We start from the raw sequence: 288,358 nt of genomic DNA on the forward strand, positions 1-288,358 counted from the left end.
AATGTAGGAATGCTGTTCTGTGAAAAAAATAAATAAATGTGTGTATTGCCAAATTACTCCATCGTTGTTGTGAGTACTCAAATCCAAGTACTCATGAACAACTCATTTTGGATCAGTGCATCCCCAAATAAAATGCATTGTGATTGTCAGTTTTCTTGTTGTTTTTTTAGTGTTGTAGATTTAAACAGAAAAGTTTTTCCACAGTCTTGATGGGATCTAACCTTTGTGAAGCAGAATCTCACCACAGCAGCCAGGCTGACAGCAAACATGCTTGATATAAACTAAATCTATTGCGTGAATGTAAAGTCAAACACACAGGATTCAGGATGTGATTACAACTTTCTCACGCCTCGTTTCTGAACTGCTAAACATTTTCTCTGGGTGCTGCAATGAAATTCACTTCTGAATCAAACATTGTTTCTATTCTGTTACCTTTGTCTTTAGTTTCTGAGTGTCGTCAAACACAACTCCTGTGGGCATGGTAGCACTGGCAGCCGAGAGTCATTTTGTGTGAGATTCATCTTTTCAACTTTTTGTTTTAAGTCATCACTTGTGTTTTTGCAAATGTCTCACAACTGCACTATTGTTCGGTTTGACACGAAAGAGACGGACGGAAACTCGGGAACATCCCAGACAAACGCTGCAATAAAAAAAAGTAGCTTTTTAACCTCATTTGTGTTTCTTTAATCTGAGGCCTTGTTTACATGGCAACATTTAAACTGAAAATGCTTTGTTGTTACGTTGCATCATAATGATTTCTAAACCGTGTTTGTTCCAATATGGAAATGACAGAAATGCTGAAAACGATGTAGATAACAAGCCAGGCCACAAGTTGGTGCTGTTTGTTTTTGTAATTAAACCACACACACACACACACACACACACACACACACACACACACACACACACACACACACACACACACACACACACACACACACACACACACACACACACACACACACACACACACACACACACACACACACAACAGGGAACAATTGGCTGTCAACATCAACAATGGAAGAACACCGACATTCTAGTGGACCCAGTTGGATTGTTATTACGGTGACTTTCAAAATAAACCTACCAAGTCCCAGGACAATATGGACTAAGAGTCATGACATTCTCACCATCTACTGAGCATGTGCAGAATAACTAGCTCTTCAGCTGGGTTTGTAGAGATGGAGATGTAGTGTTTTCGAAAACTTGTGTGGCACCTTTGTTGTGTCAACGGAATCCCAAACCACGATGAAAGTATTGCGTTTTCACGGAACCTCAACTCATAGCAGCTTCAAACGAAAATGGTCCAGAGGCCCGAAGCAGCTCTAGGAAATAGAAAAGTCTTCAGCCTGGACTGTGTCAGCCTCCCTCACCGCCTGATGGCAGTCGCAGTGTTTCCGTCTGTTTCCACGGAGACGGAGTCAGAGCACTTTCAGAAAGTTCCACCTCGGGAACCGTTTTCATAGAGGTGCATGTTCAGTTTTTTTCTGAGCACCGTCGTCATGTCAGTGTAAGGGCAATTTGTGTTTTCACTTGAAAACTGTGCTGCTTATGCACAGTGAGGTAACGATCAGCCTAAACAGCTGAGGTAAGCACTCTGAATATCACCCGAAGTGCTCTGGGGCGAAGCATTTAAATGTGGTGTTTGGTTTGTTTTATTGAGGTGAAAGAACGACACAGAAGAGGACAAGCTGAATCGATTCAAAGGCTACAAGAAATACTGTAAGTGCTTTCTTTTTTTTTTTTTTTTCTCAAGCAATTCTCTCATTGGGCAACAAAAATGTCTCACTGCTCCTCGTCTCTATTCGCCCAAAGCTGCTTCGCCACGGACTGGAGCATAGACAAGATATCAGAAGGGTTAATGGGGTTCAGGGAGGCCTGGCATCGTGGATCTGCTGGACAGCGGGTCTTCTTTAACAGGAGCAGAATAAACAGACCCCCGAGAGGGGGAGCGGGCAGGCTGTTACACGATCCTGCAGTGTTTTTCAATATCACTTTTGCTTCTAGAGTTTATGATCAATTGTTATTGCTGCAGCGTGCTTATAAATTTACAAATTTTTCCATGTTGAATCAATCATCAATTCATCTTTGTGGAAACAGGGGAAAAATAACACTTTGTGGAAATGCTCTCATTCTGTCTTATTGGAGAACCTCTGCTACTGCACATGCATGAACATCGTATCAACAATCCAACTGGGTGGTCTTGTCCTCTAGAATGTCCAAGTTCTCCCATTGTTAATGTTTAAAGTGGATTGTTCTCTGCTGCATGTGTGTGTGTGGTTTCATTACATAATCAACCAACAGCGTCAACTAGTGGCCTGGGTGATAACTTGATCATTTTTAGGGTTTCTGCCGTTTCCCTGGAAACGGGCATCATTTTCGTTAAAACATGAAAAAGTTTCTGAAACAAAACGCAAAAGCAATGGAATGACTCAACAGTGCCACCTGATGTACAACCCAAGAACGACTCAACAGATCTTACACGATACTCTTTAAGAAAAAAGTCTCACTATTTTCTGGCTTCATTTCGAAAGCAATTTTTTTTTCCCCGAACTCTTTTAAAAAAAGCCCAGATGAGCTTTGAGGTTCGTCCTCTGGATGTAAATGAGTCGGGACAGAAACGGGGCGGCGAGGCAGCTCATTTGTACCTTCAAAGTTTGTTGATCTGAAATAATCGAATGAGCTTTTTGGGAATTCTCAGAGGTGCAAATGCGGGAGGATTTCCGGAGAGAAAAACACAACATGGAAAAATAACAAACAACACCTTTTTGTTTAGGACGTAAATCTGATTCTTTATCGAATTTCACCTGAAGGCACCTGAAACTAATCCTGCGCTGTGAGAGATACACATCCTCCGTCAGCGAGCTCCTTTCACCACCTCTCATGCTGGATGTTATGCATCACTGGAGGGCCACAAATAATTCACTTGTATTATAATACAATAGATTGTATTTTGCTCGTAGTTCGACCGATATCAGTAGGAAGAATTTGGTCTCAGCCGGTGTGGGGGGGGGGGGGGAGGGGGACTCAGCAATCCGCTAACATCGACCTCCGAGCAAGGCGGCTTATCAGCCATGAGATTATTTCAAGATTAACAGCAACAACAGCAAAGCTGATGGAAAAGTTTCACACCAGGTTTTGTTCTCCGTTTGTTGAGACAAAAGGATGGTAAGTGGTGCAAAGAGGAATCTAAACAGTACCTGCAATATGCGGGAGCGACTATCAGCATGGTATTTATTACCTTCGCCAACGAGTGTTGGGGACGAAATTTAAGTATTTGTCTGTGTGTATTGGTTTCTATGCATGTATGTATGTATTTTTACCAACTTTTCGCAAAAACGACTCATGCGAATTGCATGAAATCTTCAGGGATGATTTGTCTTCATCCCAGGACCGATCGATGAGATGTTGTGGAGTTAACGACTAAACGTTTCAGAATAAATCCCAAACAACTGAGAAAAAAAAAATCCCATCCGAAGCGAATGAGAGGAGAGCAAAGGAGATAAGTGTTTGTTGCCATGAGCGGGTTTTTTTGCAAAAACTATTCACTGGAATTGCATGACATTTTCCGGGATGATTTTTCTTTATCCAAGGATGGCCCCATTAAAGATTATGGGCGATTGGGTCAAAGGTCAAGGCCGAGGTCACAAATAGGTAGAAAACACATTTTCGTCAGTTTTATTCCGATTGATGTCAAACTAATGAACCTATTCTCTGACATGCCACATGATGCTGTTAGGGCCTCACCTTGGTTAGCAGTTGGGGGTCAAAGGTCAGGGGGAGTCACATAGAAACCGTAAAGTGTGTGGATGTGTGTCAAACAGTGACAAAATGGAGAAATTCAAATGACTACAAAGAATGATGGAAGGAGTGGTGTGGAGGATCAAATAACCTTATAATCCATTGGTTTCCATGGTGACAAATGTGGCGTTGGCGAGGGTGTGCTCTCTGCTGAGTGCCTGTTCTCGTTAAGGACTTGCATTGGTACTCAGTATTGTCAAGTTGCGAGAGGTTAGCTCTCACACTCATTCTGGAGGCACATTATGAGATTGTCCCCATTGACAATCTCATAATGTGCGTTTCAGCAGTGAAAAAGAATGTTACAGACAGACTTAATTTCAGATTGCATTGTTGCATTAAAAACCTTCAGGTGGGTTCATTTTCATCAATTCACAAATATTCAGAAATGTTTTTAAAAAAATGTTGTAGAAAGTTGTAGTTCTTGGTATTTTACAGGCTTTATAAAATGAATTTAATTTGGTTTTCACAAACTAAATTCTATTTTAAACTACTTTATGTCATGATACATAATTTGTTATGAGTGTGTGACTGTCTTCACCCGGTGGCGACATTTTTCTGCGTTTGGTTGGCGGCAAGGATGATTCCTGAAAACTCATAGTGAAGCTCTGGATAATCTCTGTGCCTCCGTTTGCATCTAAAGTGGGGTTGGAGGATGTCTACGTCACAATTCATGATGTCATGTTTTTTCCAATGATTCCGACTGGCTATCATGGCTTCATGCTTCTCGTTATGCTGCCCCCTACAGGTTCGGCATGCTCATAGTAGCTCTGAACCAGGTGAATGAATGTCAAGGAAGATACTTTTGTAAACATAGAGGGGGGGGAAAGGAGTTCAGATGAGCTCCTGCAATTTTACACAAACTGCTCCCAAGGTAGAACTTTTGGAAAATGCCCCAAGTCCAGAAATGTGGAAGAATGCAACTTTGCAGTGGTTTGCATTCTCACCTTACAGAGAGAAGGTTGTGGTTCGAATACCTGGTTCTAAGGCCAACCGTCTAGAATCACTGCACCGCATGACTTCTTGGGTGAGGCTGCGTTTCCTCTTCATCAAAACCTGATGTGGCCTTTTCCAGGTATGATATTATGTATAAAAACTTAAACTCTTTTCATTGCATCAACAGGAAAAAAGCCTTGATGATACCCAGCGGATTTACAACTCCAGCCACTGGCGCACCAGGAGGCTGGCGGAGAGCAGCTTGGGCGGCACCTTGGTGAATATTTGGACGGCCACAAATAATTCACTTTCTGCTTGTTGAAGACATTCTCGCAGCCGCCACGGGGACTTATAGCCCGTCAGGAGAAAGTCCTCAGAAAAGGTCTGATGAAGAGAGGTGGAGGTGGAATCTAGAAATCACTGTTGGGGCAGTGATTTCTTCGTTCATTCAGTTGTTGAACACGCCTAACTTTATTAAGTTGGGATTTGTGAACGAAGGTGCTCTATGTGTGTGTGTGTGTGTGTGTGTGTGTGTGTGTGTGTGTGTGTGTGTGTGTGTGTGTGTGTGTGTGTGTGTGTGTGTGTGTGTGTGTGTGTGTGTGTGTGTGTGTGTGTGTGTGTGTGTGTGTGTGTGTGTGTGTGTGAGGGATGAGCTGATGACCGGTCAGGTGGGTTCAGCTGCTCTGTGACTTTACATCAGATGAAGGTGGATGTTTCGTGAGTTTGACTTCAGACGACAGTGAAGCTTTCAAACAGTTGATGGCGATCGGTTCTGTTCTGCTTATTATTGGCTGAAATAATCAACCCAAACATTTATTTATAAGTTTGTTCTGCAAGTGTTTGTCCTTGTTTCACCCTCCTGAGAAATGGTAGACTTCCTTCGACAGGTCGTCTGATCTGAATCTTGATTTAGATTTTCTGTATTGTGATAAAGTTGTTTTTTTTTTCTTTCTTCTTTCTATTCCTCTGCGAACTAAGTTTGATGTATTGATCTTCTGATGGAGCGTTCACTTTTACTCGGCCTGTACGTGATTTGAATTCCACTGATTCAGTTTCCACGTCCACTGGAGCTCTGCTCAAACCTTCAAGTCTAGACGAGATGTGACGCCAGCTGAAAAATGAATTAAAAAATAGATGTTTCTCTTTGCTGAGAGTAAGAATTTGACTTTTGACACGCTGCCTTGATGCTTGAGCCCTTCACAAGGTGATTTAATAAGCGCTGCTCTGCGGAGGACACGAGGAGTGTTTAGTGATGAACTGTTCTGATTCACACAGGAGATAAACTTAATTTAACCATTCGACTGCTTGTTCTTGCAATATTGATGTAGTTAATGTCTTTTATTATAATTTGCCCTCTCTGTTCATATTTGAAATGTGTGTGTGTGTGTGTTTTTTTAGCAGGCTTTGAATTTTCTGAGCGTCTTTCTATTTTATACAAAGTGATTTTGAACATTTATCAAGTCAAATCCATCTTTATATGTACTTTTTGTACAATAAGATGCAGCACAAACTGCAGTAGAGGTTAAAAACAACTTTTTAAATATTTAACAAAGAAAAATAGATGGAGATAGACCTTAAATGGTGAATTCTAATGCATTCTGAACTATTAAATATTACATTGTGACATGTAGATTTAGCTTCTTAGCAGCAATATACTTCCTTTTCTCCTTTTTCTCCTTTCTCCATTTTTGCTGATGCATCCAATAAACTTTCTTACTTTGTTGAAAAGTTATCTTTTTTTCTTTTATGGTAATGTACCTGTACCTGTCTCATCTCACTCCAAACTTCACTACATGTACTTGTTTATTCCCCCTGTAGTTTTACACGACGCCGTTGCTCAGAGCAACTGAAAATATGACGACTTCACCTTCGTATAAACGGAAGAAAACACCACTTTGGAAAATTCTCTGTCTCCGTGGAAACGCACAACTTTTCTGAAGTGGTGCGACTGTGCATGGAGACCACGCCCGGGAGTAATTAGTTCTGCACATGCTCAGTAGATACAATGGGAACAATGCTGGAGAGTCATGACTCCCAGTCCATGTTCTCCTGGGACTTGGTAGTTTTATAACCAGTAAGTTAACAAAGACACTCTGATTTGTTCTTAGTTTTAGAATTGTCTGTTAATTAGAATGAAAGGACTCAGATACTAATAAGCAATCTACCGTCTCATCGAGAGACGTTGTGAGTCACGGTTTTTAGGTTTTTGTCCATAAAAACTCTTCATTAAACTGTTTCACAGTGCTTAATGAGGGGGAGCCTCTGCTCCTTCCTCTCACATTTCTTGGCTGTGAGCAAAGTAAAGGGCAAACTTCTCTCTGGTACATGGATCCACCGCCTACTACAGTATTTGCACAGCAGTTCGAGTAAAATTGATCTCTCCTCTGGATGCTTAAGGCTGTTTCTCTTTTAAAATGTAATTAAAACCGAATGTTTACACATCGAGTCTTATTGTTAAATTGATTTCCTGCTGTTTCGACAGAAATCATGTATGTTATTGATGGCGGATCTTCAAGCAGGAGTCATTGTTGTGTACATTAATTCATCACATTTGTTTAATCAAGGACAATCCCCTTGTGAGGGACCTTGGCTTGAATCCTGGCTGTGACAGAACATGTAGATCTTTAACACACACACACACACACACACACACACACACACACACACACACACACACACACACACACACACACACACACACACACACACACACACACACACACACACACACACACACACACACACACACCAGGCATGTCAAACGCCATCATTGACAACGATTCGATACGAATCTGGATACGCTGCCAGTGATAGGATACATTAGTGAATCATTGAATCCTCTGGTGATACAATATGATACGATACTTCCCTGTTCTCGATTCGATACAATTTGATATTCATTTGATGGCGATTCAAGTCTACACAATGTGATACAATGTGATTTGGTGCGATTTGATACGATTCAACATGACGAAAAGAAATTATACAAAAAATGGAAAAAGAAAAAAAGAAGCTGTAATTCCATATTGTACGAGAGACACAGTATTTATTCTTTATTCCAATCCTCTTAAGCAGCAAATTAAACCAAAAAGTTCACATTTTGCTTATAATCTACAAGAACTATGCATCCCTTTCTGCTTCTTCTTTTTGTCCTCTTAAAAAGCACGACACAAAAAACAGGCCTTTTCACAGCGCTGGGATTTGGAACCAGATTCAACATAAGGAACTGGAATCAGAAATGAACAGTTTGAGTAAAGCCGGTTTGAATACTTTTGCAGGTACGATGAAATCAAGAGAAGTGAGTTTTAGAATGGTGACCCAAATGTGTGGTCCACAGAGCACCCCTGGAAGTTAGGATTCTACAGTTCTACAAATTGAAGCCAGACAAGACATCAAAGGTATAAAGGTAAAATGTGTTTTCAATGCTCTGAAGTCCTATCATGTTTGCCAGCCTGGTCTCCCACCTTGTTCACCCCATGACACATTTGAAGGTGTCTTATATGATGTGGTACTATACTTGAAGTATTTAGAAAAAGAAATGGTTTACATATTCAAGGTTGAACCGACGCATCAGTTAAAGTACAAAGGGGCTGATGCCCTCACAAAGCCATGTGCTGTCAGCCCTGAGGGGTCTAAGATTTCAGGTCAAATCATCCAGAACTGGAATTTCTTAAGGTTACTTTAAGGTTTCTGCCTGTGTTCATTGGTAACAAAGTGGAAAACCCAGAAGAGGATGTGTGGCAGTTAATTCTGCAGCTTAAAGATATTGTAGATATGTGCCCAAAAGATTTTACTCTCCCAAGTATCATTATCCAGCACTCATTTTGAAATTTGGCCCCTTTATCAGAGTATAGACTGTGCATTTCGAAAGTAAACATACATTTTTGAAAACATGTGCAAGACACTTAAAAAACTTCAAAAACATCAGTGTGACTTTATCTGAGAGACATCAGATGTTTCAGTTCTATCTTTCAGCTCAGTCATGCTACAGTCGGCTTCTGCAAGTCAAAGACAGTTGTACATTTTACTGCAGCCTTTGCAGTGATGCAGTTAAATATGCAGAGGAAGAGTTTGGCTTTTCAGAACACAACTCTAGTGTTTTCACAAAGAGACAGTATAAAGGTGCATCAAACAAAAAGGGACATTTCCTTATGTCAAACAATTGCAGGTCCGTGGAGTTTGGAGATTATTCTAATTGTGAAAGTATGAAGCTGTGTATTTTGTGATGGATACACATAAAGCTAGCTATCATCCTGAATACCATCTGTACTCAGCGACAAAACAGGGTACAAGTCTGCAGTGCCTTATCATTGGTGACTTGGTTGGTTTTTACAAGTGTAGGGATTTCTTACTTTATAAGGATCACTTGGTACCATTTATGTTGTGTTTGGCTATCTGTAATGAATTACAATTATCGAGGATAGTTTGTATTTCAAATTTTTATTTGATCTGTATCAGATACCTTGGAGCACCACCTGTCTTTACAGGAAATGATAGCCAATGCAGTTATATCAGTCTCATAAGATATACTAAACAGTTAACCGGAAATTTTAATTAATAGTTTAATTTATTACAATCGCCACAATAAACAGTAAAGCTTGAAGGATTTTGGAGTTCTTCACACAGAAGAGGTCGACATTTCATTCATCTTTGGGCTCATTAATAAAGGCCGCAAATATGGTTCCAAAAATTATATTTGTTTGCAATGAGAACAAATAAAACACAGATTCAAACTACTTGTGTGTCCAGCCCCTATGATGCTGTCCCCCGTGAATTTGTCATCACCCTATCCCTCTCCCCAGGTTCTAGCCCCATGAGTCCCAGTCCTGTAAGTCCCCTGAGTTCTGTAAGTCCCCTGAGTCCTGTCGTTCACCTGGGCCCCAGTCCTGTCAGTCCCCTGAGTCCTGTAAGTCCCCTGAGACCCGTCCTCCCCCTGGGTCCCAGTCCTGTCAGTCCCCTGAGTCCTGTAAGTCCCCTGAGTCCTGTCCTCCCCCTGGGTCCCAGTCCTGTCAGTCCCCCGAGTCCTGTAAGTCCCCTGAGTCCCGTCCTCCCCCTGGGCCCCAGTCCTGTAAGTCCCCTGAGTCCCGTCCTCCCCCTGGGCCCCAGTCCTGTCAGTCCACCCTGCAGTGACGAGGACTAATCCGAAGACGACGACTACCTCTGCTCTTTTCTCTTTCCCTCCCCTCCGGACCCGGAGGTGTCAGGGCCACCCTGGTGTCCTACCCTGCTAGCCACCTTGGTGTCAGGATCCCACCCCACATCTGCAACACATCTTCGGCCACCAGGTGCCAGCACCGGGGGGGGGGGGTATGGGGGGAGTACTGGAAGGGTCTGTGTCTTTGTGTGTGTTTGTCAAGTGCGCGTCTCGCACTCTGTGTTCACTTCCTATTTTATTGTGTATCCTCGTCTGTCTGCGTCTGTCACTTGCCCTTCATGTGCACTTTTCGTGTTTTGGATTTCACCTATGTACTGACCTCTGCCTGGACCTGGACTCTCCTTGTGAACGCAGATGGAAAACCTGTTTTCCCTGATTATTCAATAAAACCTGCAAATGCCAGTTTTGTGTTTGAGTCTGCTTCTGGGTTGTCCTCGGACCCTGACAGGAGGCAATTACACAGAAAATTTTAAACGTGATGCATAGAAGTTTTGTTTTAATCCCCCTACTTTTTTTTTGGCTAACTTTGCTACACTGCAAGAGGGTACATGCTGCGTTAACGTGCAAATTTACAGTGTAGTTGTCACGGCTGGGGGCCGGTGCATGGAGCTAGAACCCAGAAGCAGACCTCAAAACAGAGAATTGTTTGCAAACGTCAAAGTTTTATTGTGCAGGGAGGGAAAGGGGAGCTGGAACGGTGACGGGACCCGGGGGAACTCTCGGGGGCTTCTTGGAACCGGGACGGGACCCGGGGAATCTCTGGGGGGCCTCTTGGAACCGGGACGGGACCCGGGGAATCTCTGGGGGGCCTCTTGGAACCGGGACGGGACCCGGGGAATCTCTGGGGGGCCTCTTGGAACCGGGATGGGACCCGGACGGGGACTTCTTGGACCCGGGACGGAACCCGGGGGGACTTCTTGGATCACTGGCGTCGGAACAGGAACGGGAACGGGAACCTCCCCGGGGAGGACACTCACTCCCCGGGGAGGACAACACCGACTCACCTGCGGCAGCAGCCAACAGGAGACTAACCACACGAACTGAAGGCCAAGACAATCCTCTCGCCCCGGACCCTCCTCACTGCAGGGCTTAAGAATGCAAGGCAATCATTCAGCTGATTGCCTGCAGGAGTGTCAGAGAGGATCCGGTGCTGGAGCGAGGTGTGTGACTCCTAACAGTACCCCCCCCCTCAATGGTCGCCACCTGGCGACCTACCCGGCTTGTCCGGTTGCTCGGCGTAGATCCCCGAGAGCATCCGGGGGGGCTGGAGGAGACTGGGACCGGGGGATCTGGGGCTTAGAGCGTGGTGCTTGAGGTCCGCTGGGTTCATCCTTGGCCAGAGGATTCTGTCACGGCTGGGGGCCGGTGCGTGGAGCTAGAACCCAGAAGCAGACCTCAAAACAGAGAATTGTTTGCAAACGTCAAAGTTTTACTGTGCAGGGAGGGAAAGGGGAGCTGGAACCGGGACGGGACCCGGGGGAACTCTCAGGGGCTTCTTGGAACCGGGACGGGACCCGGGGAATCTCTGGGGGGCCTCTTGGAACCGGGACGGGACCCGGGGAATCTCTGGGGGGCCTCTTGGAACCGGGACGGGACCCGGGGAATCTCTGGGGGGCCTCTTGGAACCGGGACGGGACCCGGGGAATCTCTGGGGGGCCTCTTGGAACCGGGACGGGACCCGGACGGGGACTTCTTGGATCACTGGCGTCGGAACAGGAATGGGAACGGGAACGGGAACCTCCCCGGGGAGGACACTCACTCCCCGGGGAGGACAACACCGACTCACCTGCGGCAGCAGCCAACAGGAGACTAACCACACGAACTGAAGACCAAGACAATCCTCTCGCCCCGGACCCTCCTCACTGCAGGGTTTAAGAATGCAAGGCAATCATTCAGCTGATTGCCTGCAGGAGTGTCAGAGAGGATCCGGTGCTGGAGCGAGGTGTGTGACTCCTAACAGTACCCCCCCCCTCAATGGTCGCCACCTGGCGACCTACCCGGCTTGTCCGGTTGCTCGGCGTAGATCCCCGAGAGCATCCGGGGGGGCTGGAGGAGACTGGGACCGGGGGATCTGGGGCTTAGAGCGTGGTGCTTGAGGTCCGCTGGGTTCATCCTTGGCCAGAGGATTCTGTCACGGCTGGGGGCCGGTGCGTGGAGCTAGAACCCAGAAGCAGACCTCAAAACAGAGAATTGTTTGCAAACGTCAAAGTTTTACTGTGCAGGGAGGGAAAGGGGAGCTGGAACCGGGACGGGACCCGGGGGAACTCTCAGGGGCTTCTTGGAACCGGGACGGGACCCGGGGAATCTCTGGGGGGCCTCTTGGAACCGGGACGGGACCCGGGGAATCTCTGGGGGGCCTCTTGGAACCGGGACGGGACCCGGGGAATCTCTGGGGGGCCTCTTGGAACCGGGACGGGACCCGGGGAATCTCTGGGGGGCCTCTTGGATCCGGGACGGGACCCGGGGGGGAACTTCTTGGAACCGGGACGGGACCCGGGGGGGAACTTCTTGGAACCGGGACGGAACCCGGACGGGGGCTTCTTGGACCCGGTACGGAACCCGGGGGGACTTCTTGGATCTCTGGCGTCGGAGCAGGAACGGGAACGGGAACCACCCCGGGGAGGACACTCACTCCCCGGGGAGGACAACACCGACTCACCTGCGGCAGCAGCCAACAGGAGACTAACCACACGAACTGAAGACCAAGACAATCCTCTGGCACCGGACCCACCTCACTGCAGGGCTTAAGAATGCAAGGCAATCAATCAGCTGATTGCCTGCAGGAGTGTCAGAGAGGATCCGGTGCTGGAGCGAGGTGTGTGACTCCTAACAGTAGTTTTCTTTTCTCCTTCAATTAGAACTTAAATTTTTTCCCTGTCCGCCTTCTGTTGAGTGAGGGACTTTTTTCTTGGGGAACAGCCATTGGAAGCATCTTTTGTTTTTTGTGACCTTGATTTCCTCCGAAACATCATTGGCCTCCTCTAGCCTCGTTTTCTCAGCATGGAGAGTCTCAATCTTAGCATGGGCGTTGTCTATCTGAACCTGGAGAGCCTCCTTCTCCTCCTGGAGGGCCTCCTTCTCCTAGAGGGCTTCCTTCACCTTCTGGAGGGCCTCCTTCTCTTTCTGGAGGATCCTATTCTGCTTCTGGAGGGCCTCCTTCTCCTTCTGGAGGATCCTATTCTCCTCCTGGAGGGCCTCCTTCTCCTTCTGGAGGATCCTATTCTGCTCCTGGAGGGCCTCCTACTCCTTCTGGAGGGCCTCCTTCTCCTCCTGGAAGGCTTCCTTCTCCTTCTGGAGGGCTTCCTTCTCCTTCTGGAGGGCCTCCTTCTCCTCCTGGAAGGCTTCCTTCTCCTTCTGGAGGGCTTCCTTCACCTTCTGGAGGGCCTCCTTCTCCTTCTGGAGGATCCTATTCTCCTCCTGGAGGGCCTCCTTCTCCTTCTGGAGGATCCTATTCTGCTCCTGGAGGGCCTCCTACTCCTTCTGGAGGGCCTCCTTCTCCTCCTGGAAGGCTTCCTTCTCCTTCTGGAGGGCTTCCTTCTCCTTCTGGAGGGCCTCCTTCTCCTTCTGGAGGATCCTATTCTCCTTCTGGAGGGCCTCCTTCTCCTTCTGGAGGATCCTATTCTGCTCCTGGAGGGCCTCCTACTCCTTCTGGAGGGCCTCCTTCTCCTTCTGGAGGGCCTCCTTCTCCTTCTGGAGAGTCCTATTCTGCTCCTGGAGGGCCTCCTACTCCTTCTGGAGGGCCTCCTTCTCCTTCTGGAGAGTCCTATTCTGTTCCTGGAGGGCCTCCTTCTCCTTATGGAGAGTCCTATTCTGCTCCTGGAGGGCCTCCTTCTCCTTATGGAGAGTCCTATTCTGCTCCTGGACCGTCTCCTTCTCAGCCAGCAGGATCTTAGTTTGAGCTTTGAGAGTCTCATTCATATTGTCGACGGTCTCATAGTCATCCTGGAGGATACTATTGTCATTCATGACCAAATCATGGTCAACACGGAAGTTTTCCTTCTCAGTGAAGAGGGTCTCATTACGAGCGCAGAGGCTCTCTTTCTGAACACGGAGTGTCTCATTTTCAACACGGAGTGTCTCATTTTCAACACGGAGGGTAGCCTGAGTTTTTATCAGCCTCTTCTGCATACTCTGGTAATAACACAGTTTGGAATTTTTTATCTGCAGCTCTTTTTGAGCTTGCAGGAATTCCTGTTGTTGTTTCAGACTCTGGTCATTCGTGTTCTGAACAGCATCCTTCAGGTGGATAATGTCTTGGTCTTGAGCATGAAGTCCATTACTGAGTTCAGCCAAGTGACGGTGGAGGTCTGTAACCTCATGAGGAACCTTTTGGTGATTTCGAGCCATTTCTCAAAATGTGTTTTTTAACCCTAGAACTGTAACATAACAATTAGTAACACCATCAATATTGTTTAATATTTTACCCAATATAATATTCCCAAAAAACATTGTTTTCATCAAAATATATTCAAGTACAACTGTACATGGCAAAATGACATGCCCATCTTTAAATTTCCCATATACAACTACATTTTTTTTTTTAAATGCTTCATGGTGTCAAAATAGTTTTACAAATTTAAAAGATGTGAATTTGCTTTTAAAAAATTGAATGTTGTAAAAGTTGAATGGATTAAGTTGATTACAACACACAACGAATGTCTTGAAATCAAATCAGTTAAAGACTGTAGGATGAAAAGCCAGTCAAAAAATAAACACAAACAATTGTCAGAATTCACACAATCAAACGTCAACAATTGCCTCGGTGAAAATTGCCCGTCAGTGTTCTGGGGTTGAAAACTACTAACCTGGTCGCTTCTGTATCAGCAAGTGTCCTTCTAATTGTCACAAACAAGTTGATACCTCAGTGTGTGTGTGTAGATACCTATTTCCACATCAAAGCCATGACATCATTTTCATCTTGGTGACCTCCCTTTCATCTTGGTGACATCACTTTTTTTTTTTAAATCTTTTTTTGTACTTCTTAATTTCATTCAAAAATTAAAAAAATGTTTGTTTTTTTATAAAAATGAACTTTGTATCAAAACTTATAGTTCAGAAAAGAAGATTTACTCTTGTCTGCTCCTTAGTTGCCTCTCAATATCTTCACAATGTTCAACATTCAAACTATATACATATTTACAGATATTCTTCAAGCATTCTATTTCAAAGTATTTACAATATACACAAAAAACAATAATAATTTCACATGATCTCATATCATTCATTCATATATATATATATATATATATATATATATATATATATATATATATATATATATATATATATATATATATATATATACACAGTACAGACCAAAAGTTTGGACACGCCTTCTCATTCAATGAGTTTCCTTTCTTTTCATGACTATTAAAATTGTAGATTCACACTGAAGGCATCAAAACTATGAATTAACACATGTGGAAACATGTACTTAGCAAAAAAGTGTAAAACAACTGAAAATACGCCTTAAATTCTAGTTTCTTCAAAGTAGCCACCTTTTGCTCTGATTACTGCTTTGCACACACTCTGCATTCTCTTGATGAGCTTCAAGATTTAGTCACCTGAAATGGTTTTCACTTCACAGGTGAGCCCTGTCAGGCTTAATAAGTGGGATTTCTTACCTTATAAAAGGGGTTGGGACCATAAGTTGTGTTGTGCAGAAGTCAGGTGGACACACAGCTGATAGTCCCACTGAATAGACTGTTAGAATTTGTATAATGGCAAGAACAAAGCAGCTAACTAAAGAAAAACGAGTGGCCATCACTACTTTAAGAAATGAAGGTCAGTCAGTCCGAAAAATTGGGAAAACTGTGAAAGTGTCCCCAAGTGCAGTCGCAAAAACCATCAAGTGCTACAAACAAAGTGGCTCACATGAGGACTGGCCCAGGAAAGGAAGACCAAGAGTCACCTCTGCCTCGGAGGATACGTTCATCAGAGTCACCAGCCTCAGAAATGGCAGGTTAACAGCAGCTCAGATTAGAGAGCAGGTCAAAGCCACACACAGTTCTAGCAGCAGACACGTCTCTAGAACAACTGTTAAGAGGAGACTGTGTGAATCAGGCCTTCATGGAAGAATAGCTGCTAGGAAACCACTGCTAAGGACAGGCAACAAGCAGAAGAGACTTGTTTGGGCTAAAGAACACAAGGAATGGACATTAGACCAGTGGAAATCTGTGCTTTGGTCTGATGAGTCCAAATCTGAGATCTTTGGTTTCAACCACTGTGTCTTTGTGCGACGCAGAAAAGGTGAACGGATGGACTCTACATGCCTGGTTCCCACCGTGACGCATGGAGGAGGAGGTGTGATGGTGTGGGGGGGCTTTGCTGGTCACACTGTTGGGGACTTATTCAAAATTGAAGGAATACTGAACCAGCATGGCGCCACAGCATCTTGCAGCGGCATGCTATTCCATCCGGTTTGCATTTAGTTGGACCATCATTTATTTTTCAACAGGACAATGACCCCAAACACACCTCCAGGCTGTGTCAGGGCTATTTGACCAAGAAGGAGAGTGATGGGGTGCTGCGCCAGATGACTTGGCCTCCACAGTCACCGGACCTGAACCCAATGAGATGGTTTGGGCTGAGCTGGACCGCAGAGTGAAGGCAAAAGGGCCAACAAGTGCTCAGCATCTCTGGGAACTCCTTTAAGACTGTTGGTAGACCATTTCAGGTGACTAAATCTTGAAGCTCATCAAGAGAATGCCAAGAGTGTGCGAAGCAGTAATCAAAGCAAAAGGTGGCTACTTTGAAGAACCTAGAATATAAGACATATTTTCAGTTGTTTCACACTTTTTTGTTAAGTATATAATTCCACATGTGTTAATTCATAGTTTTGATGCCTTCAGTGTGAATCTACAATTTTCATAGTCATGAAAATAAAGAAAACTCTTTGAATGAGAAGGTGTGTCCAAACTTTTGGTCTGTACTGTATATATATATATATATATATATATATATATATATATATATATATATATATATATATATATATATATATATATATATATATATATATATATATATAAATAAAGGAAGACACTGCCTATATCACTTATGGGGAGAGTGGCAACAATTAAATGATGGTCCTGCCTAAAATAAATCAACTACATCTTCTCAACGATTCCACCAAAACCACCAAAAACCTGGTTTAACACGCTGGATTCCCATATCTCAAAATTCTTATGGAAAATCAAACCATCACGTATAAGTTTGAAAACACTACAGAACAAGGTGGTTTAGAACTTCCAAACTTGTGTAATTATTATCCAGCCAAGAAATTACTTTATGTTGTAAAATGGATTAATCAGAAACCCTTAGATGAAGGCTGGCTAGACATTGAAAAACACTCTGTGAAGATCTCCATATCAGAGATCTTCTCTTCAGTCCTGTCATCAACAAACACAGCTGCTTTAAAAGCATCAATATGAACACATCTCTGACATCTTGGTGGGAATTTCTTAAAATGAATGGAACGGTACTCATGCTGTAAAAAACTCACACCTTCTGGAACAATCCTGACATCCTGCAAAAGAAGAAACCAATAAACTTCACAAGATGGCAAAACAAAGGATGAAGAAACTTGGAACACCTTTTCTTCAAGAACTCTTTTATTCCATTCAACGATTGAATAGAAACATATGGTATCAGTCACAACAGTTCTCTGGAATATCTTCAGCTCAAGTCAATAATACAAACAAAGTTCAAACTGGAACAGATTAACCTAAATTTACCTCAGACAGTGACAAACCTCCTGAAGATCTCAGCATGAAAACCACTTTCTAAAAGAAATTCTGAATCAGAAAACACTTTATTTATTTCCGAGGGGCAATGAAGTGGGCAAAGAGCGATACATAAAAGGGATAAGAGAGAATAAATGAGAAGAGTATATGTTAATTAAATAAAATAAGAAAGCCAGTATCTAAAAGCAGGCAGATTTGTAGCCTTGCACAGGCCAGATAAGTTAATTGGTCATGAACAATATTGCACTAAAGAGAAAAAATAAATTCCATTATTGTAACCCCTTCGAATTTGGGAGGAGAACATTACTGAGGACAAATGTTGCTCTCCTTCTCTGGGTCTTGCAGGTTGGACAGCGACATGATAGGAGCAGCTCAACTGCAGAGGACAGAGCATGTGTCGTGTCACTGAGGATGCGGCGTGACAGGCCGCATGTCTGATGGTCGTACACAGCGCTCAGGTGGCAAGCATGGAGTCCGATCATTTTTGAACACACTTTCACAATGTTGTGCAGGCAGTTCCTGTCCTGTCGGGTGATGGAGTGGTACCAGCAGCACATGGAGAAAGACAAGATGCATTCAATGCACGTTTAGCAGAATGTCAGTAAGATGTTCTTGCTGACAGAAAAAGAGTTCAGTTTCCTGAGTAGGTACATCCTTTGGTTGCTCCATCTCAAGATCCCTCAGTGTTGGAGGAGAACTTGAGCTGGTTGTCAAAGATGGTACCCAGATATCTGTATTCCTCGACAGACTCAAGTGGTGAAGCGTGGATCATGGCTGTCAGTGGTGCTGCCTTATGTGTCCTGGATCCTTTCATCTTATTTTTGTTATTATTTAGTAATTTACTATGATATTCCTTTATACATACCTTCATAAGTTTTGTTAACTTATTTTTATATATTTTTTTTATATTTATCTTCTGCTTCCTTTATTTGATGAATTGTCTGTATAGTCTATTCTTTTTACATGCATTATGTAATCCAGCACAGATTATTGTGATTTTGCATTTTACTATATTGTTTAATTGAACAGTTTTTTTTTTTTTTATCAAATAATGATGTGAATATTTCCAGGAAAGTATTATATGTGTTGTTTATGTGTTTTTCTTTGTAAACATTTTCCTAGCATATTCCCATTAAGTAATTTTTTTAATGCGGTAATGGTTTCCTCTGTCCTCACTCAGCAGTGACTGTTTTGCTCCGGGGTGATTTTTTTTGGTAGTTGCTGCTGTACACTGTAAAAATGGCAGATGATCACCAATATCGGTGATCAATAGTATTGTTTTCAATGTCATTGGTGAAGATGTCAAGTAATGTGGTGCTTTGGGATGTTATTCTGCTGGTCTGGTAAACAGGGTTTTTCTTTTTTTCCAGAATGTCCCTCTTGTTGATTTTTAAAAAAAATTTCCCATATAAACTGTTGGGGAATTTTTTATTTATTTATATTTGCTTTTTTTGAGCTCCCAGTCTTTAAACTACCAGTCATATAATGTTCCTCTACCAGAATCCACATGGGAAAGAATGAAATATTTAGGGGCCAGTTGTAGTTGTTTATGTTCATCTCTAAGTTGTTGTCAAAACCTTTCTGAAAGTAATTGGTCATCACATGCAGACAAGCACATATTTTTCCAGCATTTCAATTTCACAAAACAGTCACAAAATAGGAGATCCCGAAGCAAGATCCCATTTGTACGCTGGATTTCACAAGGTCTTAATTTGCACTGGAAAACCTTTCAACGGTCATTTTCACAACATTGCAGACTTTTCTTGTGGCTTCAAGACTCTTTCTTTGAGAAAGTCTGGATTTTTTTCCGGCTGAATTGGTCAAATTATATTTTCACTGGAGCTTCTGCAACGCCATCTTTGATATCCCAGAAACCCTTGCAACAGGTTCCTGAAGATGATGTCAGTCAGCGACAGGAAAACACAGTAGTGGGGCGGCATAGCGACATGCCGAAGTGTCCTTGAGCAAGACACTGAACCCCAAACTGCTCTTATTGGAGTGACCGTGCACGGCTGCAGCCTCCATTGGTGTGTGAATGGGTCAATGTGATGTGCTGTAGTCAGCGAGAAAGCGCTATATAAGTGAGTCCATTTACTATTTAATAATGAAAAACAGTTTGATGGCTACAAGTTCCGGTTTGTTTGTAAACATGTCAACATTGGTGTGATTGATTTAAGTGTTATGACCCGGCTCTGCTAGAGAATGTGCCGGAAGTAACAATTACCTGGCGCAGGGGGAAGTGAGGGTTTTATTGGCAGTTCTTAGGTTTACAATATTCAAACAGAGACCCAAGACAAATAAAACAACGCAACAGAGGAGGGCCAAACAGAATGGCAAAACTGGGGGTGGGGGGTGGGGGGGTTGGCTAGCAGATGGCTAACTATACTTGTGTGTCCAGCCCCTATGATGCTGTCCCCCGTGAATTCGTCATCACCCTATCCCTCTACCCAGGTTCTAGCCCCATGAGTCCCAGTCCTGTAAGTCCCCTGAGTCCTGTCGTTCACCTGAGTCCCAGTTCCGTCCTCCCCCTGGGTCCCAGTCCCATTGTTCCACTGAGCCCCTGTCCCATCAGACCCAGTCCTGTAGGTCCCCTGAGTCTCAGTCCCATCAGTCCACCCTTCAGTGATGAGGACAAATCCAAAGACGACGACTACCTCTGCTCTTTTCTCTTTCCCTCCCCTCCGGACCCGGAGGTGTCAGGGCCACCCTGGTGCCCTACCCTGCTAGCCGTCTTGGTGTCAGGTCCCCGCCCCACGTCTGCAACTGATTATTCAATAAAACCTGCAAATGCCAGTTTTGTGTTTGAGTCTGCTTCTGGGTTGTCCTCGGACCCTGACAGGAGGCAATTACACAGAAAATTTTAAACATGATGCATGGAAGTTTTGTTTTAATCCCCCTACTCTTATTTTTTTGTTGAGGCTAATTTTGCTACTCTGCAAGAGGGTACATGCTGCGTTAACATGTAAACTTACAGTGTAATTTTCTTGTCTCCTTCAATTAGAACTTTATTTTTTTCCCTGTCCGTCTTCTGTTGAGTGAGGGACTTTTTTCTTGGGGAACAGCCAGTGGAAGCATCTTTTGTTTTTCGTGACCTTGATTTCCTCCGCTCCCCCTTGAACTGCAACCTAATCGTGGTGGGGGAGTTTGAGCACCCGAATGACCCTCGGAGCTATGTTGTTGGGGGGCTTGCCCCCCCAGTAGGGTCTCCCAAGGCAAACAGGTCCGAGGCGACGGGTCAGACTAAAAGCAGTTCGCAAGACCCCCTATGAACACACACACGAGGAGCACGGAGACGTCGCCCGGTTTGGCGCAGCCGGGGCCTCACCCTGGAGCCAGGCCCGGGGTGGAGGCTCGCACGCAAGCGCCTGGTGGCCGGGTTCTTGCCCGCGGGACTTGGCCGGGCTCAGCCCTCCTCCTCATCCTCCTGTGGGCCCACCACCTACAGAGGCTGCCGTAGGGATCGGGTGCATTGTGGATTGGGTGGCATTCGACGGCAGGGGCCTCCACGACCCGATCCCCGGACACAGACTCTGGCTTTTGGGACATGGAGTGTGACCTCGCTGGGGGGAAGGAGCCCGAGCTTGTGAGGGAGGCTGAGAGATACCGTCTAGATATAGTCGGGCTCACCTCCACTCACAGCTTGGACTCTGGAACCCAGCTCCTCGACAGGGGCTGGTTACTCCACTTCTCTGGAGTTGCCCGCGGTGTAAGGTGGCAGGCTGGAGTGGGCTTGCTTATTGCCCCACAGCTCAGCCGCCATGTGTTGGAGTTCACCCCGGTGAACGAGAGGGTTGCGTCCCTACGCCTTCAAGTAGGGGACAGGTCTCTGACTGTTGTCTCGGCCTATGCACCGAACAGCAGCTCAGAGTACCCAACCTTCTTGGAGTCCCTGGGAGGAGTGCTGGATAGTGGGGACTCCATTGTTCTCCTGGGGGACTTCAATGCCCACGTGGGCAATGACAGTGAGACTTGGAAATGGTAAATGGTAAATGGTCTAGATTTATATAGCGCCTTCTAACCACACTGAGGTAGTCCCAAAGCGCTTTACATATCAGCTCATTCACCCATTCACGCTCACATTCACACACCAATGGGACAGAGCTGCCATGCAAGGCAAGGCGCTAGTCGACCACTGGGAGCAATTTAGGGTTCAGTGTCTTGCCCAAGGACACTTCGACACATAGACTGGGATCGAACCTCCGACCACTCACTCCGAAGACGACCACTCTACCACCTGAGCCACGGTCGCCCATGAAGGGGGTGATTGGGAGGAACGGCCTCCCCGATCTGAACCCGAGCGGTGTTCTGTTATTGGACTTCTGTGCCAGTCACAGCTTGTCCATAACGAACACCATGTTCGAGCACAGGGGTGTCCATAAGTGCACGTGGCACCAGGACACCCTAGGCCGGAGGTCAATGATAGACTTTGTGGTCGTGTCATCTGATCTCCGGCCGCGTGTCTTGGACACTCGGGTAAAGAGAGGGGCAGAGCTGTCAACTGATCACCACCTGGTGGTGAGTTGGATGCGCTGGACTGGGAGGAGGCCGGATAGACTCGGCAGGCCCAAACGTGTTATGAGGGTCTGCTGGGAACATCTGGCCGAGCCCTCTGTCCGCGCAGTCTTCAACTCCCACCTCCGGGAGAGCTAGGTCCCAGTCCCATTGTTCCCCTGAGCCCCTGTCCCGTGAGACCCAGTCCTGTAGGTCACCTGAGTCTCAGTCCCGTCGTTCCCCTGAGTCCCAGTCCTATCAGTCCCCTGAGCCCCTGTCCCCTGGACCCCAGTCCTGTCAGTCCCCTGGGCCCCAGTCCTGTCAGTGCCCTGGGCCCCAGTCCTGTCAGTCCACCCTTCAGTGACGAGGACTAATCCGAAGACGACGACTACCCCTGCTCTTTTCTCTTTCCCTCCCCTCTGGACCCGGAGGTGTCAGGGCCACCCTGGTGTCCTACCCTGCTAGCCGTCTTGGTGTCAGGTCCCCGCCCCACATCTGCAACACATCTTGGGCCACCAGGTGCCTCCTTCAATTAGAACTTACATTTTTTCCCTGTCCGCCTTCTGTTGAGTGAGGGACTTTTTTCTTGGGGAACAGCCATTGGAAGCATCTTTTGTTTTTCGTGACCTTGATTTCCTCCATAACATCATTGGCCTCCTCTAGCCTTGTTTTCTCAGCCTGGAGGGTCTCAATCTTAGCATGGGCGTTGTTTATCTGAACCTGGAGAGCCTCCTCCTCCTGGAGGGCCTCCTTCTCCTCCTGGAGGGCCTCCTTCTTCTCCTGGAGGGCTTCCTTCTCCTTCTGGAGGATCCTATTCTGCTCCTGGAGGGCCTCCTACTCCTTCTGGAGGGCTTCCTTCTCCTTCTGGAGGATCCTATTCTGCTCCTGGAGGGCCTCCTACTCCTTCTCCTTCTGGAGAGTCCTATTCCGCTCCTGGAGGGCCTCCTTCTCCTTCTGGAGAGTCCTAATCCGCTCCTGGAGGGCCTCCTTCTCAGCCAGCAGGATCTTAGTTTGAGCTTTGAGAGTCTCATTCACATTGTCGACGGTCTCATAGTCATCCTGGAGGATACTATTGTCATTCATGACCAAATCACGGTCAACACGGAGGGTTTCCTTCTCAGTGAAGAGGGTCTCATTACGAGCGCAGAGGCTCTCTTTCTGAATATGGAGTGTCTCATTCTGAACACGGAGTGTCTCATTTTCAACACGGAGGGTCGCCAGCTCTTTTTGAGCTTGCAGCAATTCCTGTTGTTGTTTCAGACTCTGGTCATTCCCGTTCTTAATAGCATCCTTCAGGTGGATCATTTCTTGGTCTTGAGCATGAAGATTATTATTGAGTTGAGCCAAGTGACGGCGGAGGTCTGTAAGCTCATGAGGAACCTTTTGGTGATTTCGAGCCATTTCTCAAAATGTGTTTTTTAACCCTAGAACTGTAACATAATAATTAGTAACACCATCAATATTGTTTAATATTTTACCCAATATAATATTCCCAAAAAACATTATTTTCATCAAAATATATTCAAGTACTACCGTACATGGCAAAATGACATGCCCATCTTTAAATTTCCCATATACAACTAATTTTTTTTTTTTTAAATGCTTCATGGTATCAAAATATTTTTACAAGTTTAAAAGATGTGAAGTTGCTTTTAAAAAATTGAATGTTCTAAAAGTTGAATGGATTAAGTTGATTACAACACACAACGAATGTCTTGAAATCAAATCGGTTAAAGACTGTAGGATGAAAAGCCAGTCAAAAAATAAACGCAAACAATTGTCAGAATTCACACAATCAAACGTCAACAATTGCCTCGGTGAAAATTGCGCGTCAGTGTTCTGGGGTTGAAAACTACTAACCTGGTCGCTTCTGTATCAGCAAGTGTCCTTCTAATTGTCACAAACAAGTTGATACCTCAGTGTGTGTGTGTAGATACCTATTTCCACATCAAAGCCATGACATCATTTTCATCTTGGTGACCTCCCTTTCATCTTGGTGACATCATTTTCATCTTGGCAACATGACGTTCATCTTGGTGACATCACTTTTTTTTATATATATCTTTTTTTGTACTTCTTAATTTCATTCAAAAATAAAAAAACTTTTTATTTTTTATAAAAATAAACTTTGTATCAAAACTTATAGTTCAGAAAAGAAGATTTACTCTTGTCTGCTCCTTAGTTGCCTCTCAATATCTTCACAATGTTCAACATTCAAACTATATACATATTTACAGATATTCTTTAAGCATTCTATTTTAAAAGTATTTACATTATACACAAAAAATTATAATAATTTCACATTATCTCATATCATTCATTCATATATATATATATATAAATAAAGGAAGACACTGCCTATATCACTTATGGGGAGAGTGGCAACAATTAAAATGATGGTCCTGCCTAAAATAAATCAACTACATCTTCTCAACGATTCCACCAAAACCACCAAAAACCTGGTTTAACACGCTGGATTCTGTTGGAATTCGTACCTGTGCTCTCCTGAATTCCTGCATGTTCGTTTGATCCGGGAGAGTGTCCTTTTGTCTTTCACCCGCACAGAAAGAGAGGACAGATCTCTTGGTTAAGGGAAGCAGCGGCGAACTTTAAATATAGTTCAACAAACCTTGAGATTGGATTAACACAGTAATTTATTACAAAAGACAGAAATACTGGCCTAACAAAGATTAGTCTTATACTTAGCCGATAAACGCGAAGGAAAACAGCCAAGGATGAAACAGTTGAGCTCAGTACGAGGAGGAAAAAGACAGAGAGAGTGAAGCAGCCGGAGCTTCCCTATATAAAACACGCGCTGCTGTAAATCCCCTCTTCCCATTGGCCACCGCTGGAAGGAGGCGTAAGCAACGTGCTCTCCTATTGGCGGACCTTCACACAGACTGAACAAACTACGCTACCCATGATGCATTTCGGTATTTGTCCATCATCTACAGCTCAATAACAAAACAGTCCGCCGCCATTTTAACAGTTTGAATAAGTCCATGCAGGAAGCGTCACAGTTCGGAGGTCAAAGAAAACGTCATAACTCTAACAAGAGGCAGAAAGAGAGCGTTAATTTCTTCAATAATGTATTTAATAAAAACACAAACCAGAGATTACAAAAATGCATATTGCTATTCCTTTGTCTCCAAAACTGCTAAGATAAGTTTTGATAAGAGGTCAGAGGTCACTTTGGTCCCACAGAACGTCAAGCTCTGAGAAGAACCAGTTTTAAGCAGTTTTGGAGACAAAGGAATAGCAACTTCACCATAGCAACGCATACATCACGAGGAACTGACCAATGTGAGGTTGAGGTGTCATATGCAAATGCATAAATATGAACCACGCGTTGCAGCGGGGCTCTTCTTCACTGTAGATCCAGCCTATATACTTGGGTCTGCAAGGAAGAACGGTCCGAGCTCGTATAATGTAATCTCTGATATGTGGAATTTTGTAGCATTGTATAATCTGATATGCATTTTTGTAATCTCTTGTTTGTGTGATTATTAAATGCATTATTGAAGAAATTAACGCTCTCTTTCTGCCTCTCCCGGATCAAACGAACATGCAGGAATTCAGGGGACTGCTGATTGGCTCAGCTCCACCCTCAGCTGGTGGGCGGAGCTGAGCCAATCAGCAGTCATCCTCCAATCAGAGGGCTCCACATCAGGACAGCAGGAGGACGAAGTCGGTGAGGAAAACTCCTGTCAAGCAGCACACTTTAACACACACACACACACACACACACACACACACACACACACACACACACACACACACACACACACACACACACACACACACACACACTCACGAAACGCCATCATTGACAACGATTCGATATGAATCTGGATACGCTGCCAGTGATAGGATACATTAGTGAATCATTGAATCCTCTGGTGATACAATACGATACGATACTTCCCTGTTCTCGATTCGATACAATTTGATATTAATTTGATGGCGATTCAAGTCTACACAATGTGATACAATGTGATTTGGTGCGATTTGATACGATTCAACATGACGAAAAGAAAATATACAAAAAATGGAAAAGAAAATAAGAAGCTGTAATTCCGTATTGTACGAGAGAGACAGTATTTATTCTTTATTCCAATCCTCTTGAGCAGCAAATTAAACCAAAAAGTTCACATTTTGCTTGTCAGTGCTGTCAGCTCTGAGGGGTCTAAGATTTCAGGTCAAATAATCCAGAACTGGAATTTCTTAAGGTTACTTGAAGGTTACTGCCTGTTAATTGGTGACAAAGTGGAAAACCGAGAAGAGGATGTGTGGCAGTTAATTCTGCAGCTTAAAGATATTGTAGATATGTGCCCAAAAGATTTTACTCTTCCAAGTAGACTATCTAAACATTGTAATCCAAGAATATTTGGACTCAAGAAAGTATTTATTTCCAGAGACTCCTTTAAAACCAAAACACAATTACAAGTATCATTATCCAGCACTCATTTTGAAATTTAGCCCCTTTATCAGAGTATGGACTGTGCATTTCGAAAGTAAACATACATTTTTGAAAACATGTGCAAGACACTTAAAAAACTTCAAAAACATCAGTGTGACTTTATCTGAGAGACATCAGATGTTTCAGTTCTATCTTTCAGCTCAGTCATGCTACAGTCGGCTTCTGCAAGTCAAAGACAGTTGTACATTTTACTGCAGCCTTTGCAGTGATGCAGTTAAATATGCAGAGGAAGAGTTTGGCTTTTCAGAACACAACTCTAGTGTTTTCACAAAGAGACAGTATAAAGGTGCATCAAACAAAAAGGGACATTTCCTTATGTCAAACAATTACAGGTCCGTGGAGTTTGGAGGTTATTCTAATTGTGAAAGTATGTAGCTGTGTATTTTGTGATGGATACTGTGATGGACAAGTCCACACAATAAAGCCTGCAGGTGCTGCCTTCACTCACCTCACCTCACTTCCTTGTTTACAGTCAGCCACACCCCAAACATTTTTCATATGCACCGCACCCTTGATTTATTCCATTTAATTATAATTGATTTCCTAGTCTTTCACTGTTTGAATGAAGTGCACCCATTTTTACACTGGAAGACTATCATTGCCACATCTCTTTTGTATTAATCATGCTTTTCTATTTTTGAGTTTGTCTGCTAACGGGCGGAGTCATCGGGCAGTGGCAAAGGCGGGGCAACAGACGAGAGGCTGTTCCAAGCAGTTGGCCCCACCAGCTCGTGCCATAGCAGAGGGGGGTTTCTTTTAGGTTCAGTAGTTTCCCCACCATTAGTTTGTGTATTATCATTTGTTTCCCCCTTGTGTTTTAGTTGGTTTCACCCGATCCCTATATGAACCCCTGAGGAGGTAATTTGGTTACGTCAACATCACTGTACGGAAGGAGACTGGCTTCCTTGTTTTGACTATGTGCTGAATCGTTATGTAGAGCCCACAGTGGGTGATCGGTCAGAATCACGCAAGAGTCCTTCGGTGGATGATGCTTTGGCACTCAACTGTAGGATGGGGTGTTCTCATTACAGGAGTTACAGGAGGATGACGTAGTTGCGTGAGTGGACACACGTGTGTACGTATGTGTGTGTGTGGGCATGTGTGTGGTTCTGCAACAGGGAAACAGAAATAAAGACAGTTAGCAGAATGTCTGATATAACTGATAGTTGCAGTAATCCATAAACATTGCCGAAACTGGCATAAACAACAAACATGACTGCCCTGTGGGCCTTAACAGCTTCTAAACATGAAAATGGGGAAAGACATCATTTCCAATACAACAGCTCCCTCTACTGGTAACACAGACAACTACAATCAGCTGTGCCGGGAGGTCACATGATAACAAGTGGCCATGCGGGAGATCCGTGCACCGTAGCCAATCAGCTAGACTGACCGCCGAAATCACCGCGACAGACTACAAACTACACACAGAGAGCCTGTAACGGACAGCCGACGAGGCAAAGCCGACGGAAAACATCCGAATGGCAACATACAACTTTACAGACAGGAAAATCACTGCACGAGACCTAGCTCGGCAGGGAAAGCCCAAGCTAATATGTAGCAATGCTAAGCAGATGAAAACACAACTAATTCAGCCTAAACAATGATTCTAACACCCAACAGCTACTCATCCTTACTTGTAAGACGCGCACAAAAACACCGAACAGTAGGAATGCCGTATCACGTCCATCTCACGTCCGTACACCACGGGTAAACAGTCTCTGACTGAATGCTATCCGGGTACGGCAAGCCCGAGCCAACTTGTGATTGGCTAAGAGTCCAGGTAAAGTGAGGCGTCTTCCGAAGGGGAGAGAGAGAGTCACAGTAAAGCCCCGTCTCCACCGCACAAAAACTACCAGCCTAGACCGGTCTAAACCGCTCCGGTTTGCGTGTCACGACAGGAAGTCGGTCTAAACCGCTCCAAAGGCGACCGCTTTTCCGCTACCCTTCCGTTGGGGTGCCGGGGACCATGGAACGGGTCTGAGCTTGAGCTGCTGTCTGCTGATTGGTCAGTGATTTACTACACGCCCTCAATATTTTCATGTGCTTGCTGAATCCTCTGCTGTCAGTGTGGTCAGCTGTGCACTGGTTGTTTTTATTTTCATTTTCTTTTCTTTTCTTTGCTGCTCAACTTTAGTGTTTGTTGTGAAAGAGCGACTTGAGGCAGGGGGAGACCGGGGCTCGGGACTTTGCATCACGTTGGAGTTTTCTGTTTGCAGCATAGCGCTCGCCGTGGCGTGGATGCGCGTCCGGGACACGGGAGTCTGGAGCTTTCGTCTCCGGCGCTCCGGCAGCTCCGCTTTCCAGAGGCGGTCAGTGTTCTGTTCAGCCGCGGTCAGTGGCGCTTAATCGCGGGGACGGACCGCGGAAGCGATGAAAAGGAGCTCGGAGCTCGGCGCCGAGCTGCCGGACCGCGATCAGCGCCGGAGTGGAGAACCTCCTGCGTTTGAGCAGAAAGCTCAGACTCCCGTGTCTGTGCCTCAGCCAACCGGGGGGAACGCTCCGGCCACTTGCCATGCACCCGAGTGCGGGGAACGTCGCCTCAAGTCGCCGGCAAGTGGCCGAGCGACTCGCTCTCTCACAACAAACACGGAAGTTGCGGCTGCAGCTCTCCGCTGCAAAAAAATGACTGCTGCAAAAAGTAACTTTTTTTTTTCCGCTGCAAAAAATAACAGTGCAAAGTGGAGAATTTAAACAACAGAGGATTCACAAGATCTACATCTGACGACGTTCTTTTCTGCTATAGTGTCACATTTCTGCGGAGCTCATAAGCCCCGCCCACTTTTAACGTTCCTCTCTGCAGTGGAGACGCGACCCAAAATTTCGGTCGGGGTCTCTATTCCGTACTGCTCCGTACCGCTCCGCTCCGTCCCGGCACTTGTGTGCAGTGGAGACGGGGCTAAAAAGTCTTACGCCTAGCGGCCACAAGGGGGCCTTTTTTACAATCTCAGTTGTTTAGATATTTTGAGTTTGTTTTGTTGACCTAATTTTTCTGTTAAAGAAACCCTCATTGGTCCGTTGTTTTTGTTGGGTAAATAAAACCCTTTTTCAAAGAAACCTGTTTGCCTGCTGCTTGGTCCCTGACAATACACATAAAGCTAGCTATCATCCTGAATACCATCTGTACTTAGCGACAAAACAGGGTACCAGTCTGCAGTGGCTTATCATTGGTGACTTGGTTGGTCTTTACAAGTGTAGGGATTTCTTAAGCCCCGTTTCCACCGCACACAAGTGCCGGGACGGAGCGGAGCGGTACGGAATAGAGACCCCGACCGAAATTTTGGGTCGCGTTTCCACTGCAGAGAGGAGCTTTAAAGTGGGCGGGGCTTATGAGCTCCGCAGAAATGTGACATTACAACAGAAAAGAAAGTCGTCTACGGGAGGACGAGATCACGTAGTGGCCTGGTGGGGGCCTGGCTGGCGGCCTGGGGAGTGGGGGGCACCCCCCTCCCAACCAAATAAATGTATGTACGTATGTCTGTATATATGTAGATATGTATGTCTGTGTGTGTATGTGTATGCTTGGTGTGTGTATCTGTGTGGGTGTGTATGTATGTCTGTGTGTGTGTATGCGTATGCTTGGGTGTGAGTGTGTGGGTGGGCTGGGATTAGGTGATGGGGGGGGGTGGTGGCTGTCATCCGGCCGGGCCTGGCTGGGCCTTCGCTCTTCCTGGTCTGGTCTGGGGGGGGCTGGTCTGGGGCTCGGCGGCTGGGGCCTTCTCTGTCCCGCCGGGGGTTGGGGGGGTGGTGGGGGGATGGCCCCCGGGGGTGCGGCGGGCTCCGCTGTCGGGGCCGGGGGGGCTCCCTGCCCGCGTGGCCTGGGGGCGCTGCACTGGCCGGTCCCGGCTTGGCGGCTCGGTCGGGGCCCGGGGCTCTGCGCCCTTTATCCTTCTCCTGTGGGCCCCTCTGGCCTGGGGGGGGTCCTCTCTGCACGCTCCATCTGGTGCCTTCCGGGTTGGGGCGTGGCTCTCCGGGGGGGTTTGTCGGGGCCTCCCTGGATCCGGTGGGTCGCTGGGTGCCGGAGTGGCGGCGTCCGGCCCTGGTGGCCTTGGGCTCCGGGGTGGTGCTGCGGCCCCCCCCACAACAGTTCCATTCACATCCAGAGGACAAACCACACACACACACACACACACACACACACACACACACACACACACACACACACACACACACACACACACACACACACACACACACACACACACACACACACTTCCACTCCTCATTGACGAGATTGTTCTGTTAATTATCAAAACCAAGTTGTTGTTTGCTTTTGTTGTTGTTGTGTTTGTTTGTTTGCTTTATTTATTTATTTTTGTTCTATGTCCTTTTTGTTTTTGCTTTTGTTATAATTGCTGTCATTATTTAGGTCTTTTGCTCTGTTGTTGCTCAGGCTGGTCTTAATCTCATGGCAGTTGGAAAATATTTAGATCACTGTGGTTAATGTATTATCAAAAAAAAAAAAAAAAAAAATAGTATGTAGCACTAACAAGGGTATTGTATGTATTTTGTTTCACCAAGCCTTTCTCTGTCTCTCCTCTCCTCTCCTCTCCTCTATCCTCTCACCCCAACCGGTTTGCAGAATGCCGCCACCTCTGAGTCTGGTTTCTGCAAAGGTTTCTCCTTGTTGAGGGAGTTTTTCCTTTCCACAGTCGCAAACACACCTGCTTGCTCATGTGGATATGTTGGGCTTTTCTATTTTCTCTATAACAGCAAATTGGAATGACTGTAAAGTATTAAAAAAAAAAATAATAAAAAAAAAAAAAAAAAAAAATAATAAAAAAAAAAAAAACATGTAAATAAAACCCAATTTTGTTTGAAAAAAAAAAAAAAAAAAAAAAAAAAAGAAAGTCGTCAGATCTAGATCTTGTGAATCATCTGTTGTTGTTTACATCCTCTACTTTGCACTGTTTTTTGCAGCGGAAAAAAAAAACAAAACAATTTTTGCAGAGCTGCAGCCGCTTCCGTGTTTGTGAGAGAGCGAAACCTCCGGCCACTTGCCGGCGACTTGGGGCGACTTGCCGGGCAAGTTCGCCCCGGTTGGCTGAGGCACAGACACAGGAGTCTTGAGCTTTCTGCTTCAACACAGGAGGCACTCCACTCCGGCGCTGATCGCGGTCCGGCAGCTCAGCGCCGGAACACTGAGGCGCCGAGCTCCTTTTCATCGCTTCCGCGGTCCGTCCCCACGATATAGCGCCACTGACCGCGGTTGAACATAACGCTGACCGCCTCTGGGAAGCGGAGCTGTCAGAGCGCGATCAGCGCCGGAGCCAAAAGCTCCAGACTCCCGTGTCCCGGACGCGCATCCACGCCACGGCGAGCGCTATGCTTCAAACGGAAAGCTCAAAGTCCCGAGCCCCGGTCTCCCCCTGCCTCAAGTCGCTGTTTCACCACAAACACTAAAATTGAGCAGCAAAGAAAAGAAAAGGAAAATAAAAACAACCAGTGCACAGCTGACCACACTGACAGCAGAGGCTTCATCCAGCCCACACATTAAAATATTGAGGGCGTGTCGTAAATCACTGACCAATCAGCAGACAGCAGCTCAAACTCAGACCCGGTCCATGGTCCCCGGCACCCCAACGGAAGGGGAGCGGAAAAGCGGTCGCCTTTGGAGCGGTTTAGACCGACTTCCTGTCGTGACACGCGAACCAGAGCGGTTTAGACTGGTTTAGGCCGGCACTTTTTGTGCGGTGGAAATGGGGCTTTACTTCGTAAGGATCACTAGGTACCATTTATGTTGTGTTTGGCTATCTGTAATGAATTACAATTATCGAAGATAGTTTGTATTTCAAATTTTTTATTTGATCTGTATCAGATACCTTGGCGCACCACCTGTCTTTACAGGAAATGATAGCCAATGCAGTTATATCAGTCTCATAAGATATACTAAACAGTTAATCGGAAATTTGAATTAATAGTTTATTTAATTACAATCACCACAATAAACAGTAAAGCTTGAAGGATTTTGGAGTTCTTCACACAGAAGAGGTTGACATTTCATTCACCTTTGGGCTCATTAATAAATGTGATTCCAAAAATTATATTTGTTTACAATGAGAACAAATAAAACACAGATTCAAACTACTTGTGTGTCCAGCCCCTATGATGCTGTCCCCCGTGAATTTGTCATCACCCTATCCCTCTCCCCAGGTTATAGCCCCATGAGTCCCAGTCCTGTAAGTCCGCTGAGTCCTGTCATTCACCTGAGTCCCAGTCCCGTCCTCCCCCTGGGCCCCAGTCCAGTCAGTCCCCTGAGTCCTGTAAGTCCCCTGAGTCCCGTCCTCCCCCTGGGTCCCAGTCCTGTCAGTCCACCCCTCAGTGACGAGGACTAATCCGAAGACAACGACTACCTCTGCTCTTTTCTCTTTCCCTCCCCTCCGGACCCGGAGGTATCAGGGCCACCCTGGTGTCCTACCCTGCTAGCCGTCTTGGTGTCAGGTCCCCGCCCCACATCTGCAACACATGTTGGGCCACCAGGTGCCAGCACCGGGGGGTGGGGGGGGGGGGTATGGGGGGAGTACTGTAAGGCTCTGTGTCTTTGTGTGTGTTTGTCAAGTCCGCGTCTCGCACTCTGTGTTCACTTCCTATTTTATTGTGTATCCTCGTCTGTCTGCGTCTGTCACTTGCCCTTCATGTGCACTTTTCGTGTTTTGGATTTCACCTATGTACTGACCTCTGCCTGGACCTGGACTCTCCTTGTGAACGCAGATGGAAAACCTGTTTTCCCTGATTATTCAATAAAACCTGCAAATGCCAGTTTTGTGTTTGAGTCTGCTTCTGGGTTGTCCTCGGACCCTGACAGGAGGCAATTACACAGAACATTTTCAACATGATGCATAGAAGTTTTGTTTTAATCCCCCTACTCTTATTTTTTTGTTGAGGCTAATTTTGCTACTCTGCAAGAGGGTACATGCTGCGTCAACGTGCAAACTCATTCTTAGCATGGGCGTTGTCAGTCTGAACCTGGAGAGCCTCCTTCTCAACCTGGAGGGTCTCAATCTTAGCATAGGCGATGTCAAACTCGACCTGGAGGGCATCCATCTCCTGCAGGATTGCTTCCTTCTCCTCCTGGAGGGCCTCCTCCTCCTCCTGGAGGGCCTCCTTCTCCTAGAGGGCTTCCTTCTCCTGGAGGGCCTCCTTCTCCTTCTGGAGGGCCTCCTTCTCCTCCTGGAGGGCCTCCTTCTCCTTCTGGAGGGCTTCCTTCTTCTCCTGGAGGGCCTTCTTCTCCTGGAGGGCCTCCTTCTCCTTCTGGGGGGCCTCCTTCTCCTCCTGGAGGGCCTCCTTCTCCTTCTGGAGGGCTTCCTTCTCCTTATGGAGAGTCCTATTCTGCTCCTGGACCGTCTCCTTCTCAGCCAGCAGGATCTTAGTTTGAGCTTTGAGAGTCTCATTCATATTGTTGAGGGTCTCATAGTCATCCCGGAGGATACCATTGTCATTCATGACCTTCTCATGGTCAACACGGAGGTTTTCCTTCTCAGTGATGAGGGTCTCATTACGAGCGCAGAGGCTCTCTTTCTGACGACGAAGGGTCTCTTTCTGAATATGGAGGGACTCCCTCTGAACACGGAGTGTCTGATTTTCAACACGGAGGGTATCCAGGGTTTGTAGCAGCTTCTTCTGCATACTCTGGTTATCACACAGTTTGGATTTTTTTATCTGCAGCTCTTTTTGAGCTTGCAGGAATTCCTGTTGTTGTTTCAGACTCTGGTCATTCGCGTTCTTGAGAGCATCCTTCAGGTTGATAATTTCTTGGTCTTTAGCATGAAGTCTATTGCTGAGTTCAGCCAAGTGACGGCGGAGGTCTGTAACCTCATGAGGAACCTTTTGGTGTTTTCGAGCCATTTCTCAAAATGTGTTTTTTAACCCTAGAACTGTAACATGACAATTAGTAACACCATCAATGAATGTCTTGAAATCAAATCGGTTAAAGACTGTAGGATGAAAAGCCAGTCAAAAAATAAACGCAAACAATTGTCAGAATTCACACAATCAAATGTCAACAATTGCCTCGGTGAAAATTGCCCGTCATTGTTCTGGGGTTGAAAACTACTAACCTGGTCGCTTCTGTATCAGCAAGTGTCCTTCTAATTGTCACAAACAAGTTGATACCTCAGTGTGTGTGTGTAGATACCTATTTCCACATCAAAGCCATGACATCATTTTCATCTTGGTGACCTCCCTTTCATCTTGGTGACATCACTTTTTTTTTTTTATCTTTTTTTGTACTTCTTGATTTCATTCAAAAATTTAATTTTTTTGGTTTTTTTTATAAAAATGAACTTTGTATCAAAACTTGTAGTTCAGAAAGGAAGATTTACTCTTGTCTGCTCCTTAGTTGTCTCAATATCTTCACAATGTTCAACATTCAAACTACAGGTACTTCTCAAAAAATTAGCATATTGTGATAAAGTTCATTATTTTCCATAATGTAATGATAAAAATTTGACTTTCATATATTTTAGATTCATTACACACAACTGAAGTAGTTCAAGCCTTTTATTGATTTAATATAGATGATTTTGGCAAAAAAGTAAAGAAAAACCAAAAATCCCCATCTGGGTTGGCTATGAAGGAATATACAAGTTAAACATTTGATTTCTGTGGGACAACTGAACATATTGTATTCACTTGTGTTCCTACACAGCTGGGATTTCTCCCACTTCTAAAGTTGGGAATAACAAAGCTATAAATTCATGTTCAGGAACATTCCAAGTTGGTTGGCGATGTCTCCTCAATGCTCCACTCTGCACAATTCATGGTCAAGGTAAGATTGGAACAGATAAGAGGTCAGAAGTCACTTTGGTCCCACAGAACGTCAAGCTCTGAGAAGAACCAGTTTAAAGCAGTTTTGGAGACAAAGGAATAGCAACTTCACCATAGCAACGCATACATCACGAGGAACTGACCAATGTGAGGTTGAGGTGTCATATGCAAATGCATAAATATGAACCACGCGTTGCAGCGGGGCTCTTCTTCACTGTAGATCCAGCCTATGTACTTGGGTCTGCAATGAAGAACGGTCCGAGCTCGTATAATGTAAACTCTGATATATGGAATTTTGTAGCATTGTATAATCTGATATGCATTTTTGTAATCTCTTGTTTGTGTGATTATTAAATACATTATTGAAGAAATTAACACTCTCTTTCTGCCTCTCCCGGATCAAACGAACAGCAGGAATTCAGGAGAACACGGATACGAATTCCAACACTATACAATGATGGATTTAATATAACAAACAGGCAGCTTCTTCTCCAGATCTCACTTAAGTTTCAAACAACACAAGTCTTAGAATGGAGCTGAGTTTAAAAAGATCACACAAACTAGTTTAAACACACACCAAGGTTTTCTTGAGGCAGACTGAGACAAATAAACACCTTCCACATCAGCCTCCACCAGGAGTCTGCTGGAGCTGTTTAAGTGGTCTCAGCTGGTGGGCGGAGCTGAGCCAATCAGCAGTCATCCTCCAATCAGAGGGCTCCACATCAGGACAGGAGGAGGAGGAAGTCGGTGAGGGAAACTCCTGTCAAGCAGCACACTTTAACACACACACACACACACACACACACACACACACACACACACACACACACACACACACACACACACCAGGCATGTGAAACACCATCATTGACAACGATTCGATACGAATCTGGATACGCTGCCAGTGATAGGATACATTAGTGAATCATTGAATCCTCTGGTGATACAATACGATACGATACGTCCCTGTTCTTGATTCGATACAATTTGATATTAATTTGATGGCGATTCAAGTCTACACAATGTGATACAATGTGATTTGGTGCGATTTGATACGATTCAACATGACGAAAAGAAAATATACAAAAAATGGAAAAAGAAAATAAGAAGCTGTAATTCCGTATTGTACGAGAGACACAGTATTTATTCTTTATTCCAATCCTCTTAAGCAGCAAATTAAACCAAAAAGTTCACATTTTGCTTATAATCTACAAGAACTATGCATCCCTTTCTGCTTCTTCTTTTTGTCCTCTTAAAAAGCACGACACAAAAAACAGGCCTTTTCACAGCGCTGGGATTTGGAACCAGATTCAACATAAGGAACAGGAATCAGAAATGAACAGTTTGAGTAGAGCCTCAAAAAGTAAAATTGGGGAAAATATGAAAACATGATAGGAGGGTTAGCTTACTATGTGCTCCGAGTACAAATGGAAAAAAGCTGAACGAAAACTTTAGCCGGTTTGAATACTTTTGCAGATGAATGAAATCCAGAGAAGTGAGTTTTAGAATGGTGACCCAAATGTGTGGTCCACAGAGCACCCCTGGAAGTTAGGATTCTACAGTTCTACAAATTGAAGCCAGACAAGACATCAAAGGTATAAAGGTAAAATGTGTTTTCAAGCTCTGAAGTCCTATCATGTTTGCCAGCCTGGTCTCCCACCTTGTTCACCCCATGACACATTTGAAGGTGTCTTATATGATGTGGTACTATATTTGAAGTATTTAGAAAAAGAAATGGTTTACATATTCAAGGTTGAACCGACGCATCAGTTTAAGTACAAAGGGGCCGATGCCCTCACAAAGCCATGTGCTGTCAGCCCTGAGGGGTCTAAGATTTCAGGTCAAATAATCCAGAACTGGAATTTCTTAAGGTTACTTTAAGGTTACTGCCTGTGTTCATTGGTAACAAAGTGGAAAACCCAGAAGAGGATGTGTGGCAGTTAATTCTGCAGCTTAAAGACATTGTAGATATGTGCCCAAAAGATTTTACTCTCCCAAGTATCATTATCCAGCACTCATTTTGAAATGTGGCCCCTTTATCAGAGTATGGACTGTGCATTTCGAAAGTAAACATACATTTTTGAAAACATGTGCAAGACACTTAAAAAACTTCAAAAACATCAGTGTGACTTTATCTGAGAGACATCAGATGTTTCAGTTCTATCTTTCAGCTCAGTCATGCTACAGTCGGCTTCTGCAAGTCAAAGACAGTTGTACATTTTACTGCAGCCTTTGCAGTGATGCAGTTAAATATGCAGAGGAAGAGTTTGGCTTTTCAGAACACAACTCTAGTGTTTTCACAAAGAGACAGTATAAAGGTGCATCAAACAAAAAGGGACATTTCCTTATGTCAAACAATTGCAGGTCCGTGGAGTTTGGAGATTATTCTAATTGTGAAAGTATGAAGCTGTGTATTTTGTGATGGATACACATAAAGCTAGCTATCATCCTGAATACCATCTGGACTCAGCGACAAAACAGGGTACAAGTCTGCAGTGCCTTATCATTGGTGACTTGGTTGGTTTTTACAAGTGTAGGGATTTCTTACTTTATAAGGATCACTAGGTACCATTTATGTTGTGTTTGGCTATCTGTAATGAATTACAATTATCGAAGATAGTTTGTATTTCAAAATTTTATTTGATCTGTATCAGATACCTTGGAGCACCACCTGTCTTTACAGGAAATGATAGCCAATGCAGTTATATCAGTCTCATAAGATATACTAAACAGTTAATCGGAAATTTGAATTAATAGTTTATTTAATTACAATCACCACAATAAACAGTAAAGCTTGAAGGATTTTGGAGTTCTTCACACAGAAGACGTCGACATTTCATTCACCTTTGGGCTCATTAATAAAGGCCGCAAATGTGATTCCAAAAATTATATTTGTTTACAATGAGAACAAATAAAACACAGATTCAAACTACTTGTGTGTCCAGCCCCTATGATGCTGTCCCCCGTGAATTCGTCATCACCCTATCCCTCTCCCCAGGTTCTAGCCCCATGAGTCCCAGTCCTGTAAGTCCCCTGAGTCCTGTCGTTCACGTGAGTCCCAGTCCCGTCCTCCCCCTGGGCCCCAGTCCCATTGTTCCCCTGAGCCCCTGTCCCATTGTTCCCCTGAGCCCCTGTCCCATCAGACCCAGTCCTGTAGGTCCCCTGAGTCTCAGTCCCGTCGTTCCCCTGGGCCCCAGTCCTGTCAGTCCTGTCAGTCCTGTCAGTCCTGTCAGTCCACCCTTCAGTGATGAGGACTAATCCAAAGACGACGACTACCTCTGCTCTTTTCTCTTTCCCTCCCCTCCGGACCCGGAGGTGTCAGGGCCACCCTGGTGTCCTACCCTGCTAGCCGTCTTGGTGTCAGGTCCCCGCCCCACATCTGCAACTGATTATTCAATAAAACCTGCAAATGCCAGTTTTGTGTTTGAGTCTGCTTCTGGGTTGTCCTCGGACCCTGACAGGAGGCAATTACACAGAAAATTTTAAACATGATGCATAGAAGTTTTGTTTTAATCCCCCTACTCTTATTTTTTTGTTGAGGCTAATTTTGTTACTCTGCAAGAGGGTACATGCTGCGTTAATGTGTAAACTTACAGTGTAATTTTCTTGTCTCCTTCAATTAGAACATTTTTTCCCTGTCCGCCTTCTGTTGAGTGAGGGACTTTTTTCTTGGGGAACAGCCATTGGAAGCATATTTTGTTTTTCGTGACCTTGATTTCCTCTGAAACATCATTGGCCTCCTCTAGCCTCGTTTTCTCAGCCTGGAGGGTCTCAATCTTAGCCAGCAGGGTTTTCTCCTTAATCAACATGACCTCAAACTAGGCATGGAGGATCTCATTCTTAGCATGGGCGTTGTCAGTCTGAACCTGGAGAGACTCCTTCTCAGCCTGGAGGGTCTCAATCTTAGCATAGGCGTTGTCAAACTCGACCTGGAGGGCATCCATCTCCTGCAGGATTGCTTCCTTCTCCTCCTGGAGGGCCTCCTCCTCCTGGAGGGCCTCCTTCTCCTCCTGGAGGGCCTCCTTCTCCTAGAGGGCTTCCTTCTCCTTCTGGAGAGCCTCCTTCTCCTCCTGGAGGGCTTCCTTCTCCTTCTGGAGGGCTTCCTCCTCCTTCTGGAGGGCCTCCTTCTCCTCCTGGAGGGCCTCCTTCTCCTTCTGGGGGGCCTCCTTCTCCTCCTGGAGGGCTTCCTTCTCCTTCTGGGGGGCCTCCTTCTCCTCCTGGAGGGCTTCCTTCTCCTTCTGGAGAGTCCTATTCTGCTCCTGGACCGTCTCCTTCTCAGCCAGCAGGATCTTAGTTTGAGCTTTGAGAGTCTCATTCATATTGTTGAGGGTCTCACAGTCATCCCGGAGGATACTATTGTCATTCATGACCTTCTCATGGTCAACACGGAGGGTTTCCTTCTCAGTGATGAGGGTCTCATTACGAGCGCAGAGGCTCTCTTTCTGAACATGGAGGGACTCCTTCTGAACACAGAAGGACTCAATCTGAACATGGAGTGTCTCATTTTCAACACGGAGGGTAGCCAGATTTCTTTGCTGCGCATTCTCCATACTCAGTTTGGAATTTATTATCTGCAGCTCTTTTTGAACTTGCAGGAATTCCTGTTGTTGTTTCAGACTCTGGTCATTCGCGTTCTTGAGAGCATCCTTCAGGTGGATAATTTCTTGGTCTTGATCATGAAGTCTATTACTGAGTTCAGCCAAGTGACGGCGGAGGTCTGTAACCTCATGAGGAACCTTTTGGTGATTTCGAGCCATTTCTCAAAATGTGTTTTTTAATCCTAGAACTGTAACATGACAATTAGTAACACCATCAATATTGTTTAATATTTTACCCAATATAATATTCCCAAAAAACATTGTTTTCATCAAAATATATTCAAGTACAACCGTACATGGCAAAATGACATGCCCATCTTTAAATTTTCCATATATAACTAATTTTTTTTTTTTAATTCCACATGGTATCAAAATATTTGTACAAATTTAAAAGATGTGAAGTTACGTTTAAAAAATTGAATGTTCTAAAAGTGGAATGAATTAAGTTGATTACAACACACAACGAATGTCTTGAAATCAAATCGGTTAAAGACTGTAGGATGAAAAGCCAGTCAAAAAATAAACGCAAACAATTGTCAGAATTCACACAATCAAATGTCAACAATTGCCTCGGTGAAAATTGCCTGCCAGTGTTCTGGGGTTGAAAACTACTAACCTGGTCGCTTCTGTATCAGCAAGTGTCCTTCTAATTGTCACAAACAAGTTGATACCTCAGTGTGTGTGTGTGGATACCTATTTCCACATCAAAGCCATGACATCATTTTCATCTTGGTGACCTCCCTTTCATCTTGGTGACATCACTTTTTTTTAATATCTTTTTTTGTACTTCTTAATTTCATTCAAAAACTTAAAAAAATGTTTTTTTTAATAAAAATAAACTTTGTATCAAAACTTATAGTTCAGAAAGGAAGATTTACTCTTGTCTGCTCCTTAGTTGCCTCTCAATATCTTCACAATGTTCAACATTCAAACTATATACATATTTACAGATATTCTTTAAGCATTGTATTTTAAAGTATTTACATTATACACAAAAAATTATAATAATTTCACATGATCTCATATCATTCACTGATATATATATATATAAATAAAGGAAGACACTGCCTATATCACTTATGGGGAGAGTGGCAACAATTAAAATGATGGTCCTGCCTAAAATAAATCAACTACATCTTCTCAACGATTCCACCAAAACCACCAAAAACCTGGTTTAACACGCTGGATTCCCATATCTCAAAATTCTTATGGAAAATCAAACCATCACGCATAAGTTTGAAAACACTACAGAACAAGGTGGTTTAGAACTTTCAAACTTGTCTAATTATTATCCAGCCAAGAAATTACTTTATGTTGTAAAATGGATTAATCAGAAACCCTTAGATGAAGGCTGGCTAGACATTGAAAAACACTCTGTGAAGATCTCCATATCAGAGATCTTCTCTTCAGTCCTGTCATCAACAAACACAGCTGCTTTAAAAGCATCAATATGAACACATCTCTGACATCTTGGTGGGAATTTCTTAAAATGAATGGAACGGTACTCATGCTGTGCAAACTCACACCTTCTGGAACAATCCTGACATCCTGCAAAAGAAGAAACCAATAAACTTCACAAGATGGCAAAACAAAGGATGAAGAAACTTGGAACACCTTTTCTTCAAGAACTCCTTTATTCCATTCAACGATTGAATAGAAACATATGGTATCAGTCACAACAGTTCTCTGGAATATCTTCAGCTCAAGTCAATAATACAAACAAAGTTCAAACTGGAACAGATTAACCTAAATTTACCTCAGACAGTGACAAACCTCCTGAAGATCTCAGCATGAAAACCACTTTCTAAACGAAATTCAGAATCAGAAAACACTTTATTTATTTCCGAGGGGCAATTAAGCGGGCAAAGAGCGATACATGAAAGGGATAAGAGAGAATAAATAAGAGGAGTATATGTTAATTAAATAAAATAAGAAAGCCAGTATCTAAAAGCAGGCAGATTTGCAACATTGCACAGGCCAGAGAAGTTAATTGGTCATGAACAATATTGCACTAAAGTGAAAAAATAAATTAATAATGTGGGGGGGTTGGCTATGAAGGAATATACAAGTTAAACATTTGATTTCTGTGGGACAACTGAACATATTGTATTCACTTGTGTTCCTACACAGCTGGGATTTCTCCCACTGCTAAAGTTGGGAATAACAAAGCTATAAATTCATGTTCAGGAACATTCCAAGTTGGTTGGCGATGTCTCCTCAATGCTCCACTCTGCACAATTCATGGTCAAGGTAAGATTGGAACAGATAAGAGGTCAGAGGTCACTTTGGTCCCACAGAACGTCAAGCTCTGAGAAGAACCAGTTTAAAGCAGTTTTGGAGACAAAGGAATAGCAACTTCACCATAGCAACGCATACATCACGAGGAACTGACCAATGTGAGGTTGAGGTGTCATATGCAAATGCATAAATATGAACCACGCGTTGCAGCGGGGCTCTTCTTCACTGTAGATCCAGCCTATGTACTTGGGTCTGCAATGAAGAACGGTCCGAGCTCGTATAATGTAAACTCTGATATATGGAATTTTGTAGCATTGTATAATCTGATATGCATTTTTGTAATCTCTTGTTTGTGTGATTATTAAATACATTATTGAAGAAATTAACACTCTCTTTCTGCCTCTCCCGGATCAAACGAACAGCAGGAATTCAGGAGAACACGGATACGAATTCCAACACTATACAATGATGGATTTAATATAACAAACAGGCAGCTTCTTCTCCAGATCTCACTTAAGTTTCAAACAACACAAGTCTTAGAATGGAGCTGAGTTTAAAACGATCACACAAACTAGTTTAAACACACACCAAGGTTTTCTTGAGGCAGACTGAGACAAATAAACACCTTCCACATCAGCCTCCACCAGGAGTCTGCTGGAGCTGCTTAAGAGGTCTCAGCTGGTGGGCGGAGCTGAGCCAATCAGCAGTCATCCTCCAATCAGAGGGCTCCACATCAGGACAGGAGGAGGAGGAAGTCGGTGAGGGAAACTCCTGTCAAGCAGCACACTTTAACACACACACACACACACACACACACACACACACACACACACACACACACACACACACACACACACACACACACACACACACACACACCAGGCATGTGAAACACCATCATTGACAACGATTCGATACGAATCTGGATACGCTGCCAGTGATAGGATACATTAGTGAATCATTGAATCCTCTGGTGATACAATACGATACGATACTTCCCTGTTCTCGATTCGATACAATTTGATATTAATTTGATGGCGATTCAAGTCTACACAATGTGATACAATGTGATTTGGTGCGATTTGATACGATTCAACATGACGAAAAGAAAATATACAAAAAATGGAAAAGAAAATAAGAAGCTGTAATTCCGTATTGTACGAGAGAGACAGTATTTATTCTTTATTCCAATCCTCTTAAGCAGCAAATTAAACCAAAAAGTTCACATTTTGCTTATAATCTACAAGAACTATGCATCCCTTTTTGCTTCTTCTTTTTGTCCTCTTAAAAAGCACGACACAAAAAACAGGCCTTTTCACAGCGCTGGGATTTGGAACCAGATTCAACATAAGGAACTGGAATCAGAAATGAACAGTTTGAGTAAAGCCGGTTTGAATACTTTTGCAGATGAATGAAATCCAGAGAAGTGAGTTTTAGAATGGTGACCCAAATGTGTGGTCCACAGAGCACCCCTGGAAGTTAGGATTCTACAGTTCTACAAATTGAAGCCAGACAAGACATCAAAGGTATAAAGTAAAATGTGTTTTCAATGCTCTGAAGTCCTATCATGTTTGCCAGCCTGGTCTCCCACCTTGTTCACCCCATGACACATTTGAAGGTGTCTTATATGATGTGGTACGATACTTGAAGTATTTATAAAAAGAAATGTTTACATATTCAAGGTTGAACCGACGCATCAGTTTAAGTACAAAGGGGCTGATGCCCTCACAAAGCCATGTGCTGTCAGCCCTGAGGGGTCTAAGATTTCAGGTCAAATAATCCAGAACTGGAATTTCTTAAGGTTACTTTAAGGTTTCTGCCTGTGTTCATTGGTAACAAAGTGGAAAACCCAGAAGAGGATGTGTGGCAGTTAATTCTGCAGCTTAAAGACATTGTAGATATGTGCCCAAAAGATTTTACTCTCCCAAGTATCATTATCCAGCACTCATTTTGAAATTTGGCCCCTTTATCAGACTATGGACTGTGCATTTCGAAAGTAAACATACATTTTTGAAAACATGTGCAAGACACTTAAAAAACTTAAAAAACATCAGTGTGACTTTATCTGAGAGACATCAGATGTTTCAGTTCTATCTTTCAGCTCAGTCATGCTACAGTCGGCTTCTGCAAGTCAAAGACAGTTGTACATTTTACTGCAGCCTTTGCAGTGATGCAGTTAAATATGCAGAGGAAGAGTTTGGCTTTTCAGAACACAACTCTAGTGTTTTCACAAAGAGACAGTATAAAGGTGCATCAAACAAAAAGGGACATTTCCTTATGTCAAACAATTGCAGGTCCGTGGAGTTTGGAGATTATTCTAATTGTGAAAGTATGAAGCTGTGTATTTTGTGATGGATACACATAAAGCTAGCTATCATCCTGAATACCATCTGTACTCAGCGACAAAACAGGGTACAAGTCTGCAGTGCCTTATCATTGGTGACTTGGTTGGTTTTTACAAGTGTAGGGATTTCTTACTTTATAAGGATCACTAGGTACCATTTATGTTGTGTTTGGCTATCTGTAATGAATTACAATTATCGAAGATAGTTTGTATTTCAAAATTTTATTTGATCTGTATCAGATACCTTGGAGCACCACCTGTCTTTACAGGAAATGATAGCCAATGCAGTTATATCAGTCTCATAAGATATATTAAACAGTTAATCGGAAATTTGAATTAATAGTTTATTTAATTACAATCACCACAATAAACAGTAAAACTTGAAGGATTTTGGAGTTCTTCACACAGAAGAGGTCGACATTTCATTCACCTTTGGGCTCATTAACAAAGGCCGCAAATGTGATTCCAAAAATTATATTTGTTTACAATGAGAACAAATAAAACACAGATTCAAACTACTTGTGTGTCAAGCCCCTATGATGCTGTCCCCCGTGAATTCGTCATCACCCTATCCCTCTCCCCAGGTTCTAGCCCCATGAGTCCCAGTCCTGTAAGTCCCCTGAGTCCTGTCGTTCACGTGAGTCCCAGTCCCGTCCTCCCCCTGGGTCCCAGTCCCATTGTTCCCCTGAGCCCCTGTCCCATTGTTCCCCTGAGCCCCTGTCCCATCAGACCCAGTCCTGTAGGTCCCCTGAGTCTCAGTCCCGTCGTTCCCCTGGGCCCCAGTCCTGTCAGTCCTGTCAGTCCACCCTTCAGTGATGAGGACTAATCCAAAGATGACGACTACCTCTGCTCTTTTCTCTTTCCCTCCCCTCCGGACCCGGAGGTGTCAGGGCCACCCTGGTGCCCTACCCTGCTAGCCGTCTCTGTGTCAGGTCCCCGCCCCACATCTGCAACTGATTATTCAATAAAATCTGCAAATGCCAGTTTTGTGTTTGAGTCTGCTTCTGGGTTGTCCTCGGACCCTGACAGGAGGCAATTACACAGAAAATTTTCAACATGATGCATAGAAGTTTTGTTTTAATCCCCCTACTCTTGTTCTTTTGTTGAGGCTAATTTTGCTACTCTGCAAGAGGGTACATGCTGCGTTAACGTGTAAACTTACAGTGTAATTTTCTTGTCTCCTTCAATTAGAACTTTATTTTTTTCCCTGTCCGTCTTCTGTTGAGTGGGGGACTTTTTTCTTGGAGAACAGCCATTGGAAGCATCTTTTGTTTTTCGTGACCTTGATTTCCTCCGCTCCCCCTTGAACTGCAACCTTATCGTGGTGGGGGAGTTTGAGCACCCGAATGACCCTCGGAGCTATGTTGTTGAGGGGCTTGCCCCCCCAGTAGGGTCTCCCAGGGCAAACAGGTCCGAGTCGACGGGTCAGACTAAAAGCAGTTCGCAAGACCCCCTATGAACACACACACGAGGAGCACGGAGACGTCGCGCGGTTTGGCGCAGCTGGGGCCTCACCCTGGAGCCAGGCCCGGGGTGGAGGCTCGCACGCGAGCGCCTGGTGGCCGGGTTCTTGCCCGCGGGACTTGGCCGGGCTCAGCCCGAAGGGACGACGTGGGCCCCTCCTCCTCATCCTCCTGTGGGCCCACCACCTACAGAGGCTGCCATAGGGATCGGGTGCATTGTGGATTGGGTGGCAGTCGACGGCAGGGGCCTCCACGACCCGATCCCCGGACACAGACTCTGGCTTTTGGGACATGGAATGTGACCTCGCTGGGGGGGAAGGAGCCCGAGCTTGTGAGGGAGGCTGAGAGATACCGTCTAGATATAGTCGGGCTCACCTCCACTCACAGCTTGGACTCTGGAACCCAGCTCCTCAACAGGGGCTGGTTACTCCACTTCTCTGGAGTTGCCCGCGGTGTAAGGCGGCGGGCTGGAGTGGGCTTGCTTATTGCCCCACAGCTCAGCCGCCATGTGTTGGAGTTCACCCCGGTGAACGAAAGGGTTGCGTCCCTACGTCTTCAAGTAGGGGACAGGTCTCTGACTGTTGTCTCGGCCTATGCACCGAACAGCAGCTCAGAGTACCCAACCTTCTTGGAGTCCCTGGGAGGGGTGCTGGATAGTGCCCCAACTGGGGACTCCATTGTTCACCTGGGGGACTTCAATGCCCACGTGGGCAATGACAGCGAGACTTGGAAGGGGGTGATTGGGAGGAACGGCCTCCCCGATCTGAACCCGAGCGGTGTTCTGTTATTGGACTTCTGTGCCAGTCACAGTTTGACGATAACGAACACCATGTTCGAGCACAGGGGTGTCCATAAGTGCACATGGCACCAGGACACCCTAGGCCGGAGGTCAATGATAGACTTTGTGGTCGTGTCATCTGATCTCCGGCCACGTGTCTTGGACACTCGGGTAAAGAGAGGGGCAGAGCTGTCAACTGATCACCACCTGGTGGTGAGTTGGATGCGCTGGACTGGGAGGAGGCCGGATAGACTCGGCAGGCCCAAACGTGTTATGAGGGTCTGCTGGGAACATCTGGCCGAGCCCTCCATCCGCGCAGTCTTCAACTCCCACCTCCGGGAGAGCTGGGTCCCAGTCCCATTGTTCCCCTGAGCCCCTGTCCCGTGAGACCCAGTCCTGTAGGTCACCTGAGTCTCAGTCCCGTCGTTCCCCTGGGCCCCAGTCATGTCAGTCCTCTGAGCCCCTGTCCCCTGGGCCCCAGTCCTGTAAGTCCCCTGAGTCCCGTCCTCCCCCTGGGTCCCAGTCCTGTCAGTCCACCCTTCAGTGACGAGGACTAATCCGAAGACGACGACTACCTCTGCTCTTTTCTTTTTCCCTCCCCTCCGGACCCGGAGGTCTCAGGGCCACCCTGGTGTCCTACCCTGCTAGCCGTCTTGGTGTCAGGTCCCCGCCCACATGTGCAACACATCTTGGGCCACCAGGTGCCAGCACCGGGGGGGGGGGGGGGGGGGGGGGGTATGGGGGGAGCACTGTAAGGGTCTGTGTCTTTGTGTGTGTTTGTCAAGTCCGCGTCTCGCACTCTGTGTTCACTTCCTATTTTATTGTGTATCCTCGTCTGTCTGCGTCTGTCACTTGCCCTTCATGTGCACTTTTCGTGTTTTGCATTTCACCTATGTATTGACCTCTGCCTGGACCTGGACTCTCCTTGTGAACGCAGATGGAAAACCTGTTTTCCCTGATTATTCAATAAAACCTGCAAATGCCAGTTTTGTGTTTGAGTCTGCTTCTGGGTTGTCCTCGGACCCTGACAGGAGGCAATTACACAGAAAATTTTCAACATGATGCATGGAAGTTTTGTTTTAATCCCCCTACTCTTATTTTTTTGTTGAGGCTAATTTTGTTACTCTGCAAGAGGGTACATGCTGTGTTAACGTGTAAACTTACAGTGTAATTTTCTTGTCTCCTTCAATTAGAACTTACATTTTTTCCCTGTCCGCCTTCTGTTGAGTGAGGGACTTTTTTCTTGGGGAACAACCATTGGAAGCATCTTTTGTTTTTCGTGACCTTGATTTCCTCCAAAACATCATTGGCTTCCTCTAGCCTCGTTTTCTCAGCCTGGAGGGTCTCAATCTTAGCATGGGCGTTGTCTATCTAAACCTGGAGAGCCTCCTCCTCCTGGAGGGCCTCCTTCTCCTCCTGGAGGATCCTATTCTGCTCCTGGAGGGCTTCCTTCTCCTTCTGGAGGGCTTCCTCCTCCTTCTGGAGGGCCTCCTTCTCCTCCTGGAGGGCCTCCTTCTCCTTCTGGGGGGCCTCCTTCTCCTCCTGGAGGATCCTATTCTGCTCCTGGAGGGCTTCCTTCTCCTTCTGGAGGGCTTCCTCCTCCTTCTGGAGGGCCTCCTTCTCCTCCTGGAGGGCTTCCTTCTCCTTCTGGAGAGTCCTATTCTGCTCCTGGACCGTCTCCTTCTCAGCCAGCAGGATCTTAGTTTGAGCTTTGAGAGTCTCATTCATATTGTCGACGGTCTCATAGTCATCCTGGAATCCTCCAGGATGACTATTGTCATTCATGACCAAATCACGGTCAACACGGAAGTTTTCCTTCTCAGTGAAGAGGGTCTCATTACGAGCGCAGAGGCTCTCTTTCTGAATATGGAGTGTCTCATTCTGAACACGGAGTGTCTCATTCTGAACACGGAGTGTCTCATTTTCAACACGGAGGGTCGCCAGCTCTTTTTGAGCTTGCAGCAATTCCTGTTGTTGTTTCAGTCTCTGGTCATTCGTGTTCTTAATAGCATCCTGGACACGGATCATTTCTTGGTTTAGATCATGAAGACTATTATTGAGTGGAGCCAAGTGACGGCGGAGGTCTCTAGCCTCATCAGGAACCCTTTGGTGATTTCGAGCCATTTCTCAAAATGTGTTTTTTAACCCTAGAACTGTAGCATAACAATTAGTAACACCATCAATATTGTTTAATATTTTACCCAATATAATATTCCCAAAAAACATTATTTTCATCAAAATATATTCAAGTACTACCGTACATGGCAAAATGACATGCCCATCTTTAAATTTCACATATACAACTCAATTTTTTTTTTTTTTAAAAAGCCTCATGGTGTCAAAATAGTTTTAAAAATTTTAAAGATGTGAAGTTGCTTTTAAAAAATGTAACGTTCTAAAAGTTGAATGGATTAAGTTGATTACAACACACAACGAATGTCTTGAAATCAAATCGGTTAAAGACTGTAGGATGAAAAGCCAGTCAAAAAATAAACGCAAACAATTGTCAGAATTCACACAATCAAACGTCAACAATTGCCTCGGTGAAAATTGCCCGTCAGTGTTCTGGGGTTGAAAACTACTAACCTGGTCGCTTCTGTATCAGCAAGTGTCCTTCTAATTGTCACAAACAAGTTGATACCTCAGTGTGTGTGTGTGGATACCTATTTCCACATCAAAGCCATGACATCATTTTCATCTTGGTGACCTCCCTTTCATCTTGGTGACATCATTTTCATCTTGGCAACATGACGTTCATCTTGGTGACATCAATTTCATCTTGGTGACATCACTTTTTTTTTTTATATCTTTTTTTGTACTTCTTGATTTCATTCAAAAATTTTAATTTTTTTTATTTTTTTATAAAAATAAACTTTGTATCAAAACTTATAGTTCAGAAATGAAGATTTACTCTTGTCTGTTCCTTAGTTGCCTCTCAATATCTTCACAATGTTCAACATTCAAACTATATACATATTTACAGATATTCTTTAAGCATTCTATTTTAAAGTATTTACATTATACACAAAAAATAATAATAATTTCACATTATCTCATATCATTCATTCATATATATATATATATAAATAAAGGAAGACACTGCCTATATCACTTATGGGGAGAGTGGCAACAATTAAAATGATGGTCCTGCCTAAAATAAATCAACTACATCTTCTCAACGATTCCACCAAAACCACCAAAAACCTGGTTTAACACGCTGGATTCCCATATCTCAAAATTCTTATGGAAAATCAAACCATCACGCATAAGTTTGAAAACACTACAGAACAAGGTGGTTTAGAACTTCCAAACTTGTCTAATTATTATCCAGCCAAGAAATTACTTTATGTTGTAAAATGGATTAATCAGAAACCCTTAGATGAAGGCTGGCTAGACATTGAAAAACACTCTGTGAAGATCTCCATATCAGAGATCTTCTCTTCAGTCCTGTCATCAACAAACACAGCTGCTTTAAAAGCATCAATATGAACACATCTCTGACATCTTGGTGGGAATTTCTTAAAATGAATGGAACGGTACTCATGCTGTGCAAACTCACACCTTCTGGAACAATCCTGACATCCTGCAAAAGAAGAAACCAATAAACTTCACAAGATGGCAAAACAAAGGATGAAGAAACTTGGAACACCTTTTCTTCAAGAACTCTTTTATTCCATTCAACGATTGAATAGAAACATATGGTATCAGTCACAACAGTTCTCTGGAATATCTTCAGCTCAAGTCAATAATACAAACAAAGTTCAAACTGGAACAGATTAACCTAAATTTACCTCAGACAGTGACAAACCTCCTGAAGATCTCAGCATGAAAACCACTTTCTAAACGAAATTCAGAATCAGAAAACACTTTATTTCCGAGGGGCAATTAAGCGGGCAAAGAGCGATACATGAAAGGGATAAGAGAGAATAAATAAGAGGAGTATATGTTAATTAAATAAAATAAGAAAGCCAGTATCTAAAAGCAGGCAGATTTGCAACATTGCACAGGCCAGAGAAGTTAATTGGTCATGAACAATATTGCACTAAAGTGAAAAAATAAATTAATAATGTGGGGGGTTTGGCTATGAAGGAATATACAAGTTAAACATTTGATTTCTGTGGGACAACTGAACATATTGTATTCACTTGTGTTCCTACACAGCTGGGATTTCTCCCACTGCTAAAGTTGGGAATAACAAAGCTATAAATTCATGTTCAGGAACATTCCAAGTTGGTTGGCGATGTCTCCTCAATGCTCCACTCTGCACAATTCATGGTCAAGGTAAGATTGGAACAGATAAGAGGTCAGAGGTCACTTTGGTCCCACAGAACGTCAAGCTCTGAGAAGAACCAGTTTTAAGCAGTTTTGGAGACAAAGGAATAACAACTTCACCATAGCAACGCATACATCACGAGGAACTGACCAATGTGAGGTTGAGGTGTCATATGCAAATGCATAAATATGAACCACGCGTTGCAGCGGGGCTCTTCTTCACTGTAGATCCAGCCTATGTACTTGGGTCTGCAAGGAAGAACGGTCCGAGCTCGTATAATGTAAACTCTGATATATGGAATTTTGTAGCATTGTATAATCTGATATGCATTTTTGTAATCTCTTGTTTGTGTGATTATTAAATACATTATTGAAGAAATTAACACTCTCTTTCTGCCTCTCCCGGATCAAACGAACAGCAGGAATTCAGGAGAACACGGATACGAATTCCAACACTATACAATGATGGATTTAATATAACAAACAGGCAGCTTCTTCTCCAGATCTCACTTAAGTTTCAAACAACACAAGTCTTAGAATGGAGCTGAGTTTAAAAAGATCACACAAACTAGTTTAAACACACACCAAGGTTTTCTTGAGGCAGACTGAGACAAACAAACACCTTCCACATCAGCCTCCACCAGGAGTCTGCTGGAGCTGCTTAAGAGGTCTCAGCTGGTGGGCGGAGCTGAGCCAATCAGCAGTCATCCTCCAATCAGAGGGCTCCACATCAGGAGAGGAGGAGGAGGAAGTCGGTGAGGGAAACTCCTGTCAAGCAGCACGCTTTAACACACACACACACACGCACACGCACACACACACACACCCACGATTCACCGATATGAGAACAACTGCTCTTCATTAGCATATTGGCTCCTACCGTTCGGGAGCGAACGTGTGCGTTCGTTGTGCAGACTCAGCAGAAATCCTTGACGGGCGCCAGAAGTGAGAGGGAACAAAGCTTTGCAACGATGTGTTTTTAATTGGAGACACACACATAAAGTATAAGTACTAACCTTTAGGTACTTGCTGATACCAAGTACTTATTAAATGCCATGGATCCTAATTCATATTCTGTATTCAACAGATATGCAAACAAATTTCAGATTGCTCTTTGTTGATTTGTGTGTTCAAATCAGCAAGGTGGGCTCAAAAAGATGAGAGTGGAATAAAACATGCCAGAGGAAGCTTTATGACAGGAGTCCTTCTGTAGTGGCTCCATGAACTCGCAAAATTACACCTACATAAACATTTTTCAATGTTTTCATTGTATTTATACATATAATGTCGTTTTCAAAAGGACTTTTTACTCTTAGCAAAAAAGGCCTCTTAAAAGAGGCTCCATTAAAATGGGTATAACGGCTTAAACCATCAGAAATGGGGAAAAATTATTAAGATTTCTTTAAAGATAAAGGCTTAGAAATGCAAAACCCACAAAGCTGTTAAAATGTAACAATTGACTAAAAATGGTGAAAAATAAGGCTGAGTCCTTTAAAATCACGAACAAAAACAGCTGGAATGTAATGAAATGTTCAAAAACTTAAATTGCAATTGAAACGTGGTAAATGCAACGCAAGAGTTTTTGTACGTGTTTCAAAACTACATGTGAAACTTTTGAAACCTCATTCTAAAGGTTCTCATTCTAAAGGTTTTGTGGCTCCAGTTAAATTTCATTTGGTGCAAAGTGGCAAAGACGTCTCTTGTGGTCACGCAGGTTGCAGAACACTGCGCTAGGACCAGAAACTACAGCTTAATAAGCACAGTGTTGTCTGGCTTTGGAAACAATCTGGTCTATTTGTGGCCTTCACAGGCGTCTCTAAAGTTCCTTTAGTCGTAGAGGTAGGAGATTTGTTCTCGCCCGTGAATAAATGAGCCGACACGCTGCGTCGATTAGTGCACACAGCTTTGATCTGAAGCGCCCGCTGCATCTTTTACCTCTCCGCTGAATCTCAATCACATCCTGTTTTACTTTAAAGCTAACCCTGAGGCAAATGCTCAATAGATGTGATGCATTATGAATTGAAAGGAGTGCAGTCAATACTGCGATGAGCCGTCAACAGATTCCATTCAATGGAATATTCAGACGGAGGTAATCACTCGCTCAGCCGTGGACTTGACTGACAGCATCGCCTGCAGCGTCGTCGCTTTCATGCCGGCGTTTTGGAGCTCCCTCATCGGCTGCGGCTGCCTCTCTGCCTTCGTCCTTGCAGCTTCTCCACTTCCGACCAAATGCTCTGAGTCCTGGCGTTTGAAACTTTCGCCCAAGAGCGCTGCCCGCGGGCTTCAGTGGGAGAAATCCTCTTCATCAGCAACACCATGTCTAGCTCCCCTCGGACCTGTTTACCGTCCATGAACTCATCGCACACAACCCGAGGAAAAATAACACGATTTTACCACTGAATATGTTTGAAATCCCGGAGGTTATCAGGTCTAATAGTTTCAAGTCTTTCTGGCTTCAGTTAAAAGCAGCGGGGGAAGAAGAAATTGAACAGCGTTTCTCTCCGGCTCCAGTTCTGAACGGAGAGACCGCCAGAGAGCACAGGCCAGGATGACAGAGCTTTCTACTCATGGGCAAACACTGAAGTAGCAAGAATATTGTGAGAATACAGTTGTTGGTAAAAGTCAGCCATGGAGAGGATCGAGGGGAAGCATACAAACAGAAAATTGCTCGGGCATGAGGTACAGTGGTGTACATCATAGAAGAGGTATCAGGCGTCCTGCTGCTGTCCAAACACCTGATTCACGTCTGGACTCAAAGCATCTGTCCTTCCATCCAAGTTCTCTTCTGCTGCATGGAACTCAAATTGTTTATCTCAGGGTGTGAATCACCCAAACCAGGGTTTCAATGTCTGAAAACGATCTGTCTTGTCCTTTCTCTCCTTTTATTCCCAAACTCCTACGAACACAGCAGAAAGTCTCCACCTCTGAATCCGCTTCTGCAGGTTTCCTCCTGTTATTAAAAGGGAGTTTTTCCTTTCCTTTCTCTCCCTTCTACTTGACCCCGTGGAATTGTTGGCTTTTCTCTGTAAACGTCATGTTGTCTTCAGACGACTTGTATTCGGAGCTACACAAATGAAATTGAACTGAATTAAACTCTGGGTTGAAAGTTTCTGGATCTGATCCCAGCTCCATCACCCCGACAAACAGGGATGCTCACACATTCACACCCACCGGGCATTTACGTTCACAAATTGATCTCGTGTGTATGTTTTTTTTAGACCTGGAGAAGAACCAACGCACACAGAACAGCCCTGCCCACCCCAGAATAACGGTACAGAATGAATAATAACAGTTTTATGAAGGTGGTCGATGACCTGGACTCAAACACCGGACCTTCTCACTGTGAGGTGAGAGAGTCAACCACTGCTCCACTGTGTGGCCGGGACACATGTATGGACGTTTATCAGCTTAATGAAAGTGATCAAAACACAGAGCTCAGCGTCATCACACTAAACTTTCAGAAGATTTCAATGAATTAAGCTGGAAACCGCCGTGCCGCCTCTTTATATGACTGAATCAGACACCACAGATGGGGTTTCCTGTTGTTACAGAAGTGAGTTGCTTCTCCTCAAATGCCAGCTTGTATTTATTTACGATCCACCCGACACCCATGTGCTTCCCTCCGCGCCACACCGCTGGCCCCGGATCAGTAAACTGCCGCGTTTGCACGACAGAGGCTTCAGGCATCAAACGCCAGGCTGAGCTGCTTCACGTTTTGTCACGGCCGGAATGCAATTTGTCCCGTTGTGTCCGTCGGAGCTTCAAACGGGGGGAACTCGGGGAGCAGACGTGGCAGCAGAACAAAGTGTGCAGGTGAGAGTGTCTGAACATCATCCCCAGAAAATGAGATGGAAACAGAGACACGGGCTTTTTATGTATTATACATGTGAGACTTGGCCAGTCGGCACACGACTCATAAACTGTGGCCTTCCAGCACACATCCGTCCCTTTTGTTCCTGCTGTCGTCGACTTTACCTCGACACCACAGAGTGGAAGAGTGGAAGTATCCAGTTACAGCTACTCTCATTGCCATAATCACACGGCACGTGTACTTTTTCAAGTATGTACATTTTACTCATAATTAAAATTCCTCTTTTTAGGAGCCAGTTTTAGTCGTTAATGTTCATCTCTAACATGTTGTTAATGTCTTTCTGAAGGAAACTCCTCATTTCACTCACACAAACGCATATTTCCAGCATTTAAATTTTGTGGACCATCGTCTGGTTTGTTGACATCATGGCGATCGCTTATAATCCCGAACTTTCCCGACGCAAGATCCAGTTTGTACACTCGATCTCGCAGATTCTTGATTTGCACTGGAAAACCGACTAACGATCAGTTTCATATTTCACATATCTAAGACTCTTCTCATGGCTTGAAGACTCTTACTTTGAGAAAGTCCGCCTTTTTTGGGGGGCTGAATTGGTCAAATGTTTGATATCGGCCGTCTGAGACAAAAGATGGGAGAATCGTTCAGAAAATCTGCAGTCGTGGCTCAAATGTTTGTTCACAGTTTTAAGACGGTCGAGGTGTCGGTCTTAAGCCCGTGACCGCTGTCGCACTGTGTCTGATATTTGGGGAGTCATAGCGGCAGCTGCAATGTCATGTCAGCTCAAACAAACCAATAGATGTATCCGTGTGACACCGGAATGCTAACGTGGCATGCTAGTACATGCTAACAAGTTCTTACTTCAAGCTCTCTCTGCATAACTGGCATCTTCAATTCGTCTCTCTTTTCGAATCACGACTGCATCCATGTTCTCCGCCTCCCTTTTGGGGGAATTTTCTCCAAACATAAGGATACCACAGGGGCCAGAGTTCCACGTTTAGCGCCTTTATTTTTCCTGAATGGATGGCGCATGCTTCATGTATCATGTCGCCTCACGTCAACACTTTTGCATAATCATCTAGAATCAGCACAAATTCAGCTCATACAGTCTGATTACTTACATATGTATCGTCCAGTGGTGAACAGTGTGAAGGCTTTGACGACCCTGACGGCTGAAAATCACGCTGTTTGTGGAGCCTTTAGGTCTTACGTCTGAAATGTGGCTCAGTACCACAACTCAAAGGAACATTTGTCAGGTACAGAGGTTCTTCTTATGTCTGCTTCTAAAAAAAAAAGGAGATTTGCTATTATTTTCAACAAAGAACAATTAGATCTTTAACATGTTCAATTCACAAAGATGGTCAACGTGAATATATGTTGAACAAACAGTCACAGAAGTCACTAGCACCTACTCAACTCGGTTTTTATGCTTTTCCATTCCCTGTTAGTACCTGTGGGCTACTTTTGGTGTCCTTCAAAGCAGGAAACAGGAGGATCTTTCTCAAAACAATTCAGCCTTTAAGAAGGCGTTATCTGACTTCATAGTAAGACAAACTCCTGGACAATCATGTAAAGGTTGTACGGTGACTTTGTCTCTTCTTGCAAGAATAATGTAATAAAATTGTCTTAAACTTTTTCAACTGGCTCTCAGTCTGATTCCTGTGTATTCTGTCTCTCTGAGGTTTTTACTAGGAAATTCTCCTGACACACAGTCACTGAAAATTTTAGTTTCTGAAAACGCTTTATGCTCCATCTCCATATTAAAGGAGCTGAAACGTTAACAGCATACCCTTCTCTGCTTGCTTTTGTAGGTTTTATTACATTAAAAACAGCACCCACGAGTGGCTCGACACATCAGTTACATCATTTTCAGTGTTTCTGCCATTTCAGTATCAACGGAAATCGCTCTTAAAATGTCACAAAGGTTTTCTGAGACGACAATGGAAGAATTATGCATCCTCACGTGAAACAATGTTGTGTGTTTATATAGATGTTTATATAGTTTATAAACAAAATGTATATATATGTATGTTTATAGGTGTATCAGTGGGACATATGTGTTTGAAATGAATTAGTTTGTTGGGTTAAAAGCACCTGGAAATGACTGTGTTGTATGTGGTGTTATATAAATAATGTTGCATTGAATTGAATTGAACACTAAAAATAAAGGAGTCAGAGGGAGGAAGTGAGGAGAAAGTGGGTGGAGCTACCAAATTAGGCCACATCCCATCTTCACAACCTGAGGAGGAAACCTTAAGAGGTTTTAACACTTGATTACCTTCAGATGTGCATGTTTGAAGGGTTTGAAAGGAGTTTGGGAAGTGGTACCCTTTATACAGGTCACAGTGCATAATGAAAAAGTTCAAACCAAAGTGATGAAGTAAAACAGTCATGACAATAAAACCATTGAGAGGTTTGCAGTAGAATATAATTTACATGGATTCTGACAAATATATGCTCTTTATCTGTGGTTATAGTTTGTTGCCTGGACCTGTGGTGTGATCTGTTTTAAATACATGTTGAGTTCCAGTCGTGGATAATCAGATTACAATGCACTTCTGACGTTGGCTTCTGGTGGACGCTCGGAACTTCATTTAATGCAGTTTAGGTGAAGGTTTGACACAAAGTCAACTCCATCTGATATAATGTCTCCCTGCCATTGATGGACACGGACAACAACAACACAGAAATGTGAGAAACTGGTTTTCAGAGTTAAACGGGTGACGCTCGGGTAATTACATTCCCAGCCGCTGTGAGGGAGCAAAGACAGAAGGTCACGAACCCTTCAATCCTTAGAATATTATTAAAAAAACAGGACACGTGTGGGTGACAAGGTATCGACCGTCACAGCCGACATTTAATGAAGCCGTGAAAATCCAGCCTGAAAGAACTCAACCGCTTGCCAATGTGACGGATGCGCCCACTCACATGATGAAGACCCAACATGTGGATTGTAGGTTAGGGGGGGTCACAGAGCATTCAGAAGGTGAAAAAACAACAACCCCCACAGTGCAAAGGTCTGAAACTGTTGTAATCAAGGTCCTCCTCCATTTTCTTCACTGTAAAGCAAACACACTGCAATAATACACTGGCTGGATTTGTTAGTAATGGTCTCTCTCCTGCTTTTTCTTTTACTATAGTTTGCACCTAAATGTAACATTTACTGGTTGGTTTGTATTATTAGTATCATCATCATCATTATTATTATTATTATATGTTCCATCACAGACTGAAACATGCTGATTCATCACTGAAATCCAAGCAGTGAAATTCAAATTTTCTTGTAAAACAAATGAATAAAAAAGTTATTGTAACAATTTTATGCTCATTGAATCCCTTTATCTTCCCAAGACAGCCAAGTTATCTCCTTGTGACACATGTCTGTTAAAGGTGATATATATATATATATATATATATATAGAAGCCCAGATCTACCACACCAGACAAGACCCAAGGTGTAGACTGTGCAAAGAGGCACCTGAGACAATCCAGCACATAACTGCAGGGTGCAAGATGCTGGCTGGGAAAGCTTACATGGAACGCCATAACCAAGTGGCTGGCATAGTGTACCGGAACATCTGTGCGGAGTATGGTCTGGAAACCCCAAGGTCACAGTGGGAGACACCCCCAAAGGTGGTGGAGAATGACCGAGCCAAGATCCTGTGGGACTTCCAGATACAGACAGACAGGATGGTAATGGCGAACCAAGCAGACATCGTGGTGGTTGATAAAGGCCAGAGGAAAGCCGTGGTGGATGGAGCAATACCAAGTGATGGTAACATCAGAAAGAAGGAACATGAGAAACTTGAGAAGTACCAAGGGCTCAGAGAGGAGCTGGAGAGGGCTTGGAAGGTGAAGGTGACAGTAGTGCCCTCGGGGCAGTAACCCCCAAACTGGAGGAGTGGCTACAGCAGATCCCTGGAACAACCTCGGACATCTCAGTCCAGAAAAGTGCAGTACTTGGAACAGCAAAGATACTGCGCAGGACCCTCAAGCTCCCAGGCCTCTGGTAGAGGACCAGGACCCTCAAGCTCCCAGGCCTCTGGTAGAGGACCAGGACCCTCAAGCTCCCAGGCCTCTGGTAGAGGACCCGAGCTTGGAATAGAAAAACAGGTGACCGCCCGCGGAGGGCGAAAGGGGAATTTTTTATTTTTTTTTATATATACAGCATATATACTGTGTGTGTGTGTATATATATATATATATATATATATATATATATATATATATATATATATCACCTTTCACAGACATGTTATATTCTATTCTATTCTATTCTATTTGAAAAAGGTGTGTTTAGTTTACTTGCCTGACCCGAAGAAAATAGAAAACTAAAAAAAAGGCATAATAAACCTATTTGAACTACTCAAGTGATTTTTCGCTCTCCGAACTGGATAAATATCAGTGGAGTTTATTAAGTGGCTGCACTGGCACCTTGTGGTGTGGTAAGTGGTGTGTGTGTGTGTGTGTGTGTTTAAATATAGATTTGCCTTATCACTGCAAAACACACACACACACACACACACACACAGGTTAGTACTCATACTTTATAAAAGTGTGTGTCTCCAATTAAAAACACATCGTTGCAAAGCTTTGTTTCCTCTCACTTCCGGCACCCGTCAAGGATTTCTGCTGAGTCAGCACAACAAACGGACACGTTCGCTCCCGCATGGCACAGGAAGTGACAACGGTAGGAGCCAATATGCTTATGAAGAGCAGTTGTTCTCATATCGGTGAAGCGGGGAGAGTCCCCACACACACACACATGCACGCACGCACGCACACACACACACATGCACAGTTGGCTGTATTCCGGGGGGGTGACAGACTACTGTACTTTTGTGTCAACAAAGGCACATGTGATGATTGTATTCTATAGAATGTTTGAACCTGCTCACATGTTCCCAATAGATGCACACATCAAGGCTTGCACTTGCACACTGGTATTTATTTTAAGACGATGAGGCTTTTAAGCTCTCGCGGGCCACATAGAATAACATGGAGGGCCACATTTGGCCCGCAGGCCTTGAGTTTGACACATGTGCACTAGAATGTCCATGTTCTACCAATGTAAATATATAGAGCTGATTGTTCTCTGCAGCATGTGTGTGTGGTTTCATGACAAAAACAATGAACAGTGCTAACTGGTGGCCTGGCATGTTTTCAATGTTTTTGCCATTTCTAGGTAAACGGAAAATCGTTCTCAGAACGCTGCCGTGTAAACACAAAGACAAAAACGTGAAACATTGTATAGACCAGGAATAAGAGTAATTTGGCCTTTAAAGCTTCATTTTGACTCTGACACTTTATCTTGCTTTAACTAGCCTCACTAAGAACCAGTAGTTCGGCTTGTGCTCTAGTTTCGTCCCGCAGGGAGACAGAGGAGCAGACACTCTTATTACTGTGACCAATCACAAGCTGTGGACACATAAAGACAGCCCACGGGCTATTTTCTAACCAACTGCACCATTTCCCCATTAGACTGTAGAAATAATCGACCGGGCAGGACGGGTGGAAGCTCCGTCTCCAGGTGGACGGACTCATCACGTCGTGGTGTTCCGGTGACAGAATGGGCTCTGAGGCAGAGACATCCGTCCCCCTGGACCGTCTGTACTGAATCCTCTTACTAGTAAGAGATTGCAGTAGGTTGTTGTCACCCTCCAGCCATATACGGCGAAATACCTTACAGAACGGCGTCTCGTGGGATTTCTGCATAACCCTAATCCGTCTCAGTCACAATCCTGAACTTTGAGTGGACGAAAGAAGGAAAGTAAAAGAGAAATGTGTCTATACTGTCCATGTTTTACATGGCTTGGTCCAATCCAGGGTCCTGATGGCTCGGAGTCGTGTCCCACCTGACCAGAAACGAAGGCAGGTGATGCCAGCACCGCACTCACAGTCACACATGCTCTAATTCACACTTTTACATCATTATTTATGTGGCTCCATTCAAGTGACCACTATCTTCAATTTGATTTGAATTGAAGCGACGCAGCTTTATGCAATTCCTGTTGAGTCTGGGATTGGGGTGTGGAGGGGGTGGATGGACCTTCTGTGTGAAGTTTGTAGAGTGAGTTGTATTTCCTTGGATTGTTCCTTGGTTTGATCCCTCATCTCATCATAGACCAAGACACTGAAAACAAAAGGTACTTCTAAGTACTCCCAGTCCATATATTTCACACATTCACAGGTGTTGGGAGGCCTCCTGAAATAAACTCGGCTGGGAGTTCCTTATTGTTTTTTTAAAGTTATGAAAAGTTGGGTGAATATGTCATGTGCAACATTGGACGGGTGATGCAGTAAAACACAGGCACACATTTGACACATAGTGTAGAGGCAGATATTTACTCTCCACACACACACACACACACACACACACACACACACACACACACACACACACACACACACACACAGAGTGCCAGATGCATCATTATGGAGAAGACAGTAATATTGTTTTAATACAGATTTAAAGGAATCATGTTCCAAAGACAATAAAGGAAAAATAGCCTGAAAGCATGTCGTAGTACCTGGATATAAAAACAGAATAAATTGCTGTTTCATCGCACTAACTCCGCCCGGTAACAGAGCAAATGGAGCCATCTGATAGGATGTAAATAATTCAGAGCAATGGATTATCTCAGTTTTATGAGCGGAGCTGCAGAACTGACGCCAGCAGGCGGAGAAATGTTGACTGATGCAATCACATCTGCGTTTCCATTGCTTCAGAGCACAATAACTGATGCTGCTTCAATCACCTCGACTCCACTGGTCCTTCTTGCTTTGGTGCAGCCGTTGTTGAAAAGCAAAACAAAAGGGGAACACAGGTGAACTACTCGGTGGCTGAAATGTCTTTTCAGGGTCACAGTCAGGACTTGTTAAGAAAGAAGTGACCAATGGACAGTTGCACGGTGCTTTCCCACGTAATTTAGCATGGATATGGTGTTTTTATTAATCTGGTGAATGCAGCATGTCTCTCCCGCCTTGTTTGTGCTCCATGTTTTTCCTGCTGGCGAAGAGGAGAGAATAACGATCGACGCTCCAGCGACCACAGATTACTTCTCACACAGCCACGCCCTCCAAGCTCTGCTCGTTACAGCTTTCATTTCGCCAAAAGGTCAAGGTCGCTCCAAACCACACCACTGTAAAGCCTTCTGAATGTTTACAACCTCTTTATCCTTCATAGTGCGAGTAAACACATTACCAATGGCACTTTGAGACATATGAGACTGTTAGCTCGCATAGATAGATAGATAGATAGATAGATAGATAGATAGATAGATAGATAGATAGATAGATAGATAGATAGATAGATAGATAGATAGATAGATAGATAGATAGAGCAACAGTATTCTGGTTGTATTGTTTATCTGGTTGTTACAGTCATTAACACTCACTTTCAATATCGTATGTTGTAATAACAACAAAAAACAAGGGACAGTGTATCTTGTACACTTTGATCAAAGTTGATTTTTCATTCTATTTTCAGAAAACGTTCACGTTTACATGGCAGCATTTTAAAAATGACATCTGATGAACAATGTCGAGTGCACACACATTTTAGTGGACATGACGACCAAGTTGGATTGTTCTTACGGTGACTGACAAAATAAATCCAGGATGAATATAGACGAGGAGTCATGATGCCACAGAGCAAACATTGTTCTGATTGCCTCTACTGAGCATGTGCACAACAACCAGTTACTATGGCCGTGGTTTGCATGTGCAGTAGCAGCGTTTTTGAAAAGTTGCGATTTTCCTTGTTTCCAGGAAGACGGAGATGGAATCGAAGCGTTTCTTTTTTTTCGAACTTACAACTTGGAAGCCATTTTCAAAAAGCTCCTTTATCATGTAAACTGACCCTCAAAATGCTACGAAAGTTTTGAATTTTCACTTGAAAACTTTGAGTAAAAAGGGCCACAGTTACGTGAAGCTCTCACTTCGCTATGATGCAGCTGATGAAAAAAAATACAGATCGTGTGCGAGAACACATGGCCTCAACACCCCTCACAACTGATCTCACTGCAGGCTGCAGTGAAAGTGTCATCCTGTTGTTTCAACATTCATGTATTGAGTGAAGCATTTAAACTGCACTCCAGCATGAATGAGTCCAAACACAAGGTACACCGCCAGTGCTGCTGCGCTCACAATTCAGGTAGAAACTGAACAAAAACACACCGGTGTGACACCAATTTCCAAGGTGCAATAAAAACTGAAAGATAAATGTAATCAGCAGAAACCCGTGGAGTTTGTAGAGCCCCTCCAGGATCCATAATCGTTCCTCTCTGATCATTTCCCTCCAAAAGCATCGATTGTGGCGCTTATTTTCTCAATAAATTATAGTGCTTTTATTTTTTTGGTAGAAAAATGTTGGAACTGCAAAAAAAAACCCAAAAAACAATTCCAGTCACCTGGGAAATAATTGCCTATTTTTTTTAACCTCTTAAAATCCCAGTCCTCCAGGGAGAATACTGACCGTATGACTCGAACCAGATGAGAGCAGGAATAAAACCCTTTTGGAAAAAGTATGAAACAAAGCTTGAGCTCGGTTTCATTTAGGATTCTCATCACAAAGTGAGTGATCAGCGATAGATACGTTCCAATCAAACCAGTGAGACCATTTTCTACCGTGTTGTTTTGGTTCTTTTATGGTGATTTTAGTCAAACTCAAACTTTTAAATGTTCTGTTACAGCTGGAGAGGATTCTCAATCCAATTCAATTGTATTTCTACATCTCCAAGTACCGCACAGTCATCTCGAGGCACTCTTCCTGAGAAAACCAGGAGATGGCGGAAAGGAAGATACAAATATTTTAGCAGGAAGAAACCTGTAAAACCAGACTCAGATAGGAGACTTTCTGCAGAGCCAGGCACATAGGTGGAGAGTTTCTGCTGTCTCGGTTGGAGGTTAGAAGATAGGAGGAGAGAAAGTGACGGAGCAGACAGACACAACGCCAGAAGGAAACACGACCACGCCTCCCGTTGGAGGTGTTGGTCCGTCCCACTGGGTGCAGGGCTCAATGGAAGTTTCAGGCAACAGCAATCAGTGCAGAGTAAATGAGAATGGTGTGGTTCTTGTAATGAGATGATGTTGAAAGAGTTTGGCTTTACCGAGGATCGGCTTTTCTTTACTCCCCTCAGTGCAACCTGTCAGGTTCAGTGAAGCAGACAAACACAGCAGGAACACAGGAAGTCCTTTATGCACAGTGGAAAATGTTTCACACCCCCAAGAGGCAATGAAAACTAATAAGCATCAACTCCACGAATAGCTTCTCTGTTCTGTGAGGCTTCATACACTAAAATTGCTTCTTTGCATCCGTGTGCAGGACAACAGGTTTATGTTCGTGCAAAGAATTACGTGCTGACTGTTTCAAACTGCTTCCGTTTGAAGTGAAAACGGAAAACTTTCCGAGCATTTCAGATGTCCGTTTGGAGCCACTGAAAATGCAACTTTGGGAAAATGCTTCAACTCCGTGTGCTTGGAGACGGGGTGAAACTTCTGGAATACTGTTACTGCGCACCACGGTCTTAGTAAACAGTTATTCCCCACATGCTCAGTAGATAGACAATGACAACAATGTTTTAAACAAAGTAGCAGAGACATTCACCGTAATAACAATCCAACTTGGTCGTCTGTCCACTAGGATGTCCGTGTTCTCCCATTGTTATTGTTTAGAGCCGATCGTTCTCTGCTGCTTGTGTGTGTAATTTCATTATAAAAACAGCCAATAGCGCCAACGCGTGGCCCAACATGAAAACGACATTGTTTTCAGTGTTTTCGGCTGTTTCCATGAAAATGTTGCCACATGAAGTGAAACTTTTCTTAAAGATAAACAATGCATTTTACCTTTGCAACATTTGGAAACTGCACCACGGGTACTGTCGACACAGTGGTATGTATCGGCATTAACTCTCCTAAATGGTCTTCAAAGGTTGCTGACGGCTCTTAGTTAAATTTCATTGTTTACATTTGAGTGTTTATGTTTGTGAAACAAAAAGGTCTTGCAGCAGGTTGTTCCTGCAAAAGCTTTTCTAAAACCAGTTGGATACGAATAGGATTAGTTGGCACACTTTGCCCGAAGATGAACATCCGGCAAATGTCTCACAATGTGCAGTTACCAATGCAGTGGATGAATTGAGCTGCGAAAAATCTCTTGTTATGTTCATGGCACTTCATCCAATTCAGGTAGACATCCCGGACCAGTCACCAGTCTGGCACAGGACAAATACAGACAGACAGACAGACAGACAGACAGACAGACAGACAGACAGACAGACAGACAGACAGACAGACAGACAGACAGACAGGCAGACAGGCAGACAGACGTCACCACAAGCTACAAACCTGCTGGTTTTATTCCCTTAAAGATGCTGGAAGATGGATAACAACATAAATGTTCTTGTACTGAAGCTGATGCAGCCCGACTGGTGGCCTCTGCTGGATATTCACTCTTTCCACTATGGGGTCGAAGAAACATTTGATTCCAAACCTTTAAATACCTGAAATCTGTCAAAGTGAGTAGGAAGTGATTTCCTTTCAGACAAATCGCTGTGTGTATCAGAAAGGATGCCTTGGATTTCTGTTTCCACTCTGTTGTACTCTATCTTTTAATTCTCACAGAGATTGCACTGCTTTCAGACTTCTTTTTTTTTATCTGCTCAGCTCTTTGTTCTTTATCTGTCTGCTTCACTTTCCTTTCACTGGATTTTGTTCTCTCCTTCCATCTCTTTGTGAAACTTTCTAGCTTCATCCTTTCTCTCCTTCAAAGTTCAGGATAAAACAAAAAAACCTTATCAAGCTTTTTTTTTTGGTCTTGTTTTAAAAGTTTTTGCCTCTTTTCAAGCATTCCTCCGAGACTTTCTCGACGTGAAGGGACCCAGTTATACAAGGGGCACATTCAAGTTTAAATAAATTAGAGGGGAAAAAACAAAACAGACAAGGTGGAATGAAAATGGAAAATGGAAATCTAATTGTAAATAGGCAGCTGCTGTGAACACAATTTGACATCTGAGAGCTTTTACAGTTGGATTCAGCTTGTTTCTCTTATTTAGTGTCAGGAAGTTCTATAAAAAAAATATTAAATTAAATATCCTTTCACTTGGAAATGGGAACACATAGACATCTATAATGCTGAGTTGACTGTCCAGTATTGTACAGTGTATTCCCTTCTTAAAGCACATACAGACACAACCTGTGCAGTTTGAGGCTGCCATCGATGACATAGGAGCAAATTTAGTGATATTGATCATTCGGGCTTAAAAACACAGTGAGAGGAGTTCATGCTTGCAAATACAAATCGCTGGTTATCCATCTGTCTATACATATGTCTACATATAATTCTATAAGTCTGTTCACTTGTCCATCCATCATCATCCTTCTGTTTGTTTGCCTGTCCTTCTTCCTTCCATCCATCCAAAATCAATCCATCCATGATCCAACAATTCATTGTCCATCCATCCATCCATCCATCCATTCATCTAACCTCTTAACTGCTTTTTGTTAGAATTTTAGACATATCTCGAGATTAATGAAGCTCTATTATTGGATGAAATACAGAAAAATTATTTCCTCAAGGGGCTCAATCGAGTAATATAAAGTCAAATTAACATCAAAATGATTTTTTTTTGGACAATGAGAAGACACTGGAATACCAGGAGGGAAACAAAACATGCACACAAAGAAAAACACGAATCACTACCAAACTCTGAGGTCTAAACTTGGCATTAACTGAGCTAAATGCACTGTATCTGCTCAGCAGTTGACACATTTCCTGCACCAGCCCCAGCAATTGGATCTTGATTGGAGACACAAAAGTAAAGTCTCCGATGCCCATTTGAAGGTATGTATATGATTCCACGTGCAGAAATAGTGAATCTCCTCTGTTACAAACAGTCTTCCTGAACCAAGGCTCCATCGTAGCATGCTGTATCTGGCTGCATTATGAAAATATCATGTAGTCATTGTAAAACAGAGGGAGAGTCTGGTAATGCCAACGTGGGCTCGTTCCTCCTGTCAATCAATCTTTTCTGTCCAAATCATTGATTTACCGGAAGTTGCTGCTTTCCAGGAGTTGGTTGAGAGAAAGTCAAGAGGCGGCGCCTGAGAGACAGAAACCAACTCGTGTAGACCATCATGGACCAGCCAGGGTTCAACCCATGCACATGCAAGAAGAACATGCAGTCTCCACAATGAAAGACCCCAAAATCTCAACCCAAACTCAAACCTTTGAACTGTCTTGCTACGAGGCCGGGGCACTGACCACTGCACCACTGTGCTCACCAGCATGAGCTGGGAGACCCGGAAAAATAACAAAATTATCAGGACATCAAAGGACAATGGTGGTGATGGAAGAAAACAACACACACACACACACACACACACACACACACGATAGATGTTGATGCTATCGAGGCTCAGATGACCATCAGTGACCTCAGCATAAGACCAGTTTGTGTGATTCGTGTGTGCGCGTGTGTGTGTGTGTGTGTGTGTGTGTGTGTGCGAGTGCGAGACAATGCAGTGTCGTCCTCGTTAATTGATATGAATCGCGGGCACAAAATAACAGAAACAGCCCTCAGTGTCTGAAGTCACAGACCATAAAACTGAATCAATACTCCTCCAACAGATCCACAAGACCTCGGTAGAACCGTCACTATGACCTTCGCGGAGGTTGGATTTCCTGAAGTGTGTGTCTGAGTTTGGTGTTCCTAATAAAATGGCTGTGAGATACACAGTTTGAAATCAAGATGAGATACAGACAGGAAAAAAAGGGCAAAGAAAAGCCTGACTAAAGAGGAGAGAGGAACAAAAAAAAGGGAAGACATTGTGAATCCGGTGATTTATGAGGGAGAACTCAGGAGCAACACGTTTTTTTTTTGTCAGCAGGCTCATTCAGTCTAACCTCGGAAACCCAATTACACCTGAAAAGCCTTTAATGTCTCCTATTACACGGCGGGCGTCGGCGTCATTGAGCTCATTTCTCCAACACATTGTGCATATCAGCTGCAGCCCGGTAACGCTGACTATCAGTGTCCCGACGAGGTGGCAATGTTCTCTCGCCCTTCAGTTCTTAAGAAAAGCCCACGGTGTGATAAATGAGCGGCCATTATACAGTTATTCCAAATCCAGAACTACACAAGAGTGGGAAAAAAAGAGCGACAGTCAGCCGTTTGCGAGGCAGAGACGATAAGCCCGTGGCGGTCTGGACGACTGCTTTTCAGTCTGTATGAGGTCAACACCCAGGAACACTGCACCCCAAATGATTTATTAAATGTCACAGATTCATTTGAGACTGATTTCTAATGTTGAGGGGAGGAAAGGAGAATATGAACTCATATAGCTGCTTTTTTTGTGTGGGCCTGCCACAAAGTTAAATTCTGAGATCTGCTTAAAGTGTCATAAGAAAAATACTTGACTTTAGTCACACTTTACATTGAAAGTTTCAGTGAGTTTCAGGCCCCAACTATGCAATAGCTATTTCAAGTGAAAAGGCTAAACTTTCATAACATTTTGGGTCGCCGTTTACATGACAACAATCCGACTTGGTGGTCTGTCCACGAGAATGACCGCGTTCTCCCATTGTTCAGGTTTAGAGTGGGTTGTTCGCTGCTGCTTGTGTGTGTTGCGTCATCAAAAAAACAATAGCGCCCACCAGTGGCCCAACATGCCCACCACATCAGTTTTGGGATTACTCCTGTTTCTGTGGAAATGGACATTGTTTTCAGAACGTTGCCGTGTAAACGAGAAACTTTTCTGAAATGAAAACACAAAAAGCTGAATCACTGTCATGTAAATGGGGCCTTAATGGCGTCCATATTATGTCTCTGATATTATATGACATTGCTACTGTATATATTTACATATATATAAGTATATGATTTTACTATATAAAAAGAATTATAATATACAACTATTGAATATAGGTGAAAGGGTAGGATTAGATAAGTTTAACATTTCCCTGCACTTTTTCCAGGCATGTTTATTGGATATATGAAGTATGTATGTATACGCGTGCATACTCAAATATATATTATCTATTTTTTCTAAACATATGTTCATAAAATTTTACTTTAATTAATTTAATAATGGCTAAAGGGTTATGGATTTGTAAATATATGTGCGTGTGTAGGTGGAGTATATATGATTGCACACATCAGAATTAGAATACCATGTCTGAAATTAATTAATAATAAAAAATAAATTATAAAACAGATAGCCAAGTCTTTTATTACAATTATAAACAGTAAAATGTAACGAGAAATGTTCAGCTCCTGTTCCACATGGAAACAACAATGTTGGAAGGTTACAAGAACACAAATGTACGTCAAAGTGTCAAACAGTGTAAAAAGTACAGATACAAGGCAGTTTGTCTATTGAGTCTATTTTTCTAGGTTCTCGGTCAGGAGTCTCCAGCCTTGGTCTTCAAAGCCGGTGTCCTGCATGTTTTAGTTCTGTCCCAGATTCAGCATAGCTGAATCTAATGATGATGTCATCACCAAGGTTATGTAAAAGCCCGATAATGAGCTCCTCATTGCAATCAGGCGTGTTACAACTGGGAGCTAAACTCTGCAGGACAGACGCCCTCCAGGACTAAGGGTGGGCACCCTTGTTCTAGATTAACACAATATTAAGCGTCTCTGTAATTTTCTTAATTGCATTATAAGAAACTAGAGATTCAAATTAAAGTTACCAGAGATAACATGGAGGAGGCTGGAAATACTTTCAAGAAATTCTTTGAAAATGTTTAATGTGTCATTTCTTGTGCTCTTGGCGAGATTCTGACTCCAGTGTGAGGCCATGTTTACATGTACCTGGGGTTTACAAAAATGGATATTTCCCCCCTCTACCTTAAAAAAAACAAACAAATAAAAAATCTAGTTCAGAGTTACTATGAGCATGCAAAACCTGTAGGGGGCACCATGAAGCCATGATAGCCAATCAAAATCCTGGGAAAAAAACCACCACATGACGAATTGTGATGTAAATATTCCCCTACCCGCTTTTCGATGCAAACAGAGACACAGAGTTTATCCAGATCTCCATTGTGGCCGGAATTTTCATGAATCATCGTTTGTGGTGAGCCGTAGCTGCATTCATGTGTAAATGTGAGGCCAAGACGCAGCGAAATACAACAGTTTTCTTAAATACCCGGGTACGTGTAAACATGGCCTCTCACTCCCGACTTTCCTCCCTCGCCTCTGATTGCTGTCCTCATGTCTTTCACCTGAGTCTGAGTGTGTGATTGTCTTAACCTGGTGGTTTATATCGTGTTTTCTGTACGTTCTGGTTGTTGATTTGTGTTTCCTTTGTTGTTCTGCAGAGTCTCTGCTTCTGTGTCCTGCTTTTCACCGTCTCAGTAATTATCTCCTGAGATCCTGAGGACTTTGTTATTTTGGGTCATTTGTTGTTGTTTTTTTTGGTTGTTGAGTTCAGACGAGCTCCTGTTCCACCTACAGTGGTGTCTGACATCTTAATTCCTCCTCTGAGCTAAACACAACATTTCATCCACCATCCATTTCGTTGGTTTAATCTCTCACCTGGCCATAACTCAAAGTGAACCCTGTTCATTCCCAGTGGAGTTTAAACAGTTTTCATGGCAACCGTGGTCACTGCTGTGCATCAGTGGATGAACCAGGCACTCTGGCTCCTCCCACAGACAACACCAGTGTTTGGGGTTAGTTGGAGCCTCTCTATGTCTTGTAGGTGTCAATGTGAGGGAGTAATGGACTGATGACCTGTCAGGTGGGATCGGCTGCACTGCGACTCTTAAGTCAGATGGCTGTTTAGAGGGTTTGACCAACTTGACCTGTCTTTTGTCCCGAGTCCTCCTCTGAGCCAAATGCAACAATGGGCTCAGAATTATTAACAGAAATAAACAGAACAGTTGCCTAGTTTCAAGGTTGTTTTGAACCTTTTTTTTTGTTTCTGAAGAGTTCAAAAAGTGTTTCTTCTTTTCTGAAATGTCTCACAGCTTTACAGATATTAATCTGTCTCAATAGAACTTTATCTACAACATTACTCTTCCAAGTGTGAAGACTTCCTTGGTGTCAGTGACCCCCTCCAACACATTTTAATAATAATTCCCTGTCCTAAAGTTCTGCGAGTGTCTCTTGATTAACAGAATAATGAACCGTATCATTCCAAAAGGGGTCAAATCAAAGACTTTGATTTCCTGACAAAGAAATCACTGAAATATACTTTATTCACGAAGGAATCTGCAGGCTTTCTGAAACAGAAGGGCCATAAAGGAGATGACGGCGAGTGGATTTACAGTCCCTTTAGATCAGTCCTCCATAACTCTGTGCGTCACCCCCCATCCTTCCACTAGTTGTTTTGCATACAATGACTGAATATTTTAAGAGCAACACCTGTTCGCCTGTTAATTCATGCAATTATTCTGTCTGCATGAGAGCGAAAGGCTCCAATTGAGAGCAGACAGGCCAGAGTACAAGATGATGATGGCGATGATGTTGATTTGTCAGGAAGCACGACAAGAAATCTGAATATTGGGCAGAAATGGATTTTCCAGCTGGTGTGATGAATCTTTATTTCTGCTGCGGCGGAGTCAACCCGTGAAACTCTGACAGTTTATGAGGAAGGCCTGAAACAGATACAGACTTGGGGAGAGACGCTTCCTGCTTGCATTCCATGTAATGAGAGCAGGGGTATGTTTGAATTCACTTCTCAATAAAAGTAGCTTGCTTTCTAAATGTATGCACGTGGGAACACTATATCAATAAGAGTAAGTTAAAAAGAGTACCGGTAGTGATGGCCAAATGAAGCTTCAATGAAGGTTCATGAACCACTGCCTTTATCATCTGAAGCCACCAGATGGCACTGTCTGTTCAAAATATGTTTGAAAGCACACTTCATTGCCAGTCTTTCAGACTCAATCTTCAAACCAAGAGTGGCATCGAGTGGAGTCAGAAAATATAGAAAGTGGTTCATGAACCTTCATTGAAGCTTCATTTGGCCATCACTAAAAAAGAGGTTCCATATTCTTTAAAAAGTTTGGTAGGTGAGAACAAGGCTAAAACAGTGAGGCAGTAGAAGATGCAATGGTCCATAAAAATCTTCACCATCCATCCATATCGAGGTCAACCAATCCAAGACATTGTTGCTGCAATCAGCTGTTGAGCTCAGAATCTCATTGATACGTTCTGTTTTCTAACTTGAGCGAATTCGAAACAACTTCCCGCGTTGTCTCCTTCCTCAGTTGTACACTTTGCCTTAAATAGTGCAGACTGTTTTGATCCTCGGGTCCAGTGTCTATCCTCCCGGTTTCAGATTCACAATGAGGTGACCAAACCACAGGATGCTTCAGAGAAACTTCAGCAAAGTGAAATAGACTTTCAAGCTACATTAAATGTCCTCAGCTTAATACTTCTGAATATTTTCAAAACTCTTGTCTGTGTTTGGGGTAATTCTCTCCAGGCTGGTTCACCTTCTCACTGGTTGTTGTGCCCCACTGCTTTAAGAAACTCCAATCATGTAGAGCAGAGATGGAACTGAACTTTGATGATCGTGAGAACCAGAACATGTCTGATTCACTACTTTAAGGCAAACTGTGACTGAGTATTTGTCATACAAAGGCTTGTATATTTAATTAAAAAAAAAAATGTAATTACAGTGTTCAAATATGATGACTTTCTTACTCCCGCGACCCAGTGTAACTATGAGTTACAAAGAGTGAGCTGTCAGTTGCTCGTTTGTGACCTGGAGTCCATTAAAAAGCTGAACAAAGTGCAGAGCTCATTCCCACGAAGCTCACAGATTTCTCAAGAGCTGAATGAAGGATGCACACGTCCCAGGAAATGTCCTGCTAACAGTCTCTGTAGGCAGCTTACAAATGTTCTCTTTTTCAGTTTTTCCCTTTCAAGGCAAAAATACGGGTGATAAGTTTCTGAGGGGAACGCGGCTGTGACACCGAGCAGCCAGTTTCAATGTGTTTCCATCTGGGTTGTTTACAACCTTGTTTACTTGTCACAGTCTCATACTTGTGTGTCTGAACTGCCGAAAAACAGATGCCATAGTGTTAACCTGTAGATCATTGGAGGAGTGTGAAGCCGCCCTCAGAGAGACGGCCGTCTTCTATACCAGCGGCCCCCAACATTTTTTTGTGCCACGAACCGGTTTAATATCGGAGGACATTTTCAAGGGACTGGTGTTTAAGGTGTGGCGGATAAATACCTCAAAATAAAATGATACGACCGACACAAAAACTGTGGCATTTTGTAAGTATAATAGTAAAAGTGAATCTACTGTGCACTTGTGTGTTTATTAGCAGCATCCTCCTGACATGCGCCAACAACATAGCAAGACTAACATCCTCTTTGCTCTCTAACGCTCTCTGGTCGTTATGGTAACGTTTAAACATGCCTTCAAAATAAGATACACCGCAAAACATGAAAAATACAACTCACCATAATGCTGAATCAATGAGCTTGTTTCTCTGCAAGGAGACGGCCCCATTGAGGGGTAATGGGAGACAATGACACCCCAAGTGTGTTGCTTATTAACAGTCGACTCCGTAATTTTGTCTTTGGTTGCTGTGACCGCGGAAAACCGGCTTCACACAGATATGATGTTGGAAATGGCAGCAGGGTTTTCAGTGCTGTTGTGGCAATCTCACGGGTATTCTGCCATGACTTCTATCCAGAATACCGGCAGAGTTGATGTTTCGAGGCGGTTGATCTTCTTCTTGCACAGACATGCTGGATTCGCCTGGTTTATTGACAAATGGGTCGAGGATCCATGCCTTGTCAGCTCGCGGGTCTTTTGCGGTTGGGGAGTAGTGCTCAAACTCCTTTAAAAGCAAAGGGAGTTGATCGCGCACCAGCTGGGAGAAGGACTGCTCAGGCTGCGTCTCTTTCCAAAATCCCCACCAATGTGTGAAACATATCAAATATGCCACTGTTCACGCGTCGTCTCCACAAATCCAGTTTGGCGTTAAATGCAGCTACTTTATCTGCCAACTTGAAGACAGTTGTCATTTCCCCCTGAAGGGACAGATTGAGTTCATTGAGCAGGCTGAATACGTCGCACAAGTAAGCGAGTTTTGCGACCCACTCCTTGTCACCGAAAGGTGCTGCCAGCGGTGACTTGTGTTCTGGGAGAAAACTCTGCAGCGGCTCTCATAATCCAAACTCTCTGGCCAGTGATCTTCCTCGGGATAACCATCTTATTTCTGTGTATAAGAGAAGGCGTCTGTGCTCATCTCCTCACGAAGTTGCTCGAATAGGCGTGCGTTAAGGGTGAAAGTTTGATGAAGCTTCATTGAAGCCACTGATGGCCACTGATTGGCCATCACTACAATAAACCTTAACATTGCAATAAGCCCCCCTTTTTAATTAAATTCATCAATCAATCAATCAATCAATCAATCAATCAAAGACTTTATTTGTTCTGGAGAGGGGGACATAAAGTCACAGAGCAGACAGTGCAAATAAATAAATAAATACAAAGTGCAACAACAAACTATAACTCCATCTCTGGTTAAATAAACAGCAGTAATAATAAAACTGTGATAGTAAAAGCATGAGTTAGATATAAATAGAACAAAGAATGAAGGTCAAAGGTTAAATATGTATCAGCAGGTGCAGGAGGCAGGATCAGCAGAGTTTTTGGCCAAATTGGTTGTAATTTTTATGTTGAGACGCTGAAAGTGACTTGTAATCTAACTTAGTTACTTTAAAAGACAAGTAATCAGTGAAGTAACTAAGTTTTTTTAAAGGAGTAACTAGTCATCAGTAATGGGATTAGTTTTTAAAGTTACTGTGGCAACACTGGTCAAGAGTGAGTCATAGATGGATTTAACAGAGAGAATTCGGTAATTTTTCAAAATAAAACATTGTTCAGACTCGGAAAATAAATAAAATGGAAATAATGTAAGTCATTTATTTTTTCTGTGTGGCCCGGTACAAAACGACTGGTCCGTGGCCCGGGGGTTGGGGACCACGGTTCAATACCACTTACCGGTATGCTCAACAATTTCAAGTGAAAGCGATAAACATTCGGTGCAATTGATTGAGAGTCTGTTTACATGACAATGGTGCTCGGAGACACTGAAAATCCATGGTGGAACTTTTTCGAAAACGCTCTAACTCTATCGTCATGTAAACGGGCGAAAACAACACTTTTTGGAAACGCTCGCACTTGGTCTCTGTATCGATGGTGTAAACACGGCTCCTGCACATGCACGCCGTGGTCGTAGCAAATAGTTCTTCAGTCCATATTCTCCTGGGGTTTGGTAGTTTTAGTTTGACAGTCACCTTAATAACGATCCAACTTGTTCGTCTGTCCACAAGAATGCCTGCGTTCTCCCACTGCTAATGTTCAGAGTGGGTTGTTCCCTGCTGCACGTGTGTGTAGTTTCATTAAAAACAGCCGACGGCGCCACCTCGTGGCCTGGAATTTTAACTACATCCGTTTTCAGAGTTTGTCATTTCTGTTTCCACGGACAGCGTGTTCAATACGCAAAATGTTTCTTAGTAATGCGAAAACGATGTGTTTTCACTTGAAAAGTTGTCATATCAATGCAGACTTTTTCCCGCTGTCGCTTTGTCTCTAACCAAAGCCTCCGTACTGTCCGAGCTCTCTCGTCCTCTATCCCTCTCTCTCTTCCTCCCCAGGGTCCACTGCAGTGGTAACTAGTGTCTATCAGTGCCGCGTTACAGTGTCTGGATGCTGGAGATAGCTTATCTTAGGAAGTCTTACACCCCCCCAGGAGCACTGACGCCACACACACACACATGCACCCACACACACACTGGGCCGTGCACCGTGCCAAGACCTCACACATTTTGAATGAGTACACACACTTCAGAGAGACAAGCATTCCCTTGCTGCCGTATAATCATCTTCCTCCACGCCACTGCAGATTTTTGAAATATAGGCTGGATTCCACCGTTGAGGCCAAACACAACAAGTCAAGGTTTAATCAACAAGGTCTGGACCCTCAGGTCTCCACATCCCACCGTATTGACCAATGTGCAGAATGAGAGCAACGTAAGCTCTGCAAAGGAAAGGCCAGCAAGCAGAAGAAAACAAATTAAAGAAGGGTGAAGGGTGTATTTGAGATGATCCAACATGTGTGAAGGTAAACTACACTGTGGAGACACACACACTGCATGCCCGTGCACAAGAAGAACAGAAATGACTCAAATGTGGATTCTAGATAGTCTCGGTATGAGGCGATATTTCTAACTACTCCACCACCATGCAGCTCATACCTACGGAATACTAAAGTTACTGCGTACATGTAATAGCAGTACATGTTCCACACATTTCACAGGCAGAACAAAAGCTAAATGCAGTGGTTCATGCGTTCACGTCAGTATCAAACCGATAACAATACAATACAGACTGAAACACCCACAGCGGGGGTACAACAACACTGATACCGATATCAGTGGCACCAATTTAAAACACCAATCAGACAAGCCATGTCCGCGGTTTGGAGATTTTTTCATATCAATGAGAAGGACAAAAGTATGATGGACAGTCAAAATATCAATATCAAGAAGAGGAGAAAGAAAGTTCGTAGAACTCAAACAACTTGATCAGCAGAGACATGCTAATGCTACATGCTACACATGATTAAAGTCTAACTGATACACTCAGCGTGGTGCTCGGTCCCTCGGCTAACCCGAACCCTGTACATGCACACTGTCCTGCAGTGTGTAGTAGTGATGGCCAAATGAAGCTTCAATAAATCTTCATAAACCGCAGCGGCTTTATTTTTTGAAGCCACCAGATGGCGCTGTCTGTTCAATCAATGTTTGAAAACACACTTCATTGCCAGTCTTTCAGACTCGCGCTTCAAACCAAGAATGCCATCTTGTGGAGTCAGAAAATATAGAAAATGGTTCACGAAGCTTCATTTGGCCATCACTAGTGTATAGCCTTCATGTTTCCTTTGTGTATGAAGTAAGAGTTAAGCTTTATGGCATTTAAGTAGTCCTATCAGCAAGTACTTAAAGGGTAGTACTCATACTTGCACTCTTTAATGAAAACTTCAGAGTAACCCGAGTCCATTAAATAAACTGAGATTAGCGCCACTTTCTATTTCCTGTTTCACCAAAGGAATCCTCCGTGAAGCAGTTGTACACAAACTTGTCTCATGTTCATGTTTAATACCGAATCAGTGCCGTCTCTTTTGAAACCAAAAGCAATTTGTACACTTCAACAAGCATAATTTGTTTTCTCTAAAAGGGCATCCTGATCATGTTAGTGCAACTTAATTTAAATGAAAAAGATCAAACTCCAGAGCCTCAACTGATCTCTGGAGATGATGTAAAAAGCTGTTGATTGAATGAAATCGACCAAAAATAATCCTTTTTTTTTTTTTTTTAATTCTGCTGAATTTGCCGATTTCTTTTCCCCCTCTTCATGTTCCCTCTGTTCTTTCTGTCCTCCCCCTCTCTCACCCATCCACCTCTGTTTGACCTCCTTCACTCCTCTCGTCCTCTTGCATCACCTTCCCCTCTCGTCTCTTAACATTTCAGTTGCAGTAACTTCGTCTCTATCTGCTCTCCTTCATTCCCTCCCTTTTTCATCACCCTTCACTTCTTGCCCGTTATTTTTAATTTGCATCCGATCCTCCCAAATTAATTCCTACATCCATCCTCCTCTCTCTCCACACTCCCTCCTGTATTTTTATATAACCCCACCACCCCCATACCTCTCCTACCATTTTCACAAGTAATTCCAGGTTGATGTTCTTTTTCTATATACATGATGTATATTTCTACATGTGGGTATATGTCTGAATACATCTCTAAGCATGTACATTGAATATATGTACATCTAAAGTAATTTATGTATGTATATTTGGAAAAATTTATTATTTTGGCTATTGTGATGAATAAATGTATCTGTATTTACTTATCATAGTTTGAATATTATACCCCCATAATCATGTTTATACTTTACTATCTTTATTTTCTACCACATGTCATTTATTATTTAAAAATATATGTATGGGATTTATTTACCTTTTCATCAGATAATTTGTCTTAATACAATAGTTCTAACATATTTAAATTAATTGATTAATAAAAAAATTGGAAGCTAAAGAAAATGATATATCATCTTTGGAAAAGGGGTGGGATTTAATAAGTTGTACTTCTTCCTATTACTTTTTGGACATCCACCCTAATTATATTATTCACCTCCACTTATTGCGAGAAAAAACTAATTCACTCCACCTTTAGATGGACTTTCTGATGGAGGTGGAGTGAATCGGAGTGCACTGTTTAAATGCATCCCTGTAAGTTTGTGTGTTTTTTCAATGGATTTCTATGGAATGCAATCATCTTGATCCATCGTTTTATGCTTGAATCAATAGTGTGACTCATATTTTATGCAGATTTGACTTCTTGTATATTTCAAAATGTGTGTGACAATGGCAGAAAAAGGGGAAAACATTCCCAAACATATTTGAGCCACGGCATTATAAAAAGCTAAAAATAAACCTGAACCAACCCGGTCAATAAATAATGAGTCTACTTTCGTATTCTTTAAGCTTTGAGCTAAATGTGTTTTTGTCCCATGATGTTCCAACTGGAAGCTCATCAAAGGCCAATTGTCCTTCAACTCTCGATTTAGATTAAAACTCAGAAATAATTGCATTTGAATGTTATGTTGATGCTGAAAATAAAAAAGACAGAAACAGTAAAAGAGAAAAAGGCTCACTGGGACTGGGAGTCAGACTGTCAAGTCACACGTGATAATTGTGCTTGAGCTCAACACGGATATAATAAACTCTGAAGGTTGTGGCTGCTGTGATGTGTTATTCATCAAATCATCTGCTTGCTGTCGACCCAGTAACAGAGCAGAAGTAAATATCATTCATTCAAATGGAGCTGAGAAAAAAAAAACTCATATTCCTCACTGAATAGGTCATCTTTTGGACTGACTTTTATATGAAGCTATATTTAAAATTCGGGATTTTTAAATAGAAATAGAAAATCTCTGAAAGCAATCAATTAGACAGTCCGTCTACAAAAATACTTGTTATTTCACAAACATTTTGTAGTATCCAATAGAAAGTGTGAATGAATGGGATGTGGTGATTAGTATTAACCAGGAGTGTTGGAGCTGCAGCTCTGACGCCACAACAGCTCCTCTGCAGTGGCTCCATGAAGCTCTTAGATTACAGAATTAAAATAAACTATTTTTTCCCCCATTTTATTTGCTTTGCACACTTAGTTTCAAAACTGGTCTAATCTCTAAAGTTATAAACAGGTCCACAATGTAGAAGCTGGAATCGCGAGAAACAGCAACAACAAAAAAGTAGATTAAAGGATTCAAAACTATAATACAAGAGATATGTTCAAATTACTGTATATTGATTGGAATTGGTTGTATAGCCTTTTTTCAGGAAAAATTAAGGGTGAGGGTCAGAAAAATAAAAGGAAAAAAAAGACAAAAAAAGAATGCGATTATAGCCCTAACAGTTGGGAAACTCAGTGACTATAATAAGGCCAAAAAGAAGCTAATGTAGCCAAAATGCAAAAACAAATTGCCACAAATACAAATAAATCTGAGAACATATATAGAAATTGTTGCTATGGCACTTTATGAATATAACATCAGTGTTTATTTGAAAAGAAATGATTATTTTTCACATAATTAGTATGTATGAACTGAGAGGCGGAGCTGCACCAAAGAAGTCGAGGCCACGCAGAGAAAACACAGAGGAAGGTGTGAAAGTCGACAGGCTCCATATTGTTATCCTGCTGAGGGCCACATGCTGCCAATCAGCTGTTTGATTACTCTCAAATTGACTTCTGGGTTAAAAAAAAAACAAAAAAAATGGGCCAGAAGAAAATGACTGACAGCGTCTGATTGTGTTGTTTACTGGATACAGAAAGACTCAGTGGCACCAATTGAAAAGATCAATCAGAAAGAAACGACTCCTCTCACATTGAATATCAGCTGTAACAACACTTTGAGACCTTGTCAGCCAGCTTTCAGTGTATTCTTACATTCATTTCTATTCATTGTCTTGCAGGCAATATTAGAGAATTTTTTTGGTTCATTTAAAAGTATGAATTTTAGTTCCATCTTCTCTGTACCTTTTTTTTCCTAAAAGTGTTTATTACAAGGTTGTTCAACCTGCATGTCTGGAGCCACATGTGGCTCTTCAGGTACATTTACACCGAATATAATTTTCCGGCACATTCCTGACAGTCTTTACGTGAAGTCGCGCATCTGAGCAGGGTTCTTTACACCACGTGACATTCCTGATATTCGTGTTACATATATTTGACAGCCAAATAGTCTGCAATAACAAGACGAGCCTCAATACGTGAAGTTCACAACTGCGTAATGGCGTGTGACGGCATTCGTAATGTGTTCTTGATTGGTGCCTGGAGCCCATACTGACTCCACTCATTACGAGTCGACATGACAGCTGTCAGGAAGTGACCCGCAATTGCAGTGCACTTTACGTGACGTCACGCGCCACCACTAATCAGTGTTTTCTGTCGACTGCGCACTCGAGGTGCATTCACACCTCAAGAGGACAAGTCAGGAATGCAGCTGACATTAGTTTTCATTCCAGCAATATGCTCAAGTTGGTCACGCCAAGTCCCGACTCAGACCACAGCCTGCACCACAGACGCCTGCTGATGGTGATGACGATGCTCCTCAGGACCCTCCTGCAGTTGTTCTTCCTCCTGCTGCTGTTCTGGACAAACGGGTCTGAGCCAGAGGACAGCCCGGCAGCTGAGGACGCAGCCCGCTCCCTGTATTGTAACGGGCCTCACCGAGGAGCAGAAAGGACGAGGAGTTCATAGAATTCCTGAAGATCAACCCCTGCATTTATTCAAAACACCTGGCTGACTACAACCACGGGCAAAAGAAAGAGTTGTCGTGGGAGCAGAAAGCTCAGTTGATGGGAGTGGCTGCTCCGGAACTGAAAGTGTAGTACGACTCCATACGTACTCGGATGAGAAAATTAAAAAAAGGCTGTGGTAGTGTCCGGCCAGTCCACCGACATGTCCCCCCCCCCACAGAGGCCTGGATATGGACATTTTTTCAGTTTCTTGGCGAACACATCGACCACTGTGACTCACCGGAATGTGGCCAGTTTTATATCGGAGTCTGGGGTCCAATGCTGTTGTCCTTCGGAACATCTGCCAGCCCAGTATCGTTATACAGTATACCTGACCCTCTGATATGTGACATAGATTAACACTTTGGTTTCATTTTTGTTATCAGCATTTCAGAACTGGTCCAATAATGTCCATGCTGAAAAAAGTTAAAACCTTCTCTAAAAAGTAAATAATACAGGAAAAATGGTAAAAGTAAATAAAAGAAAAGAAAGAAGAAAAAGAGCAAACTTTTCTCTTACAGTTATAACAAACAACTAAAGTAGCTACAATACATAAAATAACAAAAGTGTCTCAAGCAGGAAGAAACATGAAAAGAAAATATCTAAAATATTACTGCCAAAGCTCAAAAAAATTTAAGAAATTAAAATTGTAGTTGTGATATTTCGTACATACAAACACATTCTGAGTTTTTGTTTGTATGACATTTTTGTTATTCAAAGTTCAAAGGTCTATCGGTCTATTACAAAGTAGATATGTCGGCTTGGACGACGAAATCCAAACTGTAAAAATCTAATATATACTTCTTCTTTCCAAGCAGAATGTCAATGTCACTTGTAGACTTTTAAAGTCAGGCTTTATAGATACGATGAGTACTCTCCACCAACAGAGAAATTGGTTTTCAAGATGGGGACAACAGAGTTAGTTCTGGCCTTGACATTTCATACATCACCAGAAACTTAATTTTAGAATTTCTTACCAATCACACAATAGTTGTCGTATGCCCCGAGAGAAGATATCTCTGCCCAGTCGACACGTTGAGGACGAGCTGTGAGGAGAAAAATGTCATACGTTTTTAGTCATACATCCAAGGATGTTTTATGGAAGACAGCTCGTTTGCAGGGGGGGAAAAATGAATGTGCACATCTTGAAATCACAACAAAATCGTCTATGTGCAGTAAAGTGCTGCAGGTGGAGATGGGAAGGTCATGTCAATCACTGAGACGCTCAGCAGTAAAATCCTGGCCTTTCCTCGGGGCCTTTCAGTGTGTAGCTTGCATGTTTCTTCTGGGTACTCCCACAGTACTCCCCTGAGCAAAACCCTCATCCCCAATTAGTTCCTCTCTGGGCGGTGCTCTGTCTGGCTGCTACTGATGGGTCATTCGGTCAAAATTGCCCCAAGAGCATTAATAAGGGTGTATGAAAAAATTAAACCCTACATCTGAAGGTGAGAGATTGGCTGGTTTGGGCACATGTGGATTAACGCTGAGTTGTTCATTATCAGGATTTCTGCAGGGCTTCATCATGGCACCATCATGATGAGATTCTGGGATGTTGGAGCCAGAAGATCGTCTGAAAACTGTCCTTGATGATCCACGTGGGCTCCAGGAGGCGGAGACGCTCAGACATCTCCAGACCCGCCTCGTCCCGGGGAACTCCGAGCCATTCCCAGGCTAATTAATAAACCTCTTCTCTCCGGAGGGTCCAGGTCTACCTCAGGGCCTCATCCAGGCTGGCTGTACCCAACACTCCTCTAACGTGACGGGACCAGAAGGCATCCTGATCAGATACCTCTCCAACTCTGGCCCCAATGTGGAAGAGGAGGAACAGGGATATTTTTAGATCTGGATGAGGGAAGTCACCCTGTCTGATGAAGGAATACACACTGCGACGAAAACACTGCGCAACTGACGAACAAAAGGGCTCTTGGAGAAGATATGATCCACTTGGAAAAACAAAGAAATGTTGATTAAGGAGCCTTCCACATTTGGATAGTCCGGGACGCAGTGCAATAGGAGGGGGTGGAGCCGAGAAGTTTCACACCTTCATTTGGTTCTATTTGCGTTCAAGCAGTACTTTTGGAACCAGATCAAATCTCCAGGAAAATATCACGCACTTGGACCAGCTGCTGGTTTTAAGGTGCCTGAAACCAACACTGACCAGAGAGGAAGTGAAGAAGAAACATGGTCCGGACCGAAAGTGTCAGTGCTTTAACGCATGGTGGCTTTGCTTATTAGCTCATGGCTAAATGGAAGCCACAAACAACAGAGCCATAGTCTTCATGCCAGATATCAATGAGTCTTTTCACTACTTCTCCCTCTCTGCTTCTTCCTTCTTCTCTGCTTTCATCCATCCATCTATCCATCCATCCATCGAGCCTTCCTTCCTTCCTCCCTTACTATACATTTACTATTTCTAAAGCCTTTATAATTAGAAGTGTGTTGTGTACTGATCATAATGTGGTTCCTAACCTGCCTGTCATCTATCTATCTATCTATCTATCTATCTATCTATCTATCTATCTATCTATCTAGTTCATGTCCCTGTCTCGTTGTGAGTTTGACTTTATTTTATTGGATTCAGCTGAAGTTGACTTTTGTCTGTGGGAATTCTCGCTCCTCTCATCTCTTTTGTTTATCTTTTCTGTATCCCTCCCCGCAAATTGTATTAAAATAACCAAGATATGCTCTTTTTGATTAGTGTGGTTTGGGGTTTTTGTATGTAAACAATCAATAACTAATTTGCTGGAGCATTCTGCTGTTTAAGGTGTCGATTGTGATCACAGCCGCCTCATCCCAGGTCGGCGAGACATCCGTCGGAAGTTTTCCATCTCTATTAGATAAATCTGAGATGTTAGATTGATACCGGTGACAGTCTTTCAGATTCTTGTCACACCTCCAACCCTGACCTGCAGAGCTCCGCTCCTCTTTCTGTCATTATTTCATTCCTGTATTTCCTCTCTTACACCTTCCCCAATTATCATGTCACATCTCCCACCTGGTGTGTGTGTGTGTGTGTGTGTGTGTGTGTGTGTGTGTGTGTGTGTGTGTGTGTGTGTGTGTGTGTGTGTGTGTGTGTGTGTGTTCCCTGATATCTCTACCCTTACTGATAATTGGATGTTGGGTCATGACATCAAACAGCTGCCAGGGGAGGACATGTGGAGGCAGAGATGAAGAGAGGTGCGGAATAATTGGGAATTTGATGCAATTTCATGCAGAAATTCACAACAAGATGCTGAAAACACCGACGGCAAAGGCAGTGCGTCGCCGTGAAAATTACAAGTCCAAAGAGTCAAGAACGCACTCCCGGATTCACACAAGTGTGTGATCAGAACAATGAGAGGAAATGAAAGTAACGGTGAGATGAGACACCTTCATCACCAGCCGTCTTCATCTTAGGTCCCTTTACATGACGACTGTGTCCTGAAAACTTTCACACTCCAGAGCGCTCCTACTGCACATGTGCATCTCTCCCCCCCCCCCCCCTTGCATTGTAAATAGTTCTTTCTGCTCAAGTGCCTGTAAACAAACATGGCGGACTTATAGTGGTATGACTCATGGTCCATATTCTAGTTTTATCATCCATATTGGTAGTTTATAAGTTCCCGCTGTTCCAGGAACAGCGGAAACAGTGTTTGATCAACCCAGTGCTGTGAGTGAACACCGGCTGAAAAGAAAAAGTGAACAACAGCCCTAGAGGCCCCAAACATCAGAGTGGCCCACCGGGAATTGTCCCGGTTCTCCCGATTAGCCACTCTGGGCTTTTCACTAACTCAACTTTTTAGACTCGTTCCTTCGCTCTAATGCAGCTCTGTCCTTCCAAACTTTGAAAACTACCTCAGATTGCAGCCACAGGGAAGTTCTTTGTTGTTCTTTGATGGTGACGACGCTTTTGGTTCATCTCTTTAGGTATTTGAATCACACTGAATCTATCCTCCTAAAAAAGCTCTACTTTGATTGTTGGCAGAAGTTCATGACGAACACAGATTCGCTAACCATGAGTGAAAATGTTCACAAAGCTCTTATTGGGAATGCATGTTCCTCATGAATTAGATTACATTTAAAAGAGAAATCCTCAGGATTTCCAATTAAATAATAGTTTACCACCCAGAGTCACGGCTACAACGAAGCAATACCAAGCACACATTTCCTTCATGATTGTGTGTCGTTTATTGCGTCAGAATGAAATCCATTTGGCTCGCTGACTGCTGCCTTAAATGCCAAGCTTTCTACCAACTGGAGTGACAGGAAAAATATCACATTTCCAGTTGGAATGACATTGAAGACACGTCCGACATGTCGCCCATTTCTCCGGCAATAATTCATCTGATCTTTTCAAATGTGTCGAATAAATGCATCAGTGCTCTTCTAAAGATGTCAAACCTGCCATTTTTAACATAACCGCACATTACACGGTGGAGCTACACTTTATTTGTGGCAGATAAAAAAAAAAAAATCTGTGCTTCCAGTTAAAACTGCAGCTGAAATCATGGGTGTACATGAACTACGTGCAGCAGCAGTCTAGATTCAATACGGCCAATGAGACGACGTGAGGAGGAAAGTCAAAACTGTAAATAGCCTCAATGTTGAACACGATTGCAACTGAAATATAAAAGTTTAAAAAGAGATATAGTGGGATTTTTTTAAAGCTTCACTGTCAGTTCAGGAGTGTGAGTATATGTCCTGTATATATATATATATCTTTAATGAGCCCAAGTCGAACAGGTGCTCTTACGAAGGACCTTCTCATTATGAGTGCTGTCCTCTGCACCACTGTGCGGCTCCGCATTACAAACAGGCATTAATACTTTAGCAGTCCTAAAGGTTCCATGGGCTTGACTCATCAGCCATTAATAAGTAGTTCCTGACCCTGCGTGTGCGACCTGTCCAGGTGTGACCCGCCAATCAGCTGGGATCGGCCCCAGCGCCCTGAGTGATGGACGGGAGGTTCCATGTTGCTGTAATCGTGAATAATTAATAGCGGGTGAGTTAATGTGTCACTTATGATACGATCTTTACTGGAAAAGAAAAACAATAACCTGAGCTGTGAGTGCTTCAAAGGCGTTATCAGCAAGACTCTCCGTCCAATTAGTTCACCCGACTGTGACTGCTTGATCTGAAAATCAGTTTAACAGCTGATAAAAATATGTGAATGAGTAAGATCAGACATGCGGTTTTAAGCCTGTGAAAAGCAGCAAGCCTCATAGGAACCTGGGGAGCAAAATGTTTTATAAGCAGGATCACACAGCAGTCTTAAATAGATTTGGCGCTAATAGTTTCAAACATACAGACTCATGTTGTGGCGAGAGCATCAGGGACTCGTGTTGGTAAAAAGGCCCTGAGGTCTCATAGTCTAACACGAATTTAAAGCTTTATAATTAAGACAGACAGAGCTGAGAGGTCCATCGCCGCTAATAGAACAAACACAGCGCAAGAGAGTTTCCATGGCGGCCTGTGCTGGTTTATACAAGTGAAACTGCAAGAAGTTCAATAGAAGGTTCACCAGGACGTTCTCATTATTCACCATCAGCTTACCAGAACCGCCAAAACAACCCAACTGCCATCACTTACTTCCAAGGCCTCGTTTACATGACAAGTGAAAATCCATCATTTTTGTGTCCGTAAACTTTCAAGTCTAGAAAATGTCTGTTTCCTCAGAAACAGCATAAATGACAAAAACGATGTCGTGTACGGAATGGTGTGGTGGATCAAATAATCTTGTAATACACTGGTTTCCACGGAGAAATAATGTGGCATTGGCGAAGGTATGCACTCTACCGACTGCCCGTTCGAGTTGGATTTTGTAATGAAACCACACATGAGAATGATACGCAATAAACAAATAATGGGAGAACACAGACTTTCTAGTGGACAGACGACCAAGTTGGATTGTTACTATTGTGACTGTCAAAATAAAACCACCAAGTCACCAGGAGAACATTGACTGGGAGTCATGAAGCCACAGAGGAAACATTGTTCTTCTAGAGCATGTGCACTATGGCCATAGTGTGCATGACAAGTAGAACAGTTTGCCCCGTCTACATGGAGACCAAAAACTTGTGTTTCCTTCAACATTTAAGAAAGTTGCATTTTGCCCGATTTCCACGGAGACGGAGCATTTTCAAAAGATTCCTCCTTGGGAGCCGTTTTCAAAAAGTTGCATTTTCAAGTGGTCCCGACCACCAAAAATAAATCCCATTTTCCCTTGAAAACATTGCTGTGTAAACGGAGTCTAAGTTGTGGCAAATACATTCAATTGGCTGTGAATCTGATCCGACAGCAGCATCAGTTTGCCTCCAGGTTTATGTCCAGCGTATTAAAGTGACACTCAGAACCTGAACTTCCTGTGAGAAGAATCAGGAAGAGGCCGTCGGCCTGCGGAGGACCAGATATGCTCCCTTCCTCCAGGGGAGCTGGAAAAAATGTAAAAACCGGAGGAAAGAAACTTATCAAAAGCGCTCCGGGCTTCCTCACTAAAGGCTAATCTCCCCACTGTGCAGCTCGGCGCTCTCGTGCCCCGCAGAGCACAGCGGCAATCACTCACCTCGCGATGTGTCGCACCTTAACCTCCTCCGACAAAGAGAGCGGCTTTATGTATTCCTCTGCTATGTGAAGACCCTCATCAGTCACTCCTTGTGTGGTCTGTCCCCGACTCCCCGGTCCCTGCAGTGTGCTGCGAGTTCCCCCGACTCCCCGACTCCCCGCGGCCTCGCACTGCTTCCTGCCACCGTCCTGTGCAGAAAAAAACCCTCGCATATCCACAAGCCTCACTCCTTTCTTTAACTGTTGGCAATTTCTGGCATCTCTCATCTTCTTGAGTGTGAAACTACAGTAGAGATCCCAGTGGAGGCATGAGCCTTTCCGAATCTCAAATGCGACATTTAGACAGCAGCTAAATGTTCCCCGATGGCGTGCTAAGCCTCACATGAGACTCATCTGCTCACCGTCGCACCAGAGAAGGTAAAAAAAAAAAAAAAAAAAGGGACATGCAAACAGAACTGACCGGAGAGGTGCACTGATGATATACAGCTGGAATCAAGAAATTACAGCGCTCCAAACTAGACCACATATTAACCCTTTAACAGGCAGTTAAATACTTTCTCCAGAAATCCATTTCATGGTTGAATGTCTTTGATTGTACATCAACAACTTTTTACCTTTGTTTATTTCCCAGACGATCCAATCAGTTGGAAAATGCATAAATCAACCAGCTGGTCAAATTTCATGCTTTTGACTGGAAGACAACAGAAGGCTTGAAGTCGGGTCTGGAACTTTTTATCACCTTCCACTGAATCAGATTTAACTGAAGCCGCCGAACAACGAAATGAGTTTTAAACAGCTTCTAAAGTTTCAAATATACAGTAGTATTTTATATTGCGTTTATGATGATTCAATTACAGTTCAGGATTTTCAACAGATCATTACATTTTCATGTTTTCCGTACCTGATTTTAATAGTTTAGACCATCTTTCTTTCTTTCTTTCTTTCTTTTTTTTAGCATTATTAAAATAATTTTGATGTATATAAACTGTTTTAATAAACTATAGTCTTTTTTTAAAGAGGTCATATTGTGCAAAATTCACTTTCTAATGATTTTCCAACAGTAATAATCGTCCCCATACCTGGACCGACACCCCAGAAGTGGAGAAAGTTGTGTCCTCTCTCTCTCTCTCTCTCTCTCTCTCTCTCTCTCTCTTCTTGTTTCAGTTTATAAAAAGTGTGTTGCTCCAACCAGCCAATCAGAAATTAAACCCTATATAGTGTCATGGGAGGGGGGGGGGGGGGGGGGGGGGGGGGTAGCCAATCACAATCAAGGTAGGCTCCTCCCCTTTGACTCCATCCACAATTAGGCAGCTCTGATCTGGCACATGGCACCACGAGAGGAAGTTCTTCCTCCGTCTTCCCATAGCTGAGCATGTGTGGGCGGAGCCAGTCCAGCTCACACAGACACAGCAGATTCTGAATGCAGCTCCTATCATCCAATATTCAAATGGAGGGAAATTGAGGACAAGAGGGATTTGGGACAATAAACTTTGAATCCAACATTTTTGGATGAGCGAGACCAACGTGAAAGTGTTGAAAAGCTGTATAATATGACCCCTTTTACGCAGTTTGATGTGCCCCCCTCCTATTTTTAACCTTTTTTTTTTTAAATAAAGTTTTGTCTTTTAAGCTGTGATGAATGACTGTATGTGCTTTAATACAATGGAAATAAAGTTAAATGTTTACTTAGGTATAATTTAGTGAAAGCTTCTTGGAGCGACAACAGAAGGGCTGAAGTGCCACATGTGGCTCCAGAGCTGCAGGTTGCAGACCCCTGGTTTAACCTGAAAATCTGTTTGTGCTTCAGACCAAAAATGTAGAAATACTGAAGCCAAGATTTTCTTCATAATGCCGATTAAAATGCACCTGCTGCTTTTCCCCGCCTCAGATAAGATCCATCCATGTACAACCAGATAACATGGTGAGCGGTAAAATAAGGAAATCTCATGAGCATCTCTCACTGTTTCAGGAGGAAATCTTGCAGGTTGAGCTGTTGCCTCTTTGTCATGATATTTGAATGTCTTTGTTCTCTGATGCCCACGCTCCAGCTGTGAGCTCTCGAACAGCAAATATAATGAAAAAGCTGCAGTTCACACAGTACAGATGTGTCTGGGGAGCCCTATGAATATACCCTCCCACTATAGAACATTGTTCTTGTCATGTGAAGGTCTCACTTGTACTTGTGTGAGAAAGTTTGTAGTAACATGTTCCAATACACACACCAGATGTGCTGAACACATGTGAGTTCAGAGGCTACTGTTTCACCCTGAGTGGGCCGGACCAGCAAGATACTGCCACTATACCCTTCAAATTTTATTTTATTTAAATTAATTTAAATATACATGATGAAAATGTCTATTTTATCACAAGACCTAAAGGATTTCTTCTGAAAATTACTCCAATCTCAGCATAAAGCCAATGCTGGTCTGCAAGCTTTCATGACAGAATCACAATATCTCAGCTCGGGGCTTATGCAGTGTCATCTTGTGTTCTTTATAAAACAAATCAATGTTTTCTGTGAAATTTTGACCATGTTCTTGTTGGTTTGACCCGATTGGAGCCTCTTGCAGGCTGGGCCTCACGTTTTTACACCCATGATACACACTCCAACCCTGCAGCAACACATTTTTTTAAATCTTTGCAATTGAACCAATGCTACAAGCTGAAACTGAGCTACTTTCTTCATCAACCTTGAATCCTGAAGCATATCTTCTAAATATTTCAACATATGTGTTTGATTTTTTTTTTCTTTTGCCGAAAACAACTTATTTTCCACAGCTCAACTTGACTCAACGGCGCAGCTTTGACAACTTGGTTTCCTTCCTCTTACAGAATACCAGGGGAGTAAATTCATCACAGATCTGAAGGAAGAAAGGAAACTTTTCTTTTTTCTTTCTGTTCTGCTTTCGTCTTTCGCTCTGAATATCCGTTGGGTGTCAAAATATTCAGAAAAATGTAGTGTAACTTGTGGATGTTCTTCTTATGTCCTTGCAGCCTTACATGCCCTGAAAAAACAAATGCAACTGCAGTGTGAGGTGAAATCCTTTACGGTGAGGCGGTTTAACGTATAACTTTGATCTGAGCGAATATTCGGTCACATCTTTGCTCAGAGATCATGAAAGCATTCAGGTTAGCTCTACTTTGTTGGAATGGTTTAAAATCTTTTCTCATTGTTAATAACAGTAAATACTGGCAGAGAGAGATGAGTGTGATGACTGCAGGTCCACAGTTAAAGAGCATCACGTTGGAGAAGAAACTAAGGTGACGTGGGTTTCGAAGACGATTTTTCTGTAAACGATGAGGCTGTCTTGTAATATATGTTGGGATGGGAATCGAAAACCTGATCTAAAACCAGAAAACCAGTACTTGTCGCTTGAAAAGGCTGAGATTTTCCCTCAGAGGCTCCTTGGGGAAATCTTATAAGACCTGGATCTGATTATTCTCCATCATAGATTCACTGGATATTTTTATATTTATATATTTATTCCCTGTCTTTACACTGCTTTTAACCAAGGAGTACACGATTGAATAAAACATCTTGAATCTTGAATTGTAGCCAATAAGTCAGACATCTGACTCCTCTAGATTTAGTGTGTGACCCCCCCGCCAATTAACCCACAGTGCGTTTTTAAATGTATATATTTACTTATTTTCATCCATGTATTTTTTAAGATTAATTTTGTACTTTCATTTCTAAATCTGTCTTCATTTGCTTACTCACTTGTTCAAGCAAACAAACAAACAAACAAAAAACATACTTGTTGAGAACCCAGTGTTTCAATTCCCTGGAATTTTGCACATTTTTGGATCGATACCAGTGGGCGTGTTGCGTCGCTTACACAAAGTTGATGCTTTTCAACCCATTTGTTCTCCTTCTTTCCAAAGAAGAACCAAACAGGAAAATCGATAAAGAACCGGATTATTAAGCGGAATCAAAAATGGAATTGGAATCGTAGAAAACCTTTTCAATTTCCATCCTTAGTTTGATTGCTCTTATTATTCAATTCTGTCAAACCATTAAATGCATCAGAGATTTCTCACATCTGCCAAAGGTTGACCTGGATTCAGAAAAACAACAACGTTTCCGGATCACCGCCAAAATTTCATGGAACTTCCTGGGCCTGATATCTGTGGTGAAAGTTTTGACAAAATCCGTGCAGTAGTTTTTGATGTAAACTTGCAAACAGACATGCAAGACCACTATTACTCCATCCTCAGCAGACGTCATAAAAGTTCATATATTGCATTGGGTCATAAAAAAGATTGTGCACGAGTCATGTTGAAACAAAGTGGGATGTCTTTTGCCGAGTCGGCATATGTCAGCATGTTGGCAAAACAGAACTAGTGGGTAGAAAGTGGGTCTGAATAGCTGAGAGGTTGTTTTTTTTTTTTTTTTTTAAAGGACTCTGTCCTTGTTGAGAACCGTGGGGCTCAAGTGCTGGGATAAGAGATGTCAGACATCTCACTTGGGTTTATTTGTCTGCATGAGATTAAACTCTCATACATCAAGCTTTGCCAATCTCTAGAGTTTCTGTTCATCCTCTTCACTCCACCTTGAGAAAAAATGGGAAAAATGTGGCCCAGCGTCACCATCCAGTCCAGACCAGAGCCCTCAGCATTCTGTCACAGCAAAAGTCACCAGATTGTAGCTGATGAGTTGAAGTAAAACATGACACAATGTGAACCACTGATGTTTTGCCCAGTGACGGTACTGTCAACCTCACTGGGGAGTAACCCTCCTTCACCTGCAGTCAGCTGGGTTGGCACCAGTCCTCTGCTGGAAGAAGGATAAAATACTGGAAGTTTAGAGTTAGATTTCAAATGAAATATCAGATTTGTTCATTTAAAACAATGAAAGCACTCACAGTACAGGCTGGAGGTGGTCTAAAGACAGTAGCCTGGTCAGTACCAGCGAGACCAAGGAGATCGCCCTTGATTTCAAGACTTCAGGAGAGCAGGACGTATAGTGTTGAACTTGTACACGTCACGTCCATGCGCCCCCCCCAACTCAAGTCCAGTCGGACCCTGAATTCCAGGTGATTTGGTGCTTTATTGAAACGTCGCTTAAGCCTAATGATGTCGGCAAAGAATCCCGATTCTATTTACCACCTCAGTAATAAACTGTATTCATTTCTAATTCCCAGCAAGACCAGAGGTTTAACCAGGGATTCGAGCAAAGCCTGCAGCCTGCATGCAGCCGCGTCGGGGGCTTTTTCAAGGGGAAGCTTAATGTCGCTTCACTTCAGTTGTGTGTGTGCGTGTGTGTGTGTGTGTGTGTGTGTGTCTCACTAAGCTTTCTGCCATGTAATGAGAAATTGATTTTGTCGTTGTGTTATTTATGCTTGTCGCTCTTCACTGTTTCCTGTTTGCCTGGATGTCAGCATCATGAAGCGGCCAAATGGAGAAAAGTCACCAACAATTAGTCTCATCTGACCTGTCAGAGGAATGAATTCTCTTGTTTCCTTTTACATTTTTCTCTCGATTGATGAGTGAGTCTCACACATTCTGGCGGACGAGCCTGTTTTGTCCCCTCTGATAGGATTCGGTCAGTCAAGAAGAATCAGAGACGAGCAGAGAAATTGAGCGTTGTGTCCATTTACGTGTGTCCAGAATCATTACAGTGATTCTAAGTATGACGGATCAATAACAGACAACATTTAGAAGCGTGTCACACGTTTCTAACACAACCTTCTCAGGTCAGTCAAGGTTTTCTCAGAATTGAAGCAGAAGCTTTTACCCGTTACACACCTTTTGAACATTTCACACAAAACATCTTTGCACCAATACCACTTTTTAAATAATGAGTACAAACATGAAAACTACATTTTAGCTACCAGCTGATGCCGAGTATCTATACAAGAACTTACTAAATGCCATATAGCCTAATTTATACGGAAACAGTGTGTGAAGGCTGTGCATTGCCACAAACTGCCTCTGCACAGCCTCGGTGTCGACGCTACAGGCTAACTCTGCTGCTCCAAATGTCTCTGGCGATGAAGTTGCTGGTGTCACACAAACTCTTTCATGTCCTCATCATATGTCAGCAGAAATTAATTAACAGTTTCCATAATTAGTAAAGAATCTCCAAACCGAGGCCATTGCTTTAGCCTGTCTGGTCTACCTGCTGCTGATGCTGCGGCGCATGATGTCAGGTAGTACTCACTTGGTTCGAGTGCTCGGTCGCATTACTGGTATCGGTATTGGTGCATCCCGAAAAATTCTCAACAAATCCTGTTCTGAGTCATAACAGGGTTATCAATGTTTCTTTTCCACATTTTTGACATGATAACTTGAAGAAAATCAATTCATGGCACAAACCACACAACTTTTCATCAGACCCACCTTTGAATATTTCCCTCTGGGCTGTGAAGCACATCAGGCCTTTTACACACAAGATGCCCATCAGATAAAGACGGATGCAGTCCATGATCCTATGTTGGGATTTTCGAAAGTGCGCCTCACTTCTTTTTATTGATCTGAGCCGAGCCATTCACCTCATGTGGTCACTGCTGAGAGAAGAACTGAAGGGAAAGTAAAAAGTGCTTCATCTGAAATGTGACTCAACATTCGATCTAATGTGTGAGAGAGGAGCATCGCAAGTGTTTTTGCTCAAACTATACTTCATTCTGGCACAAGAACTGCAGGATCAGTCAACTTAGAAGTGTGACCGCTTCAGATTGGAAATATTCTCACGGCATTTATGACTGGAACACGTCTGCTATCCAAGAATCTAGACTCGACATATCTAGATCGCTTTATCAAATGGAATCCTTTGTTTTCATCTGCACATAATCTAATCTACCATGTTTCATTGAAATCAATTCATAACTTCTCTATAGTTTTAATGACCAAGATTATTTTGGGGATCCAGAGTATAATCTGGAGCTTGCCAAATAATAACTTACTTCTTTCCTTGTAAGAGTATCTGGGACAATCAAACTCTGGCCACCACTTTGAGTTATCCTCTCAACCAACCAACCAAGATCAATTATAATGCATTTAGCATTTAGAGCCTTAAGTGGTTCAGTGACAATATTTGGTGACTACCAGATTTCTTCTTTATTCCTCTAAAATAGCCCTGGTGAGTCTATGACAGTTCCAGAATATATTGGAGAAAAGAGGCCTGTTTGAGAAAAGCCAGAATTCCGGAAGCTCCTATGTCAGTGTCTTAGTTGTAGAATCTGTTGAAGTTCTACAATCTGTGTGAATTTCGGAGTCATGTTAGAATTGGTAGGACTTAATAAGAAATAAATCACACACACACAAAAAAAATCCTTCAGAGTTGTTGAATGTGCTGAAGGTTCAACAATCTGTCAAAGTCCTTGATTCTGTCAGAGTTCCAGAAGGTATGACGAGAAAGTCTTGAAATAGTGCAATCGACCTTATTTAATGTGGCTTGACATACCTCAGATCAGTAGAGATGAGAATATGCACTGACAAAACTGAAGTTCTGTTGGTGTTTTCTGATTCTTTAAATCATTTATGTCCTGATGTGAACTTCACTCCCTTCCTGCATCCATGACTCTGTCGTGGATGCTTGTTACTTTTTGGACCACTATAGATAAAGAAATCCCCACAAAGATAACAGAATTCCTGAACAAATGATGGGCCAATCTGTTTAATCACTATAATTACTTCACAAAATTGGTTGTTTGGGTAGTTGGTGAACCGAGCAAATATGCATAAACAGCATATTGCATTTGCCATCATCGTTTTGTGGCTGACTTTGTTCCAGATCCTTCCTCTTGAGCTGCAGGGTTTTCTGAGCTCACCTTATTAGGAGGCTCCCTGCTGAGATGGAGGGAGACAGATTTGTACTTTGAGAGGCGAAGGAGGAAGTGAGACAAAGAGGGAGATCCAGCAGACTCAATTCAACTCAACTTTATTGATATAGAACCAAATACAACGCAGTAATTTCTGGGGGTGGGGGCAATGGCAGTGTTTTGAAACAGCCCTCACTGTGAGCTCTAGTAAATAGAAAAGTTATGAGTCTGACCTTAAAAGGAGAGACTGTTTCAGCCTCCCCAACTGAAACTAGGATCTGGTTCCACAAGACGGGAGCTTGAGAGCTGAAGACTCTGCCTCCATTCTACTTTTAGAAAACCGAGGAACCTCCAGTAAGCAGCACTCTGAGAACCAAGTGTTCTTCTTGGGAGATACGGGACTAACAGTTCTTTAAGATAAGATGAAGCCTGGTTGTTAAGAGATGTATAGGTTAGAAGAAGGATTTTAAATTATATTCTAGATTTAACAGGGAGCCAATGAAGAGAGGTGAGTATTGGGGTGATGTGATCTCTGATGCTGGTCCTTGTCAGGACTGTCGCTGCAGCATTTTGAATTAATTGAAGACTTTTTAAGTAGTTATTTGGACACCCTGATTACAGGGAGTTACAACAGTCTCCAAGTAATAAATGCGTGGATTAGTTTTGCATCGTCACTCTGAGTCAGCAAGTTTCTAATTTTGGAATATTGTGTACGTGAAATAAGGCAGTCCAGCATATTTGTTTAATGTGTGAGTTAAAGGACAAATCCTGGTCAAAAATAACTCCCAACTTCCTCACAGTGGTATTGGAGGTCAAATTAATACCTGTGACCTGCGACTATATCTTTAGATAATTTATCTCTCAGATGTTTTGGGCAAAATATAATAATTTCAGTTTTATCTGAGCTCAGGAGCAGTAAACTACGGCTCATCCAAGTCAGATGTCAGATGTCTTATGACAAATCATGTCCCTAACGGAGCAGAGATAGAGCAAAGAGAGTAACTCTGGAGAAGAGAAGTGTGAGAAACAGAGCAGAGGGAGCAGGTTTCTGAAGTCTTTAATGGACCAAATGCTGCCGAATGACACATCTTCACTACACGAGCACTCATCTTCATACTGAGTGGAAGAGAACCAGTAATGAAAGAGACGGATGGAGAAGACAACATCGTTAATGGACAACAGCCAACACTTTTTCTCAGTTCAAAGAGACTGGTGGACACCCATGGTTACTAATGGAAGATAAATATAACAGCAGCTTATATCGACAAGAAGAGTCATTTTATTGTGACAAATGAGCCATCAGTAGACGTGAGGAAGAAGATTATTCGGTATGGATCCAGTGTGAATAAACATCCTGGAGTGAAATGCTTTCACGATTTAATTCCCATACCTTTAATGAATTACAACAACACATACGCGTTTCCATTGGTACCCGCACACATGTATATTGGTGAGGAAAAATCTACATAATTTAAAACAGGGTCACACTTTAACAACACTGTTGCGTTACCACATCTTAGTTCACATTAGCCAGGCAGCTGTAGCTTGATTTATCTTGTTTCATAGGTGAATAAATAATTGAGTGAGCGGATTAAACTTAAAGCAGTGCTGTGATTCCTACCAGCTACGTGAGAAGTGTATCATTGATTTAAAAAGATTCTTTCTGAAAGTTTAAAATTCACAAAGGTCAGCCCATGAACACAAGTGTGGGTGAAAAATTGGCGCACCATCAAGCAAAGGAGAATCTGTGAAAAAGAAAGAGTTGTTTAGAATATGGCTTAAGTTTTAGTTTATTTCATTCATTCTGAAAATAAAACTAAATGATTTAATACAATACAGATCACAGGTTTTCAAATTCCCGAATGAAAGGGAACAGGAAGAAGATTAAACTTAAATCCTCTGCCCCTTTATCTCAAATAATAATTTTCCATTGAACATTAACAGCAAATAAAGAAAATGAATATAAAGTCCGAGGGACATCACTGCTCTTGCTGAAATCAGAGTTTTATTTCAGAAAAACAAAAACAGAAAAACACTTATTCTCCTTCATCATCGCTTTGTATTTCAATAATAACCGTGTTCTAAACACTTGTCCTTGAGCTTATTGTTCCATAGCTGGACCCCTTTTACCACAATACAACCTTCCTTTACTTTGGACCTAAATTTAGTTTTTTCTTTGAAGAAATTGATAAAATTCCAGCGGAATTGATCTTTTGCAGTGAAAAACTGGAAAATCAAAGTTTGAAACTTGCTGAATTTTGAGAAACGCCTCAAGACGGAGCCTAAACCCAAAGACGAAAAGAACTAATTGTTACAGAACAGAACAGAAAACAAATTTCTCACACATGAGGCGCTTCCAAATTTTTCTTGTAATTGTAAATGGGGTGGAGTCACATCAGTTCACGATGGTGATGTGGGTCCCATTAGAAAAAAGGTTGGGAATCACTGAACTTGTGTATTACGATTTTATGACAGGGAAGTCACTGTGGATTGAGTATGCTTGAGTATGCTTCATGATGAATTATGAACTGTTTAAAAAAAAAATGAAGAATGAAAGCATGCTGGGAAAATTCAAATTGATGACCTCAAACAGGCAATGGCTGCATCAGCTTTAATCCATATCTGTTCACCATGTTCTCACTGGACGTAAGTATACCTCGTCTGTTTACTGCGGGGACACCGACTGTCGGACAACGTTCATGTTGCAGCATCTTCGCCAAACACCAGAACCAAATTAATTATTAAAATACGAAGTTATGAATAAATAAAGTACAAATAAGTAAGGCTATTTGGAGACACTTCCCTTCAAAATCAGTGTTCTGGTCGAGTTGTCTGCAAGTCGTTTGTGGGGACAAATGGAGTTCTCCCGAGTCTCTGGACTTGCTCATAAAACTGTGATTTAAACGTTATGATTCTCCTGCAGCAATCAATCCAGAAAACAATAACGTGAACAGATGAAATGTGTCTGAAATAATAAGTTTACCACGGCCTCGACATATCTCCCAATGCAGAGGTGATGTACAGTAATAGAGCTTATAAAAGTCACATAATAAAAAAAAGGGTTTGAATGAAAGTGATTGTGGTTATTTTCGCTGGTTCATAAACCATAAATACGACCAATACTTTTAGACTGGTTGTTCATTTCAGCTCCGGTGTAGTCCTCAGGCGTCTGAACCTTTCATTGTTGGAGGTCTGTCTATCAGGATCAGGCTGTTATTCATCCATCCATCATGATAGACAGAAAATAAGTGTTTCTGAACCATAGCATGTCTGGGGTTGCACCCTCTATTATTATTGAACACCGTGAGTCCTCCTCCTCCTCCTCCTCCTCCTCTTCCTCCTCCTCCTCTTGTAGGAATGCTGGGGTTTGTTTTGTCCCTGTCGGCTCCTTCTGTCAGGGAGAAGTTGAACGTTGTGATTCTGTTGGGGATGCAGTCCTTCATCCGTATCTTTCTGGTCCGCCCGCTGGCTCCTGACGAGAGTCTCCGGCTCCTGCATCTCGTGTGTTGAGGATCAAATCTTCCTCGTTGTGTTTGGCTGAGGCCACCTTCCCACGTACCCAAGTATTTGAAAAAAACTGTGATATTTCTCTGCGTTTCGGCTGCGCATTTACACAGAAATGTAGCTACGACTCACCACAAATGATAATTCCTGAAAACTCTGGCCACAGTGGAGATCTGGATAAAATCCATGTCTCTGTTTGCGTCTAAAGGCAGTGGTGTTTTTTTTCCAGGACTCTGATTGGTTATCATGGCTTCATGCTTCTCGCTACACTGTCCCCTACAGGTTCTGCAAGCTCATAGCAGCTCTGAACTGTGTAAATGAAGATTTTTTTTTTTTTTTAAGGGGAAATCGTCAGGGAGGTGTAAACGTGGCCTGAAAGTCTAACAGCACCTCTCCAACCTTTTCAGCTTTCGTTTAAAAAAAAATCTGCAGCTCTAGGAGTTCGCAGCACAGCTTCCACACGGCCTTTGTGTGCCTCCCAACACCCAGTTGAAAAATAAATGTCCTATCAGCTCCATTTGGGCGGGCGAGGGGTACTTACACACACAAAAGCAATAAGAAGACATTATAAAGACAGCAGTGCAGGTTTGCTAACCTGAAGCAGGAGCATAAACCTCACCTTCTTCACCACCCTGGGAGAGTTTAGAAAACTCATATGCTTGACACCAAATACTTCTCAATATACTCTCTTTTTATTGTGAATACCAGCAACAACACAAGGCTGTTGATTCTGAAAGAACCAAGGTCATGTTGAATTACTTTTATATACCCTTTTGCTAAAGGTATTGTCAGTAGTGTGTTGCTTTACATCATATTGTTCCCAACATGTTTAAAATGTGGGTGAAAGTAAGGTTTGACAAAGGAAAATGAATGGGGGAATTTTTTTTTTAAAGCCCCCATTTAAAGTGAAAGACAAGACTTTAATTGGGTTTCGTGTCGACTCCTGAGGTGAGGAATGATCCTACGCAGAGTACTTCTCCGATCCTGCTCGGCTGTTGAGAGAATGGCATCTGTTAGGCTTCTGATTTAGCTTCAGAAGCCACACAGAGGTGAGCACAAGCCCCTCCCCTCTAACTGGTCTGATGATTCTGATTGGCTGCTGGGTACACCCAACCAGAATGCCAATGAGTGTAAAGAGAACTGCACCTGAAATAAGCTTGACTGCCCACAACATCTTTTCCACTGGCTCTTGTGTGTGTTTTAGCACTATAAACATAGTTGTACAACTATAAACAGAGTCGCAGAACTATAAACATAGCATTGTATAACGAGAAACATAGATTTTTAAGTTGATCAATTTAACTGAAAAACATGACTTTTTAACAGTCAAAAAGTCATATTTCCAGGGCTACATATGAGAACAGGATGGCATTAAAACTTTATCTCTATTAAGTGAACCAAGTTACTGAATGATTCAGGCCTCTTTCTAATGGGGTATGTAGATCACAGGAGTGGTTTGACTCCAAGCCGGGGTCAGGCAGCGGTAATCAAGACCTGGGGTAACACACCCCGAGTCTGAACAGGGGACGAACAAACACGAGTTACTAAGAATTTATCTAGAAGGGCAAAAAAGGTTTCTTTTCCAAAAGTTGAGCTGGCCGAGTATCGTACCACTTTGGTAAACGGACGATCTGGTGACGAGGGCAGAATGATCCAGAGGCTTTATGGAGGAGGTGATGATGATGGCTCTCAGGTGTGCCGCCCAGCTCCAGTGCAGGGCCTGTCGACTCCGCCCACCACACAGACACAAGGGGAGGGGAAGCACAGGAAAAGGGCGGCAGAAGACCGTGATATGTGGGTTACAATGAAATAACTGAATACAAAATGTAATAAATAAATGGTTTTGTAAGAAACATTTTTCGGGTTATTACAGCCTGGTGTGAACATGGTGAAAGTCATGACCCGTAGAGGAACACTTGTCTGGTCCAAATTGGTCAAAACTGAAGAAAATGTAGTAGTTTCGGTGCACACACTGCATCAGTGGTGAGGATAATGTGCATAGAAACACCGGCTCCAGTCACAAACCACTCATCAACTTCTGTCTCATTTGGTTTGTACGTGAAAAAAACCCCAACAGTGCTACTTTTCCTCTTCTGTCTGACTTCACGTGTTACACAGATGACCGCCTGGATAAAGCCAACCGAACCCAAGAAAACTCACAAACAGCCCATTATTTTCCACCAACGAGGCCGCGCTGACATTTTCTTATTATCCGATCTGCAGGAATCGTCTCCCGCAGTCTGTGGAAGTCCGGGAGAAAACATTTCCCCGTTTGCAGGCTGACGCCTCAGATTACTGCAGCTTCCTCATTGGTATGCTGCCGCCTCACAGCTGTGGACGTGGGGACAAACATAATGAAACTTGTGGTTGTTTGCAGACATAATGAATGAAGCCAGGAGTGGAGGAAAAGTGCGAGGGAAGAAGAAAGGATGATTAGGAGGTGGTTAAAGGAAGAGAAGAATGCATGGAAGTACAAAAAAAAGAGGAGCTTGCTTGAGAAAGAAAAGTGATGATGTGAATGTGAAGTGACAACTGTACAAGGAGGAGAAATTAGAGGTAGATTTAAGAAACGCTCCAAGAACGCTAAACTTAAAAAAGAAACTCATTGAAGAAGACAAAAAAGCAAAGGAGGAGGATGGAGAGCATGAGCAGGGGGAAAAAAGGGGAGGAAGAGCATGAGGAGGAAGAGGAGGGTGAAGAGGGTGATTAAGTGTGAAGACGAGGAAGAAATGGCCACTTCACTGGTTACACATCATAAACAAATGCATGTGCAAAGTGTAGGGAGAAGATGACGAGTAAGGGGAGGATTAAAAGGAGGAGGGAGAGGAGAAGGAGTAAGGGGATGAAGAGGAAGAGGGACAAGAGAAGGAGTAAGGTGATGAAGAGGAGGAGGAAGAGCAGGGATAAAATGACGACTGGGAGGGGTTGGCCTTGGGTTGTGTCCTTGTTGCCTTGTTCCTTTCCTGCAGTTGAATAATTAACGGCACGTTCAGATTCTTCATACCTGAAGCTGAACGCACACACAGAACAGTACTGAAACAAAACTTGAATGCTTTGTGCAAAAAGAAAACAGCTTTTATCAGCCTAAACACGTAACAGGGGGATTCTACTGGAGAATGTCTGTGAGCCTCTGATTGGCCGGAGAGTGTCTGTGAGACTCAGGCCATGTTTACATGTACCAAGTTAACATAAAGAAGATATTTCCCTTTACATTTAAAAATAAATCTTCATTTACACTGACCCACATATTCAGTTGGTTCAGAGCTACTATGAGCAGCCAAGCCTGTAGGGGGCAGTGTGGCAATAACCATGAAGCCATGATAGCCAATCAGAATCCTGGAAAAAAAAAAATTGGACGTCACGAATGATGTAAATATCCACCTCCCGGCCTTTCAATGCAAACAGAGACGCAGAGTTTATTCAGATCTCATTGTGGCCATAGTTTTCAGGAAGCATTGTTTGCGGTGAGTCGTAGCTACATTTATGTGTAAAAGTCGTGTAATGCAGAGAAATATTTTTTTTCAGAAACCCAAGCACATGTAAACGTGGCCTCAGTGTGGGCAAGAGGTGATGAGGCACACCTGAGGCTTGTCAGACGTTGATAATCTCTCTCCCAATGAAAGGGAGGAGCAAATGAGGAAAAGTCCTTGGTGTTGTCAAGAGATCAACATGACCTCACCATTAAACTAAGACACGGTCATAAACCCACTCAGGAAGACTTCCCAGCATAGAGACATTCAAAAAAGAAAACACTATCACAGATGTAATATATGAAGTTCATATGATGGATGGAAGAAGAAAATACATGCAGGGAGAAGATGCAGACTCCATGCTTGTTTGTCACACCGACTCTTCTTGCTGGGAGACGAGGGCACTAACCACTTCTCCACAGCCCAGAGGAGCCCACCTCTTCTCCCGATGGTCCAATCAGCCACTTGTGACAGAAGCGTGGTTAAAATGGATGATTTCTGCACACGTTGGCGTTGGAAATGTGAATGTGTTGTCAGTCTCTGAAGATCAGCCGAGCAGCTGCACAGAATCCGTTTGAATGCTCCGACCGACTGACTGACTGGTCGACTGATTACATGCCGGCAGGCCAGCAGATAGTCCAGCGTGATGAACGACCACCTGACACTTCACTCTGACAGCCCCGTGGATGATTGTGAACCCGTGAGTGTCACATCGAGTGGAGCGTCAACGTCTGGCAGGACCCGCACGTCCCGGTGGAAATCACCAGTGACTCCAACACGCATAAAGACCATACAGAGTCTGACACACGACTCTCCCGGTACGCATCGCGCTCATAAACGATGGCGCAGGTAAAGTTTAGTCTTAAGGAAACTTTTCCCCAACATGTAGGAGACTCCGACACTGTTTACACTGCATTTGATAATGACAGACAGACAGACAGACAGACAGACAGACATACAGACAGATAGATAGATAGATAGATAGATAGATAGATAGATAGATACATGGAGAAAAGGTAAAAATATCAAAGTATAGATAGATGAAACAAAGTACACCAACAACATAGAGATACTTCCATCCCCCATCCATTTACATGTGTTTCAGGTGAAAACACATTGTTATTTGTGTTTTCATTCCTGCAAAGTTTTACGTTTCACAGCACTGCTGCATTGATGCAAGGGCCGAGGCAGAGTTGGCGTCTGGAGCTCCGATCATACACAAATGGATGGATGTTGTTAATGACATGTACAAGATGGAAAGGGTAACTTACATGCACAATTTCCAAAATTATCAGTTCACTAACAACTGGACTAAATGGCTGAAATATATGAAAATTGTAAGACATGAAACAATATAACCTCGCTGCCGACTCAAAGTGAACCTCCAAAGCCAACTCCATACAAACAACAAACTATGTACCTCTCAGTCTGCAGAGTTAGCTTCTTCTGTTCTTGCTTTTTTTAGAATGTATCTTTGTGTGATTGTTTTTATTGTTTCTTGTCCTTTCTTTATTTCTGTTTTGTATGTTGTTATATATATTTTGTATTCAAATTATAAATCTCAACTCCTGTATTCTGTTGAATAGCAGAGGATTTAATCAGGACAATAATGAACTATCCACAGTGGACATCAGTCAATCAACTGACACATTACAAATAAAACATTATTGTGGAACTTTAACCACACTGCAAATGCAATGATCATATTTTGATAGCTTGGAATTATACAGGAATGCACTCTGTTGCACATTTTCATCTCAGAAAGGTCAAAATTGGATGAAAACCTTCGGAAGAGAAGTGAGCCAAAAACACACACAGAACACTGGAAAGTTATTCTGCAATTTCTTCCAACATTCACACACTTCTGGGTAAATATCTGTACAGAAACTGAAAAGGAGGCCAGTAGTTTCTTTTATCATTCTGTACTGAGGGGTGTAGCTCAATTTGCATATGACAATTTGCATATGTATATAAACATCTAAAAGTTGCAATTCCCATCTCTGCCATCTCTGCCTGCTTGCATACCGAAGTGTCCTTGGGCAAGACACTGAACCTCAAACTGCTCCCATTGGAGTGACATCGCCTTGCATGGCTGCAGCCTCTAATGGTGTGTGAATGTATGTGTGAATGGGTGAATGTGGTGAGCTATGTAAAGCCCTTTGGGACTGCTCACACAGCTATAAAACGCTACATAAGTGAAATCCATTTGTGCCATCACATCCATATGACATCAGTGTGTGACGTCATGCCCATATGATGTCACAGTGTGTGACGTCACATCCATATGACATCACAGTGTGTGACATCACATGACAGATCCCAAGATGAAAGGTTGGCAACATGATGTCACAACTAAACTTTGATATCAAAAGAGGTCTTTAATGTTTAAAGTGGTGGTTGATGTGAAAAGACGTTTCACATCAACAGCGTCAGATCAAGTTGACATATAGGGTAAATTATTTACCTTTGTACTGCATTAAAACATTCACCAATTACAAACAACTCTACTTTGAAAAGATTTTTAAAACCTTTTAACTTTTGAATCTTTTATACTTTAACGTTTGCAAACACCCACTGTTATTGACAGGAGAAAATGCCAAAGAGAAAAATTCAGCTGGCTTCAGAAAGGTTCATTTGTAGCATCTGTCAGGGTCTCCCGAAGGATCCGGTGATGAGCTTCTGTGGACACACCTTCTGCAGCAACTGCATTGATAGCCACTGGGATGAAGAGAATGACAGGGGAATCTACAGTTGCCCTCAGTGTGCGAAGAGGTTCAGGCTGAGGCCGAACCCAATGAAAACTGTGTTGTCAGAGGAGCATCCGAAGAAGCTTCAACTCCAAGATGCTGCAGCTGATCTCTGCTTTGCTGGACCTGAAGATGTGGCTTGCGATGTTTGTACTTGGAGGAAGATGAAAGCCATCAAGACCTGTCTGGTCTGTTTAGCCTCTTACTGTGAGAAACACCTCAAACATCACAATGAATCTTCTGCTTTTCAGAAACACGAGCTGGTGGATCCCTCCAAGAATCTCCATGAGAAGGTCTGCTCTCATCACAATGAGGTGAAGGAGAGTTTATGTCACACTGATCAGCAGTGTATCTCTCACCCCTGCAACATGGCCCAACACAGTTGCCATGAAGCAGTCCCAGCTGCAGCACAAAGGAACGACAAGCAGAGGGTGGTGGAAGTGAGTCAACAGGACATCCACCAGAGAATCCAGGAGCGAGAGAAAGACATGATGCTGCTTCAGCAGGAGATGCAGGCCATCAATGCCTCCATTGATGAAGCAGTGGACCAAATTGATGTGTGCTTCGCTAGGATGGGCCCTAACCCTTATCTCCAGAAAAGAAGGCGTGAGATGGAGCAGCAGCTCAGGTCCCAGCAGCAAACTGCACTGAGAGGAGTCAAAGAGCTTCATGAGAAAGTGGAGCAGGAGATCACCCAGCTGGAGAGGAAAGGTGAGCAGCTGGCTCACACAGAGGACCAGAGACACGGCAACACCACAGTGTCAGCTCTCATTGAGTCCACGGCCTCCATCAGCTTCGAGACTGCTGCTCTCAGATACTTAGAGGATGTGAGTGCAGCTGTGTCAGAGAACAGAGAGAATCTACAGGACATCATGAGACAGACAAGGACAAACCTCTCACTAAGTGACACTGAAGAGGAGGCGCATTTACCTCCACAACCACAGCCACAGACCAGAGAGGACTTCTTACAATATTCACAGCAGATCCACCTGGATCCAAACACTGCACACAGTCGGCTATTTCTATCTGACAGGGACAAAAGAGTAACTTATACAAGGAGAGATCAGCATTATCCTTATCATCCAGACAGATTCACAGGCAGTTTTCAGGTTCTGAGCAGAGAGAGTCTGACTGGACGTTGTTACTGGGAGGTGGACTATAGAGGAACAGTTGATGTAGCAGTCGCAAACAGCAACACCCCCAGATCAGGAAACAGTGCTGCAGGTTTATTTGGATTTAATGACAAATCCTGGAGTTTAGTTTGTGACTCTAAGCGTTTCACATTTCTTCACAACAACAACGAAACTCCAGTCTCAGTTCCTCCGTCCTCCAGAGTCGGAGTGTACCTGGATCACAGAGCAGGTATTCTGTCGTTTTACAGCATCACTGATACCATGACTCTCATCCACAAAGTCAAAACTACCTTCACTCAGCCGCTACACGCTGCAATTGCCGTTTTTGGTGAAGGACACGTTGCACAGTTGGTGAAACCTCAGTAGAGCACTTTCATCAGATTTTGTGTCTATTAAAGCCCCGTTTACCCGACAATAAATACAACAAAACTTTTTTCACTTTGGGGTAGACAGACAGACAGACAGACAGACTGATAGACTGATAGACTGATAGACAGATGGATAGATGGATAGATGATAGACAGATAGACAGATAGACAGGGAAATTTGAGTAGAGAAAATAACAAAAAACAAAAGCATGTATACAGTAGATGGTCTGGTGTCCTTGGGTACTTGGGTCCCCTCGAGTACCCTTGTCCACAGTTTTTAACTACCAACTCCCTTGGGGGAGTTAAACAGCCTCATGGCACGAGGGAGGAAATATTTCCTTAGTCTGTCTGTGAAGCAGGACAGCGACAGTCGTCTGTCACTGAAGCTGCTCCTTTGCCGGGAGATGGTGCTGTACAGTGGATGCAGTGGGTCGTCCATGATTGACAGGAGCTTGTCCGGCACCCGTTGTTCAGACACAGATGTCAGACTGTCCAGTTCAGTGTCCACCACAGAGCTTGCTTTCCTCACTATTTTGTCCAGATGTGTGGCATACTTCTTCTTGATGCTGCCCCCCCCCCCCCCCCCCCCCCATCACACAGCAGCATTGAAGAGGGAGCTCGCCACTACAGAGTGATAAAACATCTGCAAGAGTTGTTTGCAGATGTTGAAGGACGCCAGCCTTCTGAGGCAGTACATCCGGCTCTGTGATTTCTTGCACAGGGCATCTGTGTTTGCAGTCAAGTCCAGTCTGTCATCTAACTGTACTCCCAAGTATTTGTAAGTCTAAACAATGTCCACAGTGTCCCCCTTGATGGTGACAGGCACCAGTTGTGGCCTTGATCTCCTGAAGTCCACAACCAATTGTTTGGTCTTGGTTGTGTTGAGGAGCAGGTTATGAGAGTTACTCCATGTGACAAAGACTTGGATCACTTTCCTATACTCCTCCTCTCATCCACTACTCATACATCCTATGATCGCAGTGTCGTTGGTGAACTTCTGCACGTGGCACGACTCCGAGTTGTATTTGAAGTCGGATGTGTAAAGAGTGAACGGGACCGGAGAAAGCACAGTATCCTGTGACCCTCCGGTGGTACTGACCACAGTGTCGGACCTGCAGTCCCACAGTCGAACAGACTGGGGTCTGCCTCTTAGAAAGTCCGTTATCCATGCCACCAGGTGTGTGTCCACCCCATCTCTGTTAGTTTGAGCTAGGGTTAGGGTGTGTCCAAGAACATGATTCTCACAGCACCACTGCCTGTCGAGGTAGAAGAGGAGTCGATGCAGCAAGGAGACGATGGCATCCTCCACTCCCACCTTCTCCTGGTATGCAAACTGCAGGGGTCTACGGCATGGCGGACCTGTGGTCTCAGCGGCATGGCGGCATAACATGGCTGCTACATTCTAACAGGCCTAACACAGTGCTGCAGCAGTAACACCACCCTCACTCTTCACACCGTCAAACAAAGCTAATTTCTCCACATAACCAAAAAAAAATATCAACACAGGATTATCATAAAAAGGTGCAAATACAAGGCTCAGCAATTTGGAGTGTTTTAACAATAATTGGCATTTTTTGAATTTAGCATTTATTTATCGCAACGTGGCCACGATGGCAATGGGCACCGTGAGGAACAGTTTCAATTGAGGGGTCAAAATTCAGCAGAAACTGCTGAGGTTCACAAATAATAGTGTCCATGGATCAAAGATTCTGTGCGCATCCTTTTATCAATGTATTTGGTCATTTTAACATGTTCTGGCCTCAAATGCTGCTTCTTCCTCAGCTTGCAGCTCCATGCTCTCCAAGCTTCTTGCAAAAGGAAAATGTATTGTGTCTCTTTTTTGTCGGCAAGTCTCAGTTTTCATTCAAAAAAGGGGAAATCTGCTCCAGTTTGAACCGCCAGCAAAGGAAGATGATTAATTTTCAGAAATGGAGAAAAGACCCTCACTGTGAAGATATTCCGCCTTCAAGTCTGGACTTGGAGCCTGACTGTGTGGAGTTTGGAGAAGAAGACATCGAAGACAAGACAAAGAAAAATACATAGAAGATGAAAAAGGAGATGAAAGGATCAGTGGTTTGCAACATCATTCATGATCAATAGCTTTCGTCACTTTGCACCAAATCAAATTTCACTGGAGCCATGGAACACGTTGAACCTTTCTGTGTGGAGTTTGCATGTTCTGCCCATGTATATGACGGTTTCCTCAGTGGACTCAAAGTCCGAAAAAAAACAGTAGCTGCTCAGTGTACCTGCTACCAATAGGTCAATTTGGTGAAGACATGTCCCTTCGGGTGATTAATACAGTGCTATAAAATTATCTGGTTTTAATGGTTTCGTCCCTCTTTTTCAAAAAGAACATTAGAAGAAGAAAGATAATGAAGACAGAACAAAAAGACAAATAATCAAAAGAAAAAAGACAAAATGCAAGAGGTGAAGAACTAAACTATAGAATTAAAGTGTTGAGGAAGTGAGGACAGAAAAGCTAAAAAGAAAGAGGGAAAGGAAAGCCAGTTACTTTAAAACATAATTTCGAAGAGAGCACAGCAAACACTGAAGGAACATTTACATATCTGAGGAGGAAAGAGAGAAGGAAGAGAGTCTGACATTAAAATACCACTCAAGGTTTCAAAAACAATACGAAAGCTTTAAAAAAAAAAAGAAGAAAGGGAGTTTTGACATTCAGAGAACATTTACATTTCCATGCAAAGAAGTAAAACACAAAGAGGAAGAACAACAGAGATAATAAAAACCAGGAAGAGAAAAACAAATCTTTTGGATGCCAGAGCAATTTAGCATTTCAAAGGCTGAACGAAAAAAAAAAAAGAGGAGAATGTAAAATTCATTAACCAAACCCCCCCGTAAAACCAAAAGAAAAGTTGTGATTGATCTTTTTCTGTGCCGATGACTTCGTGTTGTACATATGTAACCTTCGAAGCCGGGCTCAGAGAACCTTCACGTGCTGTACTGAGCTATATGAAGCCTCTATAGATCCATTTCTACAGCACAAAAAGTGGAGGGATGGAACGGTATGGTCTGGTACGGCTCGGGTTTCCACTGCAACAATTGTGGATTTTATGGAAATAACCACTCTAAAGGTGGTCGCTATTCCGTGGCGGTTCCATTGGGGGGACTCAGGACAAGTGAATGGTCTGATTTTGAGAAGCCGTTTGCTGATTGGTCAGTGATTTACTACGTGCCCTCAATATTTTAATATGTCAGCTGTATGAATCTTCTGTTCTTAACATATTCAGCTTTGCACTGTTTTGTTTTTTTGTGGCACAACTTTCATGTTGGTCCTGAAAGAGGAGACGTGAGGCAGGGACGGAGACTGGGACTCGTGAGCAGACGCGAGGGCCGCAACCACCGAGTCCGCTCGTCGTGTCGCTCACCCCGACCGGCAGGGTCACGAAGCACCTAAGTCATCAAGCTGGCCCCCTCACCCGTCGCAAAAATGTGAAAATAGACCCAATCGTTAGTGCTGGTTTGTGCTGAAAGAAATATAGTTTGTGCTGCTTTTGTTTTTCAGATTGAACAGGTTATTATATGGGGATTACATCCAGTGAGGCCGGCAACACGTTACTCTCGTATGACCACTTTTTTTCAGTAACTAGTAATCTAACACGTTACTAATCCAAACCAGTAATCAGATTAAAGTTGCTTCTCCATGTCACTGTTCGTAACCATTGTAGCATCATGCAGGATGAGGTTCTTGTTTAGTTAATTTAGTTCATTTCAGTTTTGGAGGCTCAAACAGTCTCTACTTTTAAGGTCAGACTCAAAACTTTTCTATTTACTAAAGCTTACAGTCAGGGCTGTTTCAAAGCACTGCCATATCCCCCCCCCCTGCTTCTCTCTCTACTTCTCTCTCCACCTCCCCCTACCCAAACCAGGGTCTGTAGCCCTCCCCCAATCTGTCTCTCCTCTCCTCTCCTCTCCTCTCCTCTCCTCTCCTCTCCTCTATCCTCTCAGCCCAACCGGTCAGCAGAATGCCGCCACCTCTGACTCTGGTTTCTGCAAAGGTTTCTTCCTGTTCGAGGGAGTTTTTCCTTTCCACAGTCGCAAATAAACCTGCTGGCTCATGTGGATTTTTGGGTCTTTTATTTGTTAAAAGCACCAAGAAATGACTGTGTTGTATTTGGTGCTATATAAATAAAGTTGAATTGAATTGAATTGAATTGAATTGAGTGATCTTAGCAAAGCAATGATGAAACAGTAGGTTGCTAAAGTCTATCATTCAGTGATGCAGTGTTACTCTCATATGACTTACTTTTTTCAGTAACGAGTAATCTAACACGTTACTATTTCCAAACCAGTAATCAGATTAAAGTAACTTGTCCAAGTCACTGTGCGTTACTATTGTTGCGACCAGCAGGACGAGTTTCTTGTCTGCAGAGCCGTGTTATTGTGAAATAGAACCGATCGCCTCCAAACTGAGACAGATACAATCACCGCATGCATTCAGCCTGTACGCTCCTTTGACCCGCCCCCTTCTCCACTCTCAGCCAATCAGAGGCCAACTTGCCCTAACAGTGCGTTCAGGTAACACAAAAAATTGGAACAAACTAACATCATCAATAACTTAACTTACCATTCATCGCCCCCCCCTTTTTTCCAATAAATCAGTCAATCAATCAATCATCCAATGGGGAGCAATTAAAAGGTTGCATAGAGCAGGTAGTGCAAATTAATAATTAGATAAAGAGTGCAACAACAGACTACAATTACATCTCTGGGTAAATAAATAGCAGTAATAGTAAAAATGTGATAATAAAAGCGTGAGTCAGATATTAATACAACAAAGAATGAAGGTCAAAGGTTAAATATGTACCAGCAGGAGGCAGGGAGTTTTTGGTAAAACCATGTGTCATTTTTTGTTGAGCTGCTGAAAGTAAATAAAAAGTTACTTGTAATCTAGCTTAGTTACTTTTAAAAACAAATGCTCAGTAAAGTAACTGAGTTACTTTTTAAAGGAGTAACTAGTAACCTGTAATCAGATAACTTTTTCAAGGTAACTGTGCCACACCCTTCACTTTATGGAGAGACACGTTGAAAGTGATTAATCCATTTGATACTGCAGTGTTCTTGTTGATGCGGTTCATTTGAAGACGCGGGCATGATGAGAAGACTCAGTAGAAAGTAGAAACCGGAGGATGCGCCTGAAGTTTGAATATTTCTCATGAAGCAAAACTTAAGTTGCGACGCAGTAAAGAGCTTCACAGCTGGAGGGTTTGAGGCAGCGTGTTGCCAGGCCTGTCAGCCTGAATTCTGGTTCCCATGTGCTCCTCTGAACCCCGCCGTGGTTTGAAGCCCCATCGCAGAGCCCTTAATGCAGACGGGATGCTGGAAACAGTCTGTCGTGAGTCTAAAAGCTAGTGCAAGGCTTCCTGCTTGCCACAGTCATCCTCGAACGCCCCCCCCCCCACCCCGTTACTGTCAGGCTGCATTTATGCGTCTCAGAGACTCGTGGCGCCCACAGCTGACTCTTAAATATTTCAACAGGTCTTTCTGTCGTCTTGCTCTTTCATCCACCACGTCCCCGGTGTGCTCATGGCACGACTGAACGCTGACTCAACACAAAGAATCGCAGGTAACTCTCAGAGGAGAGAAGAAAGTTTCTTTAACCCAACAACGTGTAGAGCTGTGGTGGTCAATTGTGGAGTTTTGAGGAAACAGACAGAGCTCCAGTCCATCCGTCCATCCACCATCTTCTACACCGTTTATGCAGTTCGGGGTGGCGGGGTGCTGGAGCCCATCCCAGCCTACAGTGGGCGAGGGCAAGGTACGCTCCGGACAGGGCGCCAGTCTGTCACAGTGCTACAGTAAATATATTTATAGAACTGCCAGAGGATGTGAAGGTACATCCTGGAACGTCACAAGCATCAGAAATATTCTTACAATCGACAAGGGGACATTAGAAACATGCTGGTTCAATTTATTTTGCAGAAATCCATACAGCACATAAATACATAAGTAACCAGCAAGTCCCGGGAGAATGAGGACTGGGAGTCATCACACAACAGAGGAATCTGATTGTCCAGCTACTGAGCATCTGCATAACTACTAGTTACAATACGACCATGGTGTGCATGTGCAGTGGCAGGGTTTCAGAAAAATTGTGTTTTCCATCAGTGTTTTCAAAAAGTTCAGTTTTTAGTCACTCTGAAACCTGCTGTTGTAGAAACAACAAAGGTTTACTGTTGTGGCGTAAATGTAGAATCTCATCAAACTCCACCGGTTCTCTTCTTTATTCCTCTTAGTCTTTTAGGGCACGTTCACGTTCCACTGTTTGATCTGGACCAGAGTCTCTTCAGGGAAAAACACTTTGTTTGGGCAATGTGAACACTCCCATGAAATCTGAACCAGTGCCAACAAGCCATGTTTGGTCCACTTCAAAACCTGGGTCTCACTTTGCTAGCAAATACTTTTTTCAATAGGCAGGGTGAGAGGACATGATGTAGTGTGCAATGCACTCTGGGTAGTAAACAAACAAAGCTAAATGTGCAAATCAGAAGAAGCAGATTCAGAAAGAAAATCATTTAAAATATCTCACATTCAGACGTGAAGTAGAGAGGAAGAAGTAGTGAAGAAGACTATTATTGATATCTGGTCTGAAGACTATATATCATGGTTGTATGTGGCTACCCATTAGCCACGAACTAATTAGCCTAGCCGCAACGGCTCAAGGGTCGGGACTTCCACCGTCATTCCGGATCAATCAATGAGCCGTGTTTCTTCTTTACTTCCTCTCTGGTCAGTGTTTGTTTTAGGCGACAGTACCCTAAACCAGCAGTTGTGGTAATTATGGGACATTTTCCAGGTGGTTTGATCCGGTCTCTGAAGTGCTGCTGAATTCCACCTGAACAAGCTAAAATAAAAAATATGTCACAAGTTACATCCTTCTATTGTCTAAAGACTCATTTTAAATGATCTGTTTATTCAATGAAATACTGAAAAAACAAGAAGTCGTATTTTGAGGATCTCAATTCACTATTGGAAAATGTAAAAACGACCAAAATCAAACATATCCCAGAATTTATGGGCTTTCATTGAGATCATTAATTATTAGGTATTTACAGTTTGTCCCACTAAAACCTCTCGTCTCCTGCGTGTAATGTAAACAACCTGCACCTTTTCAGTGTTTCCGCCAGAGACATATTAAAGAGAAGACGCTGCATCGACCGCTACTACCTGTTGGCGCTAGCGAGTGGTGGCGCTGCCATCTTGGCACGATACATGTAGTTCTGTACTGGACACATGAGTTGGTGTATTCTGATGTTCATAGTGGAACAAACAATAATAGAATGTTCCAATTTGTGATCACACACACACACACACACACACACACACACACACACACACACACACACACACACACACACACACACACACACACACACACACACACACACACACACACACACACACTATATAGAGACAAGTATTTCACCTGCCCTGTGGTTGGCAATCAAATATTTCCATTCATGAATGCTAATAGTCTGTTGATGATCCACCTGTTCGTTGGATGTGAAGGTGAAGATGGATGTTCCCCGCAAACCGCAGAGAACTCACTCAGTGAATCCTTCCTCCTCGAAGCTGCCTGCCTCCCTCCTTCCTCAAATCTTTGCCTTTGGGAAATGGGAAATGAAAACGGGAGATTTGAGAGTTAAAACAAAAACCTTAACGATTAAGCTTATTATCTCCTTCTTTTCTATTTTCTTCCTTCAAATTTCCGACAGCCTTTCTTCTACAAAACTCCTATTTTGATGCATATATGTTGATAAAAAACCAAAGCTGCTGAAACTTGTGAGTGAGCTTGTTTCAATCTATTCTACAGTCACAGGTTGTCAGTGTTTCTCAGTGTGGTGGAGGAGACATGAGAGGAATCATTACTGAAGTTAAGATGAAAGAATTACATGTGAAACAATTCAGCCTGTGTCACCTGGTAAAATGTGCTGGTCCATGTTATACCTGGAATATTTGATTTATTTCTACAATGGCACCCTTGAGTCAGTTGTAATCTAAGTCTGTATTGTGGAATTGATAAATTGCTAAAGTCTCAGTTGGACTATTAGCTGGTAAACAAGCTGTAAACAAAGTCTCGCTCATGGCAGCTGCTACCAGTTCACTGGTGCACAGAAATACAGAACAAGTTAATATTCACAAAATTTAAACAATGGTAGTGTTCCATCTTAACGGTGAAAAGTAATCCCCGAGTGCGGTTTTCTACAGTACGTCGATTTGTCTTTGATTTTTAACACGGTGCCCACCGCCTGATCATTCTTACTGAGTCACGGTTCTGTTGACTTTGGTCCCTTGACTTCACATGTGAAGCCAACCATCAGTTTTACAATGGACAGTGACTTGAAACTGGACTCGCAGATTAGGGCAGTGGTTCAGTCAAGCTTCTTCCACATCAGAAGACGTGGGAAGGTGAAGACCATTTTGGAACGTCACCCCTTTGAGACAGTAATCCGTGCTTTTATTACATCTCTGCTGGATTACTGTCACGCACTTTATGTTGGACTCGGTCAGTCTTCTCTTTGCTCAGAGGGAAATTAGGTTTTTCTGTTGTGGAATGAGTTTCTGCTGCTCGTCAGGCAAGAACCTTCACTGTCCACTTTTAAAACCAATCTTAAGACCTACTTTTGACCACGTTTGAGTCTGTATGCCTGTTTTATTATTGCCTAATTAATTGTTTTATTATTTTATTGTTTATCTGTTATTTTAATTGCTTACTCTTTTTTTTATTATCTTTGTAAAGCACTTTGGTTTCAGCTGCATTTGTTTTAAAGTCCCCCATGAATAAAGTTTGAGTTGAGTTTGTGGAAGTCCTCCTCTCGCATCTTTGTCTGCAGTGACTTTGTTTGCAGTTGATCCTCGACGGTAATCGCGCTGTGGAGTTGACACTGTGGGTGATAAATGGTTAAAACGCTGCGCCCTGCCTCACAGCTGGAGACAAAACACTGTCAGCTCATCAGGAGTGATCCGTCACATCTACTGCTCGTTGTCTAATTGGTTCTGTGTTTAACGCATTTCGGGGTTTTTTTCACACAGCATGCTGTGTTATATAGCTTTCCGACTTGACTATGATCACGTTTGAAAAGCTGAAAGTGTTTGCGCACCATTTCTTTACCCACATGTCTAAATATAAAGCTCCAACATCTGCTCAAGTAATTCTCGTCAATTCTTTCCACAAACATTTATTTCTTCTTCCGTGTATAAAAAAAAAAAAGGGTATGTTTATTGAAACAAGTGAAAGTCAAAGTGTGTGTGCACAGTCGCAAAGCCACAGCTGTATGCTTTTTGTAATGACAGCGTTCGGTCTCTTTACACAGCGATTATGTTGATGGATTTGGTTATTAAAGCATATTTTGTAAAGCCCTAATGAGATTTGTAATCAAATGAGCACTGGCCTTATTTAACAGGCTCCACATCAATAATGTATCACAGCATCTGAACATCAAACAGCTCTTTGAGCTGGCGTTGGTAATTCAAACCTCACTCCTCCCGCTCTGCCTCCGTCTTCCAGCCTCGTCATGACCGGTTATTTCCCCTGGAAGAAGATGAAAAATAGTATTTTTCAAAAGCTCTGATCAGGCAGCAACCTTCTGGAAAGAGCATTGGCCTCTATGTTTTCCTTCTGCTCTCTGGCTGAAGTGTTTGTCCAGTTTTCAGCTGGTAATAAATCCATTAGGAGGCAGAGATCACAGCACTGTGACGCCTCTGATGGCTCTCGTGTCCACTTCCATTAACATCCACACGTCCAGCAGTTTGATTACTCGGAGGGAAAGTCGCAGAGATGCGCAGTGTCAGCGGTTTGTGGCCTTGTGGGGTAGCGATGTGTGAAGGAGCTCTTCGCACTGTCCCAAATAACTGAAATGAGTTCAGTGGAGAGATTTCTTCAAAAGCTTTGCTTGCTGGATAGTCGGACCAGAGCACTGAGCGTGACGTACACTCTTCACGACCCCTGCAGTCCGAGCCGTTCCCTCTGACAAACTGACTGAAGGTGCAGATAAACGTTTTACTGACCTCTGCTTATTGATGACTTCACAAGTTCCTGTTAGGTCTCAGGAACTTGTTCCAAGTATCACGATCCTCGGATTTCTGTCGGTAGTGAGAATATCTCCCTGCTCACGTCCAGCTGGGGGCCTTTCTGTGTTTGCATGGGTTATCTCTGGGCACTCTCATTCTCTCCCACAGACCTAAAGCACTCTCGAAGTTCATCGCTGACCAGGCTGGTGGTGTGGCGGCCGCTCAAGGCACCCAGAAGCCAACAAGTCCAGAATTGCCAAGATATGAAATCTGTGCGCTTTTGAGGTTAATTTACATTAATTGTTGTAGCTCAGATGAGGTCAAATTTAACATGACATTTTGGTGGCGTTTCAGAGCTTTGCAATTCTTATATATAATTACTCAGAATTCATATAATGTGACAATGTGATAGGTACCATTTTTTAGTCAATATAAAAGATATTCATTAGATATTCTAACTTTGCACACTTTCCTGCAGCCGAGATGTGATGAAGACAGAAGGGTTCAGCGATGCAGAGACTAAAATATCAGTTCTTCTCACAGAAAGCAAAATAAAGTGCACAAAGTGCATGACAATGCCAGTCCTGTGGACACTTACAAAGCTTCTCCTGCTGCAGATGTTTGATCCATTAATGTGTGAGATTCACAGGAATGAATGTCATTGATTTCTTTTTCAAGACTAAACATTGTAGGTCTATGTACTTATATCGTGTTGAAATGTCTACAAAAAACTCTTGCATTGTTTGTGGAAGCATAGAAAGAGACAGGTGTTTGTATATTTTCAATAAAACACAACATATTCATTTTTACAGTAAGTTCATAGTGATTAAAGCCCCCATATTAGTCAATGTTTCAATCAATTAGGCTTCAGCAGTCTCAAGATGTTATATTTATTTATTATTTATTGCCTAAATGCATCCTTGGTCCTGTATTTTAACTATTTTAAAGTCCATCTGGTGAGCGGTGTTGAAAGCAGGCCATTTTTTGCCTGTACGTTTAAATACTAATGAGCTGTGTGTGGCCAAGCCTTCTTAATGCTCCTCTTGGAGAGGGGAGGGGGCTTGAATTTGCAGTTCCCATGTGCTAATGTTTACATTGGATTCATACTATGGCTCATGCCAACCATACCAGTTTGAAGCAGAATCTGATCCAAAAAAAAGACCTTCAAAGCCTGTATATGCAGGAAAGGTTACAGCCTATCACACCAAGTATGCCGACACAGTAAAGCAGCAAACCTTCTCATGAACGTTCCACTGGGTTCAGCAGAACGCCTGATAACCAGGATGTTGAAGCAGGGAGACATAAAAACATACAAGGCTGCAGCACTGCAGGGCCTGAGTTTGACACCTGTGCAGTAAAGCAACATAAAAGAAAATCTCTCACATTTCCTGCTTTTGGAGACGAGTTGCACACGGTTGGTACAGATCCAAGCTTTATTCAGTTTTTCAGTAGCAAAGCCTGCTTTGCATGGGCCCATGTGATGAAAGCAGTCCTCCATGAAATGCTGCATTTGGGACAACAACAATTTGGGAAGTTTTTGTTGTTTGTTGATAAATTCCCTGCAAGAATAAAATGCATCCACTGAGTCCTCAGATGCTCAGAGGAAGGGAGTAAAACTTGACTTCTGCGAGGGAGATGACAGACTGTCTTCACTTTTGGGGCCTCCTTCACATGTATTACTGTTAGAAAACCATGAGAAAGTGATTTTTACATAATATGACTCCTTTAAATGTCGATTGCTCAGACACATCTCGTCCACTGTAGACGTTTCTTAACTTGGTGAAAAAAAAATCCTATTTTCTGAGTTTTTTCATATCCTGAGAAGAATAAAAACACTTCTGAAAATCAATTTTGATCAAGGTGACTTTATGCATCAGAGGGTTAAAAGGACTTTCAAAGATGTAGTACACAGTCGGTGTGACAAACAGTTTAATTGACAACCTTGAACTTTGTTGTGGCCATGTGATAACCTCAGACAGCGCCCCCTATGGCTCATCCTGCAGAACATCACATGCCACCTAGTGTTGGAGGTGATGGACATATTTCCATGCTTTCTCAACATTAACCAATCAAATCAGTTTAATTCAGGGAGTAGCAGCAGGGAAGGGCGGACATTGCTTCATCATCCCAGGAAAAAAATAGTAGATAATCTGTCTGGCAGATATTGATGAGTGGTGCATCATGGGAGATTTGAAAGTTGGTGTATAAAATGCTGACTGAAAAATAAACAGGTATACGCTCTATACCTGTATATACGACAGACCACACCACTGAATTTATCACACAGAAGAGGAAACAAGAAGAAATGCTGTGGTGCCCGGACCTCAGAAAATAAAGGACAAACACCTGAGATTCGGAGTCGTCCTTCAGGAGCCACGCCAACATCTTTCAACCCCACAATTCCCACTGTTGAGCCGGCACCTCTCACCAGGGGGTCAGGACTCTTTGCCCGGGGAAAGTAACATGGGAACAGATTAAAAAAAAACCCCGAGTGCTGAGCCGGAGGAGGCTCCGGTTATCTCTCCTGTCCACCTGGGGAACGTGCAGACGCCGACGACAACAGAGATCAAAAGTTGATTTTGCCTTTTAAGCTGTGATGGAAAGTGACACCAAACAAAAGTCAACCGCTGATTTGTGTGTCAGATTTGTCATTGGAGAAACAAAAACTGGAGCAAACTGCAGGAACAAAGTCACGGGCAAGGTCACAGGAATCATAATGCTGATGCTTTAGCTCCTGCCACAGACTGAGTGGAACGCAATAATTCACCCAAGAAGACTCTTTATTTCTGAAGGATTACAGCATGAGTTCAAATTATTACTGGAAAAAAAGGGGAAAAACTCCTCAAAACTACATCCTTGCATGACTCACATGATGTTACAGAAGGACACATATGAACATACAGAGGTCTGATAACATATGCACAGTTGAGATATTGAGCCTGACAATGCAGGGGCATCTGGGGATGATTTCAGTGTGGAGGGAACCCTCACAGGAGCTTTTAGACTCGTCACAGACTGTTTATAACATCCATTTTGCATTAGGAGCTCAGAGATGGGGCTTTAAAACACAGCAGGGCTCAATGGAGCACACGGGATGCAGAATTCAGGTTGACAGCCCAGGGAAGAGCCACAAACGCACTGCAGCAGTTACTCAAAACACTCCAGCTGCGATGCACTTTGCTGCAGGACGACCTTCTCCGGGACGGTTCCCTCGAACCAGTGGTGGCTGACGATGACGATAACGCCTGAAAAAAGCGGCTTCAGGAATGTAGTTCAGGGTATAAAGTGTCAGATCAAATAATGAGAATAACCTGGACAGTCAAATAATACATACATTTGAAAAATTTAAATGATTCAATGTAATGTGTAAGGTGATTCATAGAGGCATGTTTGAAATATTGTTGATATTACAACCCCCTGTACTCTTCTTGTCAATAGTGAAATGTGACAACCTGAAAGTGCAGGTTTGTGTTTCCATCGGGGACAAGGGGGGAGAAGCTTCCCACTCTTCAAGTCGATTTGGATGGGAGTCACATTAATTGGCACTTTAATTTCAGACTGACAGTCTAAAATGAAAGGGGTTTGCCATCATTAAGCTGTGACAGCAGTCTCATTAGAACGTTAGCGCACTTGTTGTGTGTGTGTGTGTGTGTGTGTGTGTGTGTGTGTGTGTGTGTGTGTGTGTGTGTGTGTGTGTGTGTGTGTGTGTGTGTGTGTGCTTCAGACATTAGGAATTCATAAATGTAAGATAAAAATATAACAATAATAAAAACATTTAAGCTGCAAGCAGCCTTGATCAGGCTCTCGCACCCTGGACTCATCAGGACACATCAGGGTCGGCTCAATCATGGCCTCGAGCCCCTTTAACTATTTAGCAAATTTACATTTGGAAGGTTTTAACAAAAAAAGGGGTTTAATTTTGCAAAATGTGGGGAGGCTTTTATTTTGAAAGTCAACTCAACTCTAATGTAACTCCAGAGATAAGGATCTACTATAGTGGGCATGGATGGTGGGGGTGGTGTTCAGCCACTTTCAGCTGGGGTTGGTCCTGTAACCCGAACCCTAGGATGGGGTCGAAAGTGCGTGGAACCCAGCTAACTAGCTGGTGATCCAGAACCCTCGCTCTACCTTGAGGCAATCTCCCAAATATCAGCTCAATTGAACAAACTTTGTTAGCATGCCAACTAATATGCTTGGCTATGCTAGACTTTTATTTTGAAAAGATTGGAGGCTTTTATCTTGCAAGCCAGGTCACCCCTAGTGAAACACTTAAAATCCAATTTGAAGGTTTACATTGTCATTATATATTTTAAAGGAGTTTTGGGCTTTGACGTGTTAGCATGTTAGCAAGTCCACAAACCTCTTGTTAGCATGCTAGCTGTTGATAGCAAATGCTGAGATAGCATTTGCAAATCTTATTTTGAGAGGCAAATTGTGGACTTCCTGTTGGATTTCGGCCAGGGGTATCAGCACATGATTTTTAGGTCTTGATGAGATGAACAATTGAGTTTTGGTAGATACAGCTGAAGTGCTTCCGCATCTTTCTTCTTCTCCTCACACGGTTCTTGCACGGTGGCCACCGCGGGGTCAATCAGGCCTTTTGGGTCCACATCTACATTGAGGAGGTTGGCCTCCTCATTAGTCCGCGGGAAAAGTTACATTTTCCGTCGCTTTAGTTGTTTACATGTAGACAGGGTCAGAGGCTGTTCCATCATGGGAGCTGTTTTCAAAAAGTTGTGTTGTCATGGAAACGGACCCCCAAAAACGCAACAAGCTGAGTGCCTTCACTCGAAGACAGTTTCCTCGTCCGTCCACAGCCACTTGCTCGCTCGCGGTCTGGGGAAGTCTCTGCGAACGCACCATTCAGCCGCGCTGCTATTATTCACACATGCCAATTTGAAATGATTACTGAGAATAGCTCTCCCTTCCCATCAGCTCCCACTCAGTCTGCGTGAATGAATGCTTTTCTCACACTGATGTGGCGAATGCTTCTGTCAGCCACAACAAAAACACTTTCGCTACACACTTCCATGTGGACATAAAGGCCATTAAAAAAAAAAAAATCTATTTTCCTGATGGATTTGCTATTTTTGCTGCTCTAAAGCTTCGCTTTTTCACTTCCAGTGTGCCTTGGCCTTGTTTAATTTGAGCAATAGAGTTGAATACATCTTCATTCATTACTGCCTACAGCTGCTTTGCCCCCACTGACACCAACACAGGCTACAGTCACATATAACGGTAGATCTTACAGTCACACTTATCTTACACGTCAACCTAAACAAAATAACAACAGAGGAGCGGGTTTTGCTTCATTCAGGGTTTACAAAGGGTGACGTGTGTCATAGAGCAACATAGCACCCCCTTTCTTTCCATTCAAAGCCTTGTTTCACACATCTGCAGTGAGTGGATCATGTTTATCCTCCACGAGCGCTTGACAGCCGCTGAAAAGAGGCAGCTCGCGCTTTAGTTGCTTAAGTGTTCACTCACTCAGCGGTGAGAGCCGTCAGATCTGCCAGAATCTCCACAAAGGGCCTGATCCGGCTGTGATGAGCTTACTTGCATGTTTATCCTGGGGTTCCACGCCAGCGAGCGCGACGTGGCGACGTTCGTGGGACTTCATGTGCGTAGTGCATGCTCGGAGAAGGAGTCAATCCTTTATGAAGACTTTACACAAGCAGCCTCCGTTTAATGAATTCACTCCACACTGCAGCTAATTTCTGCTTTCCGCGTTCAGTCGCACACAAAGTGGGCACTTTCATGTAATGAGACAGAAGCTGTTGGAGCTCTGTAATTTCATATAGGTGATGGGAGTCTGCGGCAGACCTGCTATTAAACTTCACGTTTGGATGAAGGCCAATCTTTCCATCACAGTGTTTTACTTCTAGCTCATTTCTATCCAAACTCTTCTCGGTCTCTATTCTACAAAGCTATTTCAAGACTCCGAGATGAAAACTGACTATGTCAGCCCCTCCAAACATAAACCATCTGCTGGTTCAACAACAGTGTGTGTGTAAATCAGCTCTGAATGTGATGAGGTGTTTGGTGGGATACGACTTAGGGGCAGACAGAAGTGGACTAAAGGCAATATATTGTGGACTGATTAGGTCAGTGATTGATTATGGGTGCATAGTATATGGATCAGCAGCAAACACTCTTGGACAAGATCCAGTATCAAGCTCTGAGGGCATGTTCAGGGACATTTAAAACGACTAATACCCTCCAGTAAGGTGAGATTCCCTTCTGACCGTGAACTTGATTTTTCACACATGCACCCAGTGTTTGGTGTTTCCATCTCAGAACTATGAAATGGAGAGTGCTTGTGAACATTGGGACACTGTGTTGGGGGTGGGTTGTGGCGTTGCGTCACCCACAGTGGCGTGGGGGGGAGGGGGGGGGGGGGGGGGGGGGGGCTCGGCAATGGGGTCAGAAAACCAGTCATACTGCTGATAAAGCAAAGCTGCACATTTCAGATTGGCCACCCTGAGGCGCACCTGTGCAATATTCATGCAGTCTAATCAGCATTAGGATATGCCACATCTGTGAGGTGGGATGGATTATGTCGGCAAAGGAGGAGTGCTCACTAACACAGATTTAGACAAATCTGTCAATAATATTGGAGAGGAATAGGCCTTAGATCTTTGAGTTCAGCTCATGAAAAATGGGAGCAAAAACCAAAGTGTTGCGTTTCTATTTTTGTTCAGTGTGTGAGGGTAAGTCAGGCGGTGGCAGTCCAGAAGTCCAGCAGCCAGTCGGACAGTGGATGAGGCAAGTGAAGACATGGATGATGGTGACTTCATTGACGATATTGAGGATGTTAAAAGTTTTTCATAATGGTCTGCATCTATCAGTATCCAAGAAGTTTAATAGCAAATGAATAGGAACTTAGTCAGAAATTTTTACGATAAACCAGATTTCTTATGTGTACAGAAGATATGCTTAAAATTGCACCTTGATTTTGTAATTCCAGGGTACAATTGTGTGCGAAAAGATGGGGCTGACCATTCAGGAGGGGGGTGTGCCACTTTTGTTAAGACAGGCATCCAATATAAAGTCTGTGAGTCTGAATTGCCGTTTGAGTTTCTAATTAGTGATGTGTGGACTCAGCAAGGAAAATTAAGTTGGATCAACTTTTACAACCCTGTAAACCTTTATTATTGTCTGAATTGGAAGAGCAACTGAATGAGATTTCTGTCAGTCAAAGAATGGGAATGGTGCTAGTATAGAATATTTGTTAGATAATTTGGGATTAATAGTTATGAATGATTGCAGGCCTACTAGATTTGATAGTACTTCCCTTCAAAAGGCATGTCTTGATTCAACCCTTGCCTCCCCAGACCGAGCTGGAGTAGGTGCATGGGATGTCCTGGGGAAACATTCAATGGGAAGTGACCACTTTCCTGTTTTAAGTCAATTTGAAAGATCTTTAATAGTGGTTCAGGGTGACTTGGGTAAAAACTATTATTAATAAAGAAGGTGTGTTTTGGGATATTGAAAAGGCATACGACTCAATGTGGAAGGAGAGATTATTCCTAAAACTTCATGATGCAGGTGCTAAGGGTAGGATGTTTTACTGAATTAAGGATTCCCTTAACAATAGATCCATTCCAGTTAAAGTTGGGGGTGATCTCTCAGAAGCTCCTGGCATCATTAATGGAACTCCTCAGGAGGCAGTGATTAGCCCTGTCCTCTTTAATTTTTGTTTGTGATTAATGATATATCTTTGAACGTACCTAATTTCTTTGGGAAGTCGATGTTCACAGATGCTGGAGGGATCTGGAAGAGAGGGAGAAATATGCCTGTCCTTTTCTTTCAGATGCAAATAGCTCTGGATCAGATAGTTCAGTGGGCAAATGACCGGGGATTTAGAAGTTCATCTGCCAAAAGAAAATACATGACATTTGGGTACAAGAGTTAAAATATTGAAGTTTCTTGGTCTTTGGATGGATGAAAGACTCAGATGGAAAGGGAGTTGGAAAAGTTGTTGGAAAGTGTGAAAAAGTCATAAAAATTCTCCGTAGTTTGACTGGAGGCAACTGGGCTGCTGAAAGAGACACCCTGGCTATGATTTATCATGCAATGATTAAATCCATCTCAGACTATGGTTGTGTGATTTTTGGTTCAGCTTCCAAATCTATTCTCCTAAGATCAGCCGGGTGCAGGCTGAGGCCTTGAGAATTTGTAGTGGTTCCTTTAAAACAACTATCACTGCCTTACTCATTGAAATGTGGGAAATGCCAGTAAAGATCAGGTGTAAAAAAAATCGGGGCTTCAATATTGGGCCAAGCTATGTGGCACAAGAACCAGTTCGGTTTCAAAGGGCTTTTTCGATGCTTCCTGAGAATTTTCTGGGAACACAAAGAAGTCCAGGTTTTTACATCATACAAAGCAGGCGGCAGGGGATTTCGGGTTGGAGTGTGGAAAGTGGCTGTGTCTGGTTGGTCGTCTGTTCCACCTTGGTTTCTCCCTGAACCCGAGGTTCAACTGCCTCTCCTTGAAGAAAGGAGAAATAGCCTGAGCAAAGATATGAAGATGCTTCTGGATCAGTTTAATAGGTTCATGCAAATATTCACAGACGGTTCAAAGGATCCTGTTTCTGGGAAAACTGGGATTGGAGTTTCTGTTGTTGAGGAGAATCTAACCAGCATACGTACATCAGATAATATGTCTATTGTTTCTGTTAAACTTCTGGCAATTCCAAGAGCTTTAGACTGCGTAGAGCATAACAAACCAAAGAACAGTTTCTCACGCTTGGATTCTGCTGCTGCTTTGGTGGCATCAGATGAAGGCGCTTCTCGAGCTTGCCCTGATTTAATAATGGAAATCCTACAATGCCTTTCAAGAATTGAAAGGTTCGGTTGTCATGCTTGTTTTATGTGGGTGCCAGGTCATATGGGAATTGAGGGGAAAAGGAAACTGCTGATAGATTAGCTAAAGAATCCTTGACTAAAGAAACAATTGAATTAAATGTACTAATGCGTAAAGGAGAATGGATAAGCATCCGCAATGAAAAGCTCGACGAAATGGGACAACAGCAGTGAGATCAGAAGCAGAAAGGTCGACATTTTTATTCTGTGCAACCTTCAGTAAAATGTAAAAAGTGGAGAAGTACGCTGGTGCAGAGAGATGATGTTATTTTAACCAGTCTGAGATTGGGGCACTGCAGTCTGGCAAATAGTTTCAAGGTGATAAGTAAACATCTGAATGGTTTGTGTGAGTGTGGGGAATCAGAAACGGTTTTTCATGTATTCCGCCTGATCTGGGTCTGGAGGTGTTTTCCTTGAAAACGGTTTTAGAGTTCGGGGAAAATTCTGACTATTTTGGAAGGCAGGGTTATAGTTCTTCCATTCTTCTAAATTATACAAGAGGATTTGTGTTGGTGGAGTGATATCGTCTTTAGACGGCGGAGGGCAGCATTATGTCATACAGCGTACAGCCTGCCGGAAATGAAGAAGTGTGAGAGATGACTGAGAGAGTAAGTCTGTGTCAGACAGCTTTGCTGTGAGGCTGGAGGTAAATAGTTTTTGTGAACTTTTGTAAAAAGAATGTTTAAATGAAGCCTAATTTAATTTTTGAAATGCCGACTACCACCTCACCCTTTCCTCATCCTCTCAACCACGACCAGGTCCGACACATTGAGAGTCGGGGTGACCCCCCCTCGGCCCCTCACAACCTGAAAGAACATGTGATATAACACCAATGGACAGAGTTATCTAATTTATCCACCTCCAACCCTCAGGACCTCACAAGCTGAAAGCTGAGACTGAAAAGATTTCTTCTTCATGGTTTAATGAGTTCACAAAGCTGCTACTGACTACAGACATACAACTAATTACTTTCTTCTCCAAGTGCTACATATAAAGAAGAAATGACTCCATACTCCCATTCTAATCCAATAAATCCACATTAACAGTATTGTTTTTGCTAGTTTTCTTTTACACGTTGCCATTACCCAGTTTGTTGTAGCTTTTGGCTTTCAAAGTGCTGACTCATCGAGACTGGAAACTGAAGATCAGAGTGTGATCAACTCAGCAGGAATCAAAGTGCCCGAGCTGTTACCTGAAGTCATGATCCATGAAATTAAACAGGAATAAACAGCGTCAGTGACTGGCCACAGTCTGCGAGGAGCAGTGCCGGCTAAGATTGTGCTTACTTTCTGGAAAATGACACAGCACTCACTTCGGCTACGTTTGCACCAAATGACTTGTAAGGTCACATAAAGTTCAAGTGGACTGGACGAGCAATTCACTGCCCTGATCCCCTGTTTCCTGCACCATGAAGGACAGTGAAGCAGACAGGCGGAGCTCAACCATCCCACAGTTTCAAGACAAGGCGGGTAACATCTCTGTCAATTCATAAATGAAACCAGTTGTTGAGGTAAAACCGTGTCTTGACCTAAATCACTTACGCTCGGATAGTTTTTGTCAAGGATGGTATCGAACCCAAAAGCAGACTGAACGCAAGAATCAAGATCCAAGAGTTTCTGCCCAGAACTCAGAGGCAGACGTGTTGAAAAGGGTAATCCACAATAAGTCTAGGAAACAGGCAATGATGCAAAAACATGAGACGTCCAAATGCAAGGAAAACACAGAGATAGTAACGGGATGTTTCCAAGGGAACATGCCATGGCGATCAGGTGAAGGACACAAGAGGGAAAGAGGCACTGCAGATGACACGCATAAGTACAAAATTAAACAGGAAGTGACAAAGAAGTTTACATAGACATAGAAGGAGACCTGGCCGCTTTTAGAGATTATTGTCAACACTGAAATTCTTAAACAAGCTTCTTTTAGGAGATGTTAATGTCAGGTAGGTTTGTGTGACTGTTACGCCTTATATGACATTATGTGTTATGGACTTCCTTGCAAATAAGATATTACATCTCAAGGAGGCTACGCTTTCAAAAGCCTCCAATCATATTTTAACAATCTTATGAATTCACAGACAGCCACACTGTATGACAACAATCTAATAACTTTGGGCACGACATGAAGTAAGCCGAGTGCAGACTGGACAATGCTGTGTTGATTACATGATGAGAACTCAAGATTTTACGTGAATTCTCAAAAGTAAAATGTCACGAGCTTACACCATCCATTCACGAAAAAGTAACTAGTGAAGCATGACTGGAGCCCTCGCCCTTGCAAATTTTATGTTTTTGGAGCGAAATCCCAACAGTTTTTTGTTCACATCCCCACATACTTTTTTTTTTTTTTTTTTTAAATGTATTTTGCCATTGTAGCCACAAAGCATCTATTTGGTTTTAGCTCCAGTTAATCAGTACGCCATTTCATTCTGCATTTCTGTTGGTTAGTTGACGCAGGTCACAACGGCAGTCACACCAAATTTCTGACTCGGCTTTTTATCACAGGTTGTCTTTGGTCACCGTGAGAGCTGCCGTACTTGAACCTGTATCACAGTGCAATGTAGGACCCTGATCCAGAGCCAAAACGAAAGACTTTGGCCCGATTCTCTCACTATTGTTATCTTTTATCTGGAATGGCCAAAAATTGCTTTGAGTCGCAACCTTTAACTGCTTTTAAATGCCCCTTAGGCTGTTTTTGACAATGTCCAGCCTGATGGTGGTGGAAACTCCTGGTCCTTCTGTCCTGCGTGAGTTTAGTCATCATGAAGCTTTGAAGCTTTCAATCCCATGTGTTGACTCATGTACTGAATCTACAGTGGGGTGAATGACGCTCCCACACTGTAGTAATAGATTACTGAAAGGAATAAATCACTGGAAGTAATTTATGAAAAATGTATATTATTAATGGAAGTAAACTGTCATTTACTCATGAACAACTCCTAAAGTAATTGAGTAACTACTTAAAAGTTAATGAATTAGCAAAAATAATTTATTAATGAAAAATTATTAATTTGAATTAATTGGTTATCTAGTCATTAATGATCAAATGGGCCACCATCAGCTAAACTGGAAATAGCTAATACCAAAATATCAGTCTCATTTGTAAAAAGGGTTATTAAAGTTAGTATGTCTGCGTAAAAATATAACAATCTTAAATAAAAGGGAAGGTGTGAGATCCGAGCACAGACTGTTACAAACCAGTGAATTGTCAACAATAAATACGCAATAATTACCAGGAATCAATCAATTCAGAGAACAGGCGTTTATTCACAAAAAGTGTAAGTCCATGAATAATTCTAAAATCATTTCATAAATCAACACATCCAAGTAGCAAACATCATCTAACACAGAGATCTAATCTACTAAACAGCAAACACTGTGTACAAAGGAGGTTTGTGTGTGTGTGTGTGTGTGTGTGTGTGTGTGTGTGTGTGTGTGTGTGTGTGTGTGTGTGTGTGTGTGTGTGTGTGTGTGTGTGTGTGTGTGTGTGATGAGTTCAGCTGTACAGGAGCCTGCCCCCCATCCCCTGCAAGGACAGCGCCACGCTGTGGTGGTGGAGCAAGAGAGACACGCTGCCCCCTGCTGGCAGGACTGGCTGAAAGCTTTCTGAGTGTGCAGACGTCCTCCACCTGTCCTCCACAGCTGGAGACACCACCAGTCCAGAAAGATGGCGTCTACTTCCTGATATAGCACATGTGCTTATTTGTCTGCACAAGAGCAGCTCATTCTTCATGGTTGATGGTTGCAGAATTGCACAGTGCACATCTGCATTGGACTTGATGGATTGTTTTTGTCACTGGCTGACAGAGGTTGATTCTTAGTGCTCAGCTCATACACCCTGTTAAAAAGGAGAATTTGAATTTCTATGAGAAAAATGTTGAACATGTTACTGAGCATTCTTGTGTAATTGCCACAGAAGAATTAGGGTCAGAGCACTAAAGAGCGAGGACTTTATTGAAATAGCTCCACTTATTATTATTATTGATGTCAATCCAGGGAGGAGCCCGAGGCTGTGGGCCTCTGAAGACCTCACTGTGGGCTCTGCATGTTAATTCTGAACCAGGGGTGTCCAACCCCTCAGAGACCAAGAGCCAAGAACATTATTGAGGAATTACAAATAGCCACATCATACAAACTGACAAAAAATATCTCTCACCCTGACATGAAATGACATGAATTGAAAAATGTCACTGTTGTGATCTTTGCTATTTTGGAGCTGAATTGACGCGACAGCAAACAGAAGCAGTGTCCAGTGGGAGGACAAGTCAACAGCCAAGGTCACTGGACATCAAGCCAACAAGTGAAGAGTTTGCAGAGTGAGTGAGAGTTTGGAGCTCCAGCTGGGAGATCAGTGACTCTTCATCCAGGAGAGATCAGCCTGCTTTGGAAGTTGAAGGTGAACATGGAGTGTGTCAGAGGTGGACAGTGAATTGTCCTCTGCAGCACCTTCTTCTTCTACCAAGCTTTGAGCTGTGGAGCTCCACACGGCTCTGCCACAGTCACAGGACTAAAGTCTCAGTTTCTCATGGAGATCCTCAGTGTGGATCATCTCATATCAGCCTGATGTCTGACCTTTATCTTTGCCAGTGCAGAGGTTTAAATCCAACAGCAGATAGGTGGGTCCATGGGAAAGAGGGTCAGTATTTTTTTTCTGTCATTGGACGCTGTGGGTTTCTCGCAGCGGGCTGTGTCTTGGTGCCTGGTTGGTTGTTCAACCTGAGCTCTGCTCACCCATCTGCACACATCCTCCACAAAGAAAATCATAGATTCTGACCTTTATGCAACATCCTCAACACGTCTGGGTAATAAATACATTCTTGTTGGAAACTTTTTATTGTGCTTTATTGGCTCTGTCTCCACTGAATCAGGAATTATTGACCAAAGGCCATGCAAATGTCCAGATCGATGTGGTCATTGTTGTAGATCAATAATAATAGCGGTGAACTGAGTGGAAAAGGTCAATGTTGCTCTAGCTGTGGAGGTAAACTAGAAACATCATAACAATCCAGCTGCAGCAAGAAACTCTGATTAATGTTTTACTTGTTGTTGTTGCAAACAAACAAAAAGAGTTTTTCCATCGATTCAAGACCATGAAGAGGAGATTTCTGTAGCCAGTAGCCTGTTGCCGTTCATGAAGGTGAGGTTCTGTGTTGAGCATCTGTGTTGAGTTTGCATGATATTTTTCCTCTTATTGTGTAAAATCACGTGTTTGAGGTTAATTGGTGACTAAATGTCACGAGTGAACAGTTTTTTTTTTGCTGCTTCTGTTTCAAAAATCAATTTTCACTCATTGAGGCAATTTTTTTAAAAAACAAATCGTGAAAACATTGAATGTTGAACATAGAAATTTTACATTTGAAAATGTGCAAAACATGGTGAGCCCAGAAACAAAAGGTTTGGCTGGATGAGGCAGTGCTAGAGAAAAAGGGGAAAACTTGCTGGGGCCTTGGGCAGCGTAAAGTTTAGAAAACATTTTAGTTTGACTTGAAATGTGACTCTTTCTTTCTGCAGAATATATAGTTGTGGTTTTTAAGTCGGAACCAGCATACTGACAATGTCTCCTTGTAGATTTAGAGAATTTATGGATGGGTGTTACTCATTATGTTGCTTCCTCATACATCACCAACCTGTTTTTACTAATACGCAAAAATTATGGATTTTCGTGTGAATCGTTGTCAAGTAAATGGAACGTGAAGGTCTTAAAAAAGATTAAAACACCCTCCTGTGGAGATTCTGGAGACAGCGGTTAGACTTTAATACTCAGGATAAGAATCATTTATGCGGAGCAACCGGAGGAGGTTATTAGTGAGGAGGATTCTGGGTATTTGCGCCGTTTAGTCGACGCTTTGACGCGTACCTGGATTAGTGTTTTAGAGTGAATGGAGGGATGGGTGGAGAATCCTGACTTTGACAATCTAAACATTCCCATTTTATAATCTCTGGACTCAATCAGTTTGTGTTCGTCCAAGAGGGTTTGTTTCCATGTGCCAGAAGAAGAAGAGGTCTGTCCTTCACGATCTGTTGAGCAGTCTTCCTCTCGTAGCTCATGTCTGCGTAGCTTTGTCTGATCACAATGAGAAGTGAAAATTGTATGTAATCTTCCTGCGGTTTGAGTAAAATCTGCCATCTGTCAGACTGAAACTGTGTGCATTCAGATTTCATTGTGTCGGATAATCCTCACTCTAAAGTTCTGCTGCCGTTGGAAAACTGGCAATGCTCACGTCTTTACCATCCTTTGCTTCCCTCCCAGCAGTTTCTCCTCCATTCTCCTTGCTCTTCTTTCATCTCTCTTTATGTCTTTTTCTCCACATTTCCGTTTTCTGTGCTTCGTGACGAACGTCAGCGAGTTTGTTTTTAGTGTCGTTCTGGGACGTGAAGCTCGGGCTTCAGAACACACATGCAGTCGAGTGGGAATCTCGCAGGGACCGTTTGGATGTTACAACTTCATGAACTATTAAAGGCCTCATGCCCAGATTAGTCACTCCGTACATTTCCTCTTTAGGTTTGGAGGCAGCAGAGAGGAAGGAAGAGCGCTGACATTGTCCTCAAAGGCCCACTCAGATCAACCTCATCAAATAATCAACAATTTAATCATTATGGTATTTAGACACATCGAGAATGTGAAGCTGCACAGGTGAAAGAATGGATCACCTCTACTTTTCAACCCTTCAGGTTTTTTGCAGAAGTAAGATGATATATTCAGAAATAAAAGAAAAATATTGTACCACATTTGTATCATCAGCATGTTTCAAATGGAGGTCCAAAGTCATTTTAAAAGAAAATTGTTTTATTTTTGACTTGCATATTGTAATTCTAAAGAAGAAACAAAAAAAAAAACCCAAAAGTGCAACAATAACAGCACCCCTCTTTAACATCTGGCCATATGTCCTTTGTTCCACAGATGTTTCTTGCAGCTTCCTGCTCTTCTTAGTTGGGCGTTTCTGCAATTCTTCATTGGACTTTATTCAAGCTCTAGAATGTTTGCATGTTTTTTCCCCCGTATATCAGCTCAAACCAAAGATTTCCAGTCCGACTGACATCAGAACTCCTTGTCCACGTTAAAACAGTCCTTTTTTCTTTATCAACCATTCCTTGAGGATTCTGGATGATTCTGCTTTGGGTCTTTGTCTGAAGGATCAACGATCTTCAACTGAAACAAGTTCTTTTAGACATGTTGCTGTAATATATTATCCAATTTTCTGATTTCACGATTCCTGTGATCTGGTCAAGACCTCTTGGCATGATGGTTCCTCCACCATGCTTAACTGTTCGGGTATTCTTTTCCTTGTCAGCTTCATTGTCTGTGAACAACCTGTTGCTTGATTTCTGTTTCACCTGCCCACAAAACCAGGACTGTGGTTTGTCCATGTTTTCTCTGGCAAAGATCAGTCGATCCTTATTGATTTGTATCAGTCAGCAGGGATGGTTTCCTTGGCTTTTGTCAATCATGGGAAACCAGACTGCATTAAATGTAAAATATCAAGTCACATTCACTTTGCAGGTTTAATGTTTCTAAGCTTTGTGTTTTTAAATTTCTCTCCATCTGTTGGGGAATCGTCTCTTTCTTCTTGTGTCGTCGTTGCACAGCTCCCAGCAGCCGCTCTGTGGTGTTTGTGACGAATACATGCATGTTGCAGCAAGTGGCATCATGGGGGATGAGACAATGGTGCAGGCCACACACACACACACACGCACGCACGCACACACACACGCAAGAGTCACGGCTTTGGTGCTTCGTCTCAGCCTGACGCTGAATTATTCATGTGTTTGTCTTTACAGGTAAAGTGGGAGAGGAGGGGAGGTGGGAGGATGAAAGGAGAGGAACAAGACGGAATGTGCTGAAATCAAAAGAGAGAGAGAGAAAAGAATGAATAAGTGAGAGGATTGCAAATAAAAAAAACCTGTGTGTTTTAATTGCGGCATTTGCTCCCTTGCGTGGAAACAGATACATTTATCTCTGCTCTTTTGTATTTTACACTTAATAAATACTAATTAGTAACAGAGCTGATCTTCCATGGAGACACAAGTTTTACTTAATTCCAATAATCCAGATTCTAGAGCGCCTTTCTCCAATTTACATGAAGACTTCCTCAACCAACACCCAAATTATAGATCCTCTTCCTCTTCTAACATCCAGATTATAGAGCATCTTGCTCCTCTAACATCCAGATTATAGAGCATCTTGCTCCTCTATCATCCAGGTTATAGAGCATCTTCCTCCTCTAACATCCAGATTATAGAGCATCTGCCTCTTCTAACATTCAGATAATAGAGCATCTTCCTCCTCTATCATACAGATTATAGAGCATCTTCCCCCCATTAACTGATCTCAGTGTGAGATGTCAGTTAATTCTTTCATCCCTCGCCATCTATACGATCCTGTATTAATTGAGTGTTATTGGCTCATTACTGTGGGTTTACAGATAAAGAAGAAACTTGCCAAACATGGTTAAGATTGTCACGATTCCTTTCAGGGAGCTTGAAAGTAACAGAGGAGGAAAGCTGTCAGAGTCAGTGGGGAGAAGCGGGAGGAAAAGGAAGAGGAGGTTCAGAAGCAAAGACACACTCAGATGCCTGAAGATCAAATGTTGCCTTTTGTACGTGTGCAGTCTTATATCAGCGCCGCTGTAAACAAGCAGGGCAGGAGCAGGAATCGGCGGAGGAAGAGCAGCGACTGGTGGAGACGTGTGCAGCGGCAGCGCTCACTCAAACTATTTACTCCGGTTGAAGTGCCTCTCCTGACAGAACATCCACACACAGTTTTGCAGTGCTCGTCCTGTCCTGCTCCACTTGATGTGTTTGTGAAGCGTCGAGGCTGAGAAGATCCACCTGACCTCCTGTCGAGCGCGCCGCTGTCGGGCTGAGTCACATCTTCACTGCCGAGGCAGCCGGAGGGGATTCGGCTCATCCTCGGCCCACAGAGACACAAAACAATGTGTCACACGTCCTGCTGGAGCCGCCATCAAAAAATAGACACTGTAGTTTGTAGCAGCAGTTCTGAGCCCTCTGTTAGAGGATGGACACTTTGTCCTCTCCAGGTTCAACTGCTCTTCCGTTGCTGCTTGCTGTCACTTTGCTTCTTCTTTGTGCTTGTGTCTCAATCTCCACAAAGAGCAAACAGTCAGCAGACGTCACCCAGGCATCGATGTTTTCTCTTCTTCACTGATATTTATTAAAGACAAATATATTTGGTAGTTTCTGTATCATCTTCCAGTTCAGGACCTCCACCAGAGGTCTGAGCGATTGAAGGCTCTGTACCTTAGAGCTTCCTCGGACTGGGTTCTTGTGAACTGATGCTTCAGATGTTGTTCCAAACAGCTTGATGAACAAATGAGGGAACTCCAGGACAGAGCAGCAGAAGAATAGAATGAATGAATGGATGATGGGAACATGAGTGGATGGTTTTGAATAATTTCATCTGAGTATGTGGGTTTCACATTTTGGTTTGATGAGTAAGCAAATCAACTATAAAACCTGTGAAAAGCACATGAAAAGAATACATCATGTATGTTCAGAAATAAGTCAAACTACCATTGCTTGCAGAGTCATCACTTCACATTATGAAGTGAAAACAAACACCCACGCCCGTAAGTCATCTACACGCCAGCTTGCCAACACGCTGGAAGCCGCGTCTCGCAGTGTAAAGAAGTAGAAATAGACAGCGGGATGAAAGACAGTGTGTTATCTCTTCTTTTATCTGGAGAACAAAAAGGTGATTTTTGTTGGTACATTTGTTTTCTTCGTAGGGCTGTTTTAACCACTCCCGCATGGCGAAGCTGAGGACTGAATTCAGGAGGGTTTCTGTTTCCTTGTCGCTTCCGTGCAATTTCAACATACTATAATTTATGAAAGTGACATACGTTTACAGAAAGTGGCAGTGGCTGTCTAAAAACAGATGTTTGCCAACAAAGTGACATTCCTGCATCAAGTTGCGAGGTGCAATCATGATTTATACATCAACCTCTTGGCAGAGTGTTGTGGGGATGCAGAAGGAGTTGACGCTTCTTTCTAGTGTGTAATTCAGCAGGTCTTCCGTTCTTCTGAAGACTACTTGGATTAGACAAAGTCCTTGAATGTCAGTGAAGATATAAAAAAATTGCCTTTTGTTCAGTAACCCTAACGCCATTTTAAGGAGAAAATGCAAAACTTTCATCCCCTCTTGGGTGTCCGTTTACACCGTAGCGATGAAAACACAACGGGGTGAAACTTTTTGAAAATGGTCGGGCTCCACAGTAATAAGATGTTGTGCACATGCTGCGCAATCAGAACAAAGTTTCCTCCGTGGTGTCATGTCTCCCAACTTCTTGGAAATACTCGGGCTCCATCTCCCAGGGTGTAACTTTTCAAGAATGCTCCAGCTCTGTCTTCATGGAAACAGGGGAAATGCAACCTTTCTGGAATGCTGCTGCTGGTCATGCACACCTCAATTGTAGTAACTAGTAGTTCTGCACATGCTCAGTAGAGACAATAAGAACAAAGTCCATATTCTCCTGGACTTGGTGGTTTTATTTTGACAGTAATAAGAATCTAAAGTGGTCGTCTGTCCACTAGAATGTCTGTGTTCTCCAAGTGCTATTGTTTAGAGCAGAATGTTTTCTGCTGCATGTGTGTGTGGTTTCATTACAAAAACAAACAACATCGCCAACATGCTCACTACAAGCTATCAGTGTTTTATTTTCAGAACAACAGACATCCTTTTCAAAATGTTGCATCTTTGTGAAACAATGCGTTTTCACTTGAAATGTGGCGTAAACGTGGCCTCAGTCTGAACCAGGTACCACAAGTATGAAATATCGATTGCTTTGTCAGATAGCTGGATATTTGTTGATAACTGCTTTAGTTTGTGTTTTAGCATTACTTATTTTCAGTTTGTTAGCATTTGGCCAAACTTGGTTTGACGTTGTTCCCAAGAATTGGTGGAAATTTGCATCAAACCACAGAGGGGTTGCCTCAAAGGTGTCTCTTAAAGAGAAATTCAGTGAAGTGTGGCTGTGTTGGCAGCTAAGAGTTTGGCCCAGTCTTTGATTTGATATAAATATGTTTGCGTGTCAGCCATTGCTGTCCCGTGCCGTCAAAACTGTTTTGAAGAACCGTGTCAAACCCAAACGCTGCATCGGCTGAGTTCACTCATTATCTTCAAGGCGGGAGCTTCTAATTAGTGAAGATCGGTGTCGGAATGAAAACCTGAAGGCTGCGTGAAAACCGGCCACCGGACACTGCAGACCACCTACTTCAGGCCATGTTTACAAAGAACACGGTATTTTTTTAAAAAGGTGATATTTCTCTGTTTGGGCCGTGCATTTACACATAAATGCAACTACGGTTTACTAATCAGTAATTGGATTACATTTGTAGGTAACTGTGGCAACATTGCCTCTGGAGATGTTAATGGTTTGGCCGATAAGTCAAACACGTCCATTTATCGTAAGGAATGTGAGTACTTTCAGCAACTCAGGTCATATTTGGATATGTTTGGTATCAAAGCAGAACGCATCTTTTCTGAGAACACATAGAGACACACTCAAACTAGTATATTTCATTTAAATGTCATGTGGAGGATGATTAGTACAGATTACAGTTAATCCACTTGGCAGGAGACACCTCGGAGGAAAACATTTAAAGGTCTATAATTAAAGAAGCTGTTGAAGAAACTGGTACATAATGGAGAGCAGGTAGTGATCAAACTGTCAACACAATTAGCTGTATACTCTGTCAGCTCGTGTTCTCTCCAATTAATAGTCATGCAACTGTGGCCAAAACAACGACTCTGGATTTTCTCTTTTCCAAATAACTTCAAGGATTATCCGTACAATGCTCATTAATTCCTTACCAAGATAAAACACTGTGGTAACAATAGCAATGTATAACCTGCTACCGACCAGATTATGTTCTGGATAAGAAACCAAAGCGCCGCCTCCTGACCAATCAGATCTCTTGGAAAATGACCTGCCTATTCTTAGATGATCGCAATTGGTGCACTGTTTCAATTCTATTCAATTTTATTTATATAGCACCAAACACAACACAGTCTTTGAGCAGAGCGCAGCAGAGCAGAGAGGAGAAAGAGTTTTTAGAGCGATCGTTTTGACATGATTAAATAAATCCTGGCCACTGAGGCTTTGAAGGACGTTCTTGTTCCTGACTTGTTCCAAGTCTTTTTCGCTCCACAAGGGTTCAATATGAAATAATGAGGTTAATAATAAAGGTCACGGCTGACAGTACTGCAGAAACATGAATTTATGGAGCCCACAACTACTCCTGTTGTCACGGTGAGGAAATAATGCAACACAAAATACACGGAGGAAACTCAGTCTCAAAACAACTGGATGGAAAATATAAACTAAAAGAAAAGCAGTGAGGAAATTCTAGCCGACACATTTCTGCTGTGATAAAGTAAAACTGAGGGATCACAGTGCCGTCTATTTATCTCGGCAGGGAGTAATTACTCCTCTATGGTAAAGTAAGCTGTGTCGTGTTAGTGGTTGTGATTGGTCAGATGCACCAAACTCCGCCCCGTTCATGTGAAGGCATACTGATCTTGAAGGGAAAACTCTGGGTTAACCTACAGAGTCGATAAACTGCTTCGTGGTAACACTGATCAGGATCGCTCATGGCTGGGTAAGGAAACCCAGAAAATGGACAGAGATCCTGCGTTTGTTTATTCAGAGTCGTTCCGTCGGCCCCCGGTCTTAGCAGTGAATCCAACTAACGACAATCCTGCGGTCCGCTTAATGGAGCCGCAATCCAGTGTTTGCACAGGTTGTTGTCATGATGAGCTAGAGCGCTCCTCTGTTGGAAACCGATCCATGAAGTCAAGTACAACAAGAACGACAGCTCATTTTCTAAATTGTAAATATATGACCGTTATGAAACTCTTTTTGCTGTCTGGAGCAGCTTATCTGTGCCGGTGGAAAAACCGCAGTGACTAATAGAATAAGCATTAGTCACAAGTCGGGCTGCGTGGAGATGTATACTGGCCTCCATGTGGTATGTGATGAATGCACATTTCCTCCCAGGCAGGAACATTTAGTCCTTTTAAAAAGTTTTTAGAAGAATGCTGGAGGACACACACACACACACACACACACACACACACACACACACACACACACACACACACACACACACACACACACACACACTACCTAAGTACTTTTTTACAGGTCTGTTTCACATTTTCTTCCTCGGGGGGCCGCGATAGAAAAGCATTTGTTCAAAAAAATGTGAGCCGCACTTCATTTTCCAGCCCTCCTTCGCCGCGGCACAGCGTGGTGCTTCGCGCCAAACAGCCGCCTCAAAACGCTCCCCCCCCTCAGAAACCTCAAATCAAACACATTCAAATGGGGCGAGATAAGGTGGAGGCGAAACCTCGGGATGTCGTTTTAATGCGGCGTGAGCTCGTACCCTCCGTCCCCTGCCGGCCCCAGCAGAGAGGACCTGACATGTTAACGGAGCAGTCTCCTCCTTTCATGATCAGACAAATCAGAGCTGAACGATGGGGCAGATTAACTGCTAATGAGGCCTTCTGATGATGATGGAGGGGGGACGCGTCAGAGGTGAGCCGAGGTTTTCCCTCAGCGACATCCTGCTCTGAAGTGTTGGGAGGACAATGCATCACAGGGAGATTTTGGATTAAATGTTATGTCTAATAACGTCAGACTCCTCCTCCAATTTGAAATCCTGACAAGACACACTCAGGCTTAAAGAAAAAGCGAGCTTCACAGATCTGGGGTTCGATGGGCGGGGGGTGTTTGGTTATTCAACTGCTGTGGGTTTGTCTCATGATTTCACATGCAAACGCAAAACTTCTGTTGCATTTGGATACATTTGCTTGACGACAACAAAAGTGAAACTGCTACCACGTGAATAAATAACAAATACAAACTGAATTTACTTTACTGTGTTCGTTTTACAACATCTGCATAACATTCATAGTTAATATCTGGGTTTTACATCATTAAAAGTTGTTCTTATTACATTAGTAGCTTAACATGAACTGTGTTGGGTCATTGTGAGTTTCTCTGAACACTCGGATGAGCAGGTCCCTTTAAATGTTGTCACTGCAAGGAATCCTGGGTCAGCATGATCTGGTCTCCTTTGGTAAAGGATGCAGTAGTGGTTCCTCGGCTTTACTTAGATTATTGAGAATTCAAAAGCTCCTTATCATGACCACCACTTCTGGGGTTAAGGAAAAGTGGAGAGGAAAGGAGATAGGAGGGGTGATTTGGACGCACCCACAGACAAGACAGGTGAGTCACAATAAGACAGGAAGTGACCAACAGGTAGGAGACGTAGAGACACATGAGGAGACCTGACAGTTGGTCATTGAATAGATGACAGTCACCCACAATAGCATCCAATTTGTCATCGGTCCATACGAATGTCCGCGTACTCCCACATTGTCAACGTTGTCATGTTTTGTTCCCCAACGCATCTGTGTGTATTTTCATTACAAAAACAAACAACAGCGCCAACTGGTGGCCCGACAAAACAGTGCTGTGGTAACGCAACTCTTTTCTGAAACAAAAAAAGCAAAAATGATGCGTTTTTGTTTGAGACATACATTTTGACAATGGTGAGTACAAGCCATCAAAACAAAACAACAGGACAGGACATTTTTCAAATCGCATCAGAGCATCTTCAACAAGGGCGAAGTCGGTTAAATGATTGTGTGAGAGTCTGCAGTAATTTAGCAGCGGCCACAGTTCGGCGGAACCAAGGCTTGTTGATGACAGTAAAAGACCGTCAGATATCATTGTTCTACAGTTTCCTACAATGTGAAGCAGCTGCTGCCAAGACTATGACCTTGCTCCCGTGTAGGAAGATGCTGTGCTCATGGTAAAGAACGTAAACAAAAGATATGAATAATTAACTATCTGGCTCTTTGTTTCTCTTCCCGCTCCATATCGAGGTCTGCTGGGAGAAACTCGGGGTGCTTCTGATTAATGAGCGGTGCGATGACGCCAGAGCTGCCGGCGAGCGAGCGAGTGCATTGCAGGGCTGGCACGCACGGCTGATGTATTTCAACATTTCAATGGGCTGAACACATGAATGCAAGGCTGAAATGAAAGTCTGGTCCCGAGCGCAGACAGAATAAATAGATTCGGTTCGAAAGTGCAGCTCTGACAGCGGCATTGCGGAAAGAGCCAACTTGGAAATGTTCCCACTTACCCAGGAATGGAAAGAAGTCAATACTGTGCCAGACAAAAGACGAACATCTGAGAGCTCTGGAGCAGAACTTTTCATTTCACTGTCCTCACTACGTTAAGGACCAAAACAGCTCATCAGCAGTTTTTGGAACGGAGATTAACTAAAGAAAATAACTGCCGAGACAAGATCTGAGTCTAAAGCCTCGGCTTTCTCTTCTATCTTTGGACAGTTTTTGGTTTACTGCTGATATGAAGGGTTTCATATTACAATTTAGGAAATGAGCTGTCGCTCTTACATTCACTGAGCAGTGGTTCTGTATCTAAACTCCTGTTTATTAAAAGCCACTTGGTTTCATTTGAACTAATTAAAGGATTACAGTCAGGACAAATTCGCCTTTTTTTTTTTTTCATGGATTTAGCTTTTTGACTTTATGTATAATTTTCCAACTCTCGTGAGAGTTGGAATCGTGAGAATAACTCTGGATTATGGTTAATTTGAGCATATCTCAGGTTTGTGTGATCGATTCCCTCTGAACACCAGAGCTTGGACACGGGTCCCGTTTACACGCCAATGTTCCAAGTGACAACACGTCATCCGTTAAAGGAAAGTTTTGCATTTAGCGGCAGACATGATGGTGATGTTGCTTGCTTTGGCAATGCATCCATACATACACGTGTGCAGAGAACAGTACGCTATCGACGTGAACACAGTCAAGAGAACCCGACGTTCTTATGGACAGATGATATATTGGATGCTAGCAGGGCAGGCTTCCATGTTTGTTACTCGTGCAAAACTTGTTTGTGTTTACACAACAATGGTCCTTGGACCCACTTGAAAACGTAACTTTTTGAAAATGGCTCTCATGGTTAAGCGCAGGTGTGTGTGTGTGTGTGTGTGTGTGTGTGTGTGTGTGTGTGTGTGTGTGTGTGTGTGTGTGTGTGTGTGTGTCTGTGTGTGTAAGTTCATTAGGTTCATTGCAAACTACATTGGTTTCAATGTTTCTGCCATTTACATGGAAATGGACATCATTTTTCAAAATGTTAGTTTGTAAATGCAAAATATTTCTAAATTGAAAACTAAAAAATTTTTGTCACACATCATGTAAATAGAGCCTAAATGTTGTCTTCTGTCCAAAACATTTTCCTCTTGTAAATGAGTCTGTGTCTCAATGGGATTACCAGTGTAACTATAGGAAGCAACTTCATTTATTCAGCACTTCAAAATAACCTCAGTGGACCAAAGTGCTTCACAACAGAATAAATAAGGTGAAAAAACAATTCAGACATTATACTGTAGAGAAAAAAACACTGACAATACACATTTAAAATAACGTTAAAACAAATACAAGGATAAAACATTGGTAGTATAAAAGACATTAAAAGATGATTAAATGTCGATTTAGTAAACTGCTTGTGTGATGTTGAAGCCAAAGAGAACAGGTGTGTTTTGAGATGTGTTTTAAAAACAGGCAGGTTAACAAGTAATGAAAACACAATTATAGCAGCATGTGCTGCTATTCAAAACCACAATATAGTTTAAGAAACACAGCATTGGCTCTTTTTTTTTTTCTTTCTCGAGAGTCTTTTTGTCAACTAAAAGTTTTCTGCCTGAAAAGAGATTCCAAAACAGGCTGCTTAATCCAGGATATATAACTATTGAAAATCCCTGATAATCCTCAGTTTAGTGCAATCGAGGTCATTGCAACTGTCACAACTTGAAGGAGACTGAAGAAAGAGATCAGTAAAAAGAAGAAAGATCTATTGAACACTAAGGAGCAGGATTAAAGACTAACGGAGTAACAAAAGTCACTCCTTGGTTTTCGATCGTGCTGACATGACTAATGGCTCCGTTTAACAGCAAAACACAAGTTTGAGTGGGAAGAAAAATGTGAAAAGGGGATGAATGAATCATAATGCAGAACGCTTGAGATAAACACAGACTGGATAAATGAGTCTGCTGTGGGTGAAGGGTGTCAAATTCAACATCTTCCCAGGATAAATTGTCGCTGACATTTCACTCATTTCGCTGTTGTACTGCTGCTTCTCAGATCCACTGGCTTGAGATTGAGCTCAGCTGTTAGCTGATCGGAGCCCTTGTGATTGATCAGCCAATCAGGACCAGGTGGTATAAAGAGACAATGGATACATCCAAATATTCCCTCTTATCTCCTTTCCTATCTACTTTTCCTTAACCCCAGAAGGTTTTAAACGGCGGTCATGATAAGGAATGTTCAAATTCTCAATAATCCAAGGAAATGATGCTCAATGCTTCCCTTATAACCTCCTTTAGCCGAAGAAACACCGACGCATCCTTTATCAAAGGAGACCAGCTCATGCTGCCCCACAATTCCTTGCGACGGCAACATTTAAAGGGACCCGCTCATCCAAGTGTTCAGGGAAACCTTTCAGGGAAAGGAGCAGATCATTTAAGTTACCAAAGCAATAATCTACATTGAACAACTTTAAATCATCTACAATCCAAATGTGCTTTTTTTGGGCCATTTTGGAAACTTAAACTCTTTCCCCACCACAGCAGACGTCACTAACTTGCACCACTGTCGCATTATTATGACGTCACTAAGTGAAAGTGCGGTTTGACTGCCACACTAACGTGTTCACCTTTCACTCACTACTTCAGGAAGCCTCCTAACATCTTTCCTTAACTCCTTTAGTAAGCTTCCTAACACCTTTCCTTGGCCCCGTGATGTCATCCAGGGGGTTAAGGTATAAGAAGAAAGGAGGCACGCACCCCGGGACACTCATGATGACTCACAGCAGATTATGTTAAGGTTCCAATGTAACAATATGCCTTGAACAACTTTAAATAATCTAAAAGTCATACCCCAACAATGAATGTATGCAGATGTTGTATAAGATGTTTTATGCATCCTATTTTCAGTTTGCATTGGTTATTTACTCACCTGGCAGCCTCTTTTCTTTGATTTCAATTCAAACCTTGTGATAATTGAGATTATATCAGCGGGTAGAGGCACCGAGGAAAGTGGTACAATAACGCTTTTTGTAGTGAATTTTCAGAAATTTGTCGTTTTTTCACCATGGCTGACATCACTAACCTGCACCACCGGAGGATTATTATTAAGTCACCTACTGAAAGTGCACTCTGATTGTCACAACAACATGACCACCTTTCCCTCAGTCCTTTATTAAGCCTCCTGACACCTTTCCTTAAACCTCTGACATCATCCACGGGGTCAAGTACAAGTGGATAGGAACCCAGACTCTATGGATGGAAAAAAAAAAAAAAATAACATACTCCCTGAATCAGAAAAGAAAGAACACCTAGACACCCCTAAAATTATACATGATAATGAAATAGGAGCAAAGTCACTCATGATTTCATTAATACATTCGATCACAACTTGATTATATGAGAATGAAACTATTTTTGTGTTGTTTATTCATGGAGCCTTCAAAGTGCCAGAAATGAAAGGAACGAGAGAGGAAAGAGGAGAAGAAGGAGGAGAGGGAGCCGATGCTATCAGCGAGAGGCAGCCGAGTGTTTCAGCTCAGCAGCTCCAACACAACTCAATCACTGAGGAGTGTGTGTGATTGTTTGTGTGTTTGTCAAAGCTTCTCATCAGAGGTCCGTTCAGTCGTCTCAGCATCAACTGGAGCCGATTGTTCTGATTTCTCTCTGAACTCGCCACCCTATCACAGACTTTACTGTACCTTGTATTTAATTTTTTGTGGAATATTACGCCAGAATTTTAAGTTTGTATTTCAACATTTCAATCCAAAAATGTTCTTCAAGGAAGTTGTCGTCTGTAAAGTTTGAACTTTTTCTTCCAGTATTTGATCTGATGTTTATCATCTACAATGCTGTCAGATTCTTCCTTTCACACTTCATTTCTAAAGTGTTGGAAAGTTTTGTTTAACTGGATTGTAGCCTTGTTGTCATTTTGATATTTTGAACCAGACTTGACAGATTTGAGAATATTTGTGGTTGATGGTGCAACAAACACGGAATGAACAAACAGAAAATGTGGAACAAGGCAAACGAGGCAGTTGTAGATGGACAGTTTACATTTTGCACAAATAGGATAAATAAGTTGCTGGTTTGGGATATCAACAGGAGGGAGTTGGGCCACTGGTCAGAAACTGTTCTGGTGGTGTGAGGTCCTGCTCCTGATGCTCCTCTGGCCTTTTGCCAGAGAGGAGGAGCTGGACAAGTTTCTGTGAGGCATCGGCTGGATGTCTCCGGATCCTGGGGGTGTACAACTCCTGGAGAAGTGGGAGATTGCAGCTGATCACCTTCTCAGCAAAGTGGATGATCTGCTGTCCTTGTCGTTGTCCCCGTCATTGTCCCTGGTCTTGTCACTGTCCACAGCTGAAGCTAACCACACTGTAATAAATGAGTCTTTTATATCCTCGGTGTTCTCAAAGTAAATTCCATCCACACGTGAACATGGCTCAACATGAGGCTTCAGGGCATGTTCTACATATTCCAGGCCTTTAGGGGAACTGTGCTCGCCAAACACACCAAAAACGCAGAAGAAGACAGAGCACATATACATTTAGAATTAGACTCCTGCTTATAGACTATTGAGTTCTATAGGTCTACTGCCCGGCTCCTCCTCCTGCTAGCGCCAGTAGCTTCTGCAGCTCCACTGAGCTGGCAGTCCGTGATTGTTGTGGCCATTAAGTGACATCGCGGACCACGTGGGGGTTGAGGAGGGTGGTGACATCATTTTTCCACAGATGATTGTCTTTACCATCCATACCTACCAGCCGAGCCAGTGTTTTAGAATCTCCCAACTCTCAGACCCCTTTTCATAAAAATAAATAACAACATACAATACCCTTGTTATTGCTACATATATTATTTAGTTATCACACTGATCCAAATATTTTCCAACTGTTATGAGATTAAACCAGCCTGAGCAGCTTTATCTAGACAGTAGCATGGTTTTCTAGATCGAGCCAGCCTGAGCAAGCTCTATCTAGACAGTAACATGATTTTCTAGATCAAACCAGCCTGAGCAGCTCTATCTAGACAGTAACATGATTTTCTAGATCAAACCAGCCTGAGCAGCTCCAGCTAGACATTTTCTAGATAAAACCAACCTGAGCAGTCAGGTTGGTTTTATCTCTAGAACCATTTCAAACAACGAAGGTTTAAAATAAATCAGAACGAGAAGTGATGTAAAGCTTGTTGGCCATTTAACAAAGTAATTATCCCCCATGCAGCAAGGGAATATTATCTTGTTATGCTAATTGCTCTTCATTAAATACTAATTTCTTACTCTGTCTTTTAATCAGACTTGCGTGTTTCTCCCTGTGGAGAACTCGTCTCAGTGCATACAAGCAAACAAAAGTCGCATATATTATCCGTCTTCGTGTTAAATGAATTTTTTCTCATTATTTCAGATTAAAATAGAAATTGCATGAATGACCATTCCAGACCAACCAACTTGTTTGGGACAAATGAAATACAAAGAAATGTCAGGAAATCTTTTTTGCTGTTGATCGGAATAGCTGATTATTTAACAGTTAAAAGGTGTCACTTAAAACAGACGTGCAGTTGTGGGAAGAGCCGTACGGGAGGTTTGTGGGTTCCAACCATGACATTTGCCAAATCTCTTTAATTGGTTTATTAGATATTTTATCTCTATTCTCTCTGAATTCTGCATGTTCCCTTACTGTGGCTGGACGAGGAAACAACAGATATGAGATTGTTGCAAATAAACACAATTATTTATTAAACAAAGTCATTGTCACCACATGGTACCTGCACAGGATGGCCGTGCTCTCGCCAACTGAAGGCTGGAGAGAAGGGACAAAACTAAGGGGCCGTCTACACCATGAAACCGGTTAACCAAAACGTGCTGTTTTTGGCCTGTCATCTACATGAGGTGGTGTTTTAGGAGCGTGAAAATAGTTTTTTTTTTTTAACATGGGTCCCAGGGTGCGGACATTTTAAATCCCCGGCAAGTCGACAAAGGCGATCATCTGTGGAAAACAGATGACGTTTTCGCCCACCTCTCCCCCCACCATGGTCTGTGATATTGTCAATTAACCACAACAATCAGGGACGACAAGCTCCGGTGGAGCTGCAGAAGCTCCTGACGCTAGCAGCAGGAGGAGCGGGGGTCATAGACCTATAGAACTAGAATTATATAGAGGTTTATGAGCAGGAATCTATGTCTGAATTTCTATGTGCTTTGTCTTCTTCTGCATTTTTGGTGTATTTGGTGAGTCACAGCGCCCCATAGGCCTGGCATGTGTACTACATGCCCTGAAGCTTCGTGTTGAGCCGCGTTCATAGTGAGGTAAATTGTAAAAGAAAAATAATTTAATACTGATTTAAATTTTACATGCCACTGAACCCCAAACTGCTCCCATCGGATGGATTGAGCACCCTGCATGGAAGCCACATCCATTGCTTTGGGGTAGTGGTGGGCTCGAGGCCAGAGATCAGGAGTTTGCAAGTTTGAATCCCAGAGTGGAACAGTCACCTCTGTGGGTCCATGAGCAAGACTTTTGACCCCCATCATCTCCCTGGAGAGTCCTGATGTGGCTCCTCACTACATCATAGAAGCAAGATGAATGAATGTAGAGAAAGGCATTTCCCAAATTGGATCAATAAAGTATGATTAGTTTAGTTTAATAACAAGCAGATCAATGAAACCGTTAGCACGCTAGAACGTCACGATTCAGCCGAGGGGAAGTCAGTGATGAAGGAATGTATTTTATTTGAGTGTGTCATACAGAAAACACACACACACACACACACACACACACACACACACACACACACACACACCCCTTCACGATGTCTTTGAACTAGAGAGGGGTTGTGAAGGGCAGAAACTTGAAAGCACTCCTCCAAGATGGACAGCTGGCCGGAAGGACAAAGTAACCTTTTAGTTCATGAGCCTCGAGTCGGTTTGAAGAAAACAAATCATGTTAAGACGGCACAGTAGCGTCCAGCAGGGGCTTTTTTTTTCAGAGGCTCTGAGCATCAGCTCTGAACCTTTAATGTACCTCACATCAGGATTTCTGCTTGTCACATGACAGTGTGAAGACTGGACAATGCACACACATTCATCTCTTTTCTAAAACAGTCAATAAAAACACTGCAGGTCGACGGTGAATAATCTGCAAATAGAACATCGATTTCAGATAATCCTGATAATCATGATATCGGTGACACAGATGACGATGATCCGATTGTCGATTCATGTGAAGGCCTCGGCACAAAGTCACTGTGAATTCAACATTTATTCACATGGTGACGAAACTGTGGATACGAAATATACTTTTAAACTGATCTTGTACACAACTTTTTCAAGTGAAAACGGAAGAAATATTTAGCATTTTTGGGGTCATTTAACATGATTGTTGTTCAGAGCCACTGACAGCACCATTTCTTGAAAACAGCCCAGATGTGGAACTTTTTAAAAATGCTTGGACTCCATCTCCATGTGGAAGAGTGAAAAATCAACTTTTCTGAAATGCTGCTACTGGTCCTGGTCACCACGGCCGTAGTAACTAGTAGTTCTGCACATGCTCAGTTACTGAACGATCACAACGTTTCCTCCACGGTGTCACGAGTCAGTCTATATTCTCCTGGACTTAGTAGTTTTATTTTGACAGTCACCGTATTAACAACTGCTAATTTGTAGCACGTATGTAGTTTTATTTCCAAAATAAAAACAACAGCGCAAACTCGTGGCCTGGCATGATATCTACATCTTTTTCAGAACATTAAATGTGAACATTTTCTAACATCAAATGCAAAAACGATGTTCTTTCACTTGAACCTTTACCAAATTGAACCAGATTGTTCAGTCCAAATGTTGGTGCCTTGACGTACCTGTGCCTGTCTGAGGTGGATCCTGACGGAGTGAACTTCTTCTATTGAAACATCGCTGCCATGAGTGCAGAAATAAATGTAGATGGGTAAATGTGACAAGGGCTGTGACCACTGAGGCGGTGAACAACTACTAGATAAAAGAAGTACAATCACATGTGCCTATACAACAGTGACATTATGAGCCTCACACAGTTTGGAGCATCGCCATCGCCAAGCATGCTTGACCAATCGTCATAACCACATTCCGTAGCTGCCCATTTGGCCTCAAACTCACTGTCAGAAGTGAAAGTTTCACACTATTGACCACAATGAGAGAGATGTGGCGTGATTCATTGGGTTTAATTTTCAATCGAAAATTTCTGGAGCGCCAAATACAATGCAGTCATTTCAAGGCACTTTTACAGAGAAAAAACAGGAAATTCCACATGAGCAAGCAATAAGTGACAGTGGAAAAGTAAAACACCCTTTTAATGGAAAGAAACCTACAGAACCAGATTCAGAGGAGGAGATTATCTGCTGTTCCAGTTTGGGTTAGAGGATAGAAGGAGAGAAGAAGAGAGGACAGACAGATTGTGGGGAGAAATTCAAACCCTGGTCCAGGTAGTGCTCTCAGACCGATTGGGGGGAAAGGCTCAGACCACAAATGTCCAATTCCTCTGTCAGGCCTCATGCAGATTTGTTTCCTCACAACAAGAAAAAGTATGGATTTCTTTTAAGAGATTTTCTGCCTCACGTTGGGATCAAACACAGAATATAATCTTGTTTGGGGGTGGATTAATTATGTGAACTCAAACAGCAGTTCAGACTTCAGGCAGATATTTCATTTTTAAAAGCCTTCTCTGATTGCACACTGATGTCTTCAGTCGTGTGAGCTCGAAAAACACTGCTTTTGTTTTTGCACTAAATAATTAAGGGTACTAATTAGTGCTTTGACAGTAGGAGCATCTTCGTCACACCTTTATTCAAGCAAATAAATTAACTTCCTACACCTCAAACAGAAATCTGTCTTTGTGGATAAAGGGACAATCACGTTTCTTCTTTGTTTTCAATGAAGTATTTTATTTTGTTTCATGCTTTCATTTGAAGACCAATAATAAAAAAAAAGAAAAGAAAAACATCCTTCAATAAGTCAGCTGCTGGACACAGTGAATGTTGGCAGATGAATATTAGAAGATATTTCTTACTGACTGACAGAAACGTTTCCAAAAGTCCAAAGCTGAATTTGAGTAATTTGTGGAGCAGAAGTGAACACAGCCTGTGGCTCTATTCCCAACAGACACTGTTTATCACTTCAATTCTTTTAATGGTCCAAAAAGAAAAAAAAAAAATGCTACTTTAAAAACTGGTGTGACTTTTGAGAAATCTGGCGGTTTCATTTCCACTTTTCCGAGTTTTCCACATTATAATTGCCCCCCCAAAAATGGATAGATGGTCTCCAAAAGAAAAGTGAGAGAGAAGTTGAAATGTAAGGAGAAACTGGGAGAACTTAAAACATCTGAGAGTTGGACCGGCTAATTAATTTCCCAGTAGTGCAGCACATTTGCTGGAGGCCATGTAAACACTCTCCTCCCCTCGTAGCACAGCTTTTAAGGGGATCAGCTGTCTATTTAGCTCCAGATTATCGCTCTGTGGGTTTATCTTCTACCCCGAGAGCACAGGAGGAGGAAGATGAGGACAATGCCACAGAGGCAAAAAGAAAGGTCGGGTGGAAAAAAAGCTGGAAATTAAGCAAATGTGAGGAGGAGGAGGAGGAGGAGGAAAATTAAAGGAGAAAAGTGAGAAGAAAGAGAATACAACAGATGGGGAAGGTGAGAGGAAGAGGATGTGGGACTGCGAAGAAGCAGAAATAAAACATGAGGCAAAGAGTAGTAAGTGAGGGGAAAGTTAAATAAGGTGAGACAAGAAAGGGAAAGATATAACTGGCTGGGGACTGCGATGCTAAGTCATTTAAATACACAGCACAGACACCAAGGTCAACACAACTGCAGGAAGGTTGTGGGAACATTTTACAGGCCAGAGGGCAAAACTTAATATGAAATCCTCAAGGAATAAAGGAAGCAGCTGGTTCATTGCTTTTGTTCAAAACAACAGGACTTGCCAATATTCTTTTATTCAACATCCATTTTACCTGCGAATAGCTTCAGTTTTTGGTCATCTTAACATTCTGTAACCTGCTGGGATCATTGACTCTCACCTTTACTTCACGTCTCTGCATCACTTTTTTCCACTGGCCGTCATTCCTCATAATGAACCTGCAGGTTAACTAGAGCTGAACGCACACTTGGAAAAATCAACACGCATCCAGTGAGTGTTGGTTCTAGTGCAAAGCTGTCGGACGAAAACGGAAAAGTTTGCTGCTGAGCAGTAACGGCGCTCATACTTCAGACCTCTGTTCAACACCAGGGGGCAGCAATGATGACCAGAACTACGCCACAAAGTAATGGAGGAATGAGGTCAAATTCATGAAATGTGTATAGGATCCATACCGAAAGATGATAAAAAACCATGTACACACACCTGCACTGACTTTTCCATTTATAGATCACAGTCAACCCGGAAGGTTACGCTGGGGAATTCACTTCGTGTCCCACCCTCAAAACACCTCCATTCTCCCACGGTCAATGCAAGTTTTGGCTAAAATTGAGACGTCGTGGTCAGAAATAGCCAGTTCAATTAAAGAGGCTGTTGAAAAATGAAACCTGCTGCCTCACATCCTCACGGAGCCTTGCTCCCTCTCAAAACTCTTCGCGTCGGCGAGGGGGCTGTGGATCAGGGGCCCCACGCTGTGGGAGAGTGAGGCCAGGCGGGAGAGAGCGGCATCCCTCCGGGCCACATTTTACAGAACACCACCTTTGTGGGACGATAGAGCAGTCGGCCACCCGCTGTATCTAAATCCCTCCATTGGTTTATGAGGAGGCTGGTGGCTCCATGACAGCATGAACAAACAAGGGCCACATTAAATCACACCTCTTCTGCACGTTGCTGAACGGGGTCAGAAGCCAGCGCCTCGCGGAGGAGCCACCGTCACCTGCAAGGTGTAACAGAGCAGTAATTAGAAATCAGGCTTTAGTCGTCAGACTTTCTATCAAGGTGTTTATGTATTTACCAAAGAGCCGGCCATCACATGCCACCCCTTCCTGCAGTCTTTCTCCCACAATGCTGAGTGTCGGGATTAATGAGTCATGTGTGGATTCAGGCCACTGCGCCAATAAATGTATCCAAACCATGTCTGTGTCACAAACAACTTGTATATTGATTTTGTGCACATTTTCACAGTTCATATGTATGATTACATTTTCACTTGGCGGCCTCATCGCAATGCGAGTGCGGTCAATACTGACATTGCTGCAAATTGCCTTTTAATGTCGGCTTGTTCACCCACAGTGAAAGAAAACCTGATGGATCGACTGGTCGTGCTATACAAATACCATCCAAAACGACTCAGGAATGGCTGTGATTTCCCACACCTCAAGACAGAATTTGCATCCTATCAGAACACAAAGACGCTTTTTGGAAGAACATAGAACATTCAATACCACCAGTGTTTCGGATTCACTGGTTTCTCTGTTTAATAGTTTCTTATCACAACGGATGTTCAAAACTCAACCAAAATCTGTAGCTGTCCTTTTTAGTGGTTCTTCTTCCTTCTGTTGCGTTTTATGGCAGTTTGCTACCTGTTCCAAGCAGCATTACTGCCACCTACTGGGCTGCAGTTGGAATGAGATTAAGCAGTTACAGCCTCGTTTATCCTAAATTCTTCCTATTAATTGTTCACTATCTCCTTTTCTTCTGCTCTAAGGACATTTATTCAATTAAAGACACCCCTTGTTTTCTCAATTGCAAATAATGTAATGTCATATGTTATAAATCACATAATGTTCGCAGCCAAACTTACTTCACTCAGAGGCTCTGCTGTCTATCATGTGGGAGTCAGATACTTCAGCACACCTCCGGTAGTCGAGAGGACGACGTTCCATGATGGGTCAAGGCTGTTTGGGCAGCAAATAGTTGTCCTACTTAGGTTATGTTATGCCTGATAAGTATATGTAATACATCCCACTGCATATTACACACTGAACAAAAATATACCGTATTTTCCACACTATAAGGCACACCTAAATACCTCAAATGTTCTCAAAAGCTGCCAGTGTGCCTTATATATGGAAGAATTGCTCTACTTGAGACTGCTATTTGACAGCTGAACAACCAGAAGCTTTTATTTTGACACTCTAACTTTGCAACTGGATCTTCAGAGCGGACGACACTCCACACAACACCTTCATCACTCATGGTTGCAAACCAACATTCTAACAAACCAAAATAAACTAGATGAAATAATTACTCCCTAAACTGGGGGACAAAAACACAGCATAAACACAATCAACACAACACCAAGCCCAACAACGACCCACAATAACCTCCAACAACACAAAACATGAATTCCCATCATGCCTTGCAACGACAAATTCATCCTGAGCTCCTCAGTGCAGCCGATAGCTGCAATGAATTATGGGAGTTTCTGTTTGTGGTGTTTTAAATGCAATTATTGGGGGTTCTATTTGGTTTGTGGTGTCGGTAATAATTGTGTTGTGTTGTGTTTTTGTTGCTTAGTTCATGTAGGTTAGTTTATTACCGGTAGTTGTAAGTTGTCAACCAGCAGTGAAGAAGGTTTTGTGTGTAGTGTCGTGCTGGCATAGGCTGCAGGTAGGACTATCAAAATAAAGTGTGTACACCTCTCTGGGTGTCAGAATCAGTGGAAAATGTAACTTAATGGCTTTGAGCTATAAATGTTGCTGACCACTGGTCTACTCCATGCGCCTTATAGTGCAGTACGTCTTATATATGAACAAAATTGTAAATTATGTCAATCAATGTAGTTGTGCCTTATAGTGTGGAAAATACAGTAATTGCCCCATGTTTCACAAGCCAAACTCAAAGATCTGCAACTTTTCCTTTTTCTAATCCATCTACTACACAGGTGTGCCACAATAAAAGGAAGGACACCCTAAAATGTGCAGTTTTATTTATGTATTTGGTGGAGTAAGAACGCCCATCGGTATCTGGTGTGACCGCCATTTGCCTCAATTTCAGACAGAGATTTAGTTATGATAACATATATATATATATAAATAACACACCAAAAAACGAGATGACAGAGAAAGAGGGCGATTCATGCTGGAGCAGATGTGCTGCTCTTCCATCAAAGCCTCGCCGTACAACAGGAAATGATAGACAACGAGACTAAGAAAATACATGGGAGATAAACAAACAAACAAACGGGTGCAGAAGCACATGGTGCACAGCAGGGAGCCTCTCGTTCATGCTGGGACAGCTGGCATCCCTCCACGTCTCGGTTCATCAGCCACACCGAAATATATCAACAGCAGCACCGCGGTGAGTCTCAGTCCATCTCCTGCAGTTTGTACCCGTTTATCCATTTACACACTAATGTTTATGTCGCGTAGGAAGAAGAGATGAAGAAAAAGTGCTGTATTAAGAATCTTCATGGGTTTAGCATTTTTTGAGCCCGTGCTACCGGTTAGTCCAGTATATTAAAAAAAAAAAAAAAACTCGAGTTAATATCTCTCAGGCCTTTTCTGTCAGTAATAAATGATTACATTTAACCAAATAAGAGTGGAATTGGTGAAAGTTATGATGAGCTATGAACTCTCGCCATGTAAACACAGAATGTTTCTTAAATGAAAACGCACAAACGATGGGTTTTGATTTTTGCACATTGTTGCGTATCCTTCGCTCCACAAGGTCCTCCTTCGAGGTTCGGCTTTCTTCTGTGCAGCTTTGAAAACACATTTGTGGCTTCACTCTTTCTCCTACGAAGTCGGGGCCCACCTTTAGCCTGAATGCTCTCTTTCATATTCACACAAAATACTGGACTGATGTTGCCTTTCTGTCTTCCTCCTCTTGACCAAACTCTTCATTAGGTCTTCTTTCTATGACGACTGGGACTTCACATTTTTCGGTTTCATCAGGTTTTCCAGCTCCATTGTATATAACAGTGGGTGCAGTTCTTAGGAGTCTTGGACGATGATCAGAACAAAATAAACATTTTCCTCACAACTTCCAGCTATTATTCTTCCAACCCCTATTTCTGTATTTTATTTAAGTGCTCTCTCTCTCTCTCGCTCTCTCTCTCTCTGTCTCTCTGTCTCTCTCTCATTCATCTCTGGCGATTACAAACCACAGATGCTTTTGATTTGCGACGTGTTCAGACAGCTCTTCACACAAGCATGTTGTTTCCATCATTATTTGTTTAGGTTTATTCTGTTCTTTCATTTTCTCATCTCATTTTCTTTCATACTTTTTTTTTTTGGGGGGGGGGGATTTGTTGACTTACCTTCATTGTTTTCCCCCTCAGTTGTCACACCTGTTTTCCTTTGTGTGTTAAACCTGTGTTCATTTTGCTTATCAGGTAACAAACTGTGGATTACCTGGACAACAAACACACAGAGATACACCGCTTGGTTTTCTGTCGCTCTCCAGAGAAGGAATACAAACTGCTGTTTGCCGCAGATAACAACCCCGGGAGAAGCGCGTGTGTTTTCTGTGATTGTGTGATGCTCTGCTCTCTCGTTCCTGTGAAGCCGACGGGCCACAGACGTCTTCCAGGCGGAGCTGTGATGATGCTGCAGGAAGGTGTTTAACCCCAGAACCTCTCGCCGTGATGGGATCACGGCTTCAGAGGCAGATCTGAGGCGTCGGAGTCGCTTCTCACCGGGCGAGCTGAGCTTCCACTGCCATTGAAATTCACATCACGCTCTCCTTTAGCCAACCTCACTCCGAGAGGCTTGCACCCGACGGTTTATGAAGTCACCTTTGGCAGGTGTAGCAGCAAAGAAAGCTGCAGGAAAATTTGAGATAAGATTCAGCTGCGCTGGCCGAATTGCCTTCTACTCATTAAAGAGCTCGTTCGCTAAGCTTTCATTGGTGTCATCTGTGTAACGGAGGTATCGGACGGCTCCTCGTCCCACTATTTCCATCACCACCACTGATGAATATGTCCAGGAACATCTGGTGTCTTGATCTCATGCTATTGTGAAACTGCTTGAACAACACGTGTTCAAAGCAGCAGAGTTGTGGAGCCGACTCAATCGACGGTGCAGTTTTCAGCGTGCGTGTTCGTACAGTCTGCAGACATGATTATTTACATTCGTCTCATGCCTTATGAGAGGCTGTGATTCCCGAAGATTGTTAAAATCTCACAGTGTGGGGAAGCCCTGAGACTCCGAACTGTTCCAATTAAATGTGTGTGACTGTGTGTCAAGGCAAGGTTGATAAAGTTTAAACACCTTGTATAAATAAGGAATGAATAACAAGGCATATGACAAACTTCTAATCTGTGTGTCTTCAGTCACAGAAGTTCAATGTCTTGTTCAAAATATGTTAATGAATTTTTTGTTCATTAACATATTTTGAACAAAGACAACGCTATTTTATTCCAACCTGTAACGTGGATAAGAAAAAGCCAGATGGCTCCAACTACATGCGTAATTTTAATGGAAGGTTCCGTGAAGGCTCACGATCAAACAGTCCAAAGAATCATTTGGCAAATGCTGATTGAAATATAGAATTATTATTAAATGTGTGTGGTGTGTGCCAGTTGCTGTTTGTGCGACAGAAATCAGACTCCAAAACACGGTGTCCTATTTCCACTTCAGACGGACTGGAGTAGTGTTTGTGCTCTGCAGGCTCTCAGCTGGAATATCGAATGAAAGTGTCACATGAGACACACACACACACACACACACACACACACACACACACACACACACACACACACACACACACACACACACACACACACAAGCAACAGTTAAATGTTTAAGATATCAAACATATTTTACGACATGTGAGCTCCTTTTCTTTTCCCGCTGAAGAAATCCCCACAATATGACTGTGTAGACAGATTAATCACCACAAATGAACACACACTGTACAGGCCTCCCACCTGGGAATACGTGGTTGTCTCTGCACACACACACATCAACTGGCAGCTTCCATAAGGGAACAGTCGAATGCACACAGTCTGTCCAAACATGCACACACACGCTCAGTGTGAAAGTCCCGAGAGATTCCCATGGCTCAGTGTGATGTTGTGCTTTTTTTTTTTTTTTTTTGACTCATTTGAATCAGAAATAGAGGCATAATTGTGCTCGCACTTCCATTTCTATGGTCTGCTCTCATTAAAATAAAGAAAAAAAGACTCCAAGGTTGAGTTTGGATCAGAAAGAAAGCGGCTGTCTTATCAATTATCCACAATGTATCCGTCCCTCTTAATGCAGAGTGAAAGAACGTGATTGATTGGAAAGCCTTTGCAAATGTTTGCTTCATTATTTCTGCAGTACACCAAAATAATGCTCTCGATATTTGAAACATCACATTTTGATTGATGGTGTGACTAAAAGGCAGAAAAGATGTTGACGTCTGGGAAATTCCAGAGAAAAGAGTTCCTAAATAGATGAACGAAGGAGTCCGATCACTTAAAAAAAAAATAAAAAAAATGTTGCACCAAGTTAGACGTCCTCTCTGCGTCTGCTGAGCAGTGCTCAGTGTATAGTGTTATGTTTATGTTGGATTTAACTCTGACATTGTTCAGACATATTGTTTGAGAACTCAAACAATCCACTTTACCTGAACCATCGATTGAATCCTCACCACAATCTTTCTCTCTGTTCTGTCCTTTTCTCTCCTTTTATCCCCGAACTTCAACTGAGCAGCAGGAAGTCTCCTCCTCTGACTCTGGTTCGGCAGGTTTCTCTTGTACTGACTCTGAAATGGAACAACTCCTTTTAGAGGAGCAGAAATTTGCAGAACCAATCATCTCATATAGTTGGAATTCTTTCAGATGACTGATATATTTGGCGTTACATAAATATAAATGAATTGATCTTAATTCATCAAGCAACAGTGGAGACACTGAAAACTATCTAGTCAGCATGTTAGACCACGAGTTGGCGCTGTTGTTTTTGGGCCGAAACCATACATGCCTCTGCATTTAAAAAAAAAAGTTCCATCTTGAGAGTCGTTTTTTTTAAAAAGCAGTATTTTCAGTCCCTCCGAGCATTGTGGAACAGACACTGAAAACACTTTAAAAGTTGAGTGTTTCTACTTGAAATCATTGTTGTGTGTCCTTGTGTTTTGGATTACGATCTCAACTCCTCAACAAATGACAGTCTGTGTCTTCATTGTCTGGATTATTCTGTGACGAAAGGCAAAAGATAATTATTGCAAATCCTGGAAACATTAAGCGAACGATAAAGTCACTCTCACGTCTCCTCCAATTGAAGATTAAAACATCAAATCATCTGCATAGTCATGATCACTTCCTCAAAACCATCAATTTACAAAAAAACTACGAAAGAAGAGAAGCACCGAGGTGCAAACTCAGGTCATTATCCTAGGAAATAGAAGGGAATTATCATGTGAAAATAACACAATTTACACACACACACACACACACACGCACGCACGCACGCACACGCACGCACACAGCTGCATGTATGTAAATCTTCTTCAGGGATTTGTGGTCGTCCCTGAGGAACATGGCGCGTTTGAGGAATCCACAGAGAAAAGCTCTGATTGAAAAAACAAAAAAAAAAAAAAAAAAAAAACAGTTTTTTCTGTGAAGAGAACAGAACAGTCCAATCAAAGTCTGTGCCGACTGTCTGATATTCAGATCGAGCTCCCTGCACCCCACACATTTCCCTTTTCATGTCCATGGTATTCTCGCTGTGTGATGACTGGCTGTTTTCTCTCTTTAACGTGTCTTTTTAATCTCCCCAATCTTCCTTTTCTCCTCATTTTGATGGGTTTCTTGCATTTTTTTCTCACTTGTTTTTTTTGGGTTTTTTTTCAAACCTCTCAACTCCTTTGTGTCGTTTTGTACAAATACCCTCCTACCTGCTGTCTTTTCACAGGCGCACCTTTTGTTGAGTATTGAGGAAGAAAAAAAAAAGACAAGCAGCATTGTCTTTAATCGTGTTTATTTCAGGACGTCTGAAGCGAAGCTTTTATCTCTGTGTGACTGCAGCCTGCAGCGATCTCTGACAGCACCGAGACTATTCCACTTAAACCATCTTAAATGAGCTTAAGGCCAGTTAAGCTCGGTGTTATTTGCCTCGATAAATGACCGTTTTATCCAGGAGCCTTTGTACCATTTCACTTCAATTCAAGGTTTCGAAGTTTTTTCTCACATTTAATAACAAGAAATTAAAAAAGAAACAGCCACAAAGAGAGCTGTGCTGTGTTGTGTGAAGCTGCTGCCATGAAACCAACTGCAGTTTAGAGGGTTTTCCCTCTCGAGGAGAAGAGAGACTGAATTCCCACACACGGCTGTTCTGGATAAGAGTGAGGCATTAAACAGAGCAAAGCAAAACAAAGCAATTCTTCACCCAAAACTATTAAATTCTATAAGACTGCGACCTGTTTATGCAATAAAGACGTCTGGGAGACAGTCTTCTTCTTCTCCGCTCTCTGTGGAAGTGAAAACACTTTGCATGAGTCATCAAAAACCTCCCGCAGGTTAATTCGGGCTTCCCAAACACTTTTCGGGCTGATTACCACTTGAAGGCACATTTTTAACAGGCTGGAATTAATTCATAGCAGCACATTAAGGCTACAAACAACACATAATGTGGTGGCATGTTTCCCAAAGAGGTATTATTTCAGTCTCACCGAAAGAATACATACCGGTACATAATAATTATGTCCTGCAGTTTAGTCACTACGTTTCAGGACGATTCTCTTGATTTTTCATGTTTCATGTGCATAACAGCAGTTCCATGACGCATTCAGAGCACCAAACATTTCCCCTTTTCGTCACGCTGTGCACAATCGTTAAAGCTCCTGCATGAACACCACATTACACACATCTTTTTGAAGCTCCACAAAATGTATTTTGTTGATTTACAAAAAAGGACAAATGAGGTGGCATCGTGATTTAGGTTTTTGGTGTTTGTTCACAGCAGGAATATCTGGACTCTCTGCATGCAAGTGTGAGCAGATGTGACCCCCGTCAACTGGGCTTGAAACACTCAATCAGAACAATGTAATCTCCAAGGTGTCATGACTCCCCATCTATATTCTCCTGGGACTTGGTGCATTTATTTTGGTAGTCACCATAATAACAATCCAACTTGGTCATCTGTTCACTAGAATGTCTGTGTTTTCCCATTGTTAATGTTTAGAGCTCATTGTTCTCTGATGCACATATGTGTGTGTGATTTCATTACAAAAACAACCTCCAGTGCCAATGAGTGACCCAACATGCTAACTATATCATTTTCTGTGTTTTTGCCGTTTTCTTGTAAATGGACATCTTTCTAAATATGTTGTGGCATAAATGTGAAACTTAGCAGTTGAAGCAATTGAGTTAAATTGGTCACACTAACACAAATCAGGGTCTTCAAACTTAATCTAATTGATTAAATTATATTAAGTTAAAAGCCTCATATTATGCAGCTTTTCAACACTTTCACATGGTCTTGTTGGTTCAAAAACATTGTATTCAAAGTTTATTGGTCCAAATCCAGCTTTTCAGTTTTAATTCCCTTCCATTAGAATATTGGATCACAGGAGCTGCATTCAGAATCTGCTGTGTCTGTGTGAGCAGAACATTCCATACCACACATGCCCACCTTGGGAAGAGGAGGAAGTACTTCCTCTTGTGGTGCCATGTGCCAGAGCAGAGCTGCCTAATTGTGGGAGGAGAAAAAGGGAGGAGCGTACCTTGATTGCGATTGGCTAAACCACCAATTACATTTTAAGTTAATAAAATTAATTCAGTGTCGGTCCACCAGCAGTGTAAACGTACGGCAGCTTCACTAGGAACTGGTCCAGAAACAGATGTAACTGGAAGCTTTATTAAAAGGAAAAGTATTGAGCAGAACCAATGTGGTGAGCAAAACAATATGTTTTTTTTAACCAGGGACAACTTTGCTAAATTCAGATCTTCTAAACCTCTGCATGTTGTGATGATGCATTTAATGTTGCAGCTGTCACGTTTCTCCTGACATGAGAAAACCAATCTTATCGAAGAAATTAAAAGAAGCTTTTATCATTAAATGTCTTCAGTATAGACTCCTGTTATAGTTCATCCAAAAACAGTCTGGAATGAAGGTTTGCTGAGTATTTTTTCAAAGGTATCCAGAGGTCTTTTCATGGTCCACGGGCATCAGAAGAAAAGTCCCTGAAAGGATTGTTTTTTTTATCACCGCACTATGGTGCATTTTATTCAAATCAAATGGGAAACTGTAGCGTGGAAATAAATTCGTCTTATAAACTCAGACTCTCGGCGAGCTGAACCCGCACCGTTCTGGTTGGGGAGTTTTTCTGAACCTCAATACCTACAACCTCTGTTTCGGCACTGACCTGATTTGTAAAACTAATGAACTGAAATTGCAGGAACTTCAGGTACACCGTGGTAAAGTGTGACCGATTTCTCAACATTCATGAGTTATGAGAGCACAATTCTCCCTTGGCGGGTGGATGAAAAGCCGCTGCGCCGCTCGGGAGGCCGAGACGGGAGATGTGGGAGGGGGAAAAAAGAAAAGCCTGCTTTGTGACTCGGGGACGCTGTGGCCTGGGGAGACAATCGGAGGCTGGATTTAGAAGTTCATTTGTTTTTGATTTTGGTCTTGATTCAGCCGAGCCCAGTGAGCAACAAACAGGAGGAAGAATGTCATCCAACTGAAGTGCTTCAGCACACATGCAGTCAGATGGTCAACTCCCTTCAACAGCAGGGCTTTTCTTTCCCAGCATGCATTGGTGCAAAACTCTGACACAATCCCACATTGGGACTACTTGTAATATGATAGGAATCGATACAAGGACATGTTTTTGTATCATTTTCCCATAAATGTGTAGTATTTTGCGACCTGTTGGACATTCTGCCAGCTCCCATGCTGCAAACAAGGGTGTGTTCACATTGCCCTGTTTGATCCGGACCGGGGTGCTCTTCAGGGAAAAACCATTTCTTTTGACCGACGTTCATTTCTCCCGTGAAATCTGAACCTGAATCTCCGGTCCCTTTCAAATGTTAGTCTCTGTTTGTTTGTAAACAATCTTTCTAGTGGGCACGGTGAGCGGACAGGGGAGATGAAGAATTTGAAGAAGGAGACACATAAAGATGGAAAATATCTTGCCTGCGGACATGGAGTAGTGAGGAAGAAGTAGCAAGGAAGACTCGTTCACATCTGGTCTGAAGAGTATATATTGCGGTTGTTTGTGGCTATCCATTGGCCATAAGCTAACTTGCCTAGCCGCCACGGGCTAAACTGGCGGGACTTCTAGTTTAGAAGAACAACATGAAAATGAAATCATGTTGAGTGTTTCTGACATTGCCGTGGAAACAGATATAATTTTCAAAAAGTTAGCCACGTAAACGTGAAACGTTTCTGAAGTCAAATGGAAAAAGATACGGGGCCTTGAGTGCGAAACACGGCCAATCCCACTGGGAAAATAAACCATACAAGAACAATTCCCAGTGAAAACGTGTAGCTTCAGCTGGAACCATTTCACATTCTGGCTTGATTGTTTTGTCAATTCCAATCCAATCCAATCCACCTTTATTTATATAGCACATTTTAACAACAACGTGTTCCCAAAGTGCAATTGAAACGGGATTGGAAATTAACCCAATGAACTTTTTTTGAAGATGATGCATGTGATCTTCAGCACTGTACACCACACCTTCACCAAAGTCCTAAACTCATTAGAGAGTTTCTTTGTGTAAGAAAATAAATTCAGAGGTAATATTAGACTCAGATCTATAAGAACAATCACATCTCCGATTGCTGGGCTCAGAGTTAAGTGAGCAGGAAAGGTGAGGAGACCGTCACAGTTGGACGCACCACTGTACATTAAGCTGTAATGCTGTCACCTCCGAAGACTCTCTGAGTGTCTGTAAGGGTCCCCAGACTGAAGCTCCGAAAGCTCTGCTCTGCTTAACCTGCCTCGTTAAGTCTGCCGGAAAGAAAAGAATATTTAATTTCCCAAAGACTGCAACATGTAGGAGTGTGCGTGTGTGTGTGTGTGTGTGTATACACACACACACACAGAATATCGTGATTGACTTCAGAGGTGAGAGATAAAATATTTTTTTCAAGCCAGGTTGATCTCGGGAGACGGCGTCTCTCTCTCAATCCATCCCTCCTCTCTTGTCTATGAATCTATTTTCATTCTGCTTCTACCTCTCTCGAGGTTCACTGTCTTGCTCAAGGACACTCCAGCAGCCGGAGCGGTAGCCCGCGGCGGCACACTTCAGGATGAGTGACGAATACAGAGAGTGAAACCAAACCACATCAGATCCCGGAGATCTGATTAGACTTGCAGAGAGCGCCACACAAACCAGATGCCAACTCCTTGATAATACGCCACACACTTTTGCTTTTCTACCAAACTGTAGCTCATATCTGGACATTTTAATCAATTCCAACCCACTTTAGACAGAATCTAAAGCCAGAAAATAAAGTGATCAGTGATGCTTCAGTTTGTCGTTTGGTAGCATTAAAGCTCAGTGAATAAAGTGATCCTGAAAAACCAACTTTAAATTGGGATTCCAGGCTTGGTGATAAAATAAGCAGTCGCTCAACCTTCATGTGTGTGATGTTTCAAGTGAAAACACACTATTGGTGTGTGAAACTATTTGTTTCCATGAAAACAGGAGAAACTACGCCATAAGTTGGTACGTTTTTTGTAACGAAACCACACACACATGCAGCAGAGAACAACCAGCTCTAAACATTAATGAGAGAACATGGACATTCTAGTGGACAGACACACAAGTTGGATCGTGATCACAGTGACTGTCAAACTAAAAGTACCAAGTCTCAAGATAATATGGACCGGGAGTCATGACACCGTGGAGGAAACATTGATCTGACTGTCTCTACTGAGCATGTGCAGAGCTACGAGTTACGAGTGAATTCACCTTTAATCATCGAGCACTTCAAAATAGCTGGGGCTGCAGTCAAAGTGCTTCACATATGAGACAAAATCAAAATTACAATAGAAGAGTAAAAACAGTAAAATACAGAAAAAAACAGGCACAGAGTCTCAAACATGGTTAAAAGCCAAGTAATAAAAATGGGTCTTAAGATTAGTTTGAAAAGTGGACAGTGAGGGGGATTGTCTCATGGTAGTGGAGCTCATTCCACAACAGAGGGGCTCAAAGGAAAAGGCTCTGTCCCCTCTGAGGTTTGGTTTGGACCTTAGTATGGGGTGTAGAGGTGGAGCAGCTCAGAGACGCAGGGCGGGGCCAGACCATTCCGAGATTTAAAAACAAATAATAGAATCTGAAAATGAATTCTACAACGCACAGAGAAGTCAGGATGAGCGTTATGAGCTCCCTCTTACCTGCTCCACGGCTGCGGTGCCCATCAGAAGTAGTAGAATTTCATAAAAGTTGCGATTCTCCCGTGTCCACGCCAAATTTCAGTGACTCCACGCATCGTGAAAACATTGGTGTGTAAATAGGTATTTAAATCCTACTCTTCTTCTTCAAGGGGACTTTCTTTCTGACTTCCTTTATAGTCATCAAAAAGACTGATTATGTAACTGTGTGCACATTTAATACAGATGACATTCACAGAAAAGACGTGTGGACGTTCTTTCTTTGTCCATCTTGTGTTCTGCTCTACTTTCAGAGAGATACAGGTGGAGGTCGGAGGAAAAAAAACTCTTGAAGTAGTCCCTGACGGCGAATGCATTATGGACCCAAGTGTCTGTTGGGGGTGGGGGGGGGGGGGGGGGTTATTATATATTGGCTTTACCTGAAAGAATGGGTGTGAAAGGTCTCAAGTGGACTTCACTCTCTCACCCTGCCTCCCTCTGTCTCTATCGCATGTGTGCAGGTCAGGATGCTGCAAATGAATCATGGATGCACTGCAGGGACTCCAACCTGCAGCCACAGACACGCACACGCACACGCACACGCACACACACACACACACACACACACACACACACACACACACACACACACACACACACACACACACACACACACACCTGCAGTATAAATTATTCAACATCAAATCACAGAAAGGTCTTTCTCAGAGTGTGAGGCTGTATTTACACCTCAGCTGCTCTGACCTCCAAATGTGTATGTGTGTGTGTGTGTGTGTGTGTGTGTGTGTGTGTGTGTGTGTGTGTGTGTGTGTGTGTGTGTGTGTGTGGTCACAGAAATCTCAGCTGCAGGTTAAGAGTCACATTTTAAAGCTGCTATTTGCAAATGTTTGGTTAATGAGATTAACGTTTTAGATTAACGTTTTAGCACTGTTGTCATGGAAACAGACCTACAGAACGCAACAAAACTTTTGCAAGAGTCACTGAAAACCTTTTCAGAATGGCACCTGGGCTCCGTTGTGGTTTAACGAGCAAAAATGAGACTTTCTTAAAAAGGGCCCTTGTTGACTGCAGAAATGTTGCGGTAGTAAACAGTTCTTCTGCACATGCTCAGTAGCAGAACAAACCAAACAATGTATCTTCCGTGGTGTCGTGACTCCCAGTCCATATTCTCCAGGGACGAGTTTTATTTTGACAGTCACCATAATAACAATCCAACTTGGTGGTCTTGTCCACGAGAATGTCAGTGTTCTGCCATTGTTAATGTTTAGAACCGATTGTTTTTGTAATGAAACCGCAGCAGAGAACAAACAACAGCACCTACAGGTGACCCAACATGAATACTACATTATTTTCAAAATGTATAAACGTGATTTTTGTCTGAAACAAAGATATAAAATCATCGTGTTTTGTTGTATGAACGGGGCCTTAATGTTCATAAGTTCATTATTTCACTGGAAAGACTTTTGAACAGCAAATAAAACTCCTTCATCCACTCATGGTCCTTCATCATTTCTAATGTCTATTGTTGTTTCCTCTACAAAACACTATCTCTCCAATTTATAACAGTGAAAACGGGACATTTCCATGAAATTATTAAACCTCAGTATTATCAGTGTTGGCCCATCAAAAGAACAAAGGATCATTGAAAAAGCTTGATCACCTTGAAATGCACTGAACCTACTTTTAGCAGAAAGATGTGGGACTCACATTATTAATTAATTAACCTCCATTATTAATAATGAAGGAAACAAAATCTATGGAGTGAACATTGCATCAGCAGCAAAGAGGAACAGAGAATTCCTTCACCCCTGACTTGAACCAGGGTTTGAATCTCTCTCCACATTGCATCCTCTTATTTTTTCACGCATTCCCCCAACTGGAACAGTGGAACGTCTCCACCTCTGAGTCTGGTTCTGCAGGTTTCTTCCCATTTAAAATAAGTTTTTCCTTCCCACCGTGTCTTCTACTCGCTCGCTCTTCAGAAGTTCCTTCAAATGAATGTGTTGGATTTGGCCCTGTACAAATGAAATGAAATGAAATTCAATTTACATTTTTATTATCCGACTCAACTAGGCTCCACAAACCAACATATGGCTGTAATGATACGTGCTTCCAGAATATGACCTGTATTATTGCTACACGTCGCTGTTAAACGCACTTTGTTTAAATGCATTCAATTTACTTTGTTTAAAAATACTGCCAAAAAATACAAACGTAACACAATCTGTGAATGCAAAAGGAAGAGGCTGTAAATGCTGAACCTGAGGGTCCCTTTGTTTGTTGTTCTGGTTTTATTTTGAGGTTGTGTTTTTTTTTTTTTTTTTTTAATTCAGTTTGCTTTTGGGGACTCGGCAGCGTCCCTCCATCGGGGATGTTAATGAAGGGTCTTTCTGTCCATGCCTTCTGCTCCTCCTCCCTGTATATGACGGAGGTCTGGGATGTATTCATGTATTCCAGAGCCAGGACTGCAGACCCTTTGATCTGCTCTATGGCATCCACCAGTCCCTGCGCTCCCATCTTTGTTCTGTTCCTCCTCCCACCGGGATCTCCTTCCTCCAAAGAGAAGAGAGGGGGAAAAAAATGCAGTGTCAGTGCTGGACATGTTGGATCTATTATTGAAGCATCTCTACAAAGGAGAATGATTGCATGGATAATAAGGGTTCGTCTGATGGACAGGAGGGAAGCGACTAAATGTACTTTTACTTTCCATTTTCACCTTTCCTGCAGCGGATTGAGCTGTTTGTTCCCGTCTCTCTTCAGTCCCACATGAGTCTCAGTCCCTTCAGATAGGACTCTTGATGTAGTTTGTTGAAAGCGTTTGATTATTCAAGCTCTTTGCTGTGGAACATCTCAGCCTTCGCGAAACGCCTCGCTCTCTTTAAGGTATAGGCGTAAAACCAGTGCCAAAACCGGGCCATGAGAGGCTCCATCCCGACCAAACCTACCAGAACATCAGAACAATTTAGAAGACAGCAGATTAAAAAAAATGTCCAAATAAAAATATTGTTGAGCTTTGGACACAACACAACACGGAGACCAGAGCTGAGATGTCGGTGATTCTGCCATGAACACTAGCTGCTTCAAAGCCTTGCTGTCAGGGGGAGTTTATAAAAACACCCATAATGCAACAGCTATAGGAGCAATACAAACAGCTATAGGAGAAGTGTTTTTGACAACTCATTACTCTGTAGGGGAGCTGGAAGGAATTCGCTGGACTCGAGGGTGAAGCAAGGAGTTTATTACAGATGAAGTTAAGATATATCTTGGAGAAGACCAGTGCTGCACAGAAGACTTGAATCCAAATTCCGAGGAGCCAACTTTCAGGGGGAATGTATTCACCCAAAGCATACGGAATAGGCTGAGGTGTATGTACGGTGTGCAGATGCTTTGTCTCAGTTGGGACATGATGACAAGTCCCTGGGGAAACAGCTGATGGCATTCAGATTGCATGACAGTGCCACAAAGTGGATCAAACTGTCTTTCATGTTCTAAAACAAGGTGAAAGAGCTGACAACGGCCACACTAATATGATTACGGAAGAGAGACAGTAGTTAGTTTTTCCTTGTGCCACAACAAAGAAAAACATACAAATTTTAATCAAACTTTTGGTCCTACAATGTGTTTGGCACCTGGTAAAAATCACTTTGTGTGAAAATAATTTGGTATGAATTAAAAAAAAAACAAAAAAAAACTATAGAAATAAGACTGATCTTCATTGAATCATATTCTTCCTCACTGATTAACTGTCTGCCCTTGGTCTGTGAAAGGCGCTGTATAAATAAAGTTTACTTACTTACTCATATATTTCCATCTCTATGTTTCAGTTCAACATCAAATGCAAAATTTTGGAACTAGAAAAGGTTGTGGAGGCCCTCTGCTGAGACACTGGAGATGACATGTCGAAAACTACAACAGTAGATGCAGAAGAGCTTGACGAGTCTAGTTCTCCAGACTTCTTCCTATGAAAGGGGTTTTTTCCTTTCCACCATCTCTTCTGCTTGCTCATTTGACATTGCTGATTTTTCTCTGTGAAAGTGCTTTGAACTGACTGTGTAGTATTTGATGGTACAGAAATACAAAAAAAAAGAATATAGTAGGGGTACTTTGTTTCTCTGCCTGCAGCCATTTGTTGGAGGTGGCAGGGTTTGGTTTGGAACAGCTGACACCGTTTTCCCTCCGAGTCCTGTAATGAAACGAGCGCAGACGGGAGGCTGGTGGGTAAAGACAGGCTCCTGGAATGAACGCATCTCGCTGTCAGTCTGGCGTCAGCCAAGTGTCTTTCAGTAAGACAGTCAACTCTCCACAACTTTCCCTTGCGTGGGGAGATAATGGGGAGCACTCCGTGACACCATGAGTGGTCTTTTACCTTGTTTCATGCAATGTCCTCCATCTGTCATAAGTGATGTTGTGAAACAGAGGCTTGCCCTGTACCGGCGAACGGGCAGATCTGGGCACACAATCCAAGAAAGGAGCTCTTCGGGAACTTAGTTAGACATTGTGTCAGATGAGCAGCTCTCAGCTTGTTGTGATTCTGGCTGAGCGTCATGAAACAGTCATGCTGGACATGTGAATTTCACTGTTGGCATCGAAATGCTGGTAATTGTGGTTTGCCCCTCACTCTTCTTTCATATGGAATGGAGGAGAGTCCTGTGGGAGAATACCAGTAGGCAAAGTTTTAACTTTGAGCAGCCCATTTATGAGACGGGGAACCTGGTGGTGGTGATGGTGAGGTGGAGAATTGAAGCCAGATTCATCTCATACGTTTATTATATTCAAATATCAGACTTACAGATCCAAGTAATCATAAACAGCCAAGCTGCAGTGGTCTAGAGGTTTCTATAGTGGAACATTACTACTGAATCAGCAGCATCTTGTTCATATGTCAAAGTTTCATCTTCAAGTGATCCAGAGCGGTGGATAGAACTAATTGATTATCAATTGTGACCAAGTGAAAATCAGTCTGATTATCAATTGTGACCAAGTGAAAATCAGTCTAATTTCAGAGTAAGTACAAAAATAGCACGGTAACAGCAGTGTATAAAGCTGCAGTGTGGAGAATACTGACTGGTTGTCTCCGGTCGCTGTGGACGTCTGTTCTGTTCCAGCTGCTTTTATTAGGATTCACGGCTATAAGGTACAAATATACTGAACTGTATGAACACGGTAACAAAGTGAGTCTCTGGAAAGTCTCATGTAAAAAGCAAACTGCAATTGAGATGATTTACCAAGGGGTTACATGTGATATAAAGAAATTATCGATTTTATATCGCTTATTTTATTATTATACATACGTGATTCAGATTAGTATGGCCGTATGCAAGGTTTTACAAATCCCAATTTTTTGGGGCGCACGCCATTTTCAGCTTTCGGGCACACGTACATTTTATTAGGAATTCTACACAATGTTTTATAAATGAGGCCCCTGGGCCTGTCTCTGAGGGTTTCCAAACTTCTCCACACAAAAAGATGAAACAATACAGTTTGCTCTACAGAGGTCACATGTGAGATTGAAACAATGCCAGGGGGCTTCAAAAGTCAAATATTTCTTTAAACTTGCATGGTGGATGTGGGACAATGGATGGTAATTAGCCTTGTGCTATATCCATCAATTTCACAGTAACCTTGTTCATTAATATGCACTGTCCTGTCCAAATAAATTAATCTGCTACTGAGGACAAATTTTTAAGTAAACAATTTTGTATTACACTCATTTACACTGCAATGTTTCAGAAATGGTAGAAACACTGAAATCGATGGAGTTTTCATGCAGGAGTTGGTGCTGTCGTTTGTTTTTGTAATGAACCCACACACATATGCCTAGAGAACAGTATGCTAACATAAACCATGGGAGAACATGGAAATTCTAGTGGACAGACGAGTTTGATTGTTATTATGGTGACTGTCAAAATATAACTACCGACTCGCAGGAGAATATGGACTGGGAGTTATGACACTCTGAAGGCAAACATTGCTATTGTTTATCGACTGAGCATTAACAGAAGCCCCGGACACTTCCAGAGCGTTTCGCGTTTCGCTCGTTTACATAGAGGTGGAGTCGGAGCGTCAATAATTTGCATTTTCAGTGACTCTGAGCAATGTTATCTTGGAAGCAGACAACCAAAATGCAACAAAACGTTTCACTGCAAATCACAACTATGTTCGTGGTGTAAAATTGACAGATGATTATATTTCTGGCCTCTATGATTAATTTCGCCTCACCTCTGCAAACTCTGGATAAAGGTCTCTGGCTGTGAGGGAACTTGGCCTCTCCGCACAGCACTGAAAGCCAGCGCCACCCCTTTCTCTCAATTGAACCCTTTCTTTCGCTCCTGCCTTTCACCATTTTCTAATTTCCTCATCTCCATTGCTTCCCCTCTCCTCACTGTGTATTCACTTGTTCCTCACCTCCCACTCTGCTGAACTCCCCCTGCTCTCTGATTCCCAGTATTTGGAACCAACCGCAGCCATGAATGCTATTGTTCACCATCAATGCTAATATGCTACTTTGGGCCCTATGGCAGACAGTGATAAGATGTACACAGACGCAGACATGCGGGCGCTGCTCGAGCCAGCTGTTGGCACAGCTCTAAAGAAGGCTGAGTACCACATCAGGGCGAACATGAATGGGACGGCCCCGCTGGTAAACACTCTTTGACATATTTACATACACATAGAAGACCTCGCAGTATTATCAAAATGGCTGGCTGCGGTATAAAGACACCGAAGGTAGCCGGGAGAGATTTGTCCCGCTGAAATGTTGCTTCCTGCGAAGATGTTCCCCTCTGGCAAGACGGTGAATCTGCAGCCAACGATAATTGAAGAAACTCAAATCTATAACCAAAGCAACATGTTTTTCTAATGGAAAATTAATGCAAGTCAATGCATTTCACAATGACAATTGAAAGCTTAAAGACTAATGGTTTTAAATGAATACTTACACATATGGCATTATATTTTTTTTGTCAGAATTATTGTTTTGTGAATTTAAGCTCAGAGAGTTAATTGGTTAACAAGCTCATAGTTGCTTCACAACTACCATGTCAAATTAAAGCTTATTGCTGAATTTACTCTTACCTTGCCCCTCTGAAGTATGAGCTGTTTTTACAATGTACTTGAAACTATATTCCAACCAGGGGACCCAGTGTCCTAATTTAGTTCTGGGATTGTTTTGTCTTTTTTTTGTCTCAGTGGATCTGTTCACAAAGTAATAAAGTTCAATCAAAATCCTTCTCCATGTTCGCAGCCTGTCAAAACCAGCATGCAGGCCTTTCTGTCACTTTCATAGACTCTTTATTGTACAAGATTGGTGAATAGACTTCACATATTCAGCACTTTTTCTACTGATTCATGAGTCCTCAAAGTGCGCGCACACGCACCCACAGACTCCGCCCACTGCTCGTATATGTCGCTGTTAACTATGAATAGAATGAGTTACGTGAAGAGAAAAGCTTTTTCCGCAAAAGGGACAATTAATCTATTTACAGTCACAACGTGCATTGATTATTTTTGGTCACAGTTCAGGAGCGAGAGAGCAACACTTTAGACATCAGTTAGTGGCGACACCTTAACATATCATGATTAAAAAACACAATGGCAGTGTACAGTGACTTTTTGAAAACACTCAATTAAAACAGGAAAGTAATGACATACAGAAACAAGTTGGAGCCAAAAGACAATCACAAGGAAGAAAGAAATATAATCAACATTTTTAAAGTTTTAACGACTAAACTCAGGCTAACCTCAGGCCTGCGAGCGAAGTGTGCGAGAGTTTCAATGGCGGAATAAGAGAATTTGGTCACACCGTGAGAGCCAACCAATCCACTGATTTCCCCTGTGTGTCAAAATATCGTATTGCCCTAATTATTCATAGACGTTAACGCATTGGCCCGCCTGTGTGTGTGTGTGTGTGTGTGTGTGTGTGTGTGTGCGTGTGTGTGTGTGTGTGCTGAAGAGTGCTGACTCACTTGTGTGCATTCATGAGATGCAAATCAGAGCACATCCGGAAGATAGAAAGAAGGGAACCTGAGAGAGAGCGAGAGAGAGGCAGAAACAAATGGAAATGAAAGTGTGAGTCACACACACAAACAGGAATATTTCTGACCTCGTGCCTCGAGCCGTTGGCACATCTTGTCACGAGAAACTTTTAAAAGACGTGTCTCGTTCCTGCAAATTGTATTTCATTTGACAAGAATTTAGATTGAAAATCAAGGAGGAAGATGACAGACAGTTGGAATTACATGCCAAACACTGAGCCATCGCTGGGTCCTGATTTGAAGATGTGATTGTTACACGGTCTTTCTCTTTGTTTTTATTTTTCTACGCTGGATAAGCAAGTAGAAAGGGGTGGGTCACTTGGAAAAGGAAGTCATCATGGTACCACTTATAGATGCTGATTCAACATGTACACAGAGTGAGATTACCTTTGATGGACACACCACCTTCTCCTTCATATATCCCTTAATTCTGCACATGCAAAGCATACATGAAGTGAGCTTTATTGTCAATTCTGCTGTGAATACAAGACACAGTTGAATTTGTCTTGCCCTCCTATGGTGTAAATATACGTCATCCAAAATAGAATGAAAATAGAGAATTTAGACCAGCGAAAGTGGGTAATTAGATTTGAAAATAGAATTTAATCATGTAGAAAGGTGCAATGTCGACGACAACATATAATGCAGCTGTGGTTCAGTTGGGAGGGAGGTTGGTCGAGCAGCCATTTCTCAATTGGAATGTTGCAGGTTTGATTCCCCAGTCCAAATGTCAAAGTGTCCTTGAGCAAGACACTGAACCCGAAGTTGCTCCCGATGAATGGACTGAGCACTTTGTCCTTTGGGACCACTGAAGTGATGGAAAAGCACAATATAAGTGAAATCCATTCACTGTTTACCCACAAATGTGCCAAATATAATGCAAGAGACACCCTGTAAAATGTGCAATAGACACTACAGGTGGAAGATAATGGTCCATGTAAATGAAATGTACATCCACTGGCCAATGTGCAGAGGTGCACCGAGGATAAGAATTAACCTGCGTTCTCCTGATTTGCATTCAGTGAGCTGTATCGCCTCCCCTCTGGCTGTGCTGAAAGAGCTTCTCCTGACGGACAGGAAACGACTCATTACGGAGAGCGAGGAGAGACTCGTGTGCCACGTGTCGGCAGAAGAAACTTTTGCAGAGTTACTAATCGATTGTTGAAGCCGCCCGACTCTCTCACTGCCGCCTCGCCTCACAGCTCCGCCGGCCTGACACGCTGCCTTTCACACTGGAATAGTAATGGGGAGGTAAGGCCGATATGACTTTCCCAAGGAAAACTGTTCTGGACAGCGTGAAGGCAACATCAAATAGTAATCCAGCTGCAGTGCGCTGTGCTCAATGCAGCCGACCTGAAGCACGAGACGTGATGAAGTAAAATTGGAGCTCGACAACACCACAGCTGTTTTCCACATCATACTTGCCAACAGTAGGCATTTCTATTTGATCCTTTTTGAATAATGTAGCCCAGGAGTCTGCAACCTTTATGGCTAAAACATTTAAATGTATGTATATTTCTGATATACGTACGAACAATTAATAGCTTGTTTCTTTTAGTAATTCTTGTCATTTTAAGTTTTTTTTATAAAGCTATTTTAACATTTACCCCCATTTGTGGTGGTTTCAGCTATTTTTCTCTTTTTTTTTTTTTATAGCCTTGTGTACCGTCCATCCTGAACCAGGAATGTTTGGAATACTGGATGATAAAAAAAATTAAAGCCAGAGGGTTTCATATTTTTCACAAGATGCATATTATACCTTGTTTGAAAGTTTGCTTTCTGTGCAAATCAAATATTATGCCACAAACCCTGAAGCCATAAGCAATGATACTGTGAAAAAGGCCAATCAGTAATCCAGCAGTCAACTCTCAATAGGTGGTCCTGTAGAAGTCAAAGCCCATTTTAGCCAAGAGTTAGGAGTCCTTTAGAAAATGGTGTAAAATTACAAATGCAACAGGGCTCCACCAAAGGACTGTTGCAGGGACAACGCACTTCATATCGCAACAATGCCTGCAGAATTCAGTCCCTGTAGAGTGAATGTTGGAACATGAACACCTTAATGTTGTGGAACAAGAAGTCATCACTGGGCCTGTCCTTAAAGCCTGATATGAAGATCTGACACCGGCCCCTCCAGGTGGTGTGTGGTTCTAAACCAGTCCAGTGCCTAAACACTCTGCTGTGTTTGTTCTACACCAGAGGTCTCAAACTGAGGGGCCGTCCACAACCATGAAAATGGTTCACCTAAAGGAGTTGTTTTTGGCCTGCCATCCACATGACGCGTGTTTTAGAAGTGTGAAAACAAGTTTTTTTTTAACACAGGTCCCAGAATGTGGACATTTTAAAACCCCAGCTCGTGCCGTCCAACCCCCCCCGGGGTGTGGATGGCAAAGTCGGCAAAGACGATCATCTGTGGAAAAAAGATGACGTAATTGCCCCCCCTCTCCCCCCACCGCATTCCATGATGTCATCAAATAACCACAACAATCAGGGACGACAAGCTCCAGCAGTTTTGTCACAACACAACCAAAAACATTTTGGTTCAGAACGCTGCAGCACGCCTTTTGACTGGCTCACGAAAACATGATCATGTTTCACCTGTTCTCTCTTCTCTGCACTGGCTCCCAGTATGATATAGAATTGATTTTAAAATTATGTTATTTGTTTTTAAAAGTCTCAATGGCCTTGCCCCTCGATACCTGTCCGACCTGCTCGTGTCGTACTCCCCAGCACGTTCACTCAGGTCAGCTGATCAAGCGTTGCTCTCGGTCCCTCAGACGCATCGTAGACTAAGAGGAGACCGAGCGTTTTCTGTGGTTGGTCCAAAACTGTGGAATGAGCTTCCTCTGTTCATTAGACAGGCTGACTCAATTCACGTTTTTAAATCACATCTTAAAACTCGCATGTTCTCTTTGGCTTTTAACCAGTGTTGAAGTTGACTTTTATTGTTCCAAGTGTATTTTGTGCGGCCACTGTATTGTTGTATTTATAATTGTTTTTGTTATGTTGTTGTACAGCACTTTGGTCAACTGAGTTGTTTTTAATAGTGCTTTATAAATAAATTGGATTGGATTGGATTGGATTTTGCATTTTCACTCGAACACGTTGGAGTTTAAAGTAGATATCATCAGAGATGGGCTTTCTTCACAAACTAAAGTGATCTCCATCCTTCCCTATAAAAGTGAGACAAGCTGGTGCTCTGGGCTCCAAACCTGGTTTGATTTGGCCAGCAGTGAAATCTCTCAGGGCACAAAGAGTTTTGGGAAGTGTGGATTCCACATAGTGAAATGAGTTGAGTGATCAATTTCTCTGCATCGAGTGAAAGATGTGGACCTATAATTCATGTCAACTGAAGCTGAAAAACATCAGGAGGAACTCTGAAGAGACTCACCTTAACACTGCTCTGATGTTAATTCAGGACTTCAAATAAAAAGTTAAAAAAAGGGATTTAAAAAAACCCCACAAAAAAACAATGTTCTGCTGAGCCTTCTGGGCCTTGTTCCATTTCGAAAGAGCAGTCATGCTTTCTTACCGAATTACGCTCCAAACTTTAATCCACAACTATTTCATTAAAGCCATTTCCAGACATTTTAATAACCGTAAACCAAGACGCCAACATTAGCAGCTTCGCTGGCTCCGTCCCTGAAGCCCTTCAGCTGAACTGTGACGACTCATAATCACTGCGTGTGCGTGTATGTGTGTGTGTGTGTGGTACTTTTATATGGGTGCTGCTATGGGTTTGTTTGTATATCTGGCTAATGTATAATTGTGTGTGTGTGTGTGTGTGTGTGTGTGTGTGTGTGTGTGTGTGTGTGTGTGTGTGTGTGTGTGTGTGTGTGTGTGTGTGTGTGTGTGTGTGTGTGTGTGTGTGTCAATCAGGGCAGCTGGGTTTTTATTTTTACTTGAGAAGTCATTAGAGGAACCATCGGTCCAGCAATTAGCCACCAGTACATAATGCGATTTAAGTGTGTGTGTGTGTGTGTGTGTGTGTGTGTGTGTGTGTGTGTGTGTGTGTGTGTGTGTCTTTTGCTAATAAACTGTGTGTTGTGAGTCAGTGAGTACTTGTCATACCCATCAATGTTGGTTAAAAATACACACACAGAGTGTATTTGTGAGGATGTAGACACTAGCATCTTCTCATGGAGTCTTGAGGGATTTTACATTAAAGTTGAATTTCACAGATGTGCGATGTGGAGCTAAATCTGAACACGTGTGTGTGTGTGTGTGTGTGTGTACAGGTCAATGGTGTTTCAGATTCAGCAGCAGATTCTGTCTTTGATTAGAGGGGAAATTACAGCAAGACCCTGAATATTAATAAATCTGTTCCCTCATGCACTTGGTAACAGCCCGAGCTATATATAGATATGTGTGTGTGTGTGTGTGTCCGTCCTCACTCTGCTCCTTCTTCCATGACTAATAACCACCACACATCACCAAGCTGTTGCTGGTACCTTGCTAATGGTCAAATATAGATTGATTTTTGTGTCAGGCCTGTGTGTGTGCTTTTCATTTTGACTTAATGCAAAACGCCCTTTTTCATCATCCTGGTTTTCTATACTAACAGAAACGCCAGGATGGATAAGATGAATCAGAGTGGTGATACAAAGAGTACTCTGTCCACATTTGATTCCCACGCTGAAATTCCCCTCTGCAGATAAAAGCTTCAAGAACAATGGCTCACTATTTGGTTGACTTCATCAGTTAATGTCCTGAAGGTCTTGTGGTGATTGGAGATGAAATAATAGATGTCGGAATATCAGTGGAGGTCTATAAAGCTCTGCACTGATCAGGTTGTCCGGGGCCATCTGAAGTGGATATCTGTCTTTAAACATAATTCAAAATTCAAAAGAGCACTGATGCACTGAGGGGTTTGTGGTTTATGCAGGCAAAAGATCACTTTCCACATAAAGCCATTTTGTGTTATACCTATTATCTCACCTCAAGCAAGCAAACAAAGGAGCCATTGTTTCCTGCTGTCTTTGTTGCTCTGGTAAAAAAAAAAAAACACGGGCCCGCCCAGGTGCATGCTGGTCCGATCCCTACTGCCAACATCAATAGACCATACTGGTCTATTGATGTACCGAATAAGGCCCACAGACAAAATGATATCACTTAAATCCAACAAAATGTGCAAGACAACAAATGATGAAGTTCAACAAATCAAATAGCAAAATAAATATGATATGCAAGTAAAACAAAACAAATTATTAACTATTTCAAAAATCTACCAAAAAAAAAAAAAAATACTAAATCGCTCCTCCACTGTCTGGTCCCAGAGTCAAATTCAAACATGCAAAAATATATTTGGACGTCCCTGAGAACTTAAAACTAGGCTGAAGGGGCGTTCAGTGAAGACCATGTTGTACAGAGTCACAGACGTTAACCGAAGACGTCGGAAATCTGAACGTAAAAAGAAGAAGAAGAAGAAAGAAAGAAACGGGGACACCAAGCTGAGGGAAGATAAAATTGAAATAAAAACACTTGAATCTCTCAGAGGTAGACACAGTAACTAGATGGGAGCCAGAGGAAAAGGGTGTAAAAATAGTTGAGATAAACATCACTTGGCTCTAGAAGAGTGCTTGTATATTCAATTCTCCCTCTTGATCTGAGTCAGTCGGCTCTGCTGGGACGTGAGACAGCAGGCAAAAGTTCAGAGAAACACTGTCCCGGGGCCACGGCGAGTTCAACCCGAGGACAGCTGAGTGTGGGAGGACGAAGAAGTCCTGCAAAGACAGATGGCTGCCGACAAACTGGAAATCAAGAGAAACTCAGAAGGCGCCGATGGCAGCAGGTGTCGACGGAGACCGTCACAAACCTCGCATGTCGGTTAAAACAATCAACGCCGTTCTGGATCCGCCACAGATGGACGGAAGTGCTGTCTGGCACTCCTCCCTTCAATCTCTTATGAAGAAGTTTACCACTTTGTGATTAAGACCCCCTCAGTTCCTGTTCCCTCATTTGTCTCTACTGCTTTTTAGTGTCTTACACTCAGAAACTGTTGGTCGTTCTCCAGAAAATTGTGTCCTGCCAAAATTATTTAGGGAGGTCGTCCGACAGTTGGACCTGCATTGGCAGCCTGTCTTCAGGTGGGAACTTGATAATTCTTAGGGCTCAATACTTAATTTAACGTAGAATTTCCGTTGCATTTTGGGTGTCAACACGACAGCATTGGTCGGACTCACTGAAAACGCAACCTTTTGAGAACGGCTCCCAAGGTTTTCTATAACGCATTTAAACTCCGTCGCCATGTTGGCTGACAAATAGACACTTTCTGCACACATACAGCTGCCGATTAAAAATATCCTTTGGATTATACAGTTTCAGCTAGTTTAAGATCTAAATTCCCCTTTTTTTAAATCAAAGGTCCTTGATAAAATAGCTTATTGACAAATAACATACTTGAGGTTTTCCAATCTGGTTTTAAAGCTTTGCACAGCACAGAATCAGCACTTTTAAGTGCTTTCAATGATATACAATTTATTGTAGTGATTTTGTTGATGCTTTGAAATTTAACTGCAGGATTTGACACAGGAGACCAGAGGCTTGTACTACGACACTAGATTTTCTCTTATCAAGATAACTTCAAGGATTAACCCTGGGTTTTCCATACTATGGTGCTCATTCACTTGTCTCCAGTATTAATCACCCCATAACGTGCTCTGAATGTCTAACCTGCTCGAAAGCAGGATGCATTCTGGAGAAGAGGTCAAAGCTCCGCTTCCTGACCAATCAGATCTGTGGAAAAATGAACTGCCCATTCTTAAATGATGGTGATTGGTGCGTGGGTTCAGCGCTGAGTTGCAGCGGCGAGGAGAAAAGTATTATGAGGGAACTTTTTGACATGATAAAATAAATCCTGGCCACTGAGGCTTTGAAGGATGTTTTTGTTCTTGACTTGTTCCAAGTCTGTTTTGCTCCACGAGGGTTGATCTGGAATAATGAGGTTAATAATAAAGGTCACGCTGACACAACTGCAGAAACATGGATTTATTACCACAATGGTATGAGCAGTTCTGCGTTCCATAAATTCATATTTCAACACAAAACACATTCACATGGAGGAAACTCTGGAAGGAAAATATTAACTAAAAGACGAGCAGTCAGGAAATTCAGCCCGACACATTTCTGCTGTAATAAAGTGGAACTGAGTGATCACAGTGCCGTCCGTTTAAATTGATGATGAATTAATATTGTATAATCTCAGAAAGTCACACTAACAAGTCAGCAATTGTCTGGTTTTGTGGGTTTTAGTCATGTGGATGTATTGTAATTATTCGTATTCTCAGAGAATAGCTGATCCTTCAGTAATCTGTAAACTGCCCTGCAGGCTTTCTCCATGTGTCTGATTGGTCAGACTCTGCAAACTCCACCCCTTTCATGTGAACGCGCACAAGTAGGTCTGGGTTGAACCAGCGAGTTGATAACCTGCTTTGTATTACTGCTAATCAGGATCGAAACATGTCTGTGTAAGTCAACCCAGGAAACAGAGATCCTGGATATGTTTATCACAGTTTGCAGTACAGGCCTCAGGACTCCCATATCTCTGGTTTGGAGCAACGGCCGGGATCCGGGGTCTTGGAATGGTTTCGCCTTTATTTGGCAGATCAGACTTTCTGTGTCTGCCACTGCTTCTCTCTATTGTGGTATTCCCCAAGCTTCAGTTTTGGGTCCTCTCCAGTTCTGTCTATATATTGCCTCTTGGAAAACATATAGCTTTTTTTCCACTGCAGATGATAGTTTATAGTTTGACTCTTAATTGTTGCAATATCATAATATTTTATGACAAAGTGGTAAAGGAGATGGGTGGATGAATAAGTTGAGCGGAATTGAACTGAATGATCACTGGGAAGCAAAGACCTCAAACTTACAGGTAAAGCAGCATCTCATAATTTTCTAAATCAAAATAAACCACTTTCAGGGGCCGTCCATACCATGAAACCGGTTCACCTAAATGTACTGTTTTTGTTCCGTCATCCAAATGAGGCGGTGTTTTAGGGGCACGAAGACAGGTTTATTTGAACACGGGCCCCGGAGTGGGGACATTTTAAAACCCCAGCTCAAAATTGGAAAAGACAATCATCTGTGGGGAAAAAAAAGATGACGCAAACACCCCCTCTCCTCCCATGATGTCATCAAATAAACACAACAATCAGGGAATCAGGGACGACAAGCTCCGGTGGAGCTGCAGAAGCTACATGACGCTAACAGCAGGCCAAAAACCTATAGAACTAGAATGATATAGAGGTTTATGAGCAGGAATCTACTTCTAAATGTCTATGTGCTTTGTCTTCTTCTGTGTTTTTGGTGTGTTTGTTAAGTCACAGCACCCCTAAAGGCCCAGCATGTGTACTACATGCCCTGAAGCTTCGTATTGAGCCGTGTTCATAGTGACATGTGAACACAATTTTTTTGGAGAAGGCTGGGGAGAAAAAAGATAATTTTTTTCGTCATGTGGCTGTACCCTCAGTCTTTTTCTGCCCTCATTTCTCTCTCACAACTAATTTATTCTTCTTTTTCATACTCTGCTCCTCAGTTTTCTCTTTTTACTCTGGATTCCATGCAGACACCCAACTGCAGCAGCCTAATGAAGCCATGAAGACTTTTCTGAAACACTCGTTTTGGATTCATTTGGATGCATTACCGGCATTGTTACTGGTCTGAGAGGCACAAAGAACAAAAGAAGAGCGGAAGCAAGAAGACGAGGTCGCTCTAGATCTTTTTGATGTTGCTTCACAGCAGGGGGGGCCACTTCTTTTTGACAAGATGACAACACGTGATAGAAACTTGATACCGTTGACACAGTTTCCCTGCAGACTGGATGATGTGATTATCACGTGGAGTAAAAAGTGAATTTCCATGTGGAAACCGGTTATTTAGCATTCAGAACAAAAACCTGACATGTTTACTGGCACTCGTTTGCAAATGACTAATCTTACCTGGACCATCACTCTCATAATGAGAAGAAATTTCATTTAATATTGATGTGGGATAAACCTTTTCAAAGCTAAATGCACAGCTGCATACCAGATACTCTGTAAACAATCACCTTGCTCCAATTCTTTGAGTTCGGTGAGGAGCTGAATTATCATTATTTGTGAGCACGTCTCTTCACTCACTGAAAAAGACACAACATGAAGCATGGCTGCTGTGTTTCTTGTGCTGTCTCAACGTGACCTGAAGCTGTTCAGATGATCTGTGATTATAGATCAGGGGTGTCACATTAGTCAATCATAGTACAGGAAAATGCTTCATTACAGTTTATTTATACCTTAAAGAAAGAAAAGAAAATGTGCCATTTACAAGGTGGTTTTCATGCCTATGAAATACTTGTTACATCACTGAGGGCTGGCATTTCTTAATATGGAACAGTGCCCTTTAAAGTGTGTTGCCTTTGATGTGTGATTGACAGATTCATTAATTAGCAGGTCTGGCTGGTGACACAGGCGACTGGTCATTTCACTAGAGATACATCTGAAGAATTGAAGGCGAAATGGTGAAAAAGGGTCACTGCAGTACTAATATTTCATTTTGAATTGATTCAAGCAAAGAAGACAAACTCATTTTCTATCAGGACTACAAAATCCATCATGTGCAGCACACAGTCATAGTAAAAACAAATCATAAGGATGTATTCTTTTTCAATAAGCGAATAGCAGCTATTCGCATCACTTTCTCAAACGGCCATCATTGAAATCTCAAGAAACTCCAGGAGACATTTATCTGCTATGAATGTAATACACATCATTGTTTATTTTGTTTATTTTTTATGTGTTACATGATTTGTTTTGGTGGTATTTAATTTGGAATAATGTGACCCTTTGGAACTAATGTTGGGTATGTGTTGTGCATGAAGAATGACAATGTGGAGCAGTAGAAGTTTAGCATTTGGTAATGTTTTTTGCAACTTTCGCAAACTGTTATTTTCACCCCTGACCTGTCTGAGATGGTATTCTTACACTTGGTTACAATTGATGTTTTATGAATTAAAAATATTGTATTAATCCATGGGGGAGCTTTGTGTAACAAATCGCCACACATAGAAGAACAGTAAGAATAGAATGAATGGAGAATGAATAGAGAGTTGTTTTGATCAACATTCCTACTGTTTTTGGTCACACTTTTGAAACATTTTTCTTTTATTACTTTTGCATAAAAACTTCCTCCACAAGGTTCAGACTCAGGAAATGCTGAGAATAACGTAGGCAGTCAAATTCTTAAATTATCTTCAAAGTGTTGGAGAAAACCAGTGGAAGAAGTCCAATAACAAGTTGACACTGTGTACAATGCAATACTGTAAGCTTTACTGGTGAAGAATTTATCCTTGAAATCCAGTGTAATAAGGTTTTTGCGTGTCTTATGTTGCGTTAACATTAGAGCAAATCTTGCAAGGCCGAATCCTGAACCTTCTGCAAATAGAGAAACACAAATTATTTACTGGTTTCTTTGTTGACGGCGCAAAAAAACAAACCAAATAAAAAAATAAATGGTGACATCTCCACGTTTCAGAGACACCAGAGAAAATGTATTTCTGTGAGTAAACACTCAAACATCTTGTGCCTGAGAGCACCACTAAATGAAAATGCAAATCTTTGATGTCTAACAGCTTTCAATTTTCAATGAAATTTACATCACATTTACATTCACATTATGGCTCACTGTGCCATTCATGTGCCGTGCATTCAAAAGACAACACCTGCAAACATCTGCAGTCATTTTACTGCACACGACTCCTCGGATGGGAATGCGTCAACTATAAAAAGTTACAGAAGTTCCTGGCAGCTCTGTGTAAATAAGTGTTCTTTTTAACCGATTTTCTGTTTTCTGTGGATGTATACACAGCACCAGGTCACATAGCGTAGACAAACACAATCTCTTCCTTTGTTTTGTTGTATAATTTAGAAATAAGCTGATTTTTTTTAACTATCAATCTGAAATATACTGAATGTGAAATACAGTACAAAAATGATGTAAAATATGGTGAAAACAGGATTAAGATTGCACCCTCAAAGTAATGACTGCCCTTCAAAAAAAAAGAAATCACATTTTCTATTTATCACTCATGAATGAGTGTTTTTCTTTGGTATGCACAGATTCTACTTTTTGGAGTACGAGAACTAAGTTGTAGCTACTTGCTGAGTACAGATTGAATACTAATTCAGACTCAATACACAAACGATATGCGAAGGTTACTTGTTACCATGACCCACCTTCACACAGCTTCTGTGTGAGTGCTACGCCAACAGCCTTGTATACTATTGTATGAGTACTGTATAGTATCTATGTCCACACTGCGTTATGCATATTGCTGACTCATCTCCACTGCTCAGTATGTTCCGTAAGGCCCGGCAAAGTGAACCCACACCCTATCCTCTGATATGCCACATAATGCAGTGATGTCATTACCCTGGTTAGGGGTCAAAGGTCAGAGGCTATTTTCATCATAATGCGGTCATTTAGGGAATTAAAAACTAAAAATGTTGGCCTTGTTTTGATATTAATCAGATTACGACTTACCATGTTTCCATGACCAAGCTTTCAACCTTTGACCCGATCTCTCTTAAAGTTACTCTCATGTGAATAGTTTTTGCTAAAAGTTTGTAAAATACTTACATACAAATCAATAAATGAATATATAAATGAACACACACATGCAGACAAAAACAAAACCCTCGTCCCACCTTTCGTTGGCAAAGGGAATAAATATTAATGTTAAACCAATACATGAAAATAAGGTAACTTGACTTGGACTTGATAGAACCTATGACTTATGAGTTAAGACTTGTATGTGTGACTTGGTCCGATGTCTGTGGAGACGAGTGTCTGCACCTCTTCAGAGCACCAGGGGGCAGTGTAGCCTGCCCACACTTCATAAAAGCAACCTAATAAAGCAACCAGCAAGCACAAAGTGGAGTATGTGAACAAGAATGGTAGAGTTCATGGAAGATGAGCTATGTAAATATTGCTGGCTTTTCCAGAGTAACGATCATCACTGACCAATCAGCAGACGGCTGCATCATTTTAGCTCCTCCTTATAGAACCGTATCAATGTGCTAGGTACCTCAACGGGAGGGGTTACCAAATGGTAACAGTTGGGTACGATAGTTTCGGTACTATCCACAACTTTCATCAGTCGAAATCCATCTCGTACCGGCACATACTGCACAGTGAAAATTAGGCTTGAGTTGCTGATGTTGCACAAACTAGTGTTCACGTCTGTTGATATTTTGTTAAACATAATTTACAGTCTGTCTTACATTTGTCATTCTCATTCCTATTAAATAATCTCAAAACCGCGGACATCGCTCATGCTCTCTTGTCTACCTGCAAACTGAATTTGCTTATGGATGACTTGACGTAACACTGGCCGGATTGTATTGGGAATCTTTTCAAGTACATGTACCGGTACTCCATACAGTATCGTACCCGACTCCCGATATTGGTATCGGTGCACCCCCACCGTTCTTATCATTATTTCGCACCAGGTTCATAAAATGACACTTTTAATGGAGTAACTTTTTGTGAAAGTTAATAAAAAAATGAAATAGTTGAAGTCAAGGCATAAAAAAAGAAAGTAAGAAATGAAATGGTATCAAATGTATTTGGTAAAGATACCAGGGAAAGCTTTAAAAGGTAAAAAGCTGCTCCTGAAGTGATTTTTTTTTTATTTTTTAAATGAAGCAGTGTGGAGGATATGGACTCCAGGAGGAAATGTAATATCCTGCATGTGTTCCATGAAATAATGCAGACAGGTGCATACTCGCCTCCTTATAAACAAATGGTACACTTATCCCACACCCACAAACACACACAACGAAGTTGTCCCACAGCAGCGTTTGACAGTTCATTAAATCTCCATGTTAATAGTGAGCGCATGGGCAGGCCAAGGTTAATGAGGCCGTTCAGGCAGCGATAAAGGTTCGACTACGGGCTGATAGACGCCATAAAAGAAGCTGTTCAGGTCCCGTATCGCACTCCAGTCATAATGTGCGATAACACACCACACAGCAAACATCACAACAACACCGGGGATGTTTTTCCTGAGACAAATTAGCCTCATTAGACCGACGTTTTAGGCCGGATTAAAGCAAGACTATTAATAATTTAAGCATCTGCTTGACACTTTTATCTGACTCACAGGGAGCGAAGAAGAACCTGGGTGGTGCCAGCATTCATTACATTTTGGATTAGATGGTGTGTGTGTGTGTCTGTGCGTTTGTGTTTTGTTGCATTGGCAGGGTTTCAGCACCTTCTCTCGCTGCAGCATGATGCACAGATTTGTTGCCTTTATCTTGTCAAATAACTTCCCCAGCAGTGACGTCAATCGTGTGACTTTGAGCCAAATCCACACCAGAAGGGTCAGTCCAGCCCACGGGATGAAATATAACAACTGGAGCTACACTCGGTAGAGCACAGACCTTCGCCAATGACATTTGTTTGCGGAACCAAGTTAGCATCGCGAGCATCATCGCCGTTAGCTCATATTGATGCTAACTAGGTAGGTCAGGCAGCGACATCATTGAGTGAAACACTGAGCAGGGAGCATCTCCATGGGAACAGACGCTGCTCTCTTTTGATCTCAATGAGGTGCTGGGACAGTTCTTTTTTGCAGTTTTTTAGGATTTATTTGGAAACAGTTCACGGTTAAAGTCCCAAAAACTCATCGATTGTTCCTTGCATGATGAGAAATCCTCCCTGAAGATTTCATGCAATTTGGGCGAGTAGTTTTTTTAGTGAAAAAATGGGAAAATACATTACATGTCTTTCAGTTGCAGAGTTGGTAGTTTGGTCCCCGTCTCTTCCCGTCTATTCAGTCCTAACTCCATTGTGGGGTACCTCCGTTCTCCAGATCTGCACCACGCATCGCGTGATAACAGTTTCCCTGACTACCTTCCAACAGACTTGACTTATCCTCAGTCTGAACAAGAGAGGTGTGTTGAAATGTGTGGATGAAAGCAGCGAGCTCGAGGGCAACAACAAACTGTTTCACAACACGTGTGACGGTCCGTTCAACATCACGCCATGCGAGGCAGCAGGTCACCAGGAGCTGGATTGTGGAAAAGCCAGCGACTGAGTACTTCACAGTGAAATTCACCTCAGATGGAAACTGAAAGCACAGCATAGTAACTGTGATTTTCTGCTTGGCTTTGAACCAAGAGAAGTAAACAGCAGAAAGGCAAATATAAAGTGACGTCCATGACATGAGATCACAGCATGTAGCTGACCCTGGAGCCCGAGTCTACCTTTAGTAAGCCGGGGGTGGCTCCAAACGTCAATCAAAAAGTGGAGCCGAGACATTTATATAGTGTGAGTAACTAGTTTGTCTTTTTGCCAAGGCTAGGTATTGGAGTTTGGTCTGGAAATGTGTTTTGACTTTTGACAGTAACTTGTAGATCACAGTAATCTGGTCGGATGTCATTTGGCTTTCCATCCTCAACACTATTATTACCTTGTTGTACCGAAAGCCACATGGCAATAAATCCAATGGCACCATCACAAAGAAAAACTAAAGACGTGTTTCCAACACTTTGAGTGTTAACCTCAGACACAGTAGAGCAGACATTATCATCACACACAAAACACGCTTCCTTAAATTTTTTTTTTGTCCTGCCACTATAAGACTAATGGACAAACTGAGGAAAAACTGCTGGGAGGTTTTTGCAGGCCTGCAAAAAGTCGCAGGCTGCGATTAGATGGTGGTGACCCATTGTATTTGCATTGATGGTTGCGATTGCAACATTGAAAAATCCTGGAGGGCCTGATTAACAATGGGGGCACAAAGACATTCTAGTGGATGGACGATCAATTTGGATTGTTATTATGGTGACTGTCAAAATAAAACTACAAAGTCCCAGTAGAATATGAACTGGGAGTCATGACACAATGGAGGGAAAATGCATCTTATTGTTTATGGCCATGATGCGCAAAACATTTGAAACGTAGGCATGTAAACAGGGCTTTTGTGGTTTGACTTTGTTTTATACCCATTTATTCTCGGAAGCCGCAAACTTTAGCTTTAGAAATCCCAAAAAGGAATCAACATGCCCATTCATGAAAGATTATGTGTCTTTGGTGCATTTCTACAAATCTCTCGGTGGGCTTGTGTCTGTACTATTTATCTGTATGGGTCCTTGTGTTTCGTTGCTGCTCAGCATTTAAAGAAATCATTCGCAAGTATTCAGCAATTGAGCAAACATAAAAGCCACGGCGTCCTTGTCGTGTCGAAATACAAACTGTGTATCCTATCTAGTGCATGCTCACATGACAATGGACCTGCCTCTTTGTCTCTGACTTCAGCCATTGTTCTGCAACGGCATGATGATATTCTGAAGCTAAAGGCTTGGATTTGTAAGTGACCATGAAGCACACAAAGAGACTCATCAATTCTCTCATGCTGCGTCTACAGACTGGCCCTGGTTTGATAAGAGGCATAAATGCACAACTTCACGGTCTCGCTCTTACCCCCAACTCTGAAATCTCTGCTCTCTGACCGTCCATTGGATCGATCACCTCAGACTCTCAATTAAAGGCCACTGGGCACAGAGTCACCCTTTAGTTTTCTCCCTGCTTCTCTTCTTGTCCATTATCATGAGAGATGAACACGCATTTAAATAATTGTATTACGCCTTTCTTTCTGCGTGTGTTTTGCAAGTGGCAGCGCAAAACGGGGATGAAACATCCTTTGTGTTCCAGCGACTGAGGACGAAACACACTAATCCAGCGAGTGTTAGGAGAACTTCTGGGTGACTTCCAGCTGCGAGAGTCTGAAATTATTGGTGACATTTCAAACAGTGACATTTACTGCGAAAAGTCTCCATTTAGTGAGTCACCATCAGAAGGAATGCATCGAGCCTGTAAACGATGTTGTGTTGCTGGGACGTAAATTGCATCTTTTAGTTTGCTGTTAACATTTACCAAAGTGCACCGCTCTCTAATTCATCCTTTCATTGTTGAATACTGTCTTGAATACTGGATGCAGAGTGTACATTAGAGGTGAGCACAAGTACTGCATGCGCTCCAACACACCTGCATTTATTGAAAGGGGTGATCATGAACCTAACAGGAACAACTGTTAATGATTCGGTCAGTGAAGGAAAAAAACTAACCATTACAAAACTAACCCTAACCCTTATTGGTTTATCAGGTGTAAAAGGTAATACAGTGAGATGGGTCTTCTCCATTTTAAGTCGTACCAGTGGGTACTCAGGAGCGCCTGAGGTGAATTTAAGACTTTAGTCAATTCAATTGAGTTCACTTCAATTTCTTTTGTGCATTTTGACAAACACAGTCACTTTAAGGCACTTTGAGAGAGAAAATTCCACTTGCGCAAGTATATGAGGTGGTGAAAAAGCCAAGCTTTTTTAACAGGAAGAAACCTGCAGAACCAGGCTCAGAGGAGGAGACTCTCTGCTGTTACAGTGAGTGCTAGGAGATAGAAGGTCACAGAGACAGAGAGCAACAAGCAAACAGACATAAACTCAGTCACTGCAGAGGCGATGGGGGCAAGAGGCTCAGACCACGAACCTCAAGGTCCAGGGCCACAGTGGTAATACTATGGACAAGCGGTGGATTTCACTTTCCCCGTCGAGATCAAACAGTGCTTCAGAGATTTGAACCAGAAACCATGTGGTGAATTAGCTTCACTAGCCTCTGATATACATGAAAAACATATACGACTCCAGTCTATCCTGGACCAGGACTGCACCCTTTCGCTGTGGGCTGATTATTATTCAGATTATTTACGGCGAAGCTGAGAGGACAGATTGTCTCTCAATTGGAAGGGTGCAGGTACGATACCCCGTCTGTCCGTATGCCCAAGTATCCTTGAACAAGATCCTAAATTACTCCCAATGGCTGGACCGAGCGCCTCCCATAGTGTGTGAATGTGACTAACATTATAAAGCACTTTGGAAGCTATTAAATCAGTAAACTCCATTGAACATTATTTTCAATATTCACCATTATGTATTAGCACTAACAAACTGGCATCTTTCCACAAATCATTACTTTCAATTTGTGTAAGCACACAATTACTATTCTTAGAATCTAGACATTTTTTTAAATACTGCTTACATAGATTATTTGAGTTACCATGACCCGTCATAGTCATTTTAACTTGTTGCCTTAGAAAACTTAACTCTTAAACACACACACACACACACACACACACACACACACACACACACACACACACACACACACACACACACACACACACACACACACACACACACACACACACACACACACACACACACACGCATAGAGACCCAGTCAAGGTAGGAGGGAGGCAGATGCAAAATTGTCAAAATGAACAATAAACCAAGGAAAGCCAGAGACGGTTCGGTTTTCCTCATCACATCACATGACCCACAGGTCAAATGTTCCAGTGAAGCTCTTCAGCTCCAGTGGGATCTGGTTCGACCTCCACGGGTGGAGGTTTAATCTTTTGATGGAAGGTTTGAACATTTCTATTCTGAAGAGATCCACATGCTGCCCCGAGGACCAATAATCTCCCAGTAAAAACCTCCTCTGGGACATTGACAGGAATCGATGCTGTTGGTTAAACAGTTACCGGTTGAAGGACTCGCCTGTCAGTAACACAGAGCTCATCATGGGTCAATATTTCACACACTTACTCTCAAGCTCCAAGAGCCTCACAGTGATCTGTTTCTCTCAGGGTTTATAGACAGGATGGGAGAAAGTGGCTGGTCAATGCTCCACTTAATAAGCATTTCATAGTCCCCCACTGCTCTGTTAAAACTCGTCCACATAGGTTGGTAATCTTAGGCCACATTTACACCGTCAGTGTAATGTGACCCAATTCAGGTTTTTTTTGCTCTTATGTGGCAGAGTGGAAATGCTTTTGGACAATGCGAGCGGGAAAAAGATCTGTGCATTCAGATATTTTGAGATCCTAAGTGACAATAAATCAGATATGTATTTTTTCTATACGTACTCTGGACTATTTGGCTGCTGGAGGCGTGCATAGCTTGTGGCTGTGTGGAGGTGGTTCACAGCACCGCATAACCTTAGCTTATCGTTTACGTATGTAGTATAGATTATTTTTTTATAAATTTATACTTCATTTTTTGACATTTTCACTGCTTTATCTTTAAAGATCCGATATAGTACAACCAAAATACAAATCGTGAAAATTAAAACAAGTTGAAAAGAAGGAATGTTAGGACACGGAGAAGGTGTAGTTGTAGGAAGTAACTTTCACCGGGTGAGTTTGGGTTTTATTAGTAGTTCTAAGGTTTACTATAATCAAACAGAGATCCAAGACACAATAACAATACAACAAAGGAGGGCCTAACAGGTAATGCCCAATACTAAGTATACAATGTTGTATTTGATATAAAAAAAAAAAGGCAGCTTCTTCACTTGAAGGCCGTTAACTAGAGGGCAAGTGGCAAAATGAAAACAAACAAAAACACAAAACTCAAAACAAAACAGCTGGTACCTTCACCAAACTGTTGGACGATGGTCCTGTTGACCAAAGTTAAAACAAGATTCAAATATTAGAGTGGATCCCAGTTCAAAAGATCCCTTTAACTAGTCTAAACACAATCCAAGGTTTTCTCAAGGCAGACTGAGCAGACACTGTCCACAACAGCCTCCACCAGGAGTCTGCTGGAGCTGCTTAAGTGGCCTCAGCTGGTGGGCGGAGCTGGACCAATCAGCAGTCATCCTCCAATCAGAGGGCTCCACTTCAGGACAGGAGGAGGAGGAAGTTGGTGAGGGAAATTCCTGTCAAACAGCACTCACACAAAGAGGCGTACTGTGGGCTGTAACAAAGAATAAAAACAACACATACACTTCAGAGAGCCATAGCAGAGGAGCTAAAAAACCATGTGTAGCTTTAAAATCCAGGGTTATCAAACTGATGACGACTTGAACATTAATTTTGTACTTTTCCCCAACTAATGAAGTGTGTGTGGGGGGGGGGGAAACTCTCTCAATTCTATCTTGCCTCTCTCCTTCAAAACAAGTTGCTCTTTTCTCACGTCCGTTCGTACTTATGGATGAACGCATCAAAACACAATTGCAGCAGCAAATGTTCAAATGCAAATATGCAATATTAAAACATCTCAGAACGATGTGTGAAAAGACAAAGATGGAGACGGAGCACGAAAGAACCAACTCGTCCTTTATCAGCGAGGAAGATGTTTATCACTTTACTAATACAAAACATACTCGCATGACGAAGTGCTGGAGCTTCAACCATCACAAAAATGCTCTGCAGTGCATCAGATTTTTCTTTCCAGGGTTCAATTAAAATTCCCAAAGTGTGTGTCGGAGTTCATGTTCATTTTGGTTGAATCCGATATCATCGGTGGATGAGATGATGTATGAATGGATGGACAGTCTGGAACCGTCAGACCTGCTACACTTTTTGCTGATTTGGTCACGTTGTTCTGTCTCTAGTACATTTAATATTTTCTGAAAATGTATCATCTATTGAATTAAGAGGTTTGACCTCCAAACCTTTTCTCAGAAATTGCTCTTAGAAATCATTCTTTATTCCTTCTTCTCGAGGTGTCAGAATAGCTTTATTGTCATGATACAATATATAAGGATATTGCCCATGACCTTTGTTTAAATAAAGATAGAAACAATGCATTGAGGCAGCTGGGGCTCGGTTGGTAGAGCAGGTCATCTCTCAACTGGAAGGTTGCAAGTTAAGTCCACATCACATGTAGGGTTGTAGTACTCGAATCCGGACTCGAGACGTTTTTTTGTCGTCTTGGACTTGACTTGGACTCCTTGGTATTTGACTCAGACTTTTCTCGGACGAGACCATTGGATTCGCAAAATACTTGACCGAGTCCAAATTCGTTTTTAAACCTGGATTAAAGCTTGAATATTTTTAAAATTATTTTTCAATAGACGCAAATCCACCACCACCACCACAAATCTCCACCTTCTCAACAGTACCAGACTGGGTCCGGTACTCGTGAGCTCGGCCTCCGAAATGGAAGGGTTGGGGGTCTGGAAAGTTTGAAAAAAGACGGCTGGAAAAATAGCGCACAGGTTGCTGCAAGCCTCTAACTAATGTGTACAGTAGACCCTCTGACTAGGAACCTGGTAAGAACAGATAAATATTCGAGCACTTCTGTCAAACATTCTGTCTTTACTTGTCAAACATGAGGCTCGTGGACCAAAACTGGCCACTAAAAGCTCCAATCAGCCTCACAAACCACCAAGCAAGAGGTTATATAGGATTTATGTGACTTTTATTTTTTTACATTTCACTGTATTTTGTGCAGAATGTTTCATCAGTAAACAGTGCCTAGATCTGGATCAAAAAATAAACAAAGTCCTTTCATAGCAGATATGCCTTTTGTTTAAAAATATAAGTCTCGGTGAATAGCTTAATAAAGCAACATTGTTTCTGAAAATGTTTTTGTTGTTTATCTGCACACACAAGATTGTTACATTTTCACTCTGTTCATAGTGAGGATTACACGCCGTCTAAGAAGCGTTGAGTATAATGATATTTCTCAAATGTTGTGGTCGTGAAACTTTTTTTTTTTCTGTCATAAGGTTTAGTCTTGATCTCATCTGGACTTGGACTTGGACTTGGGACTCGGACCTTGTGGACTTGGACTTGACCTGGACTTGGGCCTTTGTGACTTGGACTTGACTTGGACTCGACAAGCCCCAGCTTAGACTTGGACTCGATAAAGGTGGACTACAGCCCTAATCACATGTTGAAGTGTCCTTTAGCAACATGCTGAACCCAAACTTAAGAGAGATTTTATGTTGAACATAGCAACACATTGAACACAATGTTAATTTCCACGGAAGCGACAGAAACAGTGAAAACTATGTAGTTTGCATGCCAAGCCACTAGTGGGTGCTGTTGGTTATTTTTAGTAATGAAACTAAACATGAGCATCAGAGAACAATGGGCTCTAAACATTAACAAAGGGAGAACACGAGCATTCGAGAGGACAGACGACATAGTTGGATTGTTATTATGGTGACTGTCAAAATAAAACTACCAAGTCCCAGGAGAATATGGACTGGGAGTCATGGCACCTTTCTTATTGTCCTTTAACTGAGCATGTGCACACCTACTAGTTACTATGGCCGTAGAGGTCATCAGTAGCAGAGATTCCTCCAACTACATGGAGACAGAGCCTGAGCGTTTCCAGAAAGTTCTGTTTTCCCCATGTAAACAGAGGCAGAGCATTTTCCAAAAGTTTCAGTCGCTCTGAGCACCATTTTCTCATAAGCAGACCCCGAAATGGCATCAAAAGTTTTGTGTATTTCCTTGGAAATGTTGTTTGGTACACAAGGCCTGAGATTGACTTTACCAGACAAAGTGTGAATGCACATCTGCTGCTTCTTAAATTTTTATCACACGAGGAATTCCAAGTCCAAGGATGTCAGTCTGTCCTCAAAGAGATGCGATCCATACCATACATATCTACTTTCTACCATGAAAGAGTTGAATGTGCTGGGACACTTGCACTCACAGCGACAGGGTAAAGAGCCATAGATCCTGTGATTAATGGATGACCCGACCTTCCAGCTGTGCCATAGTCACTCAGCTGAATGTGAAAACAACCTCCAAGATTTCAGCTCTGCTCACACATCATTCGGCACGCGAAGCTCAAATATCCATCGGCACGAGAGGAAACTCCTGAAATCAAGATGAGTTTAACCTCCAGCCCAGCTGCTTTACCAGGAGTCATGTTCAGACACCGTGAACGGGGCTTTGTAAAGAAATGCTGCATTTTCTATGTAGGATTATCTGAATAGTCCTTTGTCTTTTAGAAATGTTCACCTTCCTTTTCCGGAACAAAACCTCCGGAATGTCACTTTGTCCGCGTGTCATGTCTGCAGACAGGTTTGCCAGGTACAAAGAGGCGGCAGTGTGCGGTACAACACAAGCATTTCTTGGCTCTCCTTTCACCAAAGCTCTTGATCCTCTTTGCAGCGGTGGTGCTTCAGACGCTCGCTCTATTTTAGCAGCGACAAAGTGTTGGAAGTGCAGCCAAACATCCCCCAGCTGTCACATCAGCACGCAGATGATGGCCTTGTTTCCTGCTCCCACATGGCTCGCACTAATCTGACATATGCTCGTCTCTCCTACTCCCTCCTTCACCCGTCTTCTTCACGCACCTTTTTTTTTTTTTTTAAATGTGTGCTTCTGTGCGCTTCACTTGTCTTAGCTTTTTATCTTCACCTCATCTTGTGTCACAAGGTTTGAAAGCTGCTATCGAGAGGTTAGCATGTTGGTTTAGCTTTTCTGGAATTCCAATTAGCATCATTGGATGGCGTTATCATCCCATAATGATTCCTGTGAAAGGAATGAGCATGTTAAGGCACGTTCAATCTGGACAGGTGTTCAGACATCACAAGGAGAACATGCAAACTGCCTGGAATTCAACCAGCTCACCACTGTGAGGTGAGAGAACAAACCACTACACCAAGGCTGTCCCACATGTTTTAACTCAAAGGCCGTATTCGGCCCAGTTTCATCCTGGGTGGGACGGACCAATAAAATAGTCCCATAATAACCTTTCAATTTAAACTTTAAGGTTTTTCTTCATTGTGGTTGTAGAGTACACGTGATGAAAATGTATATATTTTTCACAAAACCAAACAATTAGACTCAAAATGACATCAATTTCATCATAAAGTCAATTGTCCAGAAAATGTCTCCTGTTGGTGTTCCATTATGGGTGTTTTTCTAAACTCAACCTGACAGCATGGCGTTGAGGCTAATGCCAGTTTGCTAGCTTTCATTGCGGCTTCACCAGGAATTAATAATTTCTTTAAAATTTTAACAATTTTCTTGGTGCTTGTACAGCCTGATTAGAGACTCTTGTGGACTGGTATGTCCCACCTTTGTCCTCACCATGTGGTCTTCAATCTATGTCTTCAGGGTTTCGGGACTTTTTAATTCGAGTGGTTAAACTTGCGGATTAAGGCCCTTTTAGACATCAAAAACCTCCATTGTGTTTTGGGATTTGTTTACACGAGAACGGTGCTTGGAGACACTGAAAATGCAACTTTTAGAAAAATACTCTCAAAGTGGAACATTTTTGAAAATGCTCGGGGCCCATCGCCATGTTGACGGCCGAAATGCTGCTATTGCACATGCGCTATGGCTGTGGTTAATATTTCTAGCCAATCAGAGGCAGAGTAGGGATGGTCATAGCTTCATAGGGAACAACGTGATTTACCTATGTGTACCCTGGACGACCCCACTGTATCCTCAGGACAGACAAAACATATAATATGGAAAGTTCTGTTGGAAAAGGCGACCAAGAGACAGAAGTATCAATGAATCAACAAAGAAAATATGTCCAGAGATTTTGTTCATCCAATTTTCTCCAATTCCAGACACTCTTCAGGAATCAGTTACACGGAAAAGGTTTCTGTTGAACAATCTTAAATTCACAAGACAGCAGAAGGTTCAAGCTCCAGAATGACATTCCTTAGATTTAGACTTCCACAAAGATCTCTGATGTCATTCTGATGATAGAAATAATTTTTTTATGTATCACACCATCAAATGCATGAGTTTTTTTTTTTTTTACCCCCGAAGGATTCCACTGCCTCGTCAAAAACCATCTATGCCATTAAAGCCTTTTCCCTCCATCATGTGGAAATACATATTTGATTCATCCGCCTTCGTGCCAATAGTGTTTGCACACTTCATAGAGTTGCAATAAATCATGCACTATACAGTCCGCATCTCGAGAAGCAGACCAGGATGTTTCAGGATTTTTATATCATCTGTTGTATAATTCCTCTTAAAACATTGAATCTGCAGCACAGCTGTAGAAATTAAGCTGTCTTTGTTTTGAGACAAACTCCGATCATACATTAGTGAAAGCCTGAGTCCCATAACGTTGAGTTGTATTTTAAAGAGGAAGAGTTTCAAGAACGATCTGGCATCACCAGTTGAGAGTACGACTGCATCTAAAATATGTTGGGATCCTACCTGCCATGATGACACTCTTCAAGGAACAGAAGGAGGCTTTTGGGTGACATTGATGAAGACAACACCCAAGAATATATTAATATTACTGTTATTATTTTCTTATTAAATGAAAGCTTAATTAAAATTTAAATAAATAAATAAATAAATAAATATATATACACACACACACACACACACACACACACACACACACACACACACACACACACACACACACACACACACAAGATCCTAAAGCCGCTGGATCAAGACGCCTGTAAGAATTGAATTGAATTTTTGCCCTGTTATGTTCTGAAATGGCCTTGAAAGTATTAGACAGCTGACATTTGTAGAATTTCAAGCAGACTTTTGCCCTCCATTTGAATCAAATTAGTCTCCATTTCATGACAACTATCGCTGCATGCTTCACAAAAGATTATTCAAATACAATATTCTTCTAACAAGAGATGTTATTACTATCTTGGGCTCAGGATCCAGGCAAAACTGCTCTGGCTTGCAGCGCCTTCTGTTTGGAGTTTTCATGTTCTTCTGTGTACTCTGGTTCACTTCCACAATGCAAAAAAAAACGTGTTTGAGTTTAATCTGTGTCTTTAAACGTCCAGCAGTTGGTTTCGTGTTTGCACAACATTTTGAAGTGAAAATGCAAAACTTTTTGAAAATGGCTCCCAGGGTGAAACTTTTTGAAAATGCTTGGGTTCTATCTCTGTGTAAATGACAGAATTGCTGCTACTGCGCACCACAGCTGTAGTAAATAGCCCTTCAGCACATGCTCAGTAGATGTACAATAAGAACAATGGCCGTCTGTCCACTGCCCATGTACTCTCATTGTCAATGTTTATTGTGTATTGTTTCTTCCATTTATGTGTAAATAGAAACAAGAGGCAAAAACATTGCGTTTTCACCTGGGACATTTTCCTGAAATGGGGTCTGTGATGAACTGCTCACCTGTCCGAGTGGAACGTCAGCCACAATCAGTTTTGGCGGACTTCAGCTGGATGAAGATTTATAAGAAGATGGATGTCAATTGAAATGTGTACTGCCGCATCTTGGATATTTCTTCCACATTGTACTAATCCGGCACACAGCAAAGAGCCAAAGCACCCAGTAGCGTGTCTGAAGAGTTATGAAGTCACCTTCTCTATCTGCTAATTCCACTTAAACCAAACACTTAAGAAAGGAGATGAAACAGGCTGTGAGATGAGGGCAACCGTCAAAACTCAACCAAACAAGAATTAACTCATGTGCCTTCATGAGAGCAATTGAAGGGATATGAAGCATCCTGAACCACAAGGAAACCATCTGTTCTGTTAATTGTTGGCTTGTTAACAGGAGATGAAGAATCACTTTTGTGACTTGCTGAGAATATTGTCTTTTAAGTGGAAGGGGGTAGTCATGTTGATATGTGCAAGTGTTTTAACAACAATGAGTCATTTGGCGCCTGTAAATCTCAGGCATACGTAGATGAAGGTCTGGGTCATTATATTGAATGTGGTTACCACTGAGGCTCTATTTGTCTTTATTTTCCTAAACTTGCACGTGAGGTCTGTAGCCACGTTTCCACATAGTTCCATACTCACAAAAACATACATTTCCCCAGCTATGTTTTCATAAAGAACATTGTTCACATCCGATCGTTTTAAAAACCTTTTTAAGAGCGACTATGAGGATGCCAAACTCGGCAGCAATGTATCAAGATGGAATAAGCCTTGAGAGCCAATCAGAATCATTGAAAAAACAAGAATGGCACAAATGACTTCCTGTTTCCTCAGTGATGATGCTGGGAGAGTCGTTTGGTTTTTGTAAGCACAAAACAACTAAAAGCATAAGTAAAAAGAAGCATGGCATCTATTGTCATCAATAGGTACGTGTATTGATAAGACTTTTTGTGATCCTGCTTTCGAATTCTGTTTAACCTTGACGTTTTTTAATTGATTCTCTTTTGAGCAAAAGAGAACAAACAAGTTGATTAGCAGCAACTTCATTGAGCTTAAGGAAAACACATACAATCGAATACAAGCAGCTGTGGGTCTGATAGCACCTCGCCGCAACTTCTACGTGCAAACGTCATGTTGTAGAGGCCGAGAGGCAAATGGTGTGAACATGACAAGCAGTGTTAGCTAGCTATCCACTTTGTAAGTATTGCAAGTTGCCCCGTGTGTCACCTTTTCCTCGTGAAATGCAACCAAACTCTCAAGCTTTTGTGCTGCTTGGGCGCCATTTTTCCAGCCGGCTGCTGCGCCGGTGAGTGACGTGGCCATGCAGGTCCCACGATTCTCAACAAGAACTGGTTTTCAATTCCTATCCCGAGGCCTCACTGTAGTCCAACTGGAAACATGGGTCGCACGCACACCGTACCACGTTGACGACGCTTCTGCCACAACCTGAGACTTTTATAATTTCCTTCTGCAAACAGAACGACAAAGTTTCTGCAAATCTCTTTGGCCAGAGTTTTCGGTGACTTGCAGCTCCGTTCGTGTGTAAACAAAAAGGCCGATGGAAACACATCAGTTCCCTTGAGAGTGTCTTTGATTGGGAATCAGTGGTGCATAACTCGCTGGGATCAGTTTCGCTCCGAGCTCAGTGAGTTTTGCGTCGCGTGTGGACGGGGGTCACACCACAACGGCTTTGAATCTGATTACTCTCATTTCTATTTCACTCTCCGCTCGGTTCCTTCATGTTCATTTACTTTAAGTTATTTTCCAGTTCCATCTGCAACATTTTGAAGTCGCTCCTGGATGACAATGGAGATTTCAGCTCGTCTTCCCACTGGGGAGTCTCAATCCTTTTCAGTCTGCAGGACAGGAAAACAATACTGTTGTCTGCATTTCAGCTGCTGTCTGGCAGAGGCACAGCGAGGGACCACTAACACCCAGAAAGCTTTGAAAACTCAAAACCAAAAAAAGTGTATTTTGTTCAGCTTCTGTACAAAACTGCCTGTCTCAGAGTTTCCGAGTGCTTAAGAGGACAGCAACTCCTTATACATCATTTGTCAGTAAATGATCCAAAAATTCCTCATTTAAGTTTGTTCTTATCTTCCAGTGCCCGGCTTCGGATGTTTCTGCTTCAAGGCAATTAAATAGTCTGAGAAAGCCATTTGTTTTATGGTTGGGTAGGAAACAGGCAGCAGATAGGAAACAGAATGAGAGCGATGAAATCTTACGACTCAGCCATAAAGGGCAGAAATACTAATCATCTTGGGATATTTGACCATAATAATGAACAAAAATCGGGTGGGAATGTGCTGCTTTCAATAATAAATGTAATAGAACAAATGTAAGGAGAGTAAATCTTCACAAAACCAATGAAGAAAAGAGCCTTAGATTTAATGGGTCAGATTGGTGGACGAACCGCAAGGAAAGTGTATTTTGAAGATTATCAGGAAGAACGAACCGATGATCTAACAAGTGCAGACAAACGGCGTTGATGACAATTGAGTCCATTAAAGACCAGAGAGAGAGGAGCCGTGATGAGCTGTCCACATTAAACCACAGGCACTCGAAGGTACGGCTAAACAAGCTCCAAATGGAGCAGTAAATCAATAGAGCAGCTTATTAGTGAGTTACACGAATGGTCCCTCTCCAATTACATCAAGGTGCCGTCATAGTACAATGTGAGAGCAGCTCCTCAGCCACCACAAGGTCGCAGGTCAGGGACGACGCAGCCTCATGTGCAGGTAAATGTGTTTTTCAATCGAACGGCCTGTTTTTTTTTCTCTCTCCATGTTCCAATTGGTAAAATCTTTCACAGGTAATAGAGTTAAGCAACTGGTTATTTGCTGAAATGCGGGGATTGAAATGTGACAATTTACTAAAATACTAACAGAAACTGCTCAAAACAAATAAAGATACTGATTTTATCTTCACGAAAGGTGTCCTATTTTTGCAAATCAATTCCATCTTTGGACTGTCTGGAGTGAGTGGATTTATGCCGAATCGATTCAAGAGTCTCGACCTCGCCACTGGAACCAGAGTTTGAATCCCTACTTTCAATCTGTTTGTCCTTCCCTCTCTTTGTATACCCTAACCCTTGGAGAAGCACAATATCTCCACCTCTGGTTTCTTCCTATTAAAAGAGAGTTCTTCCTTTCCACCATCACCTCTGCTTGCTCATGTTGAATTGTTGTTGTTTTTTTCTGTAAAAGTACCTTCAGAAGACTGTGTTGTATTTGACGCTATAGAAATACAATTGTATTTAATTGTTTATCTCATTTCATTTCAGGTCAACACAAACAGCTGAACCAACATATCAATGTCTGAAAATTGCTGACACAGATGTGTTTGATTGAGAAAGGACACAGTCAACATTACAAATACTCACATTGCGCCATCATTAAGATTTCTGTTACAGTCTCTGAAAGCAGGAATTGGTAAGAAGACCAGCATCTATATTTCACTTGCTGCCGCTGTGTCTGGTAAACATACCTGGTGTGTAGCTTTTAAAAAAAAATATTTCAGATTCCATTCCTTATATGGGTTTTGAATATTCAGATCTTTTCTCTTCCCACTTGAATTTTCCTGCAGTATCGCTAAGTGACGACGGAGATGCCGAGAGTGTGATACTCCCGAAAACAAGCTGTCTTCCACGATCAAGCAGAGATGTCTGGAACGTTTCTTGGCAGGCGCAAACACGGCAGAGTGTGACAGAAGAGGGAATCAGAGAGGGACGCAACGAAGTACAACAAATGTTATCAGGCAGACTCCAAACTGAACGTCAAGGCAACAAGAAACATGGGACCGTGTCTGTCCAAAGCTTTATTCGTCCTATTAATTCAAAAAAACTTGGAACGTTTCTTCCCAAGGATCAGAAAACTCTGGTTACTGTCACACCGCTGCAGTGGCCATCATCTGTCGTTTCTATCTGAAAAGTCTGATTAATTAACTCGAGTTAAAAAGACTGATTCAGGTTTGAAGTGTTGAGGGTTGAATTTAAGAAGTAGGGGACGATGCAACGACTCGTGAGCAACATATCCAGAATACTTCTATTTTCTGAGTTGAATTATCCAGACGTGAGTGATCCTGAATCTGTCGCAACGAAGCAGATTATCAACTCACTCCTTCAATCCAAGCTTTTCCCTTCAGGATCAGTGCATGTTCACATGAAAGGGGAGGAGCTTCCAGTGACTGACCAATTACATACGTGTAGAAATCCTGCGGAGCGGTTTACAGATTACTGAAGGAGCTGTTATTCTCTGAGATTACGAAGAATTCAAACACATCCCGCAGGCTATAAACAACACTGCTGCTGCAGCCAAAACCTGAACATTCCTGACTCGGTAATGCGTGACTTGGTGAGATTATCCGATTTAATTCATCTGCGATATTAACAGACGGCACTATGATCACTCAATTTCACTTTATTACAGCAGAAATGTGTCGGGCTGAACTTCCTCACTGCTCTTCTTTTAGTTTAGATTTTCCATCCAGTTTTGAGGCCGAGTTTCTCTTGTGTGATTTTTGTGGTGAAATATTAATTTATCACCACAATGATGAATGCAGTAGTTCTGCATTCCATAAATGCATGTTTCTGCAGTTGTGTCAGCTTGACCTTTATTATTAACCTCATTATTCCAGATCAACCCTCGTGGAGCGAAACACAATTGGAACAAGTCAAGAACAAAAACATCCTTCAAAGCCTCAGTGACCAGGATTTATTTTATCATGTCAAAAAGATTGCTCGAAAAGCATTCTCATTTCCTCTCCACTGCAGTTCAGCGCGGAATCCGCTCACCTTTCACCATCATTTAAGAATGAGCCGGTCACTTTCCAAGAGCTCTGTCCAGGAGGCGGAGCTCTGACCGCTTATTGAAAAAACAGAACCTGCTCCGGAGCAGTTTATCGGGGTGATTCATCCCGATGTGATAGCGTAGTAGTACGGAAAACCCAGGGTTAATCCTTGAAGTTATCTCAATAAGAGAAAATCCAGAGTCATAGTGCAGGCCACAGGTCTTATTCTCACATGCACATTTGTAAGTAACTTGAGCACTTGCGGGAAGTTGGTTGCGTTGGCGAACGTCTGTATTTGAGGCTGTGCAGCAGGGTGGTTTGCAGAGAGGGGTGGTGACATGAATGTGAGCTGACGTGAATCTGTTCAGAGGCTGATTCAGGCTGAAGAGTTGGGAGGAGTTTGTGATTTGAGATGAAGAGTCAACGAAGGACCTTTGAAACATCCTTCTTACTGTCTGGGTTCATGCTGGATGGCACTGAGTTCGAATGGATGACATCAAAAATTACAAATATCTTTCCTCAACACAGTGGCAGAGGAGATATGCAACTAGTTCTGATTTCAAAGGCACTCATTTATTGTTTTTTTGACACAGGTTACAAAATAAAGGGGGATTTTTCTTTTTTTGTTGTTGGGAGTGCTCCAGCCCATCCTTGTCAGCCATGCATTGAAGCTAAAGATAAAAGGTGCGTAAACAAAACTGAACGTCCTGAAGGGTTCAGACAGGTTGGACAGAAGCGTGTGTGAGGTGTCAGGAGAGAGAAACCATGAAGACAGGAGTGAAAGTTAACTGAAGTGGGTCAGGAGCGATCCAGTCGGAACAGTGACTCGTCTTCCATCACTCTGCATCAGCGTAATGAGGTTTTTTTCTTCAGCGTGGGAAGCGCTCACTCACCGACCTGCCTCATCTTTTGGTATTTATGAAGAGCTACTTAACATTCACTGAAGGAGCAGCATTTGTGTAAAAATGTTACACAAGCGACATCTGAAACGAAAGATCAGCTGTCAGTCGGATGACAAAGACCGACTCTCTGACACCCAAAGTGGTTATGAACTTTGAGAGCAGCGTTTCCTCGTCTGCCGAAGGGAAAACAAAGTCTCCTCCTCCAGTGCGACGGCACGCCATCGCCATCCCTGACTGACACTGTCTATCTGTCAGAAGCAATGTAGCAAGGATCAGTTCAGTTTGACTGGGATGTGTGTGGTTCAGGAAACTGACAGGCTGATGGTTGTGAGCACAGGGTCAGACCAGGTGATGGACACCGCAGGAGGTCCAACACTGATGAACACTGTTCATTCAAAAACTCCTGGGGAAAAAACAACTCAGTTTATCGGCAGCAGGCGTGTTGAACATTGGCAATGCTTGAGTTACAGGTGGTCATTGTGCCTCAAGTACCAGTGTTTGTGTTTAAACAGCTGAGAAAAGCTGCAGTATATGAAAGCAGGCTGATCTCTTCACTTCCTCTATCGTCCTTCGCCAGTGAAACCAGTGACATTTCAGACGGTCACTCAGTCCTCCAGATCTGAGAACCCGACATTTCAATCGTTAGATCCTCTGCTCCAACCAGTATTTTGCTTGAGAAAAACCTAGCTGGCTCTTGTCGATCATGTGGATCATGGATTTCTGGTGCTAATAACAGAATGTCCTACACTTTGCTGTCTTAGTTTCTAAATGTTTCTGTCACTCAGTGACTGTGTGTAGTGTCAATAAGGGGACTGTAATTATTGCAAGAAGGAAGAATCCTGTTTGTTTGTTGGATCTTTGTTTAAATACCAATTAACCCGTCTTAGAGGTGAACATGGCGTCTCGCTTTATTGCGGACGCTACAGGTCCGACACCTGTGGAACTTTTTGGATTCACACACACAGAATTGAAAGTGAGACAAAGCGAGGAGCCCTCGAAAAAAATCACACACGACAGTAGCTTCATGTCACCTCTGCATTTTCTCTCCTGACATATGCAAAGCTGTTTGTCTTCCAGTCGGCTGAAGGAAAAACCCACGTTTGCATTTAAAAGGTTTCTTACCTCTAAAGATATGCCGGCTGCATGTTCGCAGAATGGACGTGAGGCGTGAGGACGGAATGCAAGCGTAGTTGTTGTTGGTGCTCTGCTCTGTCACCCAAGTCTTTCTATTTATAGGTTGACATTTTAGCATCAACACAACCAGCCCAAACAACACAGTGATGGATCGACAGAGAGAGAGAGAGAGAGAGAGAGAGAGAGTGTGTGTGTGTGTGTGTCTGTGTGTGTGTGTCAGCCCATTTGCATTCCCAAAGAGCACAGTGATGGATAGCCAGTGTGTGCATCGCCACATCCAGTATATGTATGTGTGTGTGTGTGTGTGTGTGAAAGCTGTGTTCGTGCAAGTACTGTATATGTGTGTCAATACATGTGTGACTATACTATTGTGTGTGGGCGTGCAATCAAAGGAGGCTTTCTAACAGCATGTACTCATACTGTGTGTGTTTGTGTGTGTGTGTGTGTGTGTGTGTGTGTGTGTGTGTGTGTGTGTGTGTGTGTGTGTGTGTGTGTGTGTGTGTGTGTGTGTGCGTTCATGCGTGCAAAGTAAAGTCACAGGGTGACACAAGTAAACCGCTGTTTCAGAGCTGAGAAGTATTGTTTTAATTATTGCAAAATCTGAGCTTAAAAGCTCCACAAAATTAAGTTTAACAATTACTGGGTTAGAGCATCTTCAAAACTTCCAAAAACAGCTACTGTCAGGTGTTTCTGTGGTCTATATCTAGCAATAGTGGTCCAAATGGGGTAAAAATGGAGAATACAAAAGGCTCACTGATGCAGCTGGTATCATGATGGCTTCAACTTCCAGGCCTGAAATGATCTACTGCTACATTCTTGATACCAGATATCCCAGCACACCCGGTGAAGCCCACACTTTGGCATTATCGTCTATACAGTCCTGATGTTATGGCTGATCAGTGTTTGTGGAAGAGTAAACGTCATGGAAGCAGTTCAGAAGGAGATTTGATTCTGTCCTTTAATCCTAACATGTGTGGAGTTAGTGGAGTTGGTCATCTTCAAATCTTTGAAACTGGGTCCAATCACATTGTTGTCACAGATCAGTGGTGAGCCGAAAGGCTAGATACCAAAATGTACCAAAGCTTCAGAGCTTCTTTTGAAATTCAAATCCAAGAAACAAGATCCAAACACGGACAGAAGTTAAAGCATGAGCAACATGAACGTGAGAAACACACCAGATGTCAGGGAGGATTTCTATCTGAGACATGAGGGAAAGTGGTTGAAACACATTGACACAACTAGACACAGACGGACAATCGACAGGAAGGAAACGTGTGTACTGGCATGGAATGTCCGAGTGTACAGGTGAGTGTCAAAATAAAACAGGTAAGACATGTAAACATTACAGAAAAAAAAAGAAAAGAAAAAACCTGAAATGGAGCTGACAGTCACATCGGAAGTGGAGCAGCACTTGGCTTTGGGCATGTTACCATCGGCTTGCATAGGAATGGGTACCTTTCACATTTGAACCGATATCTGGTACCTGGGAATCAATAGCGGTACTCGAGCGGTACCAATGTTTGTTACGTTTGTGTGTTTATGTGGTAATAACTGTTCATTTGTTTTATAATATGTAAAATCTCAAAAAATTTCAGTTTAGCATATTTATTTCTTAATATAAACTTTAACAGATATATCAAATCAACATCCAACTGTTTGTATTGCAACATCACAGTTCGTCGACATGAACTCCACCGCTGTGATTGACGTCGTTACACTGGTGTGCATGTAATGCTGTGTTCAAGTCCCGCATGGAAAGTTGCCTACTCTCCCACTCCCTCAGTCACCAGGATGTGTTTTGGTACCGAAACATGGGAGCTTTTGGTCACGAGAATCGGTACCATGTAGTACTGATGGAATTCGGTCGATACCAATAAAAGTACTGAACTCGGTACCCATCCCTACCTGTGTACACGTGACAGATTATGTGAAGCAATTTCAGGCACAGTAGAGATCTTGTTGCATTGATATGTTTGCATGTTCCCCCTGTGCATGGGTCCCGGATCGGCCTTAGTGTATTGGATTACATTGTAAAGAAGATGGATGCATGATCCTTAGATGTTATTCTTTGAAGGGCTTGGTAAACGCTCCTCAAGTCCACAGAGTGCAGGAAAAAAAATCCAAAATGTGCAATTTGCTCTAGATGGAAAACTTGATTGTGTACAAGAAGAAGAAAGAGTGCTGAATCCCGGCTTTCTGTGGCCTCCTTTTACCCGTGTTTTCTGCTAAAGCCTCGCTCTCTTCACTGAGCTGTGAGACGAGGTAGGAGGCATGCTTGATTTGCATCCAAAGAAGTGCTCCCCGGGGTGCTTTGTACATGTACACCAACCCCACATACCTCCACTCTCCGTGCTCCCGCCGCGGAGAGCCTGCTGAGAATAGATCAATGCGTTTCACTGTGCTTCTAAAAGATGTTTAAATCAATCCTGGGGTTTTGTCTCACCGCTACGTCTTTGGTTCTCCTTTATTTTCTATATTTGTCTATAGACATGTTTTACTTCTGCTGTGAGGAATCGGCTGCGGCGCTGCAATGCATTAAAACCAACATCAGAGCAGCAGCAGCCTGTCACGAATGTCACCGGTGGTCGTATGCTGTTAGTGTCAGTGGAGCTGCAGGCAGCACAGATTTGACTTGGGACCTTACGCCATTTACTGCTGAGAAATGTTTGGGTTACCTTTAAGAAGAGAATGATAGATCAAACAGAGTATGTAGGTGAGGAGACAGTTAAACTTACATGGTTACACAACATTACATCAGTTTTTATGAATGCTGGTGAGTTACGATTAAGGAGGTGGAGAGTTCATCGTATGCAAATGCTTGCTGACTATTGTCAAGTTACACACCAAACATTTGGGGGTTTTATGAGAACAACTTATGAGAAAACTGTAGAATAATGATGTGGCCAAAGTTGAACAATGTTATACACTGAGCAGTACACGTTTCATGCAGGAGCCTCTTGTGTAAAGTGCATTATGTTTTTCCACTTGTCAGGTTAACATTTCCTGAACAAAAGTTTTTTTCTGTGTTTCTTTTGTCCAGTCCTTTCCTGGATATTGATGTATTGTATAACGATGGCGTGTGTGCACACTGCGGCGACTGGCCAATGCGCAGGAGAAGGTGAGTTCAAGGCAATAAGACGATGGTAATGTAGCGAACGTCAACATGACACAGAAAGCCTGTTAGCTAAAGCAACAAATTAACCTTTTTCATAGTGGAGGATTATATACCCAAACTCAAACTGAAATACGGCATGTCACATGTTCAACAGTCTGTGTGTGTAAAACTTCTGATATGCGATTGGAAACATAACCGGTTGTCGATCCAATGTTGAATAATCTACCCTGTTTGTAAATGTCATTCTGATGGAGTCAATGCCTCACCAGTCATGACCATCACCGCACAGCACTCATATTTTTATAGATAAAACGCTAAACGTGTGGGTTGTACAACAATCTTTTCTGCAATTCAACACATGCAGGTCTGCTTCCTCGCAGTACTTCTTACAGTATATGAAAAGAGCATTGTTACAACAAAAACATCTACCACACAGGTAATTCTTTAGCGTTTGATGATATGTATTGGAAAAATATATTTTACTCCACCGAACAGATCAACATGACATTGAAAAGTCAATTGAAAGAATATCATCACCAAATATACCCAGGAGATTTTTCAAGAACAAAGAAGCAAAAGAAATGACTGGACTTTGGGCTACTACATGCCAGGAGAGATATTGCACTAAATTGGAAGAAGATGGAAGCTCCTTCAATACAACAGTGGATCAAAGAATGTTCAGAAAGCATTGGACAAGAAGGACTAACATATATTACAAAAGGAAAACAAAAGGATTTTGTATAATATCTTTACGCGCAAACTTTGAAAGGCGTGTGTGTGTGTGCGCACGCATGTGTGTGTGTGTGTGTGTGTGTGTGTGTGTGTGTGTGCAGATGGATGCATGATTGTGTGTCTTTGTTTTGTTTTTTTTTTTGTATATATCTTCTGGTTTATATTCACATGACCAGATTGTTAATATTAAAAAAATGAATATTTGAAAAAAATACAAAAATATCATCCCATGACACAAATGAAAACACCATTGTCAATGATCATGATAATAATAATATGTCTTATTTCAAAACAGATGGGTGTTTATTGGAGCTCTGGCACCAAAACTGGCAGTTTACAGCAGACGGCACACTAACAACCAGCTGGTAAGGAATTAATAAAGTAACTGATGCAAACTTTAATGTTCCATCTCAACTGCTGCTCGGTTTAATTAAAATTAAAGTCGATGCCCACCACCACGAGTCGCGTCATTAAAAGTGCATGCTAACAGCTATGCTCATGCCTCCGACAGAAAGCCTCTTGGTGACCTAGCGAGGATCGTTCTCATTACACAATGGTGGAGAAACAAAGGGCGAACCCATCTCCCCAAAGCCTGGCGCGTTAGCGTCATTTTGAGTCTCCTACTTTTGTTCTGCAGCAATCTTGATCACCAAGCTGTCATTCCCAAGTCTGTTTCATTTATGCATGTTGGTAGGGGCTGTGACATGTCTTTTTTGCCAAATTAAAATTCATGACAACAGCAGTGTGCTCATTAAAATATTATGTAAAGAAACCTGAAGCATCTGACTGTCGTTCTGAAGGCACAAAGAAACGAGGGGATGGGTGAAGAAATGTCTTGAGAAATTGAATAAAACTGGGTTTTTTTTATATAATATGAAAGACGTTACATGAAGTGATCAGTCTGGTGTCCAACACAAAGTTTAACCAGATCGGTTTTATTAGGATCCTGGAAGACTAACAAGGTTTTATATATGCAGCCAAAACAAAAGTACACCTGCCTGATATTATGATATTATGGAGGGGACCCTTTCTGACCTGAAGAAGCGTGTAAGGTGTTCTTTGGTTCTCGGGCACCAACATATTAGCACCAAAAGCATTAAATCCCTCCGACTGGTTTGTCCGACATCCCAAACACTTTCTGTTTTATTGATTCTAAATTAATGCCTCAAACCTCGTTGTTGTGATCTTTCCTAAAGTATTTCGGACTTTCTGTCAGTGCCAATGATCTGCTGAAGGATGCTATGAGGGAAAAGAAGTGTGTACATGGTCAACTGTGATAATTTTTTAAATGAAATGCAACGCTTTTATTGTATTAAGGTGTCCTTTTATGCAACAATGGTGCTTGGAGTCACTGAAAACACAACTTCTTGGAAACAGGTCATCGTGTAGATTGGGGGAGAAAAACCCATCCTGGAACTGCTCAGTGCTCATTTCCGAATAGACGGTGGTGACGTTGCATCTGTGCACCATTGCCACGTAAACAGACCCTCCAAAATATACTCTTGAAATAATTGCCGGCAAACGGACCCTTGGGGTACAGGTGAAACACATCAGGACAGGAAGCACCAATCGCACACATTCAGGGGAAGTCAAGGAGCCTGAAACAAGAAGTAGCATGAGGCAGAAAATGTGAATGGTGTGAAGAGTCTATAAGGTTTTTATCAGAATGTGCAAATACAAAGATAACCAATCCGGGTACCAGTATTGGGCCTCAGGTCTGAACAGTACTCATACCCATGAAACTCCATAGGCTATGCATTTACAGCAACACATAGCCGTCACATATCATTTGCATATGGAGTATGAATTTGGCATTGTTTAAGTAGGCTACTCATATTGGAATTTGGAATAAGCAAATAGCTAAAATTTAATACTTGCCCTTTAAATTCGTGGTATCAGTGAAACCTTAGTTTTTTTTACATCAACAAATGTCGGGATCTTTGGCTGTAATGGTGTGATAACAAAGCCTGTGAAGGGAAACAATAATTTCCCCACAGTTTGGACACATGTATTTGTCTACCTCTTTCCTTTAGCTCGTGTTGAAGCGTCAGAGATTAAAATGAAAGCACTGATAAATATGGTATTAAGCCAGAAATCTCCTCTAGGAAACGTCAATGCCGGGGTCCTCGGAGGTGACTTATTTGCACAGCAGGCCGAGTGCACTCACATCAAGTCTGAACCAGTATGGCTTCCTCTGTTGTTCATGATCAAGTGCTGTGAAAATGACAGAAACCTCTTGTCACCTGCACTCTTACATAATCCTGCACTTCATCCTTTGTTTTTCTCCTGCTGTGATGTGGAACATGTGACTAATCTTATGCTATCAACTGTTTTGTCGGAGTGGTACTTCAAGCCCAGGGTCTAGTGTCGTTGGAAGTTTTTAAGTTTTTAAATATCGCCTTTCTTTTCCGCCGTGGGGCGGCGGCGGCGGCACTGCAGCTGTGGCTCATTCAGGACGAGTGTCAGGCGAGTTAAACACTCATCAGATATCAAACTGAATATTTAATCAGGCCGTCTCCTCGCTGAAGTGACACGCCGCAAATCCTCATTCTTCCCCCTGCTCCACTATCAACCCCTGTCCCCCTTTCATCACCATCCTCTGCTGGGATTTTCAAGCTCCCGCAAACTTTTGTTCTCTCTCCTCACTTAAAGTACACGAAACAACATCAAAAGATGAGTCCCTCCCGTCAGAGAAGGGAATGTTTTCCCCCTACAGTTCCCGCTGGGTTATAATTCTCTTGATACAGAATGTTCTGTACGTGACGCGGAGGATCTGACATGAAACCAGCACCCGCGTGAAAATGATGAGGCTGCAGTGCTTCCGAGGCTAATTCAAGACTAAAGGATAAAAAATAAAAAATTCTAGGTATGTTTTCTTGAAATAACTCACACTTCCGCTGATCTTTGGCGACAAAGTGGATGATTCTGTCAATCACATGAAAGATGATGATGATGATGATGATGATGATGATGATGAAGTTTTTGAGCTGACTTCACTTATGCTTTTGGTTTTAATCATGAAATGTTTTATAATTTCATCTTAATGAGAATCACATTTTTCTTTAAATGTGCTCCACTAAAATATATTCACCTCAACTGATTCCTTCACTGTTGTTGTTCCGTATGCAGTTGTTAGAAACACATTAACTCACTGCTATAAAGACATTTTAAATGGTTAGGTTCACACAAATCAGAGCTGTATCTGATGTGTATCAATGCAACCGTAGTCAGACCGGTCATTAACACGAGACAGACGTCAGAAATCTGCACGCCGCACGATCCCAAAGTTAAAAGCTGGGCTCTTTTTTTTTTTTTTTCCCCCTCAATCTGCTGTTAAAGGCCAACAATGGACAACAATGTCCGCCCCACTGAAACCAGGCTCAAGGCGAACAACCAGTAGAATCAATAAGACACAAACAATATTCCACTTTTAATGTGTTATTTGCCTCAGGTGTTTTTCTCACCTCAGTTCAGCCCCTTGTTAATTGTGTGTGTGTGTGTGTATTCTTGTGGGAAGTGTTGTCAAGGTCTGAAAAGCCGAGTTGATGTGACTGAGGTCCTCCAGTTGAGTGACGTGTTGCAATGAAAGTGAAACTAAAACCCTTGGCTCACTGACACACCAACTGACTGTTGGAAATGAGCTGCACGTCTCTTAATTTGATTTCGTTCTGCAGCGACTGGATCGTCTTCCTGTTCCCGTCAGTCAACTTTTCTTTTATCTGACAGCCAGATGGCCGGTCCATCTCTGCGTCTGCACCCGTCCGTCTTAATCCCCAGTTTCGGTTTGTCTCGTGTCCCTTTAACGTCGTCATTATCAGCTGCTGTCTTCACTTACTGCCGTCTTTCTCTCTTTCTCCTGAGCTGTCGTCTTCAGCCTGGTTTTCTTCTATCCTGCTACATAGGTCAGACCCACGTCAGTAAACAAATGTGCGACTTTGAAATGAAACAGATGGTTTGTCACAAAATGTTCAAGTCCAGACTATCTATAAATCTGTAACCACACCCGCCCGTTTATCACTGTAACCGGAAAAACGGTGGTCCCCAAACATCAAATAATAATTTATTTAAACCGCTGAGTCTCGTGACATGTGCACCTTTGACGGGGCAACGACACCCCTGTAGTCAAACGTGAAATAATGTTGGGGACAGCTGGAGAGCAACGGAAGCCGACACGGTGGAGTAGTGGTTTGTGTTCTCTTCTCACATTCTCTTCTCTGTACTTCACATGTAGAAAGCTTTTTGTCTGTAGTAGTGATTATCGAATTTGACCGAATCGTTCAAACCCAACGAGTCACTTTACTGAACGGTGGCTCACGAGTTTTCACGTTCATTAACTCGTTCGCCGAGTCATTCTTGCTCCAGCCTCCAGCTGCAGAGAGGAAAATATAAGTGTCACTGTTCTGCAGCTCGTCTAACTCCAGTACTCACTTTAGTCGCCCTGTTGGGTGTCAGAGATGAAGCCCGCAGGCCAGAACTGACCCATAAGCCGCTCCATTCCGACCAAACTGCCAAGATAATCCCAAAAGAAAACACTTTTCTTTTTTTAAACAGTTTTCTTAAAGTAGTTGTAAAAACACGACACTGAGATAGCAGTGATGCTGCAATGAATGTTGGCTAAATAGCATTAGCCTTAAAGACATGCTCTCAGGGTGCATTGGTAAAAACACCCATAATGCAATAGAGATAAAGGTTTTCTAGACTTTTCAACTGTAGTTCTGTATTTTTATTTCATTAAAATTGGTTTTACATTGATTCACATGGCACTATTTCACCGGTCCGGAACATTCAAGATGAAATTGGGCTCAATGTGGCTCCTGAAGCGTTGCAGTCAGGTTTGGATAATGACCCAGATGTATTTGGCTGGGTTTAGGGAAATAATCTTCAACATTTTTACTGGAACCCTTTTGAAGGTAGTCGTGTGTATTATCCATCCATGAACCTCCTCCATCTCAGTCCGGGACGTCCCAACTGTTTATAGCCCACACGCCTGCATGTCTTAATTCCTCTTGCGAATTTGACTCTTTGTTGTAAATGAATGTATTTGTGCAGCCTTTTGCTGAACTTCATGTAGTTTTTTTGTTGTAACAATGGCCTGACTAGCAATAGTTAAAGTCTGGAGGGTTTTACTAGAATCTCTCAGGTCGACAGAGTCCACGGCAGTGACAAACAGACATTCTTCGTGCTCATTGAAATGAATAATTAGATTTTTCTTTGAGCTCTGCTACAAGAATATTTCTCTTCCACAATAATCAAGTTGTGATTTGTTTAAATGGCCATGTTTTCAGGGTCTGGATGGGGCTACTGGAGGTTTGCAGGATTTGCATGAAAAATTATGAAGAGTGAAAAGAACGAGTGAGTGACAAAGACAGCCGCAGTGTCAATTAGCCTCATTTGAGAATTCACACTGGCTGCCAAGCTGTCAGCAGAGCTCAATCAAGTAAATGCAGTGGCATGAAAGGAGAGATAGCAAGAGGATAAAAAAATAACTTCCGCCGCACAGCACCTTCTTAAATTAACAGTTATTCAACAATTTACATAACAGAAAAGACAGCAGACGTAAAAATTACATTCAATTTCCAGTTTATTGCAAACTCATTTTTCCAGCTTTTAGGTTCTGATTTATTTCTTTAGCCTGAAATTCATTGAAAAATAAATTGACTAAAAGACCAAACATTGCTGTGCATTATTAAGTAGCTATAGAGGTTAGGATCCAGCAATTAATAACTGATAGATTGCCACAAATTTGCGCCAAAGTATCACTGGCGAGTTGGAAGGTTGATCCCATCTGAATACATATTTTGATGAGGAAAGCCATTAGTCCTGCTTCCCACACCCTCATTACCACCTACTTGGCCATAGTAACTAGTAGTTGTGCACATGCTCAGTAGGTCAGCAATGAGATTCATGTTTCCTCCAGTGTCATGACTCCCAGTCCATATTCTCCTGGGACTTGGTGCTTTTATTCTGACAGTCACCGTAATAACAATCCAACTGGGTCGTTTGTCAACTAGAATGTCCTTGTTCTCCCATTGTTGAAGTTTAGTGGATTGTTCTCTGCGGCGTGTGTGGCCCGGCAGCCCAACTACATGGTTTTCTGATATAAAAATGGAAAAATGATGAGTTTTCACTTGAAACGTTGCATTGCAAAAATGGCAGCCCTAATATAAAACATAAACACAAACTTTAAAAAAATTTTTTTTATTAAAAGTGGGGTAATTATCTCTCCATGCGGCAAGTCAATTTTACACTAAGACATCTTGAAATAAGATTTTTAAATCTGGCTTGCGCTCTACAATTAAGGACAAAAAAATAAGTGAATAATGCAATCAAGCTGAATCATCTATCAGGTCTAAGATTTTAAATCTTGGCAAGTGGAAAATAATTTGCAGTTAAGGGCCGTAGTTTTACTCAAAAACAGACAAAGTTTCAGTCAACAGTGATTTTTCAAACTCTCGCCTCTGAAACGGCATTTCCAAGTCAATATGCTGATCATATCTATGGAATATACTCAAAACAACAGGAGGGAATGCTGAAAAGCCGCAAACTGCAGCCAATACTGAAACACTGCTGCCAAGAAATGAATCCCAGCTCTCGAGCTTCTCCCTTCTCGCCGTTCTGCCCCCGCACACAGCCCAGCTCATTACCACATCGTAGTGAAATCAGGGCAAATATCTGCAGGATCCGTCCCGACAGTCTGTTGGTGTGGAGAGACGAGCGGTCTGATCTCAGGTGCTCTCAGTAGTCTGGTCCACTTTTCCACCAGCAGCACCACCGGTCAGCTGCTCCACTCTTCTCCTGTTTGAAATCTAAACAAACGGTGTGGATTTTCCAGGTCGGAGGGCGTTTCTTCCAGCGCGGAGCTTCATCAGACAGTCTGAGCCAGAAAGCAGCATGCTGCCTCTCTCTGGCTGTCCTCTTGACTCGGCAGGCTTTTGGAACCTCGTTTCTGTTGATTATGGGAACTTTAAGACGGCGGATAAATAGCAGTTCCAGTACTGTGTATTCCAGTATAGTTATGTGCTGTTTACCTGGTAGGTTCTGTTTGTGCTAATTTTACTGCTCCTACTTGTTTCTGCCATTGACTGTCTGCCTTTCTTTGTGTGCAGTTGCTTCACTTTAGAAGAGCAGGAAAAGAAAAAGTTTGTCCTGAAATTGTTTAAAAGAAATGTTTCTGTTTGCCTTAAGTTGTCAGGCAAGCAGAATCGTGAAGGTACATACAACATATATACATCAACAGTGGATAGGACTTTTAAAACTGCTTCTTAAAATGTTTTTTTTTCCTTCTATGTTTGGCATTTTATGATTTGCATCACTTCACAAGATGAATTGCAGCTTTATTTAAATGTATTTTTGGTGAAAAAAATCGTGGACTCACTTTTCACAGAAATAATCTGAAAGTTATAGAAAACTTTTGATCATTTCACACTAACTTCTATCTCAATAATCTCTTATAATCTTACAGGCTCAGGATGTGACGGCACATGAGGAGACAGAGGCCCTTTTTCCAACCTTTCAACTGAAAACCCATCATTTTTACATTTTGCTTTGCAGGAAAATTTTTCGTCTGCACAGCAACGATATGAAAATGATGTCCGTTTCCACGGAAACCACAAAGCCCCTGAAAACGATGTAGTTGGCATACCGGGCAATGAGTTGGTGCTGTTTCAAGTCCCAGGAGACTATGGACTGGGAGTACGACGCTTGAGGAAACACTGTTGTAATTGTCCATCTACTGAGCATGTGCAGAACAATCGCTGCGATCGCCAGACTATACACCGCTACTTCTTTCACATGTTTTGAACCCTAAGGCTTAAACAATGATGCAACTAATTTATGGATTTTTATGGATTAACGAGCCTCATGCCACCAATACACGGGCGGTGCGTTCAAATGCATCATGTAATTCCAACCCTTCTTTTTTTTCCCTTTATAAAGTTGTGTGTGGCTTATATTCAGCTGCACTCAACAGTATGGAAAATATGGTAGATATTGCTGGGGTGCACATGTATAGTAACAGCATTGAGGCCATTTACACTGAGACAAAGCCTGAGCAATTCCTGAACACCCCCCCCCCCCCCCCGACCCTCGAGAAAAAAAACCCAAAAAACAACAATGCTACATGCGCAACAACACTACTGCTGAACCTACTGACTCAGATACAGAGGTTGACATGAGAGCAACAGATAATGTTCACACTGTGGAGTGGATGTGGGCCGTAGTGACAGGCTGGTTAGTCACAGGTAGCGTCAGAGATCCCGCAGGAAGGTTCAGGAAGAAACCACAGACGACAGGAGAAGTGCTCAAGCAAATGCTGGTGATAACTGAATGTTTTGAGAACAGGAGGAGGAGGAGGAGGAGGAGGAGCTCAGCAATTCAGGTCTCCCAGCAGTAAAAACCTGAATAAGATTAACTAAAAGACAAGGCGAGAAATAAAGATCCGGTGTGATCATGCAGAAGTCCCAAAACACTGTGAAAGTGTCCATAATTAAAATTATGCTGCTTATCTAACTATACACAAACAAACACTGGCAGTGCAAAAGAGGTTTATTATGTGAAACTTCTGACCTGTTTACACGGCAACATTTTCAAGTGAATAAGGAAAACTTTTCTTGTGTTTTGTGTATCGGTTTACATGAAAACGTCGCTTGGAGACACTGAAAACACTACGTTTCTGTAATTTTGCTACTGCGCGTGCACACCACCTCACACAGAGTTGCTGTGCACATGCTCAGCAGCTGGACAATGAGAACAACGTTTGCTCCATGGTAGTGACGGCCAAATGAAGCTTCAATGGAGGTTCAAGGTTCAAGAGTGCCGTCTAGTGGAGTCAGAAAATACAGAAAATGGTTCATGAACCTTCAGTGAAGCTTCATTTGGCCATCACTACTCCATGGTGTCACAACTCCCAGTCCATATTCTCCTGGGACTTGGTAGATTTATTTTGACAGTTAAATCCAACTTAGTCTTCTGTCCACTAAAATGTCTGTGTTTCCCCGTGTTAATGTTTCGAGCTGATTTCTCTCTGCATGTGTGTGTGGTTTCATTACAAAGACAAGCAACAGCCCCAACAACTGGTCCAAAAAGGAAAGCTGCATTATTTTGTGTGTTTCAGCAGTTTCAGTGTAAACGTACATTGTCACCTTTTGCCAATGACAGTTGGGGTGAGAAGGTCATGTTTTCATCGGTGTATTTATTTATTGGTATGTATGTATGTATATATTTGAACAACTTTTCACCTGAACTGCATGAAATCTTCAGGAATGATTTGTCATCATCATCCAAGGACTAACCAACTCAATTTCAGGGTGTTAACGGTGAACCGTTTCTGAATAAATTCCCCAAAACTGCAAAAAGATTTCCCAGAGAGAGCGATGGGAGAGGCATCTCATGGAGGAGATCAAAAGAGATCAGTGTCTGTTGCCATGGAGATGCTCCAAGTGTTTAACACAGTGATGTAGCGACCTGACCGACCAAGCGAGCGTCAATATGAGCTAACAGCTCTCATGCTAGCAATGCTAACTGGGTTCTGCAAACAAATGTGGCGTTGGTGAAGGACTGCGCTTTACTGAGTGATGTTCTCGTTTTCATAATGTTTACGTGTAAACGCAAACACTTTTCTGAATTGAAACGACCGTTTGCATCAGGATTGTTTTTTTATTTGTTGAAAACAACATCAAAACAATATCAAAACTAACTCGAAATAAATTATACACAATGTTGAGATGCAAAAAAGAGTGACGAATATTGTTATACATTACATCAACTTGTGTAAAAACAATTTTTTTTCACTCTATGCTTCACAACAAGGAAAGAAACAGAAAAACAACTGCCGTTGTGTGGATTTTTCTGACTGAAATGAGCAAAACCCAGGTATGTAAACAGACGTCTCGCTGGTTGTTATGGCTGACAACTTAGTTATTACTGAACTGGAACTTGAAACTCCTGGTGAGCAGCAGCTCTAAACAGCAGAGAGAAACAAACACGTTGCCAGTGAAAGCTCATTTCTTCTTCCTCCGCACTGCAGTGACACTTCAATCCATTCTCCAAAGCAGCGCTGTCAGCTGGTAGCTGGCTCGCAGCAAGTTCAGTCCCACCGGTGAATGAGCTTGGTAATAAAAACAAATGGTTGCTTTTAGTCGGAGGAGGTGAAAGTGGAGAACACCAGCCAAACTTCCTTCAAAGTTCGGTTTCAAGTAGAGCCAATGAGGCGGGAGGGAGGGAGTGTGAGTGAGTGAGTGAGAGAGAGATTCATTATAAATGGAGTGTTGCAACAGACCCTTCAGCAAATCAGTGTCCCCTCGTGTTGAGGCCCCTGCAGACTCGCCTTTTTGAACCCATAATAACAAGAAGAAAAATTCGGCAGTGACGTCAGCCAGCTGCCGAAAAAAAGGCTTTTCCTGCAGGACTAGTTCATAAGCTGATAAGAAGCTGCCGAACTTGCAGGCCACGCCCCCTCACAGCAGGCCACATGTCTGCGAAGCGGCGTTTTAACTTTTCATCTGCACATTTCTCGCCTCCTATGGTTTCAGAAATAGTTTGAGGTTTATTTTGATATGTTTGTATTATTGACATTGTCAAAGCACTCATAAAGGACACAATTTACAGGACAAAATTGCTGCATCATATTGGATCCGTTCGGAGCTTTTATAGGCTCTCTGTGAGTTCCCAGATGGAAAAGAAATATTACAACAATAATGCTGGACTGCTTTTAGCATTGTTAAGGGAATTCAACAAAGCTCCTCAACAGTACATATCACAGAAACTTCACTTTGGTGTGTATCTTCAATTTTTGCTTGGAAGTTATTGTCCACATGAGACACTTTAACTGTCTAGAAACATTTGTATTCTCGAGATTAGCTTATTATTTACTAATATTATTTACTATGGTTTTATTAATTTTCTTTTATTGTCACCAATTAACCTCACATGCATGTTTTTGGACAGACTAAAGGCCCGTTCAGACCTGGTGTTAAGATGTGTTTCAGGTGTCGAACCCGAAAGATAATTGTGAACAGGCGCCAAAAGCGCATGTTTTCCTGAACATGAGAATGCATCGGTCGGAGTTATACAGTTCTTCCAACTTTCCAAAGAAACTCTGGAAAAGAAGTGCCAGGCTCACTAGACGGCCCGGTTGATGCTCGTAAGCATGCAATCAATACCGGATTGTGTCAGATATTTGGGGCGATCGTAGTTTCTGCTGCGACCTGCCGCCTGTTTGTTTCGTTTACATGGAGTGAGTTTAGCTAGAAAATGAAAGACCACAACAGGAAATGCCAACACAAAATGTTAGTAGATGCTAATAAGTACTTACATCAAGCCTCCAGGTTGTCCTGATTCTAGGACAACTCGTCCACAAAACTACAATCCCGGACAACTCGCCCACGAATAAAATGTCTTAAATTTTGGGAGAAAATAAATCCTGCACAATGTACTTTTGCATATTATTTCTAATTTATATGTGATATCTGTTTTATGTATCTAGTATAAGTCCATATATATTTAGTATGGTGTCACATGACTTTTTATTCTCATGAAGAATGATCTTGTTTGCACACATGACACATGACACGACCAAAATAGCGCTTACGGCAGTTCAGAGGAGGAAATCATGACAAAACCTTTAATAAGCCATCAAAAATATGGAATAATTCTGAAATGACATGTAATGTTGCTACTGTTTGAGCCCTGCAGCTCCTTTAATTGTCACAAAGCAGCTCCCGACACGTTAACGAGCACCTGAACGCAACTCTCACAGCCGTCACCTATGAAGCGGCATGTTAACTTTACTAAGGCTTATTATCGTGTCAAATATACTGATACATCTTGCCGCCACCTCTGAGTCTGGTTTCTGCAAAGGTTTCTTCCAGTTAGAGGGAGTTTTTCCTTTCCACAGTCGCAAATAAATCTGATTGCTCATTTGTTGCATTTTTCTCTTTTTTCATTTTAGAGCACCTAGAAATGACTGTGTTGTATTTGGTGCTATATTAAACACCATTGAATTGAATTGAAATCAATCTTGTGTTTTGTGTCCATCCATCCATCCATCCATTGGCTACCGCTTTATCCGGGGCCGGGTCGCGGAGGCAGCAGTCTGAGCAGAGTTGCCCAGACTTCCCTCGCCCCAGACACTTCCTCCAGCTCCTCCGGTGGCACCCCAAGGCGTTCCCAGGCCAGCCGAGAGACATAGTCCCTCCAGCGTGTCCTGGGTCTGCCCCGAGGCCTCCTACCGGAGGGACATGCCCGAAACACCTCCCTCGGGAGGCGTCCGGGGGGCATCCGAAATAGATGCCCGAGCCACCTCAGCTGGCTCCTCTCGATGTGGAGGAGCAGCGGCTCTACTCCGAGCTCCTCCCTGGTGACTGAGCTCCTCACCCTATCTCTAAGGGTACGCCCAGCCACCCTACGGAGGAAGCTCATTTCAGCCGCTTGTATCCGAGATCTCGTTCTTTCGGTCATGACCCATAGTTCATGACCATAGGTGAGGGTAGGAACGAAGATCGACCGGTAAATCGAGAGCTTCGCTTTTTGGCTCAGCTCCTTCTTCACCACGACGGACCGATACAACGTCCGCATAACTGCAGACGCTGCACCGATCCGCCTGTCGATCTCACGCTCCATCTTTCCCCCACTCGTGAACAAGACCCCAAGATACTTAAACTCCTCCACTTGGGACAAGGGCACTCCACCGACCTGGAGGGGGCAAGCCACCTTTTTCCGGTCGAGAACCATGGCCTCGGATTTAGAGGTGCTGATCCTCATCCCAGCTGCTTCACACTCGGCTGCGAACCGTGTCAGTGCACGCTGGAGATCCAGGCTTGATGGGGCCAACAGAACCACATCATCCGCAAATAGCAGAGATGAGATTCTGTGGTCCCCAAACCGGACCCCCTCTGGCCCCCGGCTGTGCCTAGAAATTCTGTCCATATATATGATGAACAGAACCGGTGACAAAGGACACCCCTGCCGGAGGCCAAAGTGCACAGGAAACAGGTCCGACTTACTGCCGGCAATGCGAACCAGACTCCTGCTCCGGGAATACAAGGACCGAACAGCCCTCAACAAGGGACCCCGGACTCCGTACTCCCGGAGCACCCCCCACAGGGCATCTCGGGGGACGCGGTCGAACGCCTTCTCCAGATCCACAAAACACATGTGGACTGGTTGGGCGAACTCCCACGAACCCTCAAGCACCTGGTGGAGGGTCTAGAGCTGGTCCAGTGTTCCACGACCAGGACGAAAACCGCCTCCCCCTTGAACTGCAACCTCATCGTGGTGGGGGAGTTTGAGCACCCGAATGACCCTCGGAGCTATGTTGCCGGGGGGCTTGCCCCCCCAGTAGGGTCTCCCAAGGCAAACAGGTCCGAGGCGACGGGTCAGACTAAAAGCAGTTCACAAGACCCCATGGACACACTCACGAGGAAAAAGGTGACGTCGCCCGGTTTGGCGCAGCCGGGGCCACACCCTGGAGCCAGGCCCGGGGTGGAGGCTCGCACGCGAGCGCCTGGTGGCCGCGTTCTTGCCCGCGGGACTCGGCCGGGCTCAGCCCGAAGGGACGACGCGGGCCCCTCTTCCTCATCCTCCTGTGGACCCACCACCCACAGAGGCTGCCGTAGGGGTCGGGTGCAATGTGGATTGGGTGGCAGTCGACGGCAGGGGCCTCGACGACCCGATCCCCGGACACGGTGTTTTGTGTCAAATACACTTAATAATCCTTCAAAATGTGTCAAATATACTTTGAAATCCAAACAGTCATGTCAGGGCTCGTCACATGTGATCACTTGAAATGCATGTTAATGCCAGGTTTGAATTGACCCAGAGAACAATTTAATTCAAATACAAATCTTCATTAAAATGTAAAAAAAAAAAAAAAAAAAGTCTGTGTGTGTGGGTGTGTTCAGTGGTATTATACAAGAGTTAAACTATTCTCGCTTGAACATTCTCCCACCTGTTGCTCTGCCTTTTTTGGCCACAAGGACAATAATAGCTTTACTTATGTAAACATGGACCCAGTGAGCGACTTCAAACCAAAGAGTGAGAACCTTGAGAAAATGCCCCTGGAGTCCCGCTTAATAAGAAGAGGATCACTGCGGGTCAACAATCCTCCACTGTGATTGACCCAGAGAGGACAGGAAGTGGGTCAAAATCTCTTTCCATCACCATAAGTGAGAAGATTAGCACGGAATGTATGAATCACCTGGTGATGTTGTTAATAAATACTTGTGTACTACTATCTCAGGTCTGCTGTTCTTCATCTGCCACAGTTTGGAAAATGCAGGATACCTTGAAAAAAAAGTGTATATCTAATATACGTGATACAACAACTGCGGCGTTTGAGTAGCACAGAAGTAATCAATCACAAATAAACAAAATGTTGAAAACCAATAATGAGTTTGTAAATTAACTTTAGGATTCCAGACTAATAAAAAGTCAACTCATTAGGTTTCTATTAGGAAAAAAAATGTGCACAAGGTGAACTGTGTTTCTGGCTGAAGTACTAAAATTAGAGTGTAGTTCACTTAAATACACAAACCTTCAGACTGTGAAACAAAAAGAATACAGAAGGGAAAAGAAAAAAAAAAAATCTAAAATGACGCACATGTTCCACAAACACTTCCTCTGGGTGGGAATAGAGTGCAACAGAAGTTCAAGTGTGGTGTGATTCAAATTTGAGTACGTGTGTGTGAGTGAGAATCCAACTGTACAACTGCAAGTTCTGCAGAAAAGAACCAAACTTTACTGTGTTAATAAGTAAAACCTCCCTCCGCCTCTTTTCTTCTCACTGACTTTGGTCACATCTTTGAAAATATTTGCCACGGGTGTTTCAGAGTGTAAATGCAAGCTGCTCCGTGTTGCAGGTTTGACCTTGGGAAATTGGTTTCATTGCAGCAGAAAACGCTGTGGGGCGTCTGCGTTTCTCATTAGGGAATCAGTAGGCAGTGTCTGTAATGAGCTTTTAAAGCACGAGTACCACCAAGCAGGGTAATGTGTATCCACAAAGTACTTTTCAGAAAGTAGGCTGAGAACAACAGTACTTTGAGAAGAGCATAACGTATGCACTTAATGAGACATTTAGAAAGAACATTCTGCTATTGTCCATCTACTGAGCACGTGCTGAAGAAGTATTTACAGCGGCCGAGATCCGCATGACCGCTAGCAACAGTTCAGACATTTTTTTTTAACCAGTTTCCATGAAGTCGGGAGTGTTTTTGAAAAGTTCCACTTTCAGGTTTCAGGCTCCTTGACAAACCGTCCTGGTGTCTGATTGCTGCTCCCTGTCCTGATGTCTTTCACCTGTGTCGGTTTGTGATCGTCTTCACCTGGTGACAGGACCATGAATGCATTTGGCGTCTGCTGTCTGTCTTGTTTGCTGGTTCATCTATTGTTCCTTGTGATGTTCTGTTCCCCGGTTTCTTATCTTCACGGCTGTGTTCCGGTTTATTGGAGCGTTTGGATTCCCTGCGTTTCTTCAGTCCGTCTGTTCATTGGTATTCCATAAAATGAGTGCTTGTCTTGCAACCTCCTCTGTCCAGTATTTTCAGTTCTCTGTTCAATGTTGAGGTATTAAAATAAATAAATAAATAAAATATAATAGAAGTCAACTCTGTAGACTGGTATTTTCTTGCAGCTCAGGTCCTCCTGGACTTTGAAGGTTCTGCTCAGTGTCTCAGCTGTTTACCTCTTCTGGACTAAGGCTCCAGATGTTGTTCCTGGGATCTGCTGCAGACATTCTCACCAGGCCAAGTTCTTATACTACTATGGGTACTCCGTCAGCTTTAACCCTCCACATCTGTTCCAGCTGTTCCCTCAACTCTTGGCCATATTCAACTTTTTCCTATTCTCCTTTTTCCTATGTTTGTATATTCTTGCTCCTTTATGTTTGCCTCCTCAATTTGATTTGAGCCTCTGATATCAGGATGCATTTAACACACACAGAAAATAACAACCCAATACATCAATATGTTCCTAAACACAAAGTAAACACTCTGTGGACGCTGTACCCAATTAACTGAAGTTGTCAGCTCTCAGAGGCAGATTCTTCCTAAATTAATGGCCAGACAGTAATGGAGTTAATGAGCGTGTTCATGCACTCGAAGCGATTTGTATGTGTGTGCAACACCGCAGCTTTTAGACTTGATTCTACAATCGACTCCATGAAATCACACTTAACTTGACAAGTGTATTTTTTCAGAGCAATGTCTCTGTTCGGGTAAACAGTTTCACATATTCTAGTCGCTGAGTGTTGAACCAGCCGTCCTTGACTGTCGTGGCGTGTGAACGTTTTTGACCACACCGTTGAAAGTCTCTCTCGATGTTGTTTGCCAACGGCTCTGAGTTGAAGGTGTCTGCTGACTCCCTGATTTGTGGTTTGGGGAAACCACAATACCGCTGAGTCACAGTGTGTTCATAAACATTTGTCCTCACCAGTTGTGTTGTGTTTACTCCCATTTGGGACTAAAAAGGGCAGCCTGAGATGAAGTTTGAAAAACACACCTCCACATCTTAGGAAAAAGTGCCTCAGGACTGCCTTATGTAAGAACAACAGCAGTAGGACATCCAACCATTTAGCAGATGACGATGCTCAATAGAGGAGCACCGGAAGCGTCTCAGCTGACTGCGGGTGAAGGAACCTCACGAGCCCCGACGAACAGCCACAACGGACAATTTACCAATGAACCTAAAAAACATGTTCATGGATTGAGGGTAGAAAACCACATTTACACAGGGAGAACATGTGAACTCCACCCAGAAATAACACCAACCACCAACAACACTGCCATGATCTCCAGTACAATCTTAAACCCTCTGGGGCCTACGGACTCACCAGTGAGTCCTCGTCACATGACCGTTTGAAAAGGCAGTAGCGTCACAGCACAGCGTCGTCTGGTCCAGTGTTTCAATCCGTGTCGAAAGTGCAGATATAAAACTACAAGCTCGTTTTTAAATGACGTTGATAGCCCAAATAAAAGCGGAGATATGAGGAAAAATATGTGTGACCTTTTATAAATAGTTTTACAAAAACGCCTGTGGCAGTGCTTCTATTTCACTGTAAATATCTGTATACAACTGTTTTTTCAGTCCTGTTTTGATACATTTTAGTTAATTGTAGTTTAGACTTACTTTACAAGTAAACAAAATGATTCGTTAACCATGTCTGTGACTTTTATAGTCAATAAATCTATGTTTTTACCACCCGAATTTGTAATTTTATGGTGTTTTTAGATCCACTGTTTTAATACAGTATGCCAAAGTGATGAAAATACTTCAGAAATGCATGTATGAGGTTGTCCTGAACAAAATGACACCAAAAAAGGCAAGGTTTAAGGATTTTATATCTGAGATATAAAGGAAAAATCAATTGTAGTGAAAAATGGCACAAAATGCTTCAGGCCCCACCCTGCGTCTTCCTCCATCCTCATAACACGCCATCAACATTCAAAGACAGACCAACGTTTACATGATCTTTCAAGTCAAAATGCATCGTTTTTGCAATTTCCATTTCAGAAAAGTTTCATGTTTATGCAACATTTTAAAAACGATGTCCGTTTACATTGAAAAGGAGTGGCAGCATTTTTTTAAAAAGTCCTGTGTCCTGCTGTTTCCATGGAGGTGGAGTCAAAGCGTAATGTTTTGAAATACGTAGTTGTGTTTTCAGTGCTTCCGGTCACCATTGTGGTGTAAACAGGCATCCGAAACACAATGAAAGTTTTCACTTGACAACTCAAAGGGACTCAAAGAAACAGGCTGCAGCCGTGGGTGACATTTAAATGAATATTGTAAAAGCTTTTGAGAGCAATTTGACACGGTGAAAAGCAGAGTGAACAACTAGCAACTACCAGTTGAGATATTAAACGTAATTAGATAGATCTTTCCCTTCACTTATTGTTGCTGTTGAAAGACCCTCCCTCCCTCCTAATGCCAGGAGAAACCAGCATAAACATGTCCACCACTGTGAATACAATGTAAAGCGTGGGTTAAAACTCAAGCAGCAGGTCTGTGAGACACATGAATAAACATCAGAAGAGAAATTCAGGTAAATGTATGCGTGAGCTGAATACAATCACCACGCAGAGTTAATTAAAATGAGATTTAATTAACATTTTCATGTCTATAAACACATACTGCAACGTTCCTTATGTATGCCGTACACATATTTGTTTTAAATGGAAATTAGCTGTGCAAATTTGTCTTTGATGCTAATTTTGATTCATTTCAGCAACATAGCAAATATATATTGTGTTTATTTATTGAGTGGGGCTTCCAGTAGTTTAGTGTTGGAGAAGCACGGCACTGCAGATAACTGAGAGAGGAGGAAGGAAAAGTTAAAAAACTCTCTAAAAGAATGAAAATATGCTGATCACTTGAAGTGACAAAAACAATAACTTTGAACAAAGTCTCAGACGTCCTCCGATGAGGACAATGTGATTGAATGTATGATTTATACGTGTATTCTTGTATGAGAGAAAAACATAAACAAGAACTATAGATGCAGTGATGTACGGACATCCATTGTAAAGTAAGTAGTAATTGACGTTTATCTAAACATTGATGCCAGAAGAAAACATAGAAAACTAGATTCTCTATTCAATTCAGCTTATAATTACTGATAATTTCCACCAACTACTGGAGGACGATACACAAGGTTTTTGTTTTTCTTCAGCGCAAGACAGAAAAAGAAAACAAGAAAACAAGAACATGGCTTATTCGTTTGTTTGTAAGTTTATCTCTCAATTTCAGCAGAATGCTATGCTAATTAATTTAAATAAGAACAGCTAATGTTTACTCTGTGTTGTATCAATTTGCATAAATAAATGTAGATTCAGTTTACTGGAAACAAAAGCAGCAGTTTTTTTTTTTCTTAAAAATATTTTTTCTTTTTTTTTTAAAAGCACATCAATCGTTTCAACGCGATAATTACGAAAAACAAAATGCTAGCAATATTTTAGAGTAGCGAGTCCTTTTGTGAGAAATGAGTATGTAGTGATAATTTATATATTTAGCATTATGTACATCGACCTTTGGTGTCCTGAAAGGAGCTCATAAATGAAAGGTACGGTTTATTATCTTTCCTCAATAACTGGAAATGTTCACCACTTGACTTTTGTGGAGATTTGTCATTCGAGAAATAACCAAACTGGGAATTTATAATGCAGTGTTTGTGTTTTTCATGCATTAATTTAATGAAAATAAACATGTTTGAGCAGTGACATTCACACAGACTGGAGGATACTGTGTTGTATCTGTGCGAGGGACCACTGTTCCCACATTGGAGAATGGAGAAATACAGGACAATTTCATTTGAGTGCTTTATCTTGTTTTAAACTTTGTGTTACTTTAACTTTCCTTAGTTTAATAGTTTATTTGCTAACTTGTCTTTTCAAAGCTCATCCAGTATTATTTTAAATAAACACCAACAAGCATTCAGTTTCCTTTTGATGTTTTTGTGTTTCATTCTTATCTTGGAATAACATTTTCCCCTTTTGTTTTATCAGCACGGGATCAGTGATGATTGAAGCACTTTTTAATTCACTTGTGAAGTATCAAAATAAAATCATCAAAGCTGAAAGAAGAGAAAAATAGACACCGATGGCAAAAAACAAAAAACAAACACTTGAGTAGAAACAAGAAGACAAGAACATTTAAGTGAAAACACAACATTTTGGGGGTTTCTGTTTACACGTCAACAATGGCCGGAACCACTGAAAACACACCTTTTTAAAAATGCTCAATGTCTGTCTCTTAGGAAACAGGGATGAACAAGGCTGTTGTTCATGTGTAGTATAGTAACATTTCTGAAAAGTTGTGCACATGCTCAGAAGATGGACAATCAGAACAATGTTTCCTCCGTGGTGACTCCCAGACCATCTTCTCTAGTTCTATATTGACAGTCACCATAACAACAATCTAACTTGGTTGTTTATGTAATCCCATCATTAACGGATTGTTCTTTGCATGCATTTCAACAATGTCCTTGTATTGTTTATAGTTTTTTTAGTACTTGGCCATTTTTGTGATGAAATCCCATGGATCTCAAATCAGAAAACTTTTATTGCCAACATCACCTACACCTACTACGTTCAAAACGGACATTGACCTTAAATTGGTAGGACTTTCATTACCTTGGCCAACGAAAGTTGTTTGTTTTTTTGTACGTACGTATGTATGTATTTTACAAAGTTTACAAAACCTACTAACCTGAATTGCTTCAAAGGTTCAGGAATGATGTCATCATCTGAGGACCAATCCATGAGATGTTGGTATTTAACCCCTACCGGAGAGGAAAGATATTTATTCTATTGTAAACACACTCGAAAACACACCATCATTAGCCGTCTGCTAGCACACTGCTAACTCTGAGCCAATCACGTGTCAATTCACTCCGTGACACAAAAGAATGGGAACCAACTGAACATTGTCATTTAACCTTAACATTGCAAGGTGGTGTTGACGAAGGGGCCCATTGTAGTTAGTTTAATGATTTTATTTTGAAACAGGAAGTTTTAGTATTCCTCAGTTCTAAGTGGAACGTGTTGACCTTCTACAGATTAACAGTAACTCTGAATCGTCCTCATAGAGGTTAAATGACAGTTTGAAGGACGAAGGAACAGAAAGTACCAAAAACTGTCTGTCACATTTTCTGGGACACTTGTTTTTCCGTTTCCTTGATGTTACACAATATATACACAATGCTTTTGAGTATTGGCTGCCAGTCATTATATTTACATTTACTTTCTACCTGGTTGGACGCTTCTAAAGCTTCATTTTATGACAGAAGATGAATCTTTTCTGTCTTTTCATCGTTCTGTGGCTACACATCTCTTCTCCCGTGTTCCACCATCTATACGCTTTTTTGCATATTTATGTCTCCATCTCTATTAGTCTCTCGTTTTTCTCTGCGGCACACGCTTAGCTGTCTACTAGCCATCTAAAGTATCTTCAGAGAAGAAATAATTGTTCCTGTCACACATCCAGTGGTCCATTGTTGTGCCATATGGTGTAAACAAACGGCTAAACGCTGCAGACGATACTGGAGATGACTCTGAACGAGGCACGACACAGGAGAACGCACAGGAACAGGAAGCCAGGAGGGCACAGCCCCTGGGACAGGGTCTGGGTCGCTCACCTGTTGAGTGATGAGAAGGTTGTGAGACGATGGTCGGGCCTCAACGACATGACGGGAAGTGTCCTCACCAATTAAACTGCACTGTGTACAATGTGCGGAAATTAATTTATGTCCCAATTTCAAGAATGGTAAATGGATTTCAGTTAATATAGTGCTTTTCCACTGCCTCAGCACTACCCAAAGTGATTTACGCTGTTAATCACATTCACCGTAATTACAATCCAACTTGGTGGTCTGTCCACGAGAATGTCTGTGTTCTTCTATTGTTCATGCTTAGAGCGTGGTGTTCTCTGCTGCGTGTGTGTGTGTGTGTGTGTGTGTGTGTGTGTGTGGTTTTATTGCAAAAACAAACAACAGCACCAACGATTGGCCCAACATAGATAGATAGATAGATAGATAGATAGATAGATAGATAGATAGATAGATAGATAGATAGATAGATAGATAGATAGATAGATAGATAGATAGATAGATAGATAGATAGATAGATAGATAGATAGATAGATAGATATTTGTACTTTGTTTCCCAGAGAGAAATTGAAATGTCACAGCAGCCAGATACAGAGCACATATATAAATATCATGTGATAAAAGCACATTAGAAACTACAGGCAGTAATAAATATATTATAATATTTTTAAGAAATTAAAGGCATAACCAAACACTGCGTGTGCAGATATAAGTATGAACACATCACATATAATCATAGACATATAAAAATGGTTTGGGCATATTTTGTAGAGATTATTGCGCTTCAGTGAGGATCACGGCGGCAAGAAGTATGGATTATAGAGTCTTATGTCGCTAGGATAGAAGTGATTTCCTGTCCCGTTCTTTTAAACAGCGAGGCTGGATGGGTCTGGAAGCTGCACTTCCGATTGTTCAGTGTCTCACGCAGTGGGGTGGAAGACATTGTCCGTGAGTGTCGGCAACGTTGCCAATATTCTGTCTTCAGCCGCCTCCTGAGACGAGCTTCGAGCCAACAACTGACCAGTTGATGTTGATACCCATTGCCTTGATGTCTGCACCCACAGCCAAGAACGTGGTCCCTGCAACAACAGACTGGGAGAAGATCTGGAGCGTCTTGCTGCAGACATTGAAGGACCTGAGTCTTTGCAGAATGTAAAGTCGACTCAGGCCTCTGTGCGAGTGGAGCACTCCAGTTTATTGCCCAAATGAATGGCCAGATACTTGTACGATGACACAATTGGGACATGCTAACAAAATTTTGCCATGTAAACGCAAACTTTTCTGTAAAGAAATCAGAAACTATGAGCTCCCATAACCACCACATCCCGTGAGCGAACTAAAGTGCTTACTCCATGTTTCCTGAGAGTTCAAGGTGAGAAACAATGTTTCATCCAGAACTAGAACACAGTGATGACGCTGTTTTTGATGTGGTTTAACTCATCTCAACACGCTGTGGCTCACAACTCTCCTCTCTGTTTGTGGAAACAGTCTCATAAAACATTGAATACATCTACAAGTTACCAGAATGGCTGTTGTTTGTTAATAATAAAAAAATTAGATCAAGGTTTTCACGAGTGCATTTATCCGCAGAGTGCTTCTCTTCACAGTAAGTCGTTTTTAGTTTTGTGTCTCCAGTCGATCCAATTATTTGTGTTTGTTGTTTCTTTCTTGTCTGATATTTACAAGAAGGGACCGATGGCGTCGATTTGGTAGATTATTGGCCTCTGCTGGAAGCTGATTGTCCCTGGTTCATTCTGGTCTTCCCCACCTGCACGCCCGCGCTCACGTCCCACAGCTGCACCTGATTTTCTCCTTGGAGCTGATGTGTGCTGCAGCACTGGCCTCATGTTGACTAGCTTGAGAGCGTTTGAAGGTTCGTTTCCATGCCAATTGGAGCCACGGAGCCACGGAGGACACGGCCTTTTTAAACGGCTCCTGAGGTGGAACTTCTAGAAAATGCTTGAGTTATGTAAATGGACAAAAAACAACACTTTCTGCTAGCGCTCAGGCTCCAGCTACCCAGACCGGTCATGAGCACCACGGCTGCAGTAGCTTCTATATCTATCTATCTTCTATACATGCTCAGCAGATAAACAACAATGGCGGCCTCCAGAGTGCAACTGGTGCTACTGTTGTTGTTGTTGCATTTGCTGCTGCTGTTTTTTTTGTTGGTATTACTGCTTGAAATGGAGATAATCAGGTTTGGTATATCATGGTATAAGATGTATTGCCAGGAAGCAAAAACAAAGAAATAACCTACGTAACATACAAATAATAAGATTGTATAATGAACAATTTAGACAGGCGGGTGGACAGATGTTTGTTAGCGGTCTGAAGAGACTCCATCTGTGTGGCAGTTATTCGTCTCTGGACATTTCGAGGTGGAAAATTTAATGAAGTCATTTTGAGAGAATCATAAAACAGCGTCTGCAATCCGGGGCATGTCAGGTTTTTTTTACACACTGAATAAATAACCACAGCTCCACAACCAGTGTCACAAACAAATTCACCAAAAATGGTGAAAAATCAAGATTTATTACAATTTTCCTCCTTCCAAAGTTCATTGAATGAACTAAATGTAATAAAGTAAGCTGCATTTTAGCTACTAGCATGTGCTTCTAATTTCTCTCACTGCACACACACATACAGAAAATCCTATTATGCAGCTTTTCAACACTGTCAGGAACCTCAATGATCCAAAAACATCATATTCAAAGTTTATTATCCCAAATCCAGCTTTTCCTTGATTTTCCTCCATTAGAATATCGGATCATAGGAGCTGTATTCAGAATCTGCCGTGTCTGCGTGAACTGGACTGGCTCCGCCCACACATGCCCATCTTGGGAAGAGGAGGAAGTACTTCCTCTCGTGGTGCCATGTGCCAGAGCACAGTTGCCTAATTGTGGGAGGAGTCAAAGGGCAGGAGCCTCCCTTGATTGTGATTGGCTCAACTCCCGATGACACTATATAAGGTTTCATTTCTGATTGGCTGGTTGGAGCAACACACTTTTTAAAACCTGAAACAAGCCGGGGAGAGGGAGGACACACTTTCTTCTCTTCTGCGGCGTCGTTCCAGGTATGGAGATGATTATTACTGTTGGAAAACCATGAGAAAGTTAATTTTACATAATATGAGCCCTTTAATCATGCCATGTTGTGCAGCATTTAACGGTAATCACAGGTAATGGAATGATTCCTTACGCCACATTTCCTCACCAGCCCATCAGGTGTGGATTTATCTCTGTTATGTCATGGCAATTTAATTTTCTCCACTTACTCTCATGGTTTTATTTAGGGAGCACGGAAGCGTAGCTTAAATTTTTTTGTGAACTCTTAAAAAGCTAAAGCTGCAATAATATTTCGCCAGAACCGACAAAAGAAACCATCAACACATCCAATGAAGGATGTAAGCTTTGTTCTGTTCTGCAAAACTGCCCAACGTGACAACTGCATCGTTCTCAGTGTTTCTGCCATTTCTGTGGAAGCATTGCAGTGTAAATGCTCAACCTTTCTCAAACAAAAGTGCAAGAACTGCTTTTTTTTACGAGACATAAATGAAGCCTCAGTCTAATTTGTTCCATTCCTCTAAGTACATGCAATCCCGTCTCAGTCTAACAGCATGTGTTTACACCCACACATCAATTATGTGACCAGAGGTTATATTATTGCATGTTCATTTGGTCACCCATTAGCCTGATGAGGCTGTTAATGTGGCCTCTGCTCCATCATGTTAAATGAAACACATTCCCATTAGTTCTGGATGAGTCAATACAGCAGTTGATGGTCATTTTATGAAACTATTCCATTTTTTTAAAATTTCTTTGCATTATATCATGTTGTCTGACTGCCTTTAGGACATGAGAGTCTCAGATATACAATAAAGATTAGCTATCTTGTTACTTTCAGGTGCAGCGTCTTACTATTAGGGCAACAAAGATATGACATTAACAACCCTGGGATTGATAGAACATTTGATATTTTTCTCATTGTTCCAGTCATACTATAGTTTTTCCAATAATGAGTCCCCATGATAGTATTTGTTTTCAGACTGACTTGTGCAAAAATGTTGGATGCATGACCTAAGATTCACTGATCACACATCACATACTCTTTTTATTTCATTTCGACTTTCCTACGGGGTTTTCATGTATTGTTTTCTCACATAATGAGCAGCTCTCTGCGTTACGCGACTGCCTCGCTGTGTTCGCGTCCAACTTCCTCCCCGCGCTCACAGACGTTTTTATGTGCTCTCGGTTGTTGTTTAGGGACACTCGTGGCCCAGTAATTCCATATTTGCATATTCTAATATGAGTTTCCAAACAGAGCTTCTGGATCATTTCTGTTTTGGATGGGAAAAACTGGCGCTGAAGCATTTTACTTTTTTTTCTTTCCTCTAAAAGGATTTTTTGAGGTTACAGTTTTAGCAGCTTTCCGGAGATGTCCTCATAGTCCCTCTGTTATAGATATTATCTTTGAGTCTAAAATGAGTAAATGAAGCTATGATGGTCATGATATGATATGAGCTGGTCATGTGACCTGTCTCTGGCACCGTTCACACGACAATGAAAACGAGTGAAAACAGTGATAATTCAATGCATTTGAGCTCTTTGTTTCGCCATAAAATAAGCTGAAAGCCACCAGATATGAATATATCTGAAATCTCCAACTGTAAAGTGGAGATTTGGGAAAAACGCCATCTTTCCATTTGCGTGCACTCAGGGGGAGGAGGCCGAGTCGCAATTTGAGACAGAAGCATCATCAGCATCGTGTGCGACCTGTGTTTATAGTTACTGTTCTAAAAACTCTCCTCATACTCTGAGTGACATGATTCCCTGTCAATAATGTATTTGTTTTGTACTCTTAACACCACATTCAGGAGGAGCTCCTCTTCTCTATCTTTTCACAACTTTTCCAGGAATCTGATTGGCGAGCATGGCTTCCTGTTTCTCATTACACTGACACCTATGTTGTTTTATGCTGGTTTGTGTAAATTCACTTTTTTTTAAATTTTTGAAAACACGGAGGGGAAAATACCTAGATCTGTGTGTAAATGTGTTGTCCAGCCAGTTCAGGCTCTGCTGTTTTAGTGTGTGTGGCCTCGACACACACACACACACACACACACACACACATATGTGTGTGTGTGTGTTCATGGTGTGTTTCTCTGTGTCGTCAAAACTTCATTTCTTCATTTCTATTCCTTCCATGTTGTTTCTGTGTATTCTGTCACTATTCCTGCTTCTCTTTTGTTAGTTTGGACTTTGATTGTGATAATCACATCTTGTCTTTCGCTGAGTGCTACTTTGTCCTCCTTCTATCTGCTCTCGCAGGAATCCAACAAATATTAAAACCCGAGTACTCATTCTCATCCAATCCCCTCCATGTGGAGCCTCTGTGTGTATTTGTTGTGTTGATGTGTTTGTTGCATACGTTTGTCCCAAATGTGTTGAGTGAGTTGATAAAAAGGTGTTGCATATGTTTTGGTGTGTGATGATTAACTGCCATGTTCTGCTCTGCTCATGTCAAAATGTTTAATATCGTGTGCAGTATTTTTAAAATGACACTTGTTTTATGCTGTTTGTATATTATTTAGTCTGCCCTCCGATCCTTAAGCCTTGTTTACACGACAACTGTTCAAGTGAAAACACATTATGACTGTGTTTTTGTTTCAGAAAAGTTTTGTGTTCACATGGCAATGGCAAAATGAAGTCCGTTTACAGAAATGCTGAAAACAATGTTGTTAGTATGTTGGGCCACAGGTTGGTCCTGTTGGTTGTTTTTGTACTAAAACCACACACACGTACAGCAGAGAACAACACGCTCTAAACATTAACAACGGGAGAACACAGACATTCCAGTGGACAGACCACCAAGCTGGATTGTTATTACGGTGACTGTCAAAATAAAATTACCAAGTCCAGGAGAACATGGACTGAGAGTCATGACACCATGGAAGAAACATTGTTATTATTATGCAGCGACTGAGGATGTGCAGAACAAATAGTTACTACGGCCGTGGTGACCAGTAGCAGTGACTCAGAAAATTGAATAAAAATGTAATAAAATAATAACAAAACATTGTTTTAATAAAAGAAAAAACTATAACATAAAAAGACAATGATATAATATGTTAGTATGTACAATAATATGAGCAGAGAGAAGAAATGAAAAAAACCCAACCTTTAATAATACCGTAATTCTGGATGATTGAGAACATCTGAATATACGCCGCACCCACAAACTTAAAAATGAGAAAAAGAGAGGTTGTGCGTAGCTTGATACACCTGAATGCATCACCCTTGTAACAGCGGTTTGAAGTTCTTTAACCCATAAAAATCCATAAATTAGCTGGGTCATTGTTTAAGCCACAAGGTTCAAAGTGTATGAAAAAAGCAACGGCTTATAATCTACAAATGACGGTAATATTACCAGCACAACAATAAACAATAGTAATGATAATAACAATATTAGTAATATAAATAATCAATATTTACTCATTAATCATGATAATAAGGTATACTTAGCTGTTTTGAAAAGGCATGGGGAGCAGCAACTTGCTTATTATGCCCTTCTTCCATTCTATCCTAATGATCTATTTTAATTGATTAAGTAATACGATCACTGAAACCCTGTTTCTATAGAGATAAAGTCAGAATGTTTTGAAAAAAAATGTTTTGCATTTTCATTTGAAAACTGCCAGTTTCTGAATACCAAGTTGTATTTGGATTTAAAGAAAAGTTGCGTTTCCTTCAGTCTCTGAAGAGACGGAAAGTTCATAAAGTTGCGTGAAGTTCCACCTTAGAAGCCATTTTCAAAAAGCAGCGTTTGCAGTTGTTGTGTAAAAACGGACCCTTAATCTTTATATGGGGAAACTGAAAACACGCCAAAATTCCCAGAAACACTTACACCATCAAGTGAACTTCCTGTTTCTCCACACCAGTGTGATCGGTCTGAACTCCATCCAGTCCACAGTTAATCAGACCGCGCTGCTCCGGGGAACACTCAAAGCTTTTCACTTGATATTGCATTAATCTTTGTGATTTTGAACAGGAGGGAGCTGCTGGGCCTCGTCTAATATCCCGACGTTGAGTGTGAATTGCCTTTCTAAAGCGTGTCCACACCGCCACAGGAGAAGTGCAATCATGCTCCAGGCACTTCTCAGTAATAATTAAAGGCACCTGAAGGGCTGCGGCAAAAGGTCTGAATACATTAGTGAGGGAGAAATTTCAACTCCTTAAAAAAAAAACGTGGCTATTCATTGTTGATTGATGGAGGAAAAAAGTGCAGTTTAAGTCATTTCAATGACAAAAGGGGTGATTTATTAACGACACGACACACAAACGTCATACCACTGTTGACTAAACATTGAGTGATTTAACCTTCGTCCAAATTAAAACGTATAACAAACAGATGGAGCCCATTTCGCTTTCATTTCCATATTTCATTGTTTGTTGTTTCCTCTCCATCTCAAACTTGCATTATACCAAGTGTACACTTAATTAATGGAGAGAAGCTTGACAGTGAGCATCACTTAATGCTCCCTTGACGTGGCCCTCGGTTAAAAAAAGGGGCATTTTTTATTCATGACATCACGGACGCTCGATCCCATGGCATCCCGGGATCACGTACATGATAACCTGAATGAAAACTCAGGCAGTAGCGGAGCAGTCGCGGAATTAATCTGACGATTGTTCGCTCTGCTTTGTGTTTTCTGTCAGTGGTTCTTTGACGTCAAATTTCTTAAAGCACATCCTCAGACTTTCTGTTAAGAGATATCCGCATGCACATGTTGCTGCTCCATTTCCACGCTGGATTTTTTTCTGTGTGTGTCTGTGTGTGTGGTGATGTGTTTATTTTGAGTCTGATAACATGTGCTCTCCTGTGTCCTCATTAGTCGTTATGACAGTGCTGTCATGTCAGGCAGAGACGGTTTTCAACCTAGAAAACTCCTGCCGGCCGTCACATGCAGCTAGCACACACACACACAAACACACACACACACACACACACACACACTCATAAATTTCTTAGGTGGGGCTCTTTATTATTATTCAATTTCAGCCAAGGTTAACTTAATTAACTTACAACAGTGCATTTATAAAGCACATTACAACAATTTTGCCTTTTTCAGATTGACAGAGGCCTCGGTTATGAAAATGATTGTACTTTTAAATGGCTCGTGCATAGAGAGCATGTATTAAGACTCCTTTATTAACATTCATGTAAACAAATACAAGCAGAAGCTTCATTAGTCCCTTTTAGAAAATGAATGTGTTTTGGGGCTGGTTTATTGAAATGACAGTGAGGGTCCTTTCACATTCAGAGAATCTGGGACTCAGTTCACTTGGGAAGAAAGGGGAGTCGAGAATTTTCACACCTTCATTTGGTGTTCACATTCTCTTGAGAGAACCGGATCAAACCGCCTGGAAAAAGTCATGCAATTACAACAGCTGCTGGTTTGGGGGCGCTGTTGCCTGAAACAAACACTGACCAGAGAGGAAGTGAAGAAGAAACGCGGCTCATTGGTTCATTTGGACCAAAATTGAAAATCTTTAGCCCGTGGTGGCTAGGCTAGTTACCTCGTGGTTAATGGGTAGCCACAAACAACCGCAATATTTACTCTTCAGACCAGATATCAATCAGAGTCTTTTTCACTACTTCTTCCTCTTTACTCAATATTGGAGATAATTTCCAATTTTCCAATATTTCAATATTTTCCATTTCTTTTTTGCATCTAATTCTTCTGATTTGCGTGACTAGCTTTGTTTGTTTACAACCCGCAATGCATTGCACACTCATTGTCATGTCCTCTCCCCCGTCTCCTCACCCTCCCCGCCAGAAAGATCGTTTGTAAAGGAGGCAGGACCGAGGTTTTCAAATGGATCAGAGGTCTTTGGTTGGCTCTGATTCAGAGTTCGTGGGCGAGTTCAGTCGCCCAAACGAAAGAGTTTTTCCCTAAATAGAACTGCAGAACTGTGGTCCGGACCAAACGGGAGCGTGACCATGCCTTTAGTCTGACTTTAGTGAAAACAAAAGCTAACCTCACATAGATTTTCACCAACACATCAATCCATCTTTCAAAGAATTTTAGAATTGTACCTCAAAAAAGACTTGCAAATAATGAACACATCTAAACATTTGTAAACATTAACAAACAAGGATACATTTGTACAATTCTAAACACATTTCAGTTTGTGTGCATTTAAAAGTAACTATAATGGAGAATGTTGAACCCGACCTGCAGCTTTTCAGCCAAATGTCTCCTTTCAAACAGTAAATGAGAAGAGATACAACAGAGTTAATAATCAGAGACTCACTGCTTGTTGTCTTTATCTCAACATCTCGTAGAAACATGCAAGAACAAACCAGAACTGACTTTAAGCCAATCACTGAGCAGGTCTGGTGATGGGTGATGTAAAAGTCATCCCAAGTCATGGACGTCAAGCTAAGCTGATTTTTCATCAACAAATTTTGACCCAATTGTATATTGGGTATGAGAACACGCTGTTATACAGCTTCTCCTCCATTGGCTACATTTTGTTTGCTCCACATGGGGTCAGTGTTGGAGAAATTGGTAATGGTGGGATCGCTGCTGTTTTTATTGACAATAACTCTTCGTTGCTCGGGATGGACCTCAGGTTGGACCAGATCCTCCTCTCTGAGACCTGTACAGAGTCCATCTCCACCTGGACCATGTCACTGGCTCTTCTGATTGGTTTGTTTGGCCCATCCCAGCATGCAACAGCAAAGAGGATCACGTTCGCTATCGCAGACGCAAAGAAAACCTTCAGACTCATAGTGGACCTTTAGCATGGTGCGGCAGATGTTGAAGGACCTCAACCTTCACAAAAGATAGAGATGGTTTGACCTTTCTTGTAAAAGGCTTCATAGTTCTTCCCCCAGTCAGTTTATTGTCAATGTACACTCTCATAATACCCACACAGGCTCCCCGGTGTCACGAATCGGCACTGGACCAAGAAGCATCACTCATACACATGTATAAATGGAGCAAAAACAGAGTTTATTTTCAGAATAAGAGTGAAGATTTCAATATACAATACAAAAAAGTTGTCACATTGATCCAAATATTTTCCTACTATTATGAGATTAAACCAATCTGAGCAGCTCTATCGAGACCAGGGGTGTAGAAGTGCGGTCCTTGAAGGCCGCAGCCCTGCATGTTTTCCACGTCTCCCTCCACCGAATGTCCTGATGGTTCTTCACCACGTTCAGCACAAAGCCAGATAACAAGCTGCTCATTGCAATCAGCTGAGTTGAAGCAAAATGTGCAGGGCTGTGGCGCTCGAGGACCGGACTTCGGCACATGTAGTTGAGACAGTGACATGATTCTCAAGCAGGAATATAAATTAGCAAGGCGGAAACAACAAAATAACACGATTTTGATAATTGAACGAATAATAGCAGAAAACAAGAAACATCAGCGGCAAATCTCATTGATGGGAGTGGAAATGTGTGGAAAAGTGGAAATGTGTGTGTGTGTGTGTGTGTGGTTTGTCCACTGGGTGTGGTTGGAACTGTTGTGGGGGGGGGGGGCTGCAGCAGCACTATCTGAGGAGCAGCAGGGTGTCTGTGTCCCCCACCAGGTGTGTGGTCTCCTCATGTGTCTCCGTCTTTTACCTGTGCATCACTTCCTGTGTTCCTGTGACTCACCTGCCTTGTTCACATCTCTGCTCTCCAGTACTTCCTGTCTGCATTTCCCCCACATGTCTAGTTTTGATTTGTTTATCCAGTAGTGCCAAGGTCTACCAGCGTCAATCACTTTTTATGTTTTAATAAATCATATAACAGACGGGGTCAACAATCTTTCTAACAGAGGTTCTAGGGGCTTCCATGGAAATAAATGATGACATGTGGCTCAGATTGAGCTCCAATTAATCTGCCAGAAAGAGTCATTATGGACATTTCAGTTTGTATTTAAAAAACTCACAAAAACCATTTTGATGGTCTCTCGAGAAGATTGGACTAATTAGCTGGAAAAACAGAAAATGGAATATTTGTTCACACAAATTTTAAAAATACAGCTGGAGGACTTACTCACGCGGTTGCGTGAAATGTGACAAGCTGATGTTAAAAGTGTCAGGCTGTATTAACTATTTGCTCTTTAAGAAAATTAATGGGTTTTTTGGGTTGAATTTCTGTCATTTATTGGGGATTGTGATATTTCCTGAATTACTGTAATTTGCGGAATTTGACTTTAAAAAATAAAGTCAAGTGGTACTCTGCGTTGTATCCAGTTTCTGCAACTTGGAGCGATCTGACTCATCATGCTCATTCAGTACTTGCTACGTACAACGTAACTGACACTATATTTCCATTTTCTGTCATTTGTTAGCCTTTTATCTCACTGCGCAGTCGACATGGAACTTCCAGAGAAGCATGCCGCTTTCATCGTAGTTCTACCTTTGACTGAACCCAATGAGGATGTCAAAGTGATTTTATTATGAGATACTAACTCAGTCAGTGTGTGTCATGTAGGACTTGACATGATGCCACTTAGTGTATCTTCTGCGCATCAATCTCACTGGTGTTTATCGAACACTGCTTATGGATGCCATACATCACTGAGACACTTTATGCACATGCATCATATGTATCATCACATCATGCACTCAGCCAGGACTGTCACATTATAATCCCCATTAGTGTCATTTTATTCCTTTGAGGCAACCAGAAATATATTTTTAATGTGAACATCATCTATTATCTGCTAGGTTTTGTGCCAAAATAATGTTGCATTCCTCCTCCAAATCACCAGTCTGGATTTGTTGCGCTGTTCGGAAAACAAAGTGAGAGCCAAACTCAAATTAAACCGATTGACTCATTTGGATTGGCACCACAGGAAGCGAGAGGAAGCAGGCTTTCTCAGGCTGGCAAACACCAAAACCCAAAACACCTCATTTATTGACTGATTTAAAAAGAAATTAACCAGTAGCGTTTGTTTGTGTTTCAACATTCCCACTGCTTCGGCTCCCGTGTTTCTGCGGATTAATTGGCTGAATGGTTGGTTAGTTGTCTGCAGTCCCGGCTGCTGTCAAATGCACAGAGCTCCTCCCCCGCGGTCGCCTCTCCAGTGAGCGTTCGACGTGTTTAAATTACCTGCGAGTCCCTCTGCAGTTTCATGATCTGTGGTTACTGCCTTGTGTTGACTTGTGGTTTTGTTCTTTATGACTTAATGTTTGTCTATTTAATGAAACGACCTTCTTCTGTCAGTTTGATCAATGTTATTGACTTGCTTTCTTTTTTTTCAATTAGATGTGTAGTTTACTCTTTTACTATTTCCTTTTAATGTTATAAAGACCATCACTGTTTACACCGTGTTTACATCCTTTAGCTGGTGTTTACATCAGATACCGTATCGAAGGCAGCCTATTCCACCTCGGGCTAGGAGCAGAGTGTTTGAGAAGAAACGGCACTGTGACTTTACAGTGATAGAACTGGAGACCAGAGAAGAATATAAATTGCTGTCATGCTGCATGGCTTTTCTGAATATATACAATGGTGTTAGACTAAAAAAAAAAAAATAGGATTTTTGAAAGAAAATGAGGAAGAAGATGGAGCAGATGAAACCTGCAATGTCATTAAGTCGACAAGGAAATCTTGAAGAAAACTGGAGCGTAAAAGACTGAAATTGTTCCTTGCTGCCAGCGGAGTTGGTGAAAAATTTGGCAAGGTGAAAAGCGTGACACACCGGCATGTGGCCGGAGATGGAGCAATCGAGGTACCCAAGACCTTTGATTTCGATGAAGACAAGGACGACTATGACATAATTAAAGAAATCTTTCACCGACATTGTGAGCCACGGAAATAATGGGGTGTATCTGAGGCGCCTCTTCTTCGCCTGAGTGCAAGGAAAATCAACCCGTTGACGCATATGTGACTTATTTACGCTAAACGCCATTGATCTGTTTAGATTTGATAAACAGATCAATGGCGTTTTAAAATCGGGCTTTTATCATCTTCGACTTTTATCTAAGGTTAAGCCGTTTTTATCTTTTAATCTTTTTGAGCAAGTCGTGCACGCTTTTATTTCTTCTCGTCTGGACTACTGCAACGCACTTTATTCTGGCGTTAGCCACAAAGCACTTTCCCGCTTGCAGTTAGTCCAGAACGCTGCGGCACGACTTTTAACAGGGACCAAAAAACGAGAACACATTACCCCTATCCTTGCATCTTTGCACTGGCTCCCTGTTCATTTTAGAATTGACTTTAAAATTTTGTTGTTTGTTTTTAAAGCTTTGAATGGACTGGCCCCTCAGTATATTACAGAGCTCATCAAAATTAATCAACCCCCGCGCGCTCTGAGGTCTGAGGGCTCCAGCTCGTGGGTCCAAAGACCAAGTGTAAAACCAGAGGGGACAGAGCGTTCTCCGTTGTCGGCCCTAAGCTGTGGAACGCTCTGCCCCTCCACGTCTGAACAGCCCCCACTTTGGACTGTTTTAAATCACATCTTAAAACCCGCTTTTATTCTCAGGCTTTTAACACCGCGTGAGTCGTGTGGTCCCCTGTGTCCTTTATTTATTTTATTGTTCTTATTTATTTGTATTGCCTTTTAAGCGTTTTTATATTTCTATTTATTTTTTTAAATTGTTGTATTCTTATTTGTAGTTTTTTAATGTGTTTGTAGTTTTTAATCTGTTTTTATTTTTATTTTAGGGTTTTTTAGTGTTGGACTGTTTAGTTAAGTTTTTGTTTTTATGTGCAGTCACATGTGCAGCACTTTGGGAACACGTTGTTGTTAAAATGTGCTATATAAATAAAGGTGGATTGGATTGGATTGGATTATTTAAAGAATGAAGCTAAAGACTGTGAGTTTGAGCATTTTACTGACTCACTGATAAGAGATGGAATCGTGTGTGGAATAATGGATGACAAGGTGAGAGGACGACGGCTGAGAGAGCCATACCTGGCGTTACACAAAGCAATAGGCATTTGCAGAGCCAGTGAGTTGAATCGGAGTGAGCTGAAAAGTCTACAGGAGGGTGAGGTGTCTGTGAATAAAGTTCGCAAGAGAAAACCAACATGACGAAAAGAAAGACAGTTATCATCCACCACTGTATGCAAAGATGAAAAGAATGCATCAATACCGATACAAGCATCGAGTATCTGATCCAATTTGTCGCCTCATATATTTTTAAAGGTGAAACATTCTTCAGTCCTTTTTAATTTACAGATATTTTTATAAGATAATTGTCCTCAGATTACTCATCATACTTTCTGCAGGTGAACTTAACATTTCCCAGAGTGCTGCCATTATGCTTTATTAAAAGACATCTCTATTGCCATTGCACAGTGACACACTGAGTTTATAATGGAGCTTGAAGTGGACAAAGACGTGTCTGTGGGTCACCTGCACTTGGATCCAAAGTGAAATGCCATGAAATCAGAATCAGAGGTGTCAAACATATTTCAATTCAGGGGTCATATACATTCCAATTTCATCTTGAGTGAGCTGCACTGGTGAAATAATGCCATGATAACCTTAATTTTAAACTTTACAGTCTTTCTTTGTTGTGGAATAGAACTGTGGAGTAGCATGTCGATACTTAAATCTCAACATAAAACCAATTTCAATAAAACCTACTGGTGCAAAATACAGTGAAATGTTAAAAAAAAAAAAAAAAAAAAAACCCAACCTCTACAGCTGTTGCATTATGGGAGTTTTTACAAACTCATCCTGGCAGCATGGCTTTATACTAGTTTGATAGCAACGGGGGGGCTGGAGTTCATGCTGATATCCCACGTCGGATCTCAGTGCTCCTTTTAAGAAATGTGTTTAAAAGATCATGGTTGGAACCTAAAATTGTTGAAAATAAAAAGCAAATTCTTTGAAATTTGAAATTTGGACCATCGGTGGTGTGTCGGATTGGAGCGTCTTGCAGGCCGGTCATGCCTATGGGCTTTATGTTTGACCCCCTGATCTACAAGCTTACGCTATTAAAACAAACATCATACAAGAGAAGCGGTGCAACATTTCAATGCTTTACACGATATGAGCTTCATGTCCAACATGCGTGACTTCGCAGAATAATTCTTTTTTTGGGGAAAAGGGCTTTTTCATCACTGTGCCAACAGTTTTTCAGAAATTAAGAAATATCAGAAAAAAAAAGGTCTTTCTGTGTTGCAGATTTCAAGGGATTTAACTTTTGAATTGAAACAATCAGCTTAGAATTATTTCTCTGTTAGTACATTTCTTCATTTGGTGTCAGCAGAGGAATCTGATAAATATTCCTGTAGAAACATTTTTGTATGGTTCAATATTCAAAACGTCCAAAACAGGCTGCATCATGAATGGATGATTTTTTTGAGAATTATTACAGCAGCTTGCAAAGAGAAGACAGCTTGATTATAAAGCTGAATTACCGACCCATTGTTCTGTGTTGATCAGACTATAAAAGCTCCCGTTCGTGTCTCGTGATGTCGTCGGCGGAGATGTGTGTGTGTGTGTGTGTGTGTGCATGAATTTAACAGGACGGTAATGAAAAAAAAAAAGACTCTCAGCAGGGGAAAAGCAAAAGAGGAGAAACACTGATCCAGTATGACAGTGAGCTGATTCAACCACGGGCAACATATTCACCCAACTGCTGACGGGTCTGCTACGCTTTCTTCTTGTACGAAGCCGGCGCACACACGCCAGTGCCGGTCGATTGCATGTGACATGTGTGTGTCTGGTTCCTCCGTACACCCGGGGTTCAATCGTGTACGTTGCAAAAGCCACGCCGCCATGATAAACCCTGTGATCATCGTCCGTATGCTGGGGAAGCGCTCCACACTGAACACTGAGCTTCACTGGTCAGATGCGGTTAGCAGATTTTGGTGTTCGGGGCCCCTGCGGTGACGCGAAGCAGTTTGCGTCCATTTGGAGATGCGGAGAAATTCAACTCTCCCAACGGATAAGATAATTACACAACCTCTGGGTTTCTCTTTTATCATGGCTTGCATTGCAGCATTACTGAGGGCCCGTTTACAAGTTTTTTAGGAGAAAATGCTAATGCTTTAATTGCATTTTGGGTATGTATGATTCCTTGACAACGGTCACTGAAAATTACTCCCAAGGTGGAATTTCTCAAAAAAAAACGTGGGCTCCGATGCCAGTTCTGCACATGCTCATAGCTGCACAATCAGAACAAAGTTTCCTCTGTGGTGTCATATTCTCCTGGACTTGGAAGTTTTATTTTGACAGTCACCATAATAACAATTCAACTTGGTCGTCCGTCCACTGGAATGTCTGTGTTCTCCCATTGTTTACAGCTGATTGTGCTCTACTGCATGGTTTCATACCAAAAACAACCAACATCGCCAAGTAGTGGCCCAACATGCAAACTGCATTGTTTTCAATGTTTCTGCTGTTGCGGTGGCAACAGACATCATTTTCCGAATGTTGCAGTGTAAACGAAAACCCAATAATGATGCCACTTGAAACATCTTCATGACAAACAGAATCTATAAAAGTGGAAGTTCCTCAGACATCATTTCATTGTGTTTGCAGTGACGGGACGTTCACATTTTCTCGGAGTGGAGCGAATAAAACCATATTAAACAACACAAAGGTCACAAAAACATGTTAAATGTGGATAACATCAGGGGATCGTGACCTGTTCAGACGACTGCAGGAAAACACATTTCTGGAGTCCAAGAAAACCGCTCCTGACGAGGGTGTTTACGGCTCACGTTCCCACCCATGAACTTCCATGGCTCATCACTGCTTCACTCATCACTTGTGACCTTTCTGCAGTTCCCATTCAGACTCTCAGTGCTTCTTTTTCAGTCGAAACATCATCACAATGTACCATTATATGTTGACTGAACTTGTGTTTTTCTGCTCATATCAGAAATTAAATGGCTTCTCATCACCAGTTCCCGGAACTGACCCTGTTGCTGCTCTGGCTGACACATCATAATACATGTTACAGAGAAAAGAGTAAGAATTCAAATGAACCATCATTTTACTTATTATTCTTTTCTCTACAGCCTTCTACCATTTCTTGTCTTATTTGAATCATCAGGTTTTGTTATTTAGAAATATGGGGGGGGGGTTAACTAATGAAATGAGTGCTAACTACACCAACAGCAGTGTCTGGCCGGTAAAATGACTCGTCTGAATTTCCAGTCGAACAAAAAGCACACTTGAAAATACGGTGCGAGTATACAAAACGAGTTTGAGAGTAACATGTTGGAGTTCAAGAAGGAGGTCAGATGAAGATCACTGTCGGGTCCTGTTTGTGTGAGTGTGTGTGTGTGCGTGTGTGTGTGTGTGTGTTTGTGCACGCCATAGATGTAGAGCAAGAAAGAGCATGCAACACACAGACAGTGAGGCAAACCGACACACCAAGTGACAGAAAGGGCCACCGTGAAGGTCCCTGTCCCACGTGGTCGGCTGCACCTTCCTGTGCGGAGTGTGTGAAGTGAGAACGCTTGTTTGCCATGAAAGAGACGGAGGAAGAAACCGCCGTCTGAAGTTGTTAGAAACACACACATCCAACATAGATTTAAGCAGCCAAACTTGTCCACTCTTGGGTCTGTGTTAGTCAAATCCTGCGGAAATGTGTGTGTGTGTGTGTGTGTGTGTGTGTGTGTGTGTGTGCGAGCTAAAAAAAGGCTGCTGTCCACAGGAGTTGTCAGCGGTGTCGCCTGACGTGTTTGTGTGAACGGACGCGGAGGGAAAGTGAAGCTGGAGTTTAGAAGAGATTCCTGTCCGCCGTCATTAGAGCTGCTTCTACTTGACATGGATGTGAGAGCAAAACAAACGTGCAGGTAAGCTGGAGGCGAGGACACACACACACACACACACGCACACACACACACACACACACACACACACACGCGCACACACACACACACACACACACACACCCCTCACAGGTTCTCTCCTGGCATCTGACGCAGTCAAACAAGATCATTCCACCAGCATGCACTGATTTACCTCAAACTGGACACTTTGAACACATTTACACGATATTTCAAATGTAAACACATCATTTTAAAGTTTTCTTTCAGCAAAGTCTCACTTTTACACAGAAATGGCAGAAATGCTGAAAATGATGTAGATTTCTTTCAAGTAGGTGCTTTTTTTTTTTTTTGTAATTAAACCACAAACACACAACCACCGTCCCACAATTTGGCAACTCTGCTCTGGCACATGGCACCTCAAGAGGAAGTACTCCCTCCTCTTCCCAAGAAGGAGCCAGTCCAGCTCACACAGACACAGCAGATTCTGAATGCAGCTCCTATGATACAATATTCCAATGGAGGAAAATCAAGGAAAAGCTGGATTTGGGGCAATACACTTTGAATATGATGTTTTTGGACCAATGAGACCATGTGAAAGTGTTGAAGAACTGGATAATATGATCCCTTTAACATTAGTTAAGTTTATGAGGTCACTTTTTTTCTAATTTAACAAATAAACCATTTACAATAGGTGTTAGCAAGATTTTGAAGTTACAGTGAAGAATGATAAGAAATCACAAAAGGAAAGGTGCTTCCTTACTTGCCATGCTCTGTAAATGTGGGGAAATGGATTCTGCATGGTTGGAGTAATGCTCCTCTCTGCTTCATCATCCATTATAGAACAATTCTGCTTTTAGTCACTGATTAGAAGTGGGAAGGCATGAATTCAGTTACATAACAGTTTTATGGGAAAAGAAAAGGTTTGAAGCAGTGTAAGATGAGTCTGACCTGTTGGCTGATGGACTCCTGATGTGGATGCTGATGTGGATAAATGTTAAGTCATCTCTGTAATTTCTCTTTAATGGGAGGATAATTGCGTGTCCAGATTGAAGCTTCGCTTCTTTATAAATGTAGGGGGACCGTATTGAAGCTTGGCTCTTATCAGCGCTTCTGACAAGTGCTTTAAATTCAGGTTTAATAGATTCGAAGAGTGCGGGGATGGATTTTATTGCTTTATGAGGTTCTTTCACAGGAGACGGTTTTATTACCCTCTACATCATGCTGATGGCTTACTGAAGACGAGGACAGTCCACCATTAGACTTGTCATCTTTTCAAAAGTGTTCATTTGTACCCATTTGTGAAGAAATTGGCACCAGATCTGTTGGTCAAGTTTGTGAATATTTTCATTTTTGGTATCTGTACAATGGTATTCTTGTTGGAGTCGTCATTGACTATATTGCCATTCGTACAGTATTGCCCTCACACGCAGACGGACTTAAGTGATATCCCAATCTTAAAGCACTGGATTTCATATGATGTCAATCAATCCGCTAGAACAGCTGCAATTCTTCTAGGAAGGTTTTCCACAAGCTTCAGGAGACGGGATCTTGTGTACGACGCTTCGAGATACAAAGGAAGTTTACCTTAGCGCCATGAAATCAACATACCAGAGAATGATCCTGGGATTTCCTTGCGAACAGTATTGACAACGTATTAGAGATGTGAATCAACAACTTAAACCAGGTCCTAGACCTTAATTTTATTATGTGGATTCTGGTAGAAAATGTTTAAATTACGCGTACTGGGGCTGATGTGTCTTGATACCATGACAACTTTGATTTGCATCGTAAACGGAGTGAAGGGACGTTTGACTGCATTCAAGATCATTGGCCATCATACTTTTAGGCAGCAAACCAGTTGTCATTTTTCGGAAAAGACGACCAATAAAAATAGCCGACTTGTTGCTCAAAGCTTCTATAATATATGTTTAATGGCCATCACAACTTGTCACATCTAATTTTGTTTAAATTCATCTTTTTTCGCCAAAATATACCGAATTATTAGCTTGAGTATACAACTTACGACTGACTTCCTGTTTGTATTACGTCCAGCAACGAGCAACGTGATTGGTCAATTGATACCGTGTGGTCGATACATTTCGTAAGGTGGCCTCTGTTTGTTTCAAACTCTCAAACTCATCATGATGCATTGAAATGCTGAAGCAGAGGAGAGGAATTTGAACACATTTTCTTTCCAAAATGCTGAAGAATTATATCCACAGAATATCTACGGACCTATGATCGATCAAATCTTTCATTTCAGTGTTGACACGCTTGTGTAACTGCACACCATTCATGCTTTTCGTTGAAGAATAACATTTTATTTGCTGTGAAAATGCTGATTTTGATATCATTATTGACAATCATTCTTGCTCCTTCACCAATTTGTGTGACTGTGACATTTAGCAAAATCTACATGTCACAAACGCGTTACTTCGTTATGCCTTGTTCTCATATGACCACTTTTTTCAAAGTGTTACTATTTCTAAACCACTAATCAGATTAAAGTTACTTGTCCAAGTCACTGTGCGTTACTGTTGTAGCGTCCAGCAGGATGAGTTTCTTGTCTCTAAAGCCATTTTATTATTAAACACAACCGACTGCTCCTCAGTTCTCAGACACACACACACACACACACACACACACACACATTTCTGCACAGTGCTTCCCAAGTTCACCTTTTAAATACAAGTAATAATAAAAATATAACTGTGAGTCAGATATAAATAAAACAAAGAATGTAGAGTTGAGATTAAAATATATAAACATGGTGCAGGAGGCAGTGATCAGCAGTTTTTTTCATTTTCATGTTGAGACTATGGGGGGTGTTGTCAGCAGCAGTTACTTTAAAAACAAGTAATCAGTAAAGTTATGTTTAAAAGGAGTAACATCAGGTTTTACTGTATAGTGGAAAAGTATGTTTATAGAAATCCTTAAGGTGTGTAGAATACCGTTGAATATACGTTGGCACTGTCAGATATAATGGTCACAACACAACAACTGTGGTTTTAGTCACCATGAGTTCAAAGTCTTTGTCATATTTCAGTTTTTCTTAAGTTTTTGTTAACTTTTCTTTGTTTTTCATGAAACTCCAAGCTCCAGTCGAGGAGAGACAAAATAAACTTCAGTGATGCTTCTCGTGCATTGAGAGAACGTGTCACCCCGTGCAACAGCGAGCCCCATTGATGTATTTTTAATCGATTCTGGACAACAGTGGAGCTTGATAGCTCAAAGGAATAAGATGTACCAGAGTTTGGATGAATTTGCTATGCCGGGTCTTGGAGTTGTTTATTGTTGGTTTCGGGATTTAGCAACTGCAGGAAAAGACAAAAAAAAATAGGATGTCACCACACTTCGGTTTGAGCAAATAATAAACAAAGGCTGTGTTTTCATCCCTCCTTTTGAGTCTTTAATCTACTTTGTAGCCCACAGATAGACAAAGCTTGTTCTGCAGTGGAGCTGGACTTCACCCAAACCTGTGATTAAAAAGTAAAGCTTCGCCCGCAGGTCGTCGGCTCCGTGGGTTCGGTTCATTCAGTGATTCTGAAATCTTCCACCAACTTGGAAGCAAATCTGCAAGCATTCCACCAGCAACTTGAGTTGAAAGTGAGGGGGTGAGGAGAGGAGGTGCAGTAGAATGGGAGGGATTGAATAATGTGGAGGCGGGTTTACACTGGAAAAGCTCCGTCAACACTCGTATTAGGACTCCTACAGACTGAGGGCTTAAAGCACTTTCTCATCACCTGCTTATCATGGACTCAACTTTTTAACTGCACAATGTCCATTTCCTGTCAAATGGAGAGCAACACAGAGACACGGACACGTCTGTAAAGACAAAAACTAAAACATTTTCTTTACAAATTTAGTGCGTTTTGTAAGAACTCTAAGTTACTTGTCACTTTTATTTCTATTTCTATTTTTTAATTTGTAGTTTTCGTTATTTGGGGTTGCTTTTTCTTTACGATTATATAACCTGAACCATGGCTCAGACCCACTGAAAATGGCTCCCGAGGTGGAACTTGGACTCCATCGCTCGGACTCTGTCCCTTTGCCTGACAGATGTTGTGGACCTTAATTATTTTGGTTGTGTGGATGTTTTGGTTTTCATTCAAATGGCAATTCAAACACCAACTGAACTTTGAAAGTTTGAGAAAACGACATAAACCTTGGAGAAAGATCCCCTCTCTCTTCACTCGGCCTCAGAGACTGAACATTAAACGCCGTCTTCCTTCCACTCGGCTCGGCGCTGAACTGCTGGAAGGCACATGTGGGACACTGGTGTGCAGATGGCCGACCTACAGGAGCAGACATGAAAATGTCCCGGGGATACAATTCTTTTCATGGAGGACATTAAATTCTGTAAGGTACGGGAAACAGAAGTGACAGAGGAATGAGAGGAAGATGACAATGGATGGAGGCAAAGGAAACAGGCGTACGTTTACATTTGATTGCTTTGGCTTCAGGTGTTAACAGCGAGTGTTTGTGTTCAGGCGGCGCGATGAGAAATGAATGCATGGGCACCATGACTGACTTTAAATGAAATAGTTGGCTGGTAATTACTGAAATAAGCTATTTTTTACTTGAGATGGTCTAAGTGAGATGATATTTTTTTTATGTTTCTTTAGGGTTGAAAAGACTCCAGGATAAGCACTGTGCTCTATTATCTCAGGCTTTATGCGTGCTGTGCTGAGAAAAAAAAAAAAATGTTTGCTGGCACGTTGATAGGATGGCTGCAGGGTAATCACTGGATTGAAGTGTCTCTTAAGACAGTTGAGCTCAGAGTACAAGCTGTGTTTTGATATGTTTGGCGTTGGATGCGCCATCCAGAAGGCGCGTGTTGGATGGTGATGACTTTGGCCCCGGCCGGTGCAGCTGGGAGGAACACGTTGGAGCGCGGATGGTGCAGCTGGGACGGAGATCCTGGATGGAGATGTCACACAGCAGCGGCAGCCTGTGGTCCGGCGCCACGTCGTCCAGCGCCAAGGCTCGTCACCATTTTTGCATGCGGGATTAGTTTAGTCACGCATACACACACACATGCATACATAACCTGGACGTCCTCCATAGCAGTCAGTCTGTCTCCTCCTCAGACCTCGATTATACTTGGGCCGGCTTCCACACTCACACTCAGCCTCACCCAGACAGCCCTGGTGAGAAAATCACACTTTCAGTGCTCTCTTACATTTTCATGGAAAACGGAAAACAAATGGAAACAAGAAAAAAATATGCATGTGCTCCACCATCCAGTTTAACACCAACAGTAATTACCTTCTATTTTTCATACAAGCCATTATGGATCAATAGGTCAGATGGAAGTTTTTGGCTGCCTCATTAGAAAACCCATTTGGATTAAAACTCTCTGGGGCTCAGGCAAAGAGAGTTCCACTTAAAGGGAACATTAGGAACAACATCTAAAATGGAACTTGGTGATTAAATGGTGTCTTTCTTTCTTTCTTTTTTTATGATTGTCCTGTTTTCATGACAATGCTAATGAAAATGCATCACTGTTGACGTTCTCACAAAAAATAGAGAAAAGTTTCATGTTTACTCATCAATGAAAGAAACCCTTAAATCCTTAAAAAAATTGAATCAACCTGTTTGGCCATGAGTTGGTGCTGTTGTTGGTTTTTGTATTGAAATCACACACTCTGGAGGAAAACATTGTCCAGTCAAGTTTTTTCATGTGGAAAATGCCCTCAAATGTAGCTAAAATGTTCAAATGGGCCACTGAAGGAGTGTTACCCAAGGCGTAGGGGGGGAGGGCCTTTGGGGGACGCTCCTTTAGTTTTTAAAAAATAAAAGCCCAAATGCCCAACGTAAGGAATTGGCCTGGTTATGTTTTAAAAGAACAGACTAATGCATAAGAGTTTAAAAGGTGGAAGGTCGAGGGTGGAGACAGGCAGACAGACTGTGGACATATTCAGACTCTGGTTGGGGGAGAGGGTATGAAACAAAAAGAACAATCTTCCAGCCGATCCAGACTCAGCGGTGACCATCCCCACATGGAAAGAACCTATATGAGGATATATGCACATATATGAAACCTATATGCAGCATATATGCACATATATGCTGCATATTTGCACATATATGACTAAAAATGCTGCATATTTGCACATATATGACTGTATATGCTGCATATATGCACATATATGACAACATATATGCTGCATATATGCACATAAATACTGCATATATGCACATAAATACTGCATATATGCACATATATGTACATAAATGCTGCATATATGCACATATATGTACATAAATGCTGCATATATGCAGCATTTATGTACATAAATGCTGCATATATGCACATAAATGATGCACATATGCTTCATATTCATATATGCGCGCATGTACATAAATGCACATATATGTGCGTATATGTGCATATATGTACATATATGTACATAAAATATAGGAAACCGGCCAATTTTATATATGTCACATATATTCAAACCTATATCAAAACCTATATTAAAACATATATGTTTATATAGGTTCTTTCCATGTGGGTCTACTTCAGCCAGTTAGGAAATGGCAACATGCAATAGCACTTCTCCAGAAAACCACAATACACACATGGTGCTTAAAAGACCCATATTTGGCTATATTTCATGTTTCACAGTCCATCCTATGGTCATGCGATAATAATTTGGGTGATGCAGTATACGACACTCAAAACTTAGCCATTTCTTGGATTGCGCTGACGTCACCTCTCATGAAACGCGTGGTTCTCAGCTCCTCGGCCTCCCCCCAAAGTACTCGTAGTTCTGGAAGCCGTCTTTGGTGAAGTGTCGCTTGCAAACAAGCACATTATTTGTGGATTTCTGAGGCAGGTCCGCGGGAAAAAAGTCCAGCCACATTTGCCGCTGTGCTTCTTCTTTCAGCAAAGCTAAATAGTGTGGACACATACTTGCACCCGAAAACACATTTTCTCCAAGTGGACATGAGGGCGAAAACAGCAGCGTTCAATGTGAAGCAGCAGAGACCGAGATAACGCGCAGACAAGAGGCTCCATGGCACATTCGTGGGCGTGTCTTGTTTTGGTTTCTCCGCATGTCAATCTTCCTGGAGGCGGGGCTTCTCCAGCACGGTGGTGCCGCGTCATCAAATTGAATCAGCGCGTTGAGCTCCCCCACCAGTTAGAACAGAGAAAGATCACTGTGAACTCAAGCTTGAGGGAATCGATGAAAAAACCACTTGGGGATGCATATGAACCCCAAATAGCACTTTTATGATGTTTAAAGCACAGAAAAGTCGATTTAGTATAATATGGGACCTTTAAAGGTGCAGACTGTTCAGTTTCAGTTCCCCACAAATTACAGGAAAAAATCCATTTCAAGATTTGGTGAAAGTCAGGACCACCTCCAATTACTTGGAATTCACTTTGGGAAAACTTCTGTTTTGCCAAATAGCTGAAAGTGTAAAAGTTTCATTCATCAGTGAGCGAGGAGCTGGACTTTGTGTGTTAAATGGTTCTGAACTGCAAACCACAGAGGAGCCGACCCAGATGGACGACAGCCTTTTAGCAACTGTTGAAATCCAGACAAGACAGTTAAGACAAATGTTGGTTGTTCGCCTAATGGTCTTCAGGGACATCACACTGAGGATGAGGAGCAGTTCCAAGGCAGGATGAAGGCTCAGAGCCATGGCGAGTCATTTTCACTGAGAAGTGCAGCAGAAGAGAATAACTTTTCTGATTGTCAATTTTTTGTTTTTTAATGACAAAAAAAAGACCATTTTATCTTGGTGAGATGTATTATGTGAGGCCTCAGAAGAAAGAACGAATGACTCATAAAAAAAACACAGGTGTGATGAAGACAGAAAAAAGATTCCAGAGGAACACAGCATGATGAAGCCTCCTGATAGACATGTTTTGTGAAACGAGACGTCGCCCGGGCTGCATGTTCAGAGAGGGTGGGGAGAAATGGAAAGCAGAGGTGCAGGAATGGAAGGTTATGCAAGGATGCAGTAAACAGAGAGAGGGAGAGCAGCTCTGTGGAGCTGCTGTGGGTGTGTGAGCTGATCATTAAAGAACAGAAGGAGTGTGTGCAAACTGTGACCCACTTTGTCCCCGGAGCCTTTAAAACAACTTTACACTCCCTGTTATCTGTCGGAGTCTATTTATGGCCAGACATCGCACCCTGTACAGAGTACCATGAAGTACCACTGACACCAGAGCAGGTTTGTCATGGCACGGCAGTCATGGTCCATGTTTAGAGGTCAAACCTGGAATGCACCGATACCGCAAGAACGAGTACTAACTCTCAGGTACTTGTTGATACTGGGTACCGCGAGAGGCACTTTTTGAATGGCAATGGCATTCATGACATGCTAAGCTTATGCATCACCACAAACCGACCTCCACAAAGACTCTGTATCGACACTACGTGCTCCTCCAACAACCTCAAGTCTTGCTTCCACTGCGCAGTACAGCATGGCACGCCATGGCACGGTAAAACAAAGCGTACCCGGACCCAAATCTGTTATGTTGTTCCACTGCAGAGTAGGATAAGAATGTGACAACGCAGGTATGTGAAGTCCTTGTGCAATACTGAACATGGAACAGGCTTGTTGCGGTGGAGCTCAAGCATCAGAGTGAAGCCATGAGCCGCCGGTCTCTGTGACAGTGCTTGGAAAACATCATTGTAGCATGCGATGTTTATCCAGTTTTAGAAAAAGACTTAGAAGAAGACTCACCCCCCATATGTGGGGGGTGAGTTGAAGATTTTTTTAATCTCCTCAATTATTCCCCCCAAAATATTGGTGAGAGTAAAAACCAAAATTCTTTGTAAAAATTCAGTAGAGTATCCGACATTTAGCAGTAGTGCCGACATTTCAATAAACTGATAGAACAAACAAAGCGCAGTATGTGAACAACAACAGGAGGGTTTATACAGCCGATGAGCTATTTGAATATTGCTGCTTGTTGAGAGTAACAATCATCGCCAATCAGCCGATCGCTGCATTGTAGTTCCTCCTCGTAGAACCTGTACAAATGCGTTAGGCACCTCAATGGAGGGATTGCAAAAAGTGGTACAGATTGGGTAGGGTACTTTCGATACTATCTGCCACTTTTGTCAGTGAAAACACATGAAAACCCATACCGTACCATACCGTACCACACCATACCACACCGTACCGGCACATTAAACAGGGTTTTACAGTCAACAGTACCCAAAGGGCAGCGCATAGCATCGACAGTATCTATGCAGAGATGCACCAGCTTCAATTCCCACAGCAGACACGTCACCAATGTGAGACCCTGAGCAAGAATCTTGACCCCCATTAGCACTCTAATGTGGCTGCCACACCCTAAAGATACGATGGATCAATGGAAAAAAAAAAAAGTGAGTTCCTATTGGTTATTGCTAGACCGCTCAAAATGAGTGTACTGTCTACTTTTCAGTGTATAACTAACTTCTTTAGACTTAAGATGAGAGCAAGGAGACACCTTCTGATCCGCCGCCAGAAGTTTCCATGCAGTGTGTTTGAAGCTGGTGTGGAGCAGATAAGCGTGGATGACAGAAGAAGACACAGATGAGCATTAGCTGCAGATAAAAACCATGCGGGGATGTAACCGAACACCCTGAGGGATGAGGTGCAGTTCATACTTCGGGCAAACACTTCGACTGGGATTCAGTTCATGTTTGCACATGACGAAGTAGCAGGGGCCACATATTTAATGCCCGCACTCTTTATTTAGTCCACACACTAAATAAATGATTGAATTTGTATGATTACATGTCTGAAGATGTGTTTGCTGTCCTCCTAGGAGTTCAGCCGACAGAACAGCCCCGGGGTGGTAATGGAGGAACCACATTGTAACTAATAATGACAAACAAAGGCCTTTGGATTGGGTAATGGAATTCATGGTCACAGATATTTTGTTGACCTTCTGATCCAGAGTGAAGCATTTGGTCATTTGAATTGGTGGAGTGCTTCATTAGAGTCTTATTTATTTCGACATACTTGAATGGCGTCTCACACACACACACACACACACACACGCATGCACACTCACACGCACGCGCACAAACACACATGCACACACACTTCATTTCCAGTTTTTACCGCAGCCAAACATTCCCACCTGCCGCCCAGCATTGTCGTCCACTGGAAGCTGCCCAGTACGACCAGAACATTATTGGCCCCCCCCAAAAGCAGTCTGCTCAATACACCTGGGCCCCATTGTTTTGATTAAGCACTGGGTTGAACTGGACCAAATCAAATGGCTGCATGTGGCGAAAGTGACCCTGAAACGAGCAAGAAAATAAACAGTCTTCCTTCGTTGTTTTCCCCCGGATGATGACCTGTCAATTTATTCCAGTCGACGCAGATATACCTTTGGTTTGGGCTGCACAGATGGCTGATATCCTGGTGATCATTCAATCTTCTATTCAGAATCTTTGCCATCTGTCCAATGCGGCGACTCCAGCATCTCGGCAAAGACGTCACAGACGACTCCAGTGAGGAGACTCCCGTCTTCAGCCCAGTTATTTTTAGTCTGCAACAGCAGAGCCACTTGAAAATAATTACTAGATTCCACAATTTTAAATAAATCCAATCCAATGATGCATTTTTCTATAATAGCCAAGGTTTTTTTTTTTATTAGTTTTTTTTTTAAAGTGGTCACAGAGGAAATCAGTTTGAGGGTGAGAAAATGGCCATGAGAATTTGTCCAGCTGTGGGTTTTGGCTCTTTCTCTATGTGGAATCGTTGCATTCATTTTCATCAATCGTTTCAGTGTAGTTGCTCATCTTCAATAATGAGTGGGCACCATAACCACTCTGTATAACACTTAAGATGTGATAAGTGGCTTGGTAATTGGTGATTAGAATTGCCGTAAACACGCACCCCTTATCTTGATTTCAGTTGGAAGGAATTTGTGATTCTACTGAGACGAAACACAACTTTTAAATTTAACAATGACTTGTTAGTGACTTTACATTAAAGGTATAAGCCCAATAGAATAAAGAAAAAAACATCAACTCCAGGTCAAAACCAAAAAAAAAACAGAAAACAACAGGTACAATTCCAAGCTTACATTTTCTAGTCACAGTGTAAATTTTGTGTCCATTTCCTGTTTGATTGCAGATCCCGTAGACGGTGAAAAAGCATCTCCTGTACATGGCTGTAGTCACTTGTACTTGGGCACCTGCTCAGTAGCTGGACAACCAGAACAATGTGTCATGACTCGCAGTCCTACTCTCCTGGGACTTGGAAGGGTTTTTTTTAACAGTCACCATAATAACAATCCAAGTCTTTGTATGGGATTTAGCAACCCAGGTCTTTCTGTTTTGTTTATAGATTGAAAAAGGAAAGCATAAAAACAAACAACCAAAAACATCATGTACAATGTTGGTGGTCTGGTGGTCATAGAAAGGACTTCCTGCATTTGTTGAGAGTGAAAGTAAGTGAAAGCGTGTCCTGCTAAACAGACTGCGTTGCGTAAGCGTTGCACATCAAAACACGACCTCGTCTAATTGCATGTGTAACGATTGCAACACTGTTAAAAGCTTGAAGGGTGAAAATGTCTCATCATCACAACATGCTTCTAACCTTTGGAGGAATATATTTACTTTTAAATGCTTCACGTCTCATGCTTTTGCTCTGAGTTGAAACTGAAACTCCTCCAATAACTTCAGGCCAAAGTCGTGGAAAGACAACTTTTCTCTTTGTCATGTTTTCTTCAAGTCAAGTGGAAAACTTTTTTAGATCCAGTCGTTTGGAGGATTTTCATTGAATGAACTTGTTGAAGTTGAATTTTGGAGGATCGGAACTCCTGAACACACAGAACAAACGGCACTGTGCAGCACAATAGAGAGTGGGGAGGTACATGACGGGACATGTTGGATCACGTTGATGCGACGAGGTTTCAAGTGAAAACACATTAGCTTGGCATTTCAGAAAGGTTTTGCGTCCACACAGCAAAAATATGAGAACACTGTCCGTTTGCATGTACGCAGCATAAACGCTGAAAACAGTGTAGGTCAAATGTTGGGCCACAACACGGACATTCTAGTGGACAGACGACCAAGTTGGATTGTTGTTACGGTGACTGTCAAAATAAAACTACGAAGTCCCAGGAGAATATGGACCGGGAGTCATGACCCTCTGGAGGCAAGCAATTATTATTGTTTGTGTTTTTACGGTTTGTTTGAAGAGAGTATTAGTGATGGCCAAATGAAGCTTCAATGAAGGTTCATGAACCACTGCCACTGACGGGACCCGGGGAATCTCTGGGGGGGCCTCTTGGAGCCGGGACGGGACCCGGGGGAATCTCTGGGGGGGCCTCTTGGAACCGGGACGGGACCCGGGGGAATCTCTGGGGGGCCTCTTGGAACCGGGACGGGACCCGGGGAATCTCTGGGGGGCTTTTCGGAGCCGGGACGGGACCCGGGGGAATCTCTGGCGTCGGAACAGGAACGGGAACGGGAACCACCCCGGGGAGGACACTCACTCCCCGGGGAGGACAACACCGACTCACCTGCGGCAGCAGCCAACAGGAGACTAACCACACGGACTGAAGACCAAGACAATCCTCTCGCCCCGGACCCTCCTCACTGCAGGGCTTAAGAATGCAAGGCAATCAATCAGCTGATTGCCTGCAGGAGTGTCAGAGAGGATCCGGTGCTGGAGCGAGGTGTGTGACTCCTAACAAAGACACACTTCATTGCTTGTTTTTCAGACTCCAGCTTCAAACCAAGAGTGCCATCTCGTGGAGTCAGAAAATAAAGAAAGTGGTTCATGAACCTTCATTGAAGTTTCATTTGGCACTCACTAGAGAGTAGCACACAAGTTAAGTTGCAGTTTACAGAGTCAATCTCATTGACATCAATGTTTCAAGCTATTAACCTACCGTCCAACAGACGGCAAAGAACAGCCGTGTAATTTGGGTCGCTGAAGAACAGTGAGAAAGGCTGTAAAGAAGATGATTTAATGGGAAGACATAAATCAACACAAGTCATGCAGAAGTAATTTGTAAAGCCTTGTCATAATACTTTTTGGTGTCTAAACATTAAACGTTTCACAGATGCACATCAGTGTTTTATCAGATACGGGCCGGCCGAGTTCTGTTGTTGCAGTTTTGCTCTGTCCAATGATATCTTTTCATTAAAAAAATTTAAAAAAAGATTTTAGAGTTTTAATGTGGTCGCAGACGGACAGTGCGCTGCTCAGGTCAGGACTCAATCCAGCTCTTGGTTCTTTATTCATTGAAGTTGCCCGTTGTCATGGTGCAGAACACAGTTGGAACTGACGTGACGCACGACAACCAAACCCTCTGAAATCTTCTGCCGTTCATAACCCACTCGTCCATCTAGTGCTCTTCTTTGTGCAGTTCAGGGTCACTTGAGTCAGTCTCAGTTAACGATGGAAGAAGAAGAATCCAATCCAGTTTTATAAGGTTTGCACAATGTGCATTTAGATAGGGCGCACTGGGCTCCCTCCTTTCTAGCAACTGTGAGTGAAGTGACAGTGATAATTGGCTCAATAAATAAGACAATGGTGTCTTAACATAGTTATATATAGCATTTTAGCTTACATTAGAATTGAATGCAATGGAAATACTTATTAATCCATTCATTTTCTATAGTACTTAAACCTTTTGAAGTAGGGTGATGGCTGGATACATCCTGGCAGGTTGTCAGTACCAGAAAAACCATCTTTAAAATCTACTTCCCATAAAAGGTCTCATTTCTGCACAGAAAATAAACCAACACAGGAAAACAAGACCAACACCATTCAGTCACACTCAATTCCAACCCACAGTTGACTGAATCAATCACAATAAAGTTAATTTGTTTTACAAACCAACCAGAATTTGTAACCATTAAACTGTGTTTTGGTTTCGCCAACTGACGTCATCTTTGGAAACCTGCTGCAAGGTTTTCTGGGACATCAAAGATGGCGTGGCAGCAGCTCCAGTGCAAACATCAACATTGAACTGATTCAGATTGAACTGATTTTCTCAAAGGAAGAGTGTTCAAGCCACGAGAATAGTCTGAAATGTGAAATTGTTACTTTAATATTTGGAAGACAATTGGTTGGAGAGCCGATTGAAGGCCAATGAATCTGTCAGAATCATCCGAAGAATCATTAAAACGCAAAGCAGCGAGTCGCTGACCCGAAGTGACACAAAGAGAACGACGACATCTGATGTTTCCTTTGACATTTCGACGTCTGAGATTCATGTTGCGTTGACTCGACAACACAAGGTTACTGTGCCGGGATAGACGACAGCCAGGTATCGGGTGGAAGGGCAGAAAGAAACGGAAGGAGAAAGAAGAGTGTTTTAATGAAGAGAGGAGGCTGGAGGGCAGGATGGAGGCAGAGCGACAGGAAAAGGGAGCCGAGCTGTCAGTTCTGATGATGTGATGAGCAGCTGAGCAGAAGGAGAAGCGGTTCGATTCCCTGTCAGGAGTCAGGGCCACACACACACACACACACACACACACTCACACACGCACACACACACACCCACCGACCTTCGTAGCGACATCTCATTATTGCTACAAAACGTGAGAAGTTTGCAGAGAAACACACAAGGTGAAATTTAAGTTCCACCTCTGTATTGAGTAACTTGTGACTGTGGTCCAGATCAGTGTAATCCTGCTCATCGCACGTGAAAACAACCGCCATGTCGGCAACGATTGCTCGATGTTCTTGTTTCTCGGCGTGACTCAGAATTATCGACGCACCGATTCTGATCCCAGCGTCAGGTATCAGGTTCAACACTGCACGGTTGCATTTCCGAGTGACTCGAAGCACCGTTGTCATGCCAACGGACGCCCCAAAAACAAAAAAAAACAATATTTTGTGTTTTCACTTGAAAACCCATAAAGCCGGCTTAAAACACACAACCAGGAGTGAGTTCACTACTTTGCATACTTTCTAGGCCAATGGTGGAAAAACCACTAACTTTATTTTAGCAGTGTGATGCTTCTTGTAGGATTTCAAATCTACTTTCCTCTGGGCAGAAGCCCTTCTTCTCCTCTGCCGCGCTCGCCGTGGCAGACCGACACGGACTCTGGGAATATGAGATTGGATTGAAACATTTATTTAGTCTCCGGGCAAACAACCGGAGAAGCTCACAGCAAAACAAAGCCCAATGCTTCTCGAAGACACGTTTTCCAGGCAAAGAGGTAACGTGCGAATAAAGCAACTCCTGGGGGTCGATAGGAAGGAAGCAGGGTTTTTTTTCTTCGTGAATGTCCTTGAAAAGGGACTCATAGACGAGAAACCAACCCACTCCTTCTCCTCACTGTGACACAAACAATGTAATTCAGGCTGCTGTTGGTGGAAGGCTAGTGGAAGTGATTCAGCTTTTTAGAATCAGTTGATCAATATATTTTAGTACGAATTAATTGCACAATTCTCTGTAATTAATCGTGATTAAACACATTGTTTTCTCCTGAAGACTTATAATGGAAATAGTGGAATTATTATATAGTCTCAACACAAAGCAAAGGTTTTGAATTCATCGCCAAATTTGACACATTGGTTTTGACAGGGAGGCATTTCAAATGTTTGTTTTGCGATGACACGGCAACATTTTGAAAGCGATGTCTGTTTCCACGTAAATAGCAAGAAACAATGTAGTTCGCATGCTGTTGGTTGTTTTTATGATAAAACCACACACACACACACACACACAAACACACACACACACACACACACACGCACACGCAGCAGAGATCAATCTGCTCTAAACATTCACAATAGGAGAACCTGGACATGCTAGTGGACACACCACCAAGTTGGATTGTTATTACAGAGAGCATCAACTACCGCAGTGGAAGAGTTGAATTTGAATTCTGTTCTAGCATTTTGAAAAAGTTGCATTTTTCTCCATTTCCACAGAGAAGGAGTTGGATCATTTTCAAAATGTTGTGTTTTCCTTCATTTGAATATAGACCATCTCTTAGCTTCTTTTCTTAAATGTTGCATTTTTAGTGACTCTGAACAACATTGTCATACAAATGGACAAAAAGCTCCAGAAATGTTCCATTTCCAGTTGAGAATGTTGGCGTTTTCAAATAGGAGCAGTGTGTGTGTGTGTGTGTGTGTGTGTGTGTGTGTGTGTGTGTGTGTGTGTGTGTGTGTGTGTGTGTGCGCGCGCGCGCACAGATTGTCCATCACATCACTAATTAGCATCCTGCTTGTCATACTTCTTAAAAGAATATCTGAAAACTGAGATCAAATTCAACATAAATTATGTTTGTGCACAATTTCTCTACACATCATGGTTTTATTTTGAAACTATCTGCCGACAGTTTCTCTCAGTTCCCTTCAGTTTCATCATTAATTCCTCTGCTTTTGCCCTCCGTCCTCAAACGGGACCAGGATCGGGTTCACGAGGGCGGAAATGTTTCCCTTGACTTTTTCTCCCTGTGTCAGCTTGATAGGCTGCTTCTGATTGGACGGTGAAACGGGTCACACCCTCTCCACTCACGAGCATCGCAGGAGGCGATTTGTCGCCAACAGTGTTTTTCATGTGGCGAGAAACAGGCAGAACACTCAATGGAGTCCTCCGCACTTCGTCACCTGTTTCCCCACTCGGCTCACGTCCTTCAAATCAAAGTGGTAATGACCGCCGAGCCTCGACGACAACATCAACTTCGTGTCGCTAGTCCTCGAATAATGTGTCGTTCTGAAGGATCCTTAAGATTTTCCATCAGCAGCTGCAAAGATGTGAGTTATTTTGCAGTCGACGCAATCGACCGTATTACTGAGACACATTCCCATCATCTTTAAGAAGCAATAATGTGCTTTTAACATGAGCAAATTAAAGGAAGGTGGCTTTTTTTGTTGTTGTTGTTGTTGTCAGCATGCGGAACGTCGTCCCTTCCGTTGCTCTTCAGGGCTCGTGACCAGGAGGAGAGTGTTTGATGTGGATCAGAGATGAGACGGGAGCCCCGCGGGCGTTGGACAGGGAGACCTGAGCCACAGATACCACGCGAGACGGAACGCTTTCAAAGGCAACTTTTTAACCACAACATAACAAACACACGGACACACTCAATAAAATAAAAAAAAAATAAAGCGGGCTGAGTTCGAGAAAACACCTCACCGATGCTCACGTCCCGATGAACAGTGAAAAACAGTTCAAATCCACTTTCTCTGATCACTTTGGATTACATTTTCCTCTCTTTTTAAATGAAACCAAAAGTCAAAATTCAACAGGAATTCGCTAAAAAACTAAACAAAACATCGTCATTTCCTCCTTTTTAATTTTAGCAATTTAATTAAACATTTTTTCCATATTTCTTTCCTTTTTCTTTTTCTTCCCTGTTTTGTTTTCCTTTTGTTTTTATTTGTGGACAAATATTTCATATCCTGGGTTTTCCCCATTGTTGCCACTCTTTGAAGGGCTATTTTCATTATAAAAAAAACTAACAAACTACTCTCTTTAGTTTCCTAAAGTTTCATTTCTCGGAAATGTTATTAGAATTTTTTTTACATACGTTACAAAATTTCTGGACTACATAATGGAAATAAATCTAATTCAATTCAACATAACTTATATAGTGGCGAATACAACAAAGTGATTTCAGGACACTTTTAACAACAAAACAAGTTTTTACACATCATTTATTGTCACATCTCACAGTTTAACGTCATATAATTAACAAAATAATTACTACTGTAACACAGTCCCATGTTCACCAGAGTAAAATGCAACCCCACAGACAGTTCTTACTTTGTTTCATGATTGTTTGCATTGAAAAGAAGAAGTTGTTCCCGGCTGGCACCAAACACACTGAGCCTGTCGTCTGCTGGTCGACCGCCATGAACAAGGTGTGAAAGTATGTCACGTGCAAGAAACATTTAATTTGAGCCATTTTATGAATGACCAAGCTCACATTCCCAGATGTTTGCTGATCGATTCAGGCTGCTTAAATATCTGTGCATCGCTGGTGAAACACAAAAATAAATCACTCTGAAAGTCTGATGAAAACTGGAGTCGCATGGATTTCTGCAGGGAGAGAGAGTCCGTGTTCTCCCATCGTTAATGCTTATGGTGTTTTGTTCTCTGCTGCATGTGTGAGTGGTTTCATTACATAAACAATCAGCACCTACTAGTGGCTCAACATGAACGCTGCATCAGTTTCAGAGTCCCTGACGTGGCCGTGTAAATGTGAAACATTTCTGAAACATTGTCTTATATTGCAAATAGGATATTTGACAAGACAAAACGACAGTGGTAACTCCTAAATGTAGCTTACATATAGAAGACACAGTGATGACATCATTGTTTTCAGCAAGTGCCCTGACCGTCCACACGACAACGCCGAGATGGCGTTTTCATAACAAAACTGTTTTCAGGCTCCTAAAACGCCACGCCGTGTGGATGACCGGCCAAAAACGTTGTGGTTGCATGAAATAGTATAGTGGTGTGGAAACTGGGCCGTTTACAGCTCTGGTCCAACCAATGAAAACCAAAGAGAAATCTTTAGCTTCACCAACATAACCAACATTACAGAGCAGCAGCTTGTGCTGTTGTGAGGTTGTGTTTGTGTAAAATGAATTCCCCCGATGACCACTGTCGTAAGTCCTAATTAATAAAACCGAAATGGAAGAAGAACCGAGTGCAATTTAATAGATAAAGGGGAGAGTCAGGTCTTATATCAATATAAAGGGGCTCGTTTTGTCTGCAGATTACTGGTAAATACATGGCACAAGCCTGGTCTGGTCTGATTGTAATTTATTTTCACCATAAACATGGTTGAAGCTGCAGGAGTTAACACAACCTGTTTTTTTTTCCCCATTGTGGCGTCGTTTATCACAGTTAATTTGACAATGACTTTCTGTTGCATTTAGGTATTAAACAAAGCACCTTCAAATGACTCCAGGCTGCAGGAGCGCTCGCCACCGACATTTCAACCAATCAAAGTGTGAATTTCTTCACGATTAGGTTAATTTATTTTCTGTCGGTTTTCCATTGTCACGCTGTCACGGCAGCTAAATGAATGTTTATTATCTTTCTTCTTTTTTTTTTTTTATATATGTTTTTGCCAGTGAGTGCTTTTTGTGTTTTTGAGCTAATGAAGCACATTTGAAATTAAAATTGATCGAGTGAGGAGGACGCATGGGCGAGCGAACCAGATTGCAAATGATGTGTGTTTGTGTTGAGCCTACAGGACAGGCAGTCCTATTAGTGCTGATCCAGCGTCGCCCACTGGGCCGTGCGCACTGTGATTATTCAGATGAGAGTGTTTGTTAAGGCGGCTCGCTGATCACACGTGTCAGTTGCTGCCACCGCAACACCAGCGACACACTTGCGTTTGCAGTTTGCCGACGGTAGCCGTGAAATCCAAATTTGTCTGAAGCCATCTGTATTTTCGTGTTGGTGGAAGCCTGAGGGCTGGAGCACCGTGCTCCTCATCAAGTAGCTGCTAATTTAATCCCTCTGCAAAAAGATTAGCCCATGTTGTTTTTCCTGTATCTATCTGTAAAGTTGATTAATGCATTAAAAAGAGTGTTAAACGTGGACTTATCCATGCTCGTACACAGTTGTGCCTTTGTGTGGAATCTGCAGGAATAACAGAGGCACATGCACTCAGGATATACGTATTTCAACTTCAACGGGATACAGTCAGTCGAGTGCATACCTTGGCCAAGCCACACGTCACCATGGAAACCAATGGTTTACAAGGTTATTTGATCCGCCACACCACTCCTTCTATCGTTGGTCATCGTAGTTTGAATTGCTTCATGTTATCACTTGTTTGACAAAGATGTACACACATTTTACAATGTACATGTGACCCCCCCCCCCCCCCCCCATGACCTTTGACCCCCAACCGCGAACTAGAGTAATGAATCACTGCATCAAGTGGTATATCAGGATAGGAAATTTAAAACTGAACAGATCTCAATGGGATCAAAGGTGATGAGGTGATCTGGTCATCCACATCATTACGACCACTTGTTTAGGATTGTGCATGTTTGTGCTCTGCAGCAAACGGTGCTTCACCCCCATCCTCTGACAGCTTCTGATCTCAAGCAAATTGAAGTTCCGTCATCCATGTCTCTGGTTTAACTCGCTCATTTCTTTTGATAGATACTGACAAATCCGGACTAGTAACACTCCTCGGGTTGACTTGGGGATGCTTTGAACCTGTAAACATCAAACTTTCTGACGTCCTCAGGTTCACGTATCTTTGTGCGTCTAACACATTCAAGACAAGGGGTTAAAATTTTACCCGAACATATCCCACCAGCCAACCGGAGCCATGATGGTCTACTGTGGTCACCACAGGAGGGCATTGCATTGTAAGCCAGTACATTTATTTATTTCAATTTTTTTTGTAATGCAACATGCCCCTCCTGACCTGTGTCCATCATTCTTAAAGTCAACACTGAATCTGATGAGAGCTCGTTTAAATATTGATAAGAAAGTTTTATACCTGTTCCTGACTTCATCACCATCGTTATTGTGTGTCCATTGTGGTCTCTCTGCAACTATTGAAAAAAACTGACGCCCCACGAGTGAAAGCACAACCTTTTTTGCATGTTTGTTTCAGAAAAGCTTCGGTTTATACAGCAACGTTTTTAAAATGACATCCGTTTTCAGAAAAACACCAGAAACACTGAAAACGATGTCGTTAGCATGTTGAGTAACCAGTTGATGCTCTTTGTTGGTTTTGCGTTTTGACGGCAACGATTTGAAAATGATGCATTTACCATGCCGATCCACAAGTTGGTGCTGTTTTTGTAAAGAGACCACACACACATGCAGCAGAGAACATTATACCAGTGATCGCAAAATACGTCCCACATGATGAGAGAAGATGAAAGTTGTATGGATATCCATTGAAATTGACACCAGTTTGCAAAATGTAACTGTGGTATTTATATTCAAAATGAAAGGGACCCAACCATAAGATCAGACGTCTTTGTTCTCACGTGATTCTCGGCTCCAAGCTCATACTTTTAGTGCGAGGTGATGGTTAGGATGTTCAGTCCTGGAAGGAGACTGTCCTGCAAGTTTCACGGCCGTCCCTACTGCAACCTTGATTATCGCCTCTACGTTAGATTGAGGTGTTCTGAAGCTGGCAGAGAGCTCAAACGTACAGGACACCGGCTCTTGAGGCCCCTGTTGATGGTTGAATGACCAAGTTGGATTGTTATTAACGGTGACTGTCAAAATAAAACAACTAAGTGCCAGGAGAATATGGACTGGGAGTCATGACGCCGCAGTTTCAAAAATGTGTGTTTTCAGTGGCTCTGACCACCGTTTTTGTGTAAAGCAACCCCCATGACACAACTAAAGTTTTTGTTTAGGTTTTACTTTAGTTTCCTGTCATTTGTTTTGAGATGATTTTGTCCCGTAGCGGAGAACTTAAAAAAGAAGGTTAACAAATATATTCCTGTTCTTTTCCTTTCCCCTTGTCAAATTCAGTGTTTTCAAGGGTTTGGATCGTGTTTTGTTTGTTTTGTTTGGTAATAAATCACTTTTCAATTGGCACAGGCTCTCCGTGCACTCAAACCAGGGTCATCACACAGCACTTTACTGAAGATTGGCTAAATTCATGGCTCATGTATCCAGGGCGCCATCTAAAACCAAACATTTATTACTCCAAATGATGGTGATCACATACGCTCTTCAGAAAATTGCATACTAATCGACCACTAAATAGGCTGAGGCAGGGGATAGTCATGGTGTTCTGGATAAAAAATTGGTAATTAAGCCAAACACATTCTGAATGAGATCAAATTAAGTCCAGTTTTTAACCAAGAGCATCAGAGAAACCAATAATGAAATGCTGAATGGGAATGAACTTTGAATTTTGTCCTTTGAGAATTGTTTTCCTCCAGTAACTCAATCTCAGTGCAAATAAATAAATAAATACATAAATATATATATATATATATATATATATTTATTTATTTTATTTTTTTATGTTCATCCACATGGTAGTGGTGGTGCTCATCGAAGGCTCATCACAGTTTAAATCGACCCAACCGGCACCCAAAAGTAGCATTAGCAAGCTGCTCACAAAGTCGATGCCATTAGAGAGAAAACCAATAAAGAAAAATAAATGTGACCACAGTTCTGCTTAGTGTGATCAAGTAAATAAAAATAATGATAGTAGAACAATGCTACGTTAACATAAAGTAGATCTTTATGTGCCTTTGACAATCCACCAACTGATCTTCAAGGATTATTGATGTCTGGTCTCATGTTGACCCAGATTGACTCTGGATTATTAGGCCTGTTTGCTTGTACATAGTAATGTTTTCTATGTTGTCGCTGTTCAATTCAATTTCATTCTCATAGTGTCAAATACAACACTGTCATTTCAAGGCACTTTAACGGAGAAAAAAAACAACATTTCCACGTGAGAAAGGAGAGCAGGCAGTGGAGAGGAAAAGCTCAATTTTAACAGGATGAAAACTGCCGAACCAGAGGGGATAAGACATGGAAAGAGAGAAAAGGCAGACAGACAGATTGTTGGGAGGAATTCAAACCCAGGTTAAGGTAGGGCAGTGGCTGTGTCTCATGTTTTTCAACAGTCGTCTCTTCCATCACATTAGTTTCTCCTGCGTGAGCAGGCCTTCGTGCTTCTGGACTGAGAGGAAACATGGACATGCAACAGAATTTATATCATCGTTCAAATTGTTTGCTTTTGAATGTAACATCAAATCATTTGAATGTGCTTTTTTTTTTTTTGGGCAATTTGGATTAATAACTAATAAGTTAGAAATTGAAGAGATGTTACTAAATGTCCCAGAAGATTATTGTCCTCGAAATATTTCCCCCCTGACAAAAAAATTTAATTCATGTTGTTCATTAAGTTGTTTTTTTTATTTTTTTATTTTCTCATCAATTAAATTTTTTTTTCAAAGGAAACATAGATTTTTTTCCCTTTTTTTTTTTCAACAAACTTCTGAAGAATAGCAGACACAACACAACACAACACAACACAGAGACCTGAACTGAGATCAGTAATGCTGCCATGAAAGATGGCGACCTCGTTCAAAGCCATGCTGTCAGGGGCAGCTTCTAAAAACACCCAGAATGCAACAGCTATAGGAGAAATTATATGGACATTGCATTGCATTTAGCACCAAAAGATGTCATTAATGTTAGCTTTATATGAGACTTTTGTCATTTTTAACAGTAAGTGTTTGGTTTTTGTGACATTTTCATTATGTTTACTCTCTTTACTTTTTCTTTGTTGCGCCACAACAAAGAAAAACCCACTCCGCCCCACTCAAGATGGAATTGGGCTTGAACCAAAATGTGTTTGACACCACTGATTAAGACAAATCGGCTAAATCTGAACAAAATGTGGCCGTGATTCAGCATTAAACGGCCTGTTGGTATTCATATCAGAGCTGTGCACTGTTGAAGTGCATCATGGTTGCTCCTGGACGTCAGGATGCTGACAGCAGCACAGTCATCTGCAACATAAGCAGAATGCGGGCCAGCATTGAGAAGCAGGGGGGGTGACGGTCTGAACGCCTCCACCCCCCCACCACACACACACACACACACACCCCACCCGCCTCCACCTGCATACCAGCAAGTCAATATGACAAACACCTCAGCAAATTATGAAGAATTTGTGTGCGTGAAACCACACTGTTCACATTTTTGCCCGCTTTGACCGTGAAGCATGAGCTCATGCTAAGGCCCCATTTACACAACGTCCTCAAGTGAGAATAGAAAACTTCTTGTCTATTTATATGACAACAATGCCCAGAACCATTGAAAACAAAACAACTTTCTGAAAACCCAGTCTCCATGGAAATGGAGGATATGCAACTTTTCTGAAATGCTGCAACCGCGAATGCACGTCGTGGTAAATAGTTCTGCACATACTCAGTAGCTGGACAATCAAAACAACGATTCCTCCGTTGTGTCATGACGTATGCGGTTTCATTACAAGAACAAACAACAACTTGTGGTCTGGCATGTAAACGACCATGTTTTCTGAAACGAAAATGCAAAAAAATGCGTTTTCACATGAAACAGGGCTTAAATACTTGCAAGCAGTGCCATGACTTTAATATCAAAGCATAACAAGTTTACAATAAATACATCTTGACATGAAGACAGTGTGAACATAATTCAAGATATTTAATTTGAGGTGGTATTTACTTTTTGGGATGAATGTAATAAAATCTCAGTGATGATGTGTCTAAACAGGGAGTTGTGTGTTTTCAGCTGCATTGCCAACAGGCACATTCACTTTACAATCAGATAATGTAAAAAAAAAAAAAGGAAAAAACCATGAGCAGATGAGGCTGGAACATGTAGCGTGTCCACACACACGGATATAATGCATGATTTGTTTTATCCTAACGAGGGTCACAGTGGGAAGCTGGAATATTGTTTCCCCTCCGTTCAGTCTGCAGCAGGTGGGCTGCAGAAGAGTCGGATCTAACAAGAAGCATAGGAGCGCTGTCAGCTGCACTCACATCATCCAGCGACCAAACCAACACATGGAGGGAGAAAATCTAATCATCTGTGAGCACAAACTGTGGGCGCACAACACCTTCATGTGGAGGAAGAAAAGACGCTTTCACAGAGACACATCAAGAGCATGTGAACCATATTTCCTCGGTTTTATATTTTCATGTGCACTTATCGATCAGAGGATACCTCGGGTGAATATTGACACCCGAAAGCCGAATGAAAAGTTTCTCATTAGCTCACTGATGCAAGAGAGTCATGGCGCTTTTCCACTATTACCGCTCGGCTCACCTCACCTCGCCTTTCAGGCTTTTCCACAACACGTACCTGTACATGGTACTTTCGTCGTACGTCCTCGACCGAGGTTCCAGGCGAAGTGAGGCAAGTAGGCGACGTGACGTGGGCAGACGACAGGCTGCTAATTGGCCAGCGTGTGACGACACAGTTTAGTCTGAGGGCGGCTCATTCGCCCCGCTGTTTTTAAAGCCCGATCACAACAACAACACTCACGAATAGAGACGGAAGAAACAGAATTCAATCCCGTGGAGCAGAGACAATGTGCAGGCGTTTCTTTGTCTGGTGGCGACCAGAGGATTCAGGAGCTCCACGGAGCGACAACTACCCAGAGATACCACCGGTGTTTTGGATTAACCGGTTTCCCTGTTAGCTGGTGAGCGGCTTCCTCGAGCGTCCCCTTTTCACAGCAGACGATAAAAACCCCACTGAAAACCGTAGCTGTCCTGGCAAACTCTATTTAACCAAATTTCCATTGAAGTTTAAAGAAGTGTACCGTTTGTCTTAGTTTAACGTCATCTGCACCTAACAGCTGGTGGCAGACGTCTCCAGTTAACAAGGGCACCGGTCAAACCAAACACCAGACAGTGAAGCACATCTTGATAATAAAAGCGTGGTTATAACAATCCACATTTTGTAATAATAATCTTTTGAGCTGAAATCCACCATGGTGTTGTAACTCCACTCTTCCAAATGCATGTTCACTCTGCATCAGGAGATACAGATTCTATCATGAGTGGTCGTTGGGGGGGGGGGGGGGGGGGGGGATTAGGGGGGGGATTACTTGTGACCCCATCCATATTGCAATGGTACTTTATTGTAATGGAGAAAGTGAGTCGAGGCAAGATGAACCAAGTTGAGTCAGGCCGAGGAGGTACTAGTGGAAAAGCGCCATAACTTACAAAATTCAAGCACTGCAAAATGTAGCATGTCATGCATAAACACTCAGACTGTCAAATCAATGTGTTTGTTTCTCCTCAGTGCTTTTTCAAAGCTTCAGCAGGAGTTTTTCCACCAGGATCCTAAAGGACAAGTACAAACCTGTGGCGACTTGCCAATACCGAGTACCAATGCGAGTATTTATCAAATGCCATGAAGTGTAATCTAAACTCCATACGCAGGTGATGTGTCAAGACTACGCATTGCTGCGAACCGTCTCCGCACCTCCTCTGTGCCGATGCTATGCACACCTCCAGCAGCTTTAAAATCAACAGACTATAAATTATGTTCTGACAAAATATCAAGAGGAGGATAAAGACAGTTCATGCAACAAGTCCTGCGTGACATCGGGCTCATTCTGCTGGTCTGATTGTCTCTGGTGTTGTACAAATGATCTTTATCCTCCTCGTGATGTTTTATCTGAACATCATTTTATGTCAGTCTTACTTTTGTCATTTTTATTAGTATTAAAGAATCTCCAAACCACGATCATCGCTAGTGCTTTCTTGTTTGCCAGCTCTTGACATTGCTGATGGAAGACGTCATGAAACACTCGCCTTGTTGTACAGTACAGCATCCGACCCAGTACTGGTATCAGTATCACTGCATCAATAGTTTTTCATGATTACAAGATCTAACTGCTCTTGTTTCAAACCTGCAGCATGGATGTAAAGTCCTGTCTTTCTTGCAGGACGCTCCATCTGACATTTGCCATTAATAGGGCAAAGACAATATGTGATGTGGGGTGAACAGAAATAGCAGCAGCTTTCCTCTCATGTGTTGCGGCTCGTAGTAAATGAGGCATTGTGTGGAGCTGTCATCACTGCAGCAGCACTGCGGCGCCGGGTCCACGTGCACAGAAAGACAGTTGGAGTGGGAGCCACTCTTTGTGTTTCATGAAACAAGGTGCTTATTAAGGTTGTCATCTTGAAACCATCGGGGGTGAAATTCACGTGCTTTTTCCAGATACAACTTCCTGCCTCTCAGATCTGTTGGATCCAGTTCTTCTCTTTTCATTGGTGTAGAATCGTGTCTGATGTTGTCTGACGGATTTCTGAAGTCTGAAGAAACAAGGAGTTACCTGGCAATTTGACATGTTTTTCATGGAACAAACACCCCTCACGATGGCGGTGAGCAGACCTGTCCAACGTACGCCGTGTGGGTCACAGTTGGTCAGAGACTCCGAGCAATGTTCATTCGGAAACATTCTGGTTGTTAACTAAACATTGGGTTCTTCTGCATTGAGAAAATCTTGGATGATTAGACTTTTTATGAGATGTAACAGAATTCAGAATAGTCAGACGAAGCTGTCCAACGATGATGGAAAACACCTGACGACATTTTCCTGGGCTAAGAGTAAGTAAGCAGGTTATCCAATGGTAGAAAATTAATTCCCGAGACACATCATTATGATGATGAAATAATCTATCAAAGAAATGTTGTTTGGACGGACAGCAGTTACGTGAAGAAGCTGCATTCAGCCGTCACGTTTCACCGCTGCTCTGTTCAGAGTCACATTGCTTACTCAGAATCTTTGCTTCGTCTGGACAGATTCAGATCTCAGTATGACAACCGTGCTTCCACGTGAATTTGTCAATTTATGCCTGGAATCTCAAACATTCTGTCTTCTCATGAGATCTTTTTTCCTCTGCCCTAATACAACACGTACACAGCAGTTTTTCCACATGCAGATGATTGCTTTGGTTTGGGTGTTTACAGAATAATATTCCAAGAGAGCTGAACCTGCTTTCTCAGCTCGTAGCTTCCTGCCGGGTGCCTGCTTCCCCCTTCCACCGATGCACCACCTTTGGGCCGACGAGGATGACCTAGAAATGCGCTTATTGCACTCAGTAGACACTTTAATAAGCAGAGACATGGAAATTTGTCATTGTTATGGAAACTCCCTGAGACTCCCTGCAGGCCCTTGGAGTGCCACAGAGCAGATTGTGGGAACCACTGGGGTCGATGAATTGTAAAACAGCAAGCTCAGCTCACTGCTGTAAACTCCACCTGGGCGCCGAATCCATAAACATCCCTATGAAAACGAATCCAGGGCAGAAGTCCCAAACTGCTTATTATGTAACATCGCCCTGATTTCTCTGCAATTCGATAGAAGTGGAGGAGCCGTGGAGCCGATGAGTGTCGAGTGCAGGAAAAGAGAAGGGAAAAAGCACATCAAAACATTGAGAAACTTTCCCTGAAGGACACAGGCAAAGACAAATTAGCCTACGGAGGAAGGTCAGGGAACGCCTCTTCCCATTACAGCCCTAATTTATTCTTTGAATGTGCAGCGATGAAATAAGATACATGTGCCCGTCATGCGTAAGTGAGTTGTCACTTAACTAATCAAATCACAAGCGCTTGTGTGTTCCAGTCTGCTCAGCTTCTTATTTATAATCAGAGCGGAGCAGAAATCATTTGTCCGCCCTGTTTAAAGGAAAATCTGACTCTGCGTGGCGTTGTTTTCCTCAGTGGTTCTACTCCACGTGTTACTGCAATGGTAGTTAAATGTTATGATGTGGTGCTTTATTGTTTTCACATATTGACACATGTTGACACAAACTCCACACAACACACATTGGCTGCCAACTGGTGATGATTAAATTTGTTTCTTCAAATGCAATCATTCACCTGCACTCAATTTGAAGTGATATGACTTCAGAGAACCAACAAAGAAATGGTTTGTTCAATTTAAGCATTTTCTGTTTTCTACTCTTCAGGTTTTTGCAACCTACCTTTTGACATGTTTGTCATGAAAATATACTTTGTTTTGTCACGTTTAATTTTTTTTTACACTAGAAAACAAACAAAACTAGAACAAGCACTCGGTAGAGTGCATACCTTCACCAATGACACGTTTGTCACCATGGAAACCAATGGATTACAAGGTAATTTGATCCACCACACCATTCCTTCCATCACTTGTCATGGTCGTTTGGATTTCTTCATGTTGTCACTGTTTGACACAGATGTACACACATTTCATAAATAAAACGGAACATTTTGGCGTTGGTTTGGCATCAATTAAAATGTTTAAAATTATTAAAATGGACTGGATTTTGATGATAATACCTTTAATGACAAACATACCTTTGACAATTTTCATGACATTGACCTTTTGATGCAATCGCAATTTAATGGAACCATTATTGGATAAAGACCAATCATCCCTGAAATTTCCATGTAATTCAGGTCAATAGTTTTTGTGAAAATTAAGTATTATTCACACAAACATACATACAAACTAATAAATAAGTAAATAAATAAATGAATACAAGCAGACAAAAACAACCTTCACCCTCAACTTTCATTGGCGAAGTTAAAATCACACAGTGGAGCGTTTTCATATCAACCTTTGAGGCTGGTTTCCAGACACTCGCCCATCTTCTACACCTGCTTCTAGAGATTTATGGCTCTTTGAAGGGAGTCGGATCTTGAGGAGCTGAACAAAAGACTGGCTCATTATTATATTCATTTCTTTTGTCAGAAGTCAAACAGCAGTAACTCATTTTTATGACGGAAGCAGTCACTTTATTCGGTTCTCAGATACGATATGGATCAGATAAATTCAACCTTAGAAATTATTCTAATTGATCAAAGATAGTTTGATTTGGCTTGTGTTTTCGTTGTAAATGTAAATGTAAATGTTCCAAAGCATGGGGATATGGTAGTATCCCCATACCCATTTTCTTTCACAGTGAGATCATTATTTAGAATTTTTCCTCCTAAAGAAATTATAACAACACCTATGGCACTATAACAACTAGATAACTTCTGTGTCATCCCCAGGAAAGTTTGTATGTTGCACATATGAACAGCTCACAACTGTAAACCCTTTATCATCATTCACTTAATAGAACTGTTCAGACAACTGACTTTGTTGCGAGCGTCACATCTCTACCTGCTTCATTCTTTTCATGGTTCCAGGAAGGATCGATCCAAGACAGCTGAGTCCAATCTGGAGACGTGACTCGTCCAACACAGCTCACCCAAAACTGAGAACCTGACATGAACAGGACAGGATGAAAATTCCCTCAAAGCTGCACTTCACGCTGGCGAACTGTTCGCTGGAACACAAAAGGCACTTCACATGTACTTCATGTGTGGTGACCAGTGTCTGGATTGGCCTCATCTGGAATAAAGCTCTTACCTAAATATGTACTCTTCCTGCTATGATGGGTCAAAAACCGCAGTGGGGAAATCCAAGCCCACACAAGCTCTGGTCAAAAGTCCAATGTTCCTCGGCAGCAGTAGCAGTGAGACACGTGCAGCATTTTAGGAGTGACCTGTGCAGGTCCTCCACGTTATCACACATGAGTGATTACCAGTAACCAGAATGGAGAGCATGTTCATTATTCAACATGCTTGAAATTGATAGAAACGTCGTCCTGTGACGAATCATTTTCCATGCAGCTCCGGCGGCACCTTTGGTCCCGGCTGTTTGCAGTAATGATTTGTGGGCTCCCCTCTGCCACTGACCGCATTGTTTAGCAAGTGGCATTTGGCATCCACAACGACTCGCACGCTGATGGAGTGGTTTTGGTTTTTTTGGCAGAACAAATAGAAATCTGTCTGTGGGAGGAAACCTTGATGTGTAATCTGCTGCAAAGCTGACATTTTGGGGAACAGCAACTCCAGTAAAATGACTGTTCATTTGCATTAGAATAAAATGGAGTAATAGACCGATACATGCAGAAAAAATTGAAAAATGGCTTAGAAGCTCGCAGAGAAATCTGTTCTGGAGTGAAATATTCCTGCTTCTTCCCATTGATTTGAATCGTTCTTACTTTTTTGTTAGGTTGTGCACAAGCAACATTTCACAATTTGTTAAAAACCAGTAATACTGGTAATATTATTGGGAACCCCCCCCCCCCCCCCCCCTCATGAATATGGTGTGTGGTCTGATGATGCTTAAACTGCAAAAAGTGCTAATTAACAACAAGCAAAAACAAAACAAATACAACAAATAATAGATAATTTATGTACTTTAAGCAAAAATAAATAAATAAATAATAAATAAATTATTATAATAATAATAAATTAGGCTAAATGACCTTGTCTTATTAATATTGTCAATGTGAGCACAATTTATTATTTTTTTAATTATTATTATTATTGTTAATTGTTTGCTTTTTCTGTGCTATTTTTTTGTATACATTTTTTAATTTTTTATTTTATTGTGTTGGTGTTGCTGTTTTGTTCTTTCTTTGTGTTTACTGTCAAGAAGAAAAACGGAAAAATGAAAACAAAGAGTTTCAGAAAAAAAAAAAACTAAACAGTAATACACCAATGCCACTATTCTAAAGAACGAGTACGAGCACTAATCTTCAGCTACTTGTGATACCGAGTACAGATACGCGCCAGCATGTCTGGTGACTCGGTTGTCAAGGTGTGTGTGTGGCAGGGAGGTGATTAAGCCCTGATGTAAATCAGGTGTGCTGCCTCACCTCTCTGCCCATCATGGAGGAGCAGACATGCAAACGAGCTTGAAAGAGGCAGCAGTGTGTGTGTGTGTGTGTGTGTGTGCGTGTGTGTGTGTGTGTGTGTGTGTGGTGTGTGTGTGTGATTGCTTTGAGGTGAACCATGTCCGTCCAATCACACAATTAATTTTTGTTTTCATTTGTGTCTTCCCTTATGGACCAATAGAGACTAATCCTACTTTCCATTCATGTATATTTACATTTACAAAAATAGTCTGACCAATCAGAGGGCCCCTTCCAGTCCCACTCTCCAATTACACACTTAAGAACGTAGCAGCTCAATTAATTAATTTTTGTCTCTTTTGTAATTTTGTCTTGAAGCCTTGCCATGTGAAGGACAGATGAACTATGCAGGTCGTACATCTCTTCCCACCTGCTGTAAGGTCACATCGAGCAGCTTTGATGGGTGAATACATGAAATCCTGTTGAATAGATGCAGAATTTTGTTTCAAAGTGCTTTCTCTTTCTTTTCCGTCCCCGTCTGGCCATGCAGTCTAACTTTGCAATAACTCTCGGTGTTCTAAATTTAAAATGTAATACAGGCATGACACGGCATGCATCACACCGTAGATTGGAAAGTTACTGGATAGCTCACTAAATTATACCACAGCCACATAGCTGTACCCAAGCACGGCACCTTTGGGGGTTTATGATGTATCACGCTGCTGCAGTTGAGATTTTTTATTTCATAGCAAATTGCCCATAACTGCTATGACATCAACTAAAAAATTCATTTTAGCAAAAGTCTGCCACAACACAGATGAAGTGGATGAAATCAGCTCACTGTGGACAAAACGATCTGAGGATGTGACATAGAATAGAACTACTGTAGAAATAAAATGAGGCCTAAGTTATCACATATTTCAAGGTGTATGGGATGCAGTATTGATTATTGGTAATGAATGTGTGTGGCATCCGAATACCTGCAGAATATAATGATGAAAACTTGGTAAAATGTAAAATGCTGCTTTCATGTCAGGATTGTTGGGAAAGTAGATTTGTTGATTTAGTTGTTTTTGATTTGTGCTCATGAGCTAATGTTGGGATGCTAAAGCCTCAGCCCGAGGATCACACACGCATGCACGCACGCACGCACGCACACACACACACACACACACACACACACACACACACACACACACTGGAATGATAAAGAAAAAATTAACCCAGATCATCATGGTGCACAAGTAATTCCTCTGAGTAACAAGCACGGACTACAAGACCATCAGCTCATAGCACATCTCTTCCTGTTTCTTTGCCGCGGGTTCATTTGAGGGTAATTTGTGTCGGAAAGCATTAAATGTGTAAAAATACACAGATATAAATATAGATTGAAAAAATAATTAGGTGATCAATGGAGTCTGCAATTACACATATTGAACCTCAGTGTAGATGCAGAGAAGATCTGTATACTGACACACATACACACACACAAACACACACACACACACACACACACACACACACACACACACACACACACACACACACACACACACACACACACACACGCGCACACACACACACACACACACACACAGGCTGCAGTTGGTTTTCCATGTGGGTGTCGGCTCTGCAGAAATTGATGCTTCTCATAAACGAGAGAATCATTGAATCCTATAAATCTGCACATAAAGTGGATTTTCTCTGCCCGGGACGGAAGCTCACACACTTTTAGGGAGAGGAATTAGCATAAACTCACACCTTTCATGCATGCAAACAGGACATACAAAATTTTGCCTTGGGGAAACTGGCTCTCACTCTTCACTGGACACGTTTGAGTAAAATGTATTTATGAGGACATCCATTGGCCTAAAATATTTCTAAGCTCCTGATGTTAGTCATGTCCTGAACCTAAATGTGGATCGGATATTTGAGGAACTGAGTGAAATCGAGTCTTCACTATGTAGCGTTCTCAATGTGATGGTCTAAATTACAGACACACACACATTTATTTACCCTGTTTTTCTATTGCTTTGGATGCATTATATTAGTGCCCCACAGGATTTATTTACTCTGCATTGAAAGTACATCAAACGAAAATGTTTAATTCATAATTATTTATCATAGAACGCATTCAAACCTCTGGAGGTTTGAGTCGCATCTCTTCGTGAATTTCTGCTCCTCTGAACACCTGATTGCAAATCTGCCCATTTCTCTGTGTTAAAGCTGAGGTAGATCATTTGTTTTTCATGGAAATTAATTCAAGGGTATTATCATCAGTGATTCTCTGTTTTTGAGATAAAGTACAGAACTTTGCGCGACCTTGAAAACAGTCGAGGAGGAATGACGATACAAAGGAGTCGCAAACATCTCATGAGGGACACATTAATAAGTCGGGGGATAAAGTGGGACACAGCAGGGTTTTATTGGCTTATTTAGATCATATAAAAAACACAAACTGCAGGTTAACAGACATCAGAGGATTTATAGTATTTCAACAATCTCAAATTCATTCAAACACCAAAAGCTGAAGGTTGACTGATGGTCAAACAAACCATTTTGACGTGTATATGTATTCATTCTTTGCATTTGTTCCAAAGCTCTAAGTTCCTTTATCGTGACGGTTAAAAGCTCTAGTTTTCAATTCTTTAATAGGCCTGAACCAACTGGGAATGTGAAGAGTACATAAAAACCTTAGATAATCTGAATTTAAAGCACCAGATTAGTTTAACATGTTTTCAAGTAGGCTTTTGCAATGTCCCTTTGACATGTTCTGGCAGGGTTCTCTCGTCTTCATCATGAAGATCAATAAAGACGAATGGCTGAAAACCTCTCAAGGGCACGTTGAAAAAAGGAGAAAATTCTTGTAAACAAACTAAAGGGATAATGAGATTAATTGAACTGCAGAGAGTTCTCCTTCTGTCTACTCTTAAGAGTTCCAGTCTGTGTTTAATGTGCTGCCCTCGGCAGGCTCCCCTCGTCTTGTGCTTGTCGGCTTCCGGCTGTGGAAAGCGTGAGACAGGATGCTGTGAGCAAACATCACTGGCCGAAGAACAAACCTCACTGGAGAACCAGAACCTCACTGGAGAACCAGACGGCCATGACACTTTCAGGAAATGCTCAGGCTACATCCCACATAGATGAAGGAAGCTCTGTGCTGCACATGCACACCACAGTTGTAGTGACTAGTTGTCGTGTACATGCTCAATAGAGACAATCAGAACAATGTTTCCCACAGGGTGTCATGACTCCCAGTCCAGATCCTCCTGGGACTTGGTAGTTTTATTTTGACAGTCACTGTGTTAGCAATCCAACCTGGTGTTCTGTCTGGCAGTCTGTCAACTGTCTGTCTACTAGAATGTCCATGTTCTCCCATTGTTAATGTTTAGAGCATGTTTTTGTGTGTGCTTTTATTACAACAACAAACAACAGCACCAACTAGTGGCTCTATATGAAAACGACATCATTTTCTGCATTTCTGCCATTTCCGTGAAAACAGACATTGTTTGCTGTGTGAGACAAAAATGCAAAAACGATGCAATTTAACATTCAGTCTTGTTTAAGCGACACGAGTGTTGTTTATTGATAGGGAATATTGTACATGTACATTGTATAATTAATCACCTGGTTCGTAACAAGAAGTGATCCAAATATAAATGATTTAAAAACTCAATTGTGAAGTTCCCTCTTACACACCAGAGCTTTGTTAGTTAAAGCTTTGAAGATGCTGTGTGTAGTTGCAAAAAGAAATTACGCTGAAAGAGAAAGAGAAACTGCAATGGGAGTCAATGTGGCTGGTTCTTCTGGGAAAAGCTGTGAGGAAAGTGAAATGACGTCCGAAAGTCCTTCAGTCAGTGCTGGATGAATCTGAGTGTCTCCTAAGAGGCAGAAAAACAAAACTCTGTCAACATGTTTGTTGAGATGATTCTCAAAGACGAATCAAATGTCTGAACATCTGGAGACAGAAAGCTCAGATGTTTCTTCGCAGAGCTAATAATAATTATGTGATAAATATTCAGTTTCAGGAAATTCTGGGTCAAAGTCTGGCACACATGAGCTTTATTATACTTTTAAAATACACAAAATAAAAGCAGCTCTGATCCCCGATGACTGTGCCAAGGTGCAGGGTTTTCTGCTCGTGGGCACTGTGGAGGCAGAATAATAGATCATGACTAGTCCGCCAGAGTTGGTCGATAAAACAGCTTCTGCTTGCTACTTTATTTGTTTGTCCTCTTTTTCTAAGCTTCATTTATCCCAGGAGGCTTTTTGCCAAGCGGGCTCGTCCCACTCATGGTTTCACACATCGAGAGGATGAGTAAGTGCCTTGCTAAAGGGTCCCGGGGCTGAGGAGGGACAAAGTGCTAATTTAACCCAACACTATTAAAAGAGATAGAACAAACCCCAGTTCCCGTCATACAGATTCTGGTGTGGAATGCTCACAGCTTGTTCTAGAAAAGGCCGAAATATCACCACACTGCAAAAATAAAAGCTGATGTGATGAGTTGACTGTGTTCAACGCTAAACCATCACACAACACAGCCAAGTCCTCTCACCGTGGATACAATTCAATACGGGAGGTACAGAGAGTTGCAAAGAATTCTTAACCGTGCTATGGTAGTTGGCATCTGGCCTCACAGTGAGAGTACACCGGTTCGATTCCGGGCTTCCAGTTTTAAGATGGAGTTTGCCTGATCTCACTAAACAGTTGTACCCACAATTATCAATAAGCAGCATCAATTACAACCAAAAAAAGTAATTGAAATTAATTAATTTTCGTGTGTGTGTCATTTACGTCTGTTTTATCCATTTACATGAAAACGTCTCAAGTAAAAACGTTTTGGCATTTCTGTTTCTGTATAGTTTTGTATTTACACAACAACTATTTGAAAATGGCAGAAACACTGAAACAATGTAGTTTATATGCCAGGCCACAATTTGGTTCTGTCGGTTGTTACTTTGGCCAATGAAAGTTGGGGGATGTTTGGGTGAGGTATGTTTTTATCTGTGTGTATTTATTTATTTCTTGGTATGCATGTGTGCATGTAATTCACCAAGTACTTGCGAAAACGATTCACCCAAATTGCACGAAATCTTCAGGGATGATTTTTCATCAAACAAGGACCAATCGATTCGATTTGGGATGGTAACTAATTGTTTCCGAATAAATCCCCCAAAACTGCAAAAAATATCCCATACAAACGGAGGAGATGCCCCTCATGGAGGAGATGAAAGGAGATCAGCGTCTGTTGTCATGGAGACGCTCCCTGCTCAGTGTTTGACACAGTGATGTCTGACAGGCTAGTGAGCATTGATATGAGCTGAAGGCATCGCCGTGTAAAAATCTTACGTGTGTTTGATTATTGGCACTTGTAGATACTTTGACGCTTCCGACCAGCGTCAACATGCTAGCTTCGCTCCCCGATCATGTGGAGAGACGGACTATCTTGCGGACAATGTCTACAGCACCTTTCAGACTTCAGCCTCGGATTCTTCTTCCTGTGCTCAGAAAACAAGCTGAGACATCTCAGCTGGGAATGAGTCCAGAATCCTGCGACCCTGAACTCAATGAAGTGGGTGGAAAAAATATAGAATGGAAGATTTTTCCTTCAGGCGACAACACTCTTCAGTTTCTTTCGATTCGTATTAACTTGCAAGATAATATCTACAATGTGTTGTCATTCTACACATGGGGATGTTACATTTTCTAACAGATGCAAGAGCTTTTCCAAGGTTATCTGCAGGCATCAGTAAGACAACTGAACTCAGAATTGCTCCCAACGGTGTGTGAATATGTGAACGTGATTGATCATGCAAAGCTTCTGACTAAGACTGAAGACCAAGAATGTGATATATAAGTAAAAAAAAGAATAGAAAGACATTGCATCTCATCACATAGAATAGAAATTACTCCAGCGTCGTCATACTTTAACCTTCACATGCGTGGAGATGGCAACAATGGCAGCTGCCAGGAGACTCGCCCATGCTGCAGCGCTGTCGTAACACCACCTGGCACCAACAACTCATTTCACTAAATCGGCAACATGCAGCCTGCAAAGATAATTCTCTGTTATGTTAATGTTGATATGTTTCACCAATCAAAGCAAATGTCACACTTTCCACATGAGCATTCGCATCTGTAATCCTCTGTAGGACAAACACAGATGGGATTTCACGTGTTATTTCCGTCCTGGACCGGATATAAACCCACATAAAAGAACCATATTACACGGTGATGTATATTACTGCATATTGTGATTTGTGTTACATTTCAAAGGCTAATATTGAAATGACTTGTTGTTGCGTGCATCTGTATTGAAGAGGTCCTTTCATTTTATCATCAAAGTGATGTGTGGAACTAATTATTCATAAAACACTGTTTCTTCTTAAGATAATTATTTCTTGCTCTATAAACAGAAACTCCATTTACACCACAGCGTTTGAAGTGAAAACGCAGGGTTTTCGCATTTTTGTCCCAGAAAAGTCCCACCTCAGCTGACACTTGATGATTTTGATTCCCATATATCAGTGGTAAACAATTTTTTTCTTAATAATCCAAGGGGTATGGAAGCTGTTTATTTAATCTTCGAAGAAGCGAAATCTTACTTTTACATCTTTTGTAGCAAACAACAATATTGAATCGCTTAAGCGAATCAAAGCAAATGTAGCACTTTCCCACCGCATAAGCAGGTCCCTCAGATGCTCTTGACCTTCCCCGAAAAAGCCCTGGATATCAGAGAGAATATCACACTTGACATCATCGAGGCCCGGCTCCGAGGTGACCTATCAGAGTTTCGGCGCCTGAACCACCAGCACAATGTGGCTATAGCCGAGGACAGGGAGAAGTTCTGGCAAACTGAAATTAAACACCTCGAGTCCACGGCCAACAACATGAGCCATGTATTCAGTTTGCTGTGCCAAGCCCATAATGGCCCATGTGTCAAGACAGCCCTGGTGACAGATTCTGATGGCAACCTCATACCAACTGCCTGGAACGCTGGAAAGAGCACTTCAGCCACGTTCTGCAGCACGGCACCACCTTGGCTGATCCCACCATCCTAGCAGCCCCTCGTGATTCCTGCAGCACAAACCCTGTCCCACCTGAGACAGTCAGAGCCGCTCTGAAGAAACTTAACAACAGGAAAGCCCCCGGCATCTGTGAAATAACTGCTGAGATCCTAAAATCAGGCAGTGATGGCATCGTCGAGTGGGTCACCCACATATTCAATCAGGTGTGGGAGACAGAGAGGCTTTCCAGCAAGTGGACCAGAGGAGTTATCCTGCCCATCTGGAAACGTAAGAGTGAAAGGCGAGTCTGCGGCAACCACAGAATCCTTATCCTTCTTTCCATCCCCGGCAAGCTCTTTACCAGGATCTTGCTCACTCCTGCTCTCCCAACCATCAGAAACAGCCACTGTCCCCAGTAAGCTGGCTTCATGGCCAACCGCTTGACAACCAACCACATCTCTGCTGTTTGTCTGCTGGTAGAGAAGACCCATGCATTCCGTAAAGACCGCCATCTCTACATCGGGTTCATAGATCTGAAGGCTGCCTTTGACACCGTCTGCAATGCTTCACTGTGGAATATTCTACAGACCATTGGAGCACCATCTCAGATTGTTGTCTTGTACAAGCTGCTTTACAACAATGCACAGAGATGTGTCTGCATTAACGGCAGAGACTCTGACTGGTTTCCCATCTCCACTGGCATTTGCCATGGCTGCATGGATACTCTCGACCTCTTCAATTGCATCATTGACCATCTGTGTGTGGGTCCCCGGAATGTCCTTTGGCAGCTACCACCTGACGGACCTGGAGTATGTTGATGACACCATTCTGCTCAGTACATCCTACAGTCAACTGAGAGACGCTCTGGGCATATACAGTGAAGAGGCAGAGAATGCATGACCTCCAAGTGAGCAGGACAAAAAACAATTTCATGTATGTCGGAGATGGACCAGATCCTCAGCTTGACCCTGTCAAGAACTTTGTGTATCTATCGTCCATAGTGACAGACAACGGGGGCCTAAAACCAGAGATGATCCACAGAAGAGGCCTGGCTGCATCAGCTCTGTAGTCTCTCTGGAAACCCCTCTGGTGGCACCAGACCATCTCACCCAAGACGGAGCTCCGGATTTACAACTCTGCAGTACTCTCCATCCTGCTTTATGGCTGGGAGACTTGGCCCTTAAACAAGACTCTGTTAGCAAGAATTGATGGCTTTGGCAGCAGGGCTCTCAGAACACCAGGTGGCCCCAGCGGGCTTCCAACGAAGTGCTTAGAGCCTGCACATGCCAGCCCAGAGCTGTGCAAGGTCGGAACCGCTGGCTCGGCCATGTCCTCCGCCGATCTCCCAGCCATCCAACGAGAGCCATTTTCCAATTTGACCCAAGGGCTGCAGGTTGAGATGACCACGAGGCAAACCCCGCACCTAAAGTAATGACATCATTATGGGCAACCTCCAACAACATGGAGTTGCTGTGGAGAATGCAGAGCGGCTGGCACAAGACCGTTAGGTCTGGAAAGAACTGGTTCATCTGGTAGGCTCAACGCCCAGGGACAGGATGCCCCCCTATCTCCCGCAGGAGCCCTAAAGGTGCCCAGAAGGGAGTGGAGAGAAGAACAAGGAACCAAATTAAGTCAATTGCTCGAGCAGCATCCAACATAGCTTAAATTTACTCTGAGACAAACAGACTGGAGTGACAGAACATATCAGGAGTTTTAAACTGTATAAAATTCTTATCTATAATTCACCACATTTCCTCCCGGGTCATTAAAACTCTTCTCGTTAGCTAAGTAACTGCTCCACCGCTGCAGATCATTGGGCATGAGAGCCTCGTTTCCTCTGTGTGAAGCATACTTTTAGTATTTGGGTCAATGGTATCTCCATCGCACCATCCAAACAAGCCCCTTCATCTTTTCTCTGCACAAAACCACGCGATTGCATTAAGAACATGCTGCAACACATGAGCGTGCATCAGTGTTTCAGTGTGCGTGGAGCAAAACACGCTGCACACACTGTGATATATATATATACATACATACTGGAATACAAACACACTTAAGTGCATACAAATGCATGGAGCACATTTTGTGCTGTTCACCATCCACTCCCTCACCACAGCAGCTGCAGACACAAAACACTATTCCCCTCCTACTCTCTCTCTCTCTCTCTCTCTCTCTCTCTCTCTCTCTCTCTCTCTCTCTCTCTCTCTCTCTCTCTCTCTCTCTCTCTCTCTCTCTCTCTCTCTCTCTCTCTCTCTCTCTCTCCAGTGCACCATCTCAATGCTTCTCCTTCTGTCCTCCTCCTCCTCTCCTTCATTTCTTCCTCTCTCCTGGCTGTCAGCTGAGCAGCAACGTGAAGCAGCGATCAACGCCCACGCTCCGTCTCTTTTATTACTTGGTGGAGAGGAGAGAGAGCGAGCAAGCAAGCAGTGTGGATAACAAAGAGTGAGCAAGAGAGGCTGAGAGGAGCACAAATATCGCCAGCAGGCTCTAATTACATAGACGAGATTTGACAGGCAACACAAACCGTATGACACTCACGCACAAGCGCGAGACAGACACAAGTATGTTTGGTCATGACTGCTTTAACCTGGACCTTTAGTTTCCCTGAAACTAAAGGTCCGGGTAAAAACCTTTATTTTCTTGGAAAGAGATTTTTGATGTTCAGTGTTGATGAGCAATTTTTCTAAAAATAGTCAAATCGAACAAAGTTGCGGAGGGATTCTGCCTCCCAGCAAAGCAGTGATAGAAACGTCTTTCATAACTTGAGTGATGAAGATTATCAGGAGGAAAATTGTTCAACATGCAGGCTTTTATGAGAAATGTGAAACATTGGGACCAACACAGTAATGAAGCTGACCTTTGACCGCTAAAGTCCAACTATACTTTCTCGCAAACATGACCCATGTCAGTATGTTCTTACACAATATTGTCAAATGAAAAGCATTTTGGGGGATGCATTTACAAGACAATGGTGCTTAGAGGCAATGAAAACACAACTTTTCAAAAACACTGACAGGAAACTACTTACTCGTAGTTGTACAAATGCTCAGTTGATGAACAAACAGGGCAATGGCAAGTATGTACTTGGACGTATGGACTGTCAGAATGTCTTGTCAAATGCATTTTGGGTAATTTGGCTCCCCAAGTCGACACAAGTCTAGTCTTAATGCATTCTCAATAAAGTGAGAACACGTCTGAGTATTTCATGCCTTCTCGGTGAGATACATACTTTGAATTGGATCAGTACTTGGTCTCTGACTGATGATGTTTCACATGTACAGGAAAACACAAATACAAATAAATACGCATATTGAGAAACAGCCAATGTTTCCTCCATGGTGTCATGACTCCCAGTTCATATTCTCCTTGGATTTGGTAGTTGTATTTTGACAGTCACCAGATTAACAATCCAACTTGGTCGTCTGTCCACTAGAATGTCTGTGTTCTCCCTTTGTTTAATGTATTGTTCTGTGCTGCGTGTGTGTGTGCGTGTGTGTGTGTGTGTGTGTGTGTGTGTGTGTGTGTGTGTGTGTGTGTGTGTGTGTGTGTGTGTGTGTGTGTGTGTGTGTGTGTGTGTGTGTGTGTGTGTGGTGTCATTCAGCACCAACCTGTGGCCTTACATGGAAACTACATTGTTGTCCGCGTTCCTGCCGTCACCGTGTAAACAGACGTATTTGCTTGAAAGCAAATGCAAAACGATGTGTTTTCACTTGAAATATGATGGAAACTGGGCCTTAGTGAGACATTTTGACTCATAAAGGTTCTATGAGAAATAGATGGGGAATTTCTGAAAGGATGCAGGGGAACTAAAGCAACAAATATATTTTTAGACCCACATAAATAGCATAAACCCCAAAACAACTAAATTGTGATAATGATATAATTCTCCGGAACCAGCAGTGAAGGTGGTTCAATCTCACAATGAGCCCCTTTCTATATAAACAGGCAGCAGGTCTTCTTACACTAATCCTGTCCTATTGTGCTGCCATTTCCACATGGAGCAAACTCGCGCTCAAGAAAAGGTGTTTAATTTGCTCAGTGGCTACCAAAAATGCTTCGCTGTATTGAACTGGCTGCAAAAGAGAGAGACGTCCATGCACCATCCCCCAGGCATTACGATCAAAGCTTTGGTGTCCGTGAGGGAACTTTAGAATTCAGTTTTTTAATAATTTATACTTATTTAATCTGTTTTATACTACATCTAAAGGCTTATTGTATTTTTGTTTATTGCTTGCACTTTGTTTTTTGTTTTTAATGTCTATTTATGCACAGCCCTTTAGTTCAGTTGTTTTAAAGTGCTTGACAAGCAAAGT

General features: G+C 42.4%; 1 protein-coding gene across 1 annotated transcript; it reads left to right on the top strand.

The window, feature by feature from the left end:
- Positions 1-104,684: 104,684 nt before the first annotated feature.
- Positions 104,685-106,259, top strand: LOC308141159 (tripartite motif-containing protein 16-like; the record flags this gene model as incomplete). Its single annotated transcript, XM_080511196.1, has 1 exon — positions 104,685-106,259. The coding sequence occupies one exon, from the start codon at positions 104,685-104,687 to the stop codon at positions 106,257-106,259; it is 1,575 nt and encodes a 524-aa protein (XP_080367322.1).
- Between the last annotated feature and the right edge of the window lie 182,099 nt (positions 106,260-288,358).

The sequence above is a fragment of the Blennius ocellaris genome (genome assembly GCF_963422515.1).
Source record: "Blennius ocellaris genome assembly, chromosome: 2".
Taxonomy (NCBI): domain Eukaryota; kingdom Metazoa; phylum Chordata; class Actinopteri; order Blenniiformes; family Blenniidae; genus Blennius; species Blennius ocellaris.